The sequence below is a fragment of the Drosophila melanogaster genome, chromosome 2R (genome assembly GCF_000001215.4).
Source record: "Drosophila melanogaster chromosome 2R".
Lineage (NCBI taxonomy): Eukaryota > Metazoa > Arthropoda > Insecta > Diptera > Drosophilidae > Drosophila > Drosophila melanogaster.
The window spans coordinates 1,551,415-1,826,183 of record NT_033778.4 but is presented as its reverse complement, the minus strand read 5'-3'; the positions used below and the strand labels follow the sequence as shown (position 1 = coordinate 1,826,183).

General features: G+C 39.8%; 2 protein-coding genes and 2 pseudogenes across 7 annotated transcripts, besides 6 other annotated features; 1 reads left to right on the top strand and 3 right to left on the bottom strand.

The window, feature by feature from the left end:
- The first annotated feature begins 18,841 nt into the window (after positions 1–18,841).
- Positions 18,842–19,320, top strand: CR41379 (annotated as a pseudogene).
- Positions 19,321–47,246: 27,926 nt separating this feature from the next.
- On the bottom strand, positions 47,247–177,123 carry CG41520 (uncharacterized protein). 4 transcript variants are annotated; one of them, NM_001201534.1, is made up of 7 exons: positions 176,939–177,123; positions 98,566–99,540; positions 98,206–98,512; positions 64,129–64,260; positions 63,889–64,076; positions 53,970–54,156; positions 47,247–47,597 (listed from the first exon to the last, which is right to left on the bottom strand). In NM_001201534.1, the coding sequence occupies exons 2-7, from the start codon at positions 99,441–99,443 to the stop codon at positions 47,406–47,408; spliced, it is 1,884 nt and encodes a 627-aa protein (NP_001188463.1). In that variant the 5' UTR covers positions 99,444–99,540; positions 176,939–177,123; the 3' UTR covers positions 47,247–47,405. The 4 variants fall into 4 exon arrangements, with proteins under 4 accessions (NP_001188463.1, NP_001104020.1, NP_001104019.1 ...); NM_001110550.2 differs by lacking the exon at positions 176,939–177,123 and adding an exon at positions 176,035–176,568 and having other exon boundaries at positions 63,889–64,024; positions 64,125–64,260; NM_001110549.2 differs by lacking the exon at positions 176,939–177,123 and adding an exon at positions 176,035–176,568.
- Positions 109,704–117,197: a mobile genetic element.
- Positions 118,869–125,863: a mobile genetic element.
- Positions 125,882–133,351: a mobile genetic element.
- A 30,475-nt stretch (positions 177,124–207,598) lies between the features above and the next one.
- Positions 207,599–208,012, bottom strand: CR40068 (annotated as a pseudogene).
- Positions 208,013–226,882: 18,870 nt separating this feature from the next.
- Positions 226,883–228,391: a mobile genetic element.
- Positions 227,289–227,708: a mobile genetic element.
- Positions 228,392–229,726: 1,335 nt separating the features above from the next.
- Positions 229,727–235,700, bottom strand: BckdhB (Branched chain keto acid dehydrogenase E1 subunit beta). 3 transcript variants are annotated; one of them, NM_001110548.2, is made up of 7 exons: positions 235,598–235,700; positions 235,301–235,534; positions 235,167–235,244; positions 230,992–231,238; positions 230,200–230,418; positions 230,056–230,148; positions 229,727–229,996 (listed from the first exon to the last, which is right to left on the bottom strand). In NM_001110548.2, exons 2-7 carry the CDS (start codon positions 235,528–235,530, stop codon positions 229,769–229,771), a joined length of 1,095 nt encoding a protein of 364 aa, NP_001104018.1. In that variant the 5' UTR covers positions 235,531–235,534; positions 235,598–235,700; the 3' UTR covers positions 229,727–229,768. The 3 variants fall into 3 exon arrangements, with proteins under 3 accessions (NP_001104018.1, NP_001015354.3, NP_001104016.2); NM_001015354.4 differs by having other exon boundaries at positions 235,301–235,614; NM_001110546.2 differs by lacking the exons at positions 229,727–229,996; positions 230,056–230,148; positions 230,200–230,418; positions 230,992–231,238 and having other exon boundaries at positions 235,080–235,244; positions 235,301–235,614.
- A 1,422-nt stretch (positions 235,701–237,122) lies between these two features.
- Positions 237,123–238,227: a mobile genetic element.
- Positions 238,228–274,769: the final 36,542 nt, after the last annotated feature.

Here is a 274,769-nt window from a genome sequence, read left to right as displayed (position 1 = left end):
AAGAGAAGAGAAGAGAAGAGAAGAGAAGAGAAGAGAAGAGAAGAGAAGAGAAGAGAAGAGAAGAGAAGAGAAGAGAAGAGAAGAGAAGAGAAGAGAAGAGAAGAGAAGAGAAGAGAAGAGAAGAGAAGAGAAGAGAAGAGAAGAGAAGAGAAGAGAAGAGAAGAGAAGAGAAGAGAAGAGAAGAGAAGAGAAGAGAAGAGAAGAGAAGAGAAGAGAAGAGAAGAGAAGAGAAGAGAAGAGAAGAGAAGAGAAGAGAAGAGAAGAGAAGAGAAGAGAAGAGAAGAGAAGAGAAGAGAAGAGAAGAGAAGAGAAGAGAAGAGAAGAGAAGAGAAGAGAAGAGAAGAGAAGAGAAGAGAAGAGAAGAGAAGAGAAGAGAAGAGAAGAGAAGAGAAGAGAAGAGAAGAGAAGAGAAGAGAAGAGAAGAGAAGAGAAGAGAAGAGAAGAGAAGAGAAGAGAAGAGAAGAGAAGAGAAGAGAAGAGAAGAAAATATCTGTTTCGTGTTTTGTTTGCAGTCCTGTTGTTGTTGTACGCACATAAACTGCCTGTTTTTTCAAACCACATATTCTACGTTACCTTCGAACAGCCATACTCTTTCGCGGTATCAAAGTCGAACCTAATATTTTGTCCCAATCTAAATTATATATCAAAATATATTAGCATATATCAAATTTAAAACTAATCTTGAAAAAAATCTACCTGACTTTAAAAAAGCATTTTACTCTGATTATCATTCTCTTTTTTAAGGAAACTTGTTTTATTAGGTTCCCTGTTAATCTTCTAAATTGGATTTTAAGTGATCTGAATTTCCAGACGCAATGTTTCCTTTTTAAAAGTTCTCATTCCCACAAGGGAGCCACCCTGGTCCGCTCCTTTTTACCTTAATTATTACCGTCCTTCCCTGAGTAATAAAGCATTCGCGTATACTTATGTACGCTGACGATGTCCTCCAGTATAAGGATATTTCTTGACATTTGGACTTGAAATTTGATCTAGACAGCTTTCATATATGCTGCCCTGATAACGTTCTTAACTTAAATGGCTTAACGTATGTATAAAGTTATGACCTTTTGTCGTGTCAACACAATACACTCGACTTATACTAAGTGGGTGCTCTTTGGATAAATTAACACGAGATGATGATCTTATTATTCTACGGACTTTAACCTAAAATTCTTAAACCATATCTCGACTGCTGTCAATAAGGCGGCTAGGTAGTTATATTTTATAATTATTGTTATAATTAAATTATAATTAAAACCTTATTCATTTCGCTATTCCGACCGATTATTGAGTATGGATCACCTGTTTGGAGTCCACAATACGCAATTAACTTGAACCGCATTGAATCGGTCCAAAAAACTTCTTTCTTTTTTTGCCTTGCGGCGACTAAATTGGGATGCAAACCGTATATTACCTCCTTATTCCAGTAGACTACTTTTAATTAATTTACCTTCGCTAGCTAACCGTAAAACGATGCTTGCAACAGTCTTTATTGGTAAGCTTACTCGTGGTGAAGTTGAGAGTCCCGACTTGATTAGTCGGCTTAACTTCTCTGTTTCAAGCACAATCACTAGAAACTACATACCTCTCATCTTAAATCATTGTAGGTCTAACTATCAGTTGCATGAGCCTTACAGAATATTATGTTCTGACTATAATAGGCTTTATCCTATTATCTGTAATCTTTACTCTTTGCCGCTCCTAACCTAAGAAATTCTATCTTTTTTCAGACATAAATACTAATATTTATATTTATTACATTTATTTATTCGTTTTATATATTTTTTGCTTTAAAAAAATAATAAAAATAATACAAAATAAGACAGGGGCATACTTTATTATAAATTTTTATTGCGGTGGTGCTTCTTCCGAGGCTATTCTCTGAAATTTTTTGAATGCTTCCTTTGGCTCGAACGAGTTTTTGCGGGATACTGTACTCTGAGTGCTCTGAGTACCCAGTCCTGCTTCATATACCTAGCACAAAACCCCAACGGAAAAGCCGAACCGCACCGTCAAAACGATGATAGCGCAGCTCACAGGTGCCGCTCAGAGGACATGGGACGATAACTGTCCGGAGCTGCAGCTGGCGGTGAACACAGGAGTGGCGGAGACCACTGGATACTGGAGGGAGCAGTACTGTGCCCCAAGGTGGGGGACACAGTATGGGCAAAAGAGCACCACCTGTCGAAGGCAGTCGAAGGCTTTGCGGCGAAATTGGCGCCGAGGGTTGACGAGCCGTTCACAATAAAGAAATTCACACCGCAACCAGAAAGGTGAAAACGGTGAGGATTTTGTTTTCCGACTGGAGTTCCTAAGGCGTCAACATCCGTGTCCGTGGCAAGAGATCTTGAGGAACTTCCTTGTCCTCCTATCGGGAAGAGCTAAGGAGTGGCATGGGGTCCACGTTCGCCAGTCCAGAATGGACACCTGGGCCCAGTTTCGCAGGGCGCTGATGGAACGGTTCCGGGGTCACCAGACTTAGCACGAAAAGATGCACGAGCTGCTTCAATGCAAACAACATCCTGGGGAAAGCGCTGACGTTTATATCTATTCCATGCAACAACTGCCCTCGCGCTTGAAAAAACCAAAGCCGGAACGTCGATTGGTAAGGATGGTTAAAAAAGGCTTGAGAGACGGGATAACGCGATACGTATATGCGATGGAGGTGTTCACCGTTGATGAGCTTCGTGAGGAGTGCGTTGAGGTTCATATGGGCAGCAGGGTAAAATGCGGGTGAATGAGGTGCAGGGCCACGATGAAAACGACGATCCGGCCCAGACCCCGAGCCACAGCGGGAGCAGGATGCTGGAACTGTGGGAGCCTGGAGCATTGTTTCTGGGATTGCACAGCGGTGGTTTTGCAATCGTTTTGGACGACCGGACACGGTGTCACCAAAATGTCCCGATGGCGCGGAAAACGTCCGGCTGGGAAATCCGAGAGCTGGAGGGATTTGCCCAGGCACGAATCATGCAGAGCAATCGTGGAGAGAGGATTGGGTAATTCTAAGTCAAGGCTACGATTCTAACCAGCGGAAGAACGGATACGACGGTATTTAGAGGCCCAAAATCGGATATTTACGGAACACCAAATGAGCCGCATGCGACTAGTTTCGAGGAAGGTGAAAAAGGCGAGGGACCGCTTCAAGATTAGGAGATCTAAGCGACGTCAGGTGGTGGCCGCCATAAAGCGCATCCAATCTTGGTATAGTATAGCGCTGTCCGCTGTCCGCTGTCGCCGAGTATAGTATCCAGCTACCGTATGTGAAGCATAAATCGATGCGCGAGTAGAAAATGCGAACTGTGGCATGCAGACGATTGTACACGCCGGTTGGAATTCGCTTCACTCGAAAAGTTCTTTTGTCAACATGGCATAACGAGAAATAACAACCTGCGACATACATATATATACATATACTATATATGGTAGCATATGTGCCGTAGTATAACACTTGACTACATATACTTACACACACACACACATACATTACCACACTGAAGGGTGGTGGGGGGGGGGAGACCAAGTCTACATCGCCGTGAAGACGTCTTAAATTAACGCTGCGCGAAATATTCGAAACCATAGAAGTTGTGTCGGCCGGTGTGTGCTTCAAACTGGCAAAACTACACGGTGGAGTCGCGCCATAGTTTTTCGCTGTAATCACGCGAGTTAATTATGCGCCTGTTTCAGGTAAATAGGTAATTTATTATCTTGCGATTGTTGCAGCGGATAAAACAGCTGATAGCGCTGCCAAATTGGCACAGCGGGCGATCTGGAGAGGGAGGCGTTGCCAGATCAACCGTGTGATCAGTGTTGTGTTGCGACAGTAGGGCGCGAAAATTAAATTTAAAATTAAACCGTTGAAATTTAATTTAATTTAATTTTGATTCTTGTTACTGGGAGCGCTCAAGTCTTTAAGAAAAGGGAAAAGGCACAAAGGTCGCGGACACACCAAATATCATCCTCTCACCGTGCTGGTGCCTAAGCAGAGGCTCTGGTGTCCGAGTCGAGGCGGTAAAAACCTCCATCCGTAAAAGCCAGGGGGAAATCCGTGGCCTACGTGGGAACCCCTTTCTAAGGCTGGTGCTTCGCCATAGGTAACCTTAAGCCATCCTTCAGTTGATGGACAGCGCAGTGGGGGGCAGTCCCCCTGATCGCAACGACCCGTTCAGGAGGAGCTCCCGACTTTCGAGATCCCCCACCAGAGGAGTCGGTAACCCGACCCATGGTGACGGAATCTCGGTCCCGTCGGTGGCAAGGGGTGAGCACGCAGGCCCCCAGCTGCCGTTGACTAGCGACTGCAGCGCTGCTTTAGAGGTGGAGAAATTGGCTCCTACAGCATCTACGACCGCGACAAGTCAGAAGACGATGGACCACATTGCCGTGCCATCGCAAAAGACGGGAGGGAAGTTCCCCTCATCGGTCTTCGGACTTGACCACTGCTCTCCAGAACGAGGACCTGAGGGGCATACTTACCAGGATAAATGGCAAGATCAGCACCCTGCTATCTGCATTCGAGACCCAACGGCACGTGACACGAGACACAAAGAGCATAGCTTCCGAACTCTCAGCCCTTAACAACAGGGCGATAGAGCTGTACGAAGGTACTACTAGCGAGCACCGCTTGAAGAGCAGCGCTACCCAGACGGAGTTACAAAAGCCTACCAAAAAGGTTCCACAAAATGCGCAGGTACCCAAGGTGCAAGTGCCAATAGTCCAGGCGCCCAAGCCGAGCAACCTACGTTGGGTGGCAACGGTGAAGAAAAGGCGACATCCATACCTAACGAGTCCAAGCTAGGCAGCTACGCATCTGTCGCCAAGAATGCTAGCACGGGTGCAGAGTGGACCAAGGTGAAGCCTACGCGCCTGCGTAATAACCGGAGGCACTCATTGTAAAAAAGACAGGAGAGGCTTCGTACGCAGAGATGCTTCGGAAGCTAAGATCGGACCCGAGCTTTAGCGAACTGGGCAGTCACGTGCGAAAAATCCGGAGAACGCAGAAAAGTGAGCTGTTGCTTGAGGTAGAGGGGAAAGCTTCGGAAAGCGTTCCCAAGTCTAAGAGCGCCCTGGAAGCGGCGCTCAATGACTTGGCCTCTGTGCGCACAGGAGCGCAAAGAATAGCTCTATCTTGCAGCGGATTGGACGAGGCTACGACAGCAGAGGAGCTCCACAGCTGCTTGGTCGCCCAATTTCAGGGCCTGCAGATAAATCCTGAAGATATCAGGGGCCTTCGCAGAATGCGGGATGGCACGCAAATAGCCTCAGTGCTGCTGAACGCAAACGTTGCGATACCAGTCCTTAAACAGGGCACCATAATCGTTGGATGGTCAAAATGTCGTATCACTCAGGACGTCCGACCCACGAGATGCTACAGGTGTCTCGGCTATGGGCATCGATCAGCAACCTACAAGGACACTGACAGGGCAGACTGCTGTCTTAGGGGTGCGTTGCAGCACCAAAATGCCTGATCTGCAGCAGCGAGGTGGACAGAAACCACCCGACGGGTAGCTTTGCGTGCCCGACCTACAGAGCGACACTAAAAGATGCCAAGAGCCACCTTAATTAGCGTAGTACAGCTCAATGTCAATCATTGCGCAGCAGCTCAGAACCTCCTGGCCCAGACTGCGGTTGAGCGCAATGTAGACATCATGCTCCTAAGCGAACCCTACGTCTCTGGTAGTGGACAATCGTCCATGATCCTTGACGAGACAGGTAAAGCAGCTATCAAATGCTGCAGCTCTCTCCACGTCCAGGAACTGGCTGCTTTACCCATGCGGGGTATCGCTTATGTGAAGTTAAAACACGTGCACATATATAGCTGCTACGCTCCGCCGAGCGACACCCCCGATCAGTTCGAGGAGTTTCTGGAGGCGCTCGTGCACCATGCGAGAGGGCGAAGCCCGAAGACCATTGCCGGCGACTTTAATGCCTGGGCAGTGGAATGGGGCAGCAGGACATCCAACACCAGAGGCCGAGCTGTGATTGACGCCATGGGAATGCTGGACCTCATACTGCTGAACGACGGACGGAAGCCGACGTTTAACAAGGATAGGGGTACGTCCTTTATAGACGTTACCTTTGTCAGCAGAGCGCTAGTAGACAACAACAACTGGATGGTCCATGACGTCATGACGCTGAGCGACCACGCCCTGATCTCTTTCAGTCTGTCCCCGGAGGGCATGCCAAGGAGACTGCAGAGTAGAACAGCCGGGAAAGCATGGGACACCAGGAAGATCGATGAGGGCATTCTGGCCTATCAGATCAATTCCCTGGAAATCCCAAATGAATATGCTGGGAAGAATCTGCGACGCAATCATGCCAAGGAAAAATAAGGCACAGCGCAAACCACCCGTTTACTGGTGGAGTGCCTCCCTAAGCCAACTACGGTCTGATTGCCTCAGGGCTAGGAGAACGGCGCAACGAGCCAGAGGCAGTACCCACTACGCGGAACTCTTGGAGGCTTTCAGAAGGAAACGCCTAGAGTTCAAGCACGGCATCGCGGCTGCCAAAGCGCGGTCGTTTAAGGAGATGCAGGATGGCGTAGACAGCGATATCTGGGACCTCGCCTACAAGCTTGTTACCAACAAGCTAAGGAGGAGAGCGGCGACCCCATCCGACCCGGGGGTCCTGGCTAATATAGTAGGGGAGCTATTTCCAAAGCAGACCACACTATGGAGGCCAACAGAGGCAGCCCCTCCCCCAGATTTCCCGTCCGTCACAGAACTTGAAGTCGTCGAGGCAGCCAAGCGCATCAAACCCAACAAAGCCCATGGACTAGATGGTATTCCTGGAGCTGTTATAAAAGCAGTGGCGCTGGGTAGACCTGAAATCTTCAGGGCCACCTTCCAGCAATGCCTTCTGGACGGAATCTTCCCAACAAGGTGGAAAAGCCAGAAGCTAGTCCTGTTTCCGAAAGGCTAGGGACCAGCACATGCTGCAAACAGCTATCGCCCCCTATGTCTACTGGATATAGTAGGAAAACTGTTCGAACGTATCCTGTATACCAAAATAGAGGCAATCACCGAGAGCATCAACGGCCTGGGAAGCCATCAATATGGCTTCCGGAAAGGAAAGAGCACTCTGGACGCTCTTTTGGCCGTTTGTAACATCGCCAAGACCGCTCTTTCTGGTGATAGATGGTTAGGGGGCAGGAAGGAATACTGCGCAATAGTGACTCTGGACGTAAGGAACGCTTTCAACACCGCCAGATGGCCCGTAATCCTCGCAGCCATGAACCGTATGGGGATCCCGGATAGTCGTTGGCAGCTACTTTAGGGACCGGGTCCTATGGTACGACACGGAAGATGGCCCAAAAAGATACCGAGTTTCGGCAGGTGTTCCCCAAGGATCGGTACTTGGACCAATCCAATGGAACATTATGTATGATGGGATCTTGGGCATCAACAGGCCCGTAGGAGTAGAGCTGCACTGTTTTGCTGACGATGTGGCAATCACAGCTGTCTCGAAAACAATCGCAGGGTTGGAAGACAAATGCAACTCTACAATCGGTGCTGCCATCCTCTGGCTCGAGAAAGCCGGGCTAGAAATAGCGGCTCACAAGACCGAAGCAGTCCTACTAAGCAGCAGGAAAAAGGTGGAGAACATGCTGGTCTCCGTCAAGGGTACTCAGGTGACCTCTCAAGAGTCCCTAAAGTACCTGGGGGTAATGATAGATCGCAGACTATCTTTCAAGGACCACGCGAGCTACGCCAGCAAGAAGGCAGCAGTCACATCCTCTTCGTTGGCGAGGCTTATGCCCAACGTCGGAGGCCCAAGATACCCGGCCAGGAAACTGCTGGTGTCAGTAGCAAAGGCTTCGCTGCTATACGTTGCACCAGTCTGGAGCAATGCCACTTGCAGGGTCTCATACCTGAAAGGAGCTCGTTCGGTGCTACGGTCAATGGCCCTCAGGCTCATTAGAGGATTCAGGACCATATCCGAAGACGCGGCGCTAGCGCTGGCAGGCCTGCCGCCGATTGATCTGGAGATCAAGGCTCTCAGCCTAATACGTATCAAGGGTGAAGAGGACGGCAAACGCAGTACGGAGGGAAGTCTGCGGTAATAGCAGTCCCAACCAATCTGGCGGACCCGCTGATCAAGCGCGGCAAGCTGAGGGTAGGATGGTCCCAATGCCTGATCAAGGAGCTGGAGCCACGCCAAAGATGCTTCAGATGTCTGGAAGAAGCGGCCCACTGCAGAAGCACCGTTGACAGAAGCCAGTGTTGCTTCAGATGTGGGACCGCGGGACACAAGGCCGCTGAGTGCCCTAACGAAGCTAAGTGCTTCTTGTGCGCAAGCAGAGGAAGCCAAGCGACCAACCCCCAACTAGGCACCCGGAAGTGCCCATTGGCGGGCAAAGGAGCACCAAAGGCACTGCAATGATGCGGCTGATTCAGCTTAACCTGAATCACTGCACGGCAGCCCAAGAACTGTTAGTGCAGACGGTGCGTGAACGGCGAGTGGAGCTTGCGCTACTCAGCGAGCCCTACCGGACGGCGGCTAGCCCAGACTGGGCTTTCGACCGCACCAAGAAAGCAGCGATCTGGACATCGATTCGGACATCGGATTTGTCAGGGCTAGGGTAGGCAGATGGTACCTAGCTCCCAGCCTGACCCTAATCGCATTCAGCCGGGCACTGGAGAGACTGGCAGCGGATGCTAGAGGCCGCACCCAGGTTCTCATAGCTGGCGACTTCAACGCATGGTCAGAGAGCTGGGGCAGCTCAACAACCAATGCGAGAGGAAGGATAGTGCTGGAGGCATTCGCGACGTTGGACCTGGCTCTTCTTAACCATGGAAACCGGCACACGTTCAGGCGCGCCGGACTGGGCTCTGTGGTGGACCTCATCTTCACCAGCGGCTCGTCGTACAGGCTAACGAGGTGGAGACTCAGCGAGGATTACACTGGCATTGACCACATGGTCATCATCTGCGACCTGGGATGCCCTCCCTCGTCCCAAGCCCAGACAACAGCTCAAGCCAGTATTAAATACAAGGCGGTCACTCTGGACACGCAGGTATTTCGAGAGCAGTTCCTACCCACGGAGATCAGACAAGGAGCTGAGCTGACGACAGTGGAGCTGATGAGGCGGCTGAAGGCCGCGTGAGTTACCTCCGTGGAGTCTTGCGGAGGTATTATCACTCAGAAGATAGAGGAGTTATGCGGTCCAGAACGTAGCCACGGCCGTCTTGGGAGAATTTTGATCGGAGATTATGTACGTCCACAAGTGTTTGCTGCTTGAAATCGACTGTATCGTCGTCTTTATTCTTAGTCTTAAATAAGCTAACAGTGAATATGTATGTATGTGTTACAATGTTAAAGTTCTTAGAAATAAAGTATCTGACACAGCAGAAAGTATGAGTATGTTTATAAGTATGTATATGGAATTGTATGCGTTGTTCTGTCTGAGCGAAAAGAATGTGGTGTCAGCATTTTGGGCGGATGTCGGCGTCTGACCCGTTGTTGATGTTTATGCTGCAACTTTGTATCGCAAAGCTTCCCGGTTCGATGTCTTCTACTTGTGTAGGCGTGGTGGCTTAGAGGGAGGGGTGGTGTATGGTACCGATGGGTCGGTAACTCCTCCCCCCCCAGTTTGGAGCGACGGCCATAACGGAGGAATTGGTGGAGCGACGATTGGAAGAATGTGGTCGGGCCCGGTATGGAAGATGTGGGTGTCCCTTCGAAGTGTCCAGGTGAGTATTACGGCGACTAGGGATACGGTGAAGAGGATATACAAGGTTGTCGAGTGTCGAGAGTTTCCTGCGGCGACGACCAGTAGCTTATTGGATGTTGTGAGTGTATCCAGGTGAAGTCTTTCCAAGGTGAGTATGTTGATAGTGGCATTTTTTATTATTTTCCGCATTGGTGGTAGGAAGAAGTCGGGGTGCTCTTCTGTTGATACCGCCGTGTTGTCGTAGTTTATTTCATTGATTTTTAATGTGCAATTGTTATACTTTATTATAGCTGATCCATTGATACTAGTTATGGTCTGGTTGGAGGAGATGATTGGGAGGTTGTTCCCGTTAAATACAAATATGAAGCCTTTTTCCGGTTCGAACACATCAGTCGTGAGTCTCGTTTCCTTTATGTCGCAGTAGCTGGTCTTATTTTGGATAAGGTTTCCCAGGCAAGTATTATTTTTAAGATTATTGATGGAGTCGATTTCGCAGACGAATTGTTCTTCTATTACAGGGCATTTATACATAGTTGAAAACATACTGTTACTTTTGTTATTATATATTAAGTACTTAGGTGCTATTACAAATTGTGTGGAATTTATTGGAAGTGGAATTAATCTTGCCATTTCGTAGTTACAACTTAAAAAAATAGGAATTTTGATACTAAAAATTATTTTGTTTTGGTAATTGAGTGTGTTCATTTTTAACAGGTTATAAATGTGTTGCTCGGATTTTATTGTGTAGTTTTGTGTTTTAAAAATTTGTTTGATTTTGGTTATTTCTGTCTTGTCTAAGATGAGTTTTGGAATAACATTAATTTTGGCAAGCAGTGTACTTTCTATAATGTCGCTTAGGTGGCTAAGTAATAAATCTATATTGTAGTTAAGCCTATTTATATATTGTAGTTTCTTTATTTCTTCTTCGTTGTTGTATATTTTTGTGTAAATTGTATTTTGAGTGTTTTCGAAGAAGTTTTTAATCAAATTCTGTTCATTGTTAATGTGTCTTGTTAAGTTTTTGAACCGTAGTTGAACTTCATCATTGAACGAGTTCTGTATTTCGAAGTTATCTGAGATAGTGGTGGACTGGCTTTTTAAGTGGTTAATTTCTGTTTCTATATTCTTTGCATCATTGGCGTCCATGTTGCCGGTGACGACTTTGACTAAACTACCTAACCCGTTAATAAGACCTCTTTTGTGGCGTGAAAAGGGTGTTAGTGCGTCTATTTTACTTTGAGTTTGGGCAAGTTTAGCATTTAGTATTGATATAGAATCGGTGAGTGTTTCATCTTGTCTTAGGGTATCGATGGTGTGGTATAATTTTTCAATACAGTTGGTGTATTCGGACAGATCGATTATGTGGCTAATTTTTTTATAGTTTCCTATCACGAGTGTTTTCCCTAGCGGCACTTTTGCTAGGAGGTTGGTGCTATTGAAGTTGTGGATGAAGATAGATTGGTATGCCCCATGGCAAGATCTGGAATGCAGGTGGAAAGGCTTAAGTCATTTGGAGGTTTGGATATTTTCCTAATTTTTGATTTGTGGATTTTTTGATTTCTTGTGGTTACTAGAGTTTTTCCTTTGTCTTTTGCTGTTCTGTGTAAGGAAAACCGTGGTGTTAATTTATTTCTCCTGTTTTCTTTTCTGAAAATTGTGCTGTTAGGTTGTACTGTTGTTGGTTCTACTCTGCTTGTGTTTAGCTTTTCTATCCTTTGTTGGGTGTTTGTGGACAATTTTTCTTTTATTTCGGAGTATAGTTTGTCTTGGAACGTATTTAGTTTATTTAAATAGTCATGCTCATTATTGGGTATTATTGTTTTCTCAAATAAATGGGTCCTACCATTAAAAAGTTCAAAAGGGGTGTGTTTAGTGGTGGAGTGGATTGCGTTATTATATGTTATTACAGTTTCTGACATTATTTCTTCACGGTCTGTAGGTAATTTGCGTGTTTTCCGTGTGTCTAGTATTATTCTGTAAATCTCTGTCAAAGAGGAGTGTAAACTTTCTACTGAAGAATTACTTGAAGATTGTTGGAAGGATGTGACATGGAAAAGTATATTATACTGAGAGCAAAACTTGCGGAATATGTCGTTACAAAATTCTACTCCTTTGTCGTGTATTAGTTTTTTGGGTAGTCCGAATTGACTGAAAAAATTTTTGATTGCTTTGATGCAATTGATACCGTTTCTATTTGGGATGGGGTAGACAGCTGCGAATTTTGAGAACTTGTCTATGATTGTCAGGTTAAAATTATTGTTAATAGTATAGATGTCTATGTGTATTATGTCGAGGGGTTTCGATGGGGTTTCTGGGGTTTCAAATACTATATTTTGTGGTTGTCTGTCGTATTTGAGCTTTAGACAGGTTTCGCAATTCCTAATTAATTCAGAGATTTTGTTTTTCATATTGGGGAAGTAGGTTTCTCGTTTGAGGTGAAGGAATGTTTCGTCTATGCCTCTGTGGTTGCTGTTAGTGTGATATTCCTGAATGAATTTGTTTTGTTCGGGGTTTCCTACGATTTCGTGGAGAAGTGATTTGCATCTGATAATTTTAAAGTGTTTTTTATGTGCAAAATACGTTGAGAATGCTTTTTCGATTAATGCGGAATTATTATCGTCCGCCAAGAATGCGCAAATCCTGTTAGGTTTTAGGGTTCCTTTCAAGATTTTAACAATATTATCGAAATCGAAGCAAGGCTGTGAATATTTTTTCCTAATCTTTTGTTTAAATGGTGTTGTAGTTTGGTAAGACGTATTTGTATCTATTTCTAGTATGAGTTGCGTGTTAAATTCGTTAATAGGTTTTTCGGATGTGGGGCAAGGCTTAACAGTCAGTGTTTCGTTGTGGTTTAAATTTGGGTCCGCTCTACTTAAGGCGTCTGCGATTACATTTTGTAAACCTTTCTTGTGAATTATTTCAAAATTGTATTCCATGAGTTGGAGTCTCCAACGAATTATTTTTGAGTTGGGTTCTTTGAAATTCATAAGCCATATTAGTGGCTTGTGATCTGTAACAATAGTAAATTTTACGCCATAAATATATGGTCTGAAGTATTTTACTGCCCATATTATTGCCAACATTTCTTTTTCTATGGTTGAATAGTTGACTTCGGTGTCGGAGAGGGTCCTGCTGGCAAAACATACAGGTCTATCGTTTTGTAAGGAGCCTTGAGATAGTACGGCTCCTAACGCGAAGTTACTAGCATCCGTAGTAAGAATGAATGGTTTTTCAAAGTCTGGGTGTATGAGTATTGGGTCATTGGAAAGAAGAGTTTTGCACTGTTCGAATGCGTCTACAAAGTCTTTGTCTGTAGTAACTTGTCTTTTCCCTTTCAATTGCTTAGTCATGGGCTTCGTTATTCGTGCAAAGTCTCTTATAAACTTCCTATAATAACCCAGAAAACCGAGAAAAGATTTGATAGCTCTTCTGTTGGTGGGGCAAGGAAATTTTTTGATCGCACTTATTTTGTTCGGGTTTGGTTTAACTCCGTCTTGTGTGACTATGTGGCCTAGAAATTCTATCTCTTTCCTTAGGAATTCTGATTTTGAAGGTTGTAGTTTAAAGTTTGCCGCTCTGAGTTTTTCGAATACCATTTTTATGTCCAATAGGTGTTTTTGTAGGGAAGGCGAGAAAATTATAATATCGTCAAGATAGACTAGGCAAATGGTGCCGTTGAGATCGCCAAGAACGCTGTCCATAACCCGTTGAAAGGTAGCCGGTGCGTTTTTTAAGCCGAAGGGCATCCGTGTGAATTCGTAGTGACCCCCTTCGACTGTAAAGGCTGTTTTGGCGATATCTTTTGGTTTCATCTCGATTTGATGAAAACCGCTAGTTAGGTCGAGCGTTGAGAAATATTTTGCTTTGCCTATGCTATCTAATATGTCATTTATGTTTGGGATGGGGTATCTGTCCGAAATGGTTTTGTCGTTGAGTTTCCGGTAGTCTATTACAAGTCGCCATTTCCTGTTCCCTGTCCCGTCTAGTTTTTTTGGGACCACCCACACCGGGGCGCTCCAAGGGGAGTGGCTAGATCTAATAATTTGTTGGTCTAACATGGATTCGATTTGTTTTTTGACTTCTGTTTTATGGACAAAAGGGTATCTGTAGGATTTTGTGTGGATAGGAGTGTTATCTATGGTGGGGATGGAGTGTGTGATTTTGTTGGTAAAAGTTAATGGTGTTTCTGGGTTGTAGAATATGTCGCGAAATTGTTTACATAGGGTTGTTAAGGCTGTTTTTTCCTCTGGATTGAGGTGTTCTGTGAGGATATGTAATGGGGCTTGAGGGGTATCGTTATTAAGAGGTGTAGCTGATATATTAAAGAGCTCTATATGGTCGTTTTTATTGTATGGGATGGTTTCTAGGGGGTATTCTAGGTATAATAGTTTATCTGAGTCGGATTGGTTAGAGATTTCGACATTGGCAATATTATTGTTTGATTTATATAGTCCTTCTGACAACGATAACTCATTATTTAGTTGTGTAGTACAACAATAGAATTCCCCATGATTAGTCTTTACTGGTAGTGGTAAGATAACTTTACTGTAGGCGGGGATGTTAAAAATTTTTGAAGCCTGGTTAGTGTATAAGAATATTGGGAGTGTAGACTTTGAAGTTACTAGTTGTAAGTTTACTAGGTCTATTTTTGCTTCTAGGTGTGATAATAGGTCCATTCCTATGAGGCCATTGAAATAAGAGTGAAATTTGAATTTAAGTAGGGTAATTTGACCTTCGGTTTTGAACTCGGGTGGCATTGGGAATATTGCCTTTTCTTCAATTTTGAAACTATTTAATGCTGTTGTAATTGAAGTGGATGTTGGTAGAATTGTGCACTCTAGTTGGTTTGCAGATTCTGGGTCAATGAAGGAGTTATTGGATCCTGTATCGATAAGAAATGATAAAGGGAATTTTTGTTGGAGGTTTAGAGTTATGTATGGAAGGGATGTTGCATGTGTGGTAGGATTTATGTATCCTGTTGGGTTCCTGAGGCGGGTGCCTGAAAATTTAGGTTGGTAGGGCAGTGTTGGGTGAGTTTTTCTTCTTCTATGTTGTGTAGCCCATAATTTGTTGTTTTATTATCTTTAAACGGGTTACTAGTTCTGTTGCCGTTGTTTGATTGACGATATTGGGAATTGGGGTTTGAGTAATGGTTTGAGTGGTTTTGGGTGTAAGACGAGTTACGGTTGTTGCGGTCGTTGTTGTCTCTGTGATTGTTGTTGTTATTGTTATTGTAGTTGTTAGTTCGTCGTTCGGTGTTGTTTTGTGTTGGGGGATATGGGTTTCTGTTCTGGTAACGAGCCCTTTCTCTTTGACATAGCTCGTAAGCTGTTTCGATAGTCTTGGGGTCTTTCAATCTGATGACTGTTTTAAGTGGTTCTCTAATTCTTGAGATGAAGGCGTTTAAACAGACTTCGTCATATAGTGTTTTCTTGGCTTCGATGATTGTGGCCGACTGTCCACTATTGGAAGTAATGGATATAAGTTGGCTCCTAATCCTCGATAAGCCGAAGAACAATTGCCCTAGGGTTAGGTTATCTGGGAGAGATTGGAGCTCGCCTAAGAGGATAGCTTCGCTTTTCTTGCTAGAGTATAAACGTAGTAGGTTACTTTTGATATCGTCCCATATAAGTTTGGTGTTGGCTAGGTTTAGAGCTTCGTCTGCTCTTCCAACTATTTTATTCCTAATTGCCCTGAGTGTCAGAAGTCCGTACGGAGTTTGGTCGGTACCCCTAATGAGCATGATTATTTCCTCAACGCTAGTTATATATTTGTCGAGTTGGCCTGGAGTACCATCGAAGGTCGGAAGTTCTTTAACGAAGGCTAAAATATCGGTGGCACTAAGTGCCGTAGCAATACTGCTAAAGCCACTGACAGTAGGTGTTACGGGGGCGGAATTACCTACGGAGGCGTTGCCCGAATCCATATTTATAGGTTGAAGGGGCGGTAAGGGGGTGCTTTCTCTTATTACGGGGAGGGTGTTTGTTTTCGAAACTGATCGTGTAACTCTTTTTGGAAATGTGTGTGATCCTAACACGGAACGAGTTGTTTGTTTAATAGTTTGTGTTAATTTCTTTGACATTTAAGATAAAAATATGCAGTTTACGATGTACTTAATAACTCTTAATTACTTGTTTGTTGTTGGATAGTGTGTGTGTTTTCTTGTGCGTTAATTTCTGTAATATAGTGGTATTATTGTATGTATGTATAAATTGAATACTTTATTTGTGTTGAAAGAGTGAGAGTATGGGTGCATGTTCCAAAAAAAAAAATTTTCTTTTGTTTATTATCATTTTTGTTCTTTTCTTTATTAAGGTGTGCAATTTATATTTGGTTTTGTGGTTTTGTATCCAGCCTTAGAAAACATACGCTTCGCCGTTCATATAGTATTATTTGTTTTTTTGGAGTGTTTGTATGTGTATATGTATTTGTTTTGGTGGTTTGCATATATATATGTACACATGTTAGTAATGATGTGGTACTTGGCCTTACTAAGCTTCGGCAGTGATTATCAGCGATTGATTTCACACAAGTACATTACACGTCACTCTTACACGTTTGTATATATGGTTTTGTTGTGTATATTTTTGTTGCATATATACGTGTTTTGTGGTGTAGTACCGGGCCTTTAATATTTCGGCAGTGGTTTATCAGCGATTGATGCCACGCAGGTACACTACATTTTCTTTTTTTTTTGCATTTGAAATATTTGTGTGTGTGTATGTTGTTTTAATTGTTTTGCATATATATGTATGTACACATGAAAGTAATGATATGGTACTTGGCCTTAATAAACTTCGGCAGTGACTATCAGCGGTTGATTTCACACAAGTACATTACACGTCACTCTTACACGTTTGTATATATGGTTTTGTTGTGTATATTTTTGTTGCATATATATGTGTTTTGTGATGTAGTACCGGGCCTTTAATATTTCGGCAGTGGTTTATCAGCGATTGATGCCACGCAGGTACACTACATTCTTTTTTTGCATTTGAAATATTTGTGTGTGTGTATGTTGTTTTAATTGTTTTGCATATATATGTATGTACACATGAAAGTAATGATATGGTACTTGGCCTTAATAAACTTCGGCAGTGACTATCAGCGATTGATTTCACACAAGTACAACACATATCATGTTTCGCGGTTACGGCATTTTTAAGTTTTGGGTTTTTTTTTTTTTTTTTTTTTTTTTTTTTTTTTTATATGCGTGTTTTGTATGTTTGTTAAGGCGGTTTATGTATTGTATTAGGATTTTTGTTGTAATCACTTTAAGACATTTCTGCACTTCATTCTCACTCTTTTTCCACAACTACTTACAATAGAACTAATAGAAGGTTTAATAAAGTATTTTCCATTCCAGTTTTCCGGCTGCGCCAGTTACCTCCGGGGAGTCTTGCGGAGGTATTATCCCTCAGAAGATAGAGGAGTTATGCGGTCCAGAACGTAGCCACGGCCGTCTTGGGAGAATTTTGATCGGAGATTATGTACGTCCACAAGTGTTTGCTGCTTGAAATCGACTGTATCGTCGTCTTTATTCTTAGTCTTAAATAAGCTAACAGTGAATATGTATGTATGTGTTACAATGTTAAAGTTTTTAGAAATAAAGTATCTGACACAGCAGAAAGTATGAGTATGTTTATAAGTATGTATATGGAATTGTATGCGTTGTTCTGTCTGAGCGAAAAGAATGTGGTGTCAGCATTTTGGGCGGATGTCGGCGTCTGACCCGTTGTTGATGTTTATGCTGCAACTTTGTATCGCAAAGCTTCCCGGTTCGATGTCTTCTACTTGTGTAGGCGTGGTGGCTTAGAGGGAGGGGTGGTGTATGGTACCGATGGGTCGGTAACTCGTGCGACGCCAGCATGCAAACGAGCAGGACGCATAGCCGACAAAGAGCACCTGTCTACTGGTGGAACCAGGAGATAGAGACGGCTCGTCGAGAGTGCCTCTCCGCCAGACGTCGATACCAACGCGCGAGAGGTGCGGAGTCCTTTGCAGAGCCCGCAGAAAAGATCTCAAGATAGCCATAAGGGAGAGCAAACGCAAATGCTTCCTCAACCTATGCGATTCTGCCGACAGCGACCCATGGGGAAGTGCCTACAAGGTGGTGGTCAAGAAGGCGTACACAAGGACTCCCAAGCTACTGGACCCAGCGATGCTCCGCAGTGTAGCGGAACATCTGTTCCCTGTGATGGATGGGTTACGCCCCGCCGACCCAACTCCAGGGGACCACGTCGAAACCGACGCCACGTCAGCAGTGAAGAGATCCTGGAACTGGCAAAACTGCTGAAGGACGGCAATGCTCCCGGGCCCGACGGCATCCCGACCAGGGCGCTTCGGCTTGCTCTCTACCTCCAGCCAGACACGTTTGCGAAGGCATTCACCCAGTGCCTGACGGAAGGAGTCTTCCCGAGTTGCTGGATAGTTCAAAAGCTGCTGCTCCCTCCCAAAACCAGGAAAGCCACCCGAGAAGAATTCATCGTTCCGGCCAATATGCCTCATCGATGGATCTGGCAAGCTTCTGGAGAAACTGGTGTGCATTCGGCTAGAGAGGGCTTTCGCCGACGCGGGTGAGCTCTCACGGTCCCAGTTTGGATTCAGGAAAACGCGGTCCACCGTCGACGCGGTCAACAGAATGGTCGAAATAGCGACCCAAGCAATCGAGGGCACCAGATGGAAGGGGGGTAGCAAAGAGTACTGCCTCATGGTCACACTAGACATCAGGAGCGCCTTCAACACAGCGAGATGGGACCGGATCCCAGAAGCACTAATTGGCTTCAGCGTCCCAGCCTACCTAGTCAGAATCATCCGCAGCTATTTTTCTGATCGGGTCCTACTGTGCGAGTAGTCGGATGGAGTCTTCAGAGCCCGCAAGGCTCTGTCCTCGGCCCGCTTCTGTGGAACACCATGTACGACGGGATACTTCGCCTACCGCTGGCCGGGAGGAGCGAGATCGTAGGCTTCGCGGACGACGTGGCCTTGCTCGTTGTTGACAAGCATCCCGACAAGGCCGAGGAAAGTTGTAACCAAAACATCAGGGCCATTGAACATTAGCTCAGCTTAATGGGGTTAGAGCTGGCGCCGGAGAAGACTGAGGCTGTCCTGATAAGCTCAAGGAAGACAGTGGAGACGGCCACTGTCGAAGTAGGCAGCAGGCAAGCAGAAAAGAAAGCTCAAGGAGTGCCAGCCCGTGCTTGAGGGAGTTGCAGAGGATTTAGACAAGGTGCGACAACTGCAGCGTTTGCAACAGTATCTGCTCCTGGTGCAGGACATTCAGGAGATAAGCGCTGCCCTTGGCAATGCCATCAATGGCAAGGACGAGGGCAAACTGGTTAATATACCTAACCCTCTACGAGGGCAGCGACTGCGAGCACAGCGTAGTGGGTCGCCTGCATGCTGTGCAGGCACAGTCGCTGAAATCCTTTGCCGAACGCACTGCCATCTACTGGCACAAGCTGCTCCTCAAGCGGCTGTCCAGCGAATTCGAGGCTGTACTGAAGAGCATGCGCTGGGCGCATCTAGAACAGCAGGCCCTCAACTATTGGTCCGCACGAGACACTACCAAGGCGCAACTGCTAGCGGAGTACATCTTCCTCATCAAATCTCCAGCCGAAGGGCGGGCGCCACTGCAAAGCATCACGCCTGGGAGTCATAATTGACACCAGGCTTTCGTTCCGGGAACACATAGCCTACGCTAGCTCGAAAGCAGGAGGAGTAAATCGGGTGCTATCAAACATAATGCTGAACACCCGAGGCCCAAAACAGGCGAGTAGACGGCTGCTGACGAGCGTCACCCGAGCGACCATGCTATATGCCGCCCCGATGTGGACAAAAGCGCTTGGAACCAAAAGCTACGCCCAGGGCCTAAATGCTACCCACAGACTGTCGGCACTACGTATCTGCTGCGACTTCAGAACAGTGTCCAATGCGGCGGCATTGGTGATAGCAGGAATTCCGCCTCTAGACCTGTTAGCGCAGGAAAACCAAGTGGTCTTCAACCAAACCCACGGTCGAAGCCTCTCCCCCTGCGCCAAGAGGGCAATACGAGCTGAAGCAAGGCAGCACACCCTGGAGACATGGCAACACAGGTGGAACAACGAGCTTAAGGGTCGCTGGACGCAGCAGCTGATACCCAACCTCAAACCGTGGCTAGAACGGAAGCATGGCGAAATAACGTTCCACCTAACGCAGCTGATCAGCGGGCACGGTTGCTTTCGCAGCTACCTGAAGCCCTTTAGACATGAGGAGGCGGATGATTGCCCACGGTGCGGAAGTGGACGGAGCGAAACAGCTGAGCACGTTCTCTTCTCGTGCGATAAATACGCTAGGGAACGGAGCTCTCTGGAAACCGTACTTGGCAGCAGACTGAATGCGGACAACCTAGTCCCATTCATGCTGCAGGGGGAGGCGGAATGGCAAGCGGTCAACAGCTTCGCCGCAGCGTTAACCACCGAGCTCAGAAGAGCCGAGAGAGCCAGGAGGGTCTACGAGTGAGCAAATCCTGATCGTCCTCGCGAAGCAATGCTTCAGGGCCATACCGCGGGGTGTCCTGGATTTGCCCTCCTTAATGTATAATGTTATTTTGTAAATAGTTAGTCAATAAACGAATTAAAAAAAAAAATAATACATTACCACATAGCAACAGCCATACACAAAATCATAGAATGCCTCATAAATTCAAGTATAACATAAGAATCCCAATTCTGGTGACAATAACAAATCCAGCCTGCCCTAATGTAAACATTAACATCCGCTGCCGAATCCGTTATTCCCACCAAAGGGTCAAAACCGCTTACGCAGCTCAAATTTTCGTCTGATCAGTACCCATGAGTGATGCACTCAAGAGGGCACCCAATCCAACAGACATAAAGGTGTCAAAAAGTAGAATTCATCTTCCAACACTAGAAACTGTAAGTAAAAGCACCTATCAAACAGCTTATGTATTTGAAGCAAATCATTAGAATTGGAGACAAATTGACTAAGAGAATAAGAACCGTACATAGTGTAAATAAACAACCGGAAGTTGCGTGATACGCAGCCCTACCCAGGCGACGCCCTTGTGTCTTTGTGCGTTACTTACTATCTGTTTCGTGTTTTGTTTGCAGTCCTGTTGTTGTTGTACGCACATAAACTGCCTGTTTTTTCAAACCACATATTCTACGTTACCTCCGAACAGCCATACTCTTTCGCGGTATCAAAGTCGAATCTAATATTTTGTCCCAATCTAAATTATATATCAAAATATATCAATATATATCAAATTTAAAACTAATCTTGAAAAAAATCTACCTGACTTTAAAAAAGCATTTTACTCTGATAATCATTCTCTTTTTTAAGGAAACTTGTTTTATTAGGTTCCCTGTTGATCTTCTAAATTGGATTTTAAGTGATCTGAATTTCCAGACGCAACGTGTCCTTTTTAAAAGTTCTCATTCCCACAAGGGAGCCACCCTGGTCCGCTCCTTTTTACCTTAATTATTACCGTCCTTCCCTCAGTAATAAAGCATTCGCGTATACTTATGTACGCTGACGATGTCCTCCAGTATAAGGATATTTCTTGACATTTGGACTTGAAATTTGATCTAGACAGCTTTCATATATGCTGCCCTGATAACGTTCTTAACTTAAATGGCTTAACGTATGTATAAAGTTATGACCTTTTGTCGTGTCAACACAATACACTCGACTTATACTAAGTGGGTGCTCTTTGGATAAATTAACACGAGATGATGATCTTATTATTCTACGGACTTTAACCTAAAATTCTTAAACCATATCTCGACTGCTGTCAATAAGGCGGCTAGGTAGTTATATTTTATAATTATTGTTATAATTAAATTATAATTAAAACCTTATTCATTTCGCTATTCCGACCGATTATTGAGTATGGATCACCTGTTTGGAGTCCACAATACGCAATTAACTTGAACCGCATTGAATCGGTCCAAAAAACTTCTTTCTTTTTTTGCCTTGCGGCGACTAAATTGGGATGCAAACCGTATATTACCTCCTTATTCCAGTAGACTACTTTTAATTAATTTACCTTCGCTAGCTAACCGTAAAACGATGCTTGCAACAGTCTTTATTGGTAAGCTTACTCGTGGTGAAGTTGAGAGTCCCGACTTGATTAGTCGGCTTAACTTCTCTGTTTCAAGCACAATCACTAGAAACTACATACCTCTCATCTTAAATCATTGTAGGTCTAACTATCAGTTGCATGAGCCTTACAGAATATTATGTTCTGACTATAATAGGCTTTATCCTATTATCTGTAATCTTTACTCTTTGCCGCTCCTAACCTAAGAAATTCTATCTTTTTTCAGACATAAATACTAATATTTATATTTATTACATTTATTTATTCGTTTTATATATTTTTTGCTTTAAAAAAATAATAAAAATAATACAAAATAAGACAGGGGCATACTTTATTATAAATTTTTATTGCGGTGGTGCTTCTTCCGAGGCTATTCTCTGAAATTTTTTGAATGCTTCCTTTGGCTCGAACGAGTTTTTGCGGGATACTGTACTCTGAGTGCTCTGAGTACCCAGTCCTGCTTCATATACCTAGCACAAAACCCCAACGGAAAAGCCGAACCGCACCGTCAAAACGATGATAGCGCAGCTCACAGGTGCCGCTCAGAGGACATGGGACGATAACTGTCCGGAGCTGCAGCTGGCGGTGAACACAGGAGTGGCGGAGACCACTGGATACTGGAGGGAGCAGTACTGTGCCCCAAGGTGGGGGACACAGTATGGGCAAAAGAGCACCACCTGTCGAAGGCAGTCGAAGGCTTTGCGGCGAAATTGGCGCCGAGGGTTGACGAGCCGTTCACAATAAAGAAATTCACACCGCAACCAGAAAGGTGAAAACGGTGAGGATTTTGTTTTCCGACTGGAGTTCCTAAGGCGTCAACATCCGTGTCCGTGGCAAGAGATCTTGAGGAACTTCCTTGTCCTCCTATCGGGAAGAGCTAAGGAGTGGCATGGGGTCCACGTTCGCCAGTCCAGAATGGACACCTGGGCCCAGTTTCGCAGGGCGCTGATGGAACGGTTCCGGGGTCACCAGACTTAGCACGAAAAGATGCACGAGCTGCTTCAATGCAAACAACATCCTGGGGAAAGCGCTGACGTTTATATCTATTCCATGCAACAACTGCCCTCGCGCTTGAAAAAACCAAAGCCGGAACGTCGATTGGTAAGGATGGTTAAAAAAGGCTTGAGAGACGGGATAACGCGATACGTATATGCGATGGAGGTGTTCACCGTTGATGAGCTTCGTGAGGAGTGCGTTGAGGTTCATATGGGCAGCAGGGTAAAATGCGGGTGAATGAGGTGCAGGGCCACGATGAAAACGACGATCCGGCCCAGACCCCGAGCCACAGCGGGAGCAGGATGCTGGAACTGTGGGAGCCTGGAGCATTGTTTCTGGGATTGCACAGCGGTGGTTTTGCAATCGTTTTGGACGACCGGACACGGTGTCACCAAAATGTCCCGATGGCGCGGAAAACGTCCGGCTGGGAAATCCGAGAGCTGGAGGGATTTGCCCAGGCACGAATCATGCAGAGCAATCGTGGAGAGAGGATTGGGTAATTCTAAGTCAAGGCTACGATTCTAACCAGCGGAAGAACGGATACGACGGTATTTAGAGGCCCAAAATCGGATATTTACGGAACACCAAATGAGCCGCATGCGACTAGTTTCGAGGAAGGTGAAAAAGGCGAGGGACCGCTTCAAGATTAGGAGATCTAAGCGACGTCAGGTGGTGGCCGCCATAAAGCGCATCCAATCTTGGTATAGTATAGCGCTGTCCGCTGTCCGCTGTCGCCGAGTATAGTATCCAGCTACCGTATGTGAAGCATAAATCGATGCGCGAGTAGAAAATGCGAACTGTGGCATGCAGACGATTGTACACGCCGGTTGGAATTCGCTTCACTCGAAAAGTTCTTTTGTCAACATGGCATAACGAGAAATAACAACCTGCGACATACATATATATACATATACTATATATGGTAGCATATGTGCCGTAGTATAACACTTGACTACATATACTTACACACACACACACATACATTACCACACTGAAGGGTGGTGGGGGGGGGGAGACCAAGTCTACATCGCCGTGAAGACGTCTTAAATTAACGCTGCGCGAAATATTCGAAACCATAGAAGTTGTGTCGGCCGGTGTGTGCTTCAAACTGGCAAAACTACACGGTGGAGTCGCGCCATAGTTTTTCGCTGTAATCACGCGAGTTAATTATGCGCCTGTTTCAGGTAAATAGGTAATTTATTATCTTGCGATTGTTGCAGCGGATAAAACAGCTGATAGCGCTGCCAAATTGGCACAGCGGGCGATCTGGAGAGGGAGGCGTTGCCAGATCAACCGTGTGATCAGTGTTGTGTTGCGACAGTAGGGCGCGAAAATTAAATTTAAAATTAAATTCGGCATTCCACAGTCTTCGGGTGGAGACGTGTTTCTTTCAAGCTACGAATAGCAAGTTCTAAAAACTACAACAGTATAGTGAAAGTTAAACACAAAGTGTAAAGTGCAGTTTGCACAACTAACAATTATTGACTATAGTAATTATTTACTAAAATAAATAATTATTCCATATTGTTCTGGTAATTGTTATATGTGGACTTAGAACAATGAATCAAAACGACATACGTTCTCAGCGACAATGTGAACAAGACGAGCGCCGGCTCTCTTTACAACGCAACAATGCATACTTTTCTTTCGTCTCACCGCAAATCGGTGATCGAGCACCCTCACCTTCAACTAACTCGAAACTTTTGCCCTCAGCGAACGACAGACCGCGTTCTTGCTCTCCCTCTCTGCCTGCTTCGGCTCACAAGTCGTGGAGCGAAGAGACCGCCTCTCCTACCCCGCTCCTCTCGCAGCGCCAAACGACCGTCCCGGGTAACTGTAACACTGCAATAACGAGTGCAGTGACCTCACTGGCAACTGCCACAACATCAACTTCGTCAGCGGCCCAACTAATTATCGCTGTGCCAGCTGTAAATAATTCAGCAGCACTGACCGTTTGCAACAACAATAATGCACGTAAAGAAGAATCAAAACAAAAGCAGAAGTCGATTTCGACTGTGCAGACTGGCATGGATCGCTACATCCAAATCAAGAGAAAGCTCAGCCCTCAAAACAATAAGGCAGGTAATCAACCCAAAATCAATCGAACCAACAACGGCAATGAAAACTCTGCAGTAAATAATTCAAACCGATATGCTATCTTGGCTGATTCTGCGACCGAACAACCCAACGAAAAAACGGTAGGGGAACCAAAAAAGACCAGGCCTCCACCAATTTTCATACGAGAACAAAGTACAAATGCACTTGTAAATAAACTCGTTGCTTTGATTGGTGACAGCAAGTTCCACATTATCCCACTTAAAAAAGGAAATATTCATGAAATAAAACTACAGATCCAAACAGAAGCAGACCACCGTATAGTGACTAAATACCTAAATGATGCTGGTAAAAACTACTACACATACCAATTAAAAAGTTGCAAAGGGCTACAGGTAGTACTTAAGGGCATTGAAGCAACAGTGACACCAGCTGAGATAATTGAGGCTCTGAAGGCCAAAAACTTTTCTGCAAAGACAGCTATTAATATTTTAAACAAAGACAAAGTTCCGCAGCCACTATTCAAAATAGAACTCGAACCAGAGCTCCAGGCACTAAAGAAAAACGAAGTGCACCCAATATACAATTTACAGTACTTGCTACATCGGAGGATCACCGTGGAGGAGCCGCACAAACGTATCAATCCAGTTCAATGTACTAATTGCCAAGAATACGGCCACACCAAGGCATACTGCACCCTTAAGTCCGTATGTGTTGTCTGTAGCGAACCTCATACTACCGCAAACTGCCCCAAAAACAAGGACGATAAGTCTGTGAAGAAATGCAGTAACTGCGGGGAAAAACATACTGCAAACTACAGAGGCTGTGTGGTGTACAAAGAATTGAAGAGCCGCCTAAACAAACGTATTGCCACAGCACATACATACAACAAAGTCAATTTCTACTCTCCGCAACCGATTTTTCAACCACCCCTAACTGTCCCAAGCACTACTCCAACAATTTCTTTCGCTAGCGCCCTAAAATCCGGACTAGAAGTGCCCGCCCCACCGACAAGAACTGCTCATTCCGAACATACACCGACAAACATCCAACAAACACAACAAAGTGGCATCGAAGCTATGATGCTATCCCTACAGCAAAGCATGAAAGACTTCATGACGTTCATGCAAAATACTTTGCAAGAGCTCATGAAAAACCAAAATATCCTGATTCAACTTCTTGTATCTTCAAAATCCCCATAATGGCTTCCCTACGGATATCTCTGTGGAACGCAAATGGCGTTTCACGGCATACACAAGAGCTCACACAGTTCATTTACGAAAAAAACATCGACGTAATGCTACTATCAGAAACGCACCTCACAAATAAAAACAATTTTCATATACCAGGATACTTGTTCTATGGTACAAATCATCCAGATGGTAAAGCTCATGGAGGCACTGGAATACTCATCAGAAATCGCATAAAACACCACCACTTAAACAATTTTGACAAAAACTACTTACAATCTACGTCCATAGCCTTACAACTCAACAATGGTTCAACGACTCTAGCCGCAGTCTACTGCCCACCGCGCTTTCCAATCTCTGAGGATCAATTCATGGAATTCTTTAACACACTAGGTGACAGGTTCATCGCAGCGGGTGACTATAACGCCAAGCACACCCATTGGGGATCTCGACTTGTGTCGCCAAAGGGTAAGCAATTGTACAATGCGCTTACGAAGCCAGAAAACAAGCTAGACTATGTATCCCCGGGTAAGCCTACATACTGGCCAGCAGACCCAAGAAAAATCCCAGACCTGATCGATTTTGCAATTACTAAACATGTCCCCCGCAACATGGTCACCGCCGAAGCACTAGCAGATTTATCATCAGATCACTCACCTGTTTTTCTAAATATGCTAACTCGCCCCCACATCGTCGACCCACCGTATAGACTCACAAATTTTAGAACAAACTGGCCAAGGTATCAAAAGTATGTCTGTTCACACATAGAACTAACGACGGCATTATCTACAAAGGAGGATATAGACAAGTCAACGGAAACTCTTGAAAACATTTTAGTTTCGGCTGCAAAGGCTTCAACCCCGCCAGTGACGTATGCAAAACCAAACTACATCAAAACTAATCGCGAAATCGAGCGGCTGGTATTAGATAAACGACGCCTACGAAGGGATTGGCAGTCTAATAGATCACCAATTACTAAGCACATGCTTAAGATAGCCACACGCAGGCTTACCAATGCTCTCAAACAAGAGGAAAAAAACAGCCAACGTTCATATATCGAGCAACTCTCTCCCACCAGCACTAAGTACCCTCTTTGGAGAGCTCACAGAAACCTAAAGACTCCAATAGCGCCAATTATGCCACTCCGAAGTCCCTCTGGCACCTGGTTTCGAAGTGATGAAGAAAGAGCCAGTGCTTTCGCTGACCATTTACAAAATGTATTCCGACCAAATCCCTCTACCAACACATTTATTCTCCCTCCTTTAATAGCAGCCAATCTAGATCCTCAAGAACCCTTTGAATTCCGACCATGTGAACTAGCAAAGGTTATCAAAGAGCAACTGAACCCAAGAAAATCGCCTGGCTACGACCTAATAACTCCAAGAATGCTCATTGAACTCCCAAAGTGTGCTATTCTTCACATCTGCCTGTTGTTCAACGCAATCGCCAAGCTTGGATACTTCCCTCAAAAATGGAAAAAGTCGACCATAGTAATGATTCCAAAGCCAGGAAAAGATAAAACGCAGCCATCATCATATAGACCGATAAGCTTACTAACATGTCTTTCAAAGCTGTTTGAAAAAATGCTACTCCTTCGGATTAGCCCTCATCTTAGAATAAACAACACACTTCCAACACATCAATTTGGCTTTAGAGAAAAACATGGAACCATCGAACAGGTCAACCGAATCACGTCAGAAATTCGTACTGCTTTTGAACATCGAGAATACTGCACAGCCATTTTTCTAGACGTCGCGCAGGCATTTGACAGAGTGTGGCTCGATGGACTTTTGTTTAAAATAATCAAGCTGTTGCCCCAAAACACACATAAGCTACTGAAGTCATACCTATATAACAGAGTGTTTGCAATAAGATGCGATACAAGCACTTCACGCGATTGCGCAATCGAAGCTGGAGTGCCGCAAGGCAGTGTACTGGGTCCAATCTTATACACCCTGTATACGGCGGATTTCCCCATAGACTACAATCTAACAACCTCCACGTTCGCTGATGATACCGCGATACTCAGTCGCTCGAAATGCCCAATAAAAGCCACGGCACTCCTATCCCGACACTTAACATCTGTAGAACGATGGCTTGCCGACTGGAGAATTTCAATAAATGTTCAAAAATGCAAGCAGGTTACCTTTACCTTAAACAAACAAACATGCCCACCACTGGTCTTGAATAACATATGCATTCCACAAGCCGACGAGGTAACATATCTGGGAGTTCATCTGGACAGGCGGCTCACTTGGCGCAAACATATAGAAGCCAAATCGAAACATCTTAAACTTAAAGCAAGGAACCTCCACTGGCTCATAAATGCTCGCTCTCCACTTAGTCTGGAGTTCAAAGCTCTTCTATACAACTCCGTCTTAAAACCTATCTGGACTTATGGCTCCGAGCTGTGGGGCAACGCATCCAGAAGTAACATAGACATTATTCAGCGAGCACAGTCAAGAATTCTGAGAATTATCACTGGAGCGCCGTGGTACCTTCGAAACGAAAACATACACAGAGACCTAAAAATCAAATTAGTAATCGAAGTAATAGCTGAGAAAAAAACGAAGTATAACGAAAAGCTGACCACCCATACAAATCCCCTCGCAAGAAAACTAATCCGAGTATGCAGTCAAAGCCGGCTGCACCGCAACGACCTCCCAGCCCAGCAATAAACTTATTAGGGCATTAATGAAAAAAAAAAACTATCACTAAGTGAAAGTTAATTAAGTTAGATTAAGATTTGAACACTTATTGTTAGTCTCTTAACACAAAGGGAAGATTCAATAAATAATAAAAATTAAAAAAAAAAAAAAAAAAAAAAAAATTAAACCGTTGAAATTTAATTTAATTTAATTTTGATTCTTGTTACTGGGAGCGCTCAAGTCTTTAAGAAAAGGGAAAAGGCACAAAGGTCGCGGACACACCAAATATCATCCTCTCACCGTGCTGGTGCCTAAGCAGAGGCTCTGGTGTCCGAGTCGAGGCGGTAAAAACCTCCATCCGTAAAAGCCAGGGGGAAATCCGTGGCCTACGTGGGAACCCCTTTCTAAGGCTGGTGCTTCGCCATAGGTAACCTTAAGCCATCCTTCAGTTGATGGACAGCGCAGTGGGGGGCAGTCCCCCTGATCGCAACGACCCGTTCAGGAGGAGCTCCCGACTTTCGAGATCCCCCACCAGAGGAGTCGGTAACCCGACCCATGGTGACGGAATCTCGGTCCCGTCGGTGGCAAGGGGTGAGCACGCAGGCCCCCAGCTGCCGTTGACTAGCGACTGCAGCGCTGCTTTAGAGGTGGAGAAATTGGCTCCTACAGCATCTACGACCGCGACAAGTCAGAAGACGATGGACCACATTGCCGTGCCATCGCAAAAGACGGGAGGGAAGTTCCCCTCATCGGTCTTCGGACTTGACCACTGCTCTCCAGAACGAGGACCTGAGGGGCATACTTACCAGGATAAATGGCAAGATCAGCACCCTGCTATCTGCATTCGAGACCCAACGGCACGTGACACGAGACACAAAGAGCATAGCTTCCGAACTCTCAGCCCTTAACAACAGGGCGATAGAGCTGTACGAAGGTACTACTAGCGAGCACCGCTTGAAGAGCAGCGCTACCCAGACGGAGTTACAAAAGCCTACCAAAAAGGTTCCACAAAATGCGCAGGTACCCAAGGTGCAAGTGCCAATAGTCCAGGCGCCCAAGCCGAGCAACCTACGTTGGGTGGCAACGGTGAAGAAAAGGCGACATCCATACCTAACGAGTCCAAGCTAGGCAGCTACGCATCTGTCGCCAAGAATGCTAGCACGGGTGCAGAGTGGACCAAGGTGAAGCCTACGCGCCTGCGTAATAACCGGAGGCACTCATTGTAAAAAAGACAGGAGAGGCTTCGTACGCAGAGATGCTTCGGAAGCTAAGATCGGACCCGAGCTTTAGCGAACTGGGCAGTCACGTGCGAAAAATCCGGAGAACGCAGAAAAGTGAGCTGTTGCTTGAGGTAGAGGGGAAAGCTTCGGAAAGCGTTCCCAAGTCTAAGAGCGCCCTGGAAGCGGCGCTCAATGACTTGGCCTCTGTGCGCACAGGAGCGCAAAGAATAGCTCTATCTTGCAGCGGATTGGACGAGGCTACGACAGCAGAGGAGCTCCACAGCTGCTTGGTCGCCCAATTTCAGGGCCTGCAGATAAATCCTGAAGATATCAGGGGCCTTCGCAGAATGCGGGATGGCACGCAAATAGCCTCAGTGCTGCTGAACGCAAACGTTGCGATACCAGTCCTTAAACAGGGCACCATAATCGTTGGATGGTCAAAATGTCGTATCACTCAGGACGTCCGACCCACGAGATGCTACAGGTGTCTCGGCTATGGGCATCGATCAGCAACCTACAAGGACACTGACAGGGCAGACTGCTGTCTTAGGGGTGCGTTGCAGCACCAAAATGCCTGATCTGCAGCAGCGAGGTGGACAGAAACCACCCGACGGGTAGCTTTGCGTGCCCGACCTACAGAGCGACACTAAAAGATGCCAAGAGCCACCTTAATTAGCGTAGTACAGCTCAATGTCAATCATTGCGCAGCAGCTCAGAACCTCCTGGCCCAGACTGCGGTTGAGCGCAATGTAGACATCATGCTCCTAAGCGAACCCTACGTCTCTGGTAGTGGACAATCGTCCATGATCCTTGACGAGACAGGTAAAGCAGCTATCAAATGCTGCAGCTCTCTCCACGTCCAGGAACTGACTGCTTTACCCATGCGGGGTATCGCTTATGTGAAGTTAAAACACGTGCACATATATAGCTGCTACGCTCCGCCGAGCGACACCCCCGATCAGTTCGAGGAGTTTCTGGAGGCGCTCGTGCACCATGCGAGAGGGCGAAGCCCGAAGACCATTGCCGGCGACTTTAATGCCTGGGCAGTGGAATGGGGCAGCAGGACATCCAACACCAGAGGCCGAGCTGTGATTGACGCCATGGGAATGCTGGACCTCATACTGCTGAACGACGGACGGAAGCCGACGTTTAACAAGGATAGGGGTACGTCCTTTATAGACGTTACCTTTGTCAGCAGAGCGCTAGTAGACAACAACAACTGGATGGTCCATGACGTCATGACGCTGAGCGACCACGCCCTGATCTCTTTCAGTCTGTCCCCGGAGGGCATGCCAAGGAGACTGCAGAGTAGAACAGCCGGGAAAGCATGGGACACCAGGAAGATCGATGAGGGCATTCTGGCCTATCAGATCAATTCCCTGGAAATCCCAAATGAATATGCTGGGAAGAATCTGCGACGCAATCATGCCAAGGAAAAATAAGGCACAGCGCAAACCACCCGTTTACTGGTGGAGTGCCTCCCTAAGCCAACTACGGTCTGATTGCCTCAGGGCTAGGAGAACGGCGCAACGAGCCAGAGGCAGTACCCACTACGCGGAACTCTTGGAGGCTTTCAGAAGGAAACGCCTAGAGTTCAAGCACGGCATCGCGGCTGCCAAAGCGCGGTCGTTTAAGGAGATGCAGGATGGCGTAGACAGCGATATCTGGGACCTCGCCTACAAGCTTGTTACCAACAAGCTAAGGAGGAGAGCGGCGACCCCATCCGACCCGGGGGTCCTGGCTAATATAGTAGGGGAGCTATTTCCAAAGCAGACCACACTATGGAGGCCAACAGAGGCAGCCCCTCCCCCAGATTTCCCGTCCGTCACAGAACTTGAAGTCGTCGAGGCAGCCAAGCGCATCAAACCCAACAAAGCCCATGGACTAGATGGTATTCCTGGAGCTGTTATAAAAGCAGTGGCGCTGGGTAGACCTGAAATCTTCAGGGCCACCTTCCAGCAATGCCTTCTGGACGGAATCTTCCCAACAAGGTGGAAAAGCCAGAAGCTAGTCCTGTTTCCGAAAGGCTAGGGACCAGCACATGCTGCAAACAGCTATCGCCCCCTATGTCTACTGGATATAGTAGGAAAACTGTTCGAACGTATCCTGTATACCAAAATAGAGGCAATCACCGAGAGCATCAACGGCCTGGGAAGCCATCAATATGGCTTCCGGAAAGGAAAGAGCACTCTGGACGCTCTTTTGGCCGTTTGTAACATCGCCAAGACCGCTCTTTCTGGTGATAGATGGTTAGGGGGCAGGAAGGAATACTGCGCAATAGTGACTCTGGACGTAAGGAACGCTTTCAACACCGCCAGATGGCCCGTAATCCTCGCAGCCATGAACCGTATGGGGATCCCGGATAGTCGTTGGCAGCTACTTTAGGGACCGGGTCCTATGGTACGACACGGAAGATGGCCCAAAAAGATACCGAGTTTCGGCAGGTGTTCCCCAAGGATCGGTACTTGGACCAATCCAATGGAACATTATGTATGATGGGATCTTGGGCATCAACAGGCCCGTAGGAGTAGAGCTGCACTGTTTTGCTGACGATGTGGCAATCACAGCTGTCTCGAAAACAATCGCAGGGTTGGAAGACAAATGCAACTCTACAATCGGTGCTGCCATCCTCTGGCTCGAGAAAGCCGGGCTAGAAATAGCGGCTCACAAGACCGAAGCAGTCCTACTAAGCAGCAGGAAAAAGGTGGAGAACATGCTGGTCTCCGTCAAGGGTACTCAGGTGACCTCTCAAGAGTCCCTAAAGTACCTGGGGGTAATGATAGATCGCAGACTATCTTTCAAGGACCACGCGAGCTACGCCAGCAAGAAGGCAGCAGTCACATCCTCTTCGTTGGCGAGGCTTATGCCCAACGTCGGAGGCCCAAGATACCCGGCCAGGAAACTGCTGGTGTCAGTAGCAAAGGCTTCGCTGCTATACGTTGCACCAGTCTGGAGCAATGCCACTTGCAGGGTCTCATACCTGAAAGGAGCTCGTTCGGTGCTACGGTCAATGGCCCTCAGGCTCATTAGAGGATTCAGGACCATATCCGAAGACGCGGCGCTAGCGCTGGTAGGCCTGCTGCGATTGATCTGGAGATCAAGACTCTCAGCCTAATGCGGAGTGGCGCTTCCAGGCAAGAGGCACACGAGTGGCTATTAGGTGAATGGCAGAGCAGATGGCAAACGTCGCGACGGGGGAGGTGGACTTATCAGCTCACCCCAGAGATGACGGTTTGGGCAGAGTGCCAACACAAATGCTTGAACTACCACCTAACCCAGTTCCTCACGGACCATGGCTGCTTTCGGGCCTATCTACTCCGGTTCCGTCACGTAGAGTCAGCCCAATGCTTGTTCTGCGTCGACGGTGAAGAAACAGCAAAAAGTAAGAATTTTTTTTGGACCGATTCAATGCGGTCCGAGGGGACCGTGTATTGTGGACCCCAAACATGTGATCCGTACTCGAGAAACGGACGGGCTAACGAAATAAATAAGGTTTTAGTCAAGTAAGTATCATCAAATTCCAAGCACACCCCTGGCCTTATTGACAATAGACGAAACATGGTCAGAAAATTTTAGTTTAGGGTCCAGAAGAACACCAAGATCATCAACCCGTGTTATTCTGTCCAAAGGGCACCCACTTAGAGTGTAAGTCGTGATTATTCCGTATTCCAACGTTTTTAGCAAAAACGACGTCAAGCTGATGGGTCTGAACGACTTCGGAGCAGTGATGTCTTTCTTTCCAGCTTTCGGAATGAAGACCACTTTGGCTATACGCTAGGCAGTAGGTATGTGTCCTAAAGCTAGGCTACTGATCAGCATTTTCCTAATCGGTGTTGCGAGCTGACTTTGAAGCAGGATTGGCTGAATGACATCTGGATCCGGAGATTTGTAGGGCTGGAATGTACGAATCGCCAATCTTAATCTATCCGTTTTTACTATGGATTTTGCTTTGGCCTAATCAGTAGCACGCGGTCTACTTTGTGCCGTTACTGGGGTATTCCCATCCGTTTGAAGCGTGCTTCCCGGAAAGTGAGTTGCCAGTAGTAGCTCAAGTTTCTCCTTATTTCCTATAGTCGCAGTGCCACATTTGATTCTGGCACTCTTTTGGAGATTGCTGTGTGAAGACTAACGCCTTCACAGAAGGTTCTATAATTCCTTCGTTTGTCTTTCTGATCTCATGGTTTATTCCGATAGGCACCCCAATTCCCTTCTTATTTTTCTTTGTTAAAGAAACGCCTGGTCGCTTTTCGCAACTTCTCCAATTGGTCGTTTCACCATGGAGCACCTTTATCCCTCTTTGCTCGGCCAAGGGAGCAGTTTTCCCTGAACGCGTTTGTAAGACACGAGTTGATGTCTTCTATGGCGGCCTCCAGTTCTAGAGTGGTACGGAGTTTCCCGGTTACCCCAGTAACTGGATCTCGCAGTAAGGAGGCATTGAACCCTTTCCAGTTCGTATTCCTGGGATTGTGCTTACGCTCGCTACATTATAGATTTAGCCATATGTTAAAACGAATAATTCTGTGATCTGACATTGACATTGCTTATAAGCGACGCAATTGATCTGCTGGAAAGTGTAATGTACAGAACCTTAGATTTTACCCTAATAACAAATATCGGAAGATTGCCGACATTTAGGATTTCTAGATTATTATTTAAGATAAATTCTAAGAGTGACTCTTTGGTTCACGTCGCTGCTGCCCCATATCACGTGATGTGCATTTGCATCACATCCAATGATGATGGGTAAGTGCATCTTCTTACAGTGTTCAACCAGTGCAGTGATTTCGAGCGGTGGGCACGCCTCGTCACCGGCAAAGTATGCCGATGTCACCACAGTCTTCTTGGCTGCTCCCACATTTTCTACCATGATCGGTACACAGTCCCGCGTGAGAAATTTTGTAAGTGTATAATAATTAATACTTTTACATGCCAGGATACAGGCTCTAGGGCTAGAAGCCCGTTGACCCCGAATTACTTTGGAGCTCTTCACGTATAATTCTTTTATTCCCTAGTTATACCAGGGTTCCTGTACCAGGGCTTGCCCAAGATGTTGCTTGGTGAACATCCTTACCAGCACGAGGCCGCCTTGGCGCGATGGATGTTTATCTGAGCTATCCCTGTACTCCCGACCATTAGATGCCCAGATCACCATCCGCCGTCTCGCTCGCTTCGAAGCAGAGTTGGACCTTTGATCTAGCGGCTGAGGTGCTTCTGCGGGTGACTTGCCCTGCTCAAGGTAACGAAGATACCACTTCGTTCTGGCCCCACACGGTTAGGGTCATCCCGGGCCCCAGGCTGACGAAGTTGCGGTAATGGGTTTTTAGCCCGTCCCGCTTGGCCGACTTGGACCAGAGTCGAGTGACTCGGTGTGGCTGCCCGATTCTTCCCTCCCGCAGCTGGGCGTACTTGTGCCGTTGGCACACTACGATTAGGAGTATTTTTTGGTGTTACCACCGAAGTAGGCCTCAACCCGTCAAGGAGACGGTCCTCGAACTGTCTTGCGACATTTTCCGCAGTCAAGGACTGCGGTATTTTAACGCTTTTGGGCCTATTTTTCATGGTTCCCACAAGTTGCAGAGAAATAAGCGGTCCACCCGGGCAGAGATCCGCAGTACCCAGGTAAGGCTAACCAGACCAGTCGAACGCCACTTGCCCGGACTCTCTGTTAGCGGGTCGAATGACACCTTAGTCCGGCCCGGAGATGTGGAAATTTTAAGAGTTTTCAGCTCCAGCCCAATTACGATTATCCAGCACTCTTAGCAGAGACATGACCTAACTAAGAGCCTGTTTCCAGTCGCCCTCGCGTGGAGATTGCAGTTGGGCGTACCACCAGGTGGTACCTTGTGATACCTACTGGCATGTCGGCCGTATTATGGATTTAGGAATGAAAATAAAAATCAGGGAAACAACTTAAGATTTAATCCAGTAGATTCCAGACAGAAAAATATTATATCAAATAGATTGAATAAAAATTGTAATAGTAATTTTTTTTTTAACGCACGGGTCCCACGGCTCGTACGGCTCGATTCGCGAGAAGATATAGACGCGATATAAAAAAGAGAACAGGAACGAGGAAATGAATATAAATATAAACTATATTAAATATAACTGTTAGTAGGATCTAATTATGTAATAAAAAAGTTAAAATCGATTGCTTTAAGAGCGGCATAGAGTTAAGATTACTGCTAGGATTGCTAGGATTTAGGCTCAGGCCAACTTCCTTGCACCAGTCATATTGAGGCCCAGTTGAATGATAACGCAGAGTGTTTCCTCATATTTATCTTTAGCTATAATGACAATATCGTTAGCATAGCCTTGGAAAAGTATACCCCTGCGAGTCAGTCTTTCCAGCAACTCGTCTACCAGAGGGCTCCACAGGAGAGGTGAGAGGACACCCCCTTGAGGGCAACCCCTTGTGGTAGATACTGTGGACGACTGTCCTCCTATAGTGGCCATGGCTCGCCTAGATGCCAGTAGTGACTTGATCCATCTGCTGGTTGTCGCATCTAGTCCTCTTCTTTCCAGTGATGCGTTGACAGCCTCATGGGAGGTATTGTCGAAAGCACCCTGTATGTCCAAGAAGGCACATATCGCCACTTCCTTATGAGTCAGTGAATCCTTAATAAGGCTTTTCAGGTGATATAAGGCAGTATCAGTTGATCTGAGTTTAGGCATGCTGCGCCCGTTGGGCGCATTCCGTTGCTCCACAAGCAGAGTGCCTCTAATGCCGACATCCACAACCTTTTTTTTTAAAAAGAGAACAGGAACGAGAAAATTAATAGAATGTAAAATAACTATATTACATATTAGTGTTAGTAGGATCTAATTATGTAATAAAAAACTTAAAATTGATTGCTTTAGGAGCGGCAGAGAGTCAAGATTACAGATAATAGGATAAAGTCTATTATGGTCAGAACATAAAACTCTGTAAGGGTCATGCAACTCATAGTTAGATCTACAATGATTTAAGATTAGGGGTATATAGTTTCTAGTAAATCTACTTGGAACCGAGAAGTTAAGCCGACTAATCAAGTCGGGACTCTCAACATCCCCACGAATAAGCTTACAAATAAAGACTGTTCCAAGCATAGTTCTACGGTTAGCTAGGGACGGCAAATTAATTAAAAGTAGTCTACTGCAATAAGGAGGTAATATACGGTTTGCATCACAATTTAGGCGCCGCAAGGCAAAAAGTAAGAATTTTTTTTGGACCGATTCAATGCGGTCCGAGTGGACTGCGTATTGTTGACTCCAAACAGGTGATCCGTACTCGAGAATCGGACGGACTAACGAAATAAATAAGGTTTTAGTCAAGTAAGTATCATCAAATTTCTTAGACCACCTTTTTATAAAACCAAGCACACCCCTGGCCATATTGGCAATAATGCCATACATTGGTTTGGCACTATGCAGCCACTTTTTTGGTGACGGCCAAAGTTACTCTCTTTCCGCTCACTCCCGCTGAGAGCGTATGAAATCTAAAAATATAATTTGCTTGCTTGTGTGAGTAAAAACAAGAGACGAGAACGCGTATATGTGTGCGTGTTGTGCTAGAAGACGATTTTCGGGCCGAAATCAATTCTGATCGAAGAAACATTGTACATATTAGGGTAGTTTTTGCCAATTTCCTAGCAATATGATAAAATAAAAATTTTTTAAAATTCGCGCCCTGACTATTATAATTTTAAAGTTTTTTTAATTTGTTTGTTAAAATTTGTTATGTTTAATTCTAATTTGTCTCTCATCTGACAATTTTTTTAAAGCGAAATATTTTTTTTAAACACTTTTAATGTTAATGTTACATCATTTTAAGTCAAATGACTTAATAAATATACTAATTAATTAAAGGAAGTACAATAGAAATTATTATAACTACTGTAATTTCATAAATTTCATAAAAATATGATAAGTAAATTTTTTCTAGTGTCTTTGCTTTGTTCATATCTTGAGGCACAAAGTGCGGACACAAGCACTCAAATATTCTAATATAAAGTCATTTTTGAAATTTATTTTTGTGATAATATGTACATAGATTTGGCTATTTCTATTCTATTTTCAAATAATAATAACGTTAAGGCAATGCAAAACAAGAATTTTTCGCATGGTGCCAATTGATCAAAAATAATATAGATTTAAAGTCTAAGAACTTTAAAGGTGAAGGGCATATTTTGTCAAATTTACAATGCATGAGCATACGTGTGCACACATACAGTTGTCTGCTATCACTTTGTGCGTTGAAAAGAGCTGTTCGCTGTAGCGCTCTTCGCTCTCTCGCTCTCTAACAAAAATTCGAGAGAGCCTGGAGCCACCTTTTAGAGCCACGGCCAAAAAATCGTGTGCCAAAAAATCGTATGGCGTTACGCATCTTGTTATTCTAGGGTCTTTGATTATGGGCTATAGGCTCACCCGTAGCTAATATTTGATATTGCCCATGTGCAATGACTTCTTGTATCATTTTACTTCTATTGCAGTTCCCCCACCATGCAAATTAAAATGGTTATGTTGGGTCATGCAGCCGCCAAAACTGTGCAGTAGACTAATCTCATACTCGTTAATATTGTAAGCCAAAGTAGTCAGTGGTAGCAGTTGCGATGCCCATAGTGCAAACCGCCAAGTCTTCGGTTGGAGGCAGCGGTCCCAGCAGAGCGCTTAGTCAGCGCCTCGTGCCGTCTGGAGTTCCGTGCCTTCGACGGTCACCCAGCGCGCACATGCCCGCCTCGCATTACGCTGACCCTTGCACATCGCTTTCGCTAAAGCGAAATGCGTTACTGGGCTGGCTCAGCGTCGCCGATGTTATTGTTGGTCCATCCGGTCTTGGATGGCATTTCGGCGGGTCGTCGCACCCCTCTGACTTGCTCGTGTTAACTTATATATCCACCCAAGAGGTTGATGGTTGCTAGCTATTTCGAATCGTCGTCCAAGTAAGTAGTGGCAAAAAGTTTTAGTTGCCCACACTATGGCGAGTAATTCCTTTTCTATCGCACTGTAATTTAATTCGTGTTCATTTAGTGTTCTGCTTATGAAAGATATTGGATGACCGTTTTGAGAAAGAACGCCACCAAGGGCTACGTTACTAACATCTGTGGTAAAGACGAATTTTTTAAAATCGGGTAGTTGTAAAATTGGTTCGCCTTGATAATCATGGCTTTTAGTTTCTCAAATGCATCTAAATAATTTTGATTTTGTGTGTCTATTTTCAGGAGATTTTGGTTGCGCATGAGGTCATGCATGGTAGTCCGCATGAAGGACATGAATTCAATCATATGCTGCTGCAAAGAACTCTTCATGGTTTCAATATTGCTTTGTTGTTGCATCGGTAATCGAGGATTCGGTGTCGGATCAATTTGGGCAGTATGTAAAGTGGTTGTCGTATTGCTAGGTTTAGTAAGTCCCGATTTCAGGACGTTTGCGAAAGTCACATTTTGTGAGGTGATCCGCGGGCCAAATGCGGTTGAGAAAGATACGTCTGGGTTTATTTCTGACGGTTTAAGTGTATTCTCAGTTCCAGCTCAACTTTGAAGAGTGGTTGTGGTTTCCTGTCTTTGTTCAGAATGTTGAAGACGATTTTTACCTTAAAACCCTTATCATTTAATGCCTGCGTTATCTCAGCAGGTGTTACTTCAGGCTCTATACCCTTTAGAATGACTTGAAGGCCCTTGCTACTTTTCAGTTGACAGGTGTAGTAGTTTTTGTAGTTTTTCTATTGGTATACTCCTGGGTCTCAATTCGCTGACTTAGATTGTTCCGATTAAGCTTTGTTTTGTTTCCCGTTGCAGTATTTTGTGGACTCAATTTTCTTTTTATATGGATGCAGCGATCCATTCCAATCTGCAGGGTCAACCCAACATTCTTTTTACGTTTTTCTAAAGTGTTGGCGCAGCGGTAGCGTTTGGTTTTAGCAAAGGCACTAGAATAGCAAGATGCGTAACGCACACAATTTTTTCGCCGTGGCCCTAGAGGTGGCTCCAGGCTCTCTCGAATTTTTGTTAGAGAGCGAGAGAGCGAAGAGCGCTACAGCAAAGAGGTCTTTTCTACGCATACAGTGATAGCAGACAACTGTATGTGTGCACATGTACAGTTCACGTACAGTTCACACGTAAAAATTCTTGTTTTTCATTGCCTTAACGTTATTATTATTTGAAAATAGATTACAAATAGCCAAATCTATGTACATATTATCACAAAATAAATTTCAAAAATGACTTTATATAAGAATATTTTTCATTAGAGTATTCATCTTGCGGCGTGTGAAAAATTAATAAGGCAATGATTGTTGAGTGCTTGTGTCCGCACTTCGTGCCTCAAGATATGAACAAAGCAAAGACACTAGAATAATTCTAGTGCTTAATAAAACGCAATTTTTTTCAAAATATAATTAAACAATTAATCAAAAAACAAATTAAAAATATTAAATATACAAGAAAATAAACAACAAATTCCGAGTTTACACATTTTTGAACTATCTCTTTACACATTTTGTTTTCCTACCTTGTTCTGTTCCTTTTCTTAGAAAGAACTCGATTTTCCTTTTTATTTATTTGTTTATTTATTATTATGATAGATAGAATAGTTTACAAAACTAGACTAACTTAAATAGTATAGCATTAGTTATGGGGCTTACAGCTATATTTATTTACAATGTTATTATATCTTAGTTAAGTTAATATCTAATTTGCTAACTAATTGCTGGCTTGTTATGTACAATTGCTTGTTTTGTTTTCAGATTTTGTGGTATAATTTGGTTTTTTTGAGGAAAAGTATCAGTTTTTGTATGTTATCAGGATTGGGTTTGCTAAGAACCCTCTAGAGTTAGTGTTGTTAAATATGTCTTGTTTGGTTTGTAGGAGGGATGGGCATGAGTTTAATATGTGGCTTATTGAAATATCACCTTGGCAAAACGGACAAGTTGGTATTGAATTGGGATTTAGGTAGTGTTGGTGGGTTATGTTTATGTGTCCTAGTCGAAGTCGTATTATTTTTATTTGGTCGAGTCTGGTCCAATTTGGGTGAGATTGTTTGAGGTAATCTCATGTGTGTGACGTATTCGTATTAATAGATTGGTACCATGGACTGCAGTTTATTATGTTTTCTTTATTTTTAGTCGCAAGGTCATCTTTAAGCTGTTTTTTTATATCTGTGGTATTAATGTTTGGGGTGAGGATAAGTGGTATATTGCTTGCTGATTTTGCAGCTTAATCGGCTAGTTCATTTCCTTTTATTCCTGAATGGCCAGGAATCCACATTATTTTAATTTTAGGTGCATGTTGCGTTATTTGCGATCGTATTCTGCTGGGGTAAAAGTTGTTATTATTTGTGTTTTGGATTGAATATATTGCTGATAAGGAGTCGGAACAGATAATAAATTTGCCTCTTCGGTTTTTAATAAGTTCTATTGCTTCTAGGATGGCGATTGTTTCGGAGGTGAGGACGGATGAATATGGAGGCAGTATGCCGTATTTCAAGACGTCTGTCTCCGTTATAATGGCGAATGTTATTGTGTAATTAATTTTTGAACCGTCAGTGAATATGAAATTATGAGTTTTAAGGTTATTCTTTGTGTGTTCGTATAATTTTCTATATTGATCTGGAGATGTTTGTTCTTTCTTATGGATTCTGAGTGATGTGTCTATTAGATTGGGGAGGGTCCATGATGGCCTGTATTTATGGAGTTTTATTGGTTTGTAGGGTAGATTAAGTTCTAGGCTAAGTTTGATTGTTCGGTCTATTATTGGTGTTTTTTTCTTTTTAGTTTTTTTTATGCTGGACGAACTTATGTATTGGTGTGTTTTTGGAGAAGTTTAGGTTTTGAGATAGTTTGGCTATTTGAAGATCTCGTTTCATTTCTAAAGAGGGAGTATTTGATTCGTAAAATTATTTATTGGTGTAGCGCGATAGGCTCCGAGAGCTAGACGGATTGCGGAGATAAATGGTGTTTTTATTTTGTTTAATATGCTTTTGGGAGCATGGCCGTACAGAAACAAACCATACTCTAGTTTGGCTATAATTCTTCCATTGGTTTTTTTGTTTCAGGTCATTCCTAGAATTTTTAAGGAAGTAACGGTTGGAATTTGGATGTTGGTGCAGCTTATCTTTCATGTGCAGTGGTGTTTTCTGCATATGTGGAGGTGTTGGCATTTGGATAGGGATAGCGATGCCCTTGAGTAGTAGCACCAATTTTTAATACCATTAAATAGGTTGTCTAAGCTGAAGTTTGTATTTGTGTTTTTGTTGAAATTTATAATAAAGAAGAAGTCGTCGGCGTATGCATTTAATTTAATTTCTTTATGTAGGGATGTGATGGTGGATAATTTGTTGAATGCTATGAGGAATAGTATCACGGATATGGGTGAACCTTGGGGGATTCCGTTGAATAGGGGTAATGGGTTTGATGTATGCGGACCGACGCGGACAGTTATTTTTCTGTTACTCATGAAGTCTTTAATGTACTTTATTATTTTGGGGCCCGTTTTCCATTCCTGCAATTGCTTGATTATGGAGTGCACACCTACTCGATCGAAGACTCTTGAAAAATCAAGAGTGACGAGGGAGGTGTGCATTTTTGACTTCGTTATGAGATAGTTTACATAGAGTAGACAGTCTGAAGTCTGAATTGGTTGTAATTAATTAGATTGTTATATGTCACTAGCCACCAGAGTCTTTTCGCTATTATTTTATCAAGTGCTTTTGCTATACAGTTGTTGAGAGAGATGGGTCGGCATGAGGAAGTTTTCGTTTTGTCGGTGTTTGGCTTGAGGATTGGGATGATTTGGCTTGTTTTGTAGGCTTGTGGTATGTGGCTATTGAATATTTCATTAAATAGTTTTGTTATTCTGTTTTTTGTTGTGTGGGAGCTATTTTTAATCAATTGGTAAGAGATTCTATTAAGTCATGGAGCACATCCTTTTAATGTTCGTAGGGCTGAGCTAAGTTCGAGATAAGTTATGTTTTCTTCTATGGTTTGGGCTTTTGGAGAGGGGGTATAGTGATGTAGGTTATTTCTATATTTATTGTTCCGGAACTCCCCTGAAAAGTTCCAGTCGCCGGAGAGGTCAGAAAAGTGTTGTGCGAATATGTTAACAATTTCGTTGCTAGCCAATGTAGTTTTCTAGGTTTGTGATGGCATGAATTTGTTTTATTGGGTTAAGTCCGCAGAAGCGTCTTATATTGGCCCATATATTGGATAAGGGAGTAGTGGGTTGGATGGTTGTGGTGAAAGAGCTGATAACTTCTTTTTTCTTCTTTTTTAGTTCGAATCTAAATTTTTCGTTTTGCGTCTATAGTTTAAAATGTTGTCTACAGCAATTGTGCTATTTAATTTTTTCCAGGCAAGTTGTTTTTGTAGTTGGTCGAGGTGTTTATTCCACCATGGAACCCTGTATGGATGTGTGTTAGGTGAGGTTTGTGGGATGGAGAGGTTTGCGCTATAAAGAATAATTCTATTAATTAGAGCCGCTTCTTTGTTTACGTTGTGGGAGGTGGGGTATTTCTTGTTGGTTTGGTAGGTAAGTGCGTTGAACTGTTCCCAGTTGGCTTCTTTGAGTTTAAAAAAGGGTCTGTTAAATTTTTGTGGATTGGTTGTTGGGAATAGTGTTGTGATAATAGGGAAATGTTCGTTACCATGAAGATCGTTAAGTATTTTCCACTTGGCGTGGGGGGCTAGGATTGGAGAGCAGAGTGTGAGGTCTATGTGTGTGTATGTATTGCGTGTTAAAAAGTGTGTGGGAGATTTGTCGTTTACCAGAATAAGGTGCTTGTAGTCAATGAAACTTTGAGTTATTTTTCCTCGTGTATTTGTTGTTGGGGAGCCCCAGGATTGGTGCCATCCATTAAAATCTCCCGTAATTAGAGAGGGTGTTTGTTGTATATTAAATGTGTTAAGGAGTGTCTGGTTAGTAATGTTTTTGGTCGGAGAAATGTATGTGGAAAATATGTTTAATCTAAGTTTAGATTCTATACTTATTGCTATTGCTTCTATATCGCTTATGATTCTAAGGACAGTGTATTGGATTGATGTGTGCATTAGTAGTGCTACGCCCCCAAAATCTGTTGGTGGAGATATTTGTTAATAGTTTGTAGTTTATTGGGGTTGGAATGTTATTAGTGTATTGTATATGGGTTTCTTGGAGGGAAATTATGTGAGGGGAGTATTTTTTGATTAGAATTAGGAGTTGGCTATAGTTGTTTACATATCCTTTTAAATTCCATTGGATTATAGTTAGTGAAATTTGTGAGAAAATTAAAGTTTATAACATAACTTAAAGGTTAAGAATTTAGGTTTTGTGTAGAGTTTAAGGTTCTATATGCATTCGCTGTCGCTGTTGTTAGTGTGCTTGTTTTTGTTTAGAGCTTTGGCCTTAAATTTCGATGCTTTAAGGTTTATGGATAGGTTGTTGGTCTTATCTTTCGGGAAGATTTTTATTTTTAGGTCTTCTGTGAGTTCTGATGAGTATGGCGTAGATGGTTTTCTGGTAGGTGTATAGTCGGTATCCATGTCTTCTAGTTTGTCGTAGCTGTGGTGGTGATGGTGTTGGTGTGGTTGGTTGGATAGTAAGGTTGTTTTGGCTGGTCCAGTTGTTGGTGTCTTAGGTGAAGTGTTTGGTGCTGCTGATGTGGGTGTGTGGTGCGGATTTTGGTGTTGTGATTGGGTTGTATTTGTGTGAATATTAGTTGAGAGAGTGTTTGTTGTCCTCTGGGTTGTGCAGTTTGTAAGTGTTTTGGCATAGGTATTTTTCGTTTGGAAACCGTGACGTTCGAAATATATGTGTTGGGCAGTTTTATGGTCAACTTTTTGTGTAGTTTTAATGGCTGTTAATTCCTGGTTTTTTATGAAAGTAGGGCATTTGCGGTCAATTGGGCTGTGTTGATGGTCAAGTTCTGAGTTGCTTCGACAATTTAAGCAGTTCTTTTCGCTTGTGCATTTTTCTCCGTCGTTTGTGTGTTTTGCTTCAGAGCAATTGATGCAAGTTTCTACACTTTTGCATATGGGTGTTGGATGACCGAAGCGGAGGCATTTTTTGCATCGAAGTGGGAGTGGGATGTAGTCTCGTACTCGGACTGTTTCGTAACCGATTCGTACTATCTCGGGGAGCTTATGCGATTCAAAGGTTATAATTATTAGTCCAGTTTCAACTAAAGTGATGTTGTTGGTGTCAGAGTAAGAGTTGGGGTTTTGCCGTTTCATTATTTTTTTAACTTCAGTTACTTTTTGTTGTTTTAATTCTTGTAGAATTGTGTCTTTGTCGATGTGTCTAAGTAAATAACTCCCTTAGAGAAGTTTAATATTTTATGTTCACTTGCTGTTACATCCACATCTGCAATTTTTGTTAGTTTTAAGAGTTTTTTGGCTTGTAATTCGTTTTTGGTTTTTATTAGCAGGTTGCCGTCTCTTGTTCGTTTGCATCCCTCAACTTCTCCTCCACAGGCAAAGTCCACCGATTTCTTTATGATGAATGGTGAAGTTCTTTCGAAAGAGTTGTTGTCTTTCCTTTTAATAATTATAAATTTAGGTTCGCCTAATTGAGATTGGTATGTTTTTGAACCTATTACAATTGTAATGGCCTCACCGTGGTGTTCCCTGTCTACCGATTACAGAGGGCAATTTTGGCCGTCACCAAAAAAGTGGCTGCATAGTGCAAAACCAATGTAGGGCCGTTAAGCATCTTTTTATTCTCAATTTTTATTATTTGAAATGCACATTAGATTCAGTTGTTTTTCATATTCCGTCTTTTTTTTAAATCCAATTTGATATTTTTAAACAGCGTGCAATTTTATCATATTGTTACGAAATTGGCCAAAACTTCGATCAAAATTGATTTTGGCCCGAAATCGTCTCGTAGCACAACACGCACACATATACGCGTTCTCGTCTCTTGTTTTTACTCACACAAGCAAGCAAATTCCATTTTTAGATTTCTTACGCTCTCAGCGTAAGCGAGCGGGCAGTGGGCAACTTTGGCCGTCACCAAAAAAGTGGCTGACTAGTGTCTTTGGTTGGACAGAGTCATCATCCACATTTACGATTGAGACTTGGAGGCTTTTGGACAGCTGCTGTACAATCAGCCAAAAATCAGTCCCTGCTATTCGTCTCATTTAATTTACACCAATTACACCAATATAAACCTCCCGTCATCCTGGAAAACGATAGCTGGAAGCGGCGGTCTATACCTTCAGGATCAGATGCCAAACAACAACAACAGCAACAATCTTGCCAGAATTGAGTTGGCCGATGCGAAGGTGGGTGAAGACGAATCCTGGTAAAGTTCATCAGGAATATTTAAGCGACCAGTAGCCCGTGTTGCGCTGCTTTTATTGAATTATCTCACGGCAAATCGTCCTTTCAGCTCCCTTGATGAACCTCTGTCACATAAGGAATTTCATCATAAAAAGACAATTAAGTGTCTAGTACTCCCATATTTTTTGGAAACAATACTTGACTAAACATAGCCACATGTGAGAATAATCACCACAATCATCACAATCACCAATCATAAGATGTTCAAAATTACACTACTGATATTCACAGAACAACAGGAAGTCTTAAGCAACATATATTCTGGCGTGAAGTCTGTAAGCTGAAACTAGCGTATCAAAGGCCACTACAATCTCACAAGCTCTGTAGTAAAAGAAACCATTAGATCTTATATTAAAAGCCTGGTGAAACTTAAGGAAACAGAGTGGTCGTCAACTCACTTCACAACTATACTACATCGTCAAGTAGCGACATACGGTGAGTTTGCAATACCACCCCTTTTGGTAATGTTTATAATGTGTTCTCCGAAAGCAATATTACAAATTGAAGCCACGAAAACGGATCGATGGAACTCAGTAAAAATTTGTACTGTATGCCAGACATCTAGACCGACAAATAAACAGTACCAAACCATAGGCCAAACTCAACTAAAAAGCCACCAACTCCTTATAAGTATAGTTATACAATAGTTTTCGGTCTTACGCGTAAATTAAGTACATTTCAGAAGGCTTACGATAGGGCATAATAAACCAAAGAACATAAACCCAATAGCTTTACTTTCAAGTTCCACACCCAGATGTATTGAATACCTTAAAAACTTTACATTGGCAATATTATGGCAAAAAAAAAAATGTTAAACTCTAACAGAAGGAGATAGACGCCATAACTTTAATTCACCTGTCTGATCTTTATTATTCATTTATTTTATGCAGTTTACAAGTATTTCATTCATTTTCTTATTGTAAAAAGAATCAGTCTTATTGCGGATCCTAAAACTGTTCACGTTGCAGAAAACTATGTACTCTTTCCGGGAGACCATAGAGCTGTAAAAGTACTTTTTGTTTTTTTTTTTTTAATAGTCTCGAAGTGTTTGTTTAAATCGACAAAGCCTGATAATTCATTCGAAGCTATTTATTTGTAACATTTGAGTTCGTATGATTGTTCATATTAATCATAAAAATAAAGAAAAATTTAATTATTTTATTTAAAAACTAATCTAAATCATAATTAAAACTTAAAAGTTCGAAAAACAAAAGTTGGTTTAGTTCGTAAGATCTCTATAAAGACGTTCCAGATATCGTCTGTTGTGGTGGTATCCTAGGCCGAATCATCATTTTGGACTTTTTTAATGTGTAGTCCCAGCCTCTCCAGCGAAACCATACTATTCCTTGCCGCGCAGTTATATCTTGGGGATCATGAAGATAAAGACCATTTAGACCCCGTCCACAGGACTTCCACCACCAGCCACCCTAGAAAGTGTAATACATGGATTAATTTTTCAATAATACAATATTTATCACCGGTTTGTTTACTTCTCTATAATTATGCAAGTTATAAAACTACTTTTATAAGTCTTAAAGTACTTAATTTATGCGAATTCAAAATGTATATTATCACAAAAAAGAAATATCTTAAAGTACATAAAGATTTAGATTAGTAAGCTCGAAAGCAGAGGTAATATTCTTTTCGACGTTGACAATGAAGCTGAAGTCACCACGATTAGAAGCCGCGGAAGTCTGTAGCCACCTTTCTGGAAGAGAACATGTTATAAATTATTTGATAAAATCACTCGTAACCGGTTCAAGGGATAAAACTAAGCACTTTAGGTAATGAAGATGAACACTATTCGGTTTCTTATATGTACTCCAGTACGGTTACAACGAATAGCAGCCAAAACATTTTAACACTTTCTTGCAGTGCGCATATAAACGCTGGACTTCAATTCAAGTGTTATATGATCCTCGATTTCTGTCTGAATAGTTATCATTCCTGCGCTGCCCAGCCACAGGCACAAATATGATTACATAAATGGCATAAGCATATGTAAACATAATATGCCTTCCTTAGCATATCCAAAACCATATACATAAGTAATACAGGGTGCGGCAACATAACTTCCCTTTTTAAAATGCGCGTCTTTCAGTTAGATGATGTCATAGCGGAGCGCTAGTGGTCCCGTTCAAGAGGGGCTACTGCAAAGTTTTGTCCCGACACGGTTCAGTCGCCATTATACGTTGGAAGAGTGAGGATCGTGCCTTTGCCGTTGAGGCCTACTTTTCAAGTGGTTGTTCGGTTATTAAAACACAGCTTGAATTTCGGAATCGCTTTAATTTAGCCCCGTTGGCTCCCGTCCCAGAACCGCAAATCGAAAATCAATTGTTACATGGGGACTACATTCAGGCAAACTGCAAGTGCAACAAAACGAAGAACTAGAGTCCCTCCACCAATTAGATCACCTGGAACATTGAAGCAGTGAGAGCGTCAATATTGCGATCTCCACGGCGTTCTGCGCGCAAACACCCATCTGCCCTTGGACTCTTCGATCGTTCTGTGAGGAGAATTCTTCATGATGATCTTCAATTTCATCCGTACAAGATGGCGATAGTGCAGGAACTTTCAGAACGTGACTTCAATTCTCGGATGAAATCGTTTTAGGGGAACACTTTCCAGAGCGCCTCATCTTAATTAGAGGCGATTTGGAATGGCCGGCAAGCTCTCCCGATCTGTCCCCTTGGGATTTTTTATACGAGATTTTTTTAAATCCCTACAAGATTTGAAAACCAACATTCACATTACCAAATCACCTGCCATGCTAAAAAGAGTCACGACAAACGTCAGACATCGGTTTACGCAATGTATGGAGAATGACCACCATTCTCAGTCACCTATCAGATTTCATCTTAAAAAATATATAAATAAAAACTTTAGACATTATAAAAATAAATAAATATTTTCCGATACCTACAATAGTTTTCATTGAGCCCTTCGATTGAGGACTTTGTTTTAAGCGAGTAATGTGACAAAATTCATTCAATAAATATCCAGAGCAGCGACCAGTAGAGTCGCTCTCTTATTAAATAAAGAATTCATAACTCAAGCATATCTTTGGATTACTATGGCGAACTGGATCACCGATTCAGATAGAATCTGGTGATGGTTATTTTCAACCGATTTGGGTATGTGGATTCTGTGAGTTTTGGGCATCAGCCTTCTAATATAGGGTATTTTTGAACACAGGAAGTATAACCTAAAACACAGCCGAGGTCTTCGGTTGTATCAAGCGTGTACGGCGCGTTACCCACGCGTCCGCGACTTTGGCGCGGACTACCCCGTCATCATCAACGGACGGAGCACCCTAGAGGTATCTTAACTCGGGGAATTTGATCCATTGACAAACCAAGACGACATCGTCGACATTCCACGTGGGCATCATCTCTACGGACTCCGTATCCCACGTGCGCATCATCGCTAGGTACTTCGTTGATTAATGAAACTAGGCCCTGTGTCTAAATATGTGTTTAGACATGATAAGTAGGCCAACTATAAATATGTTCTATATATGGGGTGCAATAAACATGTCACTGGACAGCATAAGTGGCAACTACAGATAAGTACGATTGCAGGGGCCTATTGCCGAAGTGTCAAGAGATATGACCACGCGGGAGGTGATTAGCGCGGTCATAGGCCTCAAACATAGATTTAAGAATAAAATTACAAGCGCTGCGTTATATAATTAGATGATAAGAACCTATGTAAGAATGAATAAAAGGCGAAGCCTTCGCAGCAGCGAGTCAGTTAGATTCAAACACCCGAATGAACTCATTAAGTGTACGCACAAGTTTATAGTGTGAACACCCTGTTTCAAATAAATTCAAGTTGATTAAATTCTAGAATATTCGGTTTAAAGTTAGACGTTGACTAAGCCGAAGATTTGATGTAACTTTTAAACCTCGGTGTGAACACCTTGTTGGACAGCGAGTCCGTAGACATTATTTTTTTATTTTCGTTTTCACAAAATTAAGGCATAAATCAACTTATAATCCGACGTAATCAGGCCTGTTGACTTCGTGGGAATCTCCGTAAGTAGGGTATAGCCGCAATCATTAAACAGATATGTAAATGTATTCTCCAGAAGCTCGCGTCAGACAAAGACACGCGTAGTTTTATCTTGATTATATAGTTTATATTATAAACGTCAAATATTGAAGTATTATTTTTGATAGGTTATAATTAGTAATAGTATTGTAGTAAGGATTAAAATTTGAATTTTCAATGAATAATTCTTAATTACCGAATATATATATAGCCCCACCATGCCGTTAAGTACTAGATAATCAATGGATAAAAATTAAGTGGAGATCATAACGATGAAGCATAACATGATTGAGTAAATCAACACAAGGTCGTTTCACAGTTTACAATTATTAGGCTAATTTATATTTCGGTATGTAACTAGCCTAGATCGCGAAATTGTCGATTTTTTCTTTAAGGTACTGAGCTGTGCCATTGGGAGGTGACGGACGGAAAAGACATTCCGTGCTTAATAGCACGTAGCACGTTAGCACGTTACCACGGGAGATTACCCCAGTTTCGGGCTATGAACAAATTTGAAACCGCTGATTTATAGTATAGTAATTATAATAAACACCAGCGGATTTACAAATATTCTAGGAAACTTGTACAGCATATCCTAACAAAAATTTTTATTAGTTAGTTATTTCCTCCAAAATAATTTTTCTTTTAATATTATATTCACTGTCATAATCAAATAATATTTTTTGCAGTGTAAGCAAAACTGAGAGGGTATGCGGGATAGTCGAATGACTTTTAATCCGTAAGCATTTAGAGAAAGTTTCGATATCTTCCATTTTTCTTCTATTTAGTTTTTATTATTTTTAACTTTTCTATCTGCATACAACTCTTTTTCAATTTTATTTTTTCGCTTTTTTTATTTAGTCACTTCATATTAACACTTAATTCACTTAAACTTTATTGGTTTGATATATACAAAAAATGGTAATAGATGCACACACATTACTTTCTCGACTTCCAAAAATCTTTTGTGAGGGTGGGTGCTGCTAAGGTAGATTAGTTTAATGATAATTTAAATGTTTTAAGTTAAGTGTTGTTTTAAATTGATATTTTTCCACTTTTACATAATTTACTAGTCATTAAATTTCCTTCTTTCCAAATTTTACTTCTTTCTTTTCTTATTACGTTTTTTACATCATTACTTTACTTTCTTTGATTCCACTTTTACAAACATAATTTCTATTAGATTTTAGATCGGTACTTAGATATAAAAAAATAGATATATAAAAAGTGTACGACGACTTCTACTTAAGAGCAGATCAGAACGCCAAAGTTCAACAATGGGAAAAATTCACAGATCGCGGTGGAACTTTTAAGGTTAGGGTGGATTATAAGCTATATATATAATAGAATATTATATATAAATCTCAGGGCTTCTGCCCCGAATCATTTGAAGGAGGTGATGGAATCTGGGTAAATCACACACTAATGGCTTGCAAGAGGGAAAAATGATTCCTAAAGTCAAGGAGCTGATCAACAGCCATCCCCAAGTTTCTACGGGAGTACGCCGCCAAAAAAGTATAAGTCCATTTAGGAACCATCCTCCCTCGAAAAAGCCGCCAAAGAGGGCACCACAGGGCCAGCAAGAGGACGCTGCCTATCAGCTCAAGACCTCGCCAAGCACGACTGAGGCACGAATTGCGCATGGTCACAAGAAGAGGGAAAGGTGGACATGCTCTGTATATACAGCTGTTAGCTCGCCCCAAAAATATCGCTTGGCAGGACATAGCTCTCCTCAACGAGAGGGTCGGCGCAGGGTCAATTATCAACCTCACATTCGTAAGTGGTCCACTGGTACGCTTCCTTTGGGGTATCAAGGAGCTGTACACAGGCAGCGACCACGAGGTGAACAAGGTCGAAATCGGCAAAAGACAACACGACAGCAGGGAAACCACTCAGCAAGGCCTACTGACAGGACACCATGAGTGTAGAGAATTTCGCCGGCGCTCCCCACAATCTGACGGTCGAGGTGGACGAGGACGCCGGAGTCACTGAGGGCCATTAAGGTTCAAAGTTACTTGCTTCAGCTTCTTCACCCGATTGCTGAAGAAGCTGAAGCAAGTAACTTTGAAGCTCGTCCTCGAATCTGGTTCTCTTTCTAGAATCCTCTAATCACGAGGTGTCCAAAGCAAGCCACTCGCAAGCTGCTGACGTGCGATGTAACAGCTCAGCTGTTTTACGCAGCTTCAGTGTGGACCGAAGATTTTGCGACTGCCAGCGCCTTTCGCACGATATCAGACGATGGCGACTTAGACATCGCAGGTCTGGTTCCTATTGGAGAACTAGTGCGGGAAGCCAAGGAACTGCACCCATAAAGGACAGCACCCATTTTTTGTTTTTTTTTTTTTTTGTGACGAAACACAATTGCTGGTGACAGTTGAAGACGGACAGTTGTGACAGTTGAATGGAATAGTAGCCTCGTTTGGCGTAAATACATCTCGTAGGTCAGCGGCAAATATGGTGACTATTTCTGCATCACTTCTGGCCCAGCAGCTTCGGAAATTCCTTATCGACGATTAAAAACGGTGGGCAAAGAGTTGGAAAGGAGTGTTTGTGAATTTAGGTGTTGCAGTACGGTAGGAACAGAGGTAGTTCCAGTTTTCGCTGTGAAACGTCATCAGCGTTCCACCTTTTTATTTTGATTGTTGGGATACAAGCAATTGTATCACAATGTTTTGGTGACGCATCATGTCTTAAACGGTAGTACTCATAAATGTCATAAACTCCATCATGCAGGCTTGTTGGAAATTTTGGGTTGGAGGCGTTATTTTGTTAGTGCTGGACTACAGTCGGCGGACTATAGTCCGTATCTTGCTGTAAAATAGTACTTCAGGATTTGTTTCTAATGGTGTTAACGAAGTTATTCCGCGCCGGGTCTTTGTAGATTGGACAGCCTCTGTAGTATGTAGTATGTGTGAATACCCCTGTGGTTACCGCACTTTTTCTAACTTGAATTTTCTTTATAAGCTTGGCATTGTATGGAGTTGTGGAGGTCTCCACATACTACCCGCACCGGGCCAAGTGTGCAGTTCGTACATTGACAGAAGCGTTACGGTTCTGCGGCTCTGCTACTGTATACTTACGGTGCAGAAGGAGCAATAGTTTATAAATTGGGAGAACCTCGTTCTATTTAAGATGCTTGTTTTTTGGTTTAACCTCAATCTTAAAAAGTGGCTGCGGCTGCCTGTTTCTGTTTTTGATGTTGAACACGCTTTTGGCGCAGAATCCTTTTTCCTTTAACACCTCAGTTATCTCTTCGGGCGTAACATCATACTCAATGCCCTTCAAAAAAAACTTATAACTCGCTGCATATGTGCTGGTAGGTAGTGAAAGTGTGAACTTTCTGTAGTTTTCCTTCGTTTTCGTTTGGAGTTTAATTTCATTAATAGTTCCTTTTACGAGGGAAGATATATGAAACCTATCTTTTCCAATTCGGCAGCTAAAAAAAGGGCAAGCGCATAAGAACAAAAGAGAGAAAAATCGGGAGAGCCGAGATTAGATTCTCCCGCAGTTTCTCTGCACAGATAAGAAAGATAATGCTGCACAGCTGATGTGCCGTTAAGTTTAATTATGTCTTCAATGTTGGCATGTATACACTTAACAAGTTTAGGAACTGCTGGCATGTGACCCGGCGGCAACGGTTATATAAACAAAAAAATTTTGCGCAAAAGATTCTGTTGTAAAACTTTTTATAAGTGCTTCCGGAACAATATGAAAGCACAAAAAAATATATAGTAATGAAAACATACCTTTAACATGCTTGCGCAATTGAGAGAACTTCTATCGTTATCTTTATTGTATGTTGAAAATGGGCTATTATTTGAGCCGTACCACGGGTCATTTAACGAATCTCCAGCATTACCCTCATATCCGTCTATTTCCAGTTTATAATAATCTGCTTCTGAATGAATTTTGAAATGTGAGTACTGAGCATATCTAAAAATAAAAGATATAATAATAGGATTTATCAGTATTCACGATATTATAATTTTAATGTAAATAATGTAAAAAGCAAAGTTTTGAACGCCGTGATGAAAACATATCAGAAAAAGTGTTTAGTTGATATACTTTTACTTACTATTTTTATAAAATAATTCCATTCACATGCTGACCTTCAGATCCTCACAATATTCATATCCAATAATATTTATAACAATATAAATAATAATAAGAATGACAACGGCGGCTTTAGAGTGGGCGTGGCAAATCGATAGAAATTTACAAAACTAATAAAAATGTGGAAAATATCAACACATTTTTGAAGTGGCCTCTTCGCATCGAAGAGGAGTGAAGACTTTAAAAGTTCATTAGGAATATTTAAGAGTGCAGCAACAATATTTAACTAAACTTAGCCACATGTGAGTATAGCATTTTCAGCACAAGCACCGAACATACAATATTGAAATTTACACTACTGCTATCCACAGATTAACAGGAAGTCTTAAGCAATATATATATTCCGGTGTGAAGTCAGTAAGCTGAAACTAGCGTATCAAAGGCTACTACCATCTCCCAAACTCTGCAGTAAAGGAAACGATTAGATCTTGTATAAAAAGGCTGGTGAAAGTTAAGGAAACAGAGTGGTCAACTCACTTCGCAACTGTACTACATCGTCAAGTAGCGGCATACGGTGAGTTTGAGCAATATAACAAATTGAAGCAATGAAAACGGATCGATGGAACTCAGGAAAACTCTGCATTGGTTGAACAGCTGTTTAATGACACAGCGAACTCTAGGTAGCGGCAAATTGTGTACCTCATTTCAACGTAACTTTATCTTGGCAATAAAAACAATATAATACTCTAGCAGAATGCCTTAGACGCCACAGCTCTAATTTTCATGACAAATTTTGATTATTAGAATAATAGCTTAATGAGCTTAAACCGAGACAAAATGATCAAAGCTGTTTTACGCGATTTCCCAGATCTATACCAATCAAAATACATTGCCAGAATAGAGTTCACACGTGTTTGCCTTCTTTAGCAGTTTAAAAACACAGTTTGCTTCTCTGTGATTAAAATATAAATAAACCGAATTTTATACAGTTTACAAGTATTTCATTAATTTTCTTGCGGTTCCCTAAACTGTTAACAGAACACTGTGTACTGTGTTATGAATTCAGAAGACAACAGAGCCGTTACATTACTTCTTGGTTATTTTCACCAAATAGTCTTTTAAAGTCTTATTATAAATATCGTCCCATAAAATATCGTCTGCTGAGGCTCTTCGCAAGTTAGGTCAACGTTGGCAAAGAAGAGGGGATACCCTACATGATGAAAATAGCTAAGCCTAGAAATTATTGTTAAATAAATTTTCAATATATTTATTAGTGTAGGTATATTAATTATAATAGGGCTTGTGCGGTCTGCACTTAATGAGGCGAATTGTAAATACGTGGCGATGACCGACGCTTCTAATCTCCCAAAATCGACTGACTTAAGTCTAGCAAGAGAAGATTCTTATCTCTAAAGCTTAATCTACTAATAACAAGGTACAGTTTCTTATAGGTAAAGCTCGATCTATAAATAGGAAAAACACTTGAGGCTTACGACTATATTTCGTCTGTTTGGTGATTGTGTTAACTCCTCCCCTTCTAAGACGAAGACTGTCCACAGACTTTTTACAATTGGCAAATCTATTTGAAAGCGGATCTTACGGGTAACATTGGTTGTGCTTACTGCTTACTCATTGCCACTAAGTTCCCATACTGCCAACTTGGTACTGCGTTAAACCATCGAAGGGAAGGCAGCTCTGCATATCTGGATGATCCGAGAAGTTCGTAAATGCTGTTGATTCTCCATGTCATGGGTTCGCAACAAGGTTCTGGAGATGATCGTAGCGAACTTGGAAAAAATCTTTATTGTAACCGTCGACTTGTTGATGACGATGATGCTGATGTTGGTTGAACTAGTTGACCATCAAAACGTATTTGTTGAACGCACTCTGGATGGCGTCTGATGGCAGATATTATTCAGTTCGTCGTTTCAGTACCCAGGCGCAGAAATAGTTGCCGCATCCTTACGTCTTTAGCAGATACTACGTTGATAGATCTTAATTCCCTCTTCTACTCTTCTCATCTACTTAAGAGGTAGTTACAGTTTTAATACTAAAGTTTTGACAATAATTAAGTATAACAATTATAATTTTATAATAAAGTTCATTCGGATATTTTTGATATTAAAGTATGTAGTAAAACGCTTATTGATTGCAAGTATTGATTTTCCTATTTAGTTGAACAGAATCAGAAAAGGTTATTGATAACATTAGTGTTTTTTTTTTTTTATCGGGAATTTGAAATCCAATTAGAGTGAGTGCGCTATACTGTTATTATGCCGTTTTGGTAATGCATTTATTTTCTATGGTAGTTTTAGGAAATATTTGTGGTTGGGTGGATTTTAAGTTTTCAAATCATTCGGGTCTAGCATTTCATCACATACCTTTAAACTTTTCTAAAGAGGATGAAGCGGAAATAATACAAAATGTTTAAAGATTAATAAAGTAGGATTTGACAAATATTTAATTGAAAAACTTTTGCAAACTCTTTTACTAGTGTCCAGATTTCACGTTTGTATTTTGCTAACTTGGCGATGGTCACAAAAGGAAAAGAAATAATAAACCTAGCGTAGATTATCTTTATGGACGACCCTCTCTCTTATGAGGACCGTTGTCCCGAGGTCTGCTTCTATTAGTTCTTCCCTATACCGTGGGGTTAGTTTATTTCCCAAGCGATTGTTTTGTTTTACCATGACGGTTTTCCCACCTCAAAAGTTCTGTCTCGTCTTGTTACATTTTCTCTTCTTAGCTGTTTATCCTGAGCTTCGTTAACCATTTCTACTATCTCGTTAGCCAATTCGGGAGGAGTTGAATGAATAATGTCGATCGGTCTTCTATTGGTGACTGAGTGCACCGTCTTATTGTATTCTATTGTTGCCTGAAGAATAAGGTTGACTGTATCATTCATTCCACTGTCAAGTTTCAGGCATCGAGCTATTTCTAAAAGCGTGCTGTGAAACCTTTCAACCTGTCCGTTTGAGGTACTATGAAGTGGAGGTGCGTTCGCTATGTCAACATTAAAACGATTTTTCAAAAGTGACTTGATTGACTCGGAATTTATTGACGGTTCATTGTCACAAAATATTGTCTTTGAATGGGGATAAAAGTTCATTAGTTGCATAATTGCAGGTTCTAAATCAGTTATCGTTCGAGAGCCGATTGGTTGCACAATAGCGAATTTGGAGAGTTTGTTAATGTATGTCAAAAAGTACTTCCTGTCCGTAGAAAATATATCAATATGCAATGTCTCGCCTACATGTGACGGAATAGGTGTTCTCCCGAGGATTTGCTTTTGCGGATGCCGATCGTATCTGGCTTTTTGACAAACCAAGCAGATAGCAATAAAGGTGGCGGCTATTTGTGACATTTTAGGGAATGTTTTTACATTCTCCTGTGCTGCCCTATGCACTCTGTTGTGCTCCAAAGACACTATTTCCCGTTGCTCAGTTTGATTAAAAATGTCGCTAACCATTTTCATAGTGTGTCGGAAGGTCGTTGCTGGAAACTCATTTACAAGACTGTTTTGAATGAAAGCTAGTACAGGTTATTCGCAGTGTATCGCATTTACCTCATCCGGCTTAACCACATCACGAATTCTTCCTATTAAGGTCTCTTTGTCTAGAAATTGTATTAGATGCCTTGTCTTGCTTCCGAAAATAACAAAAGTTCGAGTTGAATCCGCGGTGCCCTCAAATATTACAATTTGGTTTCTAAAACAGTTAACCGGCTTGTCGATAGTTTAGATTGTAAAAGTCAATGAAATTTCGCTATGTATTGTTGCAATGTCTGACCGGAGTTCGTCCTCTAGGACATGAATAGCCTGCCTGGATGCATCGGCAACATAGTTCTCCTTGCCAGGTTTATAGAAAATTTTAGCATTATGTTCGTCTATAAACGCCTTCCATCTCTTGATTTTTGCATTTGGATTCCTATCTGACACGGCGTATTTTAACGGTTGGTGATCTGTAAAAATGTTTAAGTTTTTGACACCATATAGATAGTTCCTAAGAGACTTTAAAGCCCAAACGATGGCCAAAAGTTCTCGTTCATTTGTTGCGAAATTAAGTTCTCTATCCTGTAAAGTTCTCGAAATCATTGTAACAGGCTTGCCATCCTGTAATAAGACTGCCCCCAGGCCAAAAGCGAAGCGTCTGTTGTTAAGTGAAAGGCTTTTCTATAATCGGGATACAATAGCATTACATTTTCGGAGACAAGAACATTTTTAAGCTTCTCAAAAGCAGAACATTGTCTTTCATCGAAAGAAATTGGTATATTTTAAGACTGGCTTACGGAAACTTTTCCGTTTTCACCCTTCAGAATGTCAGTGAGTGGTCTAGGAATAAAAGCGAAGTCCTTAATAAAGCAGCGGTAATAACTTGCTAGCCCTAAAAACGATCGAACACTAAACATATTAGTAGGTTGATTATATTTCTGAATAGCCTCTACTTTGCTAGGACTGGTTGTGATACCTCCACTTGACACCATAAATCCGAGATACTCGACGCTTTCCTTGAAGAAAAACGATTTCTCTTTAGAAACCCTCATATTTGCCCCAGACAGTCTGTCTAGTACCCAAGCAACGTTTACGTGGTCCTTAAATTCGTTTGAAAATATTATTACGTCATCAACGTAAACATAACATGACTTTCCTATACGGTCCCTAAAAACATCATCAATAGCACGTTGAAAAATACTTGGGGCATTTTTCAAGCCAAACGGCAAACGGCAAAACTCGTATTTTCCATTTCCTACTGAAAAGGCAGTTTTCTCCCTATCCTTTTCTGCGAGCAGAATTTGGTGAAACCCCGATTTAAGGTCAAGGGTTGTAAAGAACCTGGCCTTTCCCAAATTTGACAAGATGGATACTACGTTTCGTATAGGGTACTTGTCGTTTTTAAATTTATTTTTCTAAAATCTATAACCAACGTTTTCTTAGTATTTCCCTTTTCATCTGTACCTTTTTTATCGACTACCCAAACCGGATTGTTGTAAGGTGACGACGAGGGCCTGATAATTCCGTCCTTTAACAAAGCATTTGTCTCCTTATTCACAAAATCTGATACGCCCACGGGGTACGGATAGAGTTTTGAGTAAATGGGTTGGTCGTCCTCAGTACGTATTGTGGCAACAATATTGGTATTATACGGCAGTGCTTCTTCCAGTTCCGCAAAGACGGCCAATCGGTTTCGAAGCATTGTATGGAATTTATCAGATATCTGATTTGGAACCACAATATTCTCTATGTTGGTGAAATTTACGCTGTCACATCTCAAAAACGGAATAGATTCCACTTCATTGTTGATATTCAACGTTTTGTTCTTAAAATCTAACGTTGCATTTCCCTGTTTCAAAAGGTCATGTCCTATTATGTCATGTCAAAACTAGAGAGACTTGGAAGAATAAAGAATTGAACAGATGTGTTAAATAGCTTAATAAATCATTTCTGTTTGACGGTGTTGCAACCATGAAGCGATTTTACCGTGAATTTATTTTGTACCGGCATTATGTTTTTTAATTCAGGGAGGGGCTGTATGTAATTTTTCGAAGCCCCGGTGTCAATCAAAAGTTTTATGGTTCTCCCTTCTATCTCTCTTTCTCTGTACGGTAGCAGGGACTTGTGGCAAAAAAATGAACAAGATCGTAATTTACTAGTTCGTCCTCATAATCATCAACCTCCGCTTCTGCCTCCTTTTGATAACCGTCTATGTCTTCCTCACATTGACCTTTCTCATGAGGTCTTAGTAATATCTATAGATATTATATAGATATATGGTCTTAGTAATTAATATTATATTTTATGTAATCAGGAAATTTTTATTTTTTAGGTTAGAGTTGATTAGCCAATGCCGCTGGTTTTGTCTCCGGATCCTCCTTTTGTTATTTATTTATAATTATTCAGTTATCGTAGGTTTTTATATTTGTTTGGGCGCCAATTATTGTTGAATAAATTTTCAATATATTTATTAGTGTAGGTTTATTAATTATAATAGGGCTTGTCCGGTCTGCACTTAATGAGGCGAATTGTAAGTACGTGGCGATGACCGACGCTTCTAAACTCCCAAAATCGACTGACTTAAGTATAGTAAGAGTTCTTATCTCTAAAGCTTAATCTACTAATAACAAGGTACAGTTTCTTATAGGTAAAGCTCGATCTATAAATAGGAAAAACACTTGAGGCTTACGACTATATTTCGTCTGTTTGGTGATTGTGTTAACTTAGACAAATAAAGCTTTGTAGAGTATTTCTTGAATGGAGTTCCAGACGCAAAGACAAACTAAGACGTTTGCGGAATAGATCAATAGATCGAAGTCTATTGAAAGTACGCGGCACATAAAAGGTATCCTACAAAAACGAGCAGCGATAGTTGATATGGGTGGTTCAAAAAGTTTCGTTTCCAAACCAGAGTTTGTTCGCAAATTCTTTAAATAATAAAGAGGATTGCAAGGATATGCTTTCGTCGCGGACAGCCAGGTCATCGTAATGTACAATGCACGGTCGACGTCGATGTGTAACAGGAAAGCATATTATTATGCATTTGCATAGTACGGGTAAGTAACTCCAAGTAGGAGAACCTTGCGGCAAAACCAGTATGCTTTTTTACAGCTTCTGGTCTTGAACTGAAAGAAATAAGAATATAAATCTTCAATTTAAGGGACTCATAGACACAGATCTATGCTTGATGCGCAGAAACATTTTCATTAAACTGGGCAACGGTATCCTCACCGGAAAGGAAAATTGCTTGACGGGAATAGGCAAGAGTCAGTTTTTAACGTTTGGAGTATAATCATACACGTCGAAAAAGGAAACATACACATGATGGTGGAATTTCACATAGTTCCAGATGAAGAAATGAATTTCGATGCTATTTTGGGTAGAATCATTTTAGATGTAGTAGACAGAGGTACAGAGGTACAGAGTTTTTGCTTCGAACCGAATTTCAAGGAAGAGAGTCGAGTTCCCCGACTATCAGATACCCGTTACTCAACTAGTGTTAAAGCGAACGCGAAATTTCACCATGTCGAGTGAAAAGTCGAGTTCCCCGACTATCAGATACCCGTTACTCAGCTAGTGTGAAAGCGAACGCGAAATTTCACCATGTTTGTGGAATATCGATAGATATTGGGAAATACAATAAGAAATAATTAAAAAAATGCTCGAAAGTGTGGGAGTGACCGGTTAGGCGACTTTAGGGCGTTAGAGTGGGCGTGGCGAAAAGTTTTTTTTCTATAAATAAATATACATTTCTATCGATTTCAAGACTAATAAAAATGTAAAAAAATACGCAAACATTTTTCAAAAATGTGTGTGTGGCAGTTTTGTGTGTTTTTGGGTAGTTAGAATGGGCGTAACATAAAAACAGAAATTTACAAGAATAATAAATATGCGAAGAAATATCAAAACAGTTTCCAAAAGTGTCGACGTGGCAACGTGGGTCCTCGTCGTTCATACGGACGGTCAGACGAACAGACGGACGGACAGTCGGACAGGATCAGATCGACTATAGACACCAATCTAGAATATATACACTTCATATCGTCGAAAACGCATCTTTACTTACATACTTTTCAACGAATCTACTGTATCCTTTATCTCTACGAGTAACGTGTATAATTATGGGAGTTAGAGCTTGACAAAAAGTTTTTTGACATTTCAATAGAAATTTACATTTTTGTAGAAGTCAAAAATTAAAAAATTTCAAAAATTGGGGAGGCTTGTGGGCGTTAGAGTGGGCGTGGCAACATAGGTCCGAAAACTTGCCCTGCCTCTATGTCTCTAAGATCTCTAGCCTTAATCTCAACCATCTAGCTTTTATAGTTTCTTATATCTCAACGTTCATACGGACGGGCAGAAGGACAGACGTCCGTTATGGGCGGTTTGTGGTCGTTAGAGTGGGCGTGCTCAATATTTGAACTTTAATAGTTCCTGATATCTCGACGTTCAGTTGCAAAGTATTGTTACCGGGCGATCACGTTAAATAAAGTCGGTGGGACTCACAAACACTTGCCGCACGTAATTCATAGGGAACAGGCCAACAACCGGTGGCGCAGGGCCACCGCCCGGCGTTTCAACCTTGCCGTGCTTTGTTATAATAGTCCTCAGCTACCTGCAGAGAGTTGCTTCGTTGCGAACATCCCGCCGAAGCTATCTTGCTCCTTGTTGATTTTCACAGCTGTAGCTGCTTACTTTGCTTGGCGTATTCTCGTTCTCCTCAACTGTCCCACTTCCAGTGCACGGCACACTCAGGTAGGCCTGATTTAAGGAATCTTGATGTCTCAAGATCAAAGGTCCAAAGTTTTACCGTTTTCCTGGTTCAAAGTCCAGTCAGTTACTTCCTTTAAATCGGCACGCACTCTTTATTCTACTATTGTCCTGCTCTAATTTTTGCCGCCTCCCTCTCACTCTGCCCGTTCTCTTTCTCTCACAAGATTGCAACCATACTGAGATGGAAGAAAGAAACAATAAAAAGTATGAAGTGAAGGAACACCGGAGTGCTGTCTCAGCATGGAGGAAGGGTCAACGAAGGAAATCTAGCAGATAGAGGAAGGCAAAAGCAGCCAGCTTTGAGGGAGAAAAAACAAATCGTATTCCTGGATGAGGTGGTGTAGTCTGCCAAAACATACAGATTGGATGCCGTGTATCTTACGGCTCGATTCTGGAGAAGATAAATGCGATAGAGGATTCTCTTAGTTCTGCTTGCTACGAGTTGCAACGGCTAGCTCAGACAGTTTGTTGGTTCGTCCCAACAAATTTATGATTTGTGTGATTGCCTGACCAAAGAGTAGACAGGGTTTCAGTTTTGAATTCCTACGGTCCTCGTCATCAGCTGCGCGGCGATGTGGCTTCGCCGTCCTGCTTTCACCGTCCTTCCTTTGTCGTCCTGCATCGTCCTCTACAACGGATATTGTTATGGGGTATTATGGTTTTTATTTTTTTATTATACGCCTTACGGTAGAAAAACTAAAATGTTCTAAATATTCCGTCCGTAGGTTGCATGTACAATTTATAATATCTAGTGGGATAGTGCCTACGTACTAAAACAAAAACCTCCGTGTGCTCTTCAGTCCTTTCTCGCTTACCGAAAGTGCCAATCATGTTATGACTTCTATGAGGTTTTGAAGTCATGAGTTACAAACTCATGAACCATCCAGCTGAAATAAGCCAGTACCCCTCTGCTGATACGGGTATCGTCAATAAAATAATGTGCCCTTTCTAACGTTCTTGGCGACAGATGCATAGCTGCCCCGCTTGGATTCATTTGCACTGGTTTTCACCTTTCCTTCTCAGTTGCTGAGTTGCTGAGTTATGGGTTCCTTACTTGTAAATATAATTATTTTAAATTTCTTTATTTGCAATAAAGAATACAAATAACAAGAAAGCTGTGTCATTTCTGGGAGGCGTGCTCATTATTTTGGATAGGAGTAGTTATTTACTTTTAAGAGATGTCGCAAATTTTGTTGAGAAACAGTGTACACATCAGGATTAAAACAAGAAAGTCTCGAACAAACGGACGAATTTAAAAAAAGAAATTACAATTTAATTTAAAAACAATTTAAGGTCGATGGCACGGTTAAAGACCTACACTAGGAATAAGCCTGAGAATTGCAATATCTTACCGTTTGTTGCCTTCGAAGTCTTCTAGTTCTACACGTAATGAATATTCCTCGTTATTTGTCAACATATATATGTTTTCATTACCGAGCCAAAAGTCTTTGCTGGGTTCACCGAATCCATTTTTGTAATCCGCCCAATCTCTGTTGAAGTTTTCACGGGAGTCCTTAAAATCGTCGCGCCTTTGAATAACCTAAAATTATTAAAATTCTTATAGATGTTTGTAGCCGTAAGTAATTACCTACCGTCCAACCTCCATCCGTCGTTTCTTGATCGCAGTATACCTTTAAAAACCAATACGTCGTACCACGAATTTGTAAATAAAATACTCCTGATTGTTTCATTCCAGCATTTAAAATGTCTACACAGGAAAATCCCTTCAATTAAAATATAAGTTGTAAATTAATAAATAATAATGTAAACATTGCTCTAATTACTTCTTATACATGCTTGCGTTCACTAATTTCAAAATGAATTAAAAATGTGTTGTGATATTCAAATTTTTATAATTTTTATGTGGATAAAAAACTTTTTTCGTAACAATGATTTCTATTGAATCTTTGCTTTCATAGGGTTAGTGTAGCCTACTTAAGCCTAAAAGTGATCTAGCTAATTTTTCGTACACACACACAAACCTTCTAACTGGAAATCCATCCTGACCCCAATTTGGATGTATGCTTTGCAAGTATATGGAATTACAGCCAGAACTAATCTGAATAAAATAAGAGTTGCTCAAAGTAAGGTCATTAGATCACTATGTAACTCCCCCTGGTACATGAGAACCAGAGATAAAAAAGGGATCTTAATATTCCAAAGATAGATGATGTATTGAAGTCCCATGCGGAAAGATATATGCGGCGACTCGGTTCCTACCCCAACACCCTGGCGATAAGGCTTATCCATCCCCCGAGAAAAAGAATGCTGAAAAGATTCCACCCACATGATCTCCCATCGAGATTATTATAAATATTTTTTCAAGGAAAACAAATAATTTAAATATTGTTATAGTAGCTTAATTTGTAAAGTAATGTATAAACTTGTTTAATTCCAATAAAAAAAATTAAAAAAAATATATATATATAAAAAATAGCTGGATTTTACTGAAACCTAATAAATGTTCTAATAAGAATTCCATTTCAGTCTCTGCCTAGCCTCTGTTGCATTCGGACGTTGTCTAGTCTTTGTGATTGTCTAGTCTTTTTGTATTGAAACATCAACACTGCACAGCAGTGATGACAAAAATTACGGTACTTATCATAGATAAGCTCAAACGACGCTTTGTACGCCCCTCGCCTACGCCTTGGGCAAGGCTGATACCGTTTGTTCTCCGCTTGTTATCGCTCGAGATTGCGAAGTTGTTTACAATGCGTTATTTAGAAAAAAAAAACAATTGTAATAATGAATAACAAAACAGTGACCCACTCGCAATCTAGAAAAAGGCTAGAGGGGATGAGAAAAATAGCTGCAACAATTCGCACACTGATATCAAACGGCGCAACTTCATCAATAAAAGTTTACCGCCGCAAACGATGTACACTCTCCCATCGGTAACAACTAGTAGTAACACCAAGATTACCACACCATAACCACGACTGAAGCTAGTTGTTCGACTTCAAGCTGATATACTTGGGAAGTAGCAGATGACGCAGCGGCTATTAACCACAAGACTAGACAAAACCGGTTCTTCGTTAATCTAAAATATGGCTTAAAAATTTCTGAAGTTCTTAAGGTAACGCAATTTGGTAGACACAGAGTCACCATAAAACGCACTCGGCGCAGGAAACATTTTGGGCACTCCAAAAACTATTGTCTCCAGGATCCAATCTGTGGCAAGTGTGCTGGACCCCACACAACTGGCTCTACGCTATGCACGAGTAACAATTATTTGTGCATCAGCCGCGGTATTAATCATGCTTCAACGGAAAAAAACTGCTCTGTCAGAATTGAAAAAGTAAAGAAGCTCAAGCCAAACCCAAGGCTCCCTACTTTTGTTGTTCATGACAACATTGCCAGCTCTAAAAAAGGTGAAAGCTATAGTCACGGTATAGACCCAACCAATGATACAAATCATATTGAGGAATATACGAGGACTAGATAGGAAGCTTCAGCTTTACCTAAGACTGCAAGACATTGATGTCGTGATATATCACGAAATGGTTTAAGTTTCAGGCTTGTCAGAAATCCGCTGCAAGGAGCCCGTCTGGTGGTTGGTCCGCACATCACAGGACAAAGCAGAAGTGTTTGCAAGCAACTTAGAGCAAAGATTTTAGCCGCTCGCATATGACGATGCGAATGATTGCCGTTTGGTTGCAGAGTCTCTTTTAACGCCATTTCAAATGGCACTGCCCACGGATCCTGTCACTCTCGAAGAACTGAAACAATTTGTTTCCTTGTTGAAGTCAAAAAAAAAAAGCCGCGGTTCATGACCTTCTCGACAACAGAACGATAGAAATCAGATCATGCTCTGCAATTTCTGGCACAAATTTTTAACAGCGTTTTACTTGAGGGTTATTTCCCAAAAGTCTGGAAGTCTGCAAACATAATCTTGATACTGAAACCAGGGAAAAGAACAACAGAGGTAGACTCGTATAGGCCAATCCCTTTCCTTGGTAAAATTATGGAAAGGATCCTTCTCATCAGAATGTTGAGTATTGGCGATACCTGATTTCCAATTCGCATTCCGGACTCAACATGGAAAAACCGAGCAACTCCATAAAGTTGTTAATTTGCGCTAGAAGCCCTAGAAAGGAAAGAGTATGCGGTAGCAGCTTTTGATAAAGTGTGGCATCCTGGACTTTTACATAAAGCAAAGAAACAACTAACACCCCAGATTGTGTCGAGCTTTTTGTTAGGACGAACTTTCTGTGTGATGACCGATAGATGCACTTCTTCCGTTAATGTCATCGAAGCTGGAGTACCTCAAGGAAGTGTGTGTTAGGCCCTACTCTATTCTCCATCTTTTCCGCGGACATGCCCACCCAGAAAGCAGTCACTGGATCAGGTCGTTAAGATGTGCTGATTGAAACATATGCTGACGACACGGCGGTTCTGACAAAAAGCGACAGCACTTGGACGCATTCCAGAACGTCTGCATCAATTCTGACTAATGTGTCTAAGTTTATATAGATCTTAATTGTTAATTGTTAATTAACATCTATCTTGGAGTGATTTTAGATAGATGCTTAACCTTCAGAAGGAATGTTACGGCGTACAGTAGTCCTTTAAAAATAAGGTTTCTAAAATGTCATGTTTAATTGCTGCCCGCAACAAAATTTCTCTCGCCAACAAGGTTAAAAGTTACAAGAGCATATTAGCTCCTGGCCATTTCTATTCTATGCCATACAGGTGTATGGAATCGCTGCCAAAACGCACCTGAATAAAATTCATGTTCTCCAGGCAAAAACTCTGAGGAAGATCATCCCAAATAATTCCCTACAGAGAAATGAATTTCAGATTATCTGTGATCTATCTCCATTTTCATAACGCTAGTAGACCCCATAAAATCAAATATTTATGACTCTTCGAACATATTATCGAGAAAGTCAAGCGGCTATTTACCTGCATCCAAAACCATATCTCGCCCTCCTTGTCTGACCTCATTATTGCAGTCTGTGCAGTCTGCATTCTGTAAAAGCTCCTTATTTCGAGATCCAATCAGGTGGATATGTCAAACATAATCCTCGATTTCGAAATGAAAATCGGGAGGATAATTTTGTGAAAACTGTCTTCAGTGTTATCACGTAAAAAGCATATAAAATATAATAAAATATTTTAACTTAAATATTTAAATTTTATAATTTTTAGGCATGGATGGTATACAAACATTTTGTAAAACTTTTAAAGAAAAAACTTTGAGTCTATATTACAAATATTGGTCCAACTCCAAGAATGCGTGTGGAGACTCATTTAATGAACAGCTTTAAGATGGTAATTGTTGCGACTGTGAGAAAGAGAAAAATGTTCGTCGACCAATTTTCTGGAGAATACGTAGGACCTACGTATTCTGTACGCCGAATCTCAACTAGCTTTTATAGTTCCTTAGATCTTTACGTTCATACGGACAGACGGACATGGCTAGACCGACTCGGCTTTTGATCCTGATCAAGAATATATATTATATCGCCATTATGTCGCCTGTTACATGCTTTTCAACGAATCTAGTATACCCTTTTATTCTACGAGTAGCTGGTATAAAACTATTAATGCCTGGAATAAATAAAACTATTTAAATAGTCGTACGGAAACACCCTATCCTCTTTATTTGCGAAAATTTTTCTCCCTGAATTTTTTCATAGAATTTTGAAATCTTTAACCCCCATATAGAGTTTTTTATGAATAAATGGATTTGATATTTAGATAATTTATGGAAAACTTTAGGATAGAAAGGGTCACTCAATCTATACTTAGGCTAACAATTCTTATAAATAGGTCCTACGTATTCTCCAGAAAATTTTATCCCTTTCTCACAGTTGCAACAATTACCATCTTGAAGCTGTCCATTAAATGAGTCTCCACTCATTTTCTTGGATTTGGACCAATATTTATAATATAGACTCAAAGTTTTTTCTTTGAAAGTTTTACAAAATGTTTGTATACAGTCAATGCCTAAAAATTATAAAATTTATATATGTAAGTTAAATATATATTTTTAAAAATGTTGTATTTACTTTCGTAGGTGCACAGATTGGGGTAATATTTATGAGCAATATGTAAAGATATTTGGGTGGTTGATGAAGTAGCAGAAGAATTCAAGCACGTTCTGTAATTTTCAAGAACAGCCTGAATGGCATCATTGCACTGGAGGAGATAATTTTTTGTGATAGCTTTTAAAAGATGTTGTCGTATTAGGGGAAGTATAAGATGAGGACACTTTTCTGCATTCAAGTTGGTTGAGAGTAGAGCCTTTTACGTGATAACACTAAGGACAGTTTTCACAAAATTATCCTCCCAATTTTCCTTTCGAAAATTGTAAAGAGCATATAAAGATTTGTTATATTCGCATAACGCTTAAGGTTTTGGGCTATATTATTCATTCCCAACATATACAATGTATACACCACAAAATAAAATACGTCCGAATTCTAAACGTTTTTAATTGCATTACGGAAATGTTTTCCAGTTTTATTATAGTAGATTCAAAATATTTGAAATATTAATAGCCTAACCTGAGTCTTTTTCTTGAAATTCACTGCTCAATGTAAGTAAGCAATCTATGGCCGAAATTAGGATATCAATAATGTCTACATTTACATATACAAAATAAAATTATAATTATTTAAAAAAATAATTTTTATTTTATTATATTTTATTATTTATTCGGTATTAGACTTTTTTACTTACATTATTAAAATACACTTTTATTTGCTTATCTTTGATTTGAAACTTTTCACGATCTCGTCCCGATTCAGACTGATCTTCTAAATCTTAATCCTAGTCTACTCAACCTCGGCCAGAAGCTTTTCTTTAGAATTTTCTTGACCTCTCAAATATGTTTAGGATAAAAGCTTTACATTAGAATTATTTTACAGCATTGTGAAATAATTTGCTGACTGATGCAGTTTGATTGAAGCGCAATAAGTTAATCATGGCTTGGTCTCCAAGTGGAAGTTCTGCTTACTTTAAGTTTGGTTATTTATCGGGTGGCTAAGTGTTGGCAACAAAAACAAGAGCAAAGGCAATGCTGCTAAGATTGGAGTTTTAAATTTGTTTATTAACTGGGGCAGAGTGCTATATTAACGGGTTGGATAACTTACAGATTTGTAGGCAGTTCTAATCATGATGCATCATTGTTTCCACTGTAACTCCTTCATCTATTTGTTTTATGTAGGTACCATATACACTTATGTTAAATTTTATGGTTCTGTAATCTATGCTGTCTGTAATTCTGTAATGCAATGCTTTATAATTTTTAAAATGATAAAACTCTTTCAAATCAATCATATTAATTCGATATGATTTTACTGGGAATGTCGTCTGATATGTAGCAATACGATATTGGCATTTTTTTAACTTCTCTGGCCGACGCATTTTTATGAATATCGGTTAACATACATATGTGGAAGTTCTCTTTATGCCTGATAGTTTTCACCACAAGTAGGACATAAAGTGAATTTTATTTTTTTTTTTTTTGGGGGGGGGTCTGATATTTCCTTATCCTTCCATTCTCAATCGTTTGACTTAGGTGATGTTATAGTTTTGATATTTAATAGGTTTTGTAGATCATCCAGTTTTCTTCTATCCATTAACATTAAAATGTTGAAAGTATTTCGAGATCCTTCACAGCGTTGGTAGTGATAATCAAATTTATAATTTTTTACTAGATTAAAAAACCCTCTCAGGCTTTACTAGGTTTTGATAACTTCGCGTATTGAGAATCAAACTCACTAATTTCGATACATTTGCACAAATCACAAGCCACTAATGATACCATTTAAATTTATATTTATGTATGGTTCATTTATATGTATTTAATTCATTATTAAAATATTTCACTGTCCACACAAACAATTAGAACGGTTAGACGTAATAATCCGAAGGCATCTATCTAATCATAAAACCGTTAAAAAATGCCGTACCCGTATATTCCAGCTACATTAGTAAGTGCGAAAGAGACAGAATAACCATCTAGTTTCGCAAAACTGCGAAACGACTGGCTTTGATCGTAAATTATCTTAAAAGTGTAAACGTAGTCGTTGGTTCAAAACGCTATTAATTAATAAGTCGATTACGTTAGAGGATGGCTTGTATAGATTTCTTTTAAAGGAACAGATGTTTTGTATAAAACGTAATAAGCGTTGGCCTGAATGGCAGTTGAACATAACATAGAGTACTTATTATTAAATATCAGCAATATTAATCGTTGGAAACTTATTAATAAGGTTTAACATAATAAGTATTTATCATTTTAAAAATGCAGCTTTCAGAGACATATACCCTGCGAAAGTTTATTTCCAAATATTAACAAGCTCACTACCCGTCCAAAGCTGCTACGCCCACACTTTTAAAAAGTTCCATCATTATGCCAAAAAACTTTTTGCCACTCCCACTTGTACGCCGATAAACCTTCAAAAACTCCCACGCCATACTTTTAAATAATTTGTTACATTTTTTCTCATTTTATTCACCGATGTCTATCGATATCCCAGCAAAATCGCATTCCCACTAGCTGAGTAACGGGACTGATAGTCACGTAATTCGACTATAGCATTGTTCTTCTTTTGTTTTATATCAAATCAGATCATATTTACTAAGGAAAACAAATAGTTTACTCAGTGGTCTATTGATGTTTGTTCTACATCTCCACAAGATCATTCTCCCACTTAGTTATTTTATAAAAAATTTATTTCTTACCCCACCTAAGATTTGAAAAGGTTGAAAGGAGTACGGAACGGTTTCCAGATTAGCCCTTCACAAAGGAAGTTGGGAAAGCCCTCCGCTGCTTTAGAACAAGTATGAAAACTGTTAAGCGGCTTACGAAAGATGTGCTTCCCAGCTAAATCAAGAAATCTGCCTCCAGTTCTCAGGCAAGGGGAAATCCATCCGTTGAGACGTTCTCAAGGGGCTGGAGCCTTTTTCCATGCGACACAGAAATCTACGATCTGCGCTAACCCACCTTCCGTGACCTATTTACAGTTATATTTATAGGCTAACTCCAGTGAAAAAATTTTTTCACTAAAACGCCAAAACCAGCGGCATGGTGAGCGCTTCAAGTTCGGTTTGAAAAAAAAGTAAATAGCCAATTGAAAATCGTTTTCAATCTCCCGACCATAGGAAGCGAATCAGAAACGGGCTTAGGATCTTCAGAGCCCAATTCAAGGGTGTTTGATTGCCTTGGAACACTCCCAAGTTTTTGAAGAAGACTTGGGATTGGATTTCTTATGTTCCTCCAAATTGCCAAAGCTTGCTCTCTCATTATGGGAGCAGAACACACAAAAGAGCACAGAAACCCACAGCCTAGAGTGGTTAAGTCCTTTGAGACACCAGTCGCCCCCCCTGAGATCTGTGCTCCAAAGAGCTTTGTTGCGATTTGTTTTCTCAAGGTGACTTAACCAGAAAGAGCAACATACATTAAGCAGAAGCGATTATTCCTCAACTGTTTCGCTACAGGACAATTCTCGCGAGTGCACGAGCAGACGCAACTGTTTTACGTGCAAGAGGCGCCACAATATGATGATTCATAAAAAAAGTCGACAGGTGAACCTTTTTTGGAACGGCTATTTTCCAAGTCTGTTACATTAGAGAAAACTTTCCCGCACGGTGTCTGACTTTTTTCCAGCCTTCCCAGATTGACCTTTTGATTTGTGGATCTTCTTCCGTCTGTCCCCCTATCAGGCACGAAGACAAACTTGTGTGGGTCGTTGCTTTCTACAGCCACTAGTATAGTTACCATGGAAGGGTCCATGTAGGGTAGTAAAGGAGTATGACAACGTGTGCAAAGAAGACTTCGTTCGCACGACCACCAGATCTCTTGACAGAAAAATTTTAGTACTTCACCCACTACATAGCTCATGGCTACACGAAAGTACCGTGTGGTATTCAACGCATCCAGTTGTTCAAGATGTTTCCATTTGACGAAGAATGGAAACAGCTTGAACATCCGTCATTTAGGGCCAGTACCTCAGTCTGATCTCGCCATTCACATCTTTAAGTGCCTGATATTCAAATTTGTATTTAATGCCGATATCACCAATATGTACTGGCAATTATACGTCGTTTGAGAGAATCCTCTTTCAAAATGATCAGGGGGACATCACAGACTATGGAACTCAGACGGTCACGTTTGGAGTTAATGTGCCCCTATTCTGGACTTACGAACGCTGCAGCAGTTCTCCGAAGATGTCAACGATCGATATTTACGTGCGCCTATCGATCGATAGTCACGTAACGGAATCGTTTCGTCAGATCTTCAAACGTCGAAGACTAAAGGCGCCCCAGACAAACCGTCTCGGCTTCACGTTCAGAGTTGTGTGGTGCCGTTCTTCTTGCAGACCTGTATACTGAAATTCTTCCCCACATTCCTTTCGGTCGAATGGAAACGTTTCTCTGTACTTATTCCACTATTGTATTGTCATGGTTGAACAAGCCACCATGTCACAACCTTCGTAGCAAACCGAGTGACTAAAATTGCCTGCCAATGGTCGCATATGCGTTCCGAACACATCCCTGCAGATCTAGACAGTCGTGGAGTAACGGCTGAAGACTTGGTTAGTAGCGAACTATGGTGGCCTTGCCTTGCGTGGCTAGCTCAGCCACAAGTCGCGTGGCCAGCGTCTCACGAAGCGGCGACGGACCTTGATTTTGGAAAAATATCCGTGCGATGCCCATCATAAGACCTTCTGGTGCGATTTTCAAATTTCAATCGCATGCTGCGAGTCTTGGCCATTGTGCAGCGGTTCATCTACCACTGCAGACGTATCTCTACATAATATCCTACAGACCTGAGCATCGCACAGATTTAACTCGTGCTCATTAGGCAAACTCAACGTGCTGATTATCCGGAGGAATATACCCACTCCAAGAAACTGATTCGACCCCCAGTTCTTTCCTCAACCTTAATCCGTTACTGGATTCTGATAGCGTCATAAGGTCATGCGGTCGATTGACAACATTTAAGTCGTTATTCTACGATGAAACTATTACCAAAAGCTCTTTGTGCGACTTCGTATGCTTCTGTACGAGGGCCACTCATTTAGAGGCCACCTCTGACTTGACCACGGAGAAATTTCTCGGAGCCTCCTTAAGGTTCGTGGCGTCGTTAAGCCATCAAGGCCTATCCTGGCATTTCAACCCTCCAGGCGCCCCCCACATTGGAAGCCTGTGGGATGCGGGGTCAAGAGTTTCAAGACACACTTCTACAGGACGATGGGTAATTTTAAATATACCCTTTAAGAGTTATCCACTCTACTGTGTCGTATCGAGGCATGTCTCAACTCCAGACCAATTTCCGATGTCAGGAGATCCGTCTGATATCCTAACTTCCGGGGTATTTTCTGATAGGCGGACTTTTACTCGTCCCCGCCGAATCTCCCATCACCGGCGAAGCCCGTTCTATCCTGAACCGGTGGCTGCAACTCAAAGACCTTAGATAGATTTACCAACGGATTGGAAAGCTGGATACCTGAAAGAGTTTCAGAAGAGGAGCAAGTGGCAAATTCCAACACGGTTTCAGTGTACACAACTGTAAAAAGCGAATTTTTTTTTCTTTTATCCCCCGATCTTCCTTCTTCTTTTCAACAACCTTTGTTTTTCTTCAGCCATGCCGAATCATGCCAGCTCATTGACAGATGTTCTCGAGGAACTCGATCGTTCCGATGCCGACTTGATCGCGTTTCCTGCGGTTAGATGACAAACGGCGGTTTCGGGCGGTGCTCATTAATAATTACTGCCCAAACTGTTTGGCACAACAACGGAGACGTCACTGATTGAGGTGTTGTTTTGTGTCGAGGAGCAGCTTCGCGTGCGAACTCCTGCCCGAGAGCTGTCGACTCCGCAAGAACGTTGTTTACCGAAATCATCTTAGCGGACCCAAGTTTTCACTGGCTGCCTGGGTGCTGGGTGCGGATGTTTACCCAACACTGATCCAGCCAGGTGTCATGCCAACCCAGACCGGGCGCCTGGTAGCGCAGAGCTGCTAGGATGGATGCTTTCCTGCACCCACTGACGCCGCTCGAACCTCGAAGGAATGAGAAGGTTGAGATTAGGCATACAGATTCTAGAGACATACACGCAGAGCACGTTTGTTGCCACGCACACAAAACTGCCCGTAAATGTCACGGCCACACTTTTGAAAAATGATTTGATATTTTTTCATATTTTATTAGGCTTTCAAAATTCTATCGATTTGCTAAACAACTTTTGCCACCATTGTAACCCCCACAAACCCACGTAAGCTTCCAAGCCCACACTTTTAAAAAATGTTTAGCTTTTTTTGTTTTATTGTTTGTCTTGCCATTTTCTTTCGGTATACCAGAAACACTTTGACCGCCCGCCTTCTAACACCCGCCTTCATTCTAAATGATGAAACTATAAAAGCTAGAAGGTTGAGACACAGAGATGAAAAGACTAAGTCTTGTATATTATTATCAATTTGCCAAAACACTTTCTGCGACGTCCACTCTAACACTCACAACCTGTCTCATGTAAAAAATGTATAAATATTTTTTCCCCAATTTCTACCGATATTCCAGAAAAGATAGAAGTCTTTCACACTTTCAGCTGAGTAACTGGTAACACGACTTAAAAAGTCAACTGGCAAGATTTCTGTTAATACAACTGTTGAGCTAATAAGCTTTTTTAATTAGCTTTATTAAACCAATGACAATACGAAGCTTACAAAACTATTTCGAATGTGATATGTTTTTATTGGGATTAGCAAACGACATTGTGCATCGATGCGATATGTACAAGTCAACGAAAGCGAATGATAATGAGGGAATTAAATGCAGAGCGAACAACTCTGTTGGTGCCAGAGTACTCGAAAGAGCGCGAGAGAGGAGAGCTTAGATAAAGAAGATATTGGGCGTGGCAGTTTTGTGCGGTTTGTGGGTTTAAGAAGGGGCGTTACAAAAAGTTTTTTTGCAAATCGATAGAAATTTACAAGACATATAAATATAAAGAATATCATTTTTCAAAGTGTGGTCCGGGCAGTTTATTATAATATGTTTGTAATTCAAATTTTTTAAAACCATAAGAGAAGAAAGTTTAAACTGGCTTCTAGGGCAGACTGTATCAAACAATGAAGCCGCTGTCGGCTGAATGCTGAGTCGGAGCCACCTATGGGCGATCAGCCTGCTTGATCAAGTTTGCACGTTTTATCTCCTCCCCTGCTAGTTTCAAACGCGGCCTCGAGTTTCCTCTTTCTCATTCTATTCTGGTACAATTTCCAGGCGGCGATGAATAGTAACAGGGGAATGAGTATGAAGCTGCCATATAATCGTAAAGATAATCCCGATCTAAGATCCCCATTGTGGCGGAGGTTGTCCATGGGTATGTCACGTAAGAATGTAAGGCTCAGATGTTCTCTATTGACGTGGCGTTGGTGACGTTGACCACTGCTGACGTGGTTACATCAAGCTTTGTTTTTAGGATGCTTCGGTTGTTCACGGAACTAGTACCATTTGGTGAGACGTGATCATGCTGTCTAATATATGGTGACTGATTAAATTTATTTATCCAAGTGTAACAATGAGGATTAATTCTTCAATGCTTGTAATTTGGCTAATTTGTAGAATAAAAATGACCTCAGCGTCTGGCTCCAAATTCAATTTTTTTTCTGATTATAGAAATCAGAAGTCTCAAAGTCTAATAACTATCTTGGTTTGAATTTTATTTGTTCCCAGTCATCAAAATCTCGGGTTCTTGATATTGTTTATGTTACATGCTGGTCGGTGGTGAACGGTCAAAGAAGCATAAAGGTGGCTGTGTGTTGTACGTCAGTTTTCAGCACATGTCTTATGTGGTCCTTGGGTTATTTACCTATTAATTTCCATGTCTCGTCTATTAAGGTTTCGAAGAATGTCAAGTTCGTCGTGTGTCCCCTGTAAGAGTACGAGTCGCAGATTGTCACAACTCCGTCGACTATGCATGGAGGCTGCGTGAATTACATCTGGTTTCTCTCGTTTGTCACCGAATGAAATAATCTGTTGTATTTTACGGTTGCAAGAAGAATATTTTCGACAGTAACCTCTAACTGCGATTCAAAATTATGAGATCGTTCTGAATTCGCAAGAGTGTCTGGAACCGTTGGACCTGATTTAATGGTTTATGAATTCAAGGATTTCTTGTTGTCGCAGTAAATCGCTTTGGTTTTGGGATACATTTTCAGTAGCTTAATCATAGATATGATTGCGTGAAACCGTATTTGCTGTACTTTTGCGAACTTGGAAAACTTGTCAATGCATGCTAGAAAATGTTTACTGGCAGTGGAGTACAACACGGAGTAAAACATATACATGCAACATTTTATACGGCAATTAAATCATTTTTAAACTCTAGTCTTCCGATGCAATATCCGTCAATCTCTAACAAACCTCCTTAGCTTAATAAAGAGTTGACACACCTATGAAATTGTTGATTATTTTACATGTGAGCTCTATGAAAGTTTATTTGTGACTGAACATCTTCTTGTCTTCTTACACTTCTATTTATACTACTGCACAGACATACAGACTTAAATATATGTATGTATAAGATGCGTGCATTGCAGTTCATACCAGAGTCGCAATTTATCGACATATCGAACTAGGATTGATTTTTACACGCCGTTGACAATGCCATGTACTCTGCCTCGGTACTGCTGAGCGCTACACTGTTCTGTTTTTCAGATTTTCATGGTATCGGACCACCAGCCATGAAGAAAACATATCCTGTGTAGGATTTGCGGTTGATCTTATCTCCCAATCAGCGTCAACGTAGCCAACCAACGCCTCACCACACTTCTTGTAGTGTAGCTTGTAGTTCACTGTAGCCGAAAGATATCTCAAGACGTGCCATGTGCTCGCTATGCGGGTCCTTGTTCCGCTATGCCAATTTTGCCACCGAGTGCAAAATATCGGGTCTAGTCGTCAATGCCAACCACATCAGCTATCCAATATCTGACTGATATGCCGTATCGTCTACCTTTGTACATTGCCCATCACATGCCACTTGGTATCCTGTATCTAAAGGCGTTGCAGCAGGTCGACACTCATTGATGCAATGCTGCCGCAATAGCTCTTGAATATATTGAGTTTGCCCCAACGTGATCTGGCCAAGTTCTCAATCACGTTCTATCTCCATGCGCAGAAATAGCTTTAACAGGCCTTTATCGACACACTCAAACGCATTTGAGATCGATGCTTTTATGTTAACGAGGTCTTCTTTGTTCTGGCATGCTATAATGAAATCGTCAACATAAACCAATATTATTTCGAAGTTACCTTTGCCACTCATTTTATATAGACAAGGCTCATTGCTCATTGGATCAAAACCAATTGACCGCATCGCATTGTCCAGTTTATTGTTCCATGCCCTTCCAGATTGCTTCAATCCATATATGGCCTTCTTTAATAACAATACTTGTCCAGGATTGCTGCCTATGTCGCATATATACAGTTTCTGATAAGTCGCTGTTTAGGTATGCCGTGATTACATTCATTTGGTGTACATAGAGATTTAATTCCGCCGCCATCGCTAAAACAAGTCGTATGCACTCCAATCTGCACACCGGCGAGAACGTCTCCTTGTAGTTCACACCATACTGTTGCGAACAACCTTTCGAAACTAGACGGGCCTTGAATCGATCAATACAGCCTTTAGCATCACACTTCACACTGTATACCCACTTGCATCCAATCGTCTTATGGGTATTCGGTAATTCTGCGATCTGCGATCTTGTTAGATACTAGAGCATCATATTCACGCTGCATCGCCTCACGCCATTGAGAGGCATACTCGCAATTTATTGCCTCTGCGTACGCCTCTTGCAACCATAGCACCATGTAAATTGTACTGCTTTTTTGGTCGTCCAGGTTTGCCCGTGTGTATTAGTTTCGGCCTACCGGGTCCCACCCGTACAGCTTTAGGATTTGGCACTACTCCCTCTGCACTCTCATCAACTGAATCCTTGGAAGCTCTGTCAATCTGGTCATTCTCGTCGCTGTCCACATCACCGTCGTATACGATGTTCTCAGCTTCCCCTAGATTCTGCATTAACACGGCCTGTGCTAATTGTCGACTCATTTTGACTTTCACCCAACTGCCAGTCGGAGACCACCATCTCAGCATTAGCTTGCCGAGACACATTGTCACTCTCGTTGAAAAGGACATCTCTCTTCTCAATCACACTCCGCTTCTGAGAGTCATACAACCGATACGCTTTGGCTGTCCTTAAATACCAACCATACGGTATTCTGTTCCTTTCTGTTCAAATTTGCTTTTCAGTTTGCCCTTGTCTAGCGCCTCTGTAATTGAACCAAAGACTTTTAGATGACCAAGCTTTCATAGGTGTCATGTTTGCGAGCTGTGGGTGACCGGTTGCGCAAGTACACGGCTGTGTAAATTGCCTCTGCCCACGATGCCTCACATAGTCCAGACTGCACCAGAAGACATCTTGACATCTCAACCAATGTCCGATTAGCGCGCTCTACAACTCCATTTTGAGTATATGCCGTCGTCAGGTGTACATATCTTTTGTGCCACAGTACACCGTCCCACAGTGGCTCCGCTTGTATGGAGCAGCGGCCATAAATACTTCCAATATTTTAGTTTTCGTTTTAGGCATCTAATAGAGTTCATAAAAACATGTGAAAACGATTTTTGAGATTGGGGCCCTCCAACCCCATTTTTTCGGCAAACAATATATTCTTCCCCCCGAAGAAGTATGCACCATTTTTTAAAATCATTTTTTAAAATACATAATAGAAGACTGATAAAATCATAACTTATGGTCTAAAAAAATATTTTTTAAATGTAGTAAGAACATGTTTATAATTTGGCGTAATATACCTCCCCCAGTGAAACCCCAAACTCCACCATAACCAGAAACAAATATAAACAAAGTGAGGAAATGTTAAATTGTTGCAATTTTTATTAATTTAAATTAATGATAATGAACAATATGACAATAATTATTACCCCTCCTCTAGTAAGGCATATACACACTCAAATAACGTTAACTTATCCTTTTTTCCCAGCTTTCTGTGTCCGCTTATAAATGGGTCGGACCTCATTAGAAGTGAATTCATAATGTCTGCATTTAGATTAGATGCCGCAGCTTCCTCCGAAAGTTCTCCAATTGACACTAACGCATGCTGTATTACTGCAGATCCATGAATTAGCACCTTATGGACTGAAGCTGGCAAATAGTACCATTGATACTCATTGATCAACTCCTTTGCTGTATCGAGGACATATGTATTAAATTTGTTAATATTAATTTTATACCCCGATGCAATAGCTTGTAGAATTGTGGCACAACGATATATCAAATTTTCATTTATTCCGGTAATTTTTAAAGCCAATTTTGGATTAGAAACAAATTTTAAACAAATCAATATAATTACTTGTTTAATATAATACAAGTTAAATTAAGATGGAAGATTATACACAAACACAAAAGACAAAACGACACAAACACGAAACACAAAAACAAAGACACAAAGGGACTTCACTGGGCAAACTTAACCCAAAAATAGTAGATTCAATATTACAAGCACATCCGCAAGTTTCCGCAGCTGAACTCAACACTTTTATTATCGTAAAACTATGCTTAATTTAATATATAAGGAGTCTAGCTCTGCATTTTTAAGGAACATAACTAAAAGCTTAAGTAAACATGAAAATACCCACAAAAAAGACAATAAAAAGGCCATTTGAAGATATTCATTTTACTTAACTTAGTTAACTGATTAGTTATTTATAAATTTTTGTAAACAAAGTAAATACCTTCTACTTTAAAATCCATTTTAAATTATTTAAATCGAAGCTCCTCACTGAAAGTATGATGCCTTTGAAGTTTGCTTTTGGAATGCAGAAATTACAATGCGTGCAATTTCGTAAATATATTTAGACGGTTTTTTTTATTTTTGGCCTCTGACGGAACCACCACATACGGAAGCGTCCGTGTCAAATGTTGCGAAACATTTGTTGCGACTCTCGCAAAAAAAATACAAGTTGCCGACTCTCTTGGCATTTTTTATTTTATTTATTTTATAAATATTTATTATTATTGTTATGAAATATTTATTTCTCAATGTAATGTCTTCTTTTTGAAAAATTTTTGTTTTAAATTACAGTAGTTATAATAATTTCCTTTGCATTTGCTTTAATTAAATCCAATTTGAACCAATTTATTATTTAAAATGCAAATTAGATTTAGTTGTTTTTCATATTCAATTTATTTTTATATTCCAATTTGATATTTTTAAACAGCACGCGATTTCATCATATTGCTAAGAAATTGGCCAAAACTCCCCAAATGTGTAAATTCGTTTCTTCGGTCAGAATTTCGGCCCGAAAATCGTCTTCTAGCACAACACGCGCACATATACGCGTTCTCGTCTTTTTTTTTGTACTCACACAAGCAAGCAAATTATATTTTTAGATTTCTTACGCTCTCAGCGCAACCGAACGGACAGAGGGCAATTTTGGCCGTCACCAAAAAAGTCGCTGCATAGTGCCAAACCAATGTATGGCCGTTACGCATCTTGTTATTCTAGTGTCTTTGGTTAAAGGGTGTAAGGCCTTTTCCACGCTAGTTCGAAACCAGCCTCACTAAATTGTTCCAGATGGGGTTTAAGCAACTTTGTGTTAGCATTATGGGCTATAGGCTCACCCGTAGGTAGTATTTGATATTGCCCATGTGCAATGACTTCTTGTATCATTTTACTTCTACTGCAGTTTCCCCACCATGCAAATTAAAATGGTTATGTTGGGTCATGCAGCCGCCAAAACTGTGCAGTAGACTAATCTCATACTCTTTAATATTGTACGCCGAAGTAGTCAGTGGTAGCAGTTGCGATGCCCATAGTGCAAACCGCTGTTCTCGCACGCATTTATCTGTACGCCGCTCATTCCTTGTTCTTTTTGTTATCTACCTACGTTAAGCTTGGGCGCTGCATTTCGGCTGTCTCTCCCGCCAATTGCCACTTCTTCGTTTTTCGGAAAAGACTAAACTTGTGCATTCGATATACCTCTTTGGCGGCCCTAGCTGCCGTAAACAATTCGCAAAATTAACAGTATCGTAAAATAAACAAACTTTCTTCGGCTATTTATTATTCGCAACAACCATTGAAAAAGCTCAATAGCTAAACATTGGTGACCCCGACGTGATTGTGTTAATTTGCATGCATTATATGTTTATAAATAAATATAAATACATTAAATCGCAATCGGTTGGACAAGTGAGTGGTGATTTCGGTGTTAGTGGCTGTGTTTAAGCGAGCTAACATTACATATATACATACATACATTGCTACATATATCGTAACGTGCATTGACTCCGCTTCCATTTTCGGCATTTATTTTGTGCTCATCTTCCCGCTGAACCGAATTAAAGGCGATTTGTTGCCATGCCCGCTGAAGGTGACAAAAACAGGGTGACCTTTTTAAAGCGCAAAGCCAATGCGCTGTTCAGCAGGTTGCAGAGGCTATAAACGTCGCTGTCTAATGAGATGCTAAGCGGATACGATGAACCCACTTTTACGGTGAGGCTGGAGCATATTGATGAGCTGCAAAGTGCCTTCAATGTTCTACATACAGAACTGGAGGAATTGGATTTCGACGAAATTGGCAGTGAAATGAGCGAGAGTTTCGATGAATTCATCGTTGAATTCAAGGCTAGTGTGCGCGCGGAAAGCGCCTTTAACGCTCACATTCGTGCGTTGAAGGGTTTGGGCACCACTGAGCAAATCGCTGGCTGCATCATAGTGCAAGTGCTGCTGCAAAAGCTGGATGCGTCGAGCCAAGCTAAGTGGGAGGAGCGCTTGAAGGATCCGATCTTTGCCAACCTTATTCTGTCATGGGAATCGATGGCTGCATTCCTGGAGCAGCGATGTAGGACTTTGGAGGCCGTGGATTGCGTCATGGCAAGCTATGCACCAGGCGTTCAGGTGGGCAGAAATCGTTCGACGCTAGTTGCTACCACCCAAAATTCAATTGGTTGCATGCTTTGCCATAGTGCAGAGCATGCCATATATTATTGCCCGGAATTTAGAGACTTAGCGCCAGTAGATCGTCTGCGCGAGGCAAACAGACTATCACTTTGCCTAAATTGCCTAAAGGCAGATCATCAGCTACGGCAATGCAGCTCGAGCCGCCACCGCACCTGTGGAATCAGGCATCATACCCTGCTCCATCTAGATGGTCCGCCTTCCTCGCAGCCACATGTTCCGGTGTCTTCAAGCTCCCACACTGATCCTTCTGCCCCGCTTTCGACTTCTTGCACTCTAATTGCCCAGGATCTCGGTAGTGACCTTGTGCTGCTAGCCACTGCAACCGTTCTAGTGCAAAATCGGTCGGTACTGTTCGTTCCCTGCAGGGCCTTGTTAGATTCTGGCTCTCAACTGCACTTGGTCACCTCTCGGTTTGCAAATCAACTGCAACTTAAGAGGTCGGGGATTCCAATTTCGCGACTGATGGAATCTCGGAATTGCGATTCGGTCTGTCACTTCGGATTTCTCAACGAGCATAACAGCAGTTATCGCTCCCAATATCACGGATCGCCAGCCAAGTTTTAATGTGGACATTGGGGACTGGAAGATTCCAGAAAACCTGCAGCTCGTTGACCCGGAATTTCATAAAGCTCAGCGGGTTGACCTGTTAATAGGAGCTAGCCTGTTTTATGAGCTGCTGTGCGTAGGTCAGATAAAGTTGTTGCCAGGACTGCCCCTGCTTGAAAAAACTCGTCTGGGCTGGGTTGTGTCTGGAGGCCGCGCGCGCCCTTGCGGTAGCGCCTTAATAGCTTCACGCGTTCCTTCTTCAGCCAGCAAGGAAAACAGCATTGATGTTGAACTTGATTCACTTCTCCAGCGCTCTTGGGAGGTAGATAATGGTCCCAATAGTTCAAGCCACTAAGGAGGAGTTAGATTGCGAGGCCCACTCGGTACGGTTGCCGCTAAAACTCCATTTGGACTCTTTAGGAGATTCCTATCCTCAGGCTTTGCGGAGATTCTGGTCGCTGGAAAGGAAGCTTACAAAGCACCCTGGCTTGAGGGTTAAATATGTGGTTCATGAAGGAATATCGTGATCCTGGACATATGTCGCCTGTGCCTGCCTCCGAGGTAAGCTCGTGCCGATATACTTCTTGAGCTTCGTCGAAGTATGTTCATCGTAAAGTCGCCGTACGTGGATGTAATTGCTAGCTCCAAATTTGCAAATTCTTACCCCTCACTGCAACGAGTGTTTGTATACATTTACAAATTTTGTAATGGAATTCGTCACCCTGGGCTCACCGTCGCACACATTCAAGAGGGTACCCATATGATGCTGCGGTTGGTGCAGCGCGCGCAGTTATGGGAGGACCTGCAGTCCCTAAAAACGCTGGGAAGAGTTTCCTCGTCTAGTCCCATATTCTTGCTCTCGCCGATCCTGGATCAATTTGGACTTCTTAGAGTAGGCGGTCGCCTCCGGAATTCGTCATTGGACTTTGATGGCCGCCACCCGAAAATCCTTCCAAGGTCCCATTCGGTGACTCTGGCAATTATTTCGCATTACCATGAAATCAATCTTCATGCCGGATCTCGAGCTCTTCTGGGTGCAATTCGATCCCGATATCGGCCTATTGGGGGGAGGAAGACGGTTAACAAGGCCGTGAACAGGTGCATCAGATGTTTTCGGATTAAGCCGCGGCTGATAGAGCACATAATGGCGGACCTTCCCAAGGAGCGCTTGGAAGGATCTCACGCTTTCGAGGTTGCTGGTATAGACTTCTATGGACCCTTCTTTCACAAGTCGGATATTCGCAACAAGCCCGCGGTTAAATGCTACGTCTGCGTATTTATATGCTTTGCAACCAAGGCAGTGCACCTGGAGCTGATCAAGGATCTCTCGACAGTTGCGTTTCTGTGCGGACTCAAGAGGTTCATATGCACCCGGCGGAAGCCCAAGCTGTCGGACAACGCCACCAACTTTGTCGGCGCCAAAAATGAACTTCTGGAACTTCGAAGGTTATTTCTCTGCAGCGAGCATCAAGGCTCCGTTCAGAATTTTTGCCTTTCGGAGACGATTGACTGGCGGTTCATCCCTCCACGGTCGCCCCATTTCGGTGGACTTTCGGAAGCAGCGGTTAAAACGGCCAAACATCATTTTTACCGCGCTGTGGGTACGGCGGTTCTGACTTTCGACGAGTTGAGGACGCTGGTGTGCCACATCTCGGCAGTTATTAACTCCAGACCTTTAGTTCCCATTTCAGAGAACCCTGCCGGTCTGGACGTCCTCACTCCGGCGCATTTTCTCAATGGTGATCCGCCTTCGCCGTTTGACGAGCCAGATATAACGGGCCTAAACTATAATCGGCTTGACGCTTGGCAGCGCATCTCCTTTCTTCAGCAAATATTTTGGTCACGATGGAAGGAAGAGTACTTGACGTTGCTCCAGCAGCTCTCCAAGTGGCGCACCCCAAAGCCTGGCGTAGCCGTGGACAAGGTCGTTTTTGTAAGGGACGAGAATCTACCCCCAATGAGATGGCCTTTGGCGAGAGTCATGCAGTTGATTCCTGGCAGAGACGGCGTCGCTCGAGTTGCAGAATTGAGGACCGCGTTTGGAATAATAATGCCGGCGGTGAACAAGCTGTGTCTGCTTTCCCTTAAGGACTCTGTTGGAAGCCAAGCTTCCAACGGGGGTAGGATGTTGAGTCATGCAGCCGCCAAAACTGTGCAGTAGACTAATCTCATACTCTTTAATTTTGTACGCCGAAGTAGTCAGTGGTAGCAGTTGCGATGCCCATAGTGCAAACCGCTGTTCTCGCACGCATTTATCTGTACGGCGCTCATTCCTTGTTCTTTTTGTTATCTACCTACGTTATGCTTGGGCGCTGCATTTCGGATGTCTGTCCCGCCAATTGCCACTTCTTCGTCTGTCGGAAGAGACTAAACTAGTGCATTCGATATGGCTCTTTGTCGGCCCTAGCTGGTGTAAACAATTCGCACAGTATCGTAAAACTAAACAAACTTTCTTCGGCTATTTTAATTCTCAACAGCTATTGAAAAAGTTCAATAGCTAAACAGGTTACTATATAATTATTTTTAAATATAATTTTCATTTTATTAGTATTTAATATTTATTTAATAATATAATATTTATATTTTATTTTATTACTGTTTTATATTTATACTATTACAAGACACTTTTTTAAATGGTTATCTTTGATTTAAAATTGTTCACGCTCTCGTCCCGATTCAGACTGATCTTCTAATTCTTAATCCTGATTCACTCAACGCCGGGCAGAAGCATTTTTTCAGCATTTTCTTGAACTTTTAAATATGTTAGGGATAAAAGCTTTACACTAGAATTATTTTACATCATAGTGAAATTTAAATTTGCTGACTTGTGTTTGGTTATTTATCAGGTGGTTGAAATTTGTTTATCAACTGGGACAGATTGCTATATTTGCATGCTTGGCATTGTGGTCACCACCAGCAATGAATTTTTTCCCTAACGCAGCAAACATGGTTTCAAATTAAGCAACCGTGCATCTTTCTGTTGGAGGTAGGTATATAGTAAAGTTAGAGTCCCAACGATTGTGCACGCTCGTTATCTGTCATTACTAGAGGTAGGTGTCAGAGGGCTGTGACATAGCCTAGATCTTATGGTGACAGGAGTCCCACCTCTGCTGTTACCACTGCATGATGCACACGATATCCTGGAATGTAGATTCGCTGGTCAACTCGAATATGTGTTTCAGTGACAAGCATAACGTCTATATCGTGATCGCTTAGGAATAACCGAAGCTCTCCAGACCCCCTAGGTAATCCACTAGCGTTCCATGATCCGATTTTTAAGGTTAAATGGGTAATTTTGAAAGATGTGTAATAAGAACCTGAACCTATTCTCTGAAAGCTTTCTTGGCCTCTACAGTTTCATGTATAAGCTTAAAAAGTTCGCCCATTTTCGAATTGATGGGCCGAATGGAAATGTCTATCGCCATGAATTTATTGTTAAGGCAGCCTGCACTGTTGCATAAGCCTTGATTGACTCGTGTTACATCGAGCTATATCAGCGTATGAGATGTTTGTTTTTAATGCCTCATCTGCAATAAAACCGCTTGGGGGACGTTGAGGGTGTATTGCGGAGTTGTTGATCGACGGTAGCCTAGCCCTTGTCTTAAGTTTTTTAGCTACCTCTATTCTGACAGGGCAACTTTTGTCTGTCGAGACATGATCACCACCGCAATTGGTACACATGCTTCCATCGCATGTACACAAAGCAGATCCTGTTAAATGGGGACCCCTACGTTTCTCACAACAATGTTTCAAGGCGCATAATTCGTAGAGTGTCGTAAGATTTGGAATCTTTGAAACTGTAGTAAGTCTTTTCTTCGTGTAGCTCGTTATACCGCGACTCTGTATCTCCGAAGTTGAGTTATTTGGGCTTGCTTTGATAATGAATAAATTTGGTCTAGTTTTTAAATTTAAAGTTGCTTTCTTATCATCGTCGTTAACCTGAATGTTTTTACAGTTTGTCTTTTTTGGGCAATAGATGTAAAGAACCTCATAGCCGTGATCATTGAATTCTTATTTTACTATTATTTATTATTTTTACTGAATGTGAGCATTCATTTGATCACTACCCTGCCAGAATTGACAATTCAACTTATTTAGTTCTTTTACAGGTGTTTGAAAAGCATCAGAGTTGTGTGTGTATATTCTGGCCACATCAATCTTAGAAGTGCGAATGTAGCAGATAGAGGAACCAATACTCTTATTCAAGGTGGTCGGATCGCTTACACTTGATACCCATATTGCTAGGTGCTTGCTGAATTTTGCGGATTGTCTATTACCATTTTGGGAAGCATAATTTTCAATATAAGAGTCAGTCTTCAAAAGGTCTTGCTCCGTATTCTCCGCTTCAATACACAACCGTGAAAACCGATTGGTAGGGGCCGGCTTATTGAGTGGCTTTATGTCCTCCCTTTTTGTTTTACGGCTTGGATTAGTAATAAGGGCTGTCACGCGACTATTGTTTTCCATCGACAATGTGAAAAACGTCATAATTTTTCTGGGATATCGATAGATATTGGGGAGCAATACAAAAAAACTTAAAATTGTTCCAAAGTGTTTGGGTGACCGGTTTGGCGGCATTATGGCGTTAGAGTGAGCGTGGCAAATAGTTCTTCCACAAATCAAGATTAATTTACAAGACTAATAAAATTATAAAAAAATATCCAAAAATTTTTCAAAAATGTGGGCGAGGCACTTTTGGGTGGTCTTAGGACGTTACAGTAAGCGTGGCGTTTTTTCTGAAAATCGAAATGTGAAAAAATACATTTTTAAAAAGTGTGGGCAGTGTGCAGCTTGTGGGCGCTAGAGTAGTCGTGGCAACATGGGTCAACAAGCTTGAGCGGCGTCTTTGTCTCTAGAATCTGAGATTTCGATGTTCATACAGACAGACGGACAGACGGACATACGGACATGGCCAGATCTACTCGGCCATTGATCCTGATCAAGAATATACATATATACTTTGTATGGTCGTAATCGCTTTCTTCTTCCTCTTACATACATTTTAACGAATCTAGTATACCTTTTTACTCTTCTAGTAACGGGTATAATTAGAGCACATACCTCAGAGCCACTCTTTCTTTCATAATAATATGGCCCCAAAAAACCTTAACCATATTCACAACTGACAAAATTTTTGGAATGATATAATCAAAATCATTCGCATAATCTCGCCTCTACAAGATCTGTAGATCCGCAACCGAACCTTCGGAAATAGACGAATCCAATTTAATAATCAAAACTTATCACTCGAAAAGAAATCAATGGCAATTAGTGCGGAAAATAACGCGGAATTTAAATTTAATTCCTTTCGAAATCCCCGCTGTCGCCAGACACCCAGAATGTCTCCACAAACTTCTAACCAATTTTAAAGCGACCTGCAACACGGTAGAGTCCCCAAATCAAGCACAAATTTGTAGCCTTATGGAAGGCTTTCATTTGTCTTTGACGCAGTATAGATTAATGTAACTTCCAATATATTATTATATATGTTGAACTGCTAATTCTTCATTAATGGGACAAGATATGCCAACTAGATTCGTTAAAAAGTATGTAACAGGCAGAAGAAAGCGTTCTGACAATATCAAATATATCTATTCTTGACCAGGATTAATAGCCAAATCGAACTGTCCGTATGAACGTCGAGATATCAGAAACTATAGAAGTTTGAGATTAAGCATACAGATTCTAGAGACACAGACGCAGCGCAAGTTTGTTAACCCTTGTTGATATGCCTACCAACCGCTCAAAACTGTCACGCCCACACTTTTGAAAATTGTTTTTGATATTTTTTCATATTTTTATTAGGCTTTTAATTTTCTATCGATCTATCTAACTCCCTCAAAATGCCCTAAACTGCCACACCCTTACTTTTGAAAACTGTTTTGATTTTTCCTTTTGTTTTTGTCATGCCAAATTCTATCGGTATACCAAAAATACTTTTACCCCTTCTCACACATAAAAAACGCCCAAAACGGTCACGCCCACACTTTTAAATTTTTTTGTTGTTGTTGCGATTGCTGCAACTGGGCCGGCATGCCGGGCATCCTATTCGCTGACTATGGCCGTCCGTGAAGGATTTGGGATTGAGGCTGTGTGCTGTTCAGTGGACACACAGCCTCCAGCGAGTTTTGGAAACTGAAGATGGGAAGGTGAAGGTGTCTTAATCCTGAGTAAACGCTGCTGGTGGCCACAATCATACGGACCAATCCCATCAGCAAAAGTTAAGTGGCAGTGCCTTTGCGAGGCGCGCTTCAAAACCTCTTCCTGAACAGGGGATTTAAGCGTTACGAGAATTTCCCAGCCAAATCCCCTTCGATTTCATTAAAATCAAGTTCGTCGAGCTCGTTGAGAATTTTTCTAAATGTTTGTTGAAGTTCAGCTTCAGATTATCTGCAACCTTACATGAAGAACAAACCCTTTAAACGAAATTATTACAGATCTTCTTAGGGAGTGGCGCCAAATGACGCGTGACCATACAGTTTTAAAGGGAATAGGAAGCAATTCAGAAATAAGTACTATGTAAATATTTTCTAATGATATAATCAATAGGTTTTATCTTAAAGTACTTTTCAAGTCGTTTTCAACAGTCACATAAATTATTAAATTATAATCGGGTGTGAAATTTTAATTCAAAATGTTGGTATTAGGATAACAATAGATACTTTTGAATTATTTAAGACAAAATCTCTGTACTTCATATAATTGTGGCAGCCGACACCGAGCTATTTGGCATCTTATGTAATCCGCCTTGGCTGTTCCATTTTTACAAGCCCAATGCTTTAAGTTAAAAAGAAAAATGGCTCGGATAGACTTTGCATAGATTATCGTGAGCTTAATGCCAATGTTGTGTCTAAAAATATCCTTTACCACTATACATATATGCCTAGCGGTTTCCACCAGATTCCTATACAGCCGATTTGCTTGTGTTTTTCGGAGTGGGTGTTTTGGGTGGTACTCCGTGTTTCCAGGTTGTCGGTCACACTTTGGTGAACCAGTTCCACCAAATAGCACTATTTTTAACCCATCAGGCCGAAGGATATTACGTCATTTGGAGACTGGCCAGTTTAGGTAGGTTTTAGCGAAGTTTAACCTTTCCTTAATAAATTTGATCCATTAGTCGTCTCCGAATTGTAAAGTTGCTGATTCTCAAGTTCAGCTCAGACTTTATGTCCCTAGAGGATGCAAAAGGATTGACTTTGCTATAACGAACTATGCGTCGATCCTCTATATCTGTTGTTTTACATATGGACCCACAGTTTTCGGGCTTTCGTTCATATTTAACGGCATTGGATACCATTTTGTCAAAACAAAACAGTCCTTTATATATTTTCCCTTCCTTTCTTAGCTTAAGAATTAACATTCTTTTCTCTTAATTTATTGCCCTTTTAAATATACGAATTAACTTAACCAAACTCACTTTTTAGAAAATATTGATGATCTTTGGACTTTACGTTGGGCAAAACCAGGCACTCCTATTGTAACGAACAACCTAAAAGTTGTGAATTTGCTCAGGAATATAAAGAAAAACTAACGAGACTTTCGAATTATTTTTATATCTACACATTCCATTTTACAGAAATAAGTGGAACAAACAATTCGATTCCGAAAACGGATATGTAAAAATACCTTTGTATTTCTTAGTTTCCCTTGCACTGCTATTTAATTGAACACAGTGTATACAAGAAATTTATATAAAAGGTATGAGATGCCTGAGAGCTTTCTTCCTCCTTGTGCCTTCTCTTACAAACGATCCACAATCCCTATAGATTGACTGTTCTGCGTTAAAATATAGTGGGAAACAGAATAGATGAGGGAATACCAAGTGGCTCCACAGGACGCGTACTTTTACTGTGTTTAGGTATTGTTGCTAGCATAATTGTGAAGTTCTCGTCAGTCAGAAACTGAAGTTTGAAAAAGACAGTTTAATGTGTCCATTGAGGAAAAGCAAGGTCACGATCTGAGAAGCACAGAGATGTTGAAATGGTTGAGTCTGGCCGGAAAGGAAAGGCTTCCTTCTACCAGTTACATACTATTCAACGAATATAGGAGTCTGTTCCTCCTGATGGAAAGCGCCATGCAGTCACATAATAGTCACATATATAATATGTGCAGAGCTCCCCTCCTCCATGCAGCAGAAGCGGCAGAGTTCACTGTCTGCAATGCCAATCTTGTGCAAATGGCTGTAATGTCGGCAATGGCCCGTAAGAAGGCCAGTCAAAATGCGCACGGTGTTTTTCCCGTGTGTCATTAAGGTCTTGAACCTTTTATGGTTATATTCACGGAGGAGAATCTTAGACTGCCTAAGCCCTGGTAGATGTTCTCAGAAGGACAGACGTTTTTCTTCCTCTAGTGACTTTAGTAAGCCTCGTGCCCTGTGGTGACCAACACCACAGAAGGGATCGGGCCCAATTAGAGTGTTCTCTGACCCTTTCCTGGCTAGGTTGTCCGCTAGCTCATTTCCCGGAATGTTGTTGTGTCCCGGGACCCACCTTATTGTGAGTATGTTGACAGCTCCTAGTTTGTCTAGGGCTGTCCTCACTTTATTTACTAGCTTGGATATTGTCTTAGCTTTGCTGAGCACCTTCATGGCTGCTTAACTATCAGACAGTATAGCAATGTCCTTGCCACGATAGTTCCTTTGCAGATTAAACTCCGCACAGCGTCCAATAGCACAGACTTCAGCTTGAAAAATGCTGGTGTATCTGCCCATTGATTCGTGATATTTCAACCTGGGGCCTACAACCCCCAGCACACTTCCCTCGTCGGTGAGGGATCCGTCCACTTTATTGTTTGTGGTTTCATAGGGTGTACTTTCCCCAGGGATGTCCAACTGTTTTTATTATGAGATGAGTGCTGAAGTTCTGAGCGAACCTATGCTCAGCTGGCATAGGATATCCCCTTTTAGGCTTTCAGCATCCTTACTTGTGAGGTTGCAGTCATTTCCTGCTCCATTAGTCTTTCTAAGACTGCAGTGGGACAGGTACGCATTGCTCCTGTCATGCATACGCAGGCCATTCTCTGCAGCTTATGGAGTTTCACCTTAGTGGTGGTAAGGCATGCTCTATCACCCCATGCTATTGCCCCATAGGTTAGTATGGGCCTGACTACCATGAGGTACAGCCATCTTATTATGCGTGGTGAGGAAAAAGGCATAATTAAATTAAAATTTATTATTAATAAATATTATTAATAATTTGCTACTTACTTACGAAATAGAATAGACCTAAGTGCCGTCGCTAAATATCTAAGAAAGCATTGACGATTGAAAATTGAAAGAGCAACTGAACAGAAATGCAATAAAACAAAATAAATGCTTTACGCTTTTGGCAATCGAACAGAAACGCAATAAAACAACATAAAAACTTCGCGTTTCTTTTCGTAAGTTTGTTTTACGTTTGTTTACGATCCGTACGACTCTAAATTGAAAATGCTACTGAACAGAAAGGCAATAAAACAGCAAAAATGCTTCGCCCATTTTTAGCTGCTTTTATTCGTTTTGTCATTTGCTTCCTTTGAATCAAACACCATTCAGATAGTCTTTACCACCGAAACTCAAAATCAGATCAATAAATAAACATACACGGCGAACTTCTGTGCTTAGTACTGCAACTTGGGCTTTCCATCCGCTAAAGGCCACTTCATTGGTGGCTAATTTTCACAACTAGACCAGGCTAGGGTAACCCCCTTATCTCTACTGCAGTTAAATTAAATATTCTGCCTCTCTTAAGCTGCAGGCGATTGTCGATGCCTTGGCAGTTCAGCAGGGCTTTTTGAAGCAGATACTAATGGTAAGCTACCGCCAATATGTGACGAAGAAGGGTTTAAGGTCATCAAAGTACGGTGCCTACAAAGTTAGTTGCCTAGTCCGCATACGAGAAGTTTCAGACCACGCAGAAAGCTAAATAAAGGGAGATTCCTGTTCAGCTCCAACATTATTGCCTTGGGTACAAAACTAATGAAACCACAAACGTAGCACTTCATAGCTTCGTTATGGCGCCTTCAGGCTTGTAGAAAAATGGTCCATAAAATTCTGTTCCAGTAGCGTTTGGAACTTCCGCCCTAATTTAAGGAGAATTTGTTCGAAAATACCTGATATTTAGAATAAAAATCTTACGAGTTACCCTCAAGCTCAAGAGAGAGCAACCACGGAGCGCTCAGCAAATGTTGAGTGACTATGTATTTGTGATGCACGCAACTAAATTTTTAGCAAACCGAGAGTGTAATCAAATTTTTTACTCAAATTACATTCAATTTACTCAAAATCCAGTTCTTTGAGCTCTCTGAGAGCCTCAAATGGCGTCTTCACATGTAAATGCTGAGCTTGTTTATGTTGTCGCCTTGTCGCCTTGCGCCTTGAATTTGCGTTAGGGGTTCCCAAAATTGTCAGCAGTCATGGTAACCGACAGAACAAAGATTAGAAATTAGGTTTCAGCGGGCAGACGAGCGCAAAAATCTATCGATATGCCAAAAATTGTGAAATTTCGCATTCTGACTTCCACTTGCTGAGTAACGGGTATCGACTATAGCATACACTCGTTTGTTTGTTTTAATATTTATGATTTTAAAGCCTGTTTCCCGTGCCGTTTGGTTGATTTACATTTTCTTTAGTTACTTTCACTTTAGTGCACAACCGACATCGGTTAACAAATGCATCTACGAGGTCAAATATAAGAAAAGATCGCTAAATCTGGTTGTATACGCTTTAAGGCAGGCAAAATCAGATATGAACACCAACGGTCTCGATATAGCTAGCGGCGAAATTAAAGTCTCAGAAATATCACTGAAACTTGAACGAAACCCGAAACAAAAATAAAGGTGTGAAGGAAAAATTATTGGAGAGGGAATTTTTGAAGAAAAATTGGATAGATCAAGCTGAGAAAGGTAAACGAGTCTGATACTGCTTGAACCGACGAACACGAAATGTGGCAGGATTACTGGTTTAATATCGGATAAATATTGCAGGGGCATCGTGGCGAAAAAGTAGTGGGATCCCGGAGCGTCCCTGAGCGACATAGGACGTCGACGATAAACGACCCGTCTCCGGATACGTCCCCATTTTATGTGCAATCGTTCCAAATATGTCAGAAAGAGAGCGAAGCGATCAAGCGATAATGCGAAAGAGCAGTTTTCAACTTGCACAGAGCGTACGTCAGAAAGAGAGCGAAGCGATCAAGCGATAATGCGAAAGAGCAGTTTTCAACCTGCACAGAGCGTACGATTGTTTTGTTGTATTATATGTTTTTATTGCCGTTTATTTTCAAAACACGTTTTTTGTTTGGTTTGTTGTGAAATATATTGAAAACTTACCTCAATGTTAGTATAGGGTGTTTAACAAAATTTGGCCAATTCTTCGTCATACGACTACTAATTTTATTTAAAATATAATCAAAAGTCGAAATAGACATCCACGCATAGTTAAAGAACCTTTCTGGGTGGTTTCGTAAAGCATTATACAAATTATTGATTCGCCTTTTTCATTCCTATTGCAGTTGAGGGAGTTGACGCCATTTTTTTTTTTTGTAAAAAATTTCTCGTCCGAATCCATTACGTTCAATAATAGAGAGAATCTTTAAGGGAGCTATGCGGAAATAGTTTACCATGGATCAAACTGCTTTGATTACACTTGTACTTATCAACATAATTTTTCTCCAAGATGAATATGCCTAAGAAATAGTTTTGATTCGCAACAGATAGACAGAAATCATTTTTAGCTTCACTTTCTTATATTGAGTGGACATTTTCTGATGACGATGCTTGTGATTAATGGATCGACCACGTTACCGCTTCTTACAAGTACAAGCCAAGTAGTTCATTTCTCGAAAAGCATTCACTCTGCCATCCTCTCGCTTTGCTGGTAGCTTCTCGCTTCGCTTCTCGTGCGCACTCTACCGCCAGTCACAAGTGACACATAAAGCTATAGCTATAAAAAACATAACGTTTCATCAATGAATCATCTATCAGTATTTATCAGGAGAGCTCAATCACCGCTAAATTTGTACAAAACTAGAGATGATTTTAACATTGACAACATAAACAAGGAAGTTTGTTATCCAACCCGTAAATATAGCACTCTGCCCCAGTTGATAAACAAATTTCAAACTCCAATCTCAGCAGTAATTCCTTTGTCCGTGCTTGTCGCCAGCACTTAGCCACCCGATAAGCACAACTGTGAAATAATTTCAGTATAAATCTTTTATCCTAAGCATATTTTAAAGTTCAAGAAAATCCCAAAGAAATGCTTCTGGCCGAGGTTAAATGGATAAGGGTTGAGATTCACAAGATCAGTCTCAATCGAGATCGTGAACAGTTTCAAATCAAAGATAACCATTTAAAGAGTGTCTTGTAATAAGTGAAAAAGTCTATCCCCAAATAAATATTAAATAATAATAAAATAAAAATTATTTTTTTTTATTAAAATGTAACGACGTTATTTGGCGCCCAACGTGGGCGGTGTACTTCAAAAGTTTTAAAAAAATAATAACGATAAGTTAAATATAAAACGGAATTCGGTCGCCAACAACTCACATTTTTAGTGGAAAAATTAAAATATCCACAGTAGTCCAACGACATCCAACTACTGTGACAATGATCCTGATCAGTGTTTAGTTATAAAAAGGTGGACTGAATACTTAATACAAATTACAAGAACACAACAAGAAACACAAATAAAAACAAACCAAAATCTGTAACCAAATATATTCAAAATATAAGAAAATCAGCACCATGAAGGAAGGAAGAGCTGGGGGCAATCACTCGCTACAACTAAATACAAAAAATTGAAGGAAGGCCCAACGAGATAATAATCATGACAATTAACCTGAAGGAAGACCCCAACAGGAAGTAATCAGCACAACTAAACAGAAGGAGGACACTAACGGAAAGTATTGTGAGCGGAAAATAATCTTAAAAATAAATTAATAAAATATGAGCTAGATACAGGGAATACTAGAACAACATCAATTGTTACCATTAATTAAAGGAAACAATCTGGAAAATTTAATAAATAGTTTTGCAATTTTAAATTTAACAATGGCAACCGGAGGTTTCGCACCAACTTTTCCTGCGGGCGGGATATCCAGCGCCACCAATCTGACAATGGAATTAATTAACTGATTAAAAAATGTACAATTGGGGGAAGTGGCCAGTAAAATTGAAGGGATAGAAGGATAGTTAAACGCTAGCATAAATTAAGTGGATGATTATAAAATCCAAACAATTGACCCAACTATAAAATGCGAAACTACCCTAGGATCCCTACCAAAGTTCACAGGTGAAATAACCCAATATGTAGGCTAACGAGAAGCGGCAGAATAACACGGGATGATTATCTTGGTGTTCTTTTGGACCGTAAACCAGAAATTTCAGACCTCTTTTCGACTATTGTCAATAAGGTCAGGGTGTGCTTGGTTTTATAAAAAAATGGTGAAAGGAATTTGATGGTCCTTACAGGACCAAAACCTTATTATGCTTGGAGTCCTCAATATGTAGTTCACTCGGATCGATTGAATCGGTAAAAAAAAAACTTTATACTGTTTGCCTTGCAGCCCTTATATTACCTCCAACGAGGCCGTTGATCAAACCCATCCAGGTACGTCCGCACCAGTTTCAGGAAAGGCTAGGGTGGAACGTTCCTTTTTCTCTAGGCGTCTTGCTACAGGGACTGCGGCGGAAACCGGGCGATTAGTGAAAACTATACAGTCGTCTGGTGGAACCGGCCGGGACAGAGCAATGGACAGGAGGTTGATAGCACTAGAGCAACTAAGGGTTGTTACTGGTAACTGGGTGATCACGTTTAATATTAATTTCTGAGACAGCCAATGTAACTAGTACGGAGCAGACAAACAAAATCAGTTCGTTACACTGGCTTGCTAACCTCCGACAGCAAGAGATCAGATCACTGCATATCAAGTAGCATAACGAGCTTTGATGGAATTCATTTGAGACCTAGAATTCCGAAGAGCAAGACAGGGAAAAAGATGACCTGATGTGATTTTTTTGTTTAATAAATTTTACTGCACTTACTGGTCAGCTCCATATTTAAATACAGATTCTAAGCTTTCTAAGCATTTTGACTCTGATTAAGAAGCAGCCGTGGCATTTCGAATATGGCAAGTATTGGGATCGCAACAAACAAGAGAGAATGTGTAGGTCGAGTTCCCCGACTATTAGATACCCGTTACTCAGCTAGTGAGAATGCGAACGAGAAATTTCGTAATAACCGATTTCAAAATAATATTTGGGGAATTCAAAAAAAAAATTTTAATTTTTGGTCGTTCTGTAGGTGTAAGGAGACAAAAAAGAAAAGAAAGTGAAACCGAAACATTTTTCAAAAGTCGGCGTGGAAATCGATAGAAATTTACAAGATATTAGTATGATAAAATATCAAAGAAATTTTGAATAGTGTGGGCGTGGCAGTTTTAAGCTGTTCGAGGAATTTCAGAAGAAATTTAAAACAAATAAATACATAAAAACATTATTCAAAAGTGTGGACGCGGCAGTTCCGGTTTTGATATTTTTTAACATTTATTATTGGTATTGTAAATTTCAATCGGTTTGCCAAAGAACGCCCACTCCCACTCTAATGCCCCCAAACTGTCACGCCCACACTTTTAAACAATGTTTTTTCGTTTTTATTATTTGTCCTGACAATTTCTATTGCTACACCAAAAACAGTTTGACTCTCAAGATCCTATAACTTTGTTTATTTTAATGTCCAATTCGCCCTTCCACTAGCTGAACACCGAGTAACTGTAGTCAAGCTCCCCGACTACAGTTGTAGTCAGACTATAGCATTCTCTCTTGTTTAAAACCCTCTTCTCTGAATAAGTCACGATCTTCAGATGCCACCTTGATGACACAAAACCGCTCTAAAGCGTCCGTCAACTCACATTAGCGTGCTATATTGCAGGTGATTGCTGATTGGGGATTGAGTTCTAAAAGCATTTATTTATTGCCAATTTATATTTTATATATATTTATATATATGCATTATGCATTTTATATGCATTTTATATATGCATTTATATTGCCAATTTAATACAATATAAAAATGAGAAAGTAGACTACATCGTTAAATATTTTTTTTTGTTTCTGGTTGAATTTTTAAATTGGTCTTTAAACACTTACTTTTACATCCTTGAGCGCCCAAAAATCATTGGAAATCGTTGTGTTTAGAAATGCTGGTTTTTTTTTTATGCTTGGAAAGATAATTCGGTCTTTGCGATTTGCAGATTTCAATCCATTGACTGCTGGTCCGTTGTAGTGAGTTCGGTTAGAGTCTAACGACTCCGAATGTAGCGGACCGAGCACATCTCCATCTCCAGGTGTGGAAGTAAACGGTGTAGTTATAGTTTTATTAACTATGGTTGGTTGAATATTAGAGAGGGATAAAAGTAAGATCTCCGTTCTTGAATTTTCATCCGTGTCAGTGTAGCTTAAAATATTAATTGATTAGAAAATATAGTACAAAAATGAATACCAATTTACTTTTTTGATTCATATTCCAAGGCTTCTTTGATTCTTGTCTCTGATATCTCTTCAGGGGGCTTAAAATTTTCCTGTTTTTCAAATTGTTTTTTAACCATATCGAAGTTATTAATATTCAAGTACGATTTGGGTTTTTTGTCATGGTGGATTTCATCTATTGCACGTTCTTGACGTTGTGTCTGACTCAATGGGGCAGTGGACTTGGAGAGAAGATGACCATCAGTTGATTTTGTGTCTACTCCAACGTCCCAAACATTATCGTTTTGTTCAGATACTACACCCATTGGCCTTATTTCTTTAACGAGCTTATTAATATTATTTGATTTTGAATGTGTTGTCACATTCAAAAATTTAAATTGATTGTTATGATGAACTACAGCACAATGAATCTCATGCATCATGCTTGTCATTTTTCCGATATTTTCAGAAGCGATATTTATATAAAACTGTAACTTTTTATCAATGTTGTCAGTTGAATCGCGAAGCTCACTCAATTCGGATGTTACTTGTGTCATAGCTACATAGCTCAATGCCTTTGTGACATCATTTACATTTATTGTAACGGGTTTTTTCTCACTAGCTTCGGCATTAAAGTCTTCAACGTGCAACAAGTTATTATCTAATTGGACTTTCATACATTCCAGCTTATTATCAATATCAGATACTTTTCGATCCAAATTAACGATTTGTTCCTTTAGGAGCGTTGAAGAATTTTGTGTAATTTTTGTGGTTTCGTAAGCAACATTCAAGTTTGATGATTGACCTTGAAGCATTTCATTAGAAATAGTTTTTTCTATATTTTTCAGTTGAGATATAATAAAATCAGTTTTTAACACGTTATTCACTACCCGATTTTGCAGCGTTTCCATATTTTTCATAAGAAGATCAACTGTATTATCTAGACTGTCAATGCGTTTTAGTTTTCCTTCAAGGGTGTCTATAATAACTTCAAATATGTTCAGCAATTGTTGTTCTCTGTAATAAAATGATGAAAAAAATAATTCTGTAAATAGGATTTACATCTGTCTTACTGTAAGGATCACAAATAATAAAATTCTGTAGAGACATGGAAGTAAATTTGTATTGAATATTATTATTTTATTTAATAAACAGCAAAAACGGTACGTCTCGTTCTATTTTTTTTTTTGGAAGCTTTCAAAAGTTAATAATGACAATAAGTATTGAGCAGCTGGGGTGCCAACTCATAAACAGACGTTTCCACACTACCATTTCTCAATTCTCAAACTCAACTATCACGCTATATATGTTACTTGTGTAGTTATAGCTAAAACAAGAGAGAATGATATAGTCGAGTTCCCCGACTATCAGATACCCGTCACTTAACTAGTTTGAATGCGAACGAGAAAGTTTATTATTTCCTGGTATATCGATAGATATTGGGAGATAAAATGAGAAAAAATTTAAGAACTGTTCAAAATCTGTTCTAGAATCTGTATGCTGAATCGCAACCTTTTATCTTTTATAGTTTCGAGATCTCGACGTTCATACAGATAGACGGCCATCGCTATATCGACTTGGCTATTGATCCTGAACAAGAATATATATACTTTATATAGTCGGAAGCGCTGCCTTCTGCCTGTTACATACTACACATCATTTATAACAATACAAGAAATTGAGCGTGCTGCGAAAACTAAAAGCTATAACTAAACCGAGTCAGTAAAAATACAGGGACTTAAGAGTTTATTATTTAATTAGACTACAAGATATAATATAAAGGTACTTATTAAGGCTAACATTACGTTTAAATTCATACTTTTGGGGTAGGTTATGTATATATAGGTTAAATATATATAGGGAAACAGAACATCATATTAAAACAAACCTTGCTACCTTCGCTGGCCATTGATTCCGTGACCTGGGCAACAAAGAGTTACGCACTGACGAAGGCAGCTTTTAACTACTATAACACTTTTCTATCACAACTTTATCTCTTGTCCGCGTGAATTTAGCACCTATTTGAAATTTTAAATGCGAAAAGCAACTTTAATACTTGTGAACTCAACCGAATCTCATTTAGAAAAGAGTTTTAGCAAGGATTGAATGATTTAGGTTCAGACTTAGCAGCAGCGAAAAATTCCTAATTCGGGGCAAGAGCTTTCAGATCTTTCCTGTCACCGCTGTGAACTAGTATGTAGTTTATTTGCTCTTAATTTTAAACCACAATGCATAAAATGCAGATCTTGAATTTTTTGCACGCACATTAAAGCTCCGCAAAAAAAATGTTTGGTGCGTACTTCTCAAAGATTGTCTTAAAGCTTTTAAGATCTGTAGCATCCTTCTAGGCCCGGCTCTTCAGTCGGCAATACAAATACAATAAAAAAATAGGGTATACATCCCACTGATACCCTAGACTGATGCAGACTGAAGACACGTCATTGGTGAATATTTTCCGCATGGTGTTTACATAGTAGTTATCCTTGTAAATCTTTTAGCTCGTATTAAGTGCTTCCTAACCTTCTACGAACTCTGACTTCTACAAAAGGAGGACCGAATTTATATACGGTATATACGGCAAACGAAACGATTCTGGACCGGAGATTGTATTTCCTCTCATTTTCGTAGTGCTTCGCTAACATGCATGCTTTCTTCCGCCCTATTTCGAACGAGTCTGGACGGTCAAATTTTAAGAATCGGTCATCCAATAAGTTAAGATTCCTCAACAAAGCGTACGTAGAGCCAGAATAAATCATGCGCTGCCTGAAAACCATATAGTAAGGAGAAGTCCGTAAGCTTGAGTGTACTAATGATCTCAACGCACTGTAGCATATTGGACTAATCTACCCTAAGAATACAATAGATGATTGGGTATAACATAGCGTCAATACATTGTGACACTTTGTCATAATAAATATAAATATACAAATATACAAAAAGACCACCAAAAACTACGTAAGCACTCCAGCGCCCCAGTAATACGATCTAACGCTTATACATAAGCCGATCGCGGAGCGTGGGAATGCTGAGCATGCACTTTGCAGCTCAAGTGGTCAATGCCTTCTGCATACATATGTATATGTATAAATGTAAGTAAGAATACATAGATATAAGCAATGTATGTGCGGGTTAGCTGAACCCAACTTCAGCACACTTTGATCATTCGAATAAACAGATTCAAACAGAGCAGAGGTTCTGAGCTCGGAAAGCAAATCTATTACATCTATACCTGTTACATTTTTAAAACAATTACATGGCGACCGTGACTCGGTCTCGAGTCTGTCTCTGTGTTGTGTGTGTCCGTGTATGTGCGAGGGTCATTAAACGGTGCTAACTGTGCTGCAAGCGATGTTCGCGCTGCCTGCTGCATTTTCTAATAAAATGCGTTTGAGTAAAACAAGATAACTGTGCACCAAACCAGATTGTGTGGCATGCCACGTGTAGCAACTGATGACCAGACAGCAAAACGATCAGCAAGCACCAAACGCACAAAAACACACAGACACAAGCGGCAATTGATGGCAGACGAGCCACAATTGACCGAGGCGCAACCCGAGGTACAGAGGGACCAGCCAACGTTGGGAGAAGCACTGGAATTAAACCCCGCCGATGGACCGCGCCCACTCACAATAGCTGAGTACCGGGCACGTCAGGAGAAGCGCCAACCCAGGAAACATAAACGCTCTGGACGTAGAGTGAAATTACTACAACAACGCCGACTGGTCAAGGAAATGACCCAGTTGGCCAAGGAGGAATCATCCCGACAACGCTACAAAGAGCGTCTTGAGGACATCGAAAGCAAGATTTCGCAAGGTGCGAAACAACGCAAACGGGCTGCATAAATAAATGCCAATGCCCCAATTTGCCTTAATTTTAATTTCTAAACCTAAGCCGATGCGGGAAACCGCTGCTTGAAAAACACTAATATCTGTTAGGCTTTTTACTAACAATGCGGTTGGACAATTTTTTTTTATATTGTAAACAAATATGTGAGCCAACCACATTTATTAACAACTAATATTTCCACGTCTCCGCTACTGAGTATATATATTCAGCTGCAAAAATTTTTTTTAATGACAGAATATAACAATTCTTATCTTCATTTAACGTAAACATTTTTTTTATTTTTGATTTTCTAGAAGAATAAATTAATATCATAATAATGAGAAAAAACTCATAAATAGAAAAAAAAAACGTTTCATTGAAAATAAACAGAAAAAAAATGGGATGGTTTAGCGATTCTAGTGAGGCAAAGGACAATACTGCCAACGTAGTTAATAACGTAAAAATTATAGATCACACAGACGATATAAATGCGTTGTGGATCTTATTGCTGATCATTACAATAGTACTACTTCTACAATTTCTGCTTACAATTTATGTTAAGCATAACAAGATCATCAAAAGACGTTATATAAATAGGGCAAATCGTTTAGACCAGATTTAAAAAAAATAATATGGATTAGAAGAAAGCTTAATAAAAACTTTTTTTTACGACAAGAATGGAATGGAGCGAAATAGCGATACGAATAGACGAATTTCGCTTCAGGTTCGATAAGTCTTATAAATGTATCAATAGAGACGCAGTAATAAAATCCGAAACTTTGAAAAATCATATAGAGACATTAGTAGGAGAATATAATAATATAGTTACATTAGTAAATAAATATGCAAATAGGCTCACATCTGAACATAATAACAAATGTTTGAGGGTTATAAAATCCCTAAACACAAGATTAAATAACATCAGAAAAAGAAGGCATATTCTGATAGATGTACCAGAAAGTCTAAGTCAATTGGTTGAATTCAACACAGACCAGTTCAAAGAACTAGACGAATCTGTTCAATCAAGCGGCGCTGAGTCCGATAGTGACATTGAAACGCTAGAAGGAAGCGACCGAATTGAATTTAAATCTGAACCAATAAAAATTTCTGAGATGGCACAGACATTGATAGAATTTATCAGGCTAGCCACATCTCTGATACCAGAGTTTGATGGTAAACCAGAAAATCTACAAAGTTTTTTGGATGCTCTAGGTCTACTAGATAGCTTAAAGAGCACACATGAAACGACAGCAGTAAGCCTAATAAAAACTAAACTTAAAGGCCATGTAAGAAACCTTATAAGTAATGAGCAGACGATTGCTGCAATCATTACCCAACTGTCAAGTGCAGTAAAAGGAGAATCGGTAGAAGTGATATCTGCCAAGCTTCTGAATCTACAACAGAGAAATAAAACGGCTAACCAATACACCCAAGAGGTGGAGAAACTGACAAAGGCCCTTGAAGGTGCCTATATCAGTGAAGGTCTCAGCCAGTCCTTAGCAAATAAATACAGCACTACAACAGCTGTAAAAGCAATGACACAGAATTGCTCCATTGATAAGGTAAAACTTATCATGCAAGCAGGCACATTCACAAACATGAATGATGCCATCTCCAAATTTGTAAACAGTTGCACAGAGATAACAGGTCAAAGTAACACTGTACTCTATTATCGACGAGGTGCAAATAATTATAATAGAGGCGCCCGGGGTTATAATCGTGGAAGAAATAACTACCACAACAATTACAACCGAGGCAGCAATAACAACAATAATAATAACTATAATAACCGTGGAGGTAGGCGAGGCCAAAACCAAGGGAGAGGCCGCGGAAACTACAACCATGGTAATAATAATAATAGCAGTGCGAGAATCGCGCAAAATACGTCGGAAAACTAACAGAACCCTTTAGGAAACAACCAATAAATGTAAAAGTTCATTCCATCAATTATAGTCTTAATATATTCGTAACCTTCTATAATCATTCAACTGAAAATAAACTAACATTTCTCATAGATACTGGTGCAGATATCTCACTTTTGAAAGTAAATTCTGATAACTTCGTAATTCAAAATGAAAAAATAATAAACATCGAAGGCATAGGCCAAGGTGTGATAAAGTCTCAAGGAACAACCTTAATAGAACTCCAATCAAAAAAATATATTATCCCACATGAATTTCATTTGGTAAACCCAAATTTTGCAATACCATGTGATGGAATAATAGGCATTGATTTTATAAAGAAATTCAATTGTCAACTAGATTTCAAACCAAGTGAAGACTGGTTTATAATTAGACCCCAAAATTTAAATTATCCAATATATGTCCCGATAACATATAGCGCTGGCAACAATACAGTTCTTCTGCCAGCCAGATCACAAGTTATTCGGAAAATAGACATTAATGTTGTAAATGATTACATATTTGTTCCTAATCAAGAAATACACAATGGGATTTATGTTGCAAATACAATAGCAGCATCCAAACATGTATACGTTCGACTTCTAAATACAACTAATTTCGACCAAGTGGTCAAAGTAAATAAAATACAATATGAAAATCTAAAAGATTATGACATTCATAATACCGACACTGGAAATAGAAGCGAACAAATACTTTCAAAACTAAATAAAAATTTTCCAGACCAATTTAAAAATCAATTAACAGAATTATGCACACAGTATAGTGATGTGTTCGGACTGGAAACCGAACCTATATCAACAAATAATTTTTATAAACAAACATTAAGACTTAAAGATGATGAACCCATTTATATAAAAAACTATAGAAGCCCGCATAGCCATATTGAGGAAATTCAAAAACAAGTAGGGAAGTTCTTTCTGACAAATTTCCACTCCCTAGAATTGATGACATTTTAGATCAACTAGGTCGAGCTAAATACTTTTCATGCCTTGACTTGATGTCAGGTTTCCATCAAATAGAACTTGAGGAAAACTCTAGGAATATAACATCTTTTTCAACGAGCAATGGCTCATATCGCTTCACGCGATTACCATTTGGTCTTAAAATAGCACCAAATTCATTTCAGAGGATGATGACTATACCATTCTCGGGATTAGAACCCTCTCAGGCATTCCTTTACATGGATGACTTAATGGTGATAGGATGTTCCGAAAAACACATGATTAAAAACTTAACTGACGTTTTTAATGTATGTAGGAAATATAACCTAAAGTTGCATCCAGAAAAATGTTCATTTTTCATGCACGAAGTGACATTCCTAGGTCACAAATGCACAGACAAAGGAGTATTGCCAGATGACAAGAAATATGACGTCATCAAAAATTATCCTGTCCCTCATGATGCGGTCAGTGCAAGACGATTTGTAGCATTCTGCAACTATTATCGTCGATTTATAAGGAACTTCGCCGACTATTCACGGCACATAACTAGATTATGTAAAAAGAATGTCCCTTTTGAATGGTCAAGCGAATGCCAGAACGCATTCGAATACCTAAAAGAAAATCTTATGCACCCCACACTATTACAATATCCAGATTTTCGCAAAGAATTTTGCATTATAACGGATGCTAGTAAACAAGCTTGCGGAGCGGTTCTAACTCAGAACCGAAACGGGATTCAGCTCCCAATAGCTTATGCATCACGTTCATTTACAAAAGGAGAAAGCAATAAGAGTACAACGGAACAAGAACTAGCGGCAATCCATTGGGCAATTACCCATTTTAGACCATACATTTATGGCAAGCATTTCACCATTAAAACGGACCACAGACCATTAACGTACCTATTTTCTATGACTAATCCCAGTTCTAAATTAACTCGCATGCGGCTAGAACTTGAAGAATACGACTTCACAGTAGAATACCTAAGGGGGAAAGATAATTTTGTAGCAGACGCACTCTCACGTATAAATATAAAGGAACTCAAAGACATGCAACATAAAGTCCTGAAAGTCACTACCAGGCAACAAAGTAGACAAGAAAACTGTACAGTAACAAACAAGGAACTATTGCCTAGGCAAAGTATCCAAAATGTATCTAAGCCCAACGTACACGAAGTCATAACAAATGATGAAGTACGAAAAGTAGTGACCTTGCGAATAACTGAATCTATTTGTTTACTAAAACGAGGAAATAAAGTTATTGCAAGAATTGATGTTGACGATTTATATACCAATGGAATTTTTGATTTAGGTCAGTTCTTCCAAAGGCTTGAAATGCAAGCCGGTATACTAAAAATCAGCCAACTCAAATTGGCACCGAGTGAAAAAATCTTTGAAACCATTTCAATAGATAATTTCAAAAATATGGGCAATATAAAATTGAAAACATTAAGAGTAGCGCTACTCCAGCCGGTGACCATTATAAAAACTGAAAAAGAGATACAATCGATACTGTCTACATATCATGACGATCCAATTCAAGGAGGTCATACAGGCATTACAAGAACGCTAGCGAAAATAAAAAGACACTATTATTGGAAAAATATGACTCGTCATATAAAAGAGTACATACGTAGATGTCATAAATGCCAAATGTCAAAAACAACGACACATACAAAGACCAAATTGACTTACACAGAAACCCCAACAAATGCTTTTGATATAGTGATAGTGGACACAGTTGGTCCACTACCGAAATCAGAATATGGCAACGAATACATCGTCACACTAATATGTGATTTGACGAAGTATCTAGTAACCATACCTGTTGCGAATAAGAGCGCAAATACTGTCGCAAAAGCTATATTCGAAAATTTTATACTAAAGTACGGTCCAATGAAGACGTTCATTTCGGACATGGAGAGAGTATAAAAACAATGTAATTCAAGATATGTGTAAATATATGAAAATTGAAAATCTTACATCCACTGCATATCACCACCAGACTTTAGGGACAATCGAACGAAGTCATAGAACATTCAATGAATACATTCGTTCATACATCTCTGCAGATAAAACTGGTTGGGACGTTTGGATACAATACTTTACATATTGTTTCAACACAACACCATCAGTCATGCATAATTACTGTCCATATGAACTAGTCTTTGGAAGATTACCAAGGCAGTTCGCAAATTTTAATAAAACAGATAGAATAGAACCACTGTATAATATAGAAGATTACTCAAAGGAAATAAAATTTAGATTAGAAATAGCATATAAAAGAGCTAGACTTTTGTTAGAAAAAGCTAAGTCTTATAGAAAACAACTTTATGATAAGAAAACTTCAGATTTTCAATTAAAAATAGGAGATAAAGTTATACTAAGGAACGAATCGGGTCATAAGTTAGATCCAGTATATATAGGCCCTTATACTGTAGAAACCATAGAAGACAGAGATAACATAGTAATTAGAGATAAAAAACAAAAGAAGCAAAAAGTACATAAGGATAGACTAAAAATATATAATCAATGAAACGTTTCATTTCACTTAAGAAAAGGTCTGATCAACCTCAAAACAAAAAAAAAACACAAAAAAAAAATTTAATTATTATTTTTCCTTCTAAGAAAGTTAAACATAAATCCAAAAACATCGTAATTCAACATACATTTTTTGTATTATTCTGTCATTATACAAAAATGCTTTGAGACAAAACATTGCTAATAATTAATAAGAAAAATCAATTTCAAAAAAAATTTTTCCTTTCTAAACACAATATTAATATTGAGAACTCAATGACTACATATATTACGTCATTTCTTTAAAAAGGGAGGTGTAGCATATTGGACTAATCTACCCTAAGAATACAATAGATGATTGGGTATAACATAGCGTCAATACATTGTGACACTTTGTCATAATAAATATAAATATACAAATATACAAAAAGACCACCAAAAACTACGTAAGCACTCCAGCGCCCCAGTAATACGATCTAACGCTTATACATAAGCCGATCGCGGAGCGTGGGAATGCTGAGCATGCACTTTGCAGCTCAAGTGGTCAATGCCTTCTGCATACATATGTATATGTATAAATGTAAGTAAGAATACATAGATATAAGCAATGTATGTGCGGGTTAGCTGAACCCAACTTCAGCACACTTTGATCATTCGAATAAACAGATTCAAACAGAGCAGAGGTTCTGAGCTCGGAAACCAAATCTATTACATCTATACCTGTTACATTTTTAAAACAATTACAGCACAACTGATATCATTCAGGTATTCGTCAAAATCCTTTTGATCGGAGCGCATATATACGCTCTAATTGCAGCGATCACAGAGCGATTAAGTAAGCTGTACGTGTATGCGTAATGCCGTAATGTTGCACTAATTCCTGAAAAGCGTGAGATCGGAATTGATATCCGTTGTCTTAAAAGTATCGATTCTGGAGTGCCATACGACATAAACAATATTTTCAAATATTTTATGACCTGCATCCATCTTCTTTACTGGTACTGGTAAATACATATTTGGAAAAAATGGTCGAGTCCAGGCCAGAAATAGTAACGTCCAACTCTCTATATGGTCTTGTGTATCCCATGAGCAAACATCGAACTATCAGGAGAACGAGAAAGTATTTCAGGAACCAACTCCCTAGGTACCCAGAGCCTCCAGGCATATTCATCGTGCACCTGCTCTCCTGTCAAATGCACAGCCTTCTGATAAATATAACCGCTATCGGTTCTAAGATCAAGAAAATTTATCTGATTTGCACTCACTTTCTGCACTAGTTCGGTATATTCTGTTTGGAATTCAGATCTACGAGAAATTCATCCCACAAGTCTAAAGCAGCTATCGGTTATTCGAGACAAGAAGTCGAATCCCTTCCATATACGACCCACAATGTTTAAGAGCCACAATCGCAACGATACATTCTTGCTTGTTGCGCCTTATTGAATTTCTTCGATATGAAGGCGATAGGACGCTCAGCTCCTTCTTCCGACACCTGGACTAACATAGCTCCAACGATGGTCTATTCGCATCGCAAGGTATTCCGAACGGTTTCAAAAAATCAGGGCTGCATAAAACAGGAGCATCGCTAAGACATTGCTTTAGCTTCTCAAAAGATTTTATTGCTGCCTCAGTCAAACTAAATCTTCTTTTCGCGGTCATCAGATCTGTCAAATGTGCATTAAGATGCGATACCATCCACACAGCCCCATAAAACTTCGCCATGTGCGCAAAGTTGTAGGCAATGGAAAATTCCTGATTGCGATAACCTTTTCAGGGTCAGTTCGGCTCCATTGCCGATCGCCCAAGTATCGCCTCCCTCAGCATGCAGAAATGACTATTGCCAATAGTGATCGTTAAACCTCCATGCCTTATGTGTAGCGCAATCCCTCTCATAATTCCGTCTTGTCACGCAATGTAATATCTAAAGGTACTTGCCAATAAGTATCCTTCAGATCAAGACTAGTTATATATATAGTGACATATTCACATACAAAACCACATAACGTAGAGTAAACATATTGAAAAGCCGCATACGTAAACAATAAGTGACCACCATGCTAATGTGGATCAAATAACAAAAATATCCACTCTGCATTTTGACACCCCCATACTGTATGCCATCTGCGCAGTATGCATTCTAATAAACAAATTCTTTGACAGCGGCACTTAGCCATTCTTGTAAACAAATCTTAAAGTCTGCCTGCTCTCTCTGAGGCTTCTCCTCCACTTAAGAATCCAAGAGCAATGCTCTCCCAAAAACACTAACATATTCTTTAAGCAAGCACAGAGGCTTCTCCTCATTTTCACTTTCATTTGATTTTTAGTCTTAAGCTGAACGTTAATCAATAAACAACACAATCGATCCCGAAATTTTGATTCGTTTTATTTTGGCAAAACTTAATTTTCAGCGTTGGTCTTAGTTCATATTCGGAACGGTCCATTTAATAGACTCAAAACTATTTATTGCAACCATTTATTTGCAATTGGCGCAGTCGATGTGATCAGTGTTAAAGTTCCTTGATGCGGTAACCAGATTTGCCAATTCCTGTGTTCTTTTTGTTCTCTGACAAAAGTACCACGCTAACGGGCACCCACGTGACGGTTAATATCGCTTTAAGTTTTTAATTAAACCTCGACAATAAAGTGAAACCGAAAAATCACAATTTGCCTAAACAAACCTGAATTTATTATCAGGAAGACGCTATTGAATTTGTGAGAGGCTGTAAATCCAATTGGTTACCTCAAAGACCCACGAAAAAGCTATAGTGCAACCCTTGTGAAAATCAAAACCTATCTTAAAAAAAAAAAAAAAATATAAATAATAAATTAATAAGCGAAAATTAAAACGTATTAAAAGTAAGAATAATAAATAAATAAGTGAAAATTCTATTTGATAAAAATTAAAAATAAGAATAATAAATAAAAAGACAACATTTTAAATTAAACAATATTAAAAAAATATAAAAATATTAAAAAAATATATTAAAAAAAAAAAAAAAAAACAAAAAAAAAATACACGATAATAATAATATAATAACTAAATAATAATAATAATAATAAAAAAAAAAATAAATAAATAAAAAAAATAAATAAATAATCCAAAAATCAAAAATGGCTCAAGAACCAGCAATTGTGCCACCACTATCAGACAGCAACATGACCCAGGTTGCCTACCAGATTGGCAATGTGGAGAAATTCAACGGTGATCCAGGCTCACTATACACCTTTGTGAGTCGAATTGATTACATACTGGCTCTTTATGCTACCGGAGATGAACGCCAACAGCAGATCATATTTGGGCATATTGAACGCAGCATCAGCGGAGAAGTTATGCGCTGCATTGGAGCCTATGACATGTACACCTGGCAGCAGCTTAGAAGACAATTGGTACTCAACTATAAACCCCAGACCCCTAACCACGTTCTTTTAGAAGAGTTTCGAAAGACCCCATTTCGAGGCAATGTACGAGCATTCCTGGAAGAAGCAGAAAGCCGCAGACAAACACTTACTAGTAAGCTTGAATTAGAGCAAGATCTTGAAGAAAAGACTTTTTATTTGAAATTAATAAAATCCAGTATAGAATCACTAATTGAAAAATTACCTACACACATTTATTTAAGAATAAATAACCACAACATACCAGATTTGCGATCACTTATAAACCTTTTACAAGAGAAGGGCATGTACGAACAAATAAATCATACAAGTACACATGTCCAAAAACAAAATTTCTCTGATAAGCCACAAAAGTCCTTTAATCAAAATACTAATCAGTCTAACAATATCAGAAAATATCCAACACCTTTCCTACATTATAATTCACCAATACCATATCAAGCTCCACAAATTTATCAAACACCACCAACTAATAACCCACTTTATCGTCATCCAATACCCTACCACCCTAATCCAAACAATGTTTTTCAACCAAGCCAACAAAACAATGTTTTCCAACCAAGCCAACAAAACAATGCTTTTCAACCAAATCAACGTACAAACTTTACATCTCGACCAATTTTTAACACCAATCGAAACAATGCATTCGATCAGAATAGGTTCGGACAACAACCCCAATATCAAAATCAACAATCAACACAAAATTCAAGTTCCTATGTACCCAATCGACCAATAAAACGATTAAGACCAGCTAATAGTGGACAGACTGGGATGAGTGTTGACGAAACATTATATCAAGAGGACGCTTTTTATCAGCAGTGTGTTCCATATGACTATTTTTATTATCCAACTTACGACCATTCAGACTATTATCCAGAAAATCAATATCAAATTGACGAAAACAACCAAAATTTACAAAGAACACAACAGTTACAGCAGATTAATACAGACGAGATAAACAATGACAACCAAGAACCCAATGTTGAACAGGCCGAAAATTTTCAGCCACAAGCCTTGGAAAACCCCAATATATAACAATTAAATACAAAGAAAATAATTTGAAATGCCTTATTGATACCGGATCAACAGTTAACATGACATCTAAAAATATATTTGATTTACCAATCCAGAATACTAGTACTTTTATTCATACCAGCAATGGACCGCTCATTGTCAACAAAAGTATAATCATACCTTCAAAGATTTTGTTCCCAACAACAAATGAATTTTTATTGCACCCTTTCTCTGAGAATTACGATCTTTTATTAGGAAGAAAACTTTTAGCAGAAGCAAAAACAACAATAAGTTACCGCGATCAAGAGGTAACTCTTTACAACAACAAATACAAATTAATAGAAGGAATAGCAACACATGAACAGAGTCATTTTCAAAATGTAAATATGATACCTGACACCATGCTCAGACAGCCAAATAAAATTTCACCCATTTTAGAATCAGACCTATACAGATTGGAACATTTAAATAACGAAGAAAAACAAAGATTGTGCGCACTCCTGCAGCAATACCATGACATACAGTACCATGAAGGTGATAAGTTGACATTTACTAATCAAACCAAACATACTATCAATACAAAGCACAATCTACCACTTTACTCTAAATACAGTTACCCACAGGCTTATGAACAGGAGGTCGAAAGCCAAATACAAGATATGCTAAATCAAGGTATTATACGTACCAGTAATTCACCTTACAATAGCCCCATCTGGGTGGTTCCAAAGAAACAAGATGCATCAGGCAAACAGAAATTTAGAATTGTAATAGACTACCGAAAATTAAATGAAATAACAGTAGGAGACAGACACCCAATCCCAAACATGGACGAAATCTTGGGAAAATTGGGCAGATGTAATTACTTCACAACTATAGACTTGGCAAAGGGTTTCCACCAGATCGAAATGGATCCAGAATCAGTTTCAAAGACAGCCTTTTCTACCAAGCACGGTCATTATGAATATTTGCGCATGCCATTCGGATTAAAAAACGCGCTAGCCACCTTTCAACGGTGCATGAATGATATTTTAAGACCACTCTTAAACAAACACTGTCTTGTGTATTTGGACGACATAATTGTATTCTTGACATCCCTTGATGAACACCTGCAATCTCTCGGACTAGTTTTCGAAAAATTAGCAAAAGCCAACCTTAAATTACAGCTTGACAAATGTGAGTTTCTCAAGCAAGAAACCACATTTTTAGGACATGTTCTAACACCAGATGGAATAAAACCAAACCCTGAAAAAATTGAAGCCATTCAAAAATATCCAATTCCCACTAAACCAAAAGAAATAAAAGCTTTTCTTGGACTGACAGGATATTATCGTAAATTTATTCCACACTTTGCAGACATAGCCAAACCCATGACTAAGTGTTTAAAAAAGAACATGAAAATTGACACTACCAACCCAGAATATGACTCTGCATTTAAAAAATTAAAATATCTAATATCAGAAGACCCAATTCTTAAAGTACCCGACTTTACAAAGAAATTCACTTTAACCACAGACGCAAGTGATGTCGCTTTGGGGGCAGTACTGTCACAAGATGGACACCCACTTAGCTACATTAGCCGAACACTTAATGAACACGAAATAAATTACAGCACAATTGAAAAAGAACTCTTAGCAATTGTATGGGCGACAAAGACTTTTCGACACTACCTACTTGGAAGACACTTTGAAATATCCAGTGACCATCAACCATTGAGCTGGTTGTACCGTATGAAAGACCCAAATTCAAAACTGACCCGATGGAGAGTAAAATTATCCGAATTCGATTTTGATATAAAATATATAAAAGGAAAAGAAAATTGCGTGGCGGATGCTCTGTCCAGAATAAAACTTGAGGAGACATATTTGAGCGAACAAACCCAACATAGTGCAGAAGAGGACAATAGTGATTTAATTTTTATTACAGAAAGACCTCTAAATACATTTAACAGACAAGTTATATTTTCAAAAGGACCACCAGACATTAAAGTTACGAAATATTTCAAAAAACACATCACCCAAATATTTTACGACATTATGACCAGGGAAAAAGCCGAACAATATTTGATAGACCATTTTTGTGGTAAGAAAAGTGCGTTGTATATTGAGAGTGACGCTGATTTCGAAGTCATTCAAGCCGCACATAAATTAGCCATAAACACCAAATATACAAAAATCCTACGTAGCACGATTTTGTTAAAAAACATAAGGAATTTAAGGAATTGATCTTGACTGCTCATGAAAAACTTCTACACCCAGGCATACAGAAAACTACTAAACTTTTCGGAGAAACTTACTATTTCCCTAATAGCCAGCTACTTATTCAGAATATAATAAATGAGTGCAGTATTTGCAATCTGGCAAAAACAGAGCACCGAAATACAGACATGCCAATGAAAACCACACCCAAACCAGAACATTGCCGCGAAAAATTCATGATAGACATTTACTCATCCGAAGGCAAACATTACGTTAGTTGCATAGACATTTATTCGAAATTTGCCACATTAGAAGAAATAAAAACAAAAGACTGGATAGAATGCAAAAACGCGCTTATGCGCATATTCAACCAGCTTGGCAAGCCAAAGTTACTAAAGGCGGACAGAGACGGCGCATTTTCCAGTTTAGCCCTCAAGAGATGGCTGGAGAGTGAGGAAGTCGAATTGCAGCTTAACACAACAAAAACTGGTGTGGCGGACATAGAAAGACTACATAAAACAATTAATGAAAAGATTCGCATAATCAAAACATCCGATGACGAAGAAACCAAATTGAGCAAAATGGAAACAGTACTTAACATATACAATCATAAAACCAAACACGACACCACTGGACAGACCCCTGCACACATATTTCTCTACGCTGGACAACCAATATTAGATACCCAACAAAACAAAGAAAACAAAATAAACAAAATAAATAATGACAGAGTGGAGTACGAAGTCGACACAAGATACAGAAAAGGTCCACTACAGAAAGGCAAATTAGAAAATCCTTTTAAGCCAACAAAAAATGTGGAGCAGACTGACTCTGATCATTATAAAATTACTAATAGAAATAGAATTACTCACTACTACAAAACACAATTCAAAAAACGAAAGAAAAATAATCAGCTCTCAATTTCACAGGCACCTGGCACTTGATAACATTGCTGCTGATGCTGATCACAACAGCTCATGGACAACAAATTGAAATTAATAATATTGACACAAACCACGGATATCTCCTTTTTTCTGATAAACCAGTCCAGATACCATCATCCTTTGAACATCATTGCTTGAGAATCAATTTAACTGAAATAGACACCATAGCTGATTATTTTGAGCAAAGACTACGTACCGACTACCATGCACCCCAGGTCAAATTTTTATACAACAAAATGAGAAGAGAACTAGCTGGAATAGCCTTGCGACATAGAAATAAACGGGGACTTATTAACATTGTAGGTTCAGTTTTTAAATACCTATTTGGCACACTTGACGAAAATGATCGAGTGGATATACAGAGGAAACTTGAAACAAACGCCCATAACTCGGTAAATTTACATGAACTCAATGACGCTATTCAATTAATAAATGACGGAATGCAAAAGATACAGAATTATGAAAACAACAGCAACATCATTAACAGTCTTTTATATGAACTCATGCAGTTTACAGAATACATAGAAGATGTGGAAATGGGAATGCAGCTTTCCAGACTCGGTCTATTTAATCCCAAACTACTAAACTACGATAAACTTGAGAATGTAAACAGCCAAAATATTTTAAACATTAAAACATCCACTTGGATTAATTACAATGATAACCAATTATTAATCATATCTCACATACCTATTAACTTTTCATTAATAAATACAGTAAAAATAATCCCTTACCCAGACTCGAACGGCTATCAGCTAGAATACACAGACACACAATCATATTTTGAAAGAGAAAATAAAGTTTACAATAACGAAAATAAAGAAATAAACAATGAGTGTGTCACCAACATTATTAAACATTTAAAACCAATTTGTAATTTTGAGTCAATCCACACGGATGAAATAATAAAATACATAGAACCAAACACAATTGTAACCTGGAATTTAACCCAAACAAGTCTCAAACAAAATTGTCAAAATTCAATTAATAATATAAAAATAAAAGGAAACAAAATGATAAAAGTAACCCAATGTAAAATAGAAATCAATAGCATAATTTTAAGTGAAAATCTCTTTAAACCAGAAATAGATTTGACACCATTATACACACCACTTAACATAACAAAAATAAAAACTGTTAAACACAACGACATTAATGAAATGATTTCACAAAACAATATTACACTTTACATATTTATGACTACTGTCATCATTATACTTATTTTATTGTACTTATATTTAAGATACGTATCATTTAACCCATTCATGATGCTGTATGCAAAACTAAAATTAAGAAAAAATCAAAATCAAAACACAGCACAACAAATAGAAATGGAAGACGTTCCATTACCCCTACTATATCCATCAATCCCAGCCCAAGTATAGGCTTCTCTTTAAGGGAAGGGAAGTGACATATTCACATACAAAACCACATAACGTAGAGTAAACATATTGAAAAGCCGCATACGTAAACAATAAGTGACCACCATGCTAATGTGGATCAAATAACAAAAATATCCACTCTGCATTTTGACACCCCCATACTGTATGCCATCTGCGCAGTATGCATTCTAATAAACAAATTCTTTGACAGCGGCACTTAGCCATTCTTGTAAACAAATCTTAAAGTCTGCCTGCTCTCTCTGAGGCTTCTCCTCCACTTAAGAATCCAAGAGCAATGCTCTCCCAAAAACACTAACATATTCTTTAAGCAAGCACAGAGGCTTCTCCTCATTTTCACTTTTATTTGATTTTTAGTCTTAAGCTGAACGTTAATCAATAAACAACACAATCGATCCCGAAATTTTGATTCGTTTTATTTTGGCAAAACTTAATTTTCAGCGTTGGTCTTAGTTCATATTCGGAACGGTCCATTTAATAGACTCAAAACTATTTATTGCAACCATTTATTTGCAATTATATAGACTTAGGCAACCTACTCAAAACGCGACTGTTTTGAAGCAGAGGATATGCATCTCTTTCACTGAAGCTATTCACCTTCTGACAGTCTAAACAAATTCTAAGCTTTCCTATTTTCGTTAACGATAGGAGATGACCAAGAAGTGTCGGACTCTTCTATCACTCTTAGTTGTATCATCCTGTCAATCTCGGCATACATTGCCTTTCCTACAGCCGGTGATACGTTTTTGGAATAGCCAATAGAATGTGGTATAAGCTTGGTCTTAACGAGACCTTCTTGGCTAAACGATAGAAATACACTCTTGACATTCTGTCAGAATTCTTTGACTTGGCTCGAACTTCGAGCCATTCGTTTTTTGCAATTATGCAAATAGTGATCTCCTGGTATTATTTTATCCAGTGTTTGGATTTTGGTTAGTAAGTATTTGCAGCTCCACAACCGTAATAGAATATTCTCCTTTCATAATAAATAAAGGAAACGCTTCGACATCCCCCTCACTTTCAGGTTCTACCTAAATCTCGCATTCCTGACCCGCACGGGTCCCCTGTACCGTTTTACATCGGCCCGAAACAATCCAAATATTTTATTCATTTTGTTGATTGTTCCTCATTAACTCTCTCTTTCTGGAGGAACTGAAAAGAAAGTATCATAATGAATCTCCCCATGCGCCTTATGATAACGCCATTAAAGTTCATTGGCTTTTCCTTCAAAAAGGACGCTTGCGTGTTTGCAAAGTAGTTTGAAATTATTACCTAACGTCTCTCGAGCTAGTGCATCTCTATAAATACAATTATATACTGATATTCCTATTCCTGAAAATTGTGTTTTTCAACCATTGAGGATATGCACGACCTTATATGGTCGGTTCACCAACTCGGACGTAGTGATTCCATGATAAGCGGGAAAGCCCGATGCCAATAGGACTTGTCTTGAACTGCTTCCGGTTTCATTTCTAGTTTCTACCCTATCATCCTCATTACCTAGTGATCGGCGCGAAGAATTTTCACTCTGAGAATTGGTCACTTCAACGACTGGTGCTTGCTAACGCCCTGGCTATGCTGTCGGTTACTGACTTTGAATTAAATCGGCTCTGGAGCCAGTAACGTTATAGCAATAGCTGTTACACCCCTCGAATTGCTAACCCCAATGTTATTAGCTTGTGCACTTTGTCCTGAGGTCGAAGCTATGTTATCTAATGCTTGCTGAGGAACTGTATGTAAAGTCTGTCGTTTTCTCGTCCCACTTCTGGTTTGTCTCACCGCTACTTCTGTAGGCTTGGAGATCGCTGTTCTTATACCTACTGTACACACCGGACATTATGCGCTATCTTTCCACTGAGCTTCTATACATCGCTTATGAAACTCTTGTTGACAACTTGTTATAAAAATATCAGATTTATATCTGCTGTACATAACGGACAAACGAGCTTTGGTCCCATCATTCTAGCAATATACAAAAATTGGGTTGAATGCTAAAAATGCTAGAATGCTATAACGGTTAGCCAACTGAAATCGAAATGTTTTTTTTTAGAAAATGTTTCTTTGTTTCGCTTCTTTGCGATAAGTAAAGCCGAAAATAGAAAAGTAATAATATAATATATATATATAAATATATATATATATATATATATTATATTATTACTATATTATTATATTATATATATATATATAGTAAAATTGTTGTTTTATTTATGAGTCGAACTAATGTCCCGTCAGTTGACTAAGGACAACGCCAAGAAATAAAAAATAGTTTTTAGGAGAAATAGTTTCACGACTTTATTCTTTGGATCTCAGCTTAAGACTAAAAATCAAATGCAAATTGGATTGAGGAGAAGCCTCAGTATTTGAACAATATTTGTATTTCGGGAGAGCCTCGCTCTTGGGTTCTTAAGATTAGGTAGCGTTGAAAAAGGGCAGTCAAATCTGCTTAGGTCAGGCTTTAGGATGTTTACAAGAACGGCTGCGCTGCCAAAGATAAACGAATGCTGCGCAGCTGGGATACGTTATGGAAAATTACTAGAGTGCATTACTGATTTCTTTGAAATAATGGAAGTGGCTGGTTTGGACCACCCAAATACGTCACTCCCCTTCCCTTAAAGAGAAGCCTATACTTGGGCTGGGATTGATGGATATAGTGTGGGAAATGGAGTTTCTTCTATTTCTGTTTGTTGTGGTGTGTTTTGATTTTGATTTTTTCTTATTTTAAGTTTTGCATACAGCATCATAAATGGTTTAAATGATACATATCTTAAATATGAGTACAACAAAATTAGTGCGATTATTACAATGATCATTTGTATGTAAAGTGTAATATTGTTCTCTGAAATCATCTCAACAATGTCGTTGTGTTTTACAATTTTTATTTTTGTTATATTAAGTGGTGTGTATAGTGGTGTCAAATCTATTTCTGGTTCTAACAGATTTTCACTTAAAATTATATTATTGATTTCTATTTTGCATTGCGTTACTCTTATCATTTTGTTTCCTTCTATTTTTATTTTATTAATTGAATTTTGGCAATTTTGGTTAAGAATTGTTTGGGTTAAGTTCCAGGTTACAATTGTGTTTGGTTCTATGTATTTTATTATTTCGTTCGTGTGTACTGGCTTAAAATTACAAATTGGATTTAAGTGTTTAATAATATTGGTGACACATTCATTTTTTACTTCTTTATTTTCGGTATTATAAACTTTATTTTCTTTTTCAAAATATGATTGTGTGTCTGTGTAATCTAGCTGATAGCCGTTGGAGTCTGGGTAAGGAATTATTTTAATTGTGCTTATTAGTGAAAGGTAAATGGGTATGTGGGATATGATTAATACTTGGTTATCATTGTAGTTAATCCAAGTGGATGTTTTAATGTTCAAAATGTTTTGGCTGTTCACATTTTCAAGTTTGTCGTAGTTTAGTAATTTGGGGTTAAACAGTCCAAGTCTGGAAAGCTGCATAGCCATTTCCAAATCTTCTATGTATTCCGTAAACTGCATTAGTTCGAACAAAAGACTGTCAATGATGGTGTGGTTATTTTCATAATTCTGTATTTTTTGCATTCCGTTATTTATCAATCGTATGGCGTCGTTGAGTTCATGTAATTTTACTGAGTTATGGACGTTGATTTCAAGTTTTTTCTGTATTTCGACTCGATCATTTTCATCTAGTGTTCCAAATAGGTATTTAAAACCTGAACCCACAATGTTAATAAGACCCCGTTTGTTTCTATGTTTCAGGGTTATTCCGGCTAGTTCTCTTTTTATTTTATTGTATAAAAAATTGATCTGGGGTGCATGGTAATCGGTTCGTAGTCTTTGCTCAAAATAGTCAACCACGATGTCTATTTCAGTTAAATTGATTTTTAAGGAGTGATGTTCAAAGGAGGATGGTATCTGTACTGGCTTATCAGAAAAAAGGAGGTATCCGTGGTTGGTGTCAATATTATTAATTTGAATTTGTTGTCCATGAACAGCTGTGATCAGTATAAACAATAGTGTTATCGGGTACCAGGTGCCTGTGAAATTGAGAGTTTATTATTTTTCTTTTGTTTTTTGAATTGTGTTTTGTAGTAGTGCGTAACTCTATTTCTATTAGTGATTTTGTAATGGTCAGGGTCTGTCTGTTCTACATTTTTGGTTGGTTTAAATGGGTTTTCTAATTTGCCTTTCTGTAGTGGACCTTTTCTGTAATTAGTGTCAATATTAAATTCCTGTCTGTCTTCATTTATTTTGTCTATTTTCTTCTCTTTAATTTTTTGAGTGTCTAATATGGGATGCCCAGCGTATAAGAAAATTTGAGCAGGTGTCTGTCCAGTAGTGTCATGTTTAATTTTATGGTTGTATGTGTAGAGGATTGTTTCTATCTTGCTTAATTTTACTTCTTCATCATCAGATGAATTGATTATACGAATTTTTTCATTTATTGTTTTGTGTAATCTTTCGACGTCTGCTACCCCGTTTTTTGCTGTATTGAGCTGTAATTCGACTTCTTCTTCTTCAAGCCATCGCTTTAAAGCTAAACTGGAGAAAGCTCCGTCTCTGTCTGCCTTTAATAATTTGGGTTTACCTAGTTGATTAAAAATGCGCATTAATGCGTTTCTGCATTCTATCCAATCCTTAGTTTTAATTTGCTCAAGTGTAGCGAATTTAGAATAAATATCAATGCAACTGATGTAATGTTTTCCCTCAGATGAATAAATATCTACTACAAATTTTTCTCGGCAATGTTCCGGGTTGGGTGTGATTTTTAAAGGCATTTTGGTGTTTCTATGTTCTGTTTTGGCCAAATTGCATATGTTGCATTCGTTTATTATATTCTGAATTAATAGTTGGCTATTTGGAAAGAAGTGATTTTCTTTAAATAATTTTGTCATTTTCTGTATACCAGGGTGTAAAAGTTTTTCATGTGATTGAAGTATGATTTCTTTGAATTCGGCGTATGAACCAACGTTCTTTAATAGGAAAAGACTGCGACTTACTTTTGTGTAGGTGGTATTAACAATTTCTATGTGTGCTCTTTGAATAATTTCAAAATCTACATCGCTCTCAATATAAATGGTAATGTTTCTATGGATAAAGTGATCGAGTAAAATTTGTTTGGCCTTTTCAAGTGTCATTACATCATATTGAATTGTGGTAATGGAGTTACCGAATATTTTTGAATGCTCTACTTTATTTTTATCGGATTTAATAAAGATTATTTGTTTTTTGAAATAATTTATTGGTTTTTCTGTTAAATGAATAAGGTTGCTATTGTCCTCTTCTGCACTATGTTGAGTAGCTTCACTATGATGATTTTCTTCAATTTTAATTCTTGATAATGCATCGGCAACTGAATTTTCTTTCCCTTTAATATAATCTATTTTAAATTGGTATTCACTTAATCTAACTCTCCATCTTTCTAATTTAGCATTCGGTTCCTTTAAGTTATGAAGCCATCTAAGAGGTTGATGGTCACTGGCAATGAGAAATTGTCGTCCTAGTAAATAATGTCGAAAAGTTTTTGTGGCCCAAACTATGGCAAGTAATTCTTTTTCGATAGCACTGTAATTTAATTCGTGATCGTTAAGTGTTCTACTAATAAAAGATATAGGATGACCGTTTTGAGAAAGGACAGCCCCGAGGGCCAAGTTACTTGCATCTGTGGTTAAAACAAATTTCTTTTCAAAATCAGGTAATTGTAAAATTGGGTCACGAATTATCAAAGCCTTAAGTTTTTCGAATGCCTCTATGTACTCAAGTTTTTGTGTATCTATCTTTGCTCCTTTTTTTAAGCAGCTGGTCATGGGTTTTGCTATGTCTGCGTAATTTGGAATAAATTTGCGATAATAACCTGTTAATCCAAGGAAAGCTCTTATCTCTTTTACTTTTGTCGGAATTGGGTATGAAACTATGGCTTTAACTTTAATAGGATTTGGTTTAATACCATCAGGGGTAACTATGTGACCAAGAAAGTTAGCTTCCTTTTTTAAGAACTCACATTTATCTAGTTGCAATTTTAAATTTGCATCTGCAAGCTTTGTAAAAACTAATTGTATTGAATTTAAATGTTCTGTAAGGGATGTTGAAAAAATTATAATATCATCCAGATACACCAAACAGTGTTTGTTAAGCAACGGTCGAAGGATATTATTCATGCACCTTTGAAAAGTAGCGGGTGCATTCCTAAGGCCAAATGGCATTCGAAGGTATTCGTAATGACCGCTTTTTGTGGAGAATGCAGTTTTAGAAATTGATTCTTCGTCCATTTCTATTTGATGAAATCCCTTTGCCAGATCGATCGTTGTAAAATATTGGCATTTACCCAGTTTGCCAAGAATTTCGTCCATATTTGGAATTGGATATCTGTCAGGTATGGTTATTTCATTTAGCTTTCTATAATCAATTACTACTCTGTACTTATTTACGCCAGAAGCATCCGGTTTCTTTGGTACGACCCAAGTAGGACTATTGTATGGAGAATTACTTTCCCTAATTAATCCCTGATTCAGCATTTCCTGTACTTGGTTTTCTACTTCGATTTCGTGTGTTTGCGCAAGTGGGTATTGTTTCGAATAAATTGGGGAGTTATGTGTTGTATTTAGTACGTGTTTAATTGTATTTGTAAATGTTAATTTCTCTCCCTCCTTATATTCAAGATTTCTAAATTTATTTAACAAGCCTTTTAACTTAAAAGTTTCCTCCTGATTTAGGTGATCTAATCGAAACTGTGAAAAATCTAATTTTTTTATTGATTCCTGATCTGAGCTTGCAATTGATTCTGGTGTCCTTTGGATATACAAATTTTGGTTTCTTTCGGATTCTGAAGTAATTAATTTGTATGTTTGATCAAAAAGGGTAACTGTATCATTTTTGTAATTAATAACTGATTGAGCATTTTTCAACAATTTTCTGCCAATTAGCATATCGTAATTATTAGAAAATCTGTGCACATAAAATGGTTCGGTTTTTTTGAAAATACTATTTCTGGGTAACATAATCAAGTCGTTCAAGGTAATAGGGCCATTTGATGTTAAAACTTCACATCTACTATTTTGAATGGGAAGACAAAATATATTTTCATTGATCATATTAATTGTTGATCCTGTGTCTAGAAGGCATTTGTATGAGCGCCCTTTGTATACTATTTTTATGTATTCGTATTTTCCGGGGCTGTTAACCGAAAATTTTCGTTTAGTTCAGAATTATTTTGGTTTTGTTTGTTATTAATTTGTACAGATTGGACTTGTTGTTGCCCTTCATTAATGAAGCTATGATTTTGATACGGATTGTATTGATTTTGGTTAAAATACTGTTGCTCGTAATAATTAGGTTGGACTTGTTCGAATTCATGCGCGTCTTGGAATCTAATTTCGTCAATAGACATTTTAGTTTGTTCACTGTCCGATGGTCTTAGTCGTTTAGTAATCGGGAAGTTAGTATTTTTATATGTAGAGGGTTGTTGTAGTCGAGGGTATGTATTTCCTCTAAAATGCGTTGTTTGGGGAAATTGGGCTTTGTTGGGATATTGTTGGAAATGATTTTTTTGAATAATGGGTTGTGGGTTTATGTATTGGTTGGGTCTGAAATAATTAGGTGCGTGCCACATGGGTGGGTTGTTAGTTATCTGCTGTGTATAGCTAGGTCTAAATGGTTGAATGTATTGATTAAAATTAGGTTGGAAGGGTTGGGAATATTGTGAGTAACTTGGTCGATTTTGAGTTTGAACATTTGTATTGAATTTTTGTGTTTTCGAATTCTGGTTAGAATTTGAATTTTTATTACGATATTCTGGTTTTTCATAAAATTCAAAATTAATGTGTTCTTCATAAATTCCCTCATTTTGCGCAATGGTAATTAAGGATCTTAAGTCTGTAATATCGTGATGGGCTAAAATAGTGAATAATTGTATTGGTAGTTTCCTTATCAGTATCTTAATAGATTCTTTAATACCCTGAATATAAATAAGAAAATCCGATTGGTTACCTTCCAGGTGTAGTTTCGAAATTAGTAATTGACGTCGTCTCTCCGCTTCTTCGCAGAATGCTCTTAGGCTTCCTCTGTATGGTGTCTCCCTGAAGTTCTCCAGAAGTTTGTAGTTTGGTGTTTGAATTTTAAATTCCGCGATGAGTCTTGCTTTAAGGGTAGGCCAATCTTCGATGTTCGGAAGTCCCAAAGATCGTGTAATTTGTCCGTCCAAGTTCCTTTCGATGGCTCCCAGTAGAATCCTCTGTTGTCGGACATCATTTGTTTGGTAGAGCGAAATTACGTAATCCACTCTGCTGATAAAGGTGTGAAGGGTTTCTGGATCACCCTTGAATGGCATAATGTCTTTAAGCTGCCGACGGGCTTCGGCAAGGTTTATGTCGCTCAGCGCAATAATTGGTTGTGACATTTTTATTGTAAAATTTTTAACTTTTGTGTTTTATTTTTTTGTTTTGTTTCGGATTCAATGTTATTATTATTTTTAAGCTTTCTAGTTTCACTTGTTTGTTTTTTTGTTTTGTAAATTTTTGTGTTGTATTATTAAAATTCTATATTGTTTTAATTTTTTATTTTTATATGTTGGTTTTAAAACTTAGTTGCCTTTGGACTTAATATTTTTGTTTCGTATTTCACTTCCACTTATTATTGGATAACCGAATTGGAATTATAATCCAAGTTGAAGAGTTTTCACGAATTTATTTTGGGAGATGTTTCGAGCACTGGACTATAAAATTTAACTTATTTTCCACTCGAAGGTTCTTTTTTTTCGGATACTTTTGTATCCTACCGACTGCGCCAGTAAAATTGTTGTTTTATTTATGAGTCGAACTAATGTCCCGTCAGTTGACTAAGGACAACGCCAAGAAATAAAAAATAGTTTTTAGGAGAAATAGTTTCACGACTTTATTCTTTGGATCTCAGCTTAAGACTAAAAATCAAATGCAAATTGGATTGAGGAGAAGCCTCAGTATTTGAACAATATTTGTATTTCGGGAGAGCCTCGCTCTTGGGTTCTTAAGATTAGGTAGCGTTGAAAGAGGGCAGTCAAATCTGCTTAGGTCAGGCTTTAGGATGTTTACAAGAACGGCTGCGCTGCCAAAGATAAACGAATGCTGCGCAGCTGGGATACGTTATGGAAAATTACTAGAGTGCATTACTGATTTCTTTGAAATAATGGAAGTGGCTGGTTTGGACCACCCAAATACGTCACTATATATATATATATATATAGTAACATAATATGCTTCTCATATTACGTTTACATACTTACACTAATTGTACATACAATCTTGCACATGCATAAACACATGAAACCAGTTTACATTTTTACTTACACTTAAGCGCATAATTTGTTGTGCATCCATACCGTTATTTTTCCGTTCTTTTTTGTACACATATACTGATTAGACATTCCCGTTTCTCGCGACTCACTTCGAGCCGATCAAAAACTCTGTACAGTCAGTCTTAAGCCGACAACGAAGAAATAAAGATCTAAACTAAAAAATACCTCGTGTTGATTCTGAAACTTCTTTAAAGGCGTTGATCTTAGTCAAACGACGGATCATTTGTTCGACTCGAATAGTAAAATACGTAAGTGGCGCAGTCGGTAGGATAATACATTGTTGATGCGATAGTAACCCTATTCAATTCTTCAATTATTATCCACAAAAGAACTAACGCAGTCGCGTCGTGCTAAGTGGAAAGTGTTAACCAATGGTACTCAATCCCATAAAGTGACCACGAAGTGAAATAACTTAAAATTACAAAAATTTTAAGAAGACGCCTTTGAATTCGCTGAGTAGTAAATCCACAAAAGGTTACTCAAACCAAAGCGAAACAGCTAAGAGCGCAACACAACAAACTTAAATTAAAAACTTACAAATAAGTGAATAACAGAAATATTACGAACAAATAAGTGCGAAAATTCAACAAAACCTAAGCTAAAGAACTATAACTAAGTGAATAACAAACATTATAAGTGAATTAAATTAATAAGTGAACAACACAACAAACTTAAATTAAAAACTTACAAATAAGTGAATAACAGAAATATTACGAACAAATAAGTGCGAAAATTCAACAAAACCTAAGCTAAAGAACTATAACTAAGTGAATAACAAACATTATAAGTGAATTAAATTAATAAGTGAACAACACAACAAACTTAAATTAAAAACTTACAAATAAGTGAATAACAGAAATATTACGAACAAATAAGTGCGAAAATTCAACAAAACCTAAGCTAAAGAACTATAACTAAGTGAATAACAAACATTATAAGTGAATTAAATTAATAAGTGAACAACACAACAAACTTAAATTAAAAACTTACAAATAAGTGAATAACAGAAATATTACGAACAAATAAGTGCGAAAATTCAACAAAACCTAAGCTAAAGAACTATAACTAAGTGAATAACAAACATTATAAGTGAATTAAATTAATAAATGAACAAACACAAACACAAAGCTCAGACCTGGAATACAAACTAATAGTGGAAATCAAGAACCCATAGTGAAAACCAAAACCCTATCCAAAACATAAACCTACAGTAAAAACTTGAACTTTATCGAAAAACGAAACCTATCCGAAACTGCAAACCTTACCCAGAACGTGAACCTTACCTAAAACATTAAATAACAATAAATACAACAACAACAATGGCAACAGCAAGCCCTATAATACTATCCGACTCAAATATGAGTCAGGTCGAGAGACAGATAAATGCTGTCGAAATCTTCAATGGAGACCCGAATACTCTACATACCTTTATAACTCGCATCGACTTCATTCTGGCCTTATACCAAACTACTGACGAAAGGCAGAAGTTGATAATTTATGGACACATCGAACGCAATATCAGCGGCGACGTCATCCGTACTCTCGGGACCAACAACTTTACCAGCTGGATTGAACTAAGGACCAGATTGATCCTATATTACAAACCCCAGGCACCGAGTCATCAACTTTTGGAGGATTTTCGGAACATTCAATACAAAGGCAACATCAGGCAGTTTCTGGAGGAAGCCGAGAAAAGACGACAAGTTTTAATGAGTAAGTTAGAACTAGAAAATAACTCAGCTGAAACCGCCTTATTTACCAGACTTATTCAAGATAGCATAGAAAACTTGATCCTAAAACTCCCTAACCATATTCATCTAAGAATAGTTAACTGCCAAATCCCCGATTTAAGATCCCTTATTAATATCTTACAAGAAAAGGGTCTATATGAACCTCAAACATTAAACAAAGATAACTTTAAGCCAGCTCCTAATTCTAATAGGACGCCAAATAACTTACCAAATAGACAAGTTAATGGCCAAAATAAACCTATAACACCTTTTCAACCGTACCATAACAACGTCTTTCAACCCTATTATCCACCATACCCATACGCACCAATCCATACACCCAGGCCCAATCAAACCCCTTTTCCCCAATATCAACCAAGACCAACCTACCCACAACCTAACATACCCAGACCGAATCCTGTCTTTAATCGACAGAATATCTTCGACCAAAATCGTTTCGGACCTAATCAAACTTACACACCGAATAACTTCCCTCCAACTGGGAACACACAAACCAACAACCCGGTAAAAAGACAACGACCATCAGACAGCGGACAGACTAAAATGAGCATAGAAGAACTAAGATACCAAGAAATGGTATCAAACCAACCCGAATACCCTTACCATTATTACTATCCATACTACCCAGATAACTTCCAACCACAACCATATCCTTATCAAATGGGTTATATCCCAGACCCAACTCAAATCCCTTTCGAACAAGATCATGACACTTCGGACAAAACACAACAAGAACAGACAGCACCAAACGATGACGAATCAGACAATACCAAAGAAGCAGAAAATTTTCGGCTAGTTGCCCCGGATCAAACCAATATATAATTATTAAACATAATGACATAGACTTAAAGTGCCTAATTGACACTGGATCCACCATAAACATGCTTACTTGGAACATTTTCGAAACACCTATACAACAAACCAACCACCTAATTCATACAAGTAATGGATCGGTAACTATTAACGAGACCACCACTATACCACCCAATAACTACTTTCCTATTGCTCAGGAGTTTCTAATTCACAAATTCTCAGATCATTATGATATGCTGATTGGACGCAAATTGTTGTCTAAAGCTAAAGCCATAATAGATTATCAAAAGAAAACTGCCACCCTCTTCAACAAAGTCTATAAAATAAAAGACACTGAAAAACTTACAGACCAAAATCATGCTCAAGTAGACTCTTCGTTCCCACAAGACCCTACCTTTTTAGAAACCTCCACACTTCAGGAGAATCTGTTCCGACTAAACCATTTAAATGCAGAAGAAAAATACAAATTAACAAACTTACTGACAAGATTCAAAGACATTCAGTTTCACGAGGGCGACAAACTTAGCTTCACAAACCAAGAAAAACATACAATTAATACCACACATAATATTCCAGTTTACTCTAAAATGTATAGCTTCCAACAATCATACGAACAAGAAGTAGAAAGACAAATTCAAGAAATGTTAGAACAAGGCATCATTCGAGAAAGCAACTCACCGTACTGCAGCCCCATCTGGGTAGTACCAAAAAAATTAGATGCTTCCGGACAGCAAAAACTTCGAATAGTCATAGACTACAGGAAGCTGAATGAAATAACAATAAATGACCGATACCCTATGCCAAATATAGACGAAATACTAGGAAAATTAGGGAGGTCTAATTACTTTACCACCATAGACCTGGCAAAAGGCTTCCATCAAATAGAGATGGATTCAGAATCAATAGCCAAAACGGCTTTCTCTACTAAATACGGACATTACGAATATACTAGAATGCCATTTGGGCTTAAAAACGCCCCAGCTACCTTCCAACGCTGCATGAATAACCTACTTCGTCCGCTTTTAAATAAAAATTGTTTAGTATATCTAGACGATATCATTGTCTTTTCTACCTCTCTAGAGGAACACCTTCAATCCCTTGAAGCAGTCTTCGAGAAATTATCTCAAGCCAACCTTAAACTACAGCTAGATAAATGTGAATTCCTAAGACAAGAAACTACCTTTCTAGGACACGTTATCACTAAAGACGGAATTAAACCAAATCCCGAAAAAATCAAAGCTATACAAGATTACCCACTTCCATCTAAACCTAAAGAAATTAAAGCATTCCTTGGAATCACAGGATACTACAGGAAATTCATACCCAACTTCTCTGACATAGCGAAACCACTGACTAAATGTCTCAAAAAGGGAGTAAAAATAGATACAAAACATAAAGAATATATAGAAGCATTTCAAAAATTAAAATTACTTATTTCCGAAGACCCCATATTAAAAATACCAAATTTTGAAAGAAAATTTGTATTAACAACTGACGCAAGCAATGTAGCATTAGGTGCTGTTCTATCTCAAGATGGACATCCCATTAGCTACATTAGCAGGACCCTAAACGAACATGAAGTTAATTACAGTGCTATAGAAAAAGAACTACTAGCAATAGTTTGGGCCACAAAGACCTTTAGACACTACCTGTTAGGACGACATTTCGAAATAGCTTCTGACCATCAACCATTGTGCTGGCTACACAAATTAAAAGAACCTAACTCAAAGCTGACTAGGTGGAAGATTAGATTATCCGAGTACGACTTCGATATAAAATATATCAAAGGAAAGGAAAACCATGTCGCAGACGCACTGTCTAGAATCAAAATAGAACAAGCATTTTTCGGAGAATCTACGCAACATAGCGCAGAAGAAGATAATAGCGACTTAATAGGGTTGTCCGAAAAAGCCATTAATTACCATAAAAGACAAATTATTTTCTCAAAAGGTCCCAATAGTAGTATAGAACACGAAACTTATTTCAAAAAACAAATCATACACATTTCCTACAAAGAAATGACCCTAGAAGCAGCCAAACAATATCTACTCAATCACTTTTGCTCAAAGAATAGCGCTCTTTACATCGAAAGCGATGCAGACTTCGAAATGATCCAAAATGCATACACAACAACAATGAATCCGAAATGTACAAAAATTTTCCGAAGCCTCGTTTTATTAAAAAACATCCCTACTTATGCAAGTTTTAAGGAACTAATTCTAAACACCCACGAAAAGCTCTTACACCCCGGAATTCAAAAAACTGTAAAACTCTTTAGTGAGAATTATTACTTCCCCAATAGCCAACTCCTTATCCAGAATATAATCAACGAATGTCAAGTCTGCAACCTAGCCAAAACAGAACACCGTAACACGGAAATGCCAATGAAAATTACCCCTAAACCCGAACATTGTCGTGATAAGTTCGTAATAGACATCTATTCTTCCGAAGGAAACCATTATCTGAGCTGTATCGATATTTACTCTAAATTCGCCACCCTTGAACAGATTAAGACAAAAGACTGGGTAGAATGCAAAAATGCCTTAATGCGCATATTTAATCAATTAGGGAAACCTAAACTTCTCAAAGCAGATCGAGATGGTGCATTCTCCAGCCTAGCCCTCAAACGTTGGCTCGAAACCGAAGAAGTAGAGTTACAACTTAATACTACAAAAACAGGTGTCGCTGACATAGAGAGACTCCACAAAACTATAAACGAAAAAATCCGCATCATAAAAAACTCTGACGACAACGAGACCAAATTAAGTAAAATAGAAACAATCCTTTACATTTACAACCACAAGACCAAACACGATACTACCGGACAAACCCCTGCTCACATATTCATTTACGCCGGACAACCTAACTTAGATACACAAAACAATAAAGAAAAAAAAATTAACGAAATAAATAAGAATAGAACTGAATATAATGTCGACACCAGATACAGAAAAGGACCATTACAAAAAGGAAAATTAGAAGCCCCTTTCAAATTAACAAAGAACGTCGAACAAACCGACGAAGACCATTACAAAATTACTAACAGAAACAGAGAGACACATTACTATAAGACCCAATTTAAAAAACAGAAGAAAACTAATCAACTCCCCATTTTACAGGCCCCTTGTTCACCATAATACTTTTTCTTACTCTGACAAACCTATTCAAATCCCTTCAGAATACGAACACCACTGTCTCCGCATAAACCTCTTGGATATAGACAACCTAACTCACTATTTTAACACTAAAGTAACCAACTATACACATATCCCCCAAATTAAACTTCTACACAATAAAATGTTAAGGGAACTTAACGCTATAACGTTACACCAGACAAATAGACAGAAACGCGGACTAATCAACATAATGGGATCTGCATTTAAATACCTTTTCGGGACACTAGACAATAACGACCGGATACAAATTCATAACCAATTAGAGTCCGCGACAAACAACTCAATTAACATACACGAAATGAGCGACATAATTCAACTTATCAATAGTAACATGCAAAAGATCAAAGAATTTGAAGACGAACATAATAACAGAGAACAAATGCTATACGAACTAATACAATTTACCGAATACATTGAAGACATCGCAATGGGAATGCAACTCTCACGACTAGGACTGTTTAACCCAAAATTACTTAACTATGACAAATTAGAAAACGTTGACAGTAGCAACATACTACAGACTAAAACCTCAACCTGGATCAACACTAACCAACTACTTATCATAGCTCATATCCCTACTAAACAAAAAACCATTCATACTATTAACATAATACCCTATCCAGATAATAATGGCTATCAACTTGATCATATAGACAAAGACACTTATTTCGAAGAACAAGATAAAATTTATAACCAGAACTATCAAGAAATTAACAACGAATGTATCAAAAATATTATTAAGAGAACAAATCCAATATGTAACTTTGTCCCTATAACAGTCGAACAAATAATTAAGTATGTAGAACCAAATAGTATCATCACTTGGAATCTAAACAACACTATCATAGAACAAAAATTGCCAAGAAATAAATAAAAATGTAACGGTTAACGGCAACAAAATAATAACAATAAAACAATGTAAAATCAAAATAGGAAACATAATACTTAACGAAAACAAGCTAAAAACCCCGAGATAAACCTTACCCCATTGTACACACCCTTAAGCCTAATAAAAATAAAACCAATAGAACATAAGGACATTGTACAATTAATATCAAATAATAATATCACAGTTTGTATAGTAGTATCAATCATAAGCCTCACATCTTGTATTGCTTGTATTTACTTAAAACTAAAAAACAAAATAATCATTGAATCACAAGATGCAAATCCAACTGCATCACCAAGATTGCGGGCATCAACACCAATAGAAGGAGTGGAAGCATAAGCTTCCCTTTTAAAGGGAGGGAAGTAACATAATATGCTTCTCATATTACGTTTACATACTTACACTAATTGTACATACAATCTTGCACATGCATAAACACATGAAACCAGTTTACATTTTTACTTACACTTAAGCGCATAATTTGTTGTGCATCCATACCGTTATTTTTCCGTTCTTTTTTGTACACATATACTGATTAGACATTCCCGTTTCTCGCGACTCACTTCGAGCCGATCAAAAACTCTGTACAGTCAGTCTTAAGCCGACAACGAAGAAATAAAGATCTAAACTAAAAAATACCTCGTGTTGATTCTGAAACTTCTTTAAAGGCGTTGATCTTAGTCAAACGACGGATCATTTGTTCGACTCGAATAGTAAAATACGTAAGTATATATATATATAATTAAATGCTTGCAATATTTATAAGTGAAAAAATATAATTTTTATTTCACTAAATGATTAGAAAACTTTTTAGTTGAGAAGAACACCCACCTTTTACATTTAGGTCTCAAACTGAACTCTGATAATTATTCTGATTTGATTGACGTTCAAGCCTCGGTATCGAGCTTTTCTATTATGGACTTTAGACTTTAGGATTCTGATCGGGAAGAGAAAAAGCTTTGCGTTTCTCTTGGATTCAAGTGCATTTGCTCTTGGATACAAGTGCTCTTAGATTCTTATAATTTGTTTATTGAAATCGATACTTTTGTTTTTCGGGATTGCGGGTCCGAGCTTTGAACGTGGGAACGTGACGATGGGGTGAGGGCTTAAGCAAGGAATTGTTTAAATTAGGGGACGGATGTTTAGTCTACCAGTGACTTATCTAGAATTGGGATTTTTTTCCATTCTCGAGGATCATATAACAATATTATTCTTATCTGGTATCTGTTGGGTACATCCGGAGTAGTGTATGTTGTAGTGGGGTGTATACGTTGTAAGTATATTAGTATGTAGGCATATGCTTAAGTCTTAGGGACTTATGGATATGTCCTGCTCCCGTCACGAGCCAACGACCCGCGGACGCAACTTCAGCACAAGCACCGGAATCGGCGCCAACGATCAAGTGCAATGTAATGTTTCTTACTCCGGCTTACACTCTTGCGCCCAGGTACAAGGTTAGCTTTCTTACTCCGGCGCGTGTCGACGAACTTACGCAGCAGAAACTCTGGCGGACACGTACGCACCCTTGCGCCAACGAGAAGCTGTAGTGGAACTTCAAGCGGGACGGTTAGAGCAGTATCGATTTAGCTAGCACTAAGAACAGAACGTTTTAAATAAAAATCTGAATTAATTCAACAAACCACTAAAACGCATTTGGTACATACCCAAGGACATGGAAGGATATTTCAGGTAATAAGATCGTGCCGATCTGTGCTAAGGGACAAACATTAAAGACCATCGTAGTGGCGATTGAAGAGAAGATTACGATGGCCGCCGGTCAACTGATCGGCGTAAACTGGCGCCCGAACAGTCGGCAAACCCGACTAGTGCATACGTGTGTTGTGTTTAAAAAAAAAGAAAGAAATCGTTGATTCGTTGAATAAAGGAAAAAACGAATAAAAAAAATCATTCGCCGGCATAACACGACGCGCTTAAATACAAAATAAATCAATAAACCAAAAACCGCGGCTGCAATTTAGTTGCGAGCGGCCCAATTTTATGACAAAAAACATGAAATTAAAGTATAAAGTGGTGAGTGGCAGTCTACTGGAAAGGCTAAGAGGCGCGGAATGCGCCCCAAAAAAGCTGTCCAGTTGTCTGTAAGGCAACCGTACCTTAGTAGGCTATGTGCCAAAAAGGACTCCTATGGACCTTCGCGCCCGGTGCCCCAATGAACAATGCCCAAACACGATATTTCTGTACCACTAAAAGTCGAAGAGGAAAAAAAATGAATTGTTAAATGTTTAAGCAATATGCAAATTATGCGATCTTACTAATCACTTTTCCTTTCCTTGTCAGATTATTTCAAATTTAAGAGGAGTAGACAGCCTAAAAGGAAACTTGTACAACGGTGAGTGCCAACAATTTTTTAAGCTTAAGGAGTTTTTTTAAAATTTGTTAACCCAAATTTTTAACCTTGTGGCCCTACGTTTAAAAAAACATTTAAAAAGAAAAAAAAAACTGGCTGAAAATTTGGCCATTAATTGCATTGCGTCATTGTTAGATTGTAAATTCTTGTACCGTCTTTCATAATGGAAGAAATCAAAGAAACTCTCAGTAAATTTAACGGTTACAGAAGAGAATACGAATTTGAGCGCTAGGTTGCTTACATTAGAAGGAGATTACGAAACCAGGAATTCTGTCGGAATCTAAGAGACACCACTGGCCAAAGCACGTAATACGAGTTGAGGGAGGCCTCGACTTTACCCGATTGCGTTCAGGAGCTGTAGGTATTTGAGGGTCAGCCAGGAGCTTACATATCTTGGGTCAACAGAGCGCAGTCCATTCTAAACGAGTACGAGGTAATTAAAAGTAAACCTTTATATAGGTCAATCGTCTTGCATATCAGGAGTAAGATTAGGGGTAATGCCGACACGTCATTATGGGATTATGGAATACCAGACGACGGTTGGGAGGGAATTAAAAGCACCCTTTCCCTCAATTTCGCCGATAAGAGGGCTCTCCGTACCCTGGAGCATCAATTAAATAGACTAAATCAGGGTACCCAGACCTTAGACAAATTTTATATGGAGGTAAATATTCCTTAATTCTCCTTAATCCTAAACAATTTGAGGAACAGTAATAGGAAACCGGTCGTTGTGAATGCCTTGATCGAAACAAATAGAGGCAAGGCGCTAGACGTTTTCATAAGTGGCGTCAATGGAGACTGTGGTGGTTGGTCCGTAACCAAAGGACCCTGCCTGAGGGTTATTCCTTTTGTTTCGAGTTCCAAAATGTTCTGTCAAGAGCTGGTGCCGGCCCCACGTTTGGGAATAATAGGATTTCACAGCCTGCTCAATATCATCAACCTAGACTCCCCGGCACTTATCAGGGCTATGGCAGACCCCCGCTAGACAGTCCCCATGTTCATGTTCTCTACCTTGAACGGGAAGTATGACTTCCTGCGCCTTCCTTTTGGGTTAACAAATGCCCCCTGCATTTTCCAACGCATGATTGACGATATGTTAAGAGAGCACATTGGTAAGATATGCTATGTCTATATAGACGAATTTATCGTCGTTAGCAAAGATTATGATAGTCATTGGATAAACTTGCGCTTCGTCCTTAACAGTCTTAAAGAAGCAAGGCTCCAGATTAACTTAAAGAAAACCAAATTCTTATCAACACAGGTTGAGTTTCTCGGTTACTTAGTTAATTCAGAAGGTATTAAGGCGTATCGGAAAAAGGTAGACGCGATAATGAAAATGAACCAATCAAAGAGGGTACCAATTGATTTGAACGAAGAGGCTTTGCAGGCTTTCTCTGATCTGAAGTCTATTCTGTCTTCCTCGGAAGTTTTAGCATTTCCCAACATAAACAAGCCCTTCCATCTTACGACAGATGCCTCCAATTACGCAATCGGGGCTGTTCTTTAACAGGAGGAACACGGGAGGGATAGACCAATAGCTTTTATCTCACGATCTTTAGGTAAAACATAGAAAAAGTACGCCACCAATGAGAAAGAGATGCTCGCTATAGTGTGGACGTTCGTTCTTATTTGTACGGCGCTGGCTGTATCAAAATCTACACCGACCACCAACCCCTTACGTTTGCTCTAGGCAACCGGAACTTCAATGACAAACTAAAACGCTGGAAGTCCCGGATTGAGGAATATAATTGCACTATGGTTTATAAACCAGGCAAATCGAATCTAGTCGCAGACGCACTTTCACGTATCCCTATGCAGGTTAATCACTTAGAATCCGACACCGCAACCGCAGCTAATACCACACGTCGAGAATCCGATTAACGTCTACAGAAACCAGCTGGTCTTTGATGCATCTGTGACCGAATATACTTGTACTCAACCACATGCTGGCTACGCCCGCCACACGATCCGTGTCAACAATCAGACGAGAAGGCAGCTTGACACTCTCCTGAGAGCATACTTGAAGCAAGTTATTATCAATGGCGTTAAAATCCCAGACGACCTTTTGCAAGATTTCCAAACTTACTGTTCTTCCAATTTTAGCAGTTATAAAATACGCATGACGCAAAGGTGAGTATTGGATTTAGATGACAGCGACGAGATTCGCGAAGTCATCGAGAAGGAGCATCGTCGGACTCACAGGGGCCCAGCAGAAGTAAAAATGCAACTGTTGGAAAGGTTTTACTTCCCCCGAATGGCCAGTACTATACGAGTTAAAGTGTCTGCCTGTGAATGCTGCAAAGCATTCAAATACGACCGATACCCTAACAAACCAGATTGGCAACCAACCCCCATTCCGAGTTACCCAAGTGAGATACTACACATTGATGTATTCACCTTGGAGAAAAGAATTTATTTAAGCTAAATTTGCTAAGCTTTTCCCACTGGAATCCAAATCAGCTATCCATTTACGGGAAAGGTTGTTGGAAGCCATCCACTACTTTACTGTGCTTAGGGTCTTAGTATCCGACAATGAAAAGGGTCTTCCCTGTCCCACAGTTTTAAATTACCTGAGAGCGTTGCAGATCGAACTTTACTATACCCCAACTCAGAGGAGCGAAATCAACGGACAGGTGGAGAGGTTCCACTCCACATTTCTAAAAATTTATCGTTGCTTTAAAAACGAGCTTCCTACTGTCAAAAGGGTAGATTACGGTGCACATCACCGTTGATAGGTATAACAATTCCGTGCATTCGGTAACAAACAGAAAACCGGTGGACATACTCTTTGATCGCACGTCAAGAATTAACTACCAAGGGTTGTCGGACTTTAAATGACAAACCATGGAGGATATAAGAGGCCTCATTGAACATAAACAGGCCCTGGCCATTAGTGGTCATAATAGGAAGAGAGGGCAACCCATACACTATACGCAAGGCAAAGGTTTTCCATAAATCAGACGTTAGAAGGTAACGAGGAGTAGCTTACAGATTCTGCTCTTTAATTTTTACAAAAAAATAAAAAAATTGGCAAAGATTTGCAAAAATATTATGCAAATACACGTATAAGTAAAACATAAACACGAGAAATAAAACATTACAATTAAGTCACACAAACATAAATAAATAAACAAACGAGAAAATACACAAATAAATAAAAAATACTCCAGAACTACAAGACTACGAATAAACTCAAAGATTGTAAACACTAACACACTTGAAATATTGCACACTACACTAAAATCTAAGTATACCAAGCACATTCCCTTCATAATAACACAATACCACTTAAGTTAACTTTTGTTCTACGATTAAGAATGAGCTATTTTAAGAACACATGTAAACCCTTACTTTCTTCTTTTCCCCAATTTTATAAGTCTTTTGCTGGCCCATGTCGCTTGCTGCTTCCCCATATTCAAGTACGATTCCCCAGTAGTTCCTCTACAACAGGGGACAATCTGGCGGGTAAACGGTGTTTTTAAACTAGCACACATCATCGACCTCGCCAGAATACAACAGCTCATCGGCCTACTGGATGAAGAAGTAGCCGAGATGACCGATATACGAATGGCCACTTTAATAACGCGCTACTTGGAGGATGAGTCAGAGGGAATAAGACGATTAACAAGAACACGCAGTGCACGGTCCAAAGAATGGCTAGGGTCCGCCTGGAAATGGGTGGCCGGGTCCCCAGATGCAGCAGACTGGAACGCTATATTGAAGGCTCAAAACGACGTCATTGCAAACACGGACCAACAGATTAAAATCAACACGAGACTCTTCGACTCCACACATGAGTCGGTACAACAAAGCAACAAGATGGTGGAAAGAGTCAACATGATAGACGGGGATTTGCATGCCACAGCATCCACCCTACACAGGGCCATTATACAGGCTAACCAGGTTGGCGAAGTCATTAGAGCATCCCAGCTTGCCAAAACAGGAACAGTCAACTTAAACCTGCTGGACTATGAAGAAGAGGAGACAATTCTAAGTGAAGTCAACAATCTCCCGTACCAAAACACAATCGAGGCCATCGAATTCACCCGCCCGTCAGTAATGACGAATGGTACAATGTTATTGTACATCCTAGCTTTCCCAAAGGCCACAGCGGAATTAAATAGGTTCATAAGTGATACTGAAACGTATGCAGTGCTTGGGGATTGTCTATCTATCGGTAACACGACTGTTTGTCAAGAAAAGGACCTCCTCAGATTAAAGGAAAACGACTGCATCCCTCGATTATTGTAAATATCTGAGGAATGACCAAGAGGTGGCCTACCTCATCGACGACGGAACACTTCTCCTATCTAACTTTAACGGATCGGTGACCTTTAACACAAAGAAACATCATCTCGTCGGTTCCTTTGTGGTGCAATTCTCAAAAGAAACGATTACGGTCGGCAATCAAAACTACACCAGCTATTCCACTACCCACTTGATGGCAATGCCGGCTGTGCTTACTCATGTGACGGCCACGGATTATAAACTATCACTGGAATATGTACACGAAGTGTGCAACCAGAACCTTCAAAGGAAGGTGACTTCGCCCACAGGAATCCCGAAGACCGACAGCACCCCATTGGTCTTGGAAGCACTCACCACCTCTAGTCCACCTAGGCCCCTCTGATCTGTGGGACACAGATCTTGTGATGGGGTGGAGTTAAACACCTGCTCCCGTCACGAGCCAACGACCCGACCTAGCCAAGCCCCGCGGACACCCCTTGCCCTTACGTAAGATTGCAACTTCAGCACAAGCACCGGAATCAGCGCCGACGATCAAGGGCAATGTAAGGTTTCTTACTCCGGCTTACACTCTTGCGCCCAGGTGCAAGGTAAGCTTTCTTTCTTTCTTTCGCCAACGAGGAGCTGTAGTGCAACTTCAAGCGGGACGGTTAGAGCAGTATCGATTTAGCTAGCACTAAGAACGGAATGTTTTAAATAAAAATTCTAATTAATTCATTTGTTCAAGTTACGGGGTTTGGTCTCCAAGGAGTCTCCGCTGCGCTTGGGAGAGCCTAACTAATTAGAATACTCGGCAGTGTAAAAACTAACCACGCTGAATAAACACACGCCCGGTCGCGCCCGCGCAATTACGAAAAGTCTAGGGTTCGCTTTTCTTCGAGTGTTTCTTTTCAGCATATTTGGAAAATTCCAGGACAGCATCCCCCTACAACCCAACATCATTGATTAATTAATTAATGCGTCTTAGTGGTTACGCATTTGGTGCATACTCAAGGACATGGAAGGATATTTCAGGTAATAAGATCGTTCCGATCTGTGCTAAGGGACAAACATTAAAGACATTAAAATCGCGATTGAAGAGAAGATTACGATGGCCGCTGATCGGCGTTAACTTATATATATACAAGTTGACCACGTAAACGTTGTTTTGCCATATAAATAATTACCTAGTAATTTATAGTGCAGACATATAGCTTAGCTTATTTATTGTAAGTATGTATGTATGCTAGAATGTGTATACTGTATGTATGTAAGAATATAGTATGTGAGTGAAATAAGCATGGAGCGCTGTGAACGATGAGGGAATATAAAAATATCAAAAGGCAAACATTATTTTTAAGTTATTAAAATTTATTCCTTAAAATTGTATTTAATTAATTAAACAATTACGACAGTAACAATATCAATCTCTGAATGCTATAACGTGAACAAAATTTTTTGTTCGTCCATCTTTAGCCAACACAAACAAACTGGATGGGTTACCAACTCGAGAGGAAGCCACGTGTGAAAAACATGGTGTTCTTAAATCTAATCCACAAACAGGCATCGTTTGACCTTGAGAAAATGATGCCAATCTAATCGGAAAATGAATACGTTTTAATTGAATTGGCACATTTGTAGATATAATAGGAATACGTGGTATGAGTATATTTTCACCTCTGAACTTGACATTAAAAATCCTGGCTTCGATAACGTATTTCACTAATTTTTGAATGACTAATCGCGTACCGTTGCGCAACCGGGTGGGTTCAAATATTTAAATTTTTTAAATTGTCAACATCTACATTTTTTGCCGCTAAAATCGCTCTTTCTGCAAGCCACACTTGATTTATGTACTGTGTGTGTGTTCATCGGGAAATATTTGTACCTTGAACAAACCAGCGATTGAGATATCGGTCGGTAATTTTACGCATCCAGTTTCATCTATAGCAACTTTTAAATACCTAAGAGTTCTTTTGAAAGTGTTTCAGCGAATGGATCTTAAGGCATTTCAACGCGCATATTTATTGTTATTCAACATAACGCCACAAAGGAGATTGCAATGCCCGATGATGCAACGGCCAGTGCGATCGTATTTCAGCAAGAATTAGCGAAATAATGAATGTTATGCCAGTTTTACCGTTGCACACATAAAGAATAACCCACCTTGTGGGTTTTTTGCGTTTTTCTGGCATTGCTCAATTTCACTTTTTCAAACAAAATAAAAAATTAAATTTTTTAAAAACGTTGTCTGTTATAATTTTTTCATAGAACCAATATTTCCATTGTCATGCTCTAAAAATCTAAAACTGAGCCAGCTGGGATTCTCTTATAAAAATTAAAAATTTAGTCTAAAGAATAGGAAAAAAATTTTGGGGTGCACTACAGTCCAATAGATCACCAACTACAAGGCACACGCTTAAAAAAGCCATACGCAGGCTTACCAATGCTCTTAAACAAGAGGAAGAAAACAGCCAACGTTCATATATCGAAAAAACCCTCTCCCACCAGCACCCTTTTTTTTTTTTAAGCACCCTTTTTTTGGAGAGCTCACAGAACCTAGAGACTCCAATAGCTTAAATTCTACCACTACGAAGTCCCTCTGGCACCTCGTTTCGCAGGAAAGAGCCAGTGCTTGCGCTGCCTATTTACAAAATGTATTTCCACGAAATCCCGCTACCAACTCATTTACCTTCCCTCCTTTAATAGAAGCAAATTCAAAACCTCAAGAACCCATTGAATTCCGACCATGTGAATTAGCAAAGGTTATTAAAGAGCAACTTAAGTTAAGAAAATAGCCTGGCTTCGACTTAATACCTCCAAAAATGCTAATTGAACTCCCAAAGTGTGCTATTCTTCACATCTGCTTGTTGTTCAATGCAATCTACAAGCTTGTATACTTGGCTCAAAAATTGAAAAACTCTACCATAGTAATGATTCCAAAGCCAGGAAAAGATAAAACGCAGACATCATCATATAAGATTACTAACTTGTCTCTCAAAGTTGTTTAAAAAAATGCTACTCCTGTGAATTACCCCTCATCTTAAATTAAAAAACGCACTTCCAACACATCAATTTGGCTTCAGGAAAAAACGTGGAACCATCCATCAGGCCAATTGAATCACGTCAGAAGTTCCTACTCCTTTTGAGCATCAAGAATATTGCACAGCCATTTTTCTAGACGTCGCGCAGGCATTTGACGGAGTGTGGCTGGTTAGACTTTTGTTTAAAGTAACCACGCTGTTACCCCAAAACACACATATGTAAACTAATGAAGTCGTACCTATACAACAGAGTGTTTGCAATAAGATGCAATACAAGCACCTCACATGATTGTGCAATCGAAGCTGAAGTGCCACAAGGCAGTGTTCTGGGTGCACTCCTATACACCCTGTATACGGCGTATTTCCCCATAGACTACAATCTAACAACCTCTACGTTCGCTGATGATACCGCGATACTCAGTCGCTCCAAATGCCCAACAAAAGCCACGGTACTCCTATCCCGACACTTAACTGTAGAACCTTAATCTGTAGAACCATGTCTATACATACATATACATATCTCTAAAGCTTGCTCTGTAATCCAAGACTATTGAGCTTTGCTTACGACTAAATATTCTGTTTCATAAATTTCTGCTGAGTGATTAGGCTAACTCCTCCCCTTTTAAGACGAAGGCTGTCCACAGACTTTTTATAGTTGACAAATCTACTTGAAAGCGGGTCTTACGGGAAACATGGGTCGTGCTTTTAGTTGGTCCCTTGCCAATAAATTCCGGTATTTTGTCAACTTGGTACTGCGTTAAACGATCGAACATCTTTATTGTAGCCGTTGACGTGACGCTGATGTTGGTTTAATTTAATCCATTGAAATCTATTTATAGTGAGGCGCTTTCTGAGATTATGCCTTTTGGCTTTCGCATTTGTTTTCTATGGTATTTCAGGGAAACATTTGTGGTTGGGTGAATTTTAAGTTTTTAAAATCATCCGGGTTTAGCATTTCTAAAGAGAATAAAGCGGAAATATCAAAAATTTTTTAAAGGTTAAATAAGTGTAGGATTTAACAAATGCTTAAATGACAAAATTTTGGTAACTCTGTTACTAGTGTAAAAAGTGTAAAGCTAATGATATCGTCGAATCTTTATGAGTTTTTAGATTATCTTTATGAACGACCCTCCCTTTTATGAGGAATGCTGTTCAGAGGTCTGCTTCGAATATTTCTCCTCTATACCGTGTGGTAAGTTATTTCCCAAGCGATTGTTTTGTTTTACCAAGACGCTTTCTCCTACCTCAAAGGTTCTGTCTCGTCTTGTTATGTTTTGTAGAAGGCTAGAGGTACACATACATAAGTTCAGTTCATAATAGCAACATAGTATATAAACATTAAGTCATTGTTCGCTTTCAATTCAACATTCGATCGCCGACGTGTGAAGACGTTTTTTATCGTGCTCCGCACAAAATCGGTTGTTTTGAGTGAAGTGAACGCCAAATAAAATAAACTAAATAAAAAATCTGAAAGCGAAAGAGACGCTCTATGCGATGCAAGATCGCTTAAATACATAGTGAATTGTTATCTTAAATAATAAAACTATGAGTCAGAACGACACCCGCGTCCAGCGTCAGCGCGAGCATGACGAACGCCGGCTCTCAATTCAGCGCAACAACGCGTATTTCTCCTACGTCTCACCGACAACCCCAAACGCAGACATCGAGCGGTCAATAACCCATAGCCCAGGAAACCTTCTTCTACCAACAAATCAAGAAAGAGCGCGCTCCTGCTCTCCCGCTCTATTGGCTCCGACAGAAGCCCCGCTACCTCCAACAACAACAGCTGGAGAGGGACAGCCCGCTCTGCCTCGTCATCGGCTGCACCCGCTCACGGTCTGACTAAGTCAGCGAAAGCAAAACCGCTAGCAATAAACGGTACTGCTGCACTGCCAGCAAAACAAAACGAAAACGTAAACAAAAAAGCTGGGTCGACCTGGCAGACTGGAATGGACCGCTACATTACAATAAAGCGAAAGCTCAGCCCGGAAAATTCAGATTTGGGAAACAAGTCGAAAAATACACGCGACAACTCTACCTTGATCAAAAATGTAGCCCCTGCAAATACCAACAGATTTGCCTTGCTGGTAGATACCGCTGAGGACGTGCCGCTGGGATCCGTTGATATCGAACCGAAGAAAACAAAGCCTCCGCCAATATACATCCGCGAGAAGATCACAAGCCGTCTTGTAAATACTTTGATTGGCCTTATTGGGAAAGATAGCTTTCATATAATTCCCCTCGTAAGAGGTACTATCAACGAAATCAAACTTCAGACGAAAACGGAGGACGACTACAGAAAAGTCACAAACTATTTTACCGCACAAAAAATAGGCTTCTACACCTACCAGCTTAAAAGCAGCAAGGGCCTGCAAGTAGTCCTGAAGGGCATTGAGTCTGATGTTACGCCCGAAGAGATAACTGAGGCGCTAAAGGAAAAGGGATTTTACGCCAAAAACGTGTTCAATATCAAAAACAGAAACAGGCAGCCCCAACCACTCTTCAAGATTGAGCTTGAACCAGAAAACAAGCCTCCTAGAAAAAACGAGGTTCACCCAATTTACAAACTCCAGCTCCTTTTGCACCGTAGGATCACGGTAGAAGAGCCGCACAAACGCAACGCTCCTGTACAATGTACAAACTGCCAAGAGTATGGCCACACGAGGTCATATTGTACACTTCGCCCGGTGTGCGTAGTCTGTGGAGATCTCCACGACTCCAAACAGTGTCAAATTAACAAAGAAAATGCATGCGGAAAAAATGCACGACCGTCCCGGGTAACTGTAACACTGCAATAACGAGTGCAGTGACCTCACTGGCAACTGCCACAACATCAACTTCGTCAGCGGCCCAACTAATTATCGCTGTGCCAGCTGTAAATAATTCAGCAGCACTGACCGTTTGCAACAACAATAATGCACGTAAAGAAGAATCAAAACAAAAGCCGAAGTCGATTTCGACTGTGCAGACTGGCATGGATCGCTACATCCAAATCAAGAGAAAGCTCAGCCCTCAAAACAATAAGGCAGGTAATCAACCCAAAATCAATCGAACCAACAACGGCAATGAAAACTCTGCAGTAAATAATTCAAACCGATATGCTATCTTGGCTGATTCTGCGACCGAACAACCCAACGAAAAAACGGTAGGGGAACCAAAAAAGACCAGGCCTCCACCAATTTTCATACGAGAACAAAGTACAAATGCACTTGTAAATAAACTCGTTGCTTTGATTGGTGACAGCAAGTTCCACATTATCCCACTTAAAAAAGGAAATATTCATGAAATAAAACTACAGATCCAAACAGAAGCAGACCACCGTATAGTGACTAAATACCTAAATGATGCTGGTAAAAACTACTACACATACCAATTAAAAAGTTGCAAAGGGCTACAGGTAGTACTTAAGGGCATTGAAGCAACAGTGACACCAGCTGAGATAATTGAGGCTCTGAAGGCCAAAAACTTTTCTGCAAAGACAGCTATTAATATTTTAAACAAAGACAAAGTTCCGCAGCCACTATTCAAAATAGAACTCGAACCAGAGCTCCAGGCACTAAAGAAAAACGAAGTGCACCCAATATACAATTTACAGTACTTGCTACATCGGAGGATCACCGTGGAGGAGCCGCACAAACGTATCAATCCAGTTCAATGTACTAATTGCCAAGAATACGGCCACACCAAGGCATACTGCACCCTTAAGTCCGTATGTGTTGTCTGTAGCGAACCTCATACTACCGCAAACTGCCCCAAAAACAAGGACGATAAGTCTGTGAAGAAATGCAGTAACTGCGGGGAAAAACATACTGCAAACTACAGAGGCTGTGTGGTGTACAAAGAATTGAAGAGCCGCCTAAACAAACGTATTGCCACAGCACATACATACAACAAAGTCAATTTCTACTCTCCGCAACCGATTTTTCAACCACCCCTAACTGTCCCAAGCACTACTCCAACAATTTCTTTCGCTAGCGCCCTAAAATCCGGACTAGAAGTGCCCGCCCCACCGACAAGAACTGCTCATTCCGAACATACACCGACAAACATCCAACAAACACAACAAAGTGGCATCGAAGCTATGATGCTATCCCTACAGCAAAGCATGAAAGACTTCATGACGTTCATGCAAAATACTTTGCAAGAGCTCATGAAAAACCAAAATATCCTGATTCAACTTCTTGTATCTTCAAAATCCCCATAATGGCTTCCCTACGGATATCTCTGTGGAACGCAAATGGCGTTTCACGGCATACACAAGAGCTCACACAGTTCATTTACGAAAAAAACATCGACGTAATGCTACTATCAGAAACGCACCTCACAAATAAAAACAATTTTCATATACCAGGATACTTGTTCTATGGTACAAATCATCCAGATGGTAAAGCTCATGGAGGCACTGGAATACTCATCAGAAATCGCATAAAACACCACCACTTAAACAATTTTGACAAAAACTACTTACAATCTACGTCCATAGCCTTACAACTCAACAATGGTTCAACGACTCTAGCCGCAGTCTACTGCCCACCGCGCTTTCCAATCTCTGAGGATCAATTCATGGAATTCTTTAACACACTAGGTGACAGGTTCATCGCAGCGGGTGACTATAACGCCAAGCACACCCATTGGGGATCTCGACTTGTGTCGCCAAAGGGTAAGCAATTGTACAATGCGCTTACGAAGCCAGAAAACAAGCTAGACTATGTATCCCCGGGTAAGCCTACATACTGGCCAGCAGACCCAAGAAAAATCCCAGACCTGATCGATTTTGCAATTACTAAACATGTCCCCCGCAACATGGTCACCGCCGAAGCACTAGCAGATTTATCATCAGATAACTCACCTGTTTTTCTAAATATGCTAACTCGCCCCCACATCGTCGACCCACCGTATAGACTCACAAATTTTAGAACAAACTGGCCAAGGTATCAAAAGTATGTCTGTTCACACATAGAACTAACGACGGCATTATCTACAAAGGAGGATATAGACAAGTCAACGGAAACTCTTGAAAACATTTTAGTTTCGGCTGCAAAGGCTTCAACCCCGCCAGTGACGTATGCAAAACCAAACTACATCAAAACTAATCGCGAAATCGAGCGGCTGGTATTAGATAAACGACGCCTACGAAGGGATTGGCAGTCTAATAGATCACCAATTACTAAGCACATGCTTAAGATAGCCACACGCAGGCTTACCAATGCTCTCAAACAAGAGGAAAAAAACAGCCAACGTTCATATATCGAGCAACTCTCTCCCACCAGCACTAAGTACCCTCTTTGGAGAGCTCACAGAAACCTAAAGACTCCAATAGCGCCAATTATGCCACTCCGAAGTCCCTCTGGCACCTGGTTTCGAAGTGATGAAGAAAGAGCCAGTGCTTTCGCTGACCATTTACAAAATGTATTCCGACCAAATCCCTCTACCAACACATTTATTCTCCCTCCTTTAATAGCAGCCAATCTAGATCCTCAAGAACCCTTTGAATTCCGACCATGTGAACTAGCAAAGGTTATCAAAGAGCAACTGAACCCAAGAAAATCGCCTGGCTACGACCTAATAACTCCAAGAATGCTCATTGAACTCCCAAAGTGTTCTATTCTTCACATCTGCCTGTTGTTCAACGCAATCGCCAAGCTTGGATACTTCCCTCAAAAATGGAAAAAGTCGACCATAGTAATGATTCCAAAGCAAGGAAAAGATAAAACGCAGCCATCATCATATAGACCGATAAGCTTACTAACATGTCTTTCAAAGCTGTTTGAAAAAATGCTACTCCTTCGGATTAGCCCTCATCTAAGAATAAACAACACACTTCCAACACATCAATTTGGCTTTAGAGAAAAACATGGAACCATCGAACAGGTCAACCGAATCACGTCAGAAATTCGTACTGCTTTTGAACATCGAGAATACTGCACAGCCATTTTTCTAGACGTCGCGCAGGCATTTGACAGAGTGTGGCTCGATGGACTTTTGTTTAAAATAATCAAGCTGTTGCCCCAAAACACACATAAGCTACTGAAGTCATACCTATATAACAGAGTGTTTGCAATAAGATGCGATACAAGCACTTCACGCGATTGCGCAATCGAAGCTGGAGTGCCGCAAGGCAGTGTACTGGGTCCAATCTTATACACCCTGTATACGGTGGATTTCCCCATAGACTACAATCTAACAACCTCCACGTTCGCTGATGATACCGCGATACTCAGTCGCTCGAAATGCCCAATAAAAGCCACGGCACTCCTATCCCGACACTTAACATCTGTAGAACGATGGCTTGCCGACTGGTGAATTTCAATAAATGTTCAAAAATGCAAGCAGGTTACCTTTACCTTAAACAAACAAACATGCCCACCACTGGTCTTGAATAACATATGCATTCCACAAGCCGACGAGGTAACATATCTGGGAGTTCATCTGGACAGGCGGCTCACTTGGCGCAAACATATAGAAGCCAAATCGAAACATCTTAAACTTAAAGCAAGGAACCTCCACTGGCTCATAAATGCTCGCTCTCCACTTAGTCTGGAGTTCAAAGCTCTTCTATACAACTCCGTCTTAAAACCTATCTGGACTTATGGCTCCGAGCTGTGGGGCAACGCATCCAGAAGTAACATAGACATTATTCAGCGAGCACAGTCAAGAATTCTGAGAATTATCACTGGAGCGCCGTGGTACCTTCGAAACGAAAACATACACAGAGACCTAAAAATCAAATTAGTAATCGAAGTAATAGCTGAGAAAAAAACGAAGTATAACGAAAAGCTGACCACCCATACAAATCCCCTCGCAAGAAAACTAATCCGAGTATGCAGTCAAAGCCGGCTGCACCGCAACGACCTCCCAGCCCAGCAATAAACTTTTTAGGGCATTAATGAAAAAAAAAAACTATCACTAAGTGAAAGTTAATTAAGTTAGATTAAGATTTGAACACTTATTGTTAGTCTCTTAACACAAAGGGAAGATTCAATAAATAATAAAAAATTAAAAAAAAAAAAAAAAAAAAAAAAAATGCAATAACTGTGGGCGCAATCACACAGCAAACTACAGAGGCTGTCCAATCTACAAAGAGCTGAAAATCCGTCTTCACAAAAGAATGAACACGGCGCGGGCACACCAAGGAACAGCTACCCTGATACCATCAGAGACAAATCCTGAAGTAATTTTCTCGAAAGCAGCAAGTTTCGCTCCCTGGCCTACATCCAACACTAACAAGACAACATTTGCTAACGTTTTAAAATCAGGTATGACGCCTCCAACCCAAAACTCCCGAACTCCACATGAAGTGCACACAAAATTAGACACACAACAAAACTATCACCCAGCTGCGCAGCAGGAAACAAAAACTGAAGCTATGATGCAAGCCTTACAACAGAGCATGATGGAATTTATGACATTTATGAAGACCACCATTCAAGACATGATGCGTAATCAAAACCTTTTGATACAAATGCTTGTAGCCCAACAATCAAATAAATAATGGCTACCTTACGCATAGCTACGTGGAACGCCAATGGCGTTTCACAGCGCAAACTTGAGCTAGCTCAATTCCTACATGAGAAGCATATCGACGTAATGCTTCTTTCGGAAACTCATCTCACAAGCAAATACAATTTTCAAATAAGAGACTACCATTTCTACGGTACAAATCATCCCGACGGAAAAGCACACGGTGGCACCGCCATACTCTAAGGAACCGTATGAAGCACCACTTTTACAAAGAATTTGCGGAAAATCATCTTCAGGCCACATCTATCAACATTCAGCTGGATGACAACACTCTCCTTACACTAGCGGCCGTATACTGCCCCCCCCCCGTTTCACAGTATTAGAAGCTCAATTCCTGGATTTCTTCCAAGCACTAGGGCCACACTTCATTGCAGCAGGCGACTACAACGCTAAACATACTCACTGGGGATCGCGACTTGTGAACCCAAAAGGAAAACAGCTTTATAAGACGATAACAAAAGCCACTAATAAACTTGACCATGTTTCCCCCGGGAGTCCTACATACTGGCCATCAGACCTCAATAAGCTGCCAGACCTGATCGACTTCGCAGTTACGAAAAATATTTCCCGCAGTTTGGTTAAAGCTGAATGTCTGCCGGATCTGTCATCTGATCACTCGCCTGTACTAATTCACCTCCGCCGATACGCAGAAAACGTGAAACCACCAATCAGATTGACCTCTAGCAAAACAAACTGGCTCAGGTATAAAAAATATATAAGTTCACATATTGAGCTAAGCCCAAAACTCAATACTGAATCTGATATAGAGAGCTGCACGTGTGCATTGCAATCCATCCTTACTGCAGCAGCTCTTACTGCAACACCCAAAATAACAAATAATATAATTAATTCAAAAAAGACCAACGTACAAATCGAGCAACTCGTCCACGTAAAACGTCGCTTACGCAGAGAATGGCAATCTTCCAGATCCCCAACTGCAAAACAAAAGCTAAAAGTAGCCACACGGAAACTGGCCAACGCTCTGAAACAAGAAGAGGACGACGATCAGCGACGATACATAGAGCAACTCACACCAACAGGCACAAAACAAAAGTCACTGTGGCGAGCCCACTCAACTCTTCGCCCACCGACTGAAACCGTTTTGCCGATAAGGAATTCCTCAGGTGGCTGGGCCCGTAGTGATGAAGACAGAGCCAACACATTTGCCGCTCACCTACAAAATGTGTTCACGCCAAACCAGGCTACTAGCACATTCGCGCTACCGTCCTATCCCGTAAACCGCCATCAGCAACTCACCCCAATTGTGTTTCGTCCTAAAGAAATAACTAAAATAATCAAAGACAATCTCAGCCCGAAAAAATCCCCCGGCTGCGACCTTATAACACCGGAAATGATCATCCAGCTGCCACATTCTGCAGTTCGCTACATAACCAAGCTCTTTAATGCCATCACCAAACTTGGTTACTTTCCACAACGATGGAAGATGATGAAGATCATAATGATTCCAAAGCCTGGTAAGAACCACACAGTCGCTTCATCTTACAGACCAATAAGTCTACTCTCATGCATTTCGAAACTATTCGAAAAATGCCTGCTGATCCGACTTAATCAACATCTGATATACCACAATATAATCCCAGCCCACCAATTTGGATTTCGCGAAAGCCATGGAACCATTGAACAGGTGAATCGTATTACAACGGAAATAAGAACTGCATTTGAATATCGCGAATACTGTACAGCAGTATTTTTAGACGTATCCCAAGCATTCGACAAAGTCTGGCTCGACGGCCTAATGTTTAAAATTAAAACATCCCTACCCGAAAGCACACACAAACTTCTAAAGTCTTACCTCTATGACAGAAAGTTTGCAGTGCGGTGCAACACTGCCACTTCCACTGTTCATACAATTGAGGCTGGAGTCCCCCAAGGCAGCGTTCTTGGGCCAACCTTATACCTCATCTATACAGCCGACATCCCTACAAATAGTCGCTTAACGGTATCCACATTTGCCGACGATACAGCTATCCTTAGCCGTTCAAGGTCCCCTATCCAAGCTACAGCACAGTTGGCACTGTACCTCATCGACATTGAGAAGTGGCTCTCTGACTGGCGAATAAAAGTAAACGAGCAAAAATGCAAGCACGTGACGTTTACGCTAAACAGACAAGACTGTCCTCCGCTCTTGTTGAACAGCATACCACTCCCGAAAGCAGATAAGGTAGCGTACCTAGGAGTACACCTTGACAGAAGACTCACATGGCGCAGGCACATTGAAGCCAAAAAAACCCAACTTAAACTCAAAGCCAACAACTTACACTGGCTCATCAACTCTGGTTCTCCGCTCAGCCTAGATCACAAGGTCTTGCTCTACAATTCTATATTGAAACCAATCTGGACCTATGGCTCACAGTTATGGGGCAATGCCAGCAACAGCAATATTGACATCATTCAGCGAGCACAATCAAAGATTCTGAGAACCATCACTGGGGCACCGTGGTACGTTCGGAGTGAAAACATCCAAAGAGACTTAAATATCCCATCAGTTACCAACGCAATCACGGAACTTAAGGAAAAATACCATAGCAAGCTTCACACGCACCCCAACCACCTAGCGCGAGGTCTAATCCAGCTCAGCAGCCGTTCCCGTCTCCGGCGAAAGGACCTACCAACCCAGCGAATAAATTATTAGGGCCGTCTAATCATAGAACAGTTGGAAAAATAATACAACTGTTCAAAAAATACTTGTTATAGTTAAGATTTTTAAACTTATTGTTAGTTCTTATACAAGAAGATTCAATAAATAAAAGCAAAGTAAAATAAAAAAAAAAAAAAAAAATTGTTCGCTTTCGGGTGGCATTCTCTCTGTTTCGCAACATCGGCCCTGTAGCAACAAGCATAGAGGCAGATCGCAAACGGAGAGGGAGTCAGTCGAATGCTAAAGCTGAACACGGGAAGTAACAAATAAACCAAAGAGTCCAACTCCTGCCTTTGTGTTTTAGTTAACTAAGAGGATATATATATCCAATATCACGAGCCAAAGAAAAAAAAATGAATATAAGCAATGTATCGACGACGCAATTGAAAGGATGGTTGAGTGAAGTAAAAGAACCAACCACGGGAACAAAAAGAGAATTGATTTTGCGTTTGAATAATTTAACAAACGAAAAGCGAAGTCAATTGAAATTATTATTAAAAAGCGAGGAAGAAGATTTCGACGGAAGCAGCAATAATAATGTTCAAAAAGGAAAAAGAAATAACGGAAAAGACGGAGAGCATAAAGACGACGAAAGTGACAGCGAAGCTGGAGATAGCAACGAAGACGGCGATGAGAAGAGCACTGTGCGCAACGACAAAAGTAACGGCGAACATGACGACAAAAGCGGGGTACGCAGTTACAAGAACAACAGTGCAGACGGCGCCCGCAACAACAACAGCGGCGACGGGAATAGCGACGAAAACGAAGTTTGCGACAGCGAAGACGGCGGCAGTGAGAAAAGGAACAAAGAATGTGGCAAGAATAAACGAAATTCAGTGGGACAAGCTGTGCAAAATATGGATTTATTATTGCGTATGGCAACCGAGGCAGTAAATGAATTTTCGGGAGATACATGTGCGCGCAAATGGATCTTACAGGTGAAAAACATAGCCAGCGTTTATGGAATAAAGGAACCGTATATAAAGATGTTGATTGTCAGTAAGATAAAAGGAAAAGCATGCATGTGTTTGCATGCAGATCCAGAACGTGTATTGCTACCAACGGAGCAGTTGGCGGCTGAGCTAATATCAATGTTTGGTGAGAGGAAGTCGAAGTTAGAAACAAGGCGAAAATTTGAGGAACGAAAGTGGACAGCGAGCGAAAGCTTTGTTGCTTATGCAGACGATAAGGTGATGCTTGCACATGGAATAAAAATGGATAAGGAAGAATTGGTGGCGCTCCTCATTGAAGGTATTCCGAATCAAATGCTACGTTACCAAGCCCGTATCCAATGCTTTGAAGATATCCAGCACATAAAGAAGACATTTGCGGAAGTGAAACTACCGAAAGTGGATGAAGCAGACAAGAAGGTGGCATCGGTGAACAATAATAGCAGCACACTCTTGCGTTGTTTCGATTGTAATTCGAAGGGACACTGGGCCAAAGAGTGCAGGAAGCCAAAGCGCGAAAAAGGGTCATGCTATGCCTGTGGTGAGATGGGGCACTTTGCAGCAAAGTGCCTGAAAAACAAGAATGGGGATGAAAACAATTACGTAAGATATTTTGAAATTAATTTTATGAACAATGCTAAATCAAAATTTATTACAGCATGCCTCATAGACACGGGAAGCCCCATTTCGTTCATAAAAATTAGTAAAGTACCCAAAGATGTTATTGGAGTACCAGTTTTAGGTTCATTTTACGGATTAAACAAAAGTCCCTTGAAAACATATGGAAAAATATTGTGTTACACAATGAAAAATTTGAATAAAATACACTTTAATTTAATAATGGTGGCAAACGAGTCTATGAATCATGATGTAGTATTGGGAAGAGATTTTATGGAAGCATGTAATTTAATCTTGAATCTGGACACCTTGAAAATGATTACAGTGGATAAAATTAAAAGTCGATGTAACAAGAAAAGCGATAAAATGTTAGAAGAAGAAAATATGTACAACAATAGTAAAACAGTTAGCGATAGTGTTAGTCAAGGTAGTAGTAAAAGTCAAATGAGTAGTGACACGGTTAAAAATAAATTAGAGAAAGCTGTCAATGCTGAAATAAGCAAAGTGGAGAGGGAAATGTTTGTAATTAATGTAATAGATGACTCAATTGATTACAATATAGGTGATCAGGTGGATCATAGTATAAAATGTCAATTTATTGAGTTTGTAGAAAACTGTTATGTTAATAAAGAAAGACCGAATGAACCGGAGATTCGGTGCGAAATACAATTAAGATTAAATGACCTAAAACCGTTTAGTTGTTCTCCTAGAAGATTAGCATATACTGAAAAAGAAAAGCTGCAGATTATCTTAGATGAATATCTAAAAAACGGAATTATTAAACCGAGTGATTCAGAGTATGCATCTCCGATAGTGTTAGTGAAAAAGAAAACAGGAGACCTAAGATTATGTGTTGATTACAGAAAACTTAACAAAACAATGGTCAAAGATAATTATCCTTTACCATTGATTGATGATCTGTTGGATAGATTAGTAAATAAAACGATATTCTCGAAGTTAGATCTTAAACATGGATACTTTCATGTTTTTGTTAATAAGGAATCAATGAAATATACATCTTTTATGACGCCTTTAGGACAGTTTGAATTTTTAAGGATGCCAATGGGGCTGAAAAATGCACCGGCGGTCTTTCAGAGATTTATTAATAGAATTTTCGAGGATATGATAAGGCAGGATAAAGTTATTATGTATATGGATGACATTATGATAGCTAGCAAAGGAATTAAGGAACATATGGAAGTACTTAGGGAAGTTTTTGACAGGTTGACGAGGAACAAATTAGAGCTGAGAATGGATAAATGTGAGTTTCTGCAATCGAGTGTAAAATATTTAGGATTTTTAATAACAAGTAAGGGAATACAGGCCAATGACAAGGGAATAGAAGCAATTAGAGATTTTCCAGTACCAGATAAGGAGCATGGTGTCAGAAGCTTTTTAGGATAGTGTTCATATTTTAGAAGATTTGTTAAGGGTTTTTCAACGATTGCAAAACCTTTATATGACTTATTAAAGAAAGACAAAGAATTTTCGTTTGAAGAAAAAGAGTTAGAATGTTTTGAGACACTTAAGAAAAAGTTAGTGGAAGCTCCAGTGTTAGGGTTATATTGTTATAAGGATGAAATAGAGTTACATACAGATGCAAGTGCACAAGGTTTTGGTGCAGTGTTATTGCAAAAGAAAGAGGATATGAAATGGCACCCTATATTTTATTACTCGAAAGCCACAACAAAGGATGAGGCCAAATATCATAGTTTTGAACTTGAAACATTGGCCATCGTGTATGCATTAAGAAGATTTAGAATCTATGTACAGGGAAAGAGATTTAAAATTGTTACGGATTGCAACGCATTAAGTCTAGCATTAAATAAAGTAGAATTAAACCCTAGGATTGCGAGGTGGGCATTAGAACTATTAGAGTACGATTTTGAGGTAGTTCATAAAGCAGGAAAGCATATGCAGCATGTGGATGCATTGAGCAGAAATACGAACATATTAGTGATAGAAACTAATAGTTTTGAAGATAATTTAATTATTTGTCAAGCAAGAGATGAAAAGTTGAAAGATATTAGGAAAAAGTTAGAGAAAACGGAAGATAAAATTTTTGAAATGAGAAATGGTGTACTTTATAGGAAGGCAAACGGTGGAAAATTGTTGTTTTGTGTACCAGAAGAAATGGTAGAAAAAATTTTATATAAATATCACAATGAATTAGGTCACTTAGGGAGAGATAAGGTTATAGATGCTCTTGGTAAGATTTGTTGGTTTTTGAATATGAAAGAAAAAGTTGTTAGGCGTATAGGAAATTGTTTGAGATGTGTGGCATTTTCATCGAAGTCGGGAAAAGAAGATGGAATGCTGCATAGCATCCCAAAGGGAAATGTGCCGTTTGAGATAATACACATCGATCATTACGGACCAGTAGATAACGGTAGAATAAAGAAACATCTGTTTGTAATAAAAGATGGATTCACTAAATATGTTAGGTTATACGCAACAAAAACAACGAACACAAAGGAAGTGATTCTAGCGTTAAAGGATTATTTTAGATCATATAGCAGGCCGAAATTTATAGTCTCCGAAGATTTTGCAAAATTTATGGGAGAGTATAATATTAAACACATAAAGATAGCGACAGGTTCACCCCAGGCCAATGGACAGGTAGAAAGAGTCAATAGAATAGTAGGGCCTATGATAGCTAAATTAACAGACATTGAAAAGGGATTGCATTGGGATGCAGTTATTGAAGACGTAGAATTTTCTCTGAATAATACCAAACAAAGAAGTGTAGCGCAATCTCCCAGCAAGATGTTGTTTGGAATTGAACAAAAGGGAAAAGTTGTTGATGAATTAAGACAAAAATTAGAAGAGTTAGATAATGTTAGTGAAATTAGAGACTTGAAAGAAATTAGAAGAAAAGGTTCGGAATCGCAATTAAAAGCACAGAGGGATAATGAAAAAAGATATAATAATAAGAAAATAGAAAGTACGCAGTACAAAGTAGGAGATTACATTATGGTTAAGAATTTCGATAGTACAGGAGGAGTTGCTAGAAAGCTAATACCTAAACATAAGGGTCCATATGAAATAGAGAAGGTATTGAAAAATGATAGGTTTTTAATTAAAGATGTTGAAGGTTTTCAATTAGCGCGAAATCCATATCAAGATGTCTGGAGTAGTCAAAATATTAAACATTGGATAGGGAGTAGAAAGTAAATTTGTATAATTAAAGTTAAGAAAAGTACAAAAAAAAAAAAAAATTTAACAAATAGCGGCTAAGAACAATGTAATAGTTATAAGTTTGAAATTTCGACAAGATCAGGTGATCTTAAATGTCAGGATGGTCGAATTGTAGTAGGCTAGAGGTACACATACATAAGTTCAGTTCATAATAGCAACATAGTATATAAACATTAAGTCATTGTTCGCTTTCGGGTGGCATTCTCTCTGTTTCGCAACATCGGCCCTGTAGCAACAAGCATAGAGGCAGATCGCAAAAGGAGAGGGAGTCAGTCGAATGCTAAAGCTGAACACGGGAAGTAACAAATAAACCAAAGAGTCCAACTCCTGCCTTTGTGTTTTAGTTAACTAAGAGGATATATAATACCCCTACAGTTTTCTCTTCTTAGCTGTTTTTCTTGAGCTTCATTAACCATTTCTGCTATTTTGTTTGCCAATTCGGGAGGAGTCGAGCTATTTCTAAAAGCGTGCTTTGAAACCTTTCCAACTGTCCTTTTGACGTACTACGATTTTTTAAAAGTGACTCGATTAACTCGGATTTTATCGACGTTTCATTGTCACATACTATTGTCTTTGAATGGGGATAGAAGTTCATTAATTACATAATTGCATGTTCTAAATCAGTTATCGTTCGTTAGACAATGGGTTGCACAATAGCGATTTTGGAATGTTTATCGACAGATATCAACAAATACTTCCTGTCCGTTGAAAACATAAAAATATGCAGTGTATCGCCTACATGTGAGTGTATAGGTGTTTTCCCAAAGGATTTGCTTTTGCGGATGGCGGTCGTTGTAGGCTTTTTGACAAACCAAGCAGTTAGCTACAAAACAAGCCGCTAATTCTGACATTTTAGGGAAAAAGCTGTATTGAAGAATTTGTTTTACATTCTACTGAGCTGCCCTACGCGCTCTGTTGTCGCGAACTATTTTTTTTTTTTGGTGTTTTGGAAAGTTATTGCTGGAATAGATGAGTTTCCAACAATAACCTTCAATTTCAATTTATTTTTGTTGTATTGTATGCCTGCCTGGTTTTTTAGTTTTAACGGGTGATGATCTGTAAAAATGTTTCAATTCTTGACGCAATATAAATAGTTCCTAAAAGACTTTAAAGCCCAAACGATGCCCAAAAGTTCCCGTTCATTTGTTGCCTGTGGAAAGACAGCACCCAGGCCAAGTGCCGAAGGGTCTGTAGTGAAGTAAAGCGGATTTCCCGATAGAAATCGGGATACAATAAAATTACGTTTTCAGAGACAAGAACATTTTTATGTTGATCAAAAGCAGAATATTGTTTTTAATCGAAAGAAATTTTTATTTTTTTAGACTGGCGTGCGGAAACTTTTTCCTTTTCGCCCTTTAGAATGTCAGTCGGTGGTATAGAAATAGAGGCGAAGTCCTTAATAAAGCAGCGGTAATAACTTGCTAGTCCCAGGAAGTATCGAACGCTTAACAGATTAGTGGGTTGAATTTATTTCTGAATAGCCTATACTTTGATAGAAGTGCTTGTGTTAACTTTACAAGACATCATAATCCGAGAAACCGCAACGCTTTCCTTGAAGAAAAATACTTTTTTTTAGAGGCCCTCATGTTTGCCTAAGGCAGTCTGTCTAGTATCCAAGCAATGCCGTTCACCTGGTCTTCGATTCCGCTTGAAAATATGATTACGTCATCAACGTAAATATAACATGACCTTCCTATACGGTCCCTTAGAACATCATCAATAGGTCTTTGTCGTTTTCAAGCCAAACCGCAAACAAAAAAACTCGTACTTTTACTTGTCGTCGATTGTTTTTAAATTTATTTTTCTAAAATTTATAGCCAACATTTTCTTAGTGTTTCCCTTTTCATCTGTAGCTTTTTTTATCGACTACCCAAACCGGATTATTGTGAGGTGACGACGAGGGCCTGATAATATCGTCCTTTACCAAATCATTTGTCTCCTTATTCACAAAATCTGCTACACCCATGGGGTACGGATAGAGTTTCGAGTATAATGTTAATATTGTACGGCAATGCTTCTTCAAGTTCCGCAATGGCGGCTAATCGGTCTTTAAGCATTGTGTGAAATTTATAAGATTCTTACTTGGTACCACGATATCGTCTATGTTGTTGAAATTTACGCTGTTACATCTCAAAAACTGAATTCATTGTGTATGAAATCTAACGTTGTGTTAAATATATTTATTAAGCATGTATGCTTGACGGTGTTGCAACCATGTAACGATTTTACTATTAATTTATTTTCTACAGGCATTATGTTTTCCAATTCAGGGAGAGGCTGTATGTAATTTTTCGAAGCTAAGGTGACAATCAAAAGTTTAATGGTTATCCCTGCTATCTTTCCTTCTGTGTATGATAGGGACTTGTGGCTAAACAGTGACAAATTAGTTCATCCTAAAATTTCTCAACCTCCGTTTCTACATCGTCTGTGTCTTCCTAACATTGGCCGCTCTTATACACTGAGTGGTGGCCTTCCACTGCCACTATCTGGTATTTTTGATGCTTTTGCATAACCAACATTTCCCAGGCAAAGAATTTTGTTGCTGAGATGTCCAAAAATTTAGTTGTTGGGGTGGCCAAATATAACCCTGATTCGGGAATGGAGCTTGTCCAAAATTGCCAGTTCTTCTAGAGCGCATGGATATATCAGGATTTGTTAACTGGACTGGATCTTACCTTTCCTGATTACCATAAGTAGGCACATGTAGGTTGCTAAAATATCGGGTTTTGTTTTGTAAGGGCGTTATTGAATTCTTATCCCTATCACTGTGCCTTTGGGCGGGTTTCCAACCTCTGTTTTTAAAACTTTTAGAATAATTAAGGACGAATTGGTAACGCTTACGGTTGGATACTTCCTCTTGCGCGAAAGCGAGAACAGTTGTTAAAGCTTTGGGACTTTTTGCAAAAAGAATATCGCTCAACGATTTCTTAGCTCCCATTATAAACACACGTAAAGCGTCCACCCCACATGTTTTTAAATGTCATTTTTGTCTTGTTGGTAAGTGGGGTCAGTTATTTTTTGACTGCGTCACAGAACTCAGTAAGAGTCATGTCACCCTATCGCAAAGTTGTTAGTTTCTGTTCGATAAAGTATACCGGCCTTTTGTAGACATATATGAATTCATGATGGGTGATCATTGCTTTAAAATATAACGGAGTATTAAAAGAAACAAAAAAAAACCTTCAAATTTAGGCAGTAACAAAAAAAGCACTGTTTCTCGTAGTTTGCTAAAACTAAAAAAAAAAAAAAATTCAACAAATGGATTATATCTTAAGAACTATGTTTAAAGAATCTTAATATTTGGTTGCGTGATCTTTGTTGGCAATGACAGCCGCGCATCGTCCTGGCATGGAGTCCACCAAGTCCTGGCACCGTTATTGAGGAATTTTGCTCCATGGATCCTTGACCAGACCCCAAAGACCATCGTTAGTATTGGGTTTGGCTTCAGAAACCCTTTTTTTCACGTCCGCCCAAAGGTTTTCGATTGGATTCAAGTCGGGTGACTGAGCAGGCCAGTTCATTCCTCAGATCGATTTCTGCTCTAACCACTTTCGAGCTTTCTTGCTCGTGTGTTTTGAGTCGTTATCCTTTTGAAATGTCCAAGCCAACATTTTCCAGGATATCTGTGTAAATGTGCTGATCCATGATGCTTTAAATCTAATGGATCGGACCTACTCCATAGTATGAAAAGCAAGCTCATACCATTATGTTTGATCCCCCGTACTTTACCGCCTTAAAGGTGAAGCGAAGATTATATTCAGTTCGTGGTGGACGCCGAACATAAGACCAAGAGCCTTTCTCACCAAATAACACAATTTTGGTCTCATCTGACCACAAAATGTTGTGCCACTTCTCCACAGGCCAGTCGTTGGGAATCTTGGCATATTCGATTCGCTTTGCCACATGATTAACAGCCAAAAGGGGGACTTTTCTTGGGCTGCACGCATTAAGGTTGTTTTGTCCTAAGCGTTTGCGAACAGTTTCCACGCTTTCAGCTATCTGAAGCTCCTTCCTCAGTTCCGTCACCGGCTTAAAAGGCTCCTTCTTGCCTTGCCGAACCAAGCGCTTGATCTCCACGTTGGATATTGAGGGCTTTCTTCGCCGTGTTTCGTTCTTTCCGACAAACAGCAGTGCTTTGCGGATCATTTTGCTTGACCAACCGAAAATGCGACCAATTTCAGCGTATTTTTTACCTTCAGAGATCATGTTTTTAATCAAATTTCTTTTTTCGACGGTACAATGCTTTCCGCGACCCATAACTAGAGAATTTTTGGCCTTCGTTTGGAAAAAATTCAATTAAAACCTTTAATACAACTCCTTTTTTCAAAATTTGTCGAAAAAAACCCAAAGCAATCACTCCTATTAATTTTATTCAACAAATACGTGGTCAGTGCTATTTTTGTTACCGCCTCATTTCGCGTACTTTTGCAGCAAGTGCCCAAAAACAAAATTGAGAGACTTAAAATTTCTTGCTCAGAGAGAAAGAAATCTGACTTTAAAAAATATAAATATTTAATAATTTTTTTTTTTTAGGAAAAAAAGTAGTGCTATTATTTTAACCGCAGCTGTCTATGGTTCTTTACAAACAACACCTGGTTTTATTTCGGCATCTACATACGTTTCCACCTGTGGAGTGTTGAATGTTAATTTCCGATTCGTTCAATAATCTCCTGCATTTTCAAATGATGAATTTAAGCGCACCGATCGCTTTTAACTGAGCTTCACTAAATGCTATTTCACTAGCTGTATTTGTTTTTGACCACCAATATTTTTTGAAGACTTGTTATTTCCTTCTACACTTTTTTTGCCTACTTGCCTGTAGCGCTGACCAGTTGTCCAACCTTGATACGAGGTCGTCTAAGAGGTTATGTATTTCTCATGTATTTTTGTCATCAATACTCTTTGCATAGGTAGTGTAATAAAAATTTTTGAAATTTTTGACTCGCTCGATAAGCGTTATACTTACAATACATTAGTCGTGCTTAACAAAAAGTTATAAAGTAGAACGCTCCTTGTAAGCTAATGATTGTTCTTTTAAAAAGAAGTTTGTTAATGCAAAAAATATTTATTATTTTGTTTACAGTTGAGTAGCCAATCCCGCTGGTTTTGTCTCCGGATTCTCCAATTGTTATTTATTTATAATGGCCGCCATGACAGTAGGTATCACAAGGGGATCAACGCGCCACCACTACTGGAAGTGCAACTACACTCTCCACGCGAGGGCGGCTGGGAACAGGCTCTCAGTTAGGTCATGTCTCTGCTAAGAGTGCTGGCTAATCATAGTTGGGCTGGAGCTGGTAACTCTCAAAATTCCACATCTCCGGGCCGGACTAAGGACTAAACCTTACCTGGGTACTGCGGATCTCTGCCCGGGTGGACCGTTTATTTCTGTGCAACTCGTGGGAACTATGAACCATAGACCCAAAAATATTAAAATACCGCAGGCCTTGACTGCAGGAAATGTCGCAAGACAGTTTGAGGACCGTCAAGGAGACGAGAGCGGCCTACTTCGGTGGTAACACCAAGAAATGCTCCTAATCGGAGTGTGCCAACGGCATAAGCACGCCCAGTTGCGAGGGGGAAAAATCGGACAGCCACACCGAGTCACTCGACTGTGGTCCAAGCGGGACGGGCTTAAAACCCATTACCGCTACTTGGTCAGCCTGGGGCCCAGCATGGTCCTAACCGCAAGGGGCTGACCGGGGCCAAAACGATGTGGTATCTTCGTTACCTTCAGCAGGGCAAGTCACCCGCAAAAGCTTTGTCTCTGGCTAAGACACCGCAGCCGCTAGAGCAAAGGCCCAACTCTGCTTCGAAGCGGGAAAACTCCACCCTGACGCCTCCGACGGAAATGCATAAGTGGCAGGTGGCAGAAGGTGGAGAAGAGCAGGCCACTGACTGCTGCTTTCGATGGCCCAAGGGCTGCAAAGGCAACTGAGATACGCAAGCCATCATATGCGACCGTAACTGGGGCCATTAAAGTTGCGGTCGTACCAGAGGGGTACCCCAAAGTCGTCCTCAGCAGTGAGAACCTCTAACAGCTCGAGGACGCACTACTGGAAGAGATTGTCCTCTCCGGTTGGGATTCTCCAATTAAGTTTGGAGAAATCCACTTCAGGGTGGGTCACCTGATAGTGGACTGCCGCAACGCAACCACTGCTGAGTGACTGCAAATAGCAGTCCCCAGCCTGAGTACGACCTCCCTGGAGGTATAGATGGGCGACGACTTGCCATCGTCACACAACATTACCATCTTCTGCCCCAGGACAGGAGACAAAACAACAAAGTAGATCATGGAATTGATCAAGAAACAAAATGACTTGGACACTGAGAACTGGCGTCTCATATCAAGGAAAATGAGGGTGGTGGTTCGCTCCTCAGCCTTGGCATTGATGACAACTCATGTGCCAAGATTATTTCTAGTGACCACAAGCTGAGCTTCAGGTTTGTGGTCTAAAGAAGGCCAAGGCGATCAAAGCCGGCACAAGACGGGTCGAAACTTCTCGAAAGCTACTAGTCTCCGCGGAGAAGGAGAAGCCCAATAAGCTCTCCGAATACAGCGAGGATCTGGCGGATGATGAGGATTTTGATGCGACCATCATCGAGATGGGGGTTCAGACCCCGATATCCTCTCAGGAGCTAGGCATGGAACTAGACCTGCTGAGTAAGGAAGGAGCGATACCGGCGGATGGTGATCTGGGCATCTCCAGATCAGCAACTCCGACGATGGAGCCGATCATCTAATGGTCGGAAGTACACCGACAGCTCAGGTGAACATCCATCGCGCCAAGGCGGCCTCGGCCGTACTGGCAAGGATGATCACCAAGCAACATCTTGGGCTAGCCCTGGTGCAGGAACCCTGGTATAACCAGGGAATAAAAGGACTGTACGTGAAGAACGCCAAGGTAATTTGGGATCAACGGGCTTCTATTAATTATTGTACACTTACAAAATTTCTCACGCGGGACTGTGTACTGATCGTGGTAGGAGATGTGAAGCAGCCAAGAAGACTGTAGTGGCATCGGCATACTTTGCCGGTGACAAGGCGTGCCCACCGCTCGAAATCACTGCACTGGTTGAACACTGTAAGAAGATGCACTTACCCATCATCATTGGATGTGATGCAAATGCACATTACGTGATATGGGGCAGCAGCGACGTGAACCAAAGAGTCACTCTTAGAATTTATCTTAAATACCAATCTAGAAATCCTAAATGTCGGCAATGTTACGACATTTGTTACTAGGGCAGATCAGTGGCTTCGCATATAAGCGACTGGCACATATCTCCTGAGGAGTCCATGTTAGATCACAGAATTATTCGTTTTAACATAGGGCTAAATATAGAATGTAGCGAGCGTAAGCGCAATCCCAGGAATACGAACTGGGAAGGGTTAAATGCCTCCATACTGCGAGATCCAGTTACTAGGGTAACCGGGAATCTCCGTACCACTCTAGAGCTGGAGGCCGCCGTAGAAGACATTAACTTGTGTCTTACTAACGCGTTCAGAGAAAACTGCTCCCTTGGCCGAGCCAAGCCAAGCGACCAGGCGTCTCTTTAACAAGGCGTAAAGAAAAGGGAACTGGGATGCCTACCGGAATAAACTGACCATGTATAACCATGAGATCAGGATAGCCAAACGAAGGAATAATAGAACCTTCTGTGAGGCAATAGTAAACACATGTGAAGGCTCTAGACTTCACAGAGCAATCTCCAAAGGAGTGCCAGAATCAAATCAGGCACTACGAAAGGAGGATAACTCCTATACTATAGGAAGTAAGGAGAATCTTGAGCTACTACTGGCAACTCACTTTCCGGGAAGCACGCTTCAAACGGATGGGAACACCCCGGAAACGGCACAAAGTAGACCGCGTGCTACTGTTTGGGCCAAAGCAAAAAGTATCAACTGAGAGATTAAGATGGGCATTTGGTACATTCCAGCCATACAAATCTCCTGTTCCAGATGGCATTCAGCCAATCCTGCTTCAACGAGCGCTAAGCCAGCTCGAAGCAACGATCAGGAAAATACTGATCAGCAGCCTAGCTTTAGGACACATACGTACTGCCTGGAGTATAGTAACATTGGTCTTCATTCCAAAAGCTGGAAAGAAAGACCCATCAGCTTGACATCGTTTTTGCTAAAAACGGTGGAAAAGCTAGTGGATGTCAGCATTAGAACGCAGCATGCCTACAGGGCCGGCAGATCAACTGATACTGCCCTATATCACCTGAAAAGCCTTATTGAGGATTCACTCACTCATAAGGAAGTGAAGTTATGTGTCTTCTTAGGACTACAGGGTGCATTCAACAATACCTCTCATGAAGCTGTCAACGCATCTCTGGCAACAAGAGGACTAGATGCGACAACCAGCAGATGGATCAAATCACTACTGGCATCTAGGCGAGCCATGGCCACTATAGGAGGACAGTCGTACACAGTATCTACCACAAGGGGTTGCCCCCAAGGGAGTGTCCTCTCGCCTCTCTTATGGAGCTTGCTGGTAGACGAGTTGCTGGAAAGACTGAACCGCAGAGGTATACTCTGCCAAGGCTATGCTGACGATATTGTCATTACAGCCAGAGGTAAATATGAGGAAACACTCTGCGATATCATTCAACTGGGGCTCAATATGACCAGCGAATGGTGCAAGGAAGTAAGCCTGATCCTAGCAAAACTGTTATTGTTTCTTTCACAAATAGGTACAAGCTACAGAGAATGAAGGCAATAACCCTGTCAGAATGTCGCATAGAGACCAGCAAAGAAGTTAAGTATCTTGGGATAACCCTTGACTCCAAACATAGCTTGAAAACTCATGTCGATAACACAATTGCTAAGTGCACCAGAGCACTTTTCCGCTTCATATCGCTTCATATCGTTATTGAAATGAAACAGAAAGCCACCCTAATAAGGATTGAGGGAGCAGGAAATGACTGCAACCTCACAAGTAAGGATGCTGAAACCCTAAAAGGGGATATCCTATGCCAACTGAGCATAGGTTCGCTCAGAACTTCAGCACTCATCTCAGTAATAAAAACAGTTGGACATCCCTGGGGAAAGTACACCCTATGAAACCACAAAACAAAAGTGGTATACAGATGGATCCCTTACCGATGAGGGAAGTGGGCTGGGGGTTGCAGGCCCCAGGTTTAAATACAATGAATCAATGGACAGATACACCAGCATTTTTCATGCTGAAGTCTGTGCTATTGGACGCTGTGCGGAGTTTAATCTGCAAAGGAACTATCGTGGCAAGGACATTGCTATACTGTCTGATAGTTAAGCAGCCATGAAGGTGCTCAGCAAAGCTAAGACAATATACAAGCTAGTAAATGAAGTGAGGACAGCCCTAGACAAACTAGGAGCTGTCAACATACTCACAATAAGGTGGGTCCCGGGACACAACAACATTCCGGGAAATGAGCTAGCGGACAACCCAGCCAGGAAAGGGTCAGAGAACACTCTAATTAATCTTGTTAAAATTAACAAAACTTTTAAAATTTAAAAGTGTGGGCGTGGCAGTTTTGGGCGGTTTGTGGGCCTAAAGTGGGAGTGGCAAAAAGTTTTTTGGCAGATCGATAGAAATTTTTAAGACTAATAAAAAAATTATTGGTTGGGGGTGTCTTTGCTATGTCCAGGCACTAAATAGTTTTTCGGCTTACTAATAATTAAAATTCAAAAGAAATCCATTAATGAAAATAATCCACTAAATCACGAAAGAAAGGCGAAAGAAAAAAACAAATCTCGTTACTTAACTAATATAGCTCTACTCATCGGAGTACTACCATGAAACTTTTAGTGCCGAATTCGTAGACTCCCGTGTTCGAATTCTTTTGTTATTGTTCGAGGAAATATAAAGCAAATGATCAAACTTCCATTTTACAATTCATTTTTATCTACACTTTCAAATATATATACTTAGCTTTGTTTCTGAAACTAACAGTGTTGTTGCGACTCAAAATTACGTCCTTAAGTAAGTTCACTAATACATACAACTCCTACAGTATATTTAATAAGTAACTTTACTCCTATGTTTATAAAAAAACACGTTCAAATTGGTTGTATTAATATATATTTATTCTCTGTTGTATTAGGATATGCAGACTGACTTAGCGAAAGCTTGGCCTAAACATATATACCTATAGTCATACAATAGATGAATAGATAATGCGACAGGTTCCGTGAGAGAAGAAAGAAAGTCGAAAATAAATGAGCAGACGGTCCTCTTGATTAGACCCCTAGCTGTATGGACTAGCTATACTCCCTTATGACGCTGTCCCACCAGGAATGACTTTCGGGATGCGCCCAAGCATCCATCTCGACGGCGGAATGTTGTTCTCTTTACCCAAAACTATGCTTCCAAATCGTATCGACGCGCCACTAGCTCCTTTCTTGCAGTAGGGACAAGTACTCGTAGCTTCATCTTTTCCAGGAGTGTTTTTGCATCTGGATCACCTGTTGCCATCTGCTTGGGCGGCCTTCGCGAAGAACAGTGATGTCAGGCTCAGGAACGACGGTGTTAGCACCTCAATGCTTTCAGGATTTTCTGAAATTGGCCAGAGTGGACGGGAGTTAAGGATGGCAGAAATCCCATAGGCAAGAGTTCTTAATTCTTTGATGGCTAAGGTGAAATCACCGACGACTCTGTGGATGTGAAATTTAGCCAACTTAACAGCAACCGGCCATAGACCGAAGTGCGGAGCACGCAGAGGGATGAACTTCCGGTTGATCCCAGGTCGAAGGTATCAATGCCGTGCGCAGTTCGCTCAAAAATAGCTGTCGTGGTTCGCGCTTTGCACCGAAAAAGCTTGTAACATTGTCACTCGAAAACTGAAGCTGTTCAACGCTGCGATGAAAGAATCCGTTGTGAGATACTAGGGAACTTCCAAATGAGCTGTATTCGTGGAAAAGCAACGCCTGCAAATGCAAATTTTTCTCATGATAATAAACAATGAGTGCCTTGGTGACTGGACTTTGGTAAAAGTATCGGATGCCATCTATCGTAGTCCAATTTGCGTTCTGAAGCCTCCCACCGACTGGAAGTAACCCAGCTTGCTTTTCTGTGGAAACGTCTTACCCTGGTTCAGAAATCCATACTCTTTTGCCAAGTGGACCTTCTGGATGCTCCTTATAAAAAGCAAGGTTCCTCAATTGATTTCCTCCACTGAAAGACGGCCTTTTAATTGCGTAGATTTGGCTCTGCAATTTGAAATGAAATGATGATTGTATGCAAATACGCGCTGCAACTCGAAAGAGTCAGGGAATTTTAAGTTTGATGATTTGTCTATGCAAGCGGTGCCAATTGGAGCCGCAGAGCAATTCATTTACTGCATGCGACATGGACGGCCAATTCGAAGAGCTTTGCGAAAGGTCGTCGGGGTACATCCTCCCGACACGACGTCTACCGGGCTTAAATTTGTCGGAAAGATTGTAATCTATGGATTCCTTGACATTTACGATTAGCTCAGCCCATAAAAGCATTGCGAAAAGTTATTGAAATTGAAATTGTTAAGGCCTTTAGTGGAGCTTCTCTTGACTTGGCGCAGAGCAGATGGACTTTCGATTCTCCATAAGTCTTTGATCGCAAGTATATCGCACGCTTCAAACTGATATGCTAGGAGTCTAGTCTATTTTTGACAATTCAATCAGCTTGGTGGGTCGATGATTGGACGGTATTTGAGAAAAAAGAAATAGAAGCTTATCTGAAGCCGGATCCTAGGCTAATCCCATTGCTTTGGCGATATCCGATCCATCATGGAATTAAATAACTCTTATTCCAGGGCTGCTGACTCATTCGAATTGGATTGGAAAGTGGACACGCGTCAGTAGTTCCTTCGGCTGACGAAGAATTTCTATCACCTCCTCAACTGAGTCCACCCCAAAGATTAAATCATCCACATTGAAATCTCTACGAACAATTTTTACTCCAACTAAAAATGATTCCTCCTCATCATAAGAGAGCTGATGTATGGCTCTTATAGCTTGGTTCCATAAGTCGCAGCGTTCAATTCAGAAACACTCATCTAATCCGTGGAGTTGTCTCGCCAAGTTATCCGGTACGAAACACGCACGCAACGGTACATCTTGCAGATATTTCCACAAAGGGCGACTTTAAACACTCAGAAAGCTTTGTGCTCTTGCTCTCCTGCAATGATGATGCAAGAAGAATTGTGCTACCAATGGTTCCTTTGTTTCAAGAGACATGTGGTCTAGATCAACATACAAAGCAACAACATAAAATGCTTCCTTAGCTCCAAAGCTCCAAATTCCTAAGATTCAAATCCTGAATTAAACAAGATGCGAACAGAGTATAGACCACTCCCAAGCGAGTGCAATTTTCATTGAATAACTATTCGCATCGCAACAAAGATGGCTTTGACAAAGTCAAGTCTTCACTTTCCGAAAATCGTTTTACTATTGCGGTAATTTAGAGAACGTAACTTTTCCGACAGAAACGTCGAGTTTTGGAAAAAACGTTTTTAAATTTTAGGAAAATTTTCACGCGGTCGCTGTGTATTACCCAAAATATCTACAATTATTTTTTATGCGGCCAACAATTTTATTTTATTTATTTATTTTTAAAATTATTGCGAGTAAATTACTGTACTGTAAATTACATTAATTTAACCAGATTTTCCACTCGTATGTGTGGGTTCACAACTTAAGGAAAACGTAATACATTCGTTATGCCAATTTGTAAAAAGAGGTGGCGTGGTTAGCGATCACACCCCTTAAAGCCTCATGTACTCCAGAAAATTCCAAATTCGCTGCAGATTGTTTAACACTGAAAGGGCTACAACTCTAAATATCGATAGTTTGATTTGGCGCGAGGTTTAGATTTTTGTAAAATCCAATCCAATCGCTTACGCATTCTGGTTTCTCCGCATTCTAAATTTTGTCCAATATAGAATCCCTATTACAACCCACACATATTCGTGGTTCATGACGACAGGAATTAGTCAGATACACTGTTTTGCATATGTAATTTTTATATTTTCCCTAAAATTATGTTGTAACAACAAAAGCTGATCGTGTCTATCCAACTGTGCAATCGGTTTGTTTCGCACTGCAGATTATTTAGCAATTAAAACAGGCTTCCATACTTTATCATATCTAAACCATGTAAAGCATGAAATAGTGAAACGCCGATACTTAAATGATGACCATTCCTTAATGCACAACTGTTTGCATATTTGTATCCCATATTCTTTGATTTGATTTTAAATATCCCCGAAATAGGGAGATTATGGTTTGGTTTACCCTTTCTGACGCATTCGATTGGGGTAAATAGATTGCTGTATATATATGCGTTATTCCATAAGTAGTTAAAAATTAATTTAGCTCATTGGCTTTAAACTTTATTATTATTATTAATGACTAGTATTTCCGGAAGTCCATATGTATGGAATATATGATTTCGCAAATACTATTCAATGGTTTTAGCCGTGTATTCCTTTAGAGGCTGTAATTCCAAATATATGGAATATATGATTTCGCAAATATTTTTCAATGGTTTCAGCCGTGTTTTCCTTTAGAGGCTGTAACTAATAAAATTTACTCAGATGATATAAAACTATTTATAAACCAATGTGTCCTTGCTTACTTGGAGGGTGAGGACTAAAGATGTCTAAGTAAAAGCGCTGAAATGGTCGTTGCGATTGATATTTATTACACTTAAAAACAACTAAAGCATCATCCTGTTGAGTTTCTTTTGTACACAAATCAATCTGAATTTGAAAAGTATAAATCAACAAATCCCTAATAGGCGCTGCCATAGTTGCAAAATATACTTCCAAAAGAATCTCTAAACTGTCGGCTTTCCCAAAACTTTTTGAAAATGGTATCACTCCTCTATTGCAGCACCTTTGTAGATCAATCATATCACCGTGTCAGTACGGTTTTATGAAACGCAGATCAACAACCACTAACCTCTTGGAGCTAACTTCTTTCGTAAGGGCTTCAAAAATAATCTTCAAACACATGTCATCTACACTGACTTTAGTAAAGATCTCTTAATCATTCTTTTCTAGTAAGGAAAAATGATTTATTAGGTTTCCCTGTTGATCTTCTAAATTGGATTTTATGTTATATTAATGGTAGGATGCAAAGGGGTCCTGTTTTAAAATTATCTTTCTTGGATTGTCCGAGTCACATGCAGTGCCCCTCAAGGGAGCTACCTTGGTCCGATTCTTTTTAACTTATATATTAATAACTATCGAGCGCCTCAATTAAGATGCAAACCATATATTACCTAATTATTCCAGTAAACTACTTCTAATTAATTTACCTTCCCTAGCTAATAAACATTATCCTATTATTTTGACTTTCTTCCGCTCTTAACTCAATCAATTTTGACCCCTTTCAGATTTTACTAATATTTATATTTGTTATATTTATTTAATATTATATTTATTTCCTCGTTTCTTTGCTTTTTTCTATATTGCGTCTATTTGCTCACGCGGTAAAGAAAATTAAATAATTGAAAAAAAAAAAGCATCGATGACGACAAGAAGAAAAATTACTTAAAACAGAGAAAGAAGCAAAAGGCAGAGGCACGGTTAGGTTAAGTCAGTTTTAAAGTTATTTTTTGTGCGTTAAATTTTTTTTTCTTGATTTCGCTTGTAAAAGTCGCTAGTAAGAGTCCCCTCCACGCGAGGTGAGTCTCAAAAATTAACTAGAAGTTATTTCGTAATAATTATTATTACTAATTATTATTATTATGCAAATAGATAACACAATAAAGAATGCTATAGTTGAGTTCCACGACTATCAGATATAAAATAATTTTAATTACTATTACAAAAAATAAAACATATAAAAACGTTTTTTTAAGGTGTGGGCGTAGCAGTAGCGTAGGCATGCATGCTAATCTTACTTTCTAACTTTCTAAATGCTGCGATCGGAACGTTCATATTGACGGACAAGGGGATGAAGTCGAACGTTAGTGATCCTAATCAAGAACATATACATATACATATTATTGGATCGAAAACGCAACCGTCTACCTGCTAAAACTTTTCAACAAATCTAGTATACCCTTTAACTCTAACAACTGCCGGCCAACCAAACTGCCCCCGGTGGATATGTTCCTCCAGGAATGCCTGAGGTGAAGCGCAACTGGTGTAGGAGCTGATCCTTTCACATGGCCTTGATATCTGGTCGTCTGACTGAGTGAATTTGGGTAGTATTCTCGAACAATACAATCTACGATCCAGTTCTTTGGCATGTCAAACCAAGTCGACATGTTCGACAAACGAAAAAGCGAGGAGCAGTCCGCTCTGCAGGCGGAAGATGGTGACAACTGGCATTATGCAGAAGCTGAGGACACCAACAGGATTGACGAGGCGGGCAGAGACAGGCGCTCCTTGGTACATGAGGACCAGAGATATCGAACGTGATCAAAAGGTGCCAAAAATTGGAGACAGGATTCGGGAAATAGCGAAAAAATACAATAATACAAAATACAAACACAAACAGACTAGAATCTCATAGTCTAGTATCGCAGCCCAAAGCCTGGACAAGAACGAGAAGAAGATTTAAACGCCATCACCCCCAAGACCTGACTAACCGGGCCTTGACATAAATTCTTAAGTAGAATCTTCTAAATATTACTTCCTTACCATTCCATTTCTTTAATACTCATAATGATATTATTTTTGTAAATAACTTAGATATTAAGAATCGTTTAAATGGATACCGATTAGATTAAGTTGCCCAAGAAGGGTAATAGTACGCTTGTTAATTAAATAATTTCGCTCCTCAAACACAGTTCATGAACTGCAAAATACTTGTTAAATTAGCTCTCGAGCAAGGTAGTAGCAATTTACGAAATTCACGAAATCTATTATAAAATGCCGAGCATAGACCCCATATCCTCCTTGTCTTCTATCACCAGCCACAACAATGACTCCCACTAAGCCACCGCTCTCAAAAACACTAGACACTTCCTTAAAATTGCCCTCATATAGATCCCTAGACATATATGTATCAATGGAATTGAAAATGCAGACGGAGTAGATAAATCGGTAGTCAATTTGGCCGTATTCAACACATCAATCAACAACACAAAAAGCATATCACTCTGCCCTAAAATAAAACAAGAGAGACTGCTAAAGTCAACTTCCCCGACTTGAGAAAATGCGATCGCGAAATTTCATCATTTTGTGAGATATCTATAGATTTTCGTGAATAAAATGTGAAAAAATTTAAAAATTGTTCAAAGGTGTGGGCGTGGCAGATTTAGGCGGTTTTTTGGCAGATCGATAGAAATTTACAAGACTAGTCAAATTATAAAAAAATAACCAACAATTTTTCAAGAAAGGGGTGGTTTGCTGCTTAACTGCGTTTAAGTGGACGTGGCAAAAAGATTTTGTCAATTCGATAGAAATTTACAAGACTAGTTTTTGGCGGTTCTAGGGCGTTAGACTGGGGGTGCCAAAAAGGTCTTTGGCAAATCGATAGAACAAGACTAATAAAAATATGAAAAACAGGAGAGAACGCTATACTCGAGTTCCTCGTTTATCAGATACCTCTTACTCAGCTAATGTGAATGCCAACGCTAAATTTTATCATTTTATCTGGGATATTAATTGATATTGGGAAATAAAATGAGAAAAAAATTACAAAATTATTTAAAAGTGTTGGCATGACCGTTTGGCTTGGCTAAAGTGTTTTTGGTATACAGATAAAAATTGGCATTGGATTATGAATAAATATCCAACAATTTTTCAAAAATGTGGGCATAGTGTGTTTTAAATTAGGTAACATAAACATATGGATAACTTCATTGTTGATTTAACAAAAAATACTTGTTTACAAATCAGCAGTGGCATAAGTATTTGGACCAATTATTTAAATGTTATAAATTGAAAAGAAAAAAAACTTAACTAAAAAATTATAATAAATTAATAAAAAATATACCCTCTCTTAGCGTCTATCACCTTTTAAACACGTTTTGGTACAGACTATACCAAGCTGTGGATATAATCTATTGAAATATCCTTCCATAAGGTTTTCCCAAATCCTTTCTTCGCGACTTCTAGATAAGTTTGCACGCTTTTTTTTCGTTTTATATATGACCAGAGGTTTTCTATTATGTTGAGGTCTGGACTGTGAGGTGGCTAATTCAATGTGTTTACGCAAACATCTTTCAGAAACTGCGTAATCAGTTTGGCCTTATGACAGGGGGCATTATCCTGCTGGAGTATGAAGGACTCTCCAATCAATTCATCACCAGAGGGGAATGCATGATTATTAAGGACATCTAAATGTTTTCTTTGCTTTATGGTTCCATCAACATGAAGCAAATCTCCCAAGCCAGTGAAGGTTACGCATCCCCAAAATATAACAGACCCTCCTGAGTGACTTATTCTCTGACATACTGGTGCCACTTTTTTCAGATATTGTTTTGGTAATCTAACAAAAAAAAATTTGTTTTGAGCAGTGAAACTCAAAAGAGCTTTCATCGCTCCACAAAACATTGTTCCAGAATGATGCAGGCTGACCAACATATTTTTAGGCAAAGTCGAGACGCTTTAACTTATTTCGTGGAGTTATTAGTGGTATAACTCTGCTAACATATGTTCCAAAATCGGCTTCCTTAAGACGTCTGCGAACCGTTGTTTCACTGATATCGATTTCTGCTCCTTCTTTTAGTTTTTTGGCAACCGATCGGGGAGTTTGTAAAATATTCTGCTTAAACTTCTGTAAAATATAACCATCGTCCTTTTGAGTTGTTTTACGTGGTCGGCCACTACGCGCAACGTTATTGGTTGTGTGTGTTTTTTATATTTATTTATTTGGTAATACACAGTTGCCCGTGGAATTTTGTATAAATCAATGATATTTTGTAACGAAATACCAGAGTTATACTTAATTATTATTTCATTTTTTATAAATTCGCTCAGTTCCTTTGTTTTCCCCATGCTTAACAAATTTATGAATGAAATAAAAGTAGGTAGTAACACGTCATCAAGAACAAATGTTCGATTGATCTAAAAAAGTAAAAAGTTTGATATTCTTCGAACAACAAATCAATGCGAACTAATCAAATGTGATGTCTTACTTTACTTACTTATACTTTTGCTACCGCCCAAATCGTTGTCTGTCTAGCTTTCTTATAAGCAGAAGGATAATTGAAAAGGTAAACTGCAAAACATACCTCTCGCGTGTAACTGTAATTGCACTCTTTGTTTTATTATCAATAATTTACTTATTTATTTGAGTGTACTATGAAAAGCATAGCCCGGCAGTTGGAAGCTAATGCTGTCTAAATAGTTATGCCCACTAGTGTTATACTTCATATGCTTCTGACCCACGCTTACCGCCAACGCATCTAATCATTTTATTTACCTAATATTTTTTTAGTTTAAGACAACATGCTAAAATTTATTTTATACAATCACTGTAAATATACAAACGAACTGACTGCCTAAAGATGATATAACTCATTCCTATTGTTAGTTTGTAGGTATTTGTAAGCGTTTTATAAATAATGTATATGAGTTTTATTCCTTGCGCTTTTTTATTAAAAACGTACATGGAAAAAGGAAATTAACTGTTGCTTCTAACAATAATCAAATCTTAAGTAAAAGTGTAAAAATGGAGCTTCCAAAAAGGTCCCTTTTGCCTGATATGCTTGCACACCAAGAATAGGTATTACAAAAAAGGAGGCCTTATTATTAGAAATATATTTATATTCAAATATAAAAAATGAATATGTATAAATATCGTCACAATCAGAATATTTTGATTATAAATACGATACTTGCTGAGTTAGTTTACCATTTTGCAACCAGAAACGGTTTTATTTACAACAATATAATTTCTTACCTGATATGTATGTTTCCGTATCTCGTTACATTTTTTGATTTTGTAACTGTTTTAAAATTTGTGTTTGCACTAGCTCCACTACCAAAATAGCTGGCACTTGTACGAGGCAAACGATGGTTTACGTTTCCATTTCCTGCTACAGTTCGCGAGGTACCACTAACGCTAGTAGCATATGCGTATTTATAAGAAATGTGTATAAAGTAATAGCACGTTACTACCAGCGCCATTCGGCTGATTTTTTTTCGAAGGTCTACCATGACTCTAAGCTATTTTAGTATCTTGTCTATTAATGAAGATTTGTTTGAAACTGAGTCCAAACAGCTTCCGTTTAATCGAACAATGAAAACTTTTTTTGTTTTTCTCATTTATCAAATGTATCCTAAACTATATAAATGATTTAAATTAACTATTTCCTCGCAATATTTTACAGTTAATCTTCAATTTCTTTGCAGCAGACGGTCGCGTCACCGAAACTTATCGGGTTTTGCTATAGAAAATTTTTAATAGTGGAACCAATAATCAACCACGAGCGACTATTATCCAACATGCCCAGAAACACACCACAGTGATAGATACTTAGGAACTTGTTTACTATGTTTAAAAGTGAGAGTTGCTTTTCTGTTTATCATAAAGACACACAAGCAGGCTACAGATATATGTGAATTTATTTTGTTGTACTCAATAATCTTTAAGACAGACATTGCGTTTAAAAAATTGAAGCATTATTCACAATTGTGTATCTCACCGAATCCCTTATTAAGCGAAAGTTCAAAATACCTATCTTCTATTAAAGTGGGAACCCAGTTGAAAGTTTGAAAACAATCAAAAAATAATCAAAAAATAATACGAAGTTTGCAAACTGCTAATTTCGTAAAATAAGTTTCTTTTCGGTACAATTCGATACCTTTTATGGGTCTCAGCACGCAGCTGCTTTATTGTTATACTCTTTTGATTTGAAATACATACAAACAATAACTTTAATATTCATATCAAAATAGATTTAACTCGACTTTAGCATTCTCTCTTGTTATACCCGATACTAGTAGAGTAAAAGGGTATACTAAATTAGTTGAAAAGTATGTAACAGGCAGAAGTAAATGTTTCCGACTATTTGATGTATATATATTCTTGATCAGGATCAATAGCTGAGTCGATCTGGCCATGTCCGTATGAACGTCGAGATCTCAGGAACTATTAAAGCTAGAATCTTGAAATTCAGCATACAGATTCTAGAGACAAATACGCAGCGCAAGTTTGTTGCCTAAATTCTGAATTTTGGGACTAATTTCACAATTTTTTGACTATAAACCATGTGTACCATGTTGTATATATTTCATATCTTTATTTTATTTATTTATTTATTTTTGCGTTTGTCGAAACCAGTGATGGTATTTAATGATAAGCTTTTTTTAATTAATAAGCTGCAATGCGCATCCGCTCCACACATACATTGGCTCGCAACTTATTTCGCGAATTAGGAAAATAAAAGCTCACTGCGACCTTAATTTTGTGGGTTGCATAAAATTGGGTATTATAAAACTGAATTTCTACATTTTAAATTCGATAATAATAATTTTATAAATCGTCTCAGCAATACAGGAAGTTAAAAAAAAAACAATCGAGTTCAAAGTATCGTTTGGGAAAACCAGACGAAAAACGGAAAGCGCATTAATAGAATCATGCCGATCATGAGGATATTGGAAAATATAGGAAGAAGATAACCCTGATACATTGCGCCGTGTAATTGCATGATCGCCATTTTAATGTTCAAGTATTACGAAAAAAGCCTTTTGTACCGTTTGTGGACGATAAGTGGGCGTGGCAAAAAATTATTTTCCAAATCGATAGAAAGTTACAAGACTAATAAAAATGTTAAAAATTATCAACAGATTTTTCATATGTATGGGCGTAGCAGTTTGCGCTGGTTTGTCTCTAAAATCTGTATGCTGAATCTCAACATTCTATCTTATATAGTTTCTGAGATCTCTACGTTCATACGGACAGATGGGCATGGCCATCGACTAGGCGATTGATCCTGATCGAGAATATATATACTTTACATGGTCGGAAGCTTTTCCTTCTACCTGTTACACACTTTTAAACAAATCTAGTATACCCTTTTACTCTACGAGTAACGGGTATAATTAACAATTAGTGCAGCATGGCACATGGCATGGAAACTTACTTACGTGAGACAGTGAAATTGACTCATAACCTTCTGATTGAATACTATGATGCCCTGTTAATATTTTGTCATTGGTTCTTATTGTGCAACCAGATGCAATATTGAGAATTCAATTCTCTGGAAGATCTGTTTATTCTTTTGGAAGTTACATTACATTACATTACATTGTATCCTAGCCTTCGTTATTTCTGAGGTTTAAATTTCGTAATTACTAATTAATTTAGCAAGTGTTGTCACTCACGCTGCTCCAAGTCCAATTACCTTCATACCTTCAATTACCTTCACATTCGACATTCTAAATAAGTATCAAAAATGGAAAGCTAATGATTCCATTTTTGATACTTATTAGCGTAGTACTTATTTAGCGTAGCTACTGTCATCAAATGATAGGAGTATATTTTAAATTTTTTTAAGTCGGCAATAATTTAATCATTTTTATTTTTAAATGGAATTGGAATTACTCTAAACAAGTGGAAAGGTTTTCTACCAAGTAAGGGGATTTTAACATTCATAATAAGCCTATTATCTACGAAAATGTCCTTAGGCTTATAAACTTCCAAGTTTTTCGCAGGTAGTTGTTTCAATAGGTCCTATAGTAAGCCTGCCAATCTATCAGAAAGTGACCTGGTGTCAGTATTGGCTGTATACAAAGGTCTTGAATTTAATACCGCTTTAATATCGCATAATAGAGTTGCCATTTCTTTATAAGTAAGACTATTGTCGGCCATTATTCTTTAAAGGTGATATTTTACAGATTTTACTCCATCTTCCCAAATGCCTCCGAAATGAGGTTCTGCCTGGGGAATAAAATGCTTATCAATTTGTTCATTTTCTAAATTTGAAATAACTTTATTGTTTTCTTTGGGGTCTTTTTGTAATTTTCATTCAATTCTGGCAGTGCGCACAAAATTTGTTCCATTATCAAAAAACATTTTTGCACATTTTCCTCTTCAGTGCAGTTAAAAAGGCATCAGAAGTCAAATAACTTACAACTTCTAAAAAGATTGCCTTTGTAGCCATTGTAACGAACTGATTTTCTATGTCTGCTCGCTACGGATTGCAACGGCTAGCGAGGGAATTTGTGCGTTCGTCCCACCAAATTTATGATTTGTGTTATTGCCCGACCACGAAAAAGTCTTATGGATAACTCCTCCGGCGATCTCGCTGTTCCTGCGGCGTTTCTCCTGCGACGCCTCCGCTGTCCTGTTTGCTCCTTGACACGGACGACAAGTTGGCCCGGCCGGGATTAGGATGTTATGGGGCAGGGTGTATCTTCCTCGGGCGAGGCAACGCTCGTCCTGGGACCACCTTTGCCGACCTCTGACTCCACTGTCCCTTTCGAACTCGCCACGTCCTTTTCGGCTCCTCTGGAAGACCACCTGCCGGCCGGAACGGGTTTAGGATGTTATGGTGCAGGTCGAATCGTCCACGGGCGAGGCAACGCTCGGCCTGGGACCACCTTTGCTGGCCACTGACTCCACTGACCCTTTCTGAAACGCCAGATCCTTCTCCTCCACTCCCAGGAGTATAACCCTTATACGATTTCTGATTACGATTTGTTGAGCACCTTATATGATATGGCCCCGCGTAGTTTACTCCAGTATTTAATGTAATCCTTTGCGTTGGTAAATTTACCATAATTTGTTCTGCCGTAATTTGTCTGTATCTTGCAAATTTGAGACACTCTTTTTCGTATTGCTTCAAGCTATTCTAGGGTCTTCTAGGTTATTCTAGGGTCTTTGTTGGAACTGTGTTTGGCAATCCCTGAGAGCAAGAGCGCGCTCTCTGGTCGGAAGGCTCACACTGAACTCTGAATTGATTTTTGAATTGAAAACTTTTAACACTAGTTGCACAGAATACAATATGGATAAAATTAATTTCATTAATTTCTGATGAGAAATATATAATAAATTTATCAAAAGTCCAAAATATAAAATTACAGTCAAATCTGTTTCTGTTTACACGAGTTATTAATAAAGTTCAGCTAGCTAAGCAGCCTTGACCACTGTGCGTCGTCGCGTAATAATACTAATTGTTCTTATTTTTCTTCTTTGTTTCTGCGTTTGCCTCGCGCTTCTTAGAATCATTTTTCGTTTTTTCAGTTTGTCAAGAAACTGTGAAATAAGTTGAATTTTTGACCTTAAAGGTAAAAATGAAGAGTTCTTTGCTTAATAAAACGCAATTTTTTTAAATATAATTAAACAATTAATCAAAAAACAAATTAAAAATATTAAATATACAAGAAAATAAACAACAAATTCCGATTTTACACTTTTTTACACTTTTTAGACTAACTTAAATAGTATAGCATTAGTTATGGGGCTTACAGCTATATTTATTTACAATGTTATTATATCTTAGTTTAGTTAATATCTAATTTGCTAACTAATTGCTGGCTTGTTATGTACAATTGCTTGTTTTGTTTTCAGATTTTGTGGTATAATTTGTTTTTTTTTGAGGAAAAGTATCAGTTTTTGTATGTTATCTGGATTGGGTTTGCTAAGAACCCTCTACAGTTAGTGTTGTTAAATATGTCTTGTTTGGTTTGTAGGAGGGATGGGCATGAGTTTAATATGTGGCTTATTGAAATATCACCTTGGCAAAACGGACAAGTTGGTATTGAATTGGGATTTAGGTAGTGTTGGTGGGTTATGTTTATGTGTCCTAGTCGAAGTCGTATTATTTTTATTTGGTCGAGTCTGGTCCAATTTGGGTGAGATTGTTTGAGGTAATCTCATGTGTGTGACGTATTCGTATTAATAGATTGGTACCATGGACTGCAGTTTATTATGTTTTCTTTATTTTTAGTCGCAAGGTCATCTTTAAGCTGTTTTTTTATATCTGTGGTATTAATGTTTGGGGTGAGGATAAGTGGTATATTGCTTGCTGATTTTGCAGCTTAATCGGCTAGTTCATTTCCTTTTATTCCTGAATGGCCAGGAATCCACATTATTTTAATTTTAGGTGCATGTTGCGTTATTTGCGATCGTATTCTGCTGGGGTAAAAGTTGTTATTATTTGTGTTTTGGATTGAATATATTGCTGATAAGGAGTCGGAACAGATAATAAATTTGCCTCTTCGGTTTTTAATAAGTTCTATTGCTTCTAGGATGGCGATTGTTTCGGAGGTGAGGACGGATGAATATGGAGGCAGTATGCCGTATTTCAAGACGTCTGTCTCCGTTATAATGGCGAATGTTATTGTGTAATTAATTTTTGAACCGTCAGTGAATATGAAATTATGAGTTTTAAGGTTATTCTTTGTGTGTTCGTATAATTTTCTATATTGATCTGGAGATGTTTGTTCTTTCTTATGGATTCTGAGTGATGTGTCTATTAGATTGGGGAGGGTCCATGATGGCCTGTATTTATGGAGTTTTATTGGTTTGTAGGGTAGATTAAGTTCTAGGCTAAGTTTGATTGTTCGGTCTATTATTGGTGTTTTTTTCTTTTTAGTTTTTTTTATGCTGGACGAACTTATGTATTGGTGTGTTTTTGGAGAAGATTAGGTTTTGAGATAGTTTGGCTATTTGAAGATCTCGTTTCATTTCTAAAGAGGGAGTATTTGATTCGTAAAATTATTTATTGGTGTAGCGCGATAGGCTCCGAGAGCTAGACGGATTGCGGAGATAAATGGTGTTTTTATTTTGTTTAATATGCTTTTGGGAGCATGGCCGTACAGAAACAAACCATACTCTAGTTTGGCTATAATTCTTCCATTGGTTTTTTTGTTTCAGGTCATTCCTAGAATTTTTAAGGAAGTAACGGTTGGAATTTGGATGTTGGTGCAGCTTATCTTTCATGTGCAGTGGTGTTTTCTGCATATGTGGAGGTGTTGGCATTTGGATAGGGATAGCGATGCCCTTGAGTAGTAGCACCAATTTTTAATGCCATTAAATAGGTTGTCTAAGCTGAAGTTTGTATTTGTGTTTTTGTTGAAATTTATAATAAAGAAGAAGTCGTCGGCGTATGCATTTAATTTAATTTCTTTATGTAGGGATGTGATGGTGGATAATTTGTTGAATGCTATGAGGAATAGTATCACGGATATGGGTGAACCTTGGGGGATTCCGTTGAATAGGGGTAATGGGTTTGATGTATGCGGACCGACGCGGACAGTTATTTTTCTGTTACTCATGAAGTCTTTAATGTACTTTATTATTTTGGGGCCCGTTTTCCATTCCTGCAATTGCTTGATTATGGAGTGCACACCTACTCGATCGAAGACTCTTGAAAAATCAAGAGTGACGAGGGAGGTGTGCATTTTTGACTTCGTTATGAGATAGTTTACATAGAGTAGACAGTCTGAAGTCTGAATTGGTTGTAATTAATTAGATTGTTATATGTCACTAGCCACCAGAGTCTTTTCGCTATTATTTTATCAAGTGCTTTTGCTATACAGTTGTTGAGAGAGATGGGTCGGTATGAGGAAGTTTTCGTTTTGTCGGTGTTTGGCTTGAGGATTGGGATGATTTGGCTTGTTTTGTAGGCTTGTGGTATGTGGCTATTGAATATTTCATTAAATAGTTTTGTTATTCTGTTTTTTGTTGTGTGGGAGCTATTTTTAATCAATTGGTAAGAGATTCTATTAAGTCATGGAGCACATCCTTTTAATGTTCGTAGGGCTGAGCTAAGTTCGAGATAAGTTATGTTTTCTTCTATGGTTTGGGCTTTTGGAGAGGGGGTATAGTGATGTAGGTTATTTCTATATTTATTGTTCCGGAACTCCCCTGAAAAGTTCCAGTCGCCGGAGAGGTCAGAAAAGTGTTGTGCGAATATGTTAACAATTTCGTTGCTAGCCAATGTAGTTTTCTAGGTTTGTGATGGCATGAATTTGTTTTATTGGGTTAGGTCCGCAGAAGCGTCTTATATTGGCCCATATATTGGATAAGGGAGTAGTGGGTTGGATGGTTGAGGTGAAAGAGCTGGTAACTTCTTTTTTCTTCTTTTTTAGTTCGAATCTAAATTTTTCGTTTTGCGTCTATAGTTTAAAATGTTGTCTACAGCAATTGTGCTGTTTAATTTTTTCCAGGCAAGTTGTTTTTGTAGTTGGTCGAGGTGTTTATTCCACCATGGAACCCTGTATGGATGTGTGTTAGGTGAGGTTTGTGGGATGGAGAGGTTTGCGCTATAAAGAATAATTGTATTGACAGAGCGGCTTCTTTGTTTACGTTGTGGGAAGTGGGGTATTTCTTGTTGGTTTGGTGGGTAAGTGTATTGAACTGTTCCCAGTTGGCTTCTTTGAGTTTAAAACAGGGTCTGTTGAATTTTTGTGTATTGGTTGTTGGGAATAGCGTTGTGATAATAGGGAAATGGTCGCTACCATGAAGATTGTTTAGTATTTTCCACTTGGCGTGGGGGGCTAGGATTGGAGAGCAGAGTGTGAGGTCTATGTGTGTGTATTTATTGTGTGTTAAAAAGTGTTTGGGAGATTTGTCGTTTAACAGAATAAGGTGCTTGTAGTCAATGAATTTTTGAGTTGTTGGGGAGCCCCAGAATGGGTGCCATCCATTAAAATCTCCCGTAATTAGAGAGGGTGTTTGTTGTATATCAAATGTGTTATGGAGTGTCTGGTTAGTAATGTTTTCGGTCGGAGAAATGTATGTGGAAAATATGTTTAATTTAAGTTTAGATTCTATATTTATGGCTATTGCTTCTATATCGACAGGACAGTGGACAGTGTATTGTATTGACTTATGCACTAGTAGTGCTACGCCCCCAAATCTGTTGGTGGCAGTATTTGTTAATAGTTTGTAGTTTATTGGGGTTGGAATGTTAGTGTATTGTATATGGGTTTCTTGGAGGGAAATTATGTGAGGGGAGTATTTTTTGATTAGAATTAGGAGTTGGCTATAGTTGTTTACATATCCTTTTAAATTCCATTGGATTATAGTTAGTGAAATTTGTGAGAAAATTAAAGCTTATAACATAACTTAAAGGTTAAGAATTTAGGTTTTGTGTAGAGTTTAAGGTTCTATATGCATTCGCTGTCGCTGTTGTTAGTGTGCTTGTTTTTGTTTAGAGCTTTGGCCTTAAATTTCGATGCTTTAAGGTTTATGGATAGGTTGTTGGTCTTATCTTTCGGGAAGATTTTTATTTTTAGGTCTTCTGTGAGTTCTGATGAGTATGGCGTAGATGGTTTTCTGGTAGGTGTATAGTCGGTATCCATGTCTTCTAGTTTGTCGTAGCTGTGGTGGTGATGGTGTTGGTGTGGTTGGTTGGATAGTAAGGTTGTTTTGGCTGGTCCAGTTGTTGGTGTCTTAGGTGAAGTGTTTGGTGCTGCTGATGTGGGTGTGTGGTGCGGATTTTGGTGTTGTGATTGGGTTGTATTTGTGTGAATATTAGTTGAGAGAGTGTTTGTTGTCCTCTGGGTTGTGCAGTTTGTAAGTGTTTTGGCATAGGTGTTTTTCGTTTGGAAACCGTGACGTTCGAAATATATGTGTTGGGCAGTTTTATGGTAAACTTTTTGTGTAGTTTTAATGGCTGTTAATTCCTGGTTTTTTATGAAAGTAGGGCATTTGCGGTCAATTGGGCTGTGTTGATGGTCAAGTTCTGGGTTGTTTCGGCAATTTAAGCAGTTCTTTTCGTTTGTGCATTTTTCTCCGTCGTTTGTGTGTTTTGCTTCAGAGCAATTGATGCAAGTTTCTACACTTTTGCATATGGGTGTTGGATGACCGAAGCGGAGGCATTTTTTGCATCGAAGTGGGAGTGGGATGTAGTCTCGTACTCGGACTGTTTCGTAACCGATTCGTACTATCTCGGGGAGCTTATGGGATTCAAAGGTTATATTTATTAGTCCAGTTTCAACTAAAGTGATGTTGTTGGTGTCAGAGTTTGAGTTGGGGTTTTGCCGTTTCATTATTTTTTTAACTTCAGTTACTTTTTGTTGTTTTAGTGCTTGTAGAATTGTGTCTTCGTCGATGTGTCTAAAGTCGTTACAGTAAATAACTCCCTTAGAGAAATTTTAAGTTTTATGTTCACTTGCTGGTAACATCCACATCTTCAATCTTTGTTAGTTTTAAGAGTTTTTTGGCTTGTAATTCGTTTTTTGGTTTTTATTAGCAGGTTGCCGTCTCTTGTTCGTTTGCATCCCTCAACTTCTCCTCCACAGGCAAAGTCCACCGATTTCTTTATGATGAATGGTGAAGTTCTTTCGAAAGAGTTGTTGTCTTTCCTTTTAATAATTATAAATTTAGGTTCACCTAATTGTGATTGGTATGTTTTTGAAGTAATTTTGTAAATGTTTGGTGGGTCTGTCATGATTGTTGGTTACAAAAAATAAAAACAACAACAAAAACAACAATGCCGCTAACCCGGGCTTGAACCCAAATTAATAAGCGTGTATGTACAACCAAAAGTTTTTGTGTATCTTTATATGTATGTATTTTAATTATAATTATTTAATTTTATTGTACATATTAAATTATTTCACCACTTGTCCGAAAATGTAACTGGGCCTATTGAACCTATTGAATTTAATATAATAAAATACTTTTAAGTATATTTCGGGAATTCGTCAGGACGCCCTTCTTCCTCTTCACGATTCTCGTTGTCTGCGAAACGTTTTCTTGCGCGTGTGCGAGGCATGTCTGTTCTGCTCAATGATCGAAAACTGACTGACCCAATCTCTTTTCACAAAATCAGAATTATGAATAGTTCTTAACTCTACACGCATTACCAACACATTTTGGAGACCCACTCCAGTCGACTATGGGGCATTTGGCCTGTTTTAAAAAAAAATTAATACCTTCTAAACTATTGGAGATATTTGGATGAATTCTTTTTTATGTGCTGCACATGCCTCCAGGAATATTTTGGGCCGCCCCAAAATTTTTATTTTATTTTTTTAATTATTATATTTCTAAAGCTTATTTTTAATTTCAATATTGTATAAAAATTCATAACCGTCTTCCTCTTCACAATCAGCAGAGTCTGAAGAATTGTTATCAGGTTCAATTTCGCAAGCTAACATTTAAATGACTTCTGGTGGAAGAGATAGTCGCTTATGTTTTCGCCTCTTTAAATTTCTTGATGATATTATGGGATCCAAAGTATCCATTTTTCTGTAAAAGACATCTGCGAAGTTACTAATGGTTTCTGCCTTGGCTGGGTTCAACAAAAGAATTTTAAGTATGGTTGCAAGATCCCGCAGTCCGCGCTTCCGTGCAGCTCGACCCAAAAGACGTTCGTTGTGATTCTGCGCCCTTACGAGTTCATCTGCTTGCTGTCTTCGGCCACTCAAACTTTTAAAAATTATGATTTTTTTCTTTTTTATTTTTCTCTTTTACCTTCAGGACTAGGTTTTCGAAAATTCATTTATTTTTCGATTGCATTTTCTAAAATTTCGCAGAAGATTGACTGAAAACATTCGTTATTATTATTATTCGTTAATCGTTCTTTAAAGTCTAGCTTGCTATCAGAAAAATGCCCACTGATAAAAGTGCAAATAGAATTTTCGTTTTGACGAACACCCTTTTGCATGCGCAACACTTCCAGCAGGGCAGCATTGGCAATCGAGATATTGCTTCCAAAAAAATGAAATTTCTCAAAAAACCGCAAAAAACGCACATAGAGACTACTGATATGAGTTAGGAATTAAACACACTACAACGTGGATATAAACACTTACTGAACAAATTTGAACAAATTGTTGTAGCTCTATTCAAAGTTGAAATTTTTTTCAAACAACTACATGTTGACACCACTTGCTAAATGTACAAATTGTTAGAAATAGGCGCACACAATAAACAATATATTAATTTCAACACATAATAAAAACCTAAAGATTGATTATACATTTCAAAATATACTCTTCTTCTTTTTAAATTTTATCACTTTGAAAGTTAAGCTAAATTTTGGGCGCAATGCAGCCACGTGGTATATGCTCGCAACAGCCGACTTTAACAGCTGTTATTATAACGGTGCACTGTTAAATTAACGTATGCGGGCTATAACATAACAGTATTTCCAATGTATTAATACTAAAATACTTCAAATTTGCATACTTGTGAAAAACACATTATTGTAAAAAAAACAGGCCAAATGCCCCATAGTGCAGTCCGCATCAATACTAATGCACACCGTATTTTTCTGTACGCTTCCGTTATTCCCGCAGACATCTACTTCCCCCCAGAAGTAGAACCGTTACTCTGCCGCGCATCAAAAGAATAGAAAAGGCGCTGCATTGCGCGTGCCCAGCAAAAACACGCTATTACTAGAAATGTTGTTATATTTAAGTAATTTAAGTAAAACATATAATTTAAGCCAGCCCAGGTTTGACAGGTCCTGTCAAAAATTCTAATGCCGCTTGGGAACTTTTAACCATGCTGTAGGAAAATAATAGAAAAAATAGAGAATGCTATATTCGAGTTCCTGACTATCAGATACCCGTTACTTAGCTTGTGTAAATGCGAATGAGAAATTTCATAATTTTTCTTGGATACCGTTAGATGTTGGGATCAATCGACTCGGCTATTGATCCTGATCAAGAATATATATATATACGGAAATGCTTCCTTCTGACTGTTACATACTTTTCAAGGAATCTAGTATACCCTTTTACTCTACTAGTAACTTATCAGATAATAGACAGGACAGCAATCGGAGGTCAAACGAAGGCATACGGCTGGAGTGATTCAACAATCACACTTGCATAGAATAATAAAGACAGCGAACTGACGAAATAAGAAGAGTTCGGGGTGTAACACCATTAAAATTCCCAGAATATGGAATTTGGAGGATGGGACCTCAATGGTTAGCCAATCCCAAAGAGGTTGAGTTAGATAGTCTTATTGTCAGTACTTCATTAACAGAAACCCCAAACAATTTAATACTATCACTATTAGGAAAATCCTCCTGTCTTCGAAAATTGGAGGGAATTATTGCATATATTTCAAGCATATTTATTTAAATCAAATTAAAAAATAAATCTTTTTCCACATATCTTACAGTAAATGAACTAAAGGTAGCAAGTGCATTAATAACAAGAAAACAGCAGGAAATTCAGTTTAGTTCAGAGATATGTATGTACATTGTTTAAAGCACCAAAAACATATTGATACACAAATAATAACAACTTTTACCCCATCAGAATACGATCGGTAATAACACAACATGCACCTAAAATTAAAATAATGTGGATTCCTGGCCATTCAGGAATAAAAGGAAATGAACTAGCCGATTAAGCTGCAAAATCAGCAAGCAATATGCCACTTTTCCTCACCCCAAACATAAATACCACAGATATAAAAAAACAGCTTAAAGCCGACCTTGCGACTAAAAATAAAGAAATCATAAAAAAACAAACTGCAGTCCATGGTACCAATCTATTAATACGAATACCTCACACACATGCGATTACCTCAAACAATCTCACCCAAATCGGACCAGACTCGACCAAATAAAAATAATACGACTTCGACTAGGACACATAAACATAACCCACCAACACTACCTAAATCCCAATTCAATACCAACTTGTCCATTTTGCCAAGGTGATATTTCAATAAGCCACATATTAAACTCATGCCCATCCCTCCTACAAACCAAACAAGACATATTTAACAACACTAACTGTAGAGGGTTCTTAGCAAACCCAATCCAGATAACATACAAAAACTGATACTTTTCCTCAAAAAAAAACAAATTATACCACAAAATCTAAAAACAAAACAGGCAATTGTACATAACAAGCCAGCAATTAGTTAGCAAATTAGATATTAACTAAATTAAGATATAATAACATTGTAAATTAATATAGCCGTAAGCCCCGTAGCCAATGCTATATTATTTAAGTTAGTCTAGTTTTGTAAACTATTCTATCTATCATAATAAATAAATAAATATTGATACTAAAAGCAAAATATTAGGATTGAACCCATTTTTAGATAAAGACGAGCTATTAAGAGTGGGAGATAGATTACAGAACTTCAGGGTTGAATTTCACACAAAACCATTAATTCTAGATAAGTGTAATTTAACTTCGTTAATAATCAAAAATGATCATAGGGAAACATTACACGGCGGAATTAATGTGATGCGAAATTATATTCATAGAAAATTTTGGATATTCGGATTAGAGAATAGCTTGAAGCAATACGAAAAAGAGTGTCTCAAATTTGCAAGATACAGACAAATTACGGCAGAACAAATTATGGTAAATTTACCAACGCAAAGGATTACATTAAATACTGGAGTAAACTACGCGGGGCCATATCATATAAGGTGCTCAACAAATCGTAATCAGAAATCGTATAAGGGTTATACTCCTGGGAGTGGAGGAGAAGGATCTGGCGTTTCAGAAAGGGTCAGTGGAGTCAGTGGCCAGCAAAGGTGGTCCCAGGCCGAGCGTTGCCTCGCCCGTGGACGATTCGACCTGCACCATAACATCCTAAACCCGTTCCGGCCGGCAGGTGGTCTTCCAGAGGAGCCGAAAAGGACGTGGCGAGTTCGAAAGGGACAGTGGAGTCAGAGGTCGGCAAAGGTGGTCCCAGGACGAGCGTTGCCTCGCCCGAGGAAGATACACCCTGCCCCATAACATCCTAATCCCGGCCGGGCCAACTTGTCGTCCGTGTCAAGGAGCAAACAGGACAGCGGAGGCGTCGCAGGAGAAACGCCGCAGGAACAGCGAGATCGCCGGAGGAGTTATCCATAAGACTTTTTCGTGGTCGGGCAATAACACAAATATAAATTTGGTGGGACGAACGCACAAATTCCCTCGCTAGCCGTTGCAATCCGTAGCGAGCAGACATAGAAAATCAGTTCGTTGCGAACAACCTTTCGAAACTAGACGGGCCTTGAATCGATCAATACAGTTTTTAGCATCACGATTCACACTGTATACCCACTTGCATCCAATCGTCTTTTGGGTATTCGGTAATTCTGCGATCTGCCATGTCTTGTTAGATACTAGAGCATCATATTCACGCTGCATCGCCTCACGCCATTGAGAGGCATACTCGCAATTTATTGTCTCTGCGTACGCCTCTTGCAACCATAGCACCATGTAAATTGTACTGCTTTTTTGGTCGTCCAGGTTTGCCCGTGAGTATTAGTTTCGGCCTACCGGGTCCCACCCGTACAGCTTTAGGATTTGGCACTACTCCCTCTGCACTCTCATCAACTGAATCCTTGGAAGCTCTGTCAATCTGGTCATTCTCGTCCCTGTCCACATCACCGTCGTATACGATGTTCTCAGCTTCCCCTAGATTCTGCATTAACACGGCCTGTGCTAATTGTCGACTCATTTTGACTTTCACCCAACTGCCAGTCGGAGACCACCATCTCAGCATTAGCTTGCCGAGACACATTGTCACTCTCGTTGAAAAGGACATCTCTCTTCTCAATCACACTCCGCTTCTCAGAGTCATACAACCGATACGCTTTGGCTGTCCTTAAATACCAACCATACGGTATTCTGTTCCTTTCTGTTCAAATTTGCTTTTCAGTTTGCCCTTGTCTAGCGTCTCTGTAATTGAACCAAAGACTTTTAGATGACCAAGCTTTCATAGGTGTCATGTTTGCGAGCTGTGGGTGACCGGTTGCGCAAGTACACGGCTGTGTAAATTGCCTCTGCCCACGATGCCTCACATAGTCCAGACTGCACCAGAAGACATCTTGACATCTCAACCAATGTCCGATTAGCTCGCTCTGCAACTCCATTTTGTTGTGGAGTATATGCCGTCGTCAGGTGTCCATATCTTTTGTGCCACAGTACACCGTCCCACAGTGGCTCCGCTTGTATGGAGCAGCGGCCATAAATACTTCCAATATTTTAGTTTTCGTTTTAGGCATCTAATAGAGTTCATAAAAACATGTGAAAACGATTTTTGAGATTGGGGCCCTCCAACCCCATTTTTTCGGCAAACAATATATTCTTCCCCCCGAAGAAGTATGCACCATTTTTTAAAATCATTTTTTAAAATACATAATAGAAGACTGATAAAATCATAACTTATGGTCTAAAAAAATATTTTTTAAATGTAGTAAGAACATGTTTATAATTTGGCGTAATATACCTCCCCCAGTGAAACCCCAAACTCCACCATAACCAGAAACAAATATAAACAAAGTGAGGAAATGTTAAATTGTTGCAATTTTTATTAATTTAAATTAATGATAATGAACAATATGACAATAATTATTACCCCTCCTCTAGTAAGGCATATACACACTCAAATAACGTTAACTTATCCTTTTTTCCCAGCTTTCTGTGTCCGCTTATAAATGGGTCGGACCTCATTAGAAGTGAATTCATAATGTCTGCATTTGATGTAATGCGTGACATCTTCCGGCTGTGATTAAGTCTACATTTTTTTAATTCTTTATTGTTAGATTCCGCAGCTTCCTCCGAAAGTTCTCCAATTGACACTAACGCATGCTGTATTACTGCAGATCCATGAATTAGCACCTTATGGACTGAAGCTGGCAAATAGTACCATTGATACTCATTGATCAACTCCTTTGCTGTATCGAGGACATATGTATTAAATTTGTTAATATTAATTTTATACCCAGATGCAATAGCTTGTAGAATTGTGGCACAACGATATATCAAATTTTCATTTATTCCGGTAATTTTTAAAGCCAATTTTGGATTAGAAACAAATTTTAAACAAATCAATATAATTACTTGTTTAATATAATACAAGTTAAATTAAGATGGAAGATTATACACAAACACAAAAGACAAAACGACACAAACACGAAACACAAAAACAAAGACACAAAGGGACTTCACTGGGCAAACTTAACCCAAAAATAGTATATTCAATATTACAAGCACATCCGAAAGTTTCCGCAGCTGAACTCAACACTTTTATTATCGTAAAACTATGCTTAATTTAATATATAAGGAGTCTAGCTCTGCATTTTTAAGGAACATAACTAAAAGCTTAAGTAAACATGAAAATACCCACAAAAAAGACAATAAAAAGGCCATTTGAAGATATTCATTTTACTTAACTTAGTTAACTGATTAGTTATTTATAAATTTTTGTAAACAAAGTAAATACCTTCTACTTTAAAATCCATTTTAAATTATTTAAATCGAAGCTCCTCACTGAAAGTATGATGCCTTTGAAGTTTGCTTTTGGAATGCAGAAATTACAATGCGTGCAATTTCGTAAATATATTTAGACGGTTTTTTTTATTTTTGGCCTCTGACGGAACCACCACATACGGAAGCGTCCGTGTCAAATGTTGCGAAACATTTGTTGCGACTCTCGCAAAAAAAATACAAGTTGCCGACTCTCTTGGCATTTTTTATTTTATTTATTTTATAAATATTTATTTTATACTACGTATTATTGTTATGAAATATTTATTTCTCAATGTAATGTCTTCTTTTTGAAAAATTTTTGTTTTAAATTACAGTAGTTATAATAATTTCCTTTGCATTTGCTTTAATTAAATCCAATTTTTAACCAATTTATTATTTAAAATGCAAATTAGATTTAGTTGTTTTTCATATTCAGTTTATTTTTATATTAAAATTTAATATTTTTAAACAGCACGCGATTTCATCATATTGCTAAGAAATTGGCCAAAACTCCCCAAATATGTAAATTCGTTTCTTCGATCAGAATTTCGGCCCAAAAATCGTCTTCTAGCACAACACGCGCACATCGTCTTTTTTTTGTACTCACACAAGCAAGCAAATTCTATTTTTAGATTTCTTACGCTCTCAGCGTAAGCGAACGGACAGAGGGCAATTTTGGCCGTCACCAAAAAAGTCGCTGCAGTTATATTTTTAGATTTCTTACGCTTTCAGCGTAAGCGAACGGACAGAGGGCAATTTTGCATAGTGCCAAACCAATGTATGGCCGTTACGCATCTTGTTATTCTAGTGTCTTTGGTTAAAGCAAAGACCCTAGAATAACAAGATGCGTAACGCCATACGATTTTTTGGCACACGATTTTTTGGCCGTGGCTCTAGAGGTGGCTCCAGGCTCTCTCGAATTTTTGATAGAGAGCGAGAGAGCGAAGAGCGCTACAGCGAACAGCTCTTTTCAAAGCACAAAGTGATAGCAGACTATGTGTGCGTGCACACGTATGCTCATGCATTGTAAATTTGACAAAATATGCCCTTCACCTTAGAAGTTCTTTGACTTTAAGTCTATATTATTTTTGATCAATTGGCACCATGCGAAAAATTCTTGTTTTGCATTGCCTTAACGTTATTATTATTTGAAAATAGATTAGAAATAGCCAAATCTATGTACATATTATCACAAAAATAAATTTCAAAAATGACTTTATATAAGAATATTTGTCATTAGAGTATTCGTCTTGCGGCGTGTGAAAAATTAATAAGGCAATGATTGTTGAGTGCTTGTGTCCGCACTTCGTGCCTCTAGATAAGAACAAAGCAAAGACACTAGAATAATTCTAGTTATCATATTTTTATGAAATTACAGTAGTTATAATAATTTATATTGTACTTCCTTTAATTAATTAGTATATTTATTAAGTCATTTGACTTAAAATGATGTAACATTAACATTAAAAGTGTTTCAAAAAAAATATTTCGCTTTTAAAAAATTGTCAGATGAGAAACAAACAAAACAAATTTAAAAAACTTTAAAATTATAATAGTCAGGGCGCGAATTTTAAAAATTTTTTTTTATTTTATCATATTGCTAGGAAATTGGCAAAAACTACCCTAATATGTACCATGTAAATTCGTTTCTTCGATCAGAAGTGATTTCGGCCCGAAAATCGTCTTCTAGCACAACACGCACACTTATACGCGTTATCGTCTCTTGTTTTTACTCACACAAGCAAGCAAATTATATTTTTAGATTTCTTACGCTCTCAGCGGGAGTAAGCGGAAAGAGAGTAATTTTGGCCGTCACCAAAAAAGTGGCTGCATAGTGCCAAACCAATGTATGGCCGTTACGCATCTTGTTATTTGTAGAGGTGACTGAAGCAGTGGGTGAGAAAAATCTTGATGAATAATCGATAGGGCGGTCAGCTGTGACACACTAAAGTGAGGTCTTACTAGATGTAGCAAGAAGTATACCAGACTGGATGCGACCCTTATTAGCTGCACCCGATAAGTTTGGTATAATTCGGTTATCGGAGAAAAGTGTTGTTCAGCTGATCGTGGTTTCCGCCGATGGCCTACGCCTCGACTAATGTTTCCGGTTTGCCTTCTTTTCGATCGATAAACAGTCAACGCGTCAAGTTGCGAAAGTGCGTCGAAAAATTTTAACTTGCGGTCATACGGAATTTTTTTGTCGCGCGAAATATCGAAAATACGGCATTCCTTCGCCTATAGTGGTGCGCGAAATAATTCCGGCTTGTGTTTTCCGGCGATATTCAGCCGAAGAGATCGGCGTTCGTCACGGCCATCTAACGACCGCCAAATCCTAGCTTCGACTGGGTCAAATTGCAGGTTAGTGAGTTTCGAAATATTGGTGAACCGTAGTTTGATACGGGAATATAATCGCAGCCGAAATTGAAGCCCGGAGGGTTTTCGCTGGACATCTTATACTTTCGCATCACTGCCCGGGTCCCACAATTTTTCGGAGCCGCTACTGGCGGGCAGAAGGAGAGACGGCAACTGCGCCAGGCGAGTAGTGGAGCGCCTTTCCAGCAGGCCGGAGCGAAGGACCAGCCGCAGCAGCAGGACAGCGACCGCCCTAAGCCGGGGCCATCAGGAAGGATCTTTAAACAAATAAAAATGCAGCCTAAGTAGAGCTTAGAGTGAGGTTAGGGTGAATGGAAAATTTTCTTTTGCTTGATTGGCAGTCCAGAATGCCCGAAATTAAATTAAATCAAAGTTAAATCGAGCAAAATTTCTAATTATACAAAAAAAATGCTGAAAGCCAGACCTAACCTTACTAGAGAGTATTAATTCAACCTGATCGCCATCTTGGACATAGAGTGGCAGAAATTAAAATTTTTCCTATGTAGTTTGAGTTTAACGTTAAGCTATAAGAATATGTACTCGAATAGAAAACTCGGTCATACGGTTTAATAGTTTTATTGGATTTAAAAAAAAAAAAAAAAAAAAAAAAAAAAAAAAAATGAATTCATGATTAAAATTTTTATATAGTAAGTGATTTAACCTAAGCTAATTAATTGTTTTAGAAGAGTTCTCTTTCGGAAATTGCTCATTTAAATTTTCGAGTAGGGAATTTTAAAAGTTTGATCGCAGTCGTGTATTCCAAAAGTATGCCTCCTTATAGTGTTTGTGGAAAAAAAGCCACCTTTTCGTTTCAGCTCATCTGCGCCGGGAGATCGATCTTTCGCCGAGGAGTGAAAAGTTGAGTGAGTCTCATTGATAAAACTTTATTTTATTGGAAATATTCGGTAGTGAACCGATTACATTTTGATAGAGGTCATCTTATATTGTATACACACTGCAAATAAAAAAAAAAGTAATAATAATGGAGTGGCGAGAGCAGCCATTTGAAATATAATGAGAAAAGACAAAAAAAAAATGGAAAAAGATCTAACCGAATTTACTCGCGGCTCTCTCTCAAACAGAAGTAAATTTTTTTCCGTTAAAGATTCGGTATAAAGAAAACTCAAAGAAAAATAAATAAAATTAATAATTCATAGAACGAGATTATAGAGAGAACGAAAACTATTAAAGGTTTAAATGAAAGCTTTGTTCCTTCCTATAGAAAAAAATATATAAATTTAGCCACTAGTATTTTTAACTTTTAATTGTAATGATCTCGAACATCGAATTGAATCTACATTTTCTGATCCCGCAACTGAGAGAAAAACTTTGCTTGGAATTCCTTTGAGTTACACTAGACTGTATTTTTTATATTTACTTGGTTCCTTTAGTATGTACTTATTTTTAGATATAAATATTGTTATTAATTATTAAGCATTGATTGATTTTAAAAAATATGAATTTCTAAAAACCTAAGTGCTGACTCGGCTGATGTTTCTCCTGACGTAGGGCACTAAAGGGGCCGCTAGAGCTATGCTCTTAAGGAAAGTGGTCTAAGGTAGGGTAGGGCAATGCGCGAACACGATTCCACCTGTGTTTCGCAGGCGAAAAATTCTCAAACTTTCCTCCCATTCTAGAACTGTCCGCTTCCGAAAGTATTAATTGGCTTCCTCCGATTTTTGTATTCTAGCTCCTTCATTTTGTTGTTGTTGCAAGCACGCTCAATTTCTTAATCTTATTAATTGTTGTCTGTAACGAAAAGAGATCTGTACAAGCAAGACCACCACACCCATTGCCATGAGCTAGAGCCGGCCTCTAAAGCGTGCACCCGCAAGTACAGGTACTCCAGTCGTCCATCCGTTTAATTCGTTACACGTTACAGTTTAATTAAGTATAATAATAAATAAGATAAAGTGGCGCCCAACGTGTGGAGCCTTAGTGAGTTTTTTTTTTAAATTCATTAAGATTAATATCTTCAATCCTTTCTTTACATTTTCTGTCTCACTTCCAAAAAATTTTTGTGTTTAGAATTGGTTGCGGAGTACACTTCAAGTCAATACTAATATTGCTGACTGGCCATAACTAAGACTGAGCACAAAAATTTCCCTTAGTGTAGCTAGTGTGGATTTTGCTGAGAACAACAGAGTAACAGTAACTTCGGTCTGGTTTCTGTTTAATCTACACTTCCTTGATCTAACTAAACGCTATTCAAAAAAAACAAAAAGATCATTAACGCAACATGACGGAAAATCTTTGCGTTACTCAAGAGAAATGCAAGATCCTCATATAGTTGACGATTTTCCTCTTTTTTACTATTCGTTTAAATAAGATAGAGTTTCCTATAGGTTGGAATATTCGTGCCAAGGAAAAGGCACGATCCAGGACTTCACTGTTACACCTACTGGTGGTCTTGAAATTTAGTCTAATATCGAATATCTTATTTTAACGAAACTCCTTTACGCCTTCGTGAGAATTTTGAGCCAAAATAATAGACAGCCCTACGAAAGGAGAACATCAAGCCAAGAGTTCAGTTTTATTATCTTTTCACGGCCTTATCGTTGATATTTTTACGTATAAGTTTATTCTATTTTTGCTCCACCACCAACTAGGAAATCTCCTAGTGCCTCAAACCCTGTTTGTAAATTATGTGCAGCCGAGATCAGCACACAAGATTTGTATGTGACAACCTGTCACCATGAATTTCACAGGGAGTGCATTGGCAATCATTTTAAAAAAAGTGAGATCTGTCCGAGGTGCAAACTAACCTGTAGGCCTCCAGCCGAAGCGACCGAAAGGGTAGGGAGAGAAACTCGGAGTAAAACTAAAAATCTTCTAGCCGCAACAGTAGACGGGGGTCCTTCGACATCAGCCAGCGGTGCTAACGCAAATGAAGCTAGTTCAAGCGCTGTAAGTGCTAATGCAGCTTTGTTAGCCATGGAGCGTAGGCTTCTAGCAACGTTGTCAGAGAAGATGGCTGATTTAGTACAAAACACTATCACCTCAAGCATGCAGCTGTAGTCGTTACAGTCAGTGAAATGTCAGCTGATCACCCAAATGCATATGAGAGGCAGTATTTAGCATCGCCAAATCCAGTTCCTTCTCCACGAAGCGCTTCCTCCGATTTGTTTGATCGGCCAGATAAAGTCGTCCACATATTAAATGGTTGGAAAATAAAATATTCTGGTGTAGGAGTGTCAGTGGACAACTTTATATACAGAGTCGAAGCGCTTACAAGGCAGACGTTGAATGGAAATTTCAACTTGTTATGTAGAAACATAAGTGTATTGTTTGAAGGCAAGTCGAACGACTTCTTTTGGCGCTATCATAAAGCCAACGGTGAAATTCTGTGGGAGAGGTTTTGCACAGCCCTACGACTGCAATTTCGACAGAGTCGCGACGATGGGGACATAGAGGAACTGATCGGGAACACCAAACAAAAACCAAATGAAACTTTTGATAGTTTCTACGACACGGTATCCGAGTTAGTCGACCAGCTAGAACAGCCTTGGACAGCCAACAAACTTGTCCGCGTGCTAAGAAATAACCTTCGTCCTGAGATCCGCCACGAAATTCTAAACTTAGATGTCCGAACGGTGTCAGAGTTGAGAGAGATTTGTAAGCGAAGGGAGGCATTCCTGGCTGACGTCAGAAGATGCAGTAGCTACGCGAAAGATACTCCGTTTAAACGCGAGATCTCCGAGGTCTGTCACGAGAGTGAAGATGAGGTGAGGTCAACATACGAAGCAGAGAACGACATCGAAGCTTTTTCCCTAGTGTGTTGGAATTGCCGAGTCGAAGGACACCGATACCAAGAATGTATAGCCGAAAGACGAGTGTTTTGTTACGGGTGCGGTGGAGCGAGCACCTACAAACCAAGCTGTAGAAAATGTTCAAAAAATTTCAAGGTCGGCATGTCGAAGTTGCCAGTCAAACCGAAGACTTCGAATGCCGCAAGGAATCAGTCGACAATGACCGATCAGTAGAGAACACCGATAAAAGTGTGTCTCTACCCCTCCCTGACGTACCAATTAAACCGGCTATTAGACTGCTTCACAGCAAAATTTCGGAATTACGAAACGTCTGCATTTCGGATTCCAGAAAAACTCCTGCAATTCTTAAACGGAAATCTCGTAGTGCTCGACGCTTGAAATTGTTCTGGAAGAACGTAAAAAAATGTAAAGCCAGTTTGGATTACATCAGTTCTATTCCAACAGGACCTCGAGACCCTCGACCATTCTTACCGATTCGCCTGGTCTACGGATTGTTGGATTCAGGCGCATCGATTAGTTGTATTGGAGGAGGGTTAGTGCAAGCTGCGATGGAAAACGAGAAGTTTAAGTCGTTAATAGGAGAATTTGCGACAGCAGACGGGAATTCTCAACGTATAGTAGGACTGCTAAAAATAGAAGTGGAATACGGTGACATCAAAAAACAGGATCTCTATTTGGGAATTGACTTTTGGAAACTATATGACCTCCTTCCTGCTAATTGGAAAATAGCTGAGGTATTGTCGCCTGAGCCCAACCAGCAAACGGTGGTGGATCAGCACGAATTATGTGAAGGTGACAAAGCCAAGTTGGCCAATGTAATCAACTGTTTTCCTTCCTTTAGCCAGGAAGGGTTAGGTAAGACGAACTTGGTCTCTCATTCGATCGACGTGGGCACCGCTAGGCCTGTGAAGCAACGGCATTTCCCTGTCTCCCCCGCCGTCGAAAAAGCAATGTATGCGGAAATCGACCGGATGTTACGCTTAGGGGTGATAGAGGAGTCTGAAAGTGCGTGGTCTTCGCCGATCGTGATGGTGACTAAACCAGGCAAAGTCAGAATTTGTCTTGACTGTCGCAAGGTTAATAGTTTTACGGAGAAGGATGCATATCCGTTGCCCCAAATAAACGGGATACTGAGTCGTTTGCCGAGAGCTGAGTACATATCGAGCCTAGATCTGAAGGATGCGTATTGGCAGGTCCCTTTGGATCCTAAGTCTCGGGACAAAACAGCTATTACCGTCCCGGGTAGACCGTTATATCAGTTTAAAGTCATGCCTTTCGGGTTGTGTAACGCCACGAGAACCATGTCACGGTTAATGGACAAAGTAGTGCCGGCTCATTTGAGAAACGAGGTTTTTATCTATTTAGACGACCTACTAATAGTATCTTCTTGTTTTGAGAGCCATTTGAATGTACTGAGGGAGTTAGCCCTGCAGATAAAGCGCGCGGGCTTAACGCTAAACGTCGCCAAAAGTCACTTTTGTATGCGACGAGTACGCTATTTGGGCCACATTATCGGAGACGGTGGAATTCGCACAGACCCTGAAAAGGTGGCCGCGATTACCAATTTCCCATTGCCTAAAAGTTTGAAAAGCTTGCGCATTTTCGTGGGATTGTGCGGATGGTACAGGAAATTCGTCGCAAACTTCGCGACACTTTCTGCACCATTGACTGACTTGATGACCACGAAGCGGAAGTTTGTTCTAACGAAGGAGGCAATTGAAGCGTTCAGCAAGCTCAAAGAGTGTCTTAGCAAAGCTCCAGTCCTGTGTAGTCCGGATTTTGCGAAGCCGTTTGCCATACATTGCGACGCTAGCAAGTCAGGCGTGGGTGCCGTGCTGGTACAAGTGTCTGAAGAAGGTGACGAGCGTCCTATCGCTTTCGTTTCGAAGAAGCTGAACAAAGCTCAACGAAATTATACCGTCACAGAGCAGGAGTGTTTGGCCGCAATAGTAGCTCTAAAAAACTTCAGAGCATACGTGGAAGGACTCCCTTTTAAAATAATAACCGACCCTGCTTCGCTCAAGTGGCTAATGTCCAATCACGATCTAAATTCACGACTGGCGCGATGCATTAGCTTTGCAGAGATTCAAGTTCGAGATTGAACACCGTAAGGGTTCTTTAAATGTCGTCCCGGATACATTGTCTTGTGTAAACGAGGAGATTGTAGCCGCGATGGACTTGCAAGAAGACTCAATTGTTGATTTCGATTCTGAATTTTTCCAGTCCGATGACTACGTAAAGTTGGTAGAGACCGTAAAGGAAAATACCTCGAATTTTCCTGATCTCAAGGTGGAGAGCGGGTTTTTATATAGAAAAGCCGATCACCTGACTGGAGAACGAATGCATGACGAATACGCTTGGAAACTTTGGGTCCCCAAAGAGTTGGTATCGAAGATTCTGGCTCGCGCGCACGATAGTCCGTTAGCTGCGCATGGTGGCATACACAAAACCTTGGAAAGAATACGGCGATATTACTTCTGGCCCGGTCTCGTTTCGGACGTGAGGGCTTATATTAGTGCGTGTGAGGTTTGTAAGAGTACAAAATCTCCAAATTTCACTCTCAGACCACCATTGGGAAAAGCGCCTGAGTCTCAGCGATTCTTCCAGCGTTTGTTCATTGACTTTCTCGGACCGTATCCTAGATCAAGGAGCGGCAACATAGGAATCTTTATTGTTCTGGATCATTTTTCGAAATACGTGTTCTTGAAACCCGTAAAGAAGATTGATTCCAGTGTCGTCATAAAGTATCTGGAAGACGAGTTGTTCATGACGTTCGGAGTGCCCGAAGTGATACTGTCTGACAATGGTTCCCAATTTCGAGCTAGGACGTTCCAGAAACTTATGGAGCAGTACGGCGTTAAGCACACGCTGACCGCTGTCCACTCGCCTCAGGCAAATGCTTCTGAGCGCGTGAACAGATCAGTAATTCCTGCAATCAGGGCCTATCTGCGTCTCGACCAGAAGGACTGGGACGAGTTTCTCAGCCGAATATGTTGTGCGTTGAGGTCGGCGGTGCATTCTAGCATTGGCACCAGTCCCTATTATATGGTATTTGGGCAGCACATGATCACGTCAGGGTCGACGTATTCGTTGATCAGACGCCTAAATCTCCTGGACGATCGTTCTCTAAAGTTCGACCGGCACGAATCTTTCGAGATAATGCGGAAGCAAGCTGTTGATCAGATGAGAAACAAGCACAACGAGAACGAGAAGCGGTATAATATCCGTTCTCGTGTGGTATCGTTTGTCGAAGGGCAAGAAGCTTATCGGCGGAATTTCAAGCCAAGCTGTTTCCAAACCGGTTACAACGCCAAGTTTGGACCGACGTTCGTGAAGTCTCGAGTTCGGAAGAAGATCGGCAACGCGTATAACGCTGGAGGATCTCCAAGGACGAGTTGTGGGTACCTATCATGCCAAGGACATTCGGCAGTAAGGTGCTTCCAGTCGGTCTCAGCCTAGTGAGTCTATGAGTACCCTAGTCTGAGTGTAGCGGGGGGTTTTTTGTAGAGGCGACTGAAGCAGTGGGTGAGAAAAATCTCGATGAATAATCGATAGGGCGGTTAGCTGTGACACACTAAAGTGAGGTCTTACTAGATGTAGCAAGAAGTATACCAGACTGGATGCGACCCTTATTAGCTGCACCCGATAAGTTTGGTATAATTCGGTTATCGGAGAAAAGTGTTGTTCAGCTGATCGTGGTTTCCGCCGATGGCCTACGCCTCGACTAATGTTTCCGGTTTGCCTTCTTTTCGATCGATAAACAGTCAACGCGTCAAGTTGCGAAAGTGCGTCGAAAAATTTTAACTTGCGGTCATACGGAATTTTTTTGTCGCGCGAAATATCGAAAATACGGCATTCCTTCGCCTATAGTGGTGCGCGAAATAATTCCGGCTTGTGTTTTCCGGCGATATTCAGCCGAAGAGATCGGCGTTCGTCACGGCCATCTAACGACCGCCAAATCCTAGCTTCGACTGGGTCAAATTGCAGGTTAGTGAGTTTCGAAATATTGGTGAACCGTAGTTTGATACGGGAATATAATCGCAGCCGAAATTGAAGCCCGGAGGGTTTTCGCTGGACATCTTATACTTTCGCATCACTGCCCGGGTCCCACAATTTTTCGGAGCCGCTACTGGCGGGCAGAAGGAGAGACGGCAACTGCGCCAGGCGAGTAGTGGAGCGCCTTTCCAGCAGGCCGGAGCGAAGGACCAGCCGCAGCAGCAGGACAGCGACCGCCCTAAGCCGGGGCCATCAGGAAGGATCTTTAAACAAATAAAAATGCAGCCTAAGTAGAGCTTAGAGTGAGGTTAGGGTGAATGGAAAATTTTCTTTTGCTTGATTGGCAGTCCAGAATGCCCGAAATTAAATTAAATCAAAGTTAAATCGAGCAAAATTTCTAATTATACAAAAAAAATGCTGAAAGCCAGACCTAACCTTACTAGAGAGTATTAATTCAACCTGATCGCCATCTTGGACATAGAGTGGCAGAAATTAAAATTTTTCCTATGTAGTTTGAGTTTAACGTTAAGCTATAAGAATATGTACTCGAATAGAAAACTCGGTCATACGGTTTAATAGTTTTATTGGATTTAAAAAAAAAAAAAAAAAAAAAATGAATTCATGATTAAAATTTTTATATAGTAAGTGATTTAACCTAAGCTAATTAATTGTTTTAATTTTCGAGTAGGGAATTTTAAAAGTTTGATCGCAGTCGTGTATTCCAAAAGTATGCCTCCTTATAGTGTTTGTGGAAAAAAAGCCACCTTTTCGTTTCAGCTCATCTGCGCCGGGAGATCGATCTTTCGCCGAGGAGTGAAAAGTTGAGTGAGTCTCATTGATAAAACTTTATTTTATTGGAAATATTCGGTAGTGAACCGATTACATTTTGATAGAGGTCATCTTATATTGTATACACACTGCAAATAAAAAAAAAAGTAATAATAATGGAGTGGCGAGAGCAGCCATTTGAAATATAATGAGAAAAGACAAAAAAAAATGGAAAAAGATCTAACCGAATTTACTCGCGGCTCTCTCTCAAACAGAAGTAAATTTTTTTCCGTTAAAGATTCGGTATAAAGAAAACTCAAAGAAAAATAAATAAAATTAATAATTCACAGAACGAGATTATAGAGAGAACGAAAACTATTAAAGGTTTAAATGAAAGCTTTGTTCCTTCCTATAGAAAAAAATATATAAATTTAGCCACTAGTATTTTTAACTTTTAATTGTAATGATCTCGAACATCGAATTGAATCTACATTTTCTGATCTCGCAACTGAGAGAAAAACTTTGCTTGGAATTCCTTTGAGTTACACTAGACTGTATTTTTTATATTTACTTGGTTCCTTTAGTATGTACTTATTTTTAGATATAAATATTGTTATTAATTATTAAGCATTGATTGATTTTAAAAAATATGAATTTCTAAAAACCTAAGTGCTGACTCGGCTGATGTTTCTCCTGACGTAGGGCACTAAAGGGGCCGCTAGAGCTATGCTCTTAAGGAAAGTGGTCTAAGGTAGGGTAGGGCAATGCGCGAACACGATTCCACCTGTGTTTCGCAGGCGAAAAATTCTCAAACTTTCCTCCCATTCTAGAACTGTCCGCTTCCGAAAGTATTAATTGGCTTCCTCCGATTTTTGTATTCTAGCTCCTTTCTTTTTTTGTTGTTGCAAGCACGCTCAATTTCTTAATCTTATTAATTGTTGTCTGTAACGAAAAGAGATCTGTACAAGCAAGACCACCACACCCATTGCCATGAGCTAGAGCCGGCCTCTAAAGCGTGCACCCGCAAGTACAGGAACTCCAGTCGTCCATCCGTTTAATTCGTTACACGTTACATATTCTAGTGTCTTTGGTTAAAGGGTGTAAGGCCTTTTCCACGCTAGTTCGAAACCAGCCTCACTAAATTGTTCCAGATGGGGTTTAAGCAACTTTGTGTTAGCATTATGGGCTATAGGCTCACCCGTAGGTAGTATTTGATATTGCCCATGTGCAATGACTTCTTGTATCATTTTACTTCTACTGCAGTTTCCCCACCATGCTAATTAAAATGGTTATGTTGGGTCATGCAGCCGCCAAAACTGTGCAGTAGACTAATCTCATACTCTTTAATATTGTACGCCGAAGTAGTCAGTGGTAGCAGTTGCGATGCCCATAGTGCAAACCGCTGTTCTCGCACGCATTTATCTGTACGGCGCTCATTCCTTCTTCTTTTTGTTATCTACCTACGTTAAGCTTGGGCGCTGCATTTCGGCTGTCTGTCCCGCCAAATGCCATTTCTTCGTTTGTCGGAAGAGACTAAACTTGTGCATTCGATATAGCTTTTTGTCGGCCTTAGCTAAACAATTCGCAAAATAAAAAGTATCGTAAAATAAACAAACTTTCTTCGGCTATTTATTATTCGCAACAGCTATTGAAAAAGCTCAATAGCTAAACATTGGTGATCCCGACGTGATCGTGTTAATTTGCATGCATTAATTAATGCACTTATTCCGTTTATAAACAAATATAAATACATTAAATTGCAATCGGTTCGACAAGTGAGTGGTGATTTCGGTGATAGTGGCTGTGTTTAAGCGAGCTAGCATTGCATATATACATACATACATTGCTACATATATCGTTACGTGCATTGACTCCGCTTGCATTTTCGGCATTTCTTTTGTGCTCATCTTCCCGCTGAACCGAATTAAAGGCGATTTGTTGCCCTGCCTGCTGAAGCTGACAAAAACAGGGCGACCTTTTTAAAGCGCAAAGCCAATGCGCTGTTCAGCAGGTTGCAGAGGCTACAAACGTCGCTGTCTAATGAGATGCTAAGCGGATACGATGAACCCATTCTTACGGTGAGGCTGGAGCAGATTGATGAGCTGCAAGGTGCCTTCAATGCTCTACATACAAAACTGGAGGAAATGGATTTCGACGAAATTGGCAGCGAAATGAGCGAGAGTTTCGATGAATTCATCGTTGAATTCAAGTCTAGTGTGCGCGCGGAAAAAGCCAAACGCAATGTGAATTTCGCGCCGCACTCAACGCTTGCTGAAGGTGTTGTGCCCCACCAGTGTAGTGGACCTCAAACGCAGCCGCGGCCGAGACCGATGCCGTTGCCGCCTGTGCAGCTGCCAACGTTTGGCGAGGGCTACGCAAACTGGGCGGATTTTTACTCAGTGTTCACGAGCATAATCGACAGCCATCCGGACCTCTCCAACATTGAGAAATTTCAACATCTGCGGTCATGTTTGAGGGATTCAGCGCTGGAAACTATCCGATCATTGGATATTTCAAACAGCAATTACGAAGCGGCTTTAGAGTTGTTTCAAAAAAGGTTTGATAATCGGCGCCTCGTTTTTCAGGCGCACATCACCGAGATTCTGGGTTTAATGGTACTACGGAATGGTTCAGTGGCATTGCTTCGGGAATTGTCGGACAAGTTTAACGCTCACATTCGTGCGTTGAAAGGTTTCGGCACCACTGAGCAAATTGCTGGCTGCATCATAGTGCAAGTGCTGCTGCAAAAGCTGGATGCGGCGAGCCAAGCTAAGTGGAAGGAGCGCTTGGAGGATCCGGTCTTTGCCAACCTTATTCCGTCGTGGGAATCGATGGCTGCATTCTGGAGTAATAATGCGGTCAGTGAACAAACTGTGTCTGCTTCCCCTTGAGGACTCTGTTGGAAGCCAAGCTTCCAACGGGGGGAGGATGTTGGGTCATGCAGCCGCCAAAACTGTGCAGTAGACTAATCTCATACTCTTTAATATTGTAAGCCGAAGTAGTCAGTGGTAGCAGTTGCGATGCCCATAGTGCAAACCGGTGTTCTCGCACGCATTTATCTGTACGGCGCTCATTCCTTGTTCCTTTTGTTATCTACCTACGTTAAGCTTGGGCGCTGCATTTCGGCTGTCTGTCCCGCCAATTACCACTTCTTCGTCTGTCGGAAGAGACTAAACTTGTGCATTCGATATAGCTCGTTGTCGGCCCTAGCTGCTGTAAACAATTCGCGAAATAAACAGTATCGTAAAATAAACAAACTTTCTTCGGCTATTTATTATTCGCAACAGCTATTGAAAAAGCTCAATAGCTAAACATTGGTGACCCCGACGTGATCGCGTTAATTTGCATGCATTAATTAGTGCACTCATCCCGTTTATAAATAAATATAAATACATTAAATCGCAATCGGTTGGACAAGTGAATGGTGATTTCGGTGATAGTGGCTGTGTTTAAGCGAGCTAGCATTACATACATATATACACACATACATTGCTACATATATCGTTACGTGCATTGACTCCGCATGCATTTTCGGCATTTCTTTTGTGCTCATCTTCCCGCTGAACCGAATTAAAGGCGATTTGTTGCCATGCCCGCTGAAGGTGAAAAAAACAGGGTGACCTTTTTAAAGCGCAAAGCCAATGCGCTGCTCAGCAGGTTGCAGATGCTACAAACGTCGCTGTCTAATGAGACGCTAAGCGGATACGACGAACCCACTCTTACGGTGAGGCTGGAGCAGATTGATGAGCTGCAAAGTGCCTTCAATGTTCTGCATACAGAGCTGGAGGAATTGGATTTCGACGAAATTGGCAGTGAAATGAGCGTACGAAAATAGCCAAACGCAATGTGCATTTCGCGACGCATTCAACGCTCGCGGAAGGTGTTGTGCCCCACCAGTGTAGTGGTCCTCAAACGCAGCCGCGGCCGAGGCCGATGCCGTTGCCGCCTGTGCAGGTGCCAACGTTTGGCGGAGGCTACGCAAACTGGGCGGATTTTTTTTACTCCGTGTTCACGAGCATAATCGACAGCCATCCGGACCTCTCCAACATTGAGAAATTTCAACATCTGCGGTCATGTTTGAGGGATTCAGCGCTGGAAACTATCCGATCATTGGAGATTTCAAACAGCAATTACGAAGCGGCTTTAGAGTTGCTTCAAAAAAGGTTTGATAATCGGCGTCTCGTTTTTTAGGCGTACATCACCGAGATTCTGGGTTTAAAGGTAGTACGGAATGGTTCAGTGGCATCGCTTCGGGAATTGTCGGACAAGTTTAACGCTCACATTCGTGCGTTGAAGGGTTTGGGCACCACTGAGCAAATCGCTGGCTGCATCATAGTGCAAGTGCTGCTGCAAAAGCTGGATGCGGCGAGCCAAGCTATTTTGTTGAGCGCTACGATAATAGGAACTTGAGCTTCCTTCGCCAGTTGGATGACTTCACGTGTTTGCGCCATTACGCCATCTTCTGCGGCCACCACAAGGACAATAATGTCCACGAGCTCGCATCGCGCTAAAGGCAGCATGTCCTGGTGTATCCAGGAAAGTGACACGTTCTCCGTTCTCCAAGGTGACGGTAAAGGCGCCTATATGCTGGGTAATCCCGCCAGCCTCGCCGGCAGCAACATCAGCACCTCGCAGGGAATCCAGGAGCGTGGTCTTGCCATGATCCACGTGACCCATTACTGTCACCACAGGCGGACGGGGCTGCAGGAGCTCTGGAGCAGCTGGCGGCCTGGGTGCCACATCGCGTTCCTTCTGCTCATCTGCGTTTGTTTCTTCAGGTGTGGCCACCACCCGTGTTTTGGCACCCAGTTTCTTGGCAATCTCCTGGATGATTTTGAGGTCTGCAAGTTTACATCCTAATTCGATTTCGCTCACACCCAGTTGCCACTCGGGAGCTGACAGATGTCACGGCTTGGCGTTATGTTCCAACAGCGTTAAATCCGGCTGACATCTTATCCAGAGGATCCCTGCCGTCTGAGCTTAGCGAATCGTCACTCTGGGCGCATGGACCAACCTATCTTATGGAGCCTGAAAGAGAATGGCCAACAGCTGTTTGTCCTGACAAACCGGTTCTTGAGCTTCGTCGAAGTGTGTTCATCGTAAAGTCGCCGTACGTGGGGATGTAATTGCTAGCTCCAAATTTGCAAATTCTTACCCCTCACTGCAACGAGTGTTTGCATACATTTACAAATTTTGTAATGGAATTCGTCATCCTGGGCTCACCGTCGCACACATTCAAGAGGGTACCCATATGATGCTGCGGTTGGTGCAGCGCGCGCAGTTATGGGAGGACCTGCAGTCCCTAAAAACGCTGGGAAGAGTTTCCTCGTCTAGTCCCATATTCTTGCTCTCGCCGATCCTGGATCAATTTGGACTTCTTAGAGTAGGCGGTCGCCTCCGGAATTCGTCATTGGACTTTGATGGCCGCCACCCGAAAATCCTTCCAAGGTCCCATCCGGTGACTCTGGCAATTATTTCACATTACCATGATCATGGTATCAATCTTCATGCCGGACCTCGAGCTCTTCTGGGTGCAATTCGATCCCGATATCGGCCTATTGGGGGGAGGAAGACGGTTACCAAGGCCGTGAACAGGTGCATCAGATGTTTTCGGATTAAGCCGCGGCTGATAGAGCACATAATGGCGGACCTTCCCAAGGAGCGCTTGGAAGGATCTCACGCTTTCGAGGTTGCTGGTATAGACTTCTGTGGACCCTTCTTTCACAAGTCGGATACTCGGAACAAGCCCGCGGTTAAATGCTACGTCTGCGTAGCTTGAGGGTTGAATATGCGCCGTTCATGAAAAACGTTTTCTTTTTCTTAAACTGTGTTTTATGGTAATGAGTGACTCTTTTTCCATTTGTGATTTTCTAATGATCGGAGTCTATTTGTTCTAGTTTTTGTTTGCTTTAAATAGGTTTTCCAATTTTCCCTTCTGTAGAGGATCTTTTCTATATCGAGTGTCTATATCAAATTCTTGTCTGTCACTATTTATTTTTTCTATTTGCCTCTCTTTCATTTTTTGAGTGTCTAAAATGGGTCGACCAGAGTAAACAAAAATGTGAGCAGGGGTCTGTCCAGTAGTGTCATGTATATGTAAAAAATATTTTTAATTTTGCTTAGCTATTTTAGCTATTTTATCGTTAGATGAATTAATTATTCGATTTTTTTCATTTATTGTTTTATGTAACCTTTCTATATATGCTACTCCGTTTTTGGCTGTGTCGTCGTAACGTAACTCAATCTCCTCACTTTCAAGCCATCGACACTCTATCCCATTTTTTGTTTAATTTGTTCAAGGGTGGCGAATTTCGAGTAAACGTCGATACAACTAATGTAGTGTTTGCCTTCAGATGAATAGATGCCTATTACAAATTAATCTCGACAGTGTTCAGGATTTGATGTCATTTTTAAAGGCATTTTCGTGTTTCTGTGTTCTGTCTTGGTCAAGTTACACAATTTATTATGTTTTGAATTAGAGATTGACAATTTGGAAAATAATGGCTTTCTTTAAATAACTTTGTCATTTTTTGGATACCTGGGTGCAAGAGTTTTTCATGTGATTGCAATATGATTTCTTTAAATTCAAATGCATATAAATGCACGTTTTTTAATAAGATGAGACTACGAATAATCTTTGTGTAGTTGGTATTAATGATTTATTTATGTGCTGCTTGTATAAGTTCAAAATCCTACATCCCTCATAATGTACATGATAATGTATTTGTAAATGAAAAGGTCAAGCAAAAACTGCTTTGCTCTTTTTGTTGTCATTTTATCACTATGTTGGATGGCTTCGCTATAATGATTCAATTTTGATTCGTGATAATGCATCAGTAACTACCTTCTGTTTGCCCTTAATATAGTCGACAGTGAACTGAAATTCTTGTAAATTTTTTCTCCATCTTTGGAGTTTAGCATTTGGTCCTTTTAATGTATAAATTAAACCAAATACGTTTGTATTGAATGGTTCTTTTTATTAGAGCCAACTGCTCTGAATTCTGGTATCTTACCAACTAAATGCAAATCAAATTTATTCAGGCCGCCAAGTCTTCGGTTGGAGGCAGCGGTCCCAGCAGAGCAGTCAGCGCCTCGTGCCGTCTGGAGTTCCGTGCCTTCGACGGTCACCCAGCGCGCACATGCCCGCCTCGCATTACGCTGACCCTTGCACATCGCTTTCGCTAAAGCGAAATGCGTTACTGGGCTGGCTCAGCGTCGCCGATGTTATTGTTGGTCCATCCGGTCTTGGATGGCATTTCGGCGGGTCGTCGCACCCCTCTGACTTGCTCGTGTTAACTCCTCCTTGTCTTAAGATGAAGTCGTCCCCGGATTCAATGGTCTTAGATGGTTGTTGACGTTTGGCTTTCAGACGGTAGATAAGAAAGATGATGACCAGGGTTATTGAGGCTGTGGAGGAGACAGAGCAAAAGATCCAGGTGTTGCCTGATGGCAGTCGGGATTGGAGGTGGTTGATGTGCTGCAGATTTTTAACGCTCATTCCGTGAATTGATGACAGACTAAGGCGCTCTAGGTGCCTCAGAACGTTTACTTGAGCCATGGCTGAAACTGCGGCTTTCTTCTTTGATGTTCCGATATTGTTGACGTAAAGGGTGCCGTTTATTTTAATTTTTTCGGTATATGATACCAGGTAAGTTCCTGATATCATCCGGCTTATTCCCTTTTCGTCGGTGATATTTATCGTTACATCGTTGGTGATGAGCATTCCCTCGTCGATCATGGTGACTGGGTCCAAGTGTCCAGGCTGGGTGTTGCAATGGGCGACCATGCCAGAGATGAGTTGTTGTGCGCAAGTTGGCGCTTTCGATCTCCTGCAGAAGGTGGTGCCCGCTGATACATTGCAGTCCTTGACCGCGAAGGTTTCCGTACCGCAATCCGCGACCGTGCTACCGTCCTCGAAATCTAAGATTCTATTTTCATGCTGTACTGGGAATATTCTTATTTTTCTACAAGTTAACAAAGGCTTCGGAAATTTTATTAAAAAGTACAATAGGTCTCGATTTTGAAAAGTTTTTATGCTAGCTACCTCTAAAATATCTGACACGCTAACGTTTGTGGGATGTTTACTTTCAATCTCCTTTACGTCAACGTCATTCAGGATTATCTGACTTATTACGTTTAATTTGGAAAGGGTGATTGCAAGTATTAAATTTTCAAGCTCTTGAATTACAACACGGTTTTTTGCCAAAATTGTCTCGTACAAATGTTCTGTGTCTAAGTTGTCCGATTTTAAAATAGAGTTCATGGATGAGGTCAGTGTGTTTAATTGCAATTGTATTTTGTCGTTTATTTCTATCTGTCCATTTACCGAGTCCGTTAGCTGTCCCTGTCTAAGCCTCACCTGGTCCCAGTCGTCAGAGTCAGGTGTCCCCGCTATTGCTTTTAAAGCAGTCCCTATGAAATTAAGACTACGGGCATGTCGGTGACGTACCTATAGTGTGTCCAGAAGAGTCTCTATTCGTTCCAAGTCCGTTTCAAGTACCCGTCTCATGTGCTCCTTCACGAAGAAGTCCATTGCGTGTTTCGTCTCGTCTGCGTAAGTCTCGTACGATGTAACGTTCGTTGTATGTCCCATGTAACCGTACTCGTCCCATAAAGTAATATCTCCGTCCATTATTGGTATGTGGTTAGCGTGTGAGTATTCGTTTAGTTTTATGGTCCAAGAGGGAGTTGTCAGTAGGACTAACGGGAGTAGCAAGTTTCCTAACCTAAGTGCGAAAAATATAAAATATAGAGAGTTAAATTGGGCACCCTCTTAACGAAGGTTGTCCTTATGGACCACCCTCCCTTTAATAAGCACTGTCGTGCCCAGATCAGCCTCAATGACCTCTTCTGAGCAGAGTGGCGTTAATTTGGTACCCAGGCGTCTGTTGGTTTTTAACCAGACTTTTTCGCCTACTTGGTACTGCTTATTGTCTTTGTGTTCATTTGAGTACCTAAGTGTTTTCTCTTGAGCCTCTTTGATCTTGTCTCTTATTGTGCCCGCAAAATCTGGTGGAATAGCGTGAACTATTTCATGAGGCTTTTTATTTGTAACCGAGTGGACAGTTCTGTTATATTCTATTTTTGCAAATAGAATGAGGTCGGTCGTCTCGGTTATGTTTTGATCTATCTTGATGCACCGTGCGATTTCTGCTAGGGTGCTATGAAATCTCTCAACTTGGCCATTAGACGTGCTGTGCAAGGGGGGCGCATTTGAGACCTGTATACCATACCTATTTTCTAGGATGGTTCGTATGGTTTGTGAGTTGATAGACCTTTCATTGTCGCAATAAACTGTTTTTATTTTAGGGAACAGATTTATTAGTTGTAGTATCGGAGTTTTGATATCTACGATTGCTCTTGAATCGATTGGTTGGACTATAGCGAATTTTGAAAATTTGTCGATACAAGTTAGAAAATGCTTTTGATCAGTTGAAAATATATCTATGTGGATAATTTCCCCAGTATAACCGGGAATTGGTGTTTCCGCTATGGTTTGTTGCACTGGGTGACGATTGTATTTTGCTTTGGAACATGTTCTGCAATTTGCGGTGATTTCTGCCGCTAGCTGGCCCATTTTGGGAAAAAAGTAGTCACGAAGGACCTGTTTTACGTTTTCCTGTCCTGCTCTATGGGCCCTATTGTGTTCCGTGGTCATTTCCCTTTGCTCGGTACTGTTTGTTATATCGGTGACCAAGCTTTTACAATGTCTAAATGTCGTCGAGGGAAAAGCGACGATTAAATCGTGCTGAATGAAGGCGAGTATAGGTAGCTCGCAGTGGATTGCATTGACGACATCTATTTTTACTAAATCTTCTAGTGAGCGAAGCAGTGTTGTGCGGTCTGTAAATCGCACAATGTGACGCGTTTTTGATTTAAAAAGGATGATTGACTTTATAGACGGGAAATCTGCCTGTTCGATCACTATTTGGTTCCTGAAACAGTTTACAGGTTTTTCCGTTGACTCTATAGTGTAGGTCAACGACTCCTCGCTGTGGATAGTAGCGATGTCGGAGTGTGTATCGTTATCTAAAGCATTTAGGTTTTGCCGCGACAAGGCGTCGGCTACGTGGTTTTCTTTACCCGGCTTGTAGAACACTTGTGCGTTATGTTCATCAACAAACGCTTTCCACCTTTTGAGCCTGGGATTCGGATTTTTATCCGACATTGAACCGGTCAGTGGTTGATGGTCGGTGAAGATGTTTAACTTCTTTACGCCATATAAATAGCTTCTGAGATTTTGGAGTGCCCATACTATTGCTAGTAGTTCTCGTTCGTTTGTTGCCATTGAAATCTCTGTTCCGCGTAACGTACGAGAGATCATGGTGATTGGACGACCTTTCTGTGAAAGAACAGCCCCTAGGCCGCTTCCAGAGGCGTCAGTGGTCAAGTCAAATGGCTGAGTGAAATCTGGGTATGCCAACATGACATCCTCAGACTCCAGGATGCTTCTAAGTTTTTCAAATGATTTTCGCTGCTCGTTGGTCAGCTCTAGTTTGACTTTCTTTGAGTGGTTTGCACCAATTTTTCCATTGTCACCTTTTAGAATATTCGTCAGAGGTCTTGCGATGCTAGCAAACCCCTTTATGAAACATCTATAATAACTGGCCAGTCCCAGAAATGACCTGAGACTGAACAGTGTTGATGGAGGTTGAAATTCTTTTATAGCCTTAACCTTTTCAGGCGAAGTTTTAATTCCCCCTCGGGACACTATGAATCCCAAATATTCTACGTTCTCCTTAAAGAACATAGATTTTTCTACAGACACTCTCATGCCTGCATCGCACAAAGTTTTTAGGACCGTGTTTATATCGTTGACATGACTCTCCATTGTTTGGGAGAAAATGATTACGTCATCGACGTAGACATAGCAAGTTTTACCGATGTGATCTCTCAGAACATCATCTATGGCCCGTTGGAAAATACTAGGGGCATTTTTTAAACCAAAGGGAAGTCTGCAGAATTCATACTTCCCGTTGTTGACCGAAAAAGCTGTCTTTTCTCGATCGCGCTCCGCGAGCTCAATTTGATGGAAGCCCGACTTCAGATCAAGAGTCGTGAAGTACTGGGCTTTTCCAATGTTCGACAGTATGGTCGATATGGATGGTATAGGATACTTGTCATCAATTGTTTTCTGATTCAGTTTTCTGAAGTCAATAACGAGACGTTTCTTCCTATGACCTTCTTCGTCAAAACCCTTCTTATCAATAACCCAAATTGGGTTATTGTAAGGCGACCGGGATGGTCTTATTATTCCGTCTGCTAGAAGTTGTTTAACTTCCGAACTGACGAAATCGGCTACACCCATCGGATATGGGTAAAGTTTTGAATATACAGGTTCCCCGTCAGTGCGGATCGTGGCGACCGTATTTATATTAAAGGGGAGGGACTCGTTTGGGTCCGCAAAGGCTTTTGATCTGTTTTTGATCATCTTTTTAAAATCTTCGTTGACGGCGTTTGGCACGTCCACGTCATTGATGTTAATAAAGTTTACATTTCTGCATTTTGAGTAAAAAATCTGCTCTGTACCATGATCATGCTCAATGATGTTTTTTGTTAGATCAATTTTTGCATTGACCCTTTTTAGTACATCTAGTCCAACAATTCCGTCATATCCGTTCAGGTTGTTTAACAAGAAAAAGTATGACTTAACATTGAATAGATGGATCAGACACTTTTGTTTTATTTTTGTGTGCCCATGGATTGATGTAACTTCAAATGGTGTTTCCACCGGTTTGAAGTGTTTTAATTCAGATAAAGGTTTTATGTAATTTTTGGAGGCTCCTGTATCTAACAGTAACCTGATTTCCCGCCCCGCTATCGTACGAATTATGTACGGGAGCAGGGACGTTCCCCTAAAAAATTACATGATTCGGAATCGGACGTGTTATCTGCCTCGATTTCCGCTGCTTCGTAGGATGACTTTACCCTATACTCCTGGTCATGTGACTGCTCTTGGGTCGTATGGTTCAACCATTGACGACTGCGAGCTGTCTGCTCGCCCCTAAATTTAGAACGTGATGTGGGATCAACGTCCATTGGTTCAGGACCTAGATTTTGAGAATAGCTTTTACGAGGATTATTTGATTCACTGTTCTGTTGCGTTTGGCCTTTATGTCCTTGGTTTTTAGAAAATTGAGAGCCTCTAGTTTGGTTACTAGTGCCCGGTGCATTATTGTTTTGATTTCTCTGGAAAACACCCTGGGAGTTGTTGTGGTTATTACCTTGTGGGGTGTTATGAAAACGGTTACCCTGGCGACGGTTTTCTGAATTGTAAGATTTGTCCTCTAAATTTTTATTAAAGCTTGCAACGAACCAGGCTCGTTCATTGCAAGACTCTGCCCGTTGAGCCACAGCCAATGCTGATGGCAAATCTTTGGGCGCAGCTGAGAGAACTACATATCGGACTGATTTTTTTAACCCGGTCACAAAAGCGGTCAAAGCGTCCTGCCGTGATCTATTATTTAAGATAGCGGCAGTATTTGTGTCATAAGACAACAAAGTCTTACTAATAATAAGAGTTAGCTTTCTCTAAATCTCATTATAAAAAGTCATTAGGGGAAGTTCTCCCTGACGCATAGTAACCATTTGTTGTTGCGTTACCTCGATTGGAGTTTGTTCTGCATAAGCGCACTCCATTCTAGCTATTATAGCATCAAAATTTAGTACTGTATTATGTGACGTAAGCATTACTCCCGCGGGGCCTATTACCTTGTTACGTATGATTCCTACGGCCTGGTAGGTTCTAGAGCTACCCAAATATGGTTTGTAGATTTCGTAGGCGTTAACTGCTGCGGTTCGCCATGCCACATACTCATCTTGTTTTCCGTCAAAACTTGGTATGGACTTTACTAAGTCTAGCGGTTCATTACAAGAGATAGCTGAGTTATGTGGTATTTGCTCGTATACCACTAGGGGTCCACCCTCATTTACTCTCTGCCTATTCTCAACCTCTTTAAGCTTTTCTGAAAATATTTTTTGTTGATGCTCTAGTGCGCCATTTACGGCCGCTTCCATGAGTCTAATTACATCTTTATTACTAATGGTACCTGAGGTTTTCGCCTGTTCTTGTGTTGCTGTTGTCTCTTGTTGAAGGTCCTGATGTTGATTTTGAAATTCCTGGTCGTTAACCATTTTTACTTTGTCTGTAAAGCCGTCAATTAAGTTACTTAATTCTATATCTTCGTCGGTCTCAGTACCGTCAATGTAACCCCCTTGATGGCTATTATTTCTTATGTCTTTATAGCTCTGTATTAAGTCTTCGTCACTGTCGTTGTTTTCGTTACTGTTTCTATACATCGGACAATGATACTTTTTAAATTTTTTTTATAATTTGTATGAGAAAGAGCTTAATTTTCCTTCTTCATCTTTTGTTTTTTTTTTTTTTTAAATTTGTAAATGAAAATCGCTATACCTGAACTTTTAATTGCAATCACTCTTTTTTTTTTTTGTTTTATTTCGTTACTTATTATGTGTATTTTTTTCAAAAATTGGCACACATGTCTGGTTGACGTTAAAAGAGGTAAATTGAAAATAAAGATCTCACTTACATGTTATATTGGTATACTGGTATAATAAAAATGCATCGAAGACGGTAGCTGGTTGATCCGTTTATCCTCTGGCTGTCGTTGATTTAGCTGATTACTGTTGATATGCAGCGGTTTTCACTGTTGCTTGTGCAGCGTTGTTTTGTTTTTGTATTAGATAATTTTGTTTGTTTGTTGCTGTTCACTATTATTGTGCAGCGCGCGAGTCCGAAGTGTTTTCAAAGAAAACCCGATTACGAGACCTTGATTTCTAGATCTTTTTACTGCGGATTTTACGGTTTTACGACACTTAAGCGCGTTGGGCGCCAATTAAACCAAATACGTTTGTATTGAATGGTTCTTTTTATTAGAGCCAACTGCTCTGAATTCTGGTATCTTACCAACTAAATGCAAATCAAATTTATTCAGGCCGCCAAGTCTTCGGTTGGAGGCAGCGGTCCCAGCAGAGCGCTTAGTCAGCGCCTCGTGCCGTCTGGAGTTCCGTGCCTTCGACGGTCACCCAGCGCGCACATGCCCGCCTCGCATTACGCTGACCCTTGCACATCGCTTTCGCTAAAGCGAAATGCGTTACTGGGCTGGCTCAGCGTCGCCGATGTTATTGTTGGTCCATCCGGTCTTGGATGGCATTTCGGCGGGTCGTCGCACCCCTCTGACTTGCTCGTGTTAACTTATATATCCACCCAAGAGGTTGATGGTTGCTAGCTATTTCGAATCGTCGTCCAAGTAAGTAGTGGCAAAAAGTTTTAGTTGCCCACACTATGGCGAGTAATTCCTTTTCTATCGCACTGTAATTTAATTCGTGTTCATTTAGTGTTCTGCTTATGAAAGATATTGGATGACCGTTTTGAGAAAGAACGCCACCAAGGGCTACGTTACTAACATCTGTGGTAAAGACGAATTTTTTAAAATCGGGTAGTTGTAAAATTGGTTCGCCTTGATAATCATGGCTTTTAGTTTCTCAAATGCATCTAAATAATTTTGATTTTGTGTGTCTATTTTCAGGAGATTTTGGTTGCGCATGAGGTCATGCATGGTAGTCCGCATGAAGGACATGAATTCAATCATATGCTGCTGCAAAGAACTCTTCATGGTTTCAATATTGCTTTGTTGTTGCATCGGTAATCGAGGATTCGGTGTCGGATCAATTTGGGCAGTATGTAAAGTGGTTGTCGTATTGCTAGGTTTAGTAAGTCCCGATTTCAGGACGTTTGCGAAAGTCACATTTTGTGAGGTGATCCGCGGGCCAAATGCGGTTGAGAAAGATACGTCTGGGTTTATTTCTGACGGTTTAAGTGTATTCTCAGTTCCAGCTCAACTTTGAAGAGTGGTTGTGGTTTCCTGTCTTTGTTCAGAATGTTGAAGACGATTTTTACCTTAAAACCCTTATCATTTAATGCCTGCGTTATCTCAGCAGGTGTTACTTCAGGCTCTATACCCTTTAGAATGACTTGAAGGCCCTTGCTACTTTTCAGTTGACAGGTGTAGTAGTTTTTGTAGTTTTTCTATTGGTATACTCCTGGGTCTCAATTCGCTGACTTAGATTGTTCCGATTAAGCTTTGTTTTGTTTCCCGTTGCAGTATTTTGTGGACTCAATTTTCTTTTTATATGGATGCAGCGATCCATTCCAATTTGCAGGGTCGACCCAACATTCTTCTTACGTTTTTCTAAAGTGTTGGCGCAGCGGTAGCGTTTGGTTTTAGCAAAGACACTAGAATAACAAGATGCGTAACGCCATACGATTTTTTGGCACATGATTTTTTCGCCGTGGCTCTAGAGGTGGCTCCAGGCTCTCTCGAATTTTCGTTAGAGAGCGGAGAGCGCTACAGCAAACAGGTCTTTTCTACGCATACAGTGATAGCAGACAACTGTATGTGTGCACACGTATGCTCATGCATTGTAAATTTGACAAAATATGCCCTTCACCTTAGAAGTTCTTTGACTTTAAATCTATATTATTTTTGATCAATTGGCACCATGCGAAAATAGATTACAAATAGCCAAATCTATGTACATATTATCACAAAATAAATTTCAAAAATGACTTTGTAAGAATGACTATGTAAGAAAGACACTAGAATAATTATAGTGTCTTTGATATGACTTTTGCAATAAACAGTTATCATATTTTTATTTATTTTATAAGTTTATATTTTCTGCTTCGTATTATTTTTATGAAATATTTATTTCTCAACGTGATGTCTTCTTTTTTTGCACTTCCTTTAAATATTTAGTATATATATAAAGTCATTTGACTTAACATTAAAAGTGTCCCAAAAAAAATATTTCGCTTTTAAAAAATTGTCAGATGAGAGACCACTTAGAATTGAACATAAATATAAATGTGTAAACGGTATCTAATTCGAGCGCCGATCTTAACAAACAAATTTAAAAAGCTTTAAAATTATAACAGTCAGGGCGCGAATTTTTAAAAATTATTTTATTTTATCATATTGCTAGGAAATGGGCAAAAACTACCCTAATATGTACAATGTAAATTCGTTTCTTCGATCAGAATTGATTTCGGCCCGAAAATCGTCTTCTAGCACAACACGCACCCATATACGCGTTCTCGTCTATTGTTTTTACTCACACAAGCAAGCAAATTAAATTTTTATATTTCTTACGCTCTCAGCGTGAGCGAGCGGAAAGAGAGCAATTTTGGCCGTCACTAAAAAAGTGGCTGCATAGTGCCAAACCAATGTATGGCCGTTACGCATCTTGTTATTCTAGTGTCTTTGGTTTTAGTGTCTTTGTTTTGATTGCAGCTAATTTTGCTTGCAATGCAAATGCAGGTGAGGTCGTTGACACAACGGTTGACGCTGAAGACACTGTTGCGGTTGTTGTTGTTGCCGATGCGATTGCCGTTGTATCGCACTGTAATTTAATTCGTGTTCATTTAGTGTCCTGCTTATGAAAGATATTGGATGACCGTTTTGAGAAAGAACCCCACCAAGGGCAACGTTACTACCATCTGTGGTAAAGACGATTTTTTTTAAATCGGGTAGTTGTAAAATTGGTTCGCCTTGATAATCATGGATTTTAGTTTCCCAAATGCATCTAAATAATTTTGATTTTTTGTGTCTATTTTCATTCCTTTTTTAAGACATTGTGTCAGAGGTTTTGCTATGTCAGCGTAATTAGGGATAAATTTGCGGTAATAACCGGTTATTCCTTATAATTGGGTATGAAACTATAGATTTTACTTTAAGAGGGTTTGGTTTAATTCCAATCGGAGTTACAATATGACCAAGAAAACTGGCTTCTTTTTTTAGCAATTTGGATTTGTTTAATTGCATTTTTAAATTTGCTTCGAACAATTTATAAAAAACCAATTGTAATGATGTTCATCAAGCGATGAGGAAAAAAAATTATGTTGTTTAGGTAAACTAAACAATGCTTTTAGAGCATTGGTCGAAGAATGTTATTCATGCACCTTTGAAATGTTGCGGGTGCGTTTCTAAGACCAAATGGCATCCGAACGTATTCGTAATGTCCGCTCTTGGTGGAGAATGTAGTTTTCTGAATTGAATTTGGGTCTATTTCTATTTGGTGGAAGCCTTTCGCTAGATCTATTGTTGTATAATATCGACACTTTCCTAGTTGACCAAGTATTTTATCTATGTTTGGCAAGGGATATCTATCTGGAATTTTTATTTCGTTTAACTTCTTTAAGTCATTTACAACTCTGGACCCGAAGCGCCAGGTTTCTTTGATACTACCCAGGTGGAGCTATTATATGGTGAATTACTTTCTCTTATTACTCCTTGCTTAAGCATTACTTGTACCTGCTTTTCTACTTCTAATTCATTCATGCATATGAGCAAGTGGATATTGCTTTGAATAAATATGAGAATTTTGGGTTGTGTTTATTACGTGTTTTATTGTATTAGTGAATGTTAAAGGATCTCCTTCATGATATAAATGATTCTTGAATTTATTTAATATTATTTTTAATTTAGAACATTCCTCCTCATTTAGATGAATTAATCGAAACAATTTAAAATCTATTTTTGTTTATGAAAGCCAATTAATTTGTCATCTGATACTGGTAATTTTTGTTTTTGAATGTAAAAAGAAAGATTTTTATTTGGGTCTAAATTATTTAATATAGGTATACTTTATTATAAATTTAAACTGTGAAATTTTTATAATTTATAGTGGATTGTCCATCACTAAGTAATTTTCTGCCTATTAATAAATCATAATCTTCTGAGAAATCATGTAGATAAATTTGTTCAGGACTGTTAAAAATATTGTTACTGGGTATGGTAATAGACTTGTTTAGTATTATGTCACCGTTAGATGTAAAAACTCCGCATTTAGTGTTTTGAATTGGGAGGCTAAAGAAATTTTCTCTCATCATGTTAATGGTCGATCCTGTGTTAATGAGGCATTTGTATTTATGACCTTTGTGTGTTATTTCTATGTATTGGTGTTGTCCGAGGCTGGTTACCGAAAATTCTCGTTAGATTGAGAAATATTTTCATTTAATTCTGATGGCGTCATAAGTTGGTTACTGTCAGCCCGGATTTGGTATTGATTGTTGAGCTCTTGTTCATAAAAGTGTTGATTACAGTTTGGATCAGTTGGTCCTTGTTCTTGTGCGTCTTGTAGTCTAAGTTCGTCGATGGACATTCTTGATTGATCGCTGTCAGCTGGTCTAGGACCTTTAATAGTTTGTTTAATATTGAAATTGGGGTGGTTAGTTATAGTTTGTTGCGTATGTCGAAATGGATTCCTATTAAAATTAGGTTGTGGGTTTGCAAATCTAGTTACACTGAAGTGATTTTGTCCAGGTCTCATGGGTGGTGTGTTAAACATTCGTCGTTGTTGAGTTTGCATGGGTGGATATTGTGATTGAATGGGTGGATACTGGTATGGATTAGGAAAAGGCTGTAATGGTTAATATGGTGAATATCTGGATTGATAGTAAGTTTGAAAGTTTTGATTCATTTTACTTGTACTTGCATGGAAAGTATTATTTTCAATTTTAGTTTTAATATTTTTTTTTTTTAAATATTATTAAATAATATAAGGATTTTCTTCATAAATCACCTTATTTTGTGCTATGTTAGTTAGGGTTCTTAAATCGGGAATTTCATGATGGGCCAAAATACAGAAAAAATTAGTTGGTAATGTTTGAATAAGTGCCTTGATAGAGTCCCTAATTGCTTGCAAATAAATGATGAGGTCGGTATTATTACCTTCTAGATGTAGTTTAGCTATTAAGAGTTGACGCCTACTTTCAGCTTCCTCGCAGAATGCTCGTAAATTTTCTTTGTATGGTGTCTCTCGGAAATTTTCCAGAAGTTTGTTATTTGGCGTTTGGGGTTTGTATTCAACAATTAACCTTGACCTTAAGGTGTACCAGCCCTCGATGTTTGGTAGTCCCAATGATCTTATTACTTGTCCAATATGTTTCGTTCCACAGATCCGAGTAGAATGCGTTGCTGTCACAGGTCCTTAGTTGGGTAGAGTTCTAGGATGTAATCCAATCTACTAATGAAAGCATATAGCTCTGAGGCATCTCCATTAAATGGGAAAATGTCTTTGAGTTGTCTTCGCGCTTCACTTAGGTTGTTTTCGTTTAGGGTTACTAGTTGTGGTGCGGCAATCTTAGGTTGTTCGTTTTTTTTTTTAGTTTTTTTTCGATAGAGCTTAATATGTTTTCACGTTTATGTCTTCTGAAGTTTTTATTGTTTTGATTTTGGTGCTGCACTTATAAGTTGATTTTATTGTATATTTTTTTATTTGCTTATTTGGTAGCTTAGTTCAAAAAAAAATTTTCTTTTCTATAATTTTATTATTTGTAATGTTTCTTTCTTCTGCTGTTGGACTTATGGAATGAATTTCATCTGGGGATTGTCTTTGTTTTCTTCCACTTTATTAGGAAAACCTAAATAGATTTATAATCCAAGTTGAAGTAACGAAAATCACAAGCGTAATTTTTCCCGAGTACCGGATTATAAAAGTTAACTTATTTTACCCTCGCAGTTCTTTTTTTCGGATACTTTTTTGAATCCTACCGACTGCGCCAGTAAAATACTTTTTGTTTTGACTCGAATAAATAAGCGCAAAGGACCCGTACAGTGTGCAAATTGCCAAGAATATAGTTATTCAAAAACTTATTGTACCCTTCGCACTGTATGTGTAGCTTGTGGTGAGCTTCACAGCTCTTTTAACTGCCCATCAAACAAAGTTGACCAAGTTGAAAAGGTAACCACACAGCAAACTACAGAGGTTGACCTGTATATGGATTTAATAAATCGGCTACACCAAAAAGTGACTATGATGCGTGGGTAAAGCACGCCGAGCACAATATACCCTCAAAACATACACCTGATGTCCACTTAAACAGTCTGACCAACAGAAACGTAACATTTTCAAGTGCGCTTAAATCAGGTCTTGCATCTACAAATCCTACAACTCCATGCCCACTCGCTGAACAAAACAAGGTAAATGCTGATCAGCCAACAGGACAGCCACAAGGCAATATTGAAACAATGATCTTTAACTTGCAACAAAGTTATGAGAACAACCATGGAAAATCTTATGCGTAATCAGGATCTATTGATACAGATGCTGCTATCGCAGCAGTCAAAATAATCAATGGCTCCCTTACGTATAACTCTATGGAATGCCAACGGCGTTTCGCGACACAAGCTTGAAATGGCTCAATTTCTCCAATACAAACATATCGATGTAATGCTCCTTTCTGAAACACATCCTACAAACAAGTACAATGTTTCAAATAAATGGTTATATATTCTACGGCACTAACCACCCTGATGGTAAAGCACATGGAGGCACTGGAGTCCTGATTAAAAACCGCATAAAACATATTTTCCGCAACGACTTTGGGATAAACTACTTACAGGCAACATCTTTAAATATACAGCTGGGTAACCGACAAATAACACTTGCTGCTGTATACTGCCCACCTCGCTTTACGATATCCGAAAACCAATTTTTGGATTTTTTCAACACACTAGGGGATCGCTTCAAAGCTGCTGGTGACTACAATGCTAAGCATACGCACTGGGGATCTCGTCTTGTAACCGCTAAGGGAAAACTATTGTACAATACAATTATTAAAGTAAGCAACAAGCTTAGTTGCGCCTCTCCGGGCACACCTATATATTGGCCAACGGACCCCAGAATGATATTAGACTTGATTGACTTTGCTGTTACAAGAAACATCCTTGTTGCAGCATGCCATGCCTCAACCCAAAAAAAAAACAAACTGTACAGTATATGCAACGTAAGCCAAATGTTCAAATTGAGCAGCTTGTCTTGAAAAAGCGCCGCCTACGACGAGAATGGCAATCTTATAGATCGCCATTTGCAAAACAAGGGCTCAATAACGCAACTCGTAGATTAAGAAAGGAGCTAATCAACGAGCAGGAATGCGCATAGTTAGATGCGGCTGGGGTTTCTCAAGGCAGCGTACTTGGCCCAACACTATATTTACTATATACAGCCGATATACCAACATCGTGGCAGCTAACAATATCTACATTTGACGATGACACTGCAATCCCGAGCCGCTCTAAATGTCCACCGCAAGCTACTGCACAACTTGCTCTCTACCTGGCAGATATTGAGAAATGACTTTCTGAGTCAATGAACAGAAATGTAAAGACGTAACTTTTTCCCTCAACAGACAAGATTGCCCTTCGCTCATACTAAATAGCACGGTTATTCCAAAATCAAATGAAGTTACGTATCTAGGTATTCATCTTGACAGACGACTCACTTGGCGTAGACACATCGAGGCAAAAAGAACACACCTCAAACTAAAGCTCATAGTTTACATTGCCTTCTTATTATACGCTCTCCCATAAGACTATAATATAAGGTCTTACTCTACAACTCCGACCTAAAACCGTGGACTTATGGCTCCCTATGGGGGAGCCTAACAGCAGCGTAGAAATTATCCAACGAGCCCAATCGAAAATCCTGAGAACCATCACCGGAGTACGTTCGAAGTGATAAATTACATAAGGATTTATTCATACTTCCGGTCAGAGAACAGGCTTGCGAGAGACTTATCACGGCTATCTAGCCGAACCCGTCTTCGTCGTAATGATATGTCTACCCAACGATAATTATCAGGGCCACACAAACTCATATCAGTTGCAATAGTAAATGTTAGTTAAATACTTTTTAAAATTTGTAAACTTATTGTTAGTCTCATAATGAGAAGCTTCATTCATTTAAGAATACTTTGTTTTCTTGATATTTCCTTGAGCTTGTAAAATTTTATACATGATATGATAATGTTTTTTTATTCTATAAGAAACTCGAATTTCAAAAGCCGACCAAATTTTATGTTCCTCATGGTATTGGCTTTAGCCGGGTTATTGTTGAGCCCATGCTTACCCACAGGGTAATATTTCTGTTTGATTTATCTTCCCTCTTCCTGCCCGAATCCCTTGTTTTGAATTCCAAGTAAATTGAAGTCCACGTTAAGTATTTTTCTGCATATTTAAATCGATCCCCTACAAAAGTAAGTGCTACACCTTTAAGCTATGTGCAGCTGTTTATTTTAACGTTGCACCTTTTATTCAATGTTTTATGTGCATCTTTTGGCAATTTTTTGGCACACTAGCAGCTTTTCTACTTCTGACGTCAGGAGGAGCAATCTTGACCGACACCACTGCTGTTAATGCCTTCAATATAATTGAAATTCCGCCGCCCTTCAATATTGACATTTGTAGCTGGACAGAGAGTTTTATCGTTCTCATTGATTTCCTGATTGGTGCCAGTCTCTTCTACGAACAGCAGTGTGTCGGTCAAGTCAAGATTCTGCCGGGATTGTTGCTAATGCGACAGACTCAGTTAGGCTGGGTTGTTTCTGGAGGTTGCAGTTAACGGAGAAGCTAGTACTGGAATTTCTTCCAATAGCCTTTCTTGGAAAATCTCCGGACACAAGTATAAGTACAACCTGCCCCGCTTTCACCCTTTGTTGACCAAGATGGTCAATACTCGTCGAGTATATATATACCAGACCTCGACTTTTTATTGCTTTAAAATAGGTAATAAAAAGCTTATTAGCTCAAGAATAGACTTTATCCTATTATGTGTAATCTTGACTCTCTGCCGGTCTTATCACATAATTAGAGATCTTACTAAGATTTATATTTATTATAATATTTTTATAATACATTTATTTTCTCGTTCCTGTGCTCTTTTCTATATCGCGTCTATTTTCTCGCGTATCGAGCTGTATACACGGTACGCGGCAGCGCCTCTTGTTCGTTTGGGCGGGAGGTGTGTTTGTGGCTATGATCCCCTGTTTGTCATAAAATTTAAGACGTCTTTAATGATACGAGGACCTAATTTCCATTCTTGGAGTTGGTGGATAAGGGAGTGAATACGTATTGTGCCAAAGGCTTTGGAAAAGGCCAATAATATTATAGAGAGTTGGCGCTTTAGAAAGAGGGATCTTGTTCCTAGGTTGTCTACGTATTCTAGAACAGATTTATCCCCTTTAACCTGACTCCTTCGGTGATCGCGTTGTTTTGCGGCGTTGATCTTGCGACGCCTTGCCTTCGTTGTCCTGTGTTTCCTTGACAGCGCCCTGGGTCAAGCGGGATTATGATATTATGGGGCATGGTGTATCGTCCACGGGTTGAGGCAATGCTCGGACTAAGACCAACTTTGCCGACCACTGACTCCACTCACCCTTTCAAACACGCCAGGTCCTTCTCGCTACTTCCGGAGGACCACCTACCGGCTGGAACGGGTTTATGGGGCAGGGTGTATCGTCCACGGGTTGAGGCAACGCTCAGCCTTGTACAACCTTTGACGACCCTTTACTGACCCTTTGAAACACGCCAGGTTCTTGTTACTCCACTTCAAGGAATATTCACTTGCACTGCTCGTCCTTCCGTGTCATGTGGGCCTCTTGCAGCCCACACCAACTTCTCTGCGCATTCTCACTCACGATCTCCTTCTTCGCACGTTCTGACTCGCTGATTCCACGCGCGTTCTCGATCCCTAAATGTCCCGCTCCGCGCTTGCGCCGACATTTTATTTCATATAAAGGATCCCGTTATTTCCCCTTTTGCGCACGGCCCGCTCAGGTACAAGCCCCAACTATTGTACCGTTAGTTTGCGCTGCTTCCTCATTGTGCATGTCCAAAGTCCGTACCGATACCGTTCGACCAAAGACACTAGAATAACAAGATGCGTAACGGCCATACATTGGTTTGGCACTATGCATTCAATTTTTTAGTGACGGCCTAAATTGCTCTCTTTCCGCTCGCTCCCGCTGAGAGCATAAGAAATCTAAAAATAGAATTTGCTTGCTTGTGTGAGTAAAAACAAGAGACGAGAACGCGTATATGTGTGCGTGTTGTGCTAGAAGACGATTTTCGGGCCGAAATCAATTCTGATCGAAGAAACGAATTTACATTGTACATATTAGGGTAGTTTTTGCCAATTTCGTAGCAATATGATAAAATAAAATAGTTTTTAAAAATTCGCGCCCTGACTATTATAATTTTAAAGCTTTTTAAATTTGTTTGTTAAAATCGCCGCTCGAATTAGCTACCGTTTACACATTTATATTTGTCGAAGAGTCATCAGAATGCCCTTCTTCCTCTTCACTACTCTCGTTATGGTTCGCGCGACGTTTTCTGGCGCTTGAGCGAGGCATGTCTGTTACGCGTAACGATCGAAAACTGACTGACTGATCTCTTCTTCACAAAATCAGAATTATGCGTAGTTCTTGACTTTACATGCAATACCAACACAATTATGACAGTTGTTCTAGTCCGCATACACCAATACTTATGCACACCGCATTTTTCTGTATGCTTGTCGTTTTCGTACAGACATCTACTTCCCCCGCTCCTACCCGCGACCAGACTACGTTCGGCAGAAACTCTAACGGTTGTCTGCCGCGCATCAGAAAAATAAAAAGAGGCGTCTGCATGGCGCATGCCAAGCAGAAACACGAAATTTCGTTTCATTTAAATGATCTGCGACATATTTATGTTTAATTCTAATTTGTCTCTCATCTGACAATTTTTTAAAAGCTAAATATTTTTTTTGAAACACTTTTAATGTTAATGTTACATCATATTAAGTCAAATGATTTAATAAATATACTAAATAATTAAATATGATAACTGTTTATTGCATAAGTAATATCAAAGACACTAGAATTATTCTAGTTTCTTTGCTTTGGTCATATCTTGAGGCACGAAGTGCGGACACAAGCACTCAACAATCATTGCCTCATTAATTTTTCACACGCCGCAAGATGAATACTCTAATGACAAATATTCTAATATAAAGTCATTTTTGAAATTTATTTTTGTGATAATATGTACATAGATTTGGCTATTTCTAATCTATTTTCAAATAATAATAACGTTAAGGCAATGCAAAACAAGAATTTTTCGCATGGTGCCAATTGATCAAAAATAATATAGATTTAAAGTCTAAGAACTTCTGAGGTGAAGGGCATATTTTGTCAAATTTACAATGCATGAGCATACGTATCCACACACACATACAGTCTGCTATCACTTTGTGCGTTGAAAAGAGCTGTTCGCTGTAGCGCTCTTCGCTCTCTCGCTCTCTATCAAAACCTCTAGAGCCACGGCCAAAAAATCGTGTGCCAAAAAATCGTATGGTGTTACGCATCTTGTTATTCTAGGGTCTTTGGTTCGACCTTTGTGTTCTTGGCCAGCTCGAGTCCAAGATCCAGCGCGGTACCGCGACCTGTCATTAGAATTTAAAGTTGGAAGTAATTGTTCCTATAACTTTCAATGTTCCATTGCAATATATTCAGCATTAAAATAGTTTAGTGGGGGTATAAAAGGGTTGGTAAGATTAGTGAGGTTTCATGTCGCAAGAGTCACTAGACGGGACCGTGGACTGTTTGTTTTAGATGAGCGATGTGATCATGCGTCTAGATGTATTGATGGGGTTTTGCACGGGGTTTGAGGATTGCTTACGGTTAAATACTAGAGTCCGTTTTTGGTAACCGATGCGAATGGGAGCGGAGTGGCGCTTTAGTGTTACGAGTCCTAATTTGTTTTTGATTTTTATTGCTATTTATTGCTATCTTGTTGTGTTTTGAAGACGGGCTTCTATTTATGGAGTTGTGGGGGTATGCTACAGTTCCTGCATTTTGGTGGTCTTGTACACTTTTTGGCATGAGTCAAGGTGGCAGTCGTCTCCGCAGTTGTAGCAAGTTTTGTTGTTATTTGTTTTTATGTTTTAATCCGAAGCATCTAGTTGGCAAAGGGATATACTCGCGGACTTATAGCCAATCATTACATATTCATGGAAGAAGAGTATTCAGAAGAGTAGGATAGTGACTGTTCTTTAAGTAATTAATTAAATGCAAACCTTTAATTTCCCATTTAACTATATCTAACCAACAGACGGGGGGGCGCTACCATAGTTAGTAAGTAAAATAGGGAGACATAGCACGATATGGAAAGCAGTAAAGATCCGAGGATATATATAAACATTAATAAGATCTAATAATGTGTTAAAAAGATAGCATTATTCGCTTTATGAGAGGAAGAGCGACAGGATTTATAGGATAAAGCTTATTATAGTCAGCTCATAATACTCTGGAGGGGTCATGCAACTCATAGTTAGATCTACAAAAATTTAAATTTAGGGGTACGTAATTTCGAGTGAATCTGCTTTGAACAGAGAAGTTTATCTAACTAACCATGTCAGGATTATTACACATAAAGACTGTTCGTTCTATGGTTAGCTAGGGATGGTAAATTAATTAACATTAGTTTACTGGAATGTAAGGTTTCCCTTCATCCCCTCCATATGTCCGTATGTAGCACTTCGTATACTATAAAAGGCATTGTGAAATAGTGCTGCACAATACATATACAAACATATGTACATATTTGTATTTACATAATAATAATAATTGGGTCCTAAACGCTCCTTTCAACGTCTTATCCCCTTTTACTATGGCAGTAACGGGTAAGTGCGAATCTTAACGTAAATTTTTTTTCTTTAAGTAATTAATAAAATGCAAACCTTTATTTTCCCATATTACAGTTTTCAAAAGTTAACAATATCATTTATAGCTGACAAACATCGGTGTTTATCGGGCATATAAAAAGGCTCGAAGACATGGGGAAACGGAGTATCCCAACCAGCCACTCGTTTAACGGGTGCTTCAAGGTGCAAAAAACACTTTTCTTGAATGTAGGATGCTAGTTCTGATCCAAATCCTTGTGTTAATGGAGCTTCATGCGCAATTATAACTCGTCCGGTTTTTTTAGCAGACTAAAGAAAAGATACTTATACGTGAGCTTGCTTAGATGTGTAATATTTGAATTACTTACGGTGCAAATGGTAATAGCGTCCCACGGCAAAATGGAGACCAAGTCTATAACTTCACAATCTATATTTAACGTTGATTTTGCAATTTCTGCTACCTATTAAAATAGTATAGTATCACTGAAGTCTATTTAAATATGGGGACTTACTTCTAATAGCACATGGACTTGTGTACCCCAACCAATAAGTGTGACGTCTTTACCATGTCGCAATATATCAGCTTTGCCTAGCTGTGATGTATAGTACTCCGCGGGAACTTCCTCAACGGCAGCTCGATATAAAGTTTTTGGCTCAAAAACAATGCAAGGGTTTGGATCACGAATACATGCAAGGATAAGGCCTTTTGCTTTTATCGGTCCACGGGGTACCTATAGAAATGGTACAGTACACCTTCGAATATTCCAGACTTCATTAATAACATAGTCGAGTCGACTATCAGATACCCGTTACTCAGCTAGTGTGAATGCGAAATTTCATTTTTTGTCTGGGATATTAAAAATTGTATAAAACTGTGGTCGTGACCTGTTGGGCGGCTTTAGGGCGTTAGAGTGGGCGTGCTAGAAAGTTTTTTGGCAAATCGTTTGAAATTTACAAAACTGGAAAAATATCAACACATTTTGCATAAGTGTGGGCGTGGCATTTTTGTGCGGTTTGTGGGCGTTACGGTGGGCGTGGCAACATGGGTCAACAAACTTGCGCTGCGTCTTTGTCTCTAGAATCTGTATGTTTAATTTTAACCTTCTAGCTTTTATAGTTTCTGAGATCTCGACGTTCATACGGACAGGCGGACATGGCCAGATCGACTTGGCTATTGATCCTGATCAAATATATTTATATATACTTTACATGGTTAGAAGAGCTTCATTTTGCTTGTTACATCATTTTCAACGAATCTAGTATGCCCTATTACTTTACGAGTAACGGGTATAATTGCGAGTTACCACAACACGAAGTCCCGGTGTATGCGCAAAGTATGCTTCCGGACTTTGGGAATGGTAGAGTGCTCCGTGTCCAACAGCACCGCAAGGTACTCTAAAAGTTAAGGATCCACAGTCAAATAGCCCTCCGCTTCGGTATCGATATTTGGCAGCTTCATTAACTATTTGGTCAAAACTAGGAAATATATAGTCCGCAAACTGAATTTCTGCTATTGCGGTTGCTCCAGTATTAGCCACACCTATTGCAAAGCTATGAAATAAATAAAAGAAAAATTATTATATAATGTAATAATATTTTATGTCAACTTCCTTTAGTGTTAGTCCAGCATTTATATTTTGTAACTTTGGAATTACAATTCTGATCCATGGAACCGAAGCTGTGCAATTATATCGTTTCTTATGTATGTATTGTTGATATGCAGAGAAGCTGCGCGATCATCTAACGTCTCCCCTCTATGTCACTTTTCCTTGCCTACATTCGCGCATGCTCTTTTTGGTCTACAAATATTCAAATATTCCAAAAGCGTAAAGTATGCTTGCGATATAAATTATCTTTGCTTGAAACCATTGAAACTGTATGATATATGCTATGTATACGATATGGCGTTTACCAGTACGTTAGGCTCAGCCCAAATACGCAGACCTTTGATGGATTGTCTCAAGTTCAAGTGTCTTACAAAATCCCAAAGTGCTTTCTTTTACATACACTTATGCATGTATAACGAGTTCTGTGCTTTAAAATTCAGAAGTCGCTAAAATTATAATTGCAATTCATTCATTCTTTATTTTGGGTAGCGTACGGCACAATACAAACAAAATACAAAAAAAAATCTGTCCGTCCGTATGAACGTCGAGATTTCAGGAACTATAGAAGCTAGAGAGTTCAGATTAAGTATACAGTTTCCAGAGACAGACGCAGCGCATGATTTTTGGTTAATGCTGCCACGCCCACTTTAAAGTCCACACTTTTAAATATTTTTAATAGTCTTGTAAATTTTATCGATCTGCACCAAAACTTTTTGTAACACGCCGGAATCAACGCGCTGGGATTAAGTGGGCTACGTTTGACAAAACACAGTTAGCATATTTCCTTTATATTTAATCTATTTTTGTACCCGTTACTCGTAGAATGAAACGGTACACAAAGTTCGTTGAAAAGTATGTAACAAGCAAAATGAATCGCTTCTAACCATGTAAAGTAAATATATTTTTGCTCAGTATCAATTGCCAAGTCGATCTGGCCGTGTCCGCCTGTCCGTATGAACGTCGAGATCTCAGGAACTATAAAAGATAGAAGGTTGAGTTTCAGCATACAGATTCTGGAGACAGACGCAGCGTAAGTTTGTTGACCCATGTTGCCACGCCCACTCTAACGGCCACAAACCGCACAAAACTATCACGCCCACACTTTTGAAAAAAAAAACTTTTTGCCACGCCCTAACGCTCTAAAACCGTCCAAAACTGACACTTTTGAAAAATAGTTTGGATACTTTTTTCATAATATTGTTAGTCGTTTAAATTTCTATAGATTTCCAATAATCTTTCTAGGACGCCCACTCCAAAGACCTAAAGCCGCCAAACCGGTCACGCGCACTCTTTGAAACCATTTTTAAATTTTTTCTCATTTTATTCCCTAATAATTATCGATAAATAAACATAAAAAGTAACACAGGTCTACAGGTTAATCTTTCTGCATAACCACTTTGTGATCTAGTGCTTGCGATACGTTCACGTTTATTAACAATTGTTTTTACTCAAACAAGCAAGCAATTTATATTTTTAAATTTTTACGCTCCCAATTTTACGAGCGGAGAGATTTCAATTTTGGCGGTGACCAAATGCATAGTGCAAAACTAATATACAGCCGTTATGGACCTTGTTATTCTTATGTCTTTGGTGGAACAACTAGCGATTTTGATTGCATCAAAGCCGATGAGCCGATTAGGAAAGGGAATGAATAGGAAAAACTGAATTGCATAGCACAGACGAAAAAAATTTATTTTCAAGGATGGGCAAACGAAAAAATATAATTTTCAAAGATGGGCAAACGAAACTAATATTAAAGGGTGGGCAAATGAAATTATTTATTTTTTAGAATGAGCAAACGAAAAAAAAATAATTTTTAAGGATGGGCAAACGATAATATATTTTTAAAGGCTGGGAAAACGTTTTTTATTGACAATTTTTATTTTAAAGAGGTGGGCTAACGAAATATTTTAAGTGTGGGGAATCGATAAAAATGTTTATTAAAGCTTTTTTAAGAGATGGTCAAACGCTTTATGCTATGAGTAGATCGAGATAAACTTAAATGGCTTATATTTTTTCAAAATTCTAAAGAATGGGCAAACAATATTATTGCGATTTAAAAAAATGTTTGAAAAGGTAAACTTTTTGATTTTTGAACTTTTTCGGAAATGTATATTACATAAACTGGACAGGGTTAAAAAAAAAAATTTTTGGACAGAAATGGGCAAAAAATGTGCAAACGATTCCTGTTTTTAAAAATTCGATTTTTCCGAACCCAGATTCTTTGAACTATGGCAAACGATAGTATTATACCGCAGATGTGCCGTAGAGCCTAATAGCGTCTTTAAAGGTGCGATGTTTACATGAGTGACGCGACATAGGCATTCTACTCTTTACAAAATAATGATTATTAATATACACTTTTAGTTTTTAGTACTGATTAAGAAATTAGTACACTTAAGTTAACGCACTTCTATATTACTGTATATAATAAACGTAAACAAAATGAAACCCGTACGTATACATATATACTTGTAAGCTTGGAATTTGTTGTTTATTTTCATGTATATTTAGTATTTTTAATTTGTTTTTGATTTAAAAATAAAATAAATATTGTTTAATTATATTTCATAAAAAATTTGGTTTAATTAAGCAATTTAATTAATTTAATTTTTACCTTTAAAGTCAAAAATTTAACTTATTTCACAGCTTGTAAGCAGTTTCTTGGCATACTGTATATATGTATATTATCAACTCAGATCTTATTTACTAAGGAAAAAAATTTTAATCAGTGGTCTATTGATGGTCTATACGAAAAACATAAATAAGATCGTAAATAATGATATTTAATTTAACAACTTAAATGGTCAAGGTACAGTAAAAAAGTAACTGTGAACATAGTAATTAAAACTGTTAAAAATGTTCCCCATTCTGTTGTCTTAAAAACAATTGCTTACTGTTGAATCAAAGACACTAGAAAAACAAGATTCGTAACGGCCATACCAAAGACACTAGAATAACTAGAGTAACGCCATACGATTTTTTGGCACACTATTTTTTCGCCGTGGCTCTAGAGGTGGCTCCAGGCTCTCTCGAATTTTTGTTCGAGAGCGGATAGCGCTACAGCGAACAGCTCTTTTCTACGCATACAGTGATAGCAGACAACTGTATGTGTGCAAGTTAACACTGCTAATGGGTAAACTTAAGTCGATATAAGTCCGGGGTTGTTACCCTAACATTATGTATGCAGATTCAGCAAAAACGTCTGTAGGGGACTTGCCTGATTCCCATTGGTCTTCCCAGTATGGGGAAATATGCTATTTCTGCTAGTATCAGCACTTTGCTGGACGAACGGTCGGCTTGCCGGCCGCGATCAGCTTTTGTAAAATACAAGTTCAGTATGATTTCAATTATAATAAAAAGCACTCGCTCAAGAATTCTACTACAGCGAAAGCTGCATTTTTTAATATTGGTTGCCTAGCCTTAAGGGCGTCAATAACGGAGAAGGTTCTCCTGAAATATACTAAACTTATACCAAGCTGCGCAACGAAACGTTGCGCACCACGAGCAGAGAAGATCTCCGCTCCCCTCTCTGATCGAGAAGTCGGCCAAGTCGGACTGACGACATCACCCGTTGGACTGCGGAGTGGGACAACCCAGGAAACACACTTAAAACATAATTTGCACACATATGCTCATGTATTGTAAATTTGTCAAAGTATGCCCTTCACCTTAGAAGTTCTTAGACTTTAAATCTATATTATTTTTGATTGCAATCATATTGCAAATTTCTGCCTTCAAAACAAGCACATAAAAACCAGCTCGAAAGATTTTGCCCAAATCGAAATCGAAAAAAATTACCTGATTATTAATATTTGTATACATTTCATATCATTTCCGGTTTTTTACTCTATAACATCTAAATAACGTACCCTGCGATTCCTTGCTCACATAAGGGGGTATTAAAAACACGCTGACTTCCGTACTTATCCCGTAGATTTACTGAACACCTGTTGAATGGAAACATAATAAAATACAGATGATCTGTTTAAATTGTTTTACTGACCGAAAAACTCCACCGAATCCCACATCCTCGCCAAACAACAATGCGGATTTGTTTTCGTCTAGAGCCAAATCCATTGCGTTATTAATGGCGTTAAACATATTCATTCGTTTTCCAGTTCCCATACGTGTAGGATAGTAGGTAAAATGTGATCGAGTCCACAAGGGCCATCTTAGATTAGATCGCACGCAGTTATACAAACTATTCCCTAGTTGAGTGCTTACGATGTTCATTTTCCTTAATATATATAATACGCAGAATAGGTAACGCGCGAAGACTATGACATAACACTTGTCATACCGCGACTGAAATACGTTTTCGCCTAAAAAATACTTTTAATACCATTTTTTGCAATATTTATATCAAAATACATGTTTTTATTTTTATTTGGGGTATTCATAATAAAGTGCTAATAGCCGCTTTAGAGTCAACATGCAAATGGTTCCGACCCGTTTATACAAACTTCCAGTGTATTAATAAAATCTAATTCATTGAACGGGAAACATAATGAATGTACCGCAATAGCGTTCTTTCTGAGAAGGAATATAATTTAATTTTTAAAAAAAGCTTGTTTTTTGTGATACACTAAACTACATGACTTTTTTGTTAATTTGCTGTTTTAGGGACATACTCATATGGGGTTTCGACAGCTATGCCAAAATGTAAAAAAAAAGATATTACCACGCCTTACATAAATAGATAAAAAATGTAGATATCTTAATTTCTATAACAATGTTCATCTAACTAATGAGCTATTAAATAAGTTTTGTTATGATGAAATACATACAGTTTGTCAAGAAACTGTTTACACACTGTGAAATAAGTTGAATTTTTGACTTTAAAGCTAAAAATTAAGGGTTTTTTGCTTAATTAAACGCATTTTTTTTATAAAATATAATTAAACAATATTTAATTTACTTATAAATCAAAAAACAAATTAAAAATATTAAATATACAAGAAAATAAACAACAAATTCCAAGTTTACACACTTTTAAGACTGTCAAGAAACTCTTTACACAAAACACTTAATCGAAGTTTAATCCTGAATTTTTAAATTATTTTATTAAAATTTTAAAAGTTTTGGTATGTAGTATGTTCCCCATTGGCTTTAGCTACAAGTTGAAGCCTTTTTTTCATGGATTGGACAGGTTTTTGCAGGTCATCTTCAAACGGGATCTTTTCACACTCTTCGACTATTACAGTCATAAGCTGTTGTCGTGTTTTATGTCCCTTTTTGCCACCTTCTTCTTTAAGTAGGTCCACACATTTTCAATGGGGTTCAGATCAGGACTCTGAGGGGGCGTATCGATCACTTTACCACAGTTATAAGGGCGCCAGGTGCGTACATGGCACTCTTTATGTTTCTGATCATGTCCTGGTAAAACATAAAATTTGGCTTGTTGTTGCTAACTAGACCAAATTTTTCTGCACTGGCCTTCAAATTTTTTTTTTTTAATTCCCAGATATTGCACGGCATTTAAGGCTAGTTTTCCCACTCCACGGCTGGTGATACAGCCCCAAACCATCAGTGACACTTTTCCAAATTTTATCGTTGGAATGATATTTTGTTTTTCTAGCGCACTCAACGGTTTGCGCCATACTCTGCTTGGCCCGTCGTTATAAAAGAGCATCATATTTGTTTCGTCACAAAATATGACGTCATCCCAGTACTCTTCCGCATGATCCATCATGCTCACAGCGAATGAATGACGCTTTTCAATATTGGCATCTGATAGCAAAGGGTTTTTCCTTGCAACTCTTGAAGAGTACCTATGGCGTAGGATGACTTGGCGCACAGTTTCGTGTGACACAGTTAGGTGATATCAAAGACCCTAGAATAACAAGATGCGTAACGGCCATACATTGGTTTGGCACTATGCAGCCACTTTTTTGGTGACGGCCAAAATTACTCTCTTTCCGCTCACTCCCGCTGAGAGCGTAAGAAACCTAAAAATATAATTTGCTTGCTTGTGTGAGTAAAAACAAGAGACGAGAACGCGTATAAGTGTGCGTGTTGTGCTAGAAGACGATTTTCGGGCCGAAATCAATTCTGATCGAAGAAACGAATTTACATGGTACATATTAGGGTAGTTTTTGCCAATTTCCTAGCAATATGATAAAATAAAAAAATTTTTTAAAATTCGCGCCCTGACTATTATAATTTTAAAGCTTTTTAAATTTGTTTGTTAAAATTGCCGCTCGAATTAGCTACCGTTTACACATTTATATTTATTTTTAATTCTAATTTGTCTCTCATCTGACAATTTTTTAAAAGCTAAATATTTTTTTTGAAACACTTTTAATGTTAATGTTACATCATATTAAGTCAAATGATTTAATAAATATACTATTTAATTAAATATGATAACTGTTTATTGCAAAAGTAATATCAAAGACACTAGAATTATTCTAGTTTCTTTGCTTTGGTCATATTTTGAGGCACGAAGTGCGGACACAAGCACTCAACAATCATTGCCTTATTAATTTTTCACACGCCGCAAGATGAATACTCTAATGAGAAATATTCTTATATAAAGTCATTTTTGAAATTTATTTTTGTGATAATATGTACATAGATTTGGCTATTTCTAACCTATTTTCAAATAATAATAACGTTAAGGCAATGCAAAACAAGAATTTTTCGCATGGTGCCAATTGATCAAAAATAATATAGATTTAAAGTCTAAGAACTTCTGAGGTGAAGGGCATATTTTGTCAAATTTACAATGCATGAGCATACGTGTGCACACATACAGTTGTCTGCTATCACTTTGTGCGTTGAAAAGAGCTGTTCGCTGTAGCGCTCTTCGCTCTCTCGCTCTCTAACAAAAATTCGAGAGAGCCTGGAGCCACCTCTAGAGCCACGGCGAAAAAATCATGTGCCAAAAAATCGTATGGCGTTACGCATCTTGTTATTCTAGTGTCTTTGCTAAAACCAAACGCTACCGCTGCGCCAACACTTTAGAAAAACGTAAGAAGAATGTTGGGTCGACCCTGCAAATTGGAATGGATCGCTGCATCCATATAAAAAGAAAATTGAGTCCACAAAATACTGCAACGGGAAACAAAACAAAGCTTAATCGGAACAATCTAAGTCAGCGAATTGAGACCCAGGAGTATACCAATAGAAAAACTACAAAAACTACTACACCTGTCAACTGAAAAGTAGCAAGGGCCTTCAAGTCATTCTAAAGGGTATAGAGCCTGAAGTAACACCTGCTGAGATAACGCAGGCATTAAATGATAAGGGTTTTAAGGTAAAAATCGTCTTCAACATTCTGAACAAAGACAGGAAACCACAACCACTCTTCAAAGTTGAGCTGGAACTGAGAATACACTTAAACCGTCAGAAATAAACCCAGACGTATCTTTCTCAACCGCATTTGGCCCGCGGATCACCTCACAAAATGTGACTTTCGCAAACGTCCTGAAATCGGGACTTACTAAACCTAGCAATACGACAACCACTTTACATACTGCCCAAATTGATCCGACACCGAATCCTCGATTACCGATGCAACAACAAAGCAATATTGAAACCATGAAGAGTTCTTTGCAGCAGCATATGATTGAATTCATGTCCTTCATGCGGACTACCATGCATGACCTCATGCGCAACCAAAATCTCCTGAAAATAGACACACAAAATCAAAATTATTTAGATGCATTTGAGAAACTAAAAGCCATGATTATCAAGGCGAACCAATTTTACAACTACCCGATTTTAAAAAATTCGTCTTTACCACAGATGTTAGTAACGTAGCCCTTGGTGGCGTTCTTTCTCAAAACGGTCATCCAATATCTTTCATAAGCAGAACACTAAATGAACACGAATTAAATTACAGTGCGATAGAAAAGGAATTACTCGCCATAGTGTGGGCAACTAAAACTTTTTGCCACTACTTACTTGGACGACGATTCGAAATAGCTAGCAACCATCAACCTCTTGGGTGGATATATAAGTTAACACGAGCAAGTCAGAGGGGTGCGACGACCCGCCGAAATGCCATCCAAGACCGGATGGACCAACAATAACATCGGCGACGCTGAGCCAGCCCAGTAACGCATTTCGCTTTAGCGAAAGCGATGTGCAAGGGTCAGCGTAATGCGAGGCGGGCATGTGCGCGCTGGGTGACCGTCGAAGGCACGGAACTCCAGACGGCACGAGGCGCTGACTAAGCGCTCTGCTGGGACCGCTGCCTCCAACCGAAGACTTGGCGGTTTGCACTATGGGCATCGCAACTGCTACCACTGACTACTTTGGCTTACAATATTAACGAGTATGAGATTAGTCTACTGCACAGTTTTGGCGGCTGCATGACCCAACATAACCATTTTAATTTGCATGGTGGGGGAACTGCAATAGAAGTAAAATGATACAAGAAGTCATTGCACATGGGCAATATCAAATATTAGCTACGGGTGAGCCTATAGCCCATAATCAAAGACCCTAGAATAACAAGATGCGTAACGCCATACGATTTTTTGGCACACGATTTTTTGGCCGTGGCTCTAAAAGGTGGCTCCAGGCTCTCTCGAATTTTTGTTAGAGAGCGAGAGAGCGAAGAGCGCTACAGCGAACAGCTCTTTTCAACGCACAAAGTGATAGCAGACAACTGTATGTGTGCACACGTATGCTCATGCATTGTAAATTTGACAAAATATGCCCTTCACCTTTAAAGTTCTTAGACTTTAAATCTATATTATTTTTGATCAATTGGCACCATGCGAAAAATTCTTGTTTTGCATTGCCTTAACGTTATTATTATTTGAAAATAGAATAGAAATAGCCAAATCTATGTACATATTATCACAAAAATAAATTTCAAAAATGACTTTATATTAGAATATTTGAGTGCTTGTGTCCGCACTTTGTGCCTCAAGATATGAACAAAGCAAAGACACTAGAAAAAATTTACTTATCATATTTTTATGAAATTTATGAAATTACAGTAGTTATAATAATTTCTATTGTACTTCCTTTAATTAATTAGTATATTTATTAAGTCATTTGACTTAAAATGATGTAACATTAACATTAAAAGTGTTTAAAAAAAATATTTCGCTTTAAAAAAATTGTCAGATGAGAGACAAATTAGAATTAAACATAACAAATTTTAACAAACAAATTAAAAAAACTTTAAAATTATAATAGTCAGGGCGCGAATTTTAAAAAATTTTTATTTTATCATATTGCTAGGAAATTGGCAAAAACTACCCTAATATGTACAATGTTTCTTCGATCAGAATTGATTTCGGCCCGAAAATCGTCTTCTAGCACAACACGCACACATATACGCGTTCTCGTCTCTTGTTTTTACTCACACAAGCAAGCAAATTATATTTTTAGATTTCATACGCTCTCAGCGGGAGTGAGCGGAAAGAGAGTAACTTTGGCCGTCACCAAAAAAGTGGCTGCATAGTGCCAAACCAATGTATGGCATTATTGCCAATATGGCCAGGGGTGTGCTTGGTTTTATAAAAAGGTGGTCTAAGAAATTTGATGATACTTACTTGACTAAAACCTTATTTATTTCGTTAGTCCGTCCGATTCTCGAGTACGGATCACCTGTTTGGAGTCAACAATACGCAGTCCACTCGGACCGCATTGAATCGGTCCAAAAAAAATTCTTACTTTTTGCCTTGCGGCGCCTAAATTGTGATGCAAACCGTATATTACCTCCTTATTGCAGTAGACTACTTTTAATTAATTTGCCGTCCCTAGCTAACCGTAGAACTATGCTTGGAACAGTCTTTATTTGTAAGCTTATTCGTGGGGATGTTGAGAGTCCCGACTTGATTAGTCGGCTTAACTTCTCGGTTCCAAGTAGATTTACTAGAAACTATATACCCCTAATCTTAAATCATTGTAGATCTAACTATGAGTTGCATGACCCTTACAGAGTTTTATGTTCTGACCATAATAGACTTTATCCTATTATCTGTAATCTTGACTCTCTGCCGCTCCTAAAGCAATCAATTTTAAGTTTTTTATTACATAATTAGATCCTACTAACACTAATATGTAATATAGTTATTTTACATTCTATTAATTTTCTCGTTCCTGTTCTCTTTTTAAAAAAAAAGGTTGTGGATGTCGGCATTAGAGGCACTCTGCTTGTGGAGCAACGGAATGCGCCCAACGGGCGCAGCATGCCTAAACTCAGATCAACTGATACTGCCTTATATCACCTGAAAAGCCTTATTAAGGATTCACTGACTCATAAGGAAGTGGCGATATGTGCCTTCTTGGACATACAGGGTGCTTTCGACAATACCTCCCATGAGGCTGTCAACGCATCACTGGAAAGAAGAGGACTAGATGCGACAACCAGCAGATGGATCAAGTCACTACTGGCATCTAGGCGAGCCATGGCCACTATAGGAGGACAGTCGTCCACAGTATCTACCACAAGGGGTTGCCCTCAAGGGGGTGTCCTCTCACCTCTCCTGTGGAGCCCTCTGGTAGACGAGTTGCTGGAAAGACTGACTCGCAGGGGTATACTTTTCCAAGGCTATGCTAACGATATTGTCATTATAGCTAAAGATAAATATGAGGAAACACTCTGCGTTATCATTCAACTGGGCCTCAATATGACTGGTGCAAGGAAGTTGGCCTGAGCCTAAATCCTAGCAATCCTAGCAGTAATCTTAACTCTATGCCGCTCTTAAAGCAATCGATTTTAACTTTTTTATTACATAATTAGATCCTACTAACAGTTATATTTAATATAGTTTATATTTATATTCATTTCCTCGTTCCTGTTCTCTTTTTTATATCGCGTCTATATCTTCTCGCGAATCGAGCCGTACGAGCCGTGGGACCCGTGCGTTAAAAAAAAAATTACTATTACAATTTTTATTCAATCTATTTGATATAATATTTTTCTGTCTGGAATCTACTGGATTAAATCTTAAGTTGTTTCCCTGATTTTTATTTTCATTCCTAAATCCATAATACGGCCGACATGCCAGTAGGTATCACAAGGTACCACCTGGTGGTACGCCCAACTGCAATCTCCACGCGAGGGCGACTGGAAACAGGCTCTTAGTTAGGTCATGTCTCTGCTAAGAGTGCTGGATAATCGTAATTGGGCTGGAGCTGAAAACTCTTAAAATTTCCACATCTCCGGGCCGGACTAAGGTGTCATTCGACCCGCTAACAGAGAGTCCGGGCAAGTGGCGTTCGACTGGTCTGGTTAGCCTTACCTGGGTACTGCGGATCTCTGCCCGGGTGGACCGCTTATTTCTCTGCAACTTGTGGGAACCATGAAAAATAGGCCCAAAAGCGTTAAAATACCGCAGTCCTTGACTGCGGAAAATGTCGCAAGACAGTTCGAGGACCGTCTCCTTGACGGGTTGAGGCCTACTTCGGTGGTAACACCAAAAAATACTCCTAATCGTAGTGTGCCAACGGCACAAGTACGCCCAGCTGCGGGAGGGAAGAATCGGGCAGCCACACCGAGTCACTCGACTCTGGTCCAAGTCGGCCAAGCGGGACGGGCTAAAAACCCATTACCGCAACTTCGTCAGCCTGGGGCCCGGGATGACCCTAACCGTGTGGGGCCAGAACGAAGTGGTATCTTCGTTACCTTGAGCAGGGCAAGTCACCCGCAGAAGCACCTCAGCCGCTAGATCAAAGGTCCAACTCTGCTTCGAAGCGAGCGAGACGGCGGATGGTGATCTGGGCATCTAATGGTCGGGAGTACAGGGATAGCTCAGATAAACATCCATCGCGCCAAGGCGGCCTCGTGCTGGTAAGGATGTTCACCAAGCAACATCTTGGGCAAGCCCTGGTACAGGAACCCTGGTATAACTAGGGAATAAAAGAATTATACGTGAAGAGCTCCAAAGTAATTCGGGGTCAACGGGCTTCTAGCCCTAGAGCCTGTATCCTGGCATGTAAAAGTATTAATTATTATACACTTACAAAATTTCTCACGCGGGACTGTGTACCGATCATGGTAGAAAATGTGGGAGCAGCCAAGAAGACTGTGGTGACATCGGCATACTTTGCCGGTGACGAGGCGTGCCCACCGCTCGAAATCACTGCACTGGTTGAACACTGTAAGAAGATGCACTTACCCATCATCATTGGATGTGATGCAAATGCACATCACGTGATATGGGGCAGCAGCGACGTGAACCAAAGAGTCACTCTTAGAATTTATCTTAAATAATAATCTAGAAATCCTAAATGTCGGCAATCTTCCGATATTTGTTATTAGGGTAAAATCTAAGGTTCTGTACATTACACTTTCCAGCAGATCAATTGCGTCGCTTATAAGCAATGTCAATGTCAGATCACAGAATTATTCGTTTTAACATATGGCTAAATCTATAATGTAGCGAGCGTAAGCACAATCCCAGGAATACGAACTGGAAAGGGTTCAATGCCTCCTTACTGCGAGATCCAGTTACTGGGGTAACCGGGAAACTCCGTACCACTCTAGAACTGGAGGCCGCCATAGAAGACATCAACTCGTGTCTTACAAACGCGTTCAGGGAAAACTGCTCCCTTGGCCGAGCAAAGAGGGATAAAGGTGCTCCATGGTGAAACGACCAATTGGAGAAGTTGCGAAAAGCGACCAGGCGTTTCTTTAACAAAGAAAAATAAGAAGGGAATTGGGGTGCCTATCGGAATAAACCATGAGATCAGAAAGACAAACGAAGGAATTATAGAACCTTCTGTGAAGGCGTTAGTCTTCACACAGCAATCTCCAAAAGAGTGCCAGAATCAAATGTGGCACTGCGACTATAGGAAATAAGGAGAAACTTGAGCTACTACTGGCAACTCACTTTCCGGGAAGCACGCTTCAAACGGATGGGAATACCCCAGTAACGGCACAAAGTAGACCGCGTGCTACTGATTAGGCCAAAGCAAAATCCATAGTAAAAACGGATAGATTAAGATTGGCGATTCGTACATTCCAGCCCTACAAATCTCCGGATCCAGATGTCATTCAGCCAATCCTGCTTCAAAGTCAGCTCGCAACACCGATTAGGAAAATGCTGATCAGTAGCCTAGCTTTAGGACACATACCTACTGCCTAGCGTATAGCCAAAGTGGTCTTCATTCCGAAAGCTGGAAAGAAAGACATCACTGCTCCGAAGTCGTTCAGACCCATCAGCTTGACGTCGTTTTTGCTAAAAACGTTGGAATACGGAATAATCACGACTTACACTCTAAGTGGGTGCCCTTTGGACAGAATAACACGGGTTGATGATCTTGGTGTTCTTCTGGACCCTAAACTAAAATTTTCTGACCATGTTTCGTCTATTGTCAATAAGGCCAGGGGTGTGCTTGGAATTTGATGATACTTACTTGACTAAAACCTTATTTATTTCGTTAGCCCGTCCGTTTCTCGAGTACGGATCACATGTTTGGGGTCCACAATACACGGTCCCCTCGGACCGCATTGAATCGGTCCAAAAAAAATTCTTACTTTTTGCCTTGCGGCGCCTAAATTGTGATGCAAACCGTATATTACCTCCTTATTCCAGTAGACTACTTTTAATTAATTTACCGTCCCTAGCTAACCGTAGAACTATGCTTGGAACAGTCTTCATTTGTAAGCTTATTCGTGGGGATGTTGAGAGTCCCGACTTGATTAGTCGGCTTAACTTCTCGGTTCCAAGTAGATTCACTAGAAACTATATACCCCTTATCTTAAATCAATGTGGATCTAACTATGAGTTGCATGACCCTTACAGAGTTTTATGTTCTGACCATAATAGACTTTATCCTATTATCTGTAATCTTGACTCTCTGCCGCTCCTAAAGCAATCAATTTTAAGTTTTTTATTACATAATTAGATCCTACTAACACTAATATGTAATATAGTTATTTTACATTCTATTAATTTTCTCATTCCTGTTCTCTTTTTAAAAAAAAAGGTTGTGGATGTCGGCATTAGAGGCACTCTGCTTGTGGAGCATACGCCCCAACGGGCGCAGCATGCCTAAACTCAGATCAACTGATACTGCCTTATATCACCTGAAAAGCCTTATTAAGGATTCACTGACTCATAAGGAAGTGGCGATATGTGCCTTCTTGGACATACAGGGTGCTTTCGACAATACCTCCCATGAGGCTGTCAACGCATCACTGGAAAGAAGAGGACTAGATGCGACAACCAGCAGATGGATCAAGTCACTACTGGCATCTAGGCGAGCCATGACCACTATAGGAGGACAGTCGTCCACAGTATCTACCACAAGGGGTTGCCCTCAAGGGGGTGTCCTCTCACCTCTCCTGTGGAGCCCTCTGGTAGACGAGTTGCTGGAAAGACTGACTCGCAGGGGTATACTTTTCCAAGGCTATGCTAACGATATTGTCATTATAGCTAAAGATAAATATGAGGAAACACTCTGCGTTATCATTCAACTGGGCCTCAATATGACTGGTGCAAGGAAGTTGGCCTGAGCCAACAGAGAATGAAAGCAATAACCCTGAGCACTTTTTACGTGTAGAAACATTGCTGGTAAGTCGTGGGAAACCTCACCACGCATAATAAGATGGCTGTACCTCATGGTAGTCAGACCCATACTAACCTATGGGGAAATAGCCTCGGGTGATAGAGCACGCCTTAGCACCACTAAGGCGAAACTCCATAAGCTGCAGAGAATGGCCTGCGTATGCATGACAGGAGCAATGCGTACCTGTCCCACTGCAGTCTTAGAAAGACTAATGGAGCAGGAAATGACTGCAACCTCACAAGGAAGGATGCTGAAACCCTAAAAGGGGAAGGGGGAAAAAACTTCTGTCCTTCTGGGAACACCTACAAGGACTACCAGGACAGGCAGTCTAAGATTATCCTCCGTGAATATAACCATAAAAGGTTCAAGACCTTAATGACACACGGGAAAAACAACGTGCCCATTTTTACTGGCCTTCTTACGGGTCATTGCCGGCTTCACAACCATTTGCACTATGAAATTATTTAAAAAAAGTTTTTTATTATTTAATATTTATTTGTGATAGACTTTTTCGCATATTACAAGACACTTTATCACTAGCTTATCTTTTGTTTGAAGCTGTTCTTGATCTCGTCCAGATTCAGACTGATCTTCCAATTCTTAATCCTGATCCAATTAACCTCGGCCAGAAGCTTTTGATTTGAACTTTTTGAACTTTCAGTTATGATTAGGATAAAAGCTTTATGCTGAAGTTATTTCCCAGCATTGTGAAAATGAAATTTGCTGACTGATTTAGTTTGATTGAACCGCAATAAGGTGATCGTGGCTTGGTCTCCAAGTGGAGGTTGTGTTTACTTTATCGGGTGTGTTGGCGACAAAAACGAGGGTAAAGGCAATGCTGCTGAGGGCCAAGGCAATGCTGCTGAGATGGGAGTTTGAAATTTGTTTATCAACTGGGGCAGATTTTTGTTGTATGCAAAAGTCACGTAGCTTACATATACTCCTGCATAGCAGAGAGTACACTAGTGGGCATAAGTATTTGCACAAGAAATATATTCAATATAGTTGTTTGTAACTCATTGTTTACTTAAAGCAAAATTGTTTAACAATTTTAGTAAATAGGGTAGACTGTCGTAGTTATGTTAGGTAACATAAACATAAGGATAACTTCATTGTTGATTTAACAAAAATTACTTTTTTACAAATTAGCAGTGACATAAGTATTTGGACAAATTTTTTAAATGTTATAAATTGAAAAGAAATAAAAGTCAACTAAAAAATTAGTGTCTCCCTTAGTGTCTATCACCTTTTGAAGACGTTTTGGTACAGACTGTACCAAGCTGTGGATATAATCTATTGAAATATCCTTCCATAAGGTTTGAATTTCCAAAAGCGTTTCTTCGCGACTTCTAGATCAGTTTGCACGCTTTTTTTCGTTATATATATGACCAGAGGTTTTCTATTATGTTGAGGTCTGGACTTTGAGGTGGCTAATGTGATTACGCAAACATCTTTCAGAAACTGCGTAATCAGTTTGGCCTTATGACAGGGAGCATTATCCTGCTGGAGTATGAAGGACTCTCCAAACAATTTATCACTAGAGGGGAATGATTATTAAGGACATCTAAATATTTTCTTTGATTCATGGTTCCATCAACAGGAACCAAATCTCCCAAGCCAGTGAAGGTTACGCTTCCCCAAAATATAACATACCCTCCTGAATGACTAATACTGGTGCGACTTTTCCGATATGGTTTCGGTAATCTAACAAAAATTTATGAATGAAATAAAAGAAGGTAGTAACACGTTATCAAGAACAAATGTTCAATTGATCTAAAAAAAAGTCAAAAAGTTATTCTTCGAACAACATATCAATGCGAACTAATTAAATGTGATGTCTAAATATTTTTGCCACCGCCCAAATCGTTGTCTGTCTAGCTTTCTTATAAGCAGAATGTTAACTGAAAAGGTAAACCGCAAAACCTCTCGCGTGTAACTGTAATTGCACTCTTTGTTTTATTATGAATAGTTTACTTATATATTTGACTGTACTATGAAAAGCATAGCGCGGCAGTTGGAAGTTAATGTCGTCTAAATACTTATGCCACCTAGTGTATATTCATATACATTTTATTTGTAGCTTTGTGGTCTGTGGCCTCGCATGTGTAACTATGATCTACGCAGCGTCAGTCGATTTATAAAAGCGAGAGTGTGCAGTTGTTCTTAAAATAAAGAGACATAAAAAGAAAACAACCACGTGCCCATTTATTTCATGGTGGTCTGACAATATTTAATAATTGTATTCCACAATAATATTAGTAAATAACCATAGTTTGTATAACCCTTGAAAGTCCACAGGAAGATCACCCGGAAGCGCTTATGTCGGTGGATTCCCAAATGTGGGTAAGTGGGCATATTGACTGATTCATTTAATAAAAAGTAGCGTGCGATAAATAAGTGAAATTAAGTTCACATAATCGCAATCCTCGTCCCACGGTGCGGAAGGCACTGCAATATTTTCGTTTTCAAGGCCAAGGTCTCTAGCAGATCGGAATGGTGGAATTGATTTTCGAGGGCAGAATTTTTCTGTGCAATTTATGGATTGATACCGCTTCTTTCTTTTTGGTCCGTTTAATTTTTGGCTGCTGCCCGTGCACACACACATAGGCTGATTTATGTCTGAAAGAAATGTATGTTTCTTTTAAATTAATTCTTGAGGTCCCGAAATTGTTTCAAATAGCATGTATGATAGCTGTAAGAAATTGTATTTGTGCTAATATACTTTTTTTTATATGTTTTGAAAACATAACTTGCTTGTGTCCGACTAGGATGTATTCCCTGTGAGCTGCAGTTAGCGCCCAAAAAGGGCCATTCAGGATGACAACAGTTTGCAATTTTTGGTTGAGAATGATGACGATCGAGCGGAAGCTTGTAGGGTAAAAAAATCTTTCTGTCCGTTGTCTGTGTCGTGGATCCCGATTTGCCGCCCATTTCTTAATTGTCGTAGCTAGCAATCATATTGATAATAAGTAGAATGAAATTGGGCTGAGATTCCGGGACAAGCAGCAGGAGCAGCTGGATCTTCGCGCGTGTGTCCTGGAAAAATTACAGAAATAATTATAATCATTCTTAATTAAAATCGTTATTTCCAGATTTGAAAACTCACACTGGAAGGCAAAAACACACAGTTCTAGCCAACGTTTGCCAAAATATTCAGTACCTTTTACCTAATCAGTTGAATAGGATCGATAGCTGAACCCTTTTGCGCAAGCGATCAGTTAGCCACGGTTAATATAGAAATACAGTGATCCAAACCTTTATATTTTCCAATAGTAGGGATCTGAAGTAACGGCTTGTTAGACGCTTGGATCGACAGAGGAGATATTTATTAGTTGTCTCTTTTTGGCAACGGATAACTAGTCTGTGCTAAGAACAAAGAGCTTCAACAAAGAACAACGAATAAAATAGCGTTCGTGAAACGCCACGAAGTTTAACAATAAATAAAGAAAAAGGTTATACAGGATGCAGTTTGTTGTTTATAGATTTTTATTTCAACAAAAAAGAAAAACAGTCCATAAATGGGTAAGTTAAAATTGCGTCATCAGATTAGCGCCCCCCCAATGCAGTGTATAAGTTAAATAACAAAACTATTAACGGAACTAAATAACCCAAACGTAAGTGAATGCAATACGATACAACCCAAAGTCAATGCCACCAAAGAAGTGTCGCAACTTTGTGACACAATTTAATTTCAATAACCCAACATCCGCCGACTTAACATTCACCCGCAACATCAGCGGCTTCAAATTGCTAACGCTGCAATTCGATGCCTAAATCTTATTGGTCAGCGCAGCCCTGCCGAACCTCTGTCAAACCTCTGCCAGCAGCGCGGCCCAAAGTCACAGCTAACGTAGGGACAGCCTAACAATTGTAAAATTAGTCTAAAATCGAACCTTGAATAAAGAACCACTACTGTGGAGTTAAAATAAACCAAATTTTAGTATTTGAAACATTAACTGGCGCCCGAACAGGGACCAGTGGAAACGGATACAGTCTCATTAAGTTAAGATTTGAGGATTAATTTCCCATCCCAACTCACTGGCCCGCTGTTACCAGAGGACTCATCCCTTAAGACGGATCTGGTGCAGCAAAACCCCATCGGTGGATAGCAAGTCTTGTCAGGTCAGCCCGCAGGACAACCTCTATTGAAGTGATCGCAGGATCCCAAGTAGCAACAGCAAATAGGAACACATCCGGATCAACGGGAGGAGTGACCACATCAATCTCAATAATGTAAGCTAGTGAATAAGTGCAAAATTAAACTTACCTAAAACGAAAGAAAGAAAAGTGAAAACACAATTAAAATTCAATAAGCTAAAAGAAAAGTTTTAAAATAAAAAAATTATTAACTAAGTGAAACAAAATTTAAATTTAAATTAAGTAATAGTGAAGTGAAAAATATTTAACGAAATTGCAAATATTCAAAGTGTGCTTTAATAAATTACATCAAACTGCGTAAAGCGATAATTAAAACCACACTGCATTGCACCAAATAAAAAGTGCATTTATTAGTGCAGTATAAATTAAACCCAATCTTGCGATTCCGAAATCAAAGGACCCTCCAAGGTAGAAGGGTAAAACCAGCCACTGGTTTTCACACAATCTAAAACAAACCCAATAAATTAAATCTAAATAATACTGAATAAAATCACACATGCAATTTCTTTAAATACGATTCACACACGAAATATTCATACAAAAATAATTGCTTGCACCAACCAAATAGGACAACCAAAATTATTTAATAAGCATTAATTACAATTTCTATTTCGATAAGTGATAAGTTTTATATAATTTTCAACTCTTCAAGACCAATTATTTTATTCGACACTTGCCCATACAAAGTTTAGTATAAATTTTATAATCTACAGAGTAAAATTTTAAAATAAGTTATCTTTTCAAATCAATGTCAAACCCGAATAATCTTATTAGACCCGCAGTATTTGATACAGTAGAAACTAGCAGAAGGCAAGTAGCTTTCCAACAACACAGAGACATGGCACAAAACAACGACGTAGCACAAACTATTAGGCAGATTATAACAGAACAATTGCCTGTTCTGTTACAGCAAGCCCAAACAAACTCATTCGACTTCACTAACGCAGAAAATCAGAGTATCAACCCCGAACACCAAAGAAATTTGGATGACTTAGATAAGGTTCCAGACATAGTAAAGGGACTACGCGAATTTTCAGGCAATCCAGCAGAGTTCGGCTCCTGGAAAAAGGGTGTAGATAGGATTCTAGGAACATACGGGCACATTAAAGGCACATCTAAATATTTTGGCATATTGCACACAATTCGCAATAAAATCACTGGCAATGCCGATATTGCTTTAGAAGCTTACAACGTTCCCCTTAACTGGACTGCAATATCTACAACCAGACCCGCTCATCTTTCCTCGCCAAAACAACATTAGTTTTGGACAGTACTACCCAAAACCAATCTTACCAAACGTAGGACCGATTCCCATTGCAGCTCGAACTCAATACATGCCACCACCTCGACCATTTGCAGCTAAGCCACAACCACGGCCAGAGCCTATGGACGTAGACCGAAGTCTTCATACAAGACAAATTAATTACATGAACAGACCAAATCCAGGAGAAGCAGGGAAAAGACCACCTATGCCATTTGCAACCCAAAATGATGTGACCAAAAAACAGCGGCATTTTAATATCGAAACCTCCCAGACAGACACAACTTCTAATACTGACGAACAAAAAGAGACAGAGGAATCAGAAATGTCAGCGTACGTACAAACAGTCGCAAATCAAGAGGAACAAGCAGACTTTGAACAATCTTTAACTGAATACTCTGAGATAATCAACGACAACAATGAGAATTACCAGTATGACTATACTTATGTTAATTTTTTAGAATAACAAATTCCTCACTTCCATATTATGAACGCAAGCTGAGGAATGGGAAAATTCTGAAAATTCTAATAGACACAGGCTCAAATAGAAATTATATTAAACCACAGTTAGTTTCCAACCCAACACCCAATGAACAAACTTTTGACGCTGTCTCAGTAGGAGGCAACATTCAGATAACTCATCATAACCTTACCTATTTGATGACCCCAACGCAATAGTCAAATTTTTCTTATCTTAAAACTTTTGACGCGATATTAGGAAACGATAGCCTAAAAGAGCTAGGAGCCATTATAGACACGGGAAAAAAATTAATGTACTTAAAAAGTGGCAAAATCATTCCGTTAAAAGAGGAAAAATTCGAGCAAATTAATGTAATAATACCTAATCTAGATCACCTTTCGCCTAATCAAAAAATAGAATTAAATCGTTTACTAAAAAAGTACCCTAATCTGTTTGCCGAACCAAACGAGAAATTAACTTACACTACTAACGTTAAAGCGGAAATACGTACAAATACAGATACACCGGTGTATTCAAAATTTTATCAGTACCCAATGTCTCTTAAGAACGAAGTCGATAAACAAATAATTGAACTATTAGACAACAACATAATACGCCCATCTCGATCACCCTACAATTCAGCCGTGTGGATTGTACCAAAGAAATTAGATTCGTTAAATATGAAAAAATACAGAATGGTAATAGACTATAGAAAACTAAATAGCGTAACAATATTAGACAGAAACCCTATACCTGACATTAATGGGGTGTTAGCTCAACTAGGTAACAATAAAATATTTTCGGTACTAGATTTAAAAAGCGGATTCCATCAAATTCTTTTAAAAGATAGTGACATTGAGAAAACAGCATTTTCAGTTAATAACGGTAAATACGAATTCATGCGTCTCCCATTCGGATTAAAAAATGCCCCGTCTATTTTTCAACGCTCTCGACGATATTCTTAGAGAACACATAGGCAAAATTTGCTACATTTATATCGATGATATAATAGTCTTTAGCAAAGATGAGCTAACACATTGCGAAAATCTTAACCAAATATTTCAAACTCTAAACTCAGCTAATATAAAATGTCAGTTAGATAAGTGTGATTTCTTTAAAACCAAAGTAGAATTTTTAGGCTTTGTTATATCCGATAAGGGTATAGAAACCAATCCCAATAAAGTAAAAGCAATTGCCAATTACCCATGCCCCAAAACGCTTAAGGAACTTAGATCTTTCCTAGGGCTATCAGGATATTACAGAAGATTCATAAGGGGATATGCCTCAATCGCCAAGCGCCTTACGACATTGCTCAGGGGAGAAGATGGTCGCATATCAAAAGGAGCTTCATCCAAAAAATTAATACAACTTGACAAAGAAGCCTTGAAAGCATTTGAACAATTAAAAAACGCCCTGATATCTGATGAAGTAATATTGCATTACCCCGACTTCAATAAAGAATTCACACTAACAACTGACGCTTCTGATTATGCAATAGGAGCAGTCCTTTCCCATGCCAACAAACCAATAGCTTTCATATCCAGAGCCTTGTCAAAAACTGAAGAGAGTTATGAAACCGCGCGTAAGGAAATGTTAGCCATATTCTGGGCAGTGAAATCCTTTAACGGATACCTATATGGTGGATCAAAAGTAAAGATCTACACAGACCATGAACCCCTTACGCATGATTGTAACTGGAAAGATAGCATAGCCGTTAGGAGATGGAAATCTTATTTGGACGAGTACGATAAAGAATTAATTTACAAGCCCGGTAAAGAAAATGTAGTGGCGGACGCATTATCACGAATAAAAAGTCAAGGTGAGGTAAATTCACTAACAGCAACACAGCACAGTGGCCAAAGTTCAGGTCACAATCTTATACCCAGCATAGAAACTCCCATTAATGCATTTAAAAACCAAATATTTATTTTAAAAGAAGAACCACCCGATTATAAGTTCACAATACCCTTCCCAACATTTCACAGACACACAATTTCAAAACCACACTTTTCGGACAGTGACCTAATAGAACTATTAACAAAATATCTCAATCCAACAGTCATAAACGGAATCCAAACATCTGAAGACCTAATGGGTCAAATTCAAAATTTATATCCAAAACATTTCTCGACTATTAAAATACGATTACGATTACGAAAAATACTATTTCCCAAAAATGAAAAATAAAATATCCATGCTAGTTAAACAATGTCAAGTCTGCAAAGAAGGAAAATATGATAGACACCCACCAGTTTTTGAAAGAGACCCCCATACCAGAATACCCAGGACACACAATTCACATCGACATATTCTCTACCGAGAAAAAACTAGTATTGACAGCAATAGACAAATTCTCAAAATTAGCACAAGCAAGAGTTATAGAATCAAAAGCAATAGAACATATAAAAAAACCACTAAACGACATATTATTTTATTATGGTGTTCCAAAGTTTGTTGTCATGGACAATGAGAAATCATTTAATTCTGCCAGTATCAACTTTATGATGAAAGACCAGCTAGGCATAGAAATTTTTAGGGTCCCCCCATATAAAAGTACAGTGAATGGCCAAATAGAAAGATTCCATTCCACCTTGTCTGAAATAATGAGGTGTTTAAAATCAAAACAGGTGTATAAACATTCGAAGAACTGCTCGATAGAACTATTTATGAATACAATTATACCATACATTCAGTAACCAAACAAAGACCACTAGAAGTATTTTTTGGCAGAAATGTCACCACAGATCCCGAACAATTTGAAAAAAGTAGGCAAGATAATATTACGAGATTAAGAAACAAACAACAACAGGATTTGGAGAACCATAATAAAAAACGAAAGGAGATTAAAACTTATCAGCCAGGACAAGAAATATTCGTTAAACAAAATACTAGGCTAGGTCCTAGACCTAGGACTAGGGTCCGAACTATCTAAACGTTATAAAAAAGAAATCGTAAAACAAAATTGTTCACAAGAGTAATATCAAAAATGACTAGGAGTCCGAATATTTTTTTTAAAATGTCCGAAAATGTCCAAGAGAACACCTATATCCAAAAAAAAAAAAAAACTAATAAAGTTGTCCGATTTACGGTATGCATCCGATTGTGACGAATCGGCCCATGCCCCTCAAAAAACTAATTGTAATTCCACTTAACTCTCGTTGCAGGCTTCTCCTACTAATATTTTGGTTACCAATGATAACCGCAACTCTTGAAATCACAAACTATACAGATGCACACACTATTACTATCCATAAAGGAATAGGGAAAATACAATCAGCATCCATTAAAATGATTCACCTTATAAACTTAAAACAAATAGAAAAAGAACTTTTTAACATTCGAGAACACACCGTAAACGACTTAAAGAAAAGCTACTTATACCACACTCTTACACATGAAATAACCCAAGCATTCTCTGCATTAAACACCCTTACATTTAAAAATCAGAACAAGAGATCAATAAATTGGATCGGATCAGCATGGAAGTATGTTGCAGGCAATCCTGACAATGACGATCTTGCCATGACAGAGAACAATATTAATAATCTTATAACAAACAATAACGAACAAATTATTATAAATCAACAGCTACAGACTAGAATTAATAGTTTAACTACAGTCTCGAATATGTTAAAAAATTCAATTAGGAAAGACAGTTCTTTTAATAATGAAATAGCTACAAGTCTTCAAAATCAAGTCAGACTATTAAAAGAAGAGTTAATTAATGTCAAATACGCTATGCAATGGGCAAGACTAAATATAATAAACACCCTACTTTTAAGTGATACAGAACTCGATGAAGTTCATGAAACGTTCAAAAGAGGTAATATTACCTCTCTTTCAGTAGAAGAAATGTTAGACTTGGTTGATGTTTCAGTTCTGCATAACAAAACAACAATAGCCTACATTATAAAAATACCAGAACTAGAACCGATTACATACCAAAACATACTTGTAAAACCTGTTTTAAGAAATAATTCAATTATCCATTTAGAAGCTAACGAAATATTTTTGTATAAAGACATATTATTAAAAACACCAGAAAATTGTAAACTATCTAAAAATATAAAAATTTGTAAAAAACAAAACATTGTTAACTTAAGCAAATCTAAATGTATCACAAAATTAGTTCAGGGAAAAGCATCGCTGTGTGACTACGCCAACGCAGAGCACATCCAAAGAGTCGAGGAAATTGACAACAGCCTAATACTACTAAACAACTTTAATGGAACTATACAACACGACAACACAACACAACAATTAAATGGAACCTATCTACTGCATTTTTGGAAAGACACAATACTAATAGATAAAAAAGAATTCACTAACAAGGAGAAAACAATTATAAAACCTGGAATACCGATAATTCAGATGTCCCCAATAGAAGCGGAACGGTTCCAAATCCTATCGTTAGAATCACTTCATGCCCTAAATATTAAAGACATAGGACACCTGGAAGAAATCAAAACACACTCTATTATGAATCGGATTGCAATCATTACACTGATAGCTACAACGATAATTTTAATAATATTGTCTAAAACATTTATACGAAAAAAGGAAAACATAACACTACAAATTGAACAAGAACCACTCAAAAATTTAAATAACCAAATCAAGAAAACTAATATCACAAACTCAATTCAGCCAGAATTCAACAATATCCCATATTTCTGAAACCTACTTGAGGACAAGCAGGAATTTGAGGAGGGAGAGTTAAATAACAAAACTATTAACGGAACTAAATAACCCAAACATAAGTGAATGCAATACGATACAACCCAAAGTCAATGCCACCAAAGAAGTGTCGCAACTTTGTGACACAATTTAATTTCAATAACCCAACATCCGCCGACTTAACATCCACCCGCAACATCAGCGGCTTCAAATTGCTAACGCTGCAATTCGATGCCTAAATCTTATTGGTCAGCGCAGCCCTGCCGAACCTCTGTCAAACCTCTGCCAGCAGCGCGGCCCAAAGTCACAGCTAACGTAGGGACAGCCTAACAATTGTAAAATTAGTCTAAAATCGAACCTTGAATAAAGAACCACTACTGTGGAGTTTAAATAAACCAAATTTTAGTATTTGAAACATTAACTTATATACTTCATCTCTCAAAAATAGGTTGCAATTGCTGATTTATTAATCGCTTTGGACTCCAGCGTTCAACTGGTCTCCTTGTGGGGATAAAAAAATTTGCTAGAGTTAGTTATTAAATTTTATAATTGAATTAATTTTTTTTGGGATTACCTAGCTCGCTTGCATTTAGAAATTTTAGTACCTTAGAAAAAAAACAAATAAATAAATAATTACCAAAAATGCCTGAAGGTGAGGAAGAACTTCGGGCAAAGGTCCCAAAGTGCACATTGTGCGACAAAGACTTATCAATTGCCGTGACTTTCAAAACCAAATGTGGGCATGAGTTCACTCTAGATCACACCGAGAGTGTCCAGTCTGTGGGGTCACACGTTTCGAGCTTTCGTCAGGCAGCAAGCCAAATGTAAATTCACCAGCACCGGGAGGGAAAATGTCCGAGAGTCGTATCAAACAGGATGTAGGAAATCTGGTCAATCAGGCGGTACATGGAATGAAAAATGATTTGCCCACTCAACTATCCTAGGAAATGGCACAGATTATAGAAAGACTGCAATTTCTATTCGAAACACCCAAGTTCCTGAAGTTTCCGAACACCCGGACGTGAATTGGACAGAGCAAGGAGATTCCGTTGGTTTCCCGGCGAATCCAAGATTAGCTCCACTCAGTATAGGCTCTGATTTGATCAATAGACCGGATAAAGTCGGTCATATACTAAACAGTTGGAAAATTCATTTTAGCACTGTAAACATAAGTGTAGACAATTTTATTTATCGCGTGGAAGCGTTGACTTATCAAACCTTAGAAGGAAATTTCGCCGGTTTGTGTAAAAATGACAGTCTGCTGTTTGATGGCAAGGCTAGACAGTTTTACTGGCGATTTCACAAAACATCTTCAGAGATACGGTGGGATCTACTTTGTCTGGCTCTGAGAAAGCAGTAGCTGGCTTTCAAAGCGAACGGTCGTGTTTTTTTTGCGCCCCGATTCCTATTTTGTGTTTGCCAAACCAGCCGTGGTCTTTAATAATCTTGTTTAATTATCATATATTTTAAACATAATTATTAAAGATCCGTTCGCTTCGCGAGTGATTCTTTTGTGATTTGTGCAGTAGTTTAAACAAATAATATACAAAGTATTTTGCATTTTTCGTCTTTGTGTTTTGTTTACTCTCCCTTTTATGCGTTGTTCGCAGTGCTATTTGGTGTTGTTTTTTGCATGCACATAAACTGCACTCTTCGCTCTCACTCTCTCTCTGTCTCAGCGTGCAGACTGCTCTCGTGTGGTTCTTTTAACAGCTCACTTGAAAGTTTTGATTTTGTGTTTCCGTGCGCAGTGGTCTGATTTCAGATAAAGATGGAATACTCGAAACCATAGAAGTTGTGTCGGCCGGTGTGTGCGGCAAACTGGCAAAACCACACGGTGGAGTCGCGCCATAGTTTTGCGCTGCAATCACGCGAGTTTATTGTGCGCCTGTTTCGGGTAAATAGGTAATTTATTATCTTGCGATTGTTGCAGCGGATAAAACAGCTGATAGCGCTGCCAACTTGGCGCAGCGGGCGATCTGGAGAGGGAGGCGTTGCCAGATCAACCGTGTGATCAGTGTTGTGTTAAACTTAAAATTAAACCGTTGAAATTTAATTTAATTTTAATTTTGATTCTGGTTACTGGGAGCGCACAAGTCTTTAAGAAAGGGGAAAAGGCACAATGGTCGCGGACAGACCAAATATCATCCTCTCACCGTGCTGGTGCCTAAGCAGAGGCTCTGGTGTCCGAGTCGAGGCAGTACAAACCTCCATCCGTAAAAGCCAGGGTGAACTCCGTGGCCTACGTGGGAACCCCTTCCTAAGGCTGGTGCTTCGCCTAGGTAACCTTAGGCCATCCTTCAGTTGATGGACAGCGCAGTGGGGGGCAGTCCCCCTGATCGGAACGACCCGTTCAGGAGGAGCTCCCGACTTTCGAGATCCCCCACCAGAGGAGTCGGTAGCCCGACCCATGGTGACGGAATCTCGGTCCCGTCGGTGGCAAGGGGTGAGCACGCAGGCCCCCAGCCGCCGTTGACTAGCGACTGCAGCGATGCTGTAGAGGTGGAGAACTTGGCTCCTACAGCATCTACGACCGCGACAAGTCAGAAGACGATGGACCACATCGCCGTGCCATCGCAAAAGACGAGAAGGAAGTCCCCAGCTGGTTCCCCTCATCGGTCTTCGGACCTGACCACGGCTCTCCAGAATGAGGACCTGAGGGGCATACTTACCAGGATGAATGGCAAGATCAGCACCCTGCTATCCGCATTCGAGACCCAACGGCACGTGACACGAGAGACAAAGGGCATAGCTTCCGAACTCTCAGCCCTTAACAACAGAGCGATAGAGCTGTACAAAGGTACTACTAGCGAGCACCGCTTGAAGAGCAGTGCTACCCAGACGGAGGTACAAAAGCCTACCAAAAAGGCTCCGCAAAATGCGCAGGTACCCAAGGTGCAAGTGCCAAAAGTCCAGGCGCCCAAGCCGAGTAACCCTACGTTGGGTGGCAACGGTGAAGAAAAGGCGACATCCTTACCTAACGAGTCCAAACCAGGCAGCTACGCATCTGTCGCCAAGACAGATACGTCCTTTATTGACGTTACCTTTGTCAGCAGAGGGCTAGTAGACTGGATGGTCCATGACGTCATGACGATGATCGACCACGCCCTGATCTCCTTCAGTCTCTCACCGGAGAGCATGCCCAGGAGACGGCAGAGTAGAGCAGCCGGGAAAGCATGGGACACCAGGAAGATCGATGAGGCCATGCTGGCCTATCAGATCAATTCTCTGGAAATCCCAAATGGGGACGCAGAGAGTATGGCGGCAGGCCTCATGCTGGGAAGAATCTGCGACGCAATCATGCCAAGGAAAAATAAGGCACAGAGCAAACCACCCGTTTACTGGTGGAGTGCCTCCATAAGCCAACTACGGTCTGATTGCCTCAGGGCTAGGAGAATGGCGCAACGAGCCAGAGGCAGTACCCACCACGCGGAACTCTTGGAGGCTTTCAGAAGGAAACGCCTCGAGTTCAAGCACGGCATCGCGACTGACAAAGCGCGGTCGTTTAAGGAGCTGCACGATGGCGTAGACAGCGATATCTGGGGCCTCGCCTACAAGCTTGTTACCAAAAAGCTGAGGAGGAGAGCGGCAACCCCATCCGACCCGGGGGTCCTGGCTAACATAGTAGGTAGCTATTTCCAAAGCAGACCACACTATGGAGGCCAACAGAGGCAGCCCCTGCCCCAGATTTCCCGTGCGTCACAGAACTTGAAGTCGCCGAGGCAGCCAAGCGCATCAAACCCAACAAAGCCCCTGGACTAGATGGTATTCCTGGAGCTGTTATAAAAGCAGTGGCGCTGGGTAGACCTGAAATCTTCAGGGCCACCTTCCAGCAATGCCTTCTGGACGGAATCTTCCCAACAAGGTGGAAAAGCCAGAAGCTAGTCCTGTTGCCGAAAGGCAAGGGACCAGCACATGCTGCAAACAGCTACCGCCCTCTATGCCTACTGGATATAGTAGGAAAACTGTTCGAACGTATCCTGTATACCAGAATAGAAGCAATCACCGAGAGCATCAACGGCCTGGGAAGCCATCAATATGGCTTCCGGAAAGGAAAGAGCACTCTGGACGCTCTTTCGGCCGTTTGTAACATCGCCAAGACCGCTATTTCTGGTGATAGATGGTTAGGGGGCAGGAAGGAATACTGCGCAATTGTGACTCTGGACGTAAGGAACGCTTTCAACACCGCCAGATGGCCCGTAATCCTCGCAGCCATGAACCGTATGGGGATCCCGGAGTACCTAAGGATAGTCGTTGGCAGCTACTTTAGGGACCGGGTCCTATGGTACGACACGGAAGATGGCCCAAAAAGATACCGAGTTTCGGCAGGTGTTCCCCAAGGATCGGTACTTGGACCAATTTTATGGAACATTATGTACGATGGGATCTTGGGCATCAACAAGCCCGTAGGAGTACAGCTGCACTGTTTTGCTGACGATGTGGCAATCACAGCTGTCTCGAAAACAATCGCAGGGTTGGAAGACAAATGCAACTCTACGATCGGTGCTGCCATCCGCTGGCTCGAGAAAGCCGGGCTAGAAATAGCGGCTCACAAGACCGAAGCAGTCCTACTAAGCAGCAGGAGAAAGGTGGAGAACATGCTGGTCTCCGTCAAGGGTACACAGGTGACCTCTCAAGAGTCCCTAAAGTACCTGGGGGTAATGCTAGATCGCAGACTATCGTTCAAGGACCACGCGAGCTACGCCAGCAAGAAGGCAGCAGTCACAGCCTCTTCGTTGGCGAGGCTAATGCCCAACGTCGGAAGCCCAAGACACCCGGCCAGGAAACTGCTGGTGTCAGTAGCAAAGGCTTCGCTGCTATACGCTGCACCAGTCTGGAGCAATGCCACTTGCAGGGTCTCATACCTGAAAGGAGCTCGTTCGGTGCTACGGTCAATGGCCATGAGGCTCATTAGAGGTTTCAGGACCATATCCGAAGACGCGGCGCTAGCGCTGGTAGGCCTGCTGCGATTGATCTGGAGATCAAGACTCTCAGCCTAATGCGGAGTGGCGCTTCCAGGCAAGAGGCACACGAGTGGCTATTAGGTGAATGGCAGAGCAGATGGCAAACGTCGCGACGGGGGAGGTGGACTTATCAGCTCACCCCAGAGATGACGGTTTGGGCAGAGTGCCAACACAAATGCTTGAACTACCACCTAACCCAGTTCCTCACGGACCATGGCTGCTTTCGGGCCTATCTACTCCGGTTCCGTCACGTAGAGTCAGCCCAATGCTTGTTCTGCGTCGACGGTGAAGAAACAGCAGAACATGTGCTAATGCACTGCTCCAGGTTCACGGCGGAGAGAGAGCAGCTAAAGACGCTGTCAGGTACCCCGTTCAGCCCTAGTGGCTTGTTCGCGGCTATGCTGGTGAACAGCGGGGCTTGGGAGCGGGGACACAGCATTATCATTAATTTGATAAAGCGTGTCCGATCAGACGAGATGGCCAACAGAGTGGATGTCTAAGCCCAAACTGGTGTCCTGGGTGACGGCGGGCGAAGAATTCATCCTCAGCGTCCCCGGCTCGTCGTAAAAGGCGACTAAAGGGTGGAAGGAGGAGCCCCCATGGACTACACTGAAGGGAGGGAGTGCGACCTGGCCTCACATCCTGCTCACCGAAGTCATACCTTGATTGGCAGTCCCGGTGAGCGAGCAAGGACTGTAGAGCACGCGGAGGTTTTTGTTTTAGTACGTAGGCATAATTCCAATAGGGCTTATGAATCGTGCATGCCACCTACGGACGGTAGATGGTATCTTTAGAAGTTTTTAATTTTCCTACCGTAAGTCAAATAATAAAAAAAAAAAGATAAAGATGGAAACCGTAGATGTTGTCTGCTTTTATAAAAATTGTTGCCAGGTTATAAAACCTGAGCAGCCAAAAATGACTTGTTGGCTATGTGATAGTGTAGCATATTGGACTAATCTACCCTAAGAATACAATAGATGATTGGGTATAACATAGCGTCAATACATTGTGATACTTTGTCATAATAAATATAAATATACAAATATACAAAAAGACCACCAAAAACTACGTAAGCACTCCAACGCCCTAGTAATACGATCTAACGCTTATACATAAGCCGATCGCGGAGCGTGGGAATGCTGAGCATGCACTTTGCAGCTCAAGTGGTCAATGCCTTCTGCATACATATGTATATGTATAAATGTAAGTAAGAATACATAGATATAAGCAATGTATGTGCGGGTTAGCTGAACCCAACTTCAGCACACTTTGATCATTCGAATAAACAGATTCAAACAGAGCAGAGGTTCTGAGCTCGGAAACCAAATCTATTACATCTATACCTGTTACATTTTTAAAACAATTACATGGCGACCGTGACTCGGTCTCGAGTCTGTCTCTGTGTTGTGTGTGTCCGTGTATGTGCGAGGGACTTTAAACGGTGCTAACTGTGCTGCAAGCGATGTTCGCGCTGCCTGCTGCATTTTCTAATAAAATGCGTTTGAGTAAAACAAGATAACTGTGCACCAAACCAGATTGTGTGGCATGCCACGTGTAGCAACTGATGACCAGACAGCAAAACGATCAGCAAGCACCAAACGCACAAAAACACACAGACACAAGCGGCAATTGATGGCAGACGAGCCACAATTGACCGAGGCGCAACCCGAGGTACAGAGGGACCAGCCAACGCTGGGAGAAGCACTGGAATTAAACCCCGCCGATGGACCGCGCCCACTCACAATAGCTGAGTACCGGGCACGTCAGGAGAAGCGCCAACCCAGGAAACATAAACGCTCTGGACGTAGAGTGAAATTACTACAACAACGCCGACTGGTCAAGGAAATGACCCAGTTGGCCAAGGAGGAATCATCCCGACAACGCTACAAAGAGCGTCTTGAGGACATCGAAAGCAAGATTTCGCAAGGTGCGAAACAACGCAAACGGGCTGCATAAATAAATGCCAATGCCCCAATTTGCCTTAATTTTAATTTCTAAACCCAAGCCGATGCGGGAAACCGCTGCTTGAAAAACACTAATATCTGTTAGGCTTTTTACTAACAATGCGGTTGGACAATTTTTTTTTACATTGTAAACAAATATGTGAGCCAACCACATTTATTAACAACTAATATTTCCACGTCTTCGCTACTGAGTATATATATATTCAGCTGCAAAAATTTTTTTTAATGACAGAATATAACAATTCTTATCTTCATTAAACGTAAACATTTTTTTTATTTTTGATTTTCTAGAAGAATAAATTAATATCATAATAATGAGAAAAAACTCATAAATAGAAAAAAACGTTTCATTGAAAATAAACAAAAAAAAAATGGGATGGTTTAGCGATTCTAGTGAGGCAAAGGACAATACTGCCAACGTAGTTAATAACGTAAAAATGTTAGATCACACAGACGATATAAATGCGTTGTGGATCTTATTGCTGATCATTACAATAGTACTACTTCTACAATTTCTGCTTACAATTTATGTTAAGCATAACAAGATCATCAAAAGACGTTATATAAATAGGGCAAATCGTTTAGACCAGATTTAAAAAAAAAAATAATATGGATTAGAAGAAAGCTTAATAAAAACTTTTTTTTACGACAAGAATGGAATGGCGCGAAATAGCGATACGAATAGCCAAATTTCGCTTCAGGTTCGATAAGTCTTATAAATGTATCAATAGACCGGCAGTAATAAAATCCGAAACTTTGAAAAATCATATAGAGATATTAGTAGGAGAATATAATAATATAGTTACATTAGTAAATAAATATGCAAATAGGCTCACATCTGAACATAATAACAAATGTTTGAGGGTTATAAAATCCCTAAACACAAGATTAAATAACATCAGAAAAAGAAGGCATATTCTGATAGATGTACCAGAAAGTCTAAGTCAATTGGTTGAATTCAACACAGACCAGTTCAAAGAACTAGACGAATCTGTTCAATCAAGCGGCGCTGAGTCCGATAGTGACATTGAAACGCTAGAAGGAAGCGACCGAATTGAATTTAAATCTGAACCAATAAAAATTTCTGAGATGGCACAGACATTGATAGAATTTATCAGGCTAGCCACATCTCTGATACCAGAGTTTGATGGTAAACCAGAAAATCTACAAAGTTTTTTGGATGCTCTAGGTCTACTAGATAGCTTAAAGAGCACACATGAAACGACAGCAGTAAGCCTAATAAAAACTAAACTTAAAGGCCATGTAAGAAACCTAATAAGTAATGAGCAGACGATTGCTGCAATCATTACCCAACTGTCAAGTGCAGTAAAAGGAGAATCGGTAGAAGTGATATCTGCCAAGCTTCTGAATCTACAACAGAGAAATAAAACGGCTAACCAATACACCCAAGAGGTGGAGAAACTGACAAAGGCCCTTGAAGGTGCCTATATCAGTGAAGGTCTCAGCCAGTCCTTAGCAAATAAATACAGCACTACAACAGCTGTAAAAGCAATGACACAGAATTGCTCCATTGATAAGGTAAAACTTATCATGCAAGCAGGCACATTCACAAACATGAATGATGCCATCTCCAAATTTGTAAACAGTTGCACAGAGATAACAGGTCAAAGTAACACTGTACTCTATTATCGACGAGGTGCAAATAATTATAATAGAGGCGCCCGGGGTTATAATCGTGGAAGAAATAACTACCACAACAATTACAACCGAGGCAGCAATAACAACAATAATAATAACTATAATAACCGTGGAGGTAGGCGAGGCCAAAACCTAGGGAGAGGCCGCGGAAACTACAACCATGGTAATAATAATAATAGCAGTGTGAGAATCGCGCAAAATACGTCGGAAAACTAACAGAACCCTTTAGGAAACAACCAATAAATGTAAAAGTTCATTCCATCAATTATAGTCTTAATATATTCGTAACCTTCTATAATCATTCAACTGAAAATAAACTAACATTTCTCATTGATACTGGTGCAGATATCTCACTTTTGAAAGTAAATTCTGATAACTTCGTAATTCAAAATGAAAAAATAATAAACATCGAAGGCATAGGCCAAGGTGTGATAAAGTCTCAAGGAACAACCTTAATAGAACTCCAATCAACAAAATATATTATCCCACATGAATTTCATTTGGTAAACCCAAATTTTGCAATACCATGTGATGGAATAATAGGCATTGATTTTATAAAGAAATTCAATTGTCAACTAGATTTCAAACCAAGTGAAGACTGGTTTATAATTAGACCCCAAAATTTAAATTATCCAATATATGTCCCGATAACATATAGCGCTGGCAACAATACAGTTCTTCTGCCAGCCAGATCACAAGTTATTCGGAAAATAGACATTAATGTTGTAAATGATTTCATATTTGTTCCTAATCAAGAAATACACAATGGGATTTATGTTGCAAATACAATAGCAGCATCCAAACATGTATACGTTCGACTTCTAAATACAACTAATTTCGACCAAGTGGTCAAAGTAAATAAAATACAATATTAAAATCTAAAAGATTATGACATTCATAATACCGACACTGGAAATAGAAGCGAACAAATACTTTCAAAACTAAAGAAAAATTTTCCAGACCAATTTAAAAATCAATTAACAGAATTATGCACACAGTATAGTAATGTGTTCGGACTGGAAACCGAACCTATATCAACAAATAATTTTTATAAACAAACATTAAGACTTAAAGATGATGAACCCATTTATATAAAAAACTATAGAAGCCCGCATAGCCATATTGAGGAAATTCAAAAACAAGTAGGGAAATTAATAAGCGACAAAATCGTCGAACCGTCTGTATCTGAGTATAACAGCCCACTCTTGCTAGTTCCAAAAAAATCATTACCAAATTCACAAGAGAAAAAATGGCGATTAGTAATTGACTATCGTCAAATAAACAAAAAACTTCTTTCTGACAAATTTCCACTCCCTAGAATTGATGACATTTTAGATCAACTAGGTCGAGCTAAATACTTTTCATGCCTTGACTTGATGTCAGGTTTCCATCAAATAGAACTTGAGGAAAACTCTAGGAATATAACATCCTTTTCAACGAGCAATGGCTCATATCGCTTCACGCGATTACCATTTGGTCTTAAAATAGCACCAAATTCATTTCAGAGGATGATGACTATATCATTCTCGGGATTAGAACCCTCTCAGGCATTCCTTTACATGGATGACTTAATGGTGATAGGATGTTCCGAAAAACACATGATTAAAAACTTAACTGACGTTTTTAATGTATGTAGGAAATATAACCTAAAGTTGCATCCAGAAAAATGTTCATTTTTCATGCACGAAGTGACATTCCTAGGTCACAAATGCACAGACAAAGGAGTATTGCCAGATGACAAGAAATATGACGTCATAAAAAATTATCCTGTCCCTCATGATGCGGACAGTGCAAGACGATTTGTAGCATTCTGCAACTATTATCGTCGATTTATAAGGAACTTCGCCGACTATTCACGGCACATAACTAGATTATGTAAAAAGAATGTCCCTTTTGAATGGTCAAGCAAATGCCAGAACGCATTCGAATACCTAAAAGAAAATCTTATGCACCCCACACTATTACAATATCCTGATTTTCGCAAAGAATTTTGCATTATAACGGATGCTAGTAAACAAGCTTGCGGAGCGGTTCTAACTCAGAACCGAAACGGGATTCAGCTCCCAATAGCTTATGCATCACGTTCATTTACAAAAGGAGAAAGCAATAAGAGTAAGAGTACAACGGAACAAGAACTAGCGGCAATTCATTGGGCAATTACCCATTTTAGACCATACATTTATGGCAAACATTTCACCATTAAAACGGACCACAGACCATTAACGTACCTATTTTCTATGACTAATCCCAGTTCTAAATTAACTCGCATGCGGCTAGAACTTGAAGAATACGACTTCACAGTAGAATACCTAAGGGGGAAAGATAATTTTGTAGCAGACGCACTCTCACGTATAAATATAAAGGAACTCAAAGACATGCAACATAAAGTCCTGAAAGTCACTACCAGGCAACAAAGTAGACAAGAAAACTGTACAGTAACAAACAAGGAACTATTGCCTAGGCAAAGTATCCAAAATGTATCTAAGCCCAACGTACACGAAGTCATAACAAATGATGAAGTACGAAAAGTAGTGACCTTGCGAATAACTGAATCTATTTGTTTACTAAAACGAGGAAATAAAGTTATTGCAAGAATTGATGTTGACGATTTATATACCAATGGAATTTTTGATTTAGGTCAGTTCTTCCAAAAGCTTGAAATGCAAGCCGGTATACTAAAAATCAGCCAACTCAAATTGGCACCGAGTGAAAAAATCTTTGAAACCATTTCAATAGATAATTTCAAAAATATGGGCAATATAAAATTGAAATCATTAAGAGTAGCGCTACTCCAGCCGGTGACCATTATAAAAACTGAAAAAGAGATACAATCGATACTGTTTACATATCATGACGATCCAATTCAAGGAGGTCATACAGGCATTACAAGAACGCTAGCGAAAATAAAAAGACATTATTATTGGAAAAATATGACTCGTCATATAAAAGAGTACATACGTAGATGTCATAAATGCCAAATGTCAAAAACAACGACACATACAAAGACCCCAATGACTCACACAGAAACCCCAACAAATGCTTTTGATATAGTGATAGTGGACACAGTTGGTCCACTACCGAAATCAGAATATGGCAACGAATACATCGTCACACTAATATGTGATTTGACGAAGTATCTAGTAACCATACCTGTTGCGAATAAGAGCGCAAATACTGTCGCAAAAGCTATATTCGAAAATTTTATACTAAAGTACGGTCCAATGAAGACGTTCATTTCGGACATGGGTACCGAGTATAAAAACAATGTAATTCAAGATATGTGTAAATATATGAAAATTGAAAATCTTACATCCACTGCATATCACCACCAGACTTTAGGGACAATCGAACGAAGTCATAGAACATTCAATGAATACATTCGTTCATACATCTCTGCAGATAAAACTGATTGGGACGTTTGGATACAATACTTTACATATTGTTTCAACACAACACCATCAGTCATGCATAATTACTGTCCATATGAACTAGTCTTTGGAAGATTACCAAGGCAGTTCGCAAATTTTAATAAAACAGATAGAATAGAACCACTGTATAATATAGAAGATTACTCAAAGGAAATAAAATTTAGATTAGAAATAGCATATAAAAGAGCTAGACTTTTGTTAGAAAAAGCTAAGTCTTATAGAAAACAACTTTATGATAAGAAAACTTCAGATTTTCAATTAAAAATAGGAGATAAAGTTATACTAAGGAACGAATCGGGTCATAAGTTAGATCCAGTATATATAGGCCCTTATACTGTAGAAACCATAGAAGACAGAGATAACATAGTAATTAGAGATACAAAACAAAAGAAGCAAAAAGTACATAAGGATAGACTAAAAATATATAATCAATGAAACGTTTCATTTCACTTAAGAAAAGGTCTGATCAACCTGAAAACAAAAAAAAACCACAAAAAAAAAATTTAATTATTTTTCCTTCTAAGAAAGTTAAACATAAATCCAAAAACATCGTAATTCAACATACATTTTTTGTATTATTCTGTCATTATACAAAAATGCTTTGAGACAAAGCATTGCTAATAATTAATAAGAAAAATCAATTTCAAAAAAAATTTTTCCTTTCTAAACACAATATTAATATTGAGAACTCAATGACTACATATATTACGTCATTTCTTTAAAAAGGGAGGTGTAGCATATTGGACTAATCTACCCTAAGAATACAATAGATGATTGGGTATAACATAGCGTCAATACATTGTGACACTTTGTCATAATAAATATAAATATACAAATATACAAAAAGACCACCAAAAACTACGTAAGCACTCCAACGCCCCAGTAATACGATCTAACGCTTATACATAAGCCGATCGCGGAGCGTGGGAATGCTGAGCATGCACTTTGCAGCTCAAGTGGTCAATGCCTTCTGCATACATATGTATATGTATAAATGTAAGTAAGAATACATAGATATAAGCAATGTATGTGCGGGTTAGCTGAACCCAACTTCAGCACACTTTGATCATTCGAATAAACAGATTCAAACAGAACAGAGGTTCTGAGCTCGGAAACCAAATCTATTACATCTATACCTGTTACATTTTTAAAACAATTACAATAGAATGGTGCATACTAAGTGCGTTAGTTTTAATGGCCGTACAAGTGATGACCTAGCAAAGGGTAAAAATCTAAACTACTGTTGTGATTCTTGCCTTGTGGTTGCGAACGAGATGAAATCGTTTATGCGCCAAACTAAAGGTGGCTTGAAAGACCTGATCAACAGTTTTGGCGTAGCTAGAGATAGTTTTCGTCGAGCCGATGATCTTCTTTCCGCGCTTAATTCACAGTTTAATGGCCTTAAGCTATTAGATGAATCTCCAAAGCGCAAAAAAGCCCCTGGTGGTAGGCTGCCTGAGGCCCCGCAACCACGGGCAATTGATCAACAGGACTCCACAACTGATCAGCTGTCAATCGCAGCAAATCCGCATATGTTGCTAAGATCGGCAGCTAAAAAAGATGCGGAGCAATCCGATCAATCCGCTGTAGAGGGACCCCACCCTGTGATTGCTAAAAATTCCGATTTGTCTGCACTGGTTTCTCAACCACCTATCTTGATTAGTTTACCACCACAAGGTGTTGTTTATTGAAAAGGTGCTCCAAGTGTGGAACACTGACAACCATAATAGGAAGATCCTAATCTTCACTCAAACTCAGCGAATTGAGAGCAAAGGCTGAAAGAGTAAACGCGAAATAAAAAGTTGAGCCGCGTGTCCGAACACGAAGAAGTTTTATTTGAAACTGAAACTGATATACATAAAAATGCCAGCTTCATGCGGCTGCTTATTTACTAATATATATACATACATACAGTTCATGCATATGTATGTATGTTCTCATACAAAATTACATATGCACATGTGGGCATTGCTTATATTCAACAGCCTTCCTCAATGCCAACATGTTTACAAAAATTAAAACAAATTTAACATTTTCATAAACCCATTATGCTTTCCCTTTGAAAGATTCTTTGTCATAATGTCTGCTATCATCTCATTCGTAGAAGTGTACTCTAACACAAGGTGACCCTCTTTCATGACTTCTCTAATGAAATGATATCGAATGTCGATGTGCTTCGTCCTAGAGTGATGAACCGAGTTTTTCGCTAAGTGCTGCGCACTCAGGTTGTCGCCATGCATAACCGTCGGGGTCTTCAGATCACCGCATCCGATCTCCACTATTAGCCTTCGTAAAGCTATAGCTTCCTTGCAAGCCGTGGTCAGAGCCATATACTCGGCTTCAGTACTGCTCAACGCCACGCTCTGCTGCTTCTCGGACCTCCATGATACTGGTCCGCCAGACAGGAAAAACACATACCCTGTGTGTGACTTTCGATCCAAACGGTCGCCTCCCCAATCTGCATCCACAAAGCCGGTAAATGCCTGACCGCACTTTTGACAATGCAGCTTGACGTCCACAGTTGACGCCAAGTACCGGAGTATGTGCTTCACAGCCACCATGTGCTCAGAATGCGGGTCCTGGTTCCTCTGAGCCAACTTCGCCACCGAATGTAGTATGTGTGGTCTGGTAGTAAGCCCAAGCCACATTAGCTCACCAATTGTAGGCGGATACTGCCCTGCGTCGACCTTCTGGCACTGCTCACCCGAGCACACCACTTGATGCCCTGCATCCAAAGGTGTCGTCGCTGGTCTACAGTTCTCGCTGCCATATGCCCGCAATGGTTCCTTGATATATTGCGAATGGCCCAAAGTGATTTCTCCAAGGTCGCCATCTCGTTGCACCTCCATGCCTAAGAAAAAATGCAGTGGACCCTTGCCCGTGCACTCGAAAGACTCTGAAATCTTGGCTTTCAGATCCTCCATATCTTCTCTTGACTGGCACGCTAGAATTAAATCATCAACATATACTAAGATGAGCATCAGATTACCTTGACCACTTTGCTGATAAGACATGGTTCATGATTACAGGCCTTAAATCCCAAGTCTTTTAGAACACCGTCGAGCTTGGAGTTCCACTCTCTGCCTGACTGCTTCAAGCCGTATATTGCCTTCCTCAGCAATAACACCTGGTCGGGATTAGCAGCATCTGTATACCCTTGGGGCTGCTTCATGTACACAGTATCCTTTAGCTCGCTATTTAAGTACGCCGTGCATTCGTCCATGTGATGCAAGTACAATTGCATCTCTGCTGCCAATGCCAAAATGAGCCTCACACTCTCGAGCCTGCACACGGGTGAAAAAGTCTCGAAGTAGTCCACTCCGAAATTCTGCGAACACCCCTTGCTACTAGTCGTGCCTTGAAGCGCTCAATTCTACCAGAGACGTCTCGTTTCAGGGAATACACCCACTTGCAAGCCATACACCGGCGATTTCTTGGTAAATCAGCCAGCTTCCATGTCTCATTTGCAAGTAGCGCGTTGTACTCCAGGCCCATTGCCTCTCCCCACTTTGCAGAATACTGCGAATTGATGGCCTCCTCATAGGACTTGGGAATTTCGACGTCGCTAGCCATCAACACGCCAAGTACATTGTATTGCTTCTTCGGGCGCCCTGGTCTGCCCGACCGAACAATCTTTGGCCGTCCAGGCCCCACATGTACTTCAGCTTCTTCTGCCTCAGCTGCACTCTCATGGTCGTCGCTGCTGCCCACGGGTTCTGTATCGTCACCTTCCCGTGCATTCGAATCACTCTGCGGCTCCAGGTCATCAGTTGCGGGAAAATGGAACTCAATGGTATTTCCATGATTTACCAAACTACCAGACTCATCATCTCGCTTCTCGATCACACACCGCTTCTCTTTGTCAAACAGACGGTACCCCTTAGCCGCTATTGAATATCCAATCATACGATATTCCTTTCCTTTGGATTCGAATTTGCCTTTATGGACTCCTTTGTCCAATGCCACTGCTATGGCACCAAAAACCCTCAAGTGGCTCACTGCTGGTATTTTTCCGGTCCACTCTTCCATAGGGGTTTTGCTTTGTAATGCTCTGCTCGTTGATCGGTTCCTCAGATACACCGCAGTGTTTATCGCCTCAGCCCATAGAGCCTCACCCAACTCCGATTGCAGCAACATGCACCTAGCCATTTCTACTAGCGTGCGGTTGGCTCGTTCTGCAACTCCATTTTGTTGGGGAGTGTGTGGAACAGTCAGCTGTCTAGCGATCCCATGTGCCTTTAAATAGTCATCAAAAACATTATTGAAGAACTCACCACCATTATCGCTCCGGATACATTTTATCTTTCTACCTGTTTGTCGCTCGACCAGTTTCTTAAACTCGACAAACTTTGAAAACGACCTTTTCAACACCGTACACCATCTTCTTCCTCACCATCTCCTGTAGGCTGCTTGTATTCAAATGGCCATACCTTTTATGCCATAGTGAACCATCAGCATCAATGGCCGCAAAACAACTGTTATGTTTCCCTTGAAACATATACAAATTACCAGCTCTCACTACACGCAGTATTCGCTCGCCTTCCTGAATGACGTCAGCGTAATGTGGTCCAAAATTGACAAAACATTTATACTGAGCTGCACGGCTGACTGACATAAAGTTGCCATTCAAATCTGGGACGAAGAGTACGTTATTCAATACCAGAGTACATAAATCAGTCTTCAGCTTCACTGTTCCTATGCCCTTTGCTAGTAGGAATCAATTTTCAGCAAGACTAATTTTTTCAGTGTGCTCTTCAAACTCAGTAAAAACACTTCTGTCACAGCACATGTGACTGGTAGCCCCGCTATCGAGACACCACTGTGTTTTGCCAAAACCACCACTATCCAGCGCATTTAACAAGCAGCATTGTTTTTGTGTCGCGCTCTCTTTGTTTACTTTCTCGCGACAACAGTTCGCTTTAAAATGCCCACGCTCTCCACAGTTATAACAAACTACGTATTTCCTCTTCTTTGCGCTCGGCCGAGCTTCTCTCGCCGGCGCCTGTGGCTTATGTACTGCAGTAAATGCCTTTGCGCTCTCTGTTTGTTTTTCTCTCTGCTGCTCCGCTCCTCCCCTTCTCGTGTCTTCCTCGATCAGCTTTATACATAGAGCATCGAAAGACTGCAGCTCGTCGCGCGTCTCAATGGCGACAACGAAATTCTCGAAACTCTCTGGAAGGCTCGACAGTAAAACAACACTGCGCAATTTCTCGGTGATACCAATTTCCACCGCATCAAGGGCATCAAAGATTTCCTTAAATTCTTTAATATGTGACGATATACTCTGCCCTTCCAACAAACGTTTGCTCAGCAACTTCTTATACAGCATGACCGTTCGTAACGGCCCTTTCGGCTGGTGGACATCCTGTAAAACTTTCCATGCCTCAGCCGCAGTGAGACACCCTTTTACATTTACACTCAAGATGATCAAGGCCAATGCTTTTTCATCTTGGGATTGCCAAGCACCTCCAGTATCAACCTCAGGTTTCACGTACTCTCCTGAAACCACCTTCCACAAACATGCGTGCACCAACACTGAACGCATCTGGATGCTCCACGTTTCATAGGAGCCATCCTCCAGCTTATCGATCTGATACAGGTTACTCATTCCGGCAATCTTGAGTAGACTCCAAAATCCTCCTCCTGAGTTTCACTACACGTTTCTCCTTTAGGCATCTCCTAGGGCGCTGGGCCCATAACCTGTTGTTTATTGAAAAGGTGCTCTAAGTGTGGAACACTGACAACCATAATGGGAAGGTCCTAATCTTCACCCAAACTCAGCGAATTGATAGCAAAGGCTGAAAGTCTTGAGCCGCGTGTCCGAACACGAAGAAGTTTTATTTGAAACTGAAACTGATACACATAAAAATGCCAGCTTCATGCGGCTGCTTATTTACTAATATATATACATACATACAGTTCATGTGTATGTATGTATGTTCTCATACAAAATTACATATGTACATGTGGGCATTGCTTATATTCAACACAAGGGAACATTGAGTCCGGACTACCGGCACAAGTTGGCACTTCAGAAATACAATCTGCAGGGCCAAAACCCCTCCCGGTGGTTCCACTAAAGAAACAAATTTTCGTTTATCGGCTTTCCCCTGATCAAACATTGTCTTATATACAAGACAAAACAAAAGCCGATAATATAAAAGTGGAAAATTTAACTTCTCTTACGCTAGGGACATATCATCTTTCCCAAACGAGCTTTTATCGACCATATGTTCGGGTGATTTTTGGCCGGATAGCATGGTGGTAAAAGAGTTCGAAGCTTAGATCAAAAATAGGAAAAAGGGGCCCGTAGGAATTAAACTTCCCTAACGTGTCCTGACCACTGCACCACCCCCCTCTTCATCTTCTTCCTCTTTAAAAAACTAACAACGAATCTTACTGTCTCCTATCAAAATGTTA

What these genes read in the sequence shown, in the direction of transcription:
- CG41520 (NM_001110549.2), bottom strand. Translation starts at nt 176,291, where the DNA reads ATGGTAGACCTTCGAAAAAAAATCAGCCGAATGGCGCTGGTAGTAACG. An exon ending in TTGGAATATGAATCAAAAAA is followed by an intron (nt 98,513 to 98,565) that starts GTAAATTGGTAT and finishes TAATATTTTAAG; the next exon opens with CTACACTGACACGGATGAAA. An exon ending in CGACGGATGGAGGTTGGACG is followed by an intron (nt 64,077 to 64,128) that starts GTAGGTAATTAC and finishes TAATAATTTTAG; the next exon opens with GTTATTCAAAGGCGCGACGA.
- BckdhB (NM_001110548.2), bottom strand. Translation starts at nt 235,530, where the DNA reads ATGAACATCGTAAGCACTCAACTAGGGAATAGTTTGTATAACTGCGTG. An exon ending in TGTGAGCAAGGAATCGCAGG is followed by an intron (nt 231,239 to 235,166) that starts GTACGTTATTTA and finishes TTTATTTCATAG; the next exon opens with CTTTGCAATAGGTGTGGCTA. An exon ending in CACCGGGACTTCGTGTTGTG is followed by an intron (nt 230,419 to 230,991) that starts GTAACTCGCAAT and finishes CCATTTCTATAG; the next exon opens with GTACCCCGTGGACCGATAAA.